Source organism: Felis catus, chromosome D1 (assembly GCF_018350175.1).
Source record: "Felis catus isolate Fca126 chromosome D1, F.catus_Fca126_mat1.0, whole genome shotgun sequence".
NCBI classification, from domain to species: domain Eukaryota; kingdom Metazoa; phylum Chordata; class Mammalia; order Carnivora; family Felidae; genus Felis; species Felis catus.
The window spans coordinates 4826600-5114957 of NC_058377.1; the positions used below are offsets into that span (position 1 = coordinate 4826600).

At 39.2% G+C, this 288358-nt stretch overlaps 1 non-coding gene and 1 pseudogene across 1 annotated transcript; one reads left to right on the forward strand and one right to left on the reverse strand.

Annotated features, from left to right (window-relative positions):
* The first annotated feature begins 88608 nt into the window (after nt 1–88608).
* On the forward strand, nt 88609–88715 carry LOC111556899. Its single transcript, XR_002736605.1, has one exon. It is a non-coding gene; the product is annotated as a U6 spliceosomal RNA (small nuclear RNA).
* A 20285-nt stretch (nt 88716–109000) lies between these two features.
* On the reverse strand, nt 109001–111096 carry LOC101099240 (annotated as a pseudogene).
* Between the last annotated feature and the right edge of the window lie 177262 nt (nt 111097–288358).

The following is a 288358-nucleotide window of genomic DNA, read 5'->3' on the forward strand; positions in this document are numbered from 1 at the left end:
TTCAAGGGTGATAGCATTTCCTAGCCATATTTTTTCCAATTCTTTTGCACCAGCCCTTCGGTTCAATATTTATTGTGGTTGTCTACAACAAACCGAGGCCTTGAGAGCAGTGGAGGGGAGGTGGACTCAAGAAACAAGGGCCATGGCTAGATCAAGCCTCACCTCCTCAAGGACTCGAGAGTTTTCAAGCAAGGATACTGAGGCCTCCAAGAGGGGCCACAGGTGCTCTGGGCAACAAAATGGGGTCTGTGGCAAATATATAAATAGTTCCCAGCTGAATTGTATAATCCTTGCCTTTCTGGGAGAGCTGAAGATAGTTTGTTACTCCCAGGTCAACAAATTTTTCTTAGACTTATTTAGGCGACAGAGCCTGGGCTTCGGGTTTCTGAGCCAGGTAGCCACGAAGATCCCTGAACATAGAGTTTATTAAGAAATTGGGGTAAGAACCAAATAAGAAATTAATTTTTGGAGGAATCAGCCTCCAAGTGTGCAAGGAAATGGGTACAGGGCAAATGCCTTCAACAGCTGTTTTTCATTTACACCGGGTGAGGATGAACAGGAAGCCTCAATCTGGCACTGATGTTTCTTCTCTTCGGGACGGAATCAAAGCACAGTAGATAGAATGTGCCCAAGCAAGAAAAATCACTCCTGAATCGAGAAGCAATGGAGCTGTTGAGAAATCTAAAGAGGAAGAAGCAGGCACAACCATCCCAGTGCACGAGAAAAGTGTGCTTTAAAAACTCAACCCATGGCCAAGCTAAACCAAGTCATTATCAGTCACTGGCCGGGTACCCCTGGGACCTGGGCCTCTTGCACTGGCTTGGAAGCTTGTGAGCTAAGATAACTTTCTCTTTGGCAACATGCCCTAAAAGCAGTGACTATGCACACAGGAATTACCCTTCCAATAACCTCTGGTCACAAAACGTGGAACAGAACGCAGGAACTAGAGCACATAGGGCCAGTTAAGACCAGAATGACCTCATTTGTATAAAAGGACATTTTTTTCCCCTGCACCAGGAATTTCCCAGTCATTAAAAAGCACATGTTTGTGAGAGGGAGTTAAGCCTTTTAAAGAGCTGATTTTTTTCTTTCATGAAACCATTACTTTTTTTTTTCTGCCAGCAGGAGTTAAATTTATAGTTTCCAACTACATTAAAAGGGAAACGTTCTCTGGGAATATCCAACAGAGCTCCAACGCCAGAAAGCATTTATATACTTCCTGTGGCTTGCCAGAGCTGGTGGGCACATTCTCATGGTCTAAACTGCAAGCACAGAGGGTGATTGGAGACTATCTTCTCATCGTCAGCAAGTAAAGGATGACTTCAGCACAGAACATCTCATCACCATGGATTCACAGAGTCCTCTTCAGAGTTTGCCTGATTGCTCACCCAATGGCTCTTATCAGTGAGAGATATCTTCATGTAATCTTGGGGTCTCTCTTGACCTGAATAAAAAAGCCACGTGTGGGCCAAAGCCATCCACGGGGGTGACTTCTGCCTTGAGAGTCATAGGGTCCATTCTTAGTCCACATATGTCAGTAATGCCAGTCAGTATATTTATGGGAAAAAGAGGGGCTTTGAAGATATGCAGACCTTCTCTCCTCCTCTAAGAATATACCTCCATACCTGTCCCTGACTCAAGAGGTCATCCAACTTTCTACAGGCCAAGATCCCATTCTTCTTACCTGTATCTGCTCCTTCCTTTCAGAAGGAATTTAGAAACATGATTTTAGAACACAGGGTTTAATATCAAAGTGAGTTCAAAAATCCACTCACAAGCCACATGACCTTGGGCAGTTTACTTAAGCTAAGATTCCTTATGTGTACATTATTTTTATGGAGATTAATTGAAATAAAGCAAAGTCTTCAGTGCACAGTAGATACATAATAAATGATAGTTACAATGATACTCAGCTGTAAAACATGGCTTCTACCCTCAATAGTCTCATAATCTAGTGGAGGGGCACAAGATTTAAGTCACACCACCCAGCCCACAAGTGTGATGTTTTGAGATCCTTACCACCTAAAAATTCAATACAGCTCCTACTACTGTTAATCATAAGAGGCTGCTGATTCCAGTAGACAAAGGCAACAGAAAAATGGCAGTTTCATTTCCAATGAAAACTTCATATCAGTCCAGAGATGGTTATAGAAGCAGAATTCTGAAAATTAAGATTGAGGATAGTCCTAGAAAGCAGGCTTACAAATGGGAAGGACACTGAAGCCCCATAGTTGAGATCAAGACCTGAGGCCTTAAGCTTTACAAAGAGTAAGAAACCATGAACCTCCTTCCTAGGACACAAAGAATGGGCAAGAGGAGAACTAGGTGGCCTAATCATTTTATAGCCAAATGCTGAAGGATCTGAGAGACAAGGGTGGGGAAAAAGATGAAATCCAGTATTCCTATAATAAAAACAACAACAACAACAATAAAAGAGGTCTATGATTCTTGTCTGCTTACCCCAAGCTAAGATAGAGATAGTAGCCTCTCATTGTTCCTGTTCAACCCCTAGAAGCAATGGCTGAGAACATAGAGCTGGAGACACAAGGCAGCCATCTGGGTCCTGCACACAGATCATCTGGGGCAGAAAGAAGGTACTCAAAGGCTGCCATCACATGGCCACAAGATCTCCTTCATTTCCTGTCTCATGAAAAGTTTCACTCTGCTTCGCCAGCAGTACTGACCCTTGCACACTAAATGTTATGCTCACTTAAGGTCATGGGATCCAAACATCCAGCCATGAAACAGTCCCAACAGAGCCAGAGAAGTGGTCCCCGAGGAGTGGGAGGAAGCAGTTCCCAGCAGCTGGGAGGTTGTGACGCAGTCCTTGCCATGGACATCTGCACCAGATGGATCTAGGGATCAGGTAGGAGGCAGGGAAGCAAGACATGAGTGTGTGTGCCCATGAAACACACTCGTCATCATATAAAGCACATGCTCACCTCAATTTTATGATCAAGAAGTTGAGGTTCAGATTGGTTAAGTAAAAAACCCAAGATCACAAAGGTAGGAAGTGAATAAGCCACTAAAAGCCAGGACTGGCTTCAAAGTGTACCCCTCTTTCTATGAGATGCCTTGAGGGTCCCTCTCATCTTTAACATTCTGGTATTTCTATATTGTTTGCTAATATTGACAGCACTTCATCCTTCCAAAAACAAAACTTCATAGCTAATTTTTGTTTTTTAATGTTTATTTATTTTTGAGAGAGAGAGACAGAGAGAGAGACAGAGCATGAGTGGGGGAGGGGCAGAGAGAGAGGCATAGACAGAATAGGAAGCTGGTTGTAGGCTCTGAGCTGTCAGCACAGAGTCTGACAGGGGCCTCAAACTCACAAATCATGAGACCATGACCTGAGCCGAAGTAGGACACTTAACCACCTGAGCCACCCAGGTGACCTTGATAATTTTAAAACAAGCTTCTCATTTCTGCTTTATGGCACACACCCATAGGCTACAGAATTAATGGAAACCCTAGGCCCTCCTTTAAAGAAATGTCTGTAAATAGCCATGTCATTTTATTTACTTAAATATGAGGAAATTACATATCAATGTCAGCAATTAAATGATAGAGATATACACTTAATTACTAACTCTCTAGGCCAGTGGTTTTCTATTTTGTCTGTACATTAAAATCACCTTGGGGAACTCTAAAAATACCAATGCCTGAGTTCCACCTCCAAATTTTCCAACTCAAATGGTCTGGGAGATCCAGTTGCTTCTAATGTGCAGTCATGGGTTGCATACCTGTCGTTTAAGGTATAAACATGATGATCAAGACCAATAATACTCGATAAACCTTATCTTAACTGAGTAAGTCCACATTAATGAGAACACATTCTTTATTCAAATATCAAGAGAAGTAAGCTTCTGAGAGGTGTTCATACGTAACTGCCAAGTTTAACACAGTTCCATTTATTAACTGTCACTAATGACTTATAATTAATGTGAATTTCTTAGATAAATAAAGAGCTATGTTGCTTGAGGCATAAATAAAGGATGTTTAAAATTTCCATATAACTCAGTCCCAGGCACTTATGTCAGCAATGCTGGGACACATACATACAACATAACAGCTAGTATGACCCTCCCTCTATGAGAGGCACTGCTGTAAGCTCCCTGCACACAAACTCCTTTGTTTGTCACATCAACAGGATGACATAGACATGGGTGTTATTATTTTACAGGTAAGAGAAATGAGACACACAAAACTGAAGCTGCCCTATGTCACACAGGTAAAAAGAGGCAAAACCAGTACTGAAGAGTAGATAATCTGCTCCAGAGTCCAGGCACAAAGCCTCCAACCTACACTGCACATTACACTTAAGACTTTGGATCTGGTTGCACACTTTACAGTTCATGTTTTTTAACGCGTGCCATGCCAGTGGATCTTCCACCAGTCCCAGGGACCTCCAGGGAAATAGTCAGGCTGGTGTTATTATCACCATTTGACTGAAAAAGAACCAAAGTTAGAGATGTTACAAGTCCTCTTTTGCAAACAGAGCATCTCTCCCCTTAGAAAGTGTTTCCAGTAAGAAAGAATTTTTTTAATGTCAACGCACAATTAAAGAATCACATGGATTCAAATTGTCTGCTTCTTGAGGACACATTTAACATTCTTGACACCAAACCTGTATAGACAAAGAAAGAGGCAAAATCAGGAATAAAGTCTTGCCTTGGACACACATGTCCACTCCTCCTCTCCCAACTCTGTGTCCTCCTCTGGCTCACCCCTTCCTCACACCCTGGGCATCTAATATCTTCATGCTGCATTCTGATAGGCTCAATCGCTACCATCATCATGTAAACTCCCTAAACACGTCTCCAGTAATCATCATTGCATAATCTACTTCCTTTTCTCATCAAAATTTTAAATACCTTTAGTGCTCTTATCTGAGGTGGTGCTCAGAAGGAGTCATACTTCCATTTCCTCAAAAACTCGATCCCTGGTCCTAAGGTAGAGGATGATAAAAAAAGGAGTTTCCCTACAATATAAAATATGGTCTGACCAGTAATAGTGGAATTGTGGTAAATAGGCTTATCAGTGAGAGACAAACTGGGGGCAGAAACCACTTCTCATCTAAATCACACCACAGGGACCTCCATGTTCCCTACAAGATTATTTCACATAGTAGTACATGATATGCCAAATTCCATCATGTAACATGACCAAAATCATAACGTGAGATACCCTATCTTTATGGCTAAGCCTGTAGACACCAATGGATCAAGCGAGATGATTGGTGTTATTAATAAAACTAGTCAAAACAATAAGTCACTTCTGACAAACATTTTAACTGCTTCTGAAAGATATGTGATTGCAGTAATCATCAATCTTGCTAAATATGCAGACAAAATATTCACTTTTCCAGCCTCTGACTAAAGTTATTACATATACCCCCCAAAGAGAGAGAGAGCGAGAGCGAGAGCGAGAGCGAGAGCGAGAGCGAGAGAGAGAGAGAGAGAGAGAGAGAATAGTGGCAAATTATGTCCAAAACATTGAGTCAAGACCTCTGTGTTTCAAGCCCAGCTGTGCTACTGATTTTTTATAAAATTAGCCAACATCTCTTCACCTGGGAGAAGGAAACTTTGAGGAAAAAATGCTTCCATTTTCCCATGTGAAAAACACTTTCAAGAAGTTCCTAGTTCTTAGGGTCATTTGACGTAAAGCATTGCAAAGTTAACCACTTGAAAACAGAGGGTCAAATCACACTGAAAACTCAACCATCTCTCAGGAAGCTTGGCAGTACCTTCATTGGCTATGTGGTGGGAACCGCCTGTCCCCCTTCATCGGCGACTTGGGGTGAGTCGCCTATACCCCTCATCGTTGTCCTGCACCCCTTCATCGGCGACATGGGAATATACCACATGCCCCCTTCATCGGCTATGTGGGGGGGAGCCGCCTAATGCAACTGATTTCTGTGCATTGATTTTATATCCTGCAACTTTGCTGAATTCATGAATCAATTCTAGCAGTTTTTTGATGGAATCTTTAGGGTTTTCCATATAGAATATCATGTTATCTGCGAGAAGTAAAAGTTTGACCTTCTCCTGGCTGATTTGGATGCCTTCTATTTCTTTGTATTATCTGATTGCAGAGGCTAAGACTTCCAGTATTATGTTGAATAACAGTGGTGGGTGTGGATGGACATCCCTGTCTTGTTCCTGACCTTAGGGGGAAAGCTCTCAGTTTTTCCACATTGGGGATGATATTAACGTTGGGTCATTCATTTATGGCTTTTATGATCTCCAGGTGTGCTCCTTCTATCCCTACTTTCTTGAGGGTTTTTATCAAGAAAGGATGCTGTATTTTGTCAAATGCTTTCTCTGCATCTATTGAGAGGATCATATGGTTCTTGTCCCTTCTTTTATTGATGTGATGAATCACGTTAATTATTTTGCAGATATTGAACCAGCCCTGCATCCCAGGTATAAATCCCACTTGGTCGTGGTGAATAATTTTTTAATGTATTGTTGGAGCCGGTTGGCTAATATCTTGTTGAGGATTTTTGCATCCAAGTTCATCAGGGAAATTGGCCTATAGTTCTCCTTTTTCTCTGGGTCTCTGTGTGGTTTTGGAATCAAGGTAATGCTGGCTTCATAGAAAGAGTTTGGAAGTTTTCCTTCCATTTCTATTTTTTGGAACAGCTTCAAGAGAATAGGTGTTAACTCTTCCATAAATGTTTGGTAGAATTCCCCTGGAAAGCCATCTGGCCCTGGACTCTTGTTTTTTGGCAGATTTTTGATTACTAATTCAATTTCCTTACTGATTATGGGTCTGTTCAAATTTTCTATTTCTTCCTGTTTCAGTTTTGGTAGTGTATATATATCTAGGAATTTGTCCATTTCTTCCAGATTGCCCATTTTATTGGCATATAATTGCTCACAATATTCTCTTATTATTGTTTTTATTTCTGCTGTGTTGGTTGTGATCTCTCCTCTTTCATTCTTGATTTTATTTATTTGGGTCCTTTCCTTTTTCTTTTTGATCAGACTGGCTAGTGGTCTATCAATTTTGTTAGTTCCTTCAAAGAACCAGCTTCTGGTTTCATTGATCTGTTCTACTGTTTTTTGTTTGTTTGTTTTTTGTTTTGGTTTCAATGGCATTAATTTCTGCTCTAATCTTTATTATTTCCTTCCTTCTTCTGGTTTTGGGTTTTATTTGCTGTTCTTTTTCCAGCTCCTTAAGGCGTAAAGTTAGGCTGTGTGAGATCTTTATTCTTTGTTTAGGAAGGCCTGGATTGCTATATACTTTCCTCTTATGACTGCCTTTGCTGCATCCCAGATGTTTTGAATTGTGGTGTTATCATTTTCATTGACTTCCATTCATTCTTTAGTAGGACGTTTTTCAGTCTCCAAGTATTTGTTACCTTTCCAAATTTTTTCTTGTGGTTGATTTCGAGTTTCATAGCGTTGTAGTCTGAAAATATGCATGGTATGATCTTGATCTTTTTGTACTTACTTAGGGCTGATTTGTGTCCCAGTATATGGTCTATTCTGGAGAACGTTCCATGTACACTGGAGAAGAATGTATATTCTGCTGCTTTAGGATGAATTGTTCTGAATATATCTGTTAAGTCCATCTGGTCCAGTGTGTCATTCAAAGCCATTGTTTTCTTGTTGATTTTTGATTAGATGATCTGTCCATTGCTGTGAGTGGGGTGTTGAAGTCTCCTACTATGATGGTATTACTATCGATGAGTTTCTTTATGTTTGTGATTAATTTATATATTTGGGTGCTATGACATTTGGAGCATGAATGTTTACAATTGTTAGGTCTTCTTGGTGGATAGACCCCTTGATTATGATATAATGTCCTTCTGCATCTCTTGATACAGTCTTTATTTTAAAGTCTAGATTGTCTGATATAAGTATGGCTACTCCAGCTTTCTTTTGTTGACCATTAGCATGATAGATGATTCTCCATCCCCTTATTTTCAATCAGAAGGTGTCTTTAGGTCTAAAGTGGGTCTCCTGTAAACAGCATATAGACGGATCTTGTTTTCTTACCCATTTTGTGACCCTATGTCTTTTGATTGGAGCATTGAGTCCATTGATGTTTAGAGTGAGTAGTGAAAGATATGAATTTATTGCCATTATGATGCTTGTAGAGTTGGAATTTCTGGTGGTGTTCTCTGGTCTTTTCTAATCCTTGTTGCTTTTAGAATGTATGTATGTATGTATGTATGTATGTATGTATGTATTTCTCTATCTATCTATATTTTTTAATCTTCTCTCCCCTCAGAGAGTCCCCCTTAAAATTTCTTGTAGGACTGGTTTACTGGTCACAAACTCCTTTAATTTTTGTTTGGGAAACTTTTTATCCTCCTTCTATTTTGAATGACATCCTTGCTGGATAAAGAATTCTTGGCTGCATATTTATTTTTATTTATTTTTATTTTTTATTTTTTTCAATATATGAAATTTATTGTCAAATTGTTTTCCATACAACACCCAGTGCTCATCCCAAAAGGTGCCCTCCTCAATACCCATCTCCCACCCTCCTCTCCCTCCCACCCCCCATCAACCCTCAGTTTGTTCTCAGTTTTTAAGAGTCTCTTATGCTTTGGCTCTCTTCCACTCTAACCTCTTTTTTTTTTTCCTTCCCCTCCCCCATGGGTTCCTGTTAAGTTTCTCAGGATCCACATAAGAGTGAAACCATATGGTATCTGTCTTTCTCTGTATGGCTTATTTCACTTAGCATCACACTCTCCAGTTCCATCCATGTTGCTACAAAGGGCCATATTTCCTTCTTTCTCATTGCCATGTAGTACTCCATTGTGTATATAAACCACAATTTCTTTATCCATTCATCAGTGGATGGACATTTAGGCTCTTTCCACAATTTGGCTATTGTTGAGAGTGCTGCTATAAACATTGGGGTACAAGTGCCCCTATGCATCAGTACTCCTGTATCCCTTGGGTAAATTCCTAGCAGTGCTACTGCTGGGTCATAGGGTAGGTCTATTTTTAATTTTCTGAGGAACCTCCACACTGTTTTCCAGAGTAGCTGCACCAGTTTGCATTACCACCAACAGTGCAAGAGGGTTCCCGTTTCTCCACATCCTCGTGAGCATCTATAGTCTCCTGATTTGTTCATTTTGGCCACTCTGACTGGTGTGAGGTGATATCTGAGTGTGGTTTTGATTTGTATTTCTCTGATGAGGAGCGACGTTGAGCATCTTTTCATGTGCCTGTTGGCCATCCGGATGTCTTCTTTAGAGAAGTGTCTATTCATGTTTTCTGCCCATTTCTTCACTGGGTTATTTGTTTTTCGGGTGTGGAGTTTGGTGAGCTCTTTATAGATTTTGGATACTAGCCCTTTGTCTGATATGTCATTTGCGAATATCTTTTCCCATTCCTTTGGTTGCCTTTTAGTTTTGTTGGTTGTTTCCTTTGTTGTGCAGAAGCTTTTTATCTTCATAAGGTCCCAGTAATTCATTTTTGCTTTTAATTCCCTTTTGGCTACATATTTTTATGATTCGGCACACTGAATATATCCCACCACTCCTTTCTGGCCTGCCAAGTTTCTGTGGATAGTCCTGCTGCAAACCTGATCTGTCTTCTCTTTTAGGTTAGGGACTTTTTTCCCTTGCTGCTTTCATGATTCTCTCCTTGCCTGAATATTTTGTGAATTTCACTATGATATGCCTTGTTAATGGTCAATTTTTGTTGAATTTAATGGGGTCCTCTGTGCTTCCTCGATTTTGATGTCTGTGTCTTTCCCCAGGTTAGGAAAGTTTTCTGCTATGATTTGCTCACAGAACCCTTTTATCCCTATCTCTCTCTTCCTCTTCTGGGACCCTGATGATTCTGATGTTGTTCCTTTTTAATGAGTCACTGATTTCTCTAATTCTTAAATGATGCATTTTTGCCTTAATCTCCCTCTTTTTTTCTGCTTCATTATTCTCTATAAGTTTGTCCTCTATATCACTGATTCTCTGTTCTGCCTCATCCATCCTTGCTGCCGCTGCATCCATCTGTGATTGCAGCTCAGTATAGCATTTTTAATTTCACTCTTGCTATTTTTTACTTCTTTTATCTCTGCAGAAAGGGATTTTGATCTATTTTTGACTCTAGCTAGTATTCGTATTATCGTGATTCTAAATTCTGGTTCAGACATCTTGCTTGTATGCGTGTTGGTTAAATCCCTGGCTGTCGTTTCTTTGTGTTCTTTTTTTTGGGGGGGGGTGAATTCTTTCATTCATCATCATGAAGGGAGAAAAGGAAGTAACGAGGTAGAAAAGTTGAAATTAAAAAAAATTAAAATTAAAAAAAATATTAGGATTAAAAAATTAAACACATACACACACAAATTTAATAAATGATGCTAGATCCTAGGTGTGTTCTGGTGTGTGTGTTGAAAGTGGTTTGACAGATAAGAGAAAAAAAGGGGTGGAAAAAGAAAAAAAAAGTAAATTATTTCAGAATTTGAAAAATGAATACACTGAAGTAGACTAAAATGAGATGATGGAGGTAAACTAGAATTTGAAAAAATATACACAGAAGTAAAGAATATAGTAGAAAAAGCTAAAGAAAAATATTTTTATTAAAAATTAAAAGTAAAAATGAATTTTTTCTTTTTCTATATTCAAGAAAAAGAAAAGAAATGAAAAAGAGAAAAAAGAAAAAAGAAAAAAGGAGAAAAGGAAATCGTTTGAAAATTTGAAAAATTGAATACACTGTATTAGACTAAAATAATATGATGGAAGTAAAATAGAATTTGAAAAAATTTACATAAAAGCGAAAAATATAGTAAAAAGTTTAAAGAAAAATATTTTTAATGGAAATTGAAGGTAAAAATCAATTTTCTCTTTCTGCATTAAAGCAAAAGAAAAGAAACAAAAAAGAGGAAAAAAGAAAAAGAGAAAAGGAGAAAAAAAAGGAAATCGTATGAAAATTTGAAAAGGTGAATACACTCAAGTAGACCAAAATAAAATGATGGAAGTAAAATAGAATTTGAAAAAATTTACACAAAAGTGAATAATATAGTAATAAAAAATAAAGAAAAATATTTTTAATACAAATTGAAAATAAAAATGAATTTTTTCTCTATCTGTATTCCAGAAAAAGAAGTGTAAAAGAGAAAAAAAAAAGAAAGAAAACTGAATAGATGAACCTGCTAACAGATTGAAGTAGGACTGAAATTACTTTGTTTTCCCATAGAAGTCAGCCTACGTGGCGCTTTACAGTCCATAAACTAAGCCGGCAGTGAGACTTGTGTTCTTGAAGAGCTAAGTTGGCCCAGTTGGGCAGGGCTCAGTGTAACAGCTCTGCTCTCCACTAGATGGCGCTGCTAGCCTACTGGGGTGGATGGTTGCGGTGGTTGTAGGTGCGAATGCGCATGCGCGGGAGCGGTGAAAATGAGCCACCCAGCCACCCTGTCCTCCCGGACCAGCAATCGTGCACCTGTCCTCTGTCTTCAGCTTTCGTCCACTCCCCACTTTTTCACTCTCCATGACCAGGCCCCAGGCAGTACCTCTCTCCCGAGTTTTCTCTCAGATGCGGCTATTTTCCCTGGCCCCTTACTTACGAAGGACTGCGGCTTGGACCTGTTCTGCCCTTCTGTGGAACAGCCTCACTGAACAATGGCCGAATAAACTATGGCCAAATATGGCTGCACCCAGGCACGCTTGCTGGACCGTGCTGCCGCCGGTGCCCCGAGACTACGGCCAGGTGCCAGCCCGCCCCAGATAAAGTTCGGGAAATAATGTAGCAGCAGCGTTTCAGGGATTATGGAAGATCACATCACATCACACATCTGAAACCAGGCTTCACCTGTAACGGCCTTGTTCCAGCACCAGCGAATGTGGCTGTTTTCTGGGGTCTGCTGGGACCAGGTGGCTTCAACAGTCTCTACCAACTGTCCTTCCAGCAGTGGAACCGCTTTCACCATGTGGCCCAAGATCCTCCCGGACCCCACTCTGTTCCTGGGGATTCACCCTTCCCACCAGACCACCAGCAGGTATCGAACTGCAGAGTTGCAGACTGCGCTCTCCTTGTTTACAGTCTTAATGGAATTTAAACTCTCTCCTTTCTCCCTTTTTAGGTTCGTCCCTGCAGCTGTTTCCAACTTTCCACTTTCTCTCCAGCTGCTTTTGGGGAGGGGTGCTTTTCCTGTATTCTCCCCCCACCCCAGTCTCTGTCCTGTCTCCGCTTGCAAAAGCACCTCCCTTCCTGCACCTTCTCGCTCCCCAAGTTCACTACTCCGCGCCACGTACCTGCTGAATTCTGTGGTTCAGGTTGTGCAGATTGTTGTGTTAATCCTCCAGTCGGTTTTCTAGGTGTTTAGGATGGTTTAGTGTTGGCCTGGCTGTATTTCACGGACGGGAGACACACAAAACACTTCCATGCGGTTCCGCCATCTTGGCTCCACCCCTGTAATTTTTTTATTGGCTTAACTCTGCATCTCCTGTTCGTTCGTTAGTCTGCATCTGTGGCTTAACTGGTGCTGAATTCCTGACCAGACGTAACAATGTCCAAATAACCCTGGGGAATTTGTCATCCGACTTGGCACCTCAGCCTCAGGTTATCGGTTCTTCCTGTGGCTCCTCTCCCTCATCTAAAGAGCTGCTACCATAACGTGAGCCTCACATCTTCATAGGATTGGGTCTAAAAGGCAGGAAATGTCTCCTTGTCATCCGTGAAGAGAACTTCCCAACAGACCCCACAATGTTTCCCGCAGCTTCTGTTGACTCAGATCAGACGCCTGACATTAGCAGCCTCTGCGAGGAGTAGACCCATGGTAGGCAGCCTGACGAGGGTGGGGACGTGGCCTCGAGGGCGCCCAGCCACCTGCCATCACAGGTCCGCATCATGTGCACCCCTTCCGATGCTGGACATTGTGACCGTGTGCACTGTTTACTATGAACACTGATGCAGTGAGTGTCCTCATGACCACATGTTGAGGAACATGCTTATTCTCATCCTTAAGAGCATTTCTAGAAGTGGTTCACAAAGCTTAAACAGTTCTAGAGCTTTGAGAAGAAAAGGCCATGAGGTTTCCACTTCCAGCTAGTGTTACATCTGCGACCACCCGTACGCCCCCTACCTATGTTCTTCCTGGTCAACTGTACATATTCTTCCCTTTTTTTTTAAAATTTAATCTTTGCAAATATAAGTGAAAAATGATGTGTTGTTTTTAAATTTGAATCTCTTTTATTGCAGATGAGATTGATACATCGGTGTTGTTATTGGCTGTTTTTATTCCTTTCTTCTGAACCACTTGTTAATCATCTTTGCCTGTTTTCCTTCACTAAATTAGCACTTAAAGTGGTAGCATAATATATAAGATGCCAAGACCATCACATCGATGACATAATCTGTTACACAGCTGTAGTGCATATCTTGGAGAGTTAAAGTCTTATTGTGGGATATCAAGAAGTGAAAGGATTTTATTATTTTTGTTACTAAAAATAATTGTAAATTGTGTAAAATTAGATACTTTTCTTAGTAAACAACACAGTTGGAGTGTTATGTAATTTTTTATTTTATTAAGTATGCCAAAATACTCCAAGCAGAGTAAATAATGTGTTTTTAAATGATCAAGTAACATATAAAATAGGAAACCTTGTTGTCCCTTAGCATGAATGTAATAGTGATATGAAAACCTGTCATCTGTCTTGTCATGATAATAAAGCAAATAACGTTAGTGAATTTTTATGAGCCAGGCACTGCGCTAGATTTCATGTTTTGTTTTTCTGTTTCTCAAAGTTACACATGGTTTACAGAGTCTAAAGGATCTATAGTCTCATTTTTCTGACCTCATTCTTCCATTTCCTATCCCCCAGAGCAAGCTCTTTTTGTTATCCATTACCATATCTTCGAATAACATGCTTCTGTCTTACTTGATTTTGCAATCATGGGCATTCTTTTAATTTCTACTTTCAAAATCTTGTTCTGTTTCCAGTTCATTATATGTACCCTTCCTGCCTCCTCTTCCTAGCATAATCACATTGTGATTCAGTTCTTACATTGTTGACTGATTCAGAACTTTTACATTATTAAGATGTAAAGCTGTGCCCGCGGAGCGATGGCTGTTCTTGACCTAGACAGCAGTTTTCTTTCCTTGACAATTGACTTCGTTTGCATAGGTTTGTAGGAACTTCTTGCTAATGCTGCCCAAAACTCTACGAGATGCATGTTCACACATATCCGTGCTGTCCACTTCATCCATTTTCTGGAAGACACCGTGTCTGGAGCAGTCTGTTTGTCCGGTCAGGACTTTGTGCCTTCTGTGGCTGGTGCCCAGCTGGTGTTCCTGGAATCTCCTCTTACTGTCCCCCCAAGGCATCCCTTGCCTCTCCCTCTGTTAGACTCCTTGGTTTCCCATTTCATCCACCTCTTGTTTTATAGCATATGCTGGTGTAGGGGACATCAGAGATGTATTTTCTGAGACTTTACGTGAGAAAGGGGCAATCCCCTTATGCAGGTGGTGTAAGGGATTCAGCTGCTGCTTACACAGATTACTCCATTCCCTGCCACTGAAGCCCAGTGTTTGGTCCCGACGATTGTTAAATCCTGGGCTGGGCTGGACCACAGTGCTGTTGCTTCACAGCCGTGTTTTGCTGAGTCCAAAATCATTATTTGCATTACACCATATACTGCTCAAGACAGCTTCATTCGTTTCTATGAATAGAAACTTATTCTCTGCATAGGAACTGACAGGTTGATTTGAAAAATGGATCGACATATGTATGTGTGCATATTCATATACCCATTGCAGTTTAGAGCTCAGGAATCAGATATATATTTTTTTCAATTAAATTTTAAACTACCCTTACTACTCAGTATCAAACTCAGAAACCCATAATATTTGGGTAACTCAGTAGGCCCTCACTGGCTGAACTATTGTCATCTGAACTTGATAGCAAAATAGGTTTATACATGAATACGTGGGTATATACATCCTTGGTCAAAAATATGCCTGAAGCAATTCCATCTGCTAGTATTCAATCAAAGGGAATATAAAGGGAGCTAGTTTTATTTTATGGGGCAAATAAATATGCTATCATAGTGTTTGTGAATTAGCAAAGTCTTTGGACATACGTACAATTAAGATCAAGTGGCTTCTTTGTCTTAGAGTATCTCTATTAGAATATCTGTCTTCCTTTGCAAGCACCTCACAAGTATCAAGCTATTCAATCCTCATAATGTTATAGAGTAGGTTATAGTATCATCCCAATTTACTGTGGTATTGAATAACTTATTAAAAATAATGCATCCATTGAATAGTGGACTCTATTTCAAACCATATAGGCTAGATTCAGAGTCTGAACTACACTCTGCAAAACTCATTGGTAGGCTGATGAAAGTTTTAACAGCAAGCCATCCTGGGGCAGGGATGATGTGGTCCAGGAGCCTTTATATTGGTAGCTTTTGCTGATTTTGTGAAATAATGCCACGTGTGTAACTCAGCTTCTAGGTTTAACTGCTATTTTGCCATATTAATTTCAAATTGCCCCTCCTGAATGCATATACAGGTGTAGCTGAAGACCTTCCACCCTGTCACCCCTTTGCCTTCCCTCTCCAGTGATAACCTCTGTCACTTGTAATTTTATTCACGTAACTACTTAAGTATGCATCCATCCTGGATGTGTGGTGTCATGTACTTCTATCCTAGATTTTCCTATTGGGACTGAAACATCAGTTTGGGGTCTCTGTGTGTTATTTAAAGTGGCAAGGGTGTCAAATGAGGAGCTCACTGATCTCATACTTCTCAAAGGAGATAATAGATACCCTGAGGGGTAGGTGGTGCTAACAGTTACACCTGCGCACCTTCCGGAGGTATTCATTTCATCTAAAGTTTGGGAAAGACTCTTAGATAAAAGCAATACAGATCTAGTAAGAAGTGAAAAAACTTTCCTACATTTTAAGACAGAAGGCAGAGGAGGGCTTCAGATGATTTTCCCTGCCTACAAGTACACAGTCACTGTTCTTCTAGGGTCATTTTTTTTTTTTTTTTTTTTTTTTTGTGGAAAAGTTGGAAAGGAACCAACATGACAAAGAAGGAAGGGAACATTTCTGGGACATGGAAGCAGAAGTCGAGCTTAATACTCAGTGTGCTGTCCCTCACGAGAGTGCCCAACGTGCTGAGAGTGAGGCCAGTCTTGCAGTCTTGACCTGGAGCCCCTGGGCTTGGAACCTGGGTGATCATGGCCGACCCCCACCTTTTTCTGCTGATACTTTGCACCCTTCCTGTGTTCTTGTTAGTGTTGGAGGGGCAGGGAACCTGTCCATCTGGCTACTCTTTCCCCCTTCTAACTCCATTCTCCACCCGCTCAGGACACCAGAAGCATGTTCACTATAGGCGCTATGTTAATCAGAATCCCTTTTCCTTGTTGGTGTTGGCAAGTGCGAGGAAGACTGGGTAGGAAGGGAACTCTGTCAGGGTGTTGATTCCCTGCTGGACAGTGGTTTGGAGAGCAGGCAGCAGGCCTTCTGTGCACTTCCCTGTGGCTCCTCTTCCTTGGGAAACCAGTGACCCTCCTGACGAATCCTCAGGAGGTCAGTAGGAGCCTCATTATGTCACAATGCTCACCTCCCATCAGATCCTGCTGTGGGCATTTTATCATCTCACATCCTGACAAGCGGAAAGTGAGTCTGATACAAGAAGTTCTGAGAAGGAGATCACATTCCCAGAACTTGTATCACCGTATCTTGTTTGAATTGTCCTATTTGATCGTTAGCTACTCTTATTGTTAGATTATTAGTTATTATTAGAAACGATTATTGTTCATTTCTCACCATGCTTAATTTATAAATCCAACTTTAGCATAGGTATGCTTGTATAGGAAAAAACATAGTATTAAATTATCAAATTAAATTGTTATTAAATTCATTAGTTATTAATAGAGATTATTATCTCTAATTTATCAACCAAACTTTACATATGCATGTATAGGAACAAACATGGTGTCTATAGTCTTTGTACTATCTGTGGTTTCAGGCACCCACCTGGGGACTCTGCACATATCCCCACGGATAACAGGAGGCTACTGTAGTCGTATTCTGCTGCATCACAGCTCCACACATGACCCTCGTCTCCAGATAAATCTTATGGGATCAGGAACCACTTTTCCTTGCACTTTATTCTTAGTGGAAACATCTTGCCTTTGCTTAGCGCGGCCATTTTGCCCTCTCTACCATCTCCTGGAGGTTCCCTTAGCCTTCCAGCGATCTTCACTCACTGCTTGAGCTCCTTGAAGTAGTGAGTTAATGCGGTTCTGGCTAAATGTTCAAATGACAGCCAGTTGTGCTGAAAATGAAATCTGATGTAGCTGGAGGACCTGTGGATTCTGCACCTCTTCCTACCTGTTCAGTGCCTGCTTCTTCCCACTCCCTTGGTCCAGACACGCTGTTCTTCCTGTAGCACTGCAAACATGTGCACGCTTGTGCCTCTGGGCATTTGCACCCACTGTACCCCCTGCCTGGCCTGTCTTTACCCCAGATCTCCTGGCTGATGGGTATTCAGATGGTAGCTCCTCAGAGAAACTCCCCAAGTACGCTTGGTAAAGTCTATCAAATCGTGGTAAGAGGGATTAATGCTACTGGAAATTACTGTGTATTGGCTTAGCTGCCAGCTTCCTTCCCACCCAATGGTAAGTGTCAATGAGGGAAGGAGTTTTTTAATGCCTGTTTCTCTGGCACCTACTAGGTGCTCAACTAACATGTTTTCCATATAAATGCCTCTTTCATGGCTCTGATGACAAGCCTTGATGTTGTCTTTGACTTCTCCCTCTCTCATTCCACTTCAGGAATTCTCCTAAAGAAATCCTGTTGGCCATTCCTTCTAAGAGCATCAGAAATTCATTTCTTGCCACCCTGTCCAAGCCACCACTTTGTCTGAATTACTCAGCAGCCTAACTGGGTTCCTTCTGCTTTCTTTCTGCACTCCAGTCTCTAGCAAGCCCTGACCATGCTTGGGGCTGGGTTGTCCTCTGCTATGGGGCTGTCCTGTGCATCACAGGACCTGGGGCAGCAGCCCCAGACTCATAGAAGCTGGTAGCATCTCTGGCCATTGTCAGATGTCCCATGGTGGGGGGTCCCATTGCCCCTGGCTAAGCAGCCCTCCCACCAGAGAGCCTATCAGAGCATTTGATCGGGACTCTCCAGAGACTTACAGTAGCATCCTGAGCCTGCATCTGACTTTGTTTTCACCCCCAATCACTCCTGTTTGCCCCTTGTTGGGTCACAAACTCACAAAGTATCCCCTGGAATGTCCTCCTCTGGGTGACCCTCCACTCTCTGCTGTTACCTCTCTGGAGAGGCCTTCCTTAAGGTCCCATCTCCACTAGCTCCCCTTGCTCCATTGTGTGAAATCCATGAAAGTGGACTGTGACTGGTGCCTGATGAACCACATGCCCAGGGCCAACCTCCAGTCTCCCACTCCCCAAACTTCAGGCTTTGTGAGACTGGCTTTTGCTCAGATGATCGTAAAGCATGCCTGGCACATTAACAAACAGGACCTGCCATCATCCTCGTCTGTCTGATCTCCACTCCATCTTTCCATTACCGACCCTTGCCTTCTCGGGCAAGACCAAATCAGTCTATTAAAATCTCAATGCTCTTGTTTCTCATGTAAATTATGATGCAACTTTGTGTAGTTCTTGATCCTATCTCACCATGTTCATCAGCATGTGTTTGGCTTTGTTGCAGCAACTCCCTCTCATCTCTGTGGTTGGCATACAAAAGCCTAGCCCTCACACCACGTGGGGAGGCTTGGTTGTCCTCCATCTGGTGGCTTGGGATCCAGGATGGTTCCACCAGTCAGTACCTGACTTCCAAGGAGAGTTTGTGTTGTGTTGTGCCCAACTCCTGAGTGCTTCTGCCTAGAGAGGACCCTCTCACTGCCACTGAGGGCTTATAGGCTGAAACAACTGTGTATGCCCCAGCCACCTGAATCTGGAGGGGCTGGGTAAATCATGGGGGGGAGGTGATCATGGAAATCTGGCATCCATAAAAGACATTGAAACAGTTCCCACCTGGTGACCTGAACCCCCTGGGACCATGCATCATGTTTGCCCTATTCTTTTCTGGGTCCTGTGTGCGTCGTCAGGGCTAGACCCATAGGTGGCTGGAAAATGATGTTTGCCTGGAGAAAGCCCCTCCCACTTGGGCGGTGGTTCTGTACCCTGACTCTGCCATTTACTTTGTCATCTCAGATGGGTCTCTTCACCTTTTGTACCTTAGTTTTCTGTGGGCTGTGGGCGGTGTTACCCAGCCTGCAGACTTGTTAAGAGACTCAGATGTGAAATCCATGTGAATGCTTTGCAGACAGCTGGTGCACAGTGGGTGCCCAATAACCCACCCCCGACATGCTGGCCTTCGAAATGGCTCATTGTTTGTAGAATACACCGAAAACTAATGTGAATGCTTTCATCTGACAAAGTATAGGTCTTACTCGCCTGTGACCGCGCACCACTGAGATCAGTATCTGATCATGTCAGAGGTGTGGACTGAGGTATAGGGAACTCTGTGCCCCCCCCCCCCCCCGGTAGTCTTGCATGCACACAGCACTAGTCACCTGGGGAGAACATGGGACACATTTACCACGCTGAAATCCTGGCCCTCCTGCTTGCTTCTTGCCCTTGGACAAGTCTCTTCTCTGTAAAATGGTAGAAATGACCACCCCTAGTTCAGAGGTTGCTGTGAGCATTGTCTGTGCAGAGGGCTTCACTGTGCCTAACACCTAGTAGGTTCTCACATGATGGTTTTCTTCTTTATTTGGGCCTAATGCTATTCTGGAAAAAAGTCGTGCCCCAGAAGGCATCCTGGTGTCCCTGATCCTGCATGGAGAGCTGGGAGCCCCTGTTGGTGACTGGGGAAGAGAGCTTGAATGCTGAACAGGGAACAGCCTAGGAAGGGTTTGGGAGCCATTAGCTCTGGTTGCAACAGCAGGTGGCTCCACTAGTACTGAGGTTTTTCCAGCATGACCTGTACATGTTGCTTTCCTGGGTCAGTTTCCTGTCTAAACTGGAGGGGTGTGGATAGATGAATAGAAAGGATTTCGTACCACAGACCGCTCAGTAGATGGAACCTATCAGTTTGTATTCTTATCCTTCCTATTGCCGTCATTATTTCCTGTTTATAGCATGAGAACTGAAGATGTGCCCACCAACTAAGGACTGGACTGGGGGACCCCTGGAAAACTGTCTCTGCAGGAACAGAAAAGGACAATGGGATGGATCTGTCCATGGAGTGGAAGGTACCTCTGTGGGAGGGCAGGAGGGGGAAGTCTTGCATTATTTATGGTGATCAGATTCCCTGTGTAGAGTTTTAGGAGGCTGAATGAAGAGCTGCCTTTTCCTACTGCCGGGACAGGAAGCTAGTTGGGCAGATTTTCTACAGAGTGATGTCCTCTAGTAAGGTACCCACCAGCATGCCTCGTTTTCAGGCCCTTGAAATGTGGCTAGTGGGACCGAGGAATAGTTTGAATTTTGATTAATCTAGAATTAATTTTAAAACCTGACACTCAATCTAGTTACTGGAAGACTTAAATATATTTGGGACAAAATGGGTATGTGAATCTTTTTCTACAGAAAATCATAGGAAACACAAAACCTTTCCATCAAAAGTTTAGCATCTGGATTGAGAGATGCTGTAAGTCTAAAGTACTAAATTTCAAAGAAGGAGTACTTTTCCAAAAAGAAAAAAAAAAGGAGGTGGGGACATAAAAATCTTAATTTCATAGTGAGTTAAAATAACACTTTTGGTATATTGGGTTAAAGATATTAAAATTTTACTTGGTTATTTTTGCTTTTAACATGGTTCCTGGAAAGTGTTAAATCCCATATCTGGCTGGCAGGTGTCTCCTGGGATGGCATTACTGTAGGCATCCGTCTTGCTTGATTTTGGGGCAGTATTAAGTATTACTGGTATTTTGACTTTGGTAGGTAAAAAAAAAAGTATCTAATTTGTTCTTTTCTTGATTTTTCACTTTCCATACTTTTGGACGTTATTGGCTTAGAATTCTGGCAACTCTTTTTCTGTTAGAGAATTTGTTTCTCACATTGGTTTGTGGAAGTCCTTTCTGTACTAAATATGCTGTCTGTTGCTTTTGAGGTTTGTTGTTGGCCTTATTTTGCCTCTATTACTTGATGTAAAGAAGATACTGTTTGGATTTGTATCTTTTTATTGTTTCATGTTTAGTGCTTGATTATTTCATCTGTGCTTTCTTTTAGAATATGGTGTGAGGTATTGAACTCCTGGGAAATTTTAGGGAGAAAAACTATTTTAACTGTGTCTGTAATTACTCAGTGGGTATACACATTATCCTGGTGTGTGTTTGGGAGGGAGTCAACTGTTCTCTGTGTTGAGTTTTTTATAGCTTTCAGGGAATTTCTGCTCATGTTGTGTCTGACTCAAAGTGACCATAAAGGAGACAGGGTGGCCTGGAATGACCTTCCTAATGTATATAGTAATGATAGACTCAGCGATACAAATGGCTCACCCAGAGATCACTTGTTTAGAAGTGGGATTGGGACTTGAATATGGGATTCTGATTTTTGTAACCAGATACCTGCTGTGTCACTGGGGACAAGAAGAAATGACACTTTCTTAGATCATGACCTTGAAAAAGAAGCATGTTTTACTCCTGACCTTGCTTTACTGGACTTAAACAGACCCAACCTCCCACATCTCCAAGTCCACTTCCCTGCTCCCATCCCTTGCCCATTCTTCTAGGACACAAGCAGATACTTTTTTTAAAAATATAATTTATTGTCAAGTTAGCTAACAGTGTATACAGTGTGCTCTTGGCTTCAGGAGTAGATTCCCATTATTCAGTGCTTACATACAACACCCAGTGTTCATCCCAACAAGTGCCATCCTCAATGCTCATGGCCCACTTTCTCCTCTCCCCCACTCCTCCCATAAAGCCCAGTTTGTTCTCTGTACTTAAGAGTGTCTTTTGGTTTGCCTCCCCCTCTGTTGGAAACTATTTTTTCCCTTTCCTTCCCGCATGGTCTTCTGTTAGGTTTCTAAAATTCCACATAGGAGTAAAAACATGTGATCTCTGTCTTTCTCTGACTACTTATTTCACTTAGCATAATACCTTCCAGGTCCATCCACATTGTTGCAAATGGTAAGATTTCATTTTTGTTGAGTAGTATTCCATTGTATATATAAAACATATTTTCTTTATCCACTTCATCAGTTGATGGACATTTGGGCTTTTTCCATAATTGTGGCTATTGTTGACAGCACTGCTATAAACATTGGGGTACCTGTGTCCCTGTGAATCAGCACTCCTGTATCCTTTGGATAAGTTCCTAGTAGAACAGCATATATTTCTGAAGATCCCTGTCAAGATCTTAAACCTCCTGAGCAAGTGTGAGTTTTGAATCCTTTTTGACAACTACATTCTTTACAACCTGGATGTTCTAAAGTTCTCTTGGAACCAAAGTCCTCCCTGACCACTACCCACCATCCAGACCTCCCATGTTTCCTTTCTCTTTCCCTGATTAAGTGTGTGGCTTTCCAGACATCTTTGTGTGGGCAAAAATCCACAGGATCCTGTTGTCAACAGTACCATCCTGAATGTATTGTTAAATTTATTTCACCACTTGTATCTGAGGTATACCAGTATACCAGTATGCTTAATTTCCTTCTTTGAAACTGCTGTGCTGTGGATAATGGTACAGATACACCAAGGTTTATCCAGCCATTCACCCAGCACTGGATATTTGGGTTGTCCTCTAACTCACTTTTATACATGATGCGATGAACAGTGTGTTTCAGGCTTTCTGGCTGATGCAGACAAATGTTCTTCCAGGGGAGACCGTGAAAAATAGAATGACTCCATCCTAGGTGGGCACACAACATTACTGCTGACATAATCTCCAGTGTGGTTCTAGCAATTGATAACCAGCCATGCACGAAACTACTGTATTTCAGGGTTTAGCAATTTAATAGGTAGAAATGTTATTTCATTTAAATTTGTGTTTCTCTGATGGCTAAGTAGGTTGAATGCCTTTTCATGTGATGGTTGGATACTTGCATTTGCTCTTTGAACTGCTTGCTCATCACAACTGCCCACTTCTCTATTGGCTCATTTTTTGTACTTTTAATTTTTTAAATATTTAATTCCAAGATAACATCTAGTGTAGTAATGGCCTCAGGAGTAGAACTTAGTGACTCATTCCTCACCAGTGCTCATCCCAACAAGTGCCCTCCTTAATGCCCATCACCCATTTTGCCCATGCCCACACCCATTACCCCTCCAGCAACCCTCAGTTTGCTCTATTGAAAGAGTCACTTATGTGCGTGCCTGGGTGGCTCAGTTGGTTGAGCGTCTGACTTCGGCTCAGGTCATGATCTCATGGTTTGCGAGTTTGAGCCCCACATCGGGCTCACTCCTGTCAGTGCACAAGCTGCTTCAAATCCTCTGTCCCCATCTCTCTGGCCCCCCTCTCTCTGCCCCTCATCTGCTAGTGCACTCTCAAAACCAAATAATTTTTATTTATTTTTTAAATTTACATCCAAGTTAGCATATAGTGCAACAGTGATATCAGTATTAGATTCCTTAATGTCCCTTACACATTTAGCCTATCCCCCTCCCACAACCCCTCCAGGAACCCTCTGTTTGTTCTCCATATTTAAGAGTCTCTTATGTTTTGTCCCCATCCCCCCTGTTTTTATATTATTTTTTGCTTCCCTTCGCTTATGTTCATCTGTTTTGTATGTTAAAGTCCTCATATGAGTGAAGTCCTATGATATTTGTCTTTCTCTGACTGACTAATTTCGCTTAGCGTAATACCTTCTAGCTCCATCCATGTAGTTGCAAATGGCAAGATTTCATTCTTTTTTATTACTAATACACACACACACACACACACACACACACACACACATATATATGTATATGTATACACACACACACACACACACACACACACACACACACACCATATCTTCTTTATCCATTCATTCTTCGATGGACATTTGGGCTCTTTCCATACTTTGGCTATTGTAGATAGTGTTGCTATAAACATTAGGGTGCATGTGTCTCTTTGAAACAGCACACCTGTACCCCTTGGATAAATACCTAGTAGTACAATTGATGGGTCATACAGTAGTTCTATTTTTAATTTTCTGAAGAATCTCCATAACGTTTTCCAGAGTGGCTGCACCAGTTTACATTCCCACCGTCAGTGCAAAAGAGATACTCTCTTTCCACATCCTCGCCAACATCTGTTATTGCCTATTTTTAATATTAGCCATTCTGACAGGTGTGAGGTGGTATTATTGTGGTTTTGATTTGTATTTCCCTGATGATGAGTGATGTTGAGCATGTTTTCATGTGTCGGTTGCCTATCTGGATGTTTTCTTTGGGGAAGTGTCTATTCATGTCTTTTCCCCATTTCTTCACTGGAAATTTGTTTGTTTTGGGTCATTGCCAAATATCTTCTCCCATTCCACCAGTTGCCTTTTAGTTTTGCTGATTATTTCCTTCACTGCAGAAGCTTTTAATTTTGATGAGGTCCCAATATTCATTTTTGCTTTCATTTCCCTTGCCTCTGGAGATGTGTTGAGTGAGACGTTACTGCGGCCGTGGTCAAAGAGGTATTTGCCTGTTTTCTCCTTGAGGATTTTGTTGGCTTCCTGTCTTACATTTAAGTCTTTCATCCATTTTGAGTTTATTTTTGTGTATGGTGTAAGAAAGTGGTCCAGGTTCATTTTTCTGCATGTCACTTCCTGCTTTTCTCAGCACCCCATTCTGAAGAGACAGTCTTTATTCCATTGGATATTCTTTCCTGCTTTGTCAAAGATTACTTGGCCACACGTGTGTGGGTCCATTTCTGGGTTCTCTATTCTGTTCCATTGATCTCAGTGTCTGTTTTTGTCCCAGTACCATACTGTCTTGATAATTACACCTTTGTAATACAGCTTGAAGTCTGGGATTGCGATACCTCCTGCTTTGGTTTCTTTTTCAAGATTGCTTTGGCTATTTGGGGTCTTTTCTGGTTCCATACAAATTTTAGGATTGTTTGTTCTAGCTCTGAAAAGAATGCTGGTGGTATTTTGATAGGTGTTGCATTGGATATGTAGACTTATTTGGGTAGTACTTACATTTTAACAATATTTCTTCTTCCTATCTAGGAGTGTGGAATATTTTTCCAATTTTTGTGTCTTCTTCAATTTCTTTCATAAGCTTTCTATACTTTTCAGTGTATAGCTTTTTCACCTTTTTGGTTAGATTTATTCCTAGGTATTTTATGGGTTTTGAAGCAATTGTAAATGGGATCGATTTCTTGATTTCTCTTTCTGTTGCTTCATTGTTAATGAATAGTAATGAAACTGACTTCTGTGCATTGATTTTATATCCTGCCACTTTGCTGAATTCATGGATCAGTTCTAGCAGTTTTTGGTGGAATCTTTCAGGTTTTCCATATAGAGTATCATGTCATCTGTGAAGAGTGAAAGTTTGACCTGGACAATTTGGATGTCTTTTATTTCTTTGTATTGTCTGATTGCAGAGGCTAAGACTTCCAATACTATGTTGAATAACAGTGGTGAGAGTGGACATCCCTGTCTTGTTCCTGACCTTAGGGGTAAAGCTCTCAGTTTTTCCCCATTGAGGATAATATTGGCATCAGGTCTTTCATATATGGCTTTCGTGATCTCAAGGTATGCTACTTCTATCCCTACTTTCTTGAGGGTTTTTATCAAGAAAGGATGCTGTATTTTGTCAAATGCTTTGTATGCATCTATTGAGAGGATCATGTGGTTCTTGTCCTTTGTTTTATTCACTTGATGAATCACATTGATTGTTTTGCAGATATTGAAACAGCCCTGCCTCCCTGGTATATATCTCACTCGGTCATGGTGAATAATTTTTTAATATATTGTTGGATCTGGTTGGCTAATATCTTGTTGAGGATTTTTGCCTCCATGTTCATCAGGAAAAATGGCCTATAGTTCTCCTTTTTTGTGGGGTCTCTGTGTAGTTTTGGAATCAAGGTAATGCTGGCTTCATAGAAAGAGTTTGGAAGTTTTCTTTCCATTTCTATTTTTTGAAACAGCTTCAAGAGAATAGGTGTTAACTCTTCCATAAATGTTTGGTAGAATTACTTTGGAAAGCGATCCAGTCCTGGACTCCTGTTGTTTGGGAGATTTTTGATTACTAATTCGATTTATTTGCTAGTTATGGGTCTGTTCAGTTTTTTATTTCATCCTGTTTCAGTTTTTATAGTTTATATGTTTCTAGGAATTTGTCCATTTCTTCCAGATTGCTCATTTTATTGGCATATAATTGCTCATAATATCCTCTTATTATTTGTATTTCTGCTGTGTTTGTTGTGATCTCTCCTCTTTCATTCTTGATTTTATTTATTTGGGTCCTTTCCTTTTTTTTAATCAAAATGGCTAATGGTTTATCAATTTTGTTAATTCCTTCAAAGAACTAGCTTCTGGTTTCATTGATCTCTTCTACTGCTTTTTGTTTTATTTCATTTTGATCTCGACAGCATTGATTTCTGCTCTAATCTTTATGATTTGCTGTCTTCTGCTAGTTTTGGGTTTCATTTGCTGTTATTTTTCCAGCTCTTTAAGGTGTAAGGTTAGGTTTTGTATCTGAGACTTTTGTTTCTTCTTCAGGAAGGCCTGGAGTGTGTGGTGCCTGGTGGCTCAGTTGGTTGGTCAACTGACTTCAGCTCAGGTCATGATCTCACAGTTTGTGAGTTTGAGACCCGCATTGGGCTCTGTGCTGACAGCTCAGAGCCTGGAGCCTGTTTCAGATTCTGTATCTCCCCCTCTCTCTACCCCTCCCCTGCTTATGCTCTGTGTCTCTCTTTCTCTTAGTAAAAATAAATGTTAAAAAGAGTAATAAAAAAAGGAAGGCCTGGATTGCTATATCCTTTCCTCTTATGACCGCCTTTGCTGCATCCTAGAGGTTTTGGGCTGTGGTGTCATCATTTCATTTCCATGTCCTTTTTAATTACCTCTTTAACTTCTTGGTTAGCCCATTCATTCTGTAGTAGGATGTTCTTTTTTTTATGAAATTTATTGACAAATTGGTTTCCATATAACACACAGTGCTCATCCCAAAAGGTGCCCTCCTCAATACCCATCACCCACCCTCTCCTCCCTCCCACCCCCCATCAACCCTCAGTTTGTTCTCAGTTTTTAACAGTCTCTTATGCTTTGGCTCTCTCCCACTCTAACCTCTTTTTTTTTTTTTTTCCTTCCCCTCCCCCATGGGTTCCTGTTAAGTTTCTCAGGATCCACATAAGAGTGAAACCATATGGTATCTGTCTTTCTCTGTATGGCTTATTTCACTTAGCATCACACTCTCCAGTTCCATCCACGTTGCTACAAAAGGCCATATTTCATTTTTTCTCATTGCCACGTAATATTCCATTGTGTATATAAACCACAATTTCTTTATCCATTCATCAGTTGATGGACATTTAGGCTCTTTCCATAATTTGGCTATTGTTGAGAGTGCTGCTACGAACATTGGGGTACAAGTGGCCCTATGCATCAGTACTCCTGTATCCCTTGGATAAATTCCTAGCAGTGCTATTGCTGGGTCATAGGGTAGGTCTATTTTTAATTTTCTGAGGAAACTCCACACTGCTTTCCAGAGCGGCTGCACCAATTTGCATTCCCACCAACAGTGCAAGAGGGTTCCCGTTTCTCCACATCCTCTCCAGCATCTATAGTCTCCTGATTTGTTCATTTTGGCCACTCTGACTGGTGTGAGGTGATACCTGAGTGTGGTTTTGATTTGTATTTCCCTGATAAGGAGCGACGCTGAACATCTTTTCATGTGCCTGTTGGCGATCCGATGTCTTCTTTAGAGAAGTGTCTATTCATATTTTCTGCCCATTTCTTCACTGGGTTATTTGTTTTTCGGTTGTGGAGTTTGGTGAGCTCTTTATAGATTTTGGATACTAGCCCTTTGTCCGATATGTCATTTGCGAATATCTTTTCCCATTCCGTTGGTTGCCTTTTAGTTTTGTTGGTTGTTTCCTTTGCTGTGCAGAAGCTTTTTATCTTCATAAGGTCCCAGTAATTCACTTTTGCTTTTAATTCCCTTGCCTTTGGGGATGTGTCGAGTAAGAGATTGCTACAGCTGAGGTCAGAGAGGTCTTTTCCTGCTTTCTCCTCTAAGGTTTTGTTGGTTTCCTGTCTCACATTTAGGTCCTTTATCCATTTTGAGTTTATTTTTGTGAATGGTGTGAGAAAGTGGTCTAGTTTTATCCTTCTGCATGTTGCTGTCCATTTCTCCCAGCACCATTTGTTAAAGAGGCTGTCTTTTTTCCATTGCATGTTCTTTCCTGCTTTGTCAAAGATGAGTTGGCCATACGTTTGTGGGTCTAGTTCTGGGGTTTCTATTCTATTCCATTGGTCTATGTGTCTGTTTTTGTGCCAATCCCATGCTGTCTTGATGATGACAGCTTTGTAGTAGAGGCTAAAGTCTGGGATTGTGATGCCTCCTGCTTTGGTCTTCTTCTTCAAAATTCCTTTGGCTATTCGGGGCCTTTTGTGGTTCCATATGAATTTTAGGATTGCTTGTTCTAGTTTCGAGAAGAATGCTGGTGCAATTTTGATTGGGATTGCATTAAATGTGTAGATAGCTTTGGGTAGTATTGACATTTTGACAATATTTATTTTTTCAATCCATGAGCAGGGACTGTCTTTCCATTTCTTTGGATCTTCTTCAATTTCCTTCATAAGCTTTCTATAGTTTTCAGCATACAGATCCTTTACATCTTTGGTTAGATTTATTCCTAGGTATTTTATGCTTCTTGGTGCAATTGTGAATGGGATCAGTTTCTTTATTTGTCTTTCTGTTGCTTCATTGTTAGTGTATAAGAATGCAACTGATTTCTGTACATTGATTTTGTATCCTGCAACTTTGCTGAATTCATGTATCAGTTCTAGTAGACTTTTGGTGGAGTCTGTCGTATTTTCCATGTATAATATCATGTCATCTGCAAAAAGTGAAAGCTTGACTTCATCTTTGCCAATTTTGATGCCTTTGATTTCCTTTTGTGGTCTGATTGCTGATGCTAGAACTTCCAGTACTACGTTAAACAGCAGCGGTGAGAGTGGGCATCCTTGTCGTGTTCCTGATCTCAGGGAAAAAGCTCTCAGTTTTTCCCCATTGAGGATGATGTTAGCTGTGGGCTTTTCATAAATGGCTTTTATGATCTTTAAGTATGTTCCTTCTATCCCGACTTTCTCAAGGGTTTTTATTAAGAAACGGTGCTGGATTTTGTCAAAGGCCTTTTCTGCATCGATTGACAGGATCATATGGTTCTTCTCTTTTTTTTTGTTAATGTGATGTATCACGTTGATTGATTTGCGAATGTTGAACCAGCCCTGCATCCCAGGAATGAATCCCACTTGATCATGGTGAATAATTCTTTTTATATGCTCTTGAATTCGATTTGCTAGTATCTTATTGAGAATTTTTGCATCCATATTCATCAGGGATATTGGCTTGTAGTTCTCTTTTTTTACTGGGTCTCTGTCTGGTTTAGGAATCAAAGTAATACTGGCTTCATAGAATGAGTCTGGAAGTTTTCCTTCCCTTTCTATTTCTTGGAATAGCTTGAGAAGGATAGGTATTATTTCTGCTTTAAACGTCTGGTAGAACTCCCCTGGGAAGCCATCTGGTCCTGGACTCTTATTTGTTGGGAGATTTTTGATAACCGATTCAATTTCTTCGCTGGTTATGGGTCTGTTCAAGCTTTCTATTTCCTCCTGATTGAGTTTTGGAAGAGTGTGGGTGTTCAGGAATTTGTCCATTTCTTCCAGGTTGTCCAATTTGTTGGCATACAATTTTTCATAGTATTCCCTGATAATTGTTTGTATCTCTGAGGGATTGGTTGTAATAATTCCATTTTCATTCATGATTTTATCTATTTGGGTCATCTCCCTTTTCTTTTTGAGAAGCCTGGCTAGAGGTTTGTCAATTTTGTTTATTTTTTCAAGAAACCAACTCTTGGTTTCATTGATCTGCTCTACAGTTTTTTTAGATTCTATATTGTTTATTTCTGCTCTGATCTTTATTATTTCTCTTCTTCTGCTGGGTTTAGGCTGCCTTTGCTGTTCTGCTTCTAGTTCCTTTAGGTGTGCTGTTAGATTTTGTATTTGGGATTTTTCTTGTTTCTTGAGATAGGCCTGGATTGCAATGTATTTTCCTCTCAGGACTGCCTTCGCTGCGTCCCAAAGCGTTTGGATTGCTGTATTTTCATTTTCGTTTGTTTCCATATATTTTTTAATTTCTTCTCTAATTGCCTGGTTGACCCACTCATTCGTTAGTAGGGTGTTCTTTAACCTCCATGCTTTTGGAGGTTTCCCAGACTTTTTTCTGTGGTTGATTTCAAGCTTCATAGCATTGTGGTCTGAAAGTATGCATGGTATAATTTCAATTCTTGTAAACTTATGAAGGGCTGTTTTGTGACCCAGTATATGATCTATCTTGGAGAATGTTCCATGTGCACTCGAGAAGAAAATATATTCTGTTGCTTTGGGATGCAGAGTTCTAAATATATCTGTCAAGTCCATCTGATCCAATGTCTCATTCAGGGCCCTTGTTTCTTTACTGACCGTGTGTCTAGATGATCTATCCATTTCTGTAAGTGGGGCGTTAAAGTCCCCTGCAATTACCACATTCTTATCAATAAGGTTGCTTATGTTTATGAGTAATTGTTTTATATATTTAGGGGCTCCGGTATTCGGCGCATAGACATTTATAATTGTTAGCTCTTCCTGATGGACAGACCCTGTAACTATTACATAATGTCCCTCTTCATCTCTTGTTACAGCCTTTAATTTAAAGTCTAGTTTGTCTGATATAAGTATGGCTACTCCAGCTTTCTTTTGGCTTCCAGTAGCATGATAAATAGTTCTCCATCCCCTCACTCTCAATCTAAAGGTGTCCTCAGGTCTAAAATGAGTCTCTTGTAGACAGCAAATAGATGGGTCTTGTTTTTTTATCCATTCTGATACCCTATGTCTTTTGGTTGGCGCATTTAATCCATTTACATTCAGTGTTATTATAGAAAGATACGGGTTTAGAGTCATTGTGATGTCTGTATGTTTTATGCTTGTAGTGATGTCCCTGGGACTTTATCTCACAGGGTCCCCCTTAGGATCTCTTGTAGGGCTGGTTTAGTGGTGACAAATTCCTTCAATTTTTGTTTGTTTGGGAAGACTTTTATCTCTCCTTCTATTCTAAATGACAGACTTGCTGGATAAAGGATTCTCGGCTGCATATTTTTTCTGTCTAGCACCCTGAAAATCTCGTGCCAATTCTTTCTGGCCTGCCAAGTTTCAAAAGAGAGATCAGTCACGAGTCTTATAGGTCTCCCTTTATATGTGAGGGCACGTTTACCCCTTGCTGCTTTCAGAATTTTCTCTTTATCCTTGTATTTTGCCAGTGTCACTATGATATGTCGTGCAGAAGATCGATTCAAGTTACGTCTGAAGGGAGTTCTCTGTGCCTCTTGGATTTCAATGCCTTTTTCCTTCCCCAGTTCAGGGAAGTTCTCAGCTATTATTTCTTCAAGTACCCCTTCAGCACCTTTCCCTCTCTCTTCCTCCTCTGGGATACCAATTATGCGTATATTATTTCTTTTTAGTGTATCACTTAGTACTCTAATTTTCCCCTCATACTCCTGGGTTTTTTTATCTCTCTTTTTCTCAGCTTCCTCTTTTTCCATAACTTTATCTTCTAGTTCACCTATTCTCTCCTCTGCCTCTTCAAGCCGAGCTGTGGTGGTTTCCATTTTGTTATGCATTTCGTTTAAAGCGTTTTTCAGCTCCTCGTGACTGTTCCTTAGTCCCTTGATCTCTGTAGCAAGAGATTCTCTGCTGTCCTGTATACTGTTTTCAAGCCCAGCGATTAATTTTATGACTATTATTCTAAATTCACTTTCTGTTATATTATTTAAATCCTTTTTGATCAGCTCATTAGCTGTTGTTATTTCCTGGAGATTCTTCTGAGGGGAATTCTTCCGCTTGGTCATTTTGGATAGTCCCTGGCGAGGTAAGGACCTGCAGGGCACTTCCCCTGTGCTGTGGTGTATAACTGGAGTTGGTGGGCGGGGCCGCAGTCAGACCTGATGTCTGCCCCCAGCCCACCTCTGGGGCCACAGTCAGACTGGTGTGTGCCTTCTCTTCCCCTCTCCTAGGGGCGGGATTCACTGTGGGGTGGTGTGGCCCGTCTGGGCTACTTGCATACTGCCAGGCTTGTGATGCTGGGGATCTGGCGTATTAGCTGGGGTGGGTAGGCAAGGTGCACAGGGGCAGGAGGAGCAGGCTTAGATCGCTTCTCCTTAGGTGATCCTCTTCAGGAGGGGCCCTGTGGCAGCGGGAGGGAGTCAGATCCGCTGCCGGAGGTTTGGCTCCGCAGAAGCACAGAGTTGGGTGTTTGCGCGGACCGAGCAAGTTCCCTGGCAGGAACTGGTTCTCTTTGGGATTTTGGCAGGGGGATGGGCGGGGGAGATGGCGCTGGCGAGCGCCTTTGTTCCCCACCAAACTGAGCTCTGTCGTCCAGGGGCTCAGCAGCTCTCCCTCCCTTTGTCCTCCAGCCTTCCCGCTTTCCGAGCAGAGCTGTTAACTTATGACCTCCCAGACGCTAAGTCGGGCTTGCTGTGGGAACACAGTCCATCAGGCCCCTCCGCTTTTGCCAGCCAGACTTGGGGGCTGTGCTTGGCCGGCGAGCCGCCCCTCCGCCCCGGCTCCCTCCCGCCAGTCCGTGGAGCACGCACCGCCTCGCCGCCCTTCCTACCCTCTTCTGTGAGCCTCTCGTCTGCGTTGGCTCCGGTGACTCCGTTCTGCTAATCCTCTGGCGGTTTTCTGGGTTATTTAGGCAGGTGTAGGTGGAATCTAAGTGATCGGCAGGACGTGCGGTGAGCCCAGCGTCCTCCTAAGCCGCCATCTTGCTGCTCCGGATGTTCTTTAGTCTACAAGTATTTGTTACCTTTCCAAACTTTTACTTTAAAAAAATTTTTTTTAATGTTTATTATTGAGAGACAGAGAGACACAGAAAATGAGCATGGGAGGGCTTGAGGGAGGGGAAGACACAGAATCTGAAGCAGGCTCCAGGCTCTGAGCTGTCAGCACAGAGCCCAACACGGGGGGGCTCAAACTTACAAACTGTGAGATCATGACCTGAGCCGTAGTCAGTCGCCTAACCAACTGAGCCATCCAGGCGCCCCTCCAAACTTTTTCTTGTGGTTGATTTTGAGTTCCATAGCGTTGTGGTCTGAAAATATGCACGGTATGATCTCGATCTTTTTGTACTTGGTGAGGAATGATTTCTTTCCCAGAATGTGATCTATTCTGGAGAACGTTCCATGTGCATTGGAGAAGAATGTATATTCTACTGCTTTTGGATGACATGTTCTGAATATATATGTTAAGTACATCCGGTCTGGTGCATTATTCAAAGCCATTGTTTCCTTGTTGATTTTATGTTTAGATGATCTGTCCATTGTTGTAACTGGGGTGTTGAAGTACCCTACTATTATGGTATTATTATCAATGGGTTTCCTTATGTTTTGTGATTAATTGACTTATATAATTGGGTACTTCCACATTTGGCACATAAATGTTTACAGTTGTTAGGTCTTCTTGGTGGATAGACCCCTTGATTATGATATAATGCCCTTATTCATCTCTTGTTACAGTCTTTATGTCGAAGTCTAGATTTTTTGATATAAGTATGGCAACTTCCACTTTCTTTTGTCGACCAATTGCATGATAGATTGTTCTCCATCTCCTTATTTTCAATCGGAAGGTGTCTTTAGGTCTAAAGTGGGTCTCTTGCAAATAGCATATAGATGGATCTTGTTTTCTTGTCTATTCTGTTACCCTATGCCATTTGAATGGAACATTAAGTCCATTGACATTTAGAGTGAGCACTGAAAGATATGAATTTACTGACATTATGTTTCTTGTAGAGTTGGAGTTTCTGATGGTGTTCTCTGGTCCTTTCTAGTCTTTTTTGCTTTTGGTCTTTTCCTTTTTTTTCCTTTTCAACTTTTCTCTTCTCAGCATTTTTGCAGGGCTCGTTTAGTGGTCATGAACTTCTTTAATTTTTGTTTATCTGGGAAACTTTTAATCTCTCCTTCTATTTTGAATGACAGCCTTGCTAGATACAGAATTCTTGGCTGAATATTTTTCTGATTCAGCACATTGAATATATCTTGCCACTCGTTTCTGGCCTGCCAAGTTTCTGTGGATAGTTCTGCTGCAAACCTGACCTTTCATCTCTTATAGGTTAGGGACTTTTTTTTCCCTTGGTCCTTTCATGATTCTCCCCTTGCCTGAGTATTTTGTGAATTTGACTCTGATATGCTTTTGTTTATGGTCGGTTTTTGTTGCATCTAATGGGAGTCCTCTCTGCTTCTTGGATTTTGAGGTCTGTCTTTCCCAAGCTTGGGCGAGTTTATTGCTATGATTTGCTCACATGACTCTTCTACCGCTTTTTCTCTCTCTTCCTCTTCTGGGACCCCTATGATTCTGATGTTGTTCCTTTTTAGTAATTCACTGATTTCTCTAATTCTTAAATCATCCTCTTTTGCCTTAGTCTCCCTCTTTTTTTTTCCTGCTTCATTATTCTCCATGAGTTTGTCCTCTATAACGCTAATTCTCTGCTCTGCCTCATCCATCCTTCTGCTGTGGCAGCAATTCGAGATTGCAGCTCAGTTATAGCAATTTTCATTTCATCCTGACTAGCTTTAACTTCTTTTACCTCTACAGAAAGGGATTCTAAACTATTTTTGACCCCAGCTAGTATTCTTATTTTGTGATTCTAAATCTGTTTCAGACATCTTGCTTGTATATGTTGATTAAGTCCCTGGCTGTTGTTTCTTCCTGCTCTTTCTTTGTTTTGTCATTTTGAAGGAAGAAAAAGAATTAATAAAGTAAAAAAAAATTAAAAAATTCACACACACACACATACACAAAATCAAATAAATGATGCTATATCCTAGGTGTGTTTTGGTCTGGGTGTTGAAAGGAGTTTGACAGATTAGAGAAAAAAGGGGGGAAAAGGAAAACGTTTGAAAATTTGTAAGAAACGTATACAATGAAATAGAATAAAATGAAATGATGGAAGTGAAATAGAATTTGAAAAATCTACAAAAAAGTAAAATATAGTAGAAAAAATTAAAAATATTTTTAATAAAAATTGAAAATAAAAATACATTTTTTCTCTTTCTGTATTCAAGAACAAGAAAAGAAGTGAAAACTAAAAAAGAAAAGAAAATTGAGTAGATGGACAGTGAACAGACTGAAATACGATTGGAATTATGTTGTTTTCCCCTAGAAGTCAAACTCTGAAGCACTTTATAGTCCGTATACTAAGCAGGTGGAGAGACTCGTGTTCCTGAAGAGCGAGGTTGGCCCAGTTGGGTGGGCTTAGTGTAATGGCTCTGTTCTCCACTAGATGACACTGCTTAGCTTACTGGGGTGAATTGTTGTGGCACTTGTAGGTGTGTATGTGCATGCGTGGGGGGTGAAAATGGTGTCACCCAGCTACCCAGTCTCTGGCATTTGAACTCTGTGCTCTCCGGTACCAGTAATCGAGCACCCGTCCTTTGTTTCTGGCTTCTGTCCTCTCACCACTTTCACACTGTCCATGACCAAGCCATCAGGTTGCCAAGTGACACTTCCCTCCTGAGATTTGTCTCAAATGCAGTTGTGTTTCTCAACCCCTCACTTTTGAGGGACCGGGGCTTCGACCCATTCAGACCTTCTGTGGGAGTGTGTCACTGGGCAATGGCCAGGTGACGACCACACCCAGGAATGTTTCTGGGACCATGCTGCTGCTGATGCCCAGAGACTGTGGCTGGGTACCAGCCTACCTCAGAAAAAGTTCACGCAATTGTGTAGCAGCAGCATTTCAGGGATTATGGGAAATCACAACACTCATCTGGCAACAGGCTTCACCCTTAATGACCTTGTTCCAGCACCAGTAAATGTGGTTGTTCTCTGGGGTCCACTGGCATCTTTGCTTGGCATCTTCCCCCTAGCAGGGGAATAGCCTCTTCCCGTGTGGCCCAAAGACCCCCCAGACTTCACTCTGCTCCTGAGGATTCACCCTTCTCACCAGAGCACCACCAGCTATCGAGCTGCAGAGTTTCAGACTCTGCGCTCCCCCTCTTTATAGAGTCTTAATGGAATTTAAACTCTCTCCTTTCTCCTTTATCCCATTTTTAGTTCAGTCTCTGTGGCTGTTTCTACTTTTCCACTTTCTCTCCAGATGCTTTTGTGGGGGGTGCTTTCCCCATACTCTCTCCCTATCTCTGTCCTCTCTCTGCAAGCAAAAACAGCTCCCTGCCCTCCGTGGCTTCTCTCTCCCCCAGTTCACCTCTCTGTGCCACGTACCTGCTGAGTTCTGTGGTTCAGGTATGCAGATTGTTGTGTTAATTCTCAAATCAGTTTTCTAGGTTTGCAGGATGGTTTAGTGTTGATCTGGCTGTAATTCATGATATGAGACTCAAAAAAAAAAGCCCCATGCTGTTGAGCCATCTTGGCTCCTCTCCCCAAAACAAATGTTTTTTAAAAAATAAAGTGTCTTATCGTTTGCCTCCCTCTCTTTTTATCTTCTTTTTCCCTCTCTTCCCCTATGTTCATCTGTTTTTTGTCTTAAATTCCATATATGTGTGAAATCATTTAAGAATATTTTTTAATGTTTGTTTTTGATAGTAAACAAGAGAGAACACAAACAAGGAGGGACAGAGAGAGGGGGACAGAAGATTCAAAGAGGGCTCTCTACTGACATCAGAGAGCCTGATGTGGGGCTCAAGCTCACAAACCATGAGATAATGACCTGAGCCAAAATCAAAAGTTGGGATGCTCAATCAGTGGAACCACTGAAGTGCACCTAGGTGAAATAATTTTTCAACATAAGAGGCTTTCTCCCCTCCCCACCCTCAAATGAATGTGTGTGTGTGTGTGTGTGTGTGTGTGTGTGTGTGTGTATATATATATATATATATATATATATATATATATATATATGATTTTGGATAACTTGTCACATGTGTTAATAACTTCTGGGAAATGTTCCTTGCCTTTGAACTTTTTTTAAAACTTTTTTAAGATTTTACTTTTAAGTGATCTCTCCACCCAACATGGTGCTTGAACCCAAAACCCTGAGATCAAGATTCATACATTGCACTGACTGAGCCAGCCAGGGACCCTTGAACTGTGCTTTTCTTCCATGGAACCCTAATGTCTTCATATGCTCACATATACCAGTCTTCTCTTCTGTGGCTTTTAAAACCTTTTATTTGTAAAGTCCTTTAAAACCCTAAAGTCTTAAACAGTTGTTCATTTATTGTAATTGTTTTAGTTTTTACTAAAACTTAGTTCTGTGGGTCATGAGGTAGGGCTCCAACCTTTTTTTTTTTAAATAAGTACACCCAAATGTTTCTACACAAGTTATGGAAAAGTCTTTCTCTACTTCTGTGAAGTCCCCCTTCAAAACAATACTCACCACCTCCCCGGTCCACCTGGGTCTGTGTTGTCTTTCATAGTTATATATATTTCTCCTTTGTCATCTCTTTTTGGTATCTGGTGAGACCAGTCTCATTTGTTTCTGTTCTCCCAAAATTGGTCCTGGCTCTTGTTTTGAATTTCAGAATAATCTTGTCAAACTCCATGAAAAATCTTACTGGGACTTTGACAGGGACTGTATTACATTTATGAAATAACTTGGGAAGAAAGGACTTCCATGTTTGTAATTATCTCCTTCACGAACACATAACATCCCATTAATGAGGCTTCTTTTAAGCAGGAAAGATTGATCCTGATCTCTTTAACCTCTTTTTTTTTTTTTTAACACGTTTCGTTGCTATCTAATTCTTAGATTTCCTATTGCGTCTTTTTTGGGTGTGTCTACCATCTTCCTACTTTGCTCTCATTTATAGATGGTACATAAATCTCTTCTTAAAATTGTCTAGGTTGCATCGTATTCAATGTTGTATACTTTGTGTCTGTTTCTGATCCTTGTAGTTCTTTTTATGTGTGTTTCAACCTCCAGTACAAGCCTGAAAAATAGTGATCCCATGAATCTTTGTATGTAACTTGTACAAATTTCTACCTGGGGCCCATTTTAAAGCTATTCAGTTCCATTGATTGGAGAGTTAATTCTTAGTTTGACTTCCCACTGCTCTATCTATTGCAGCTTTATATTGTGTTTTAATATGATGGTTTAGACCCCACTTGTTATTGTTTTTCTTTACTATTGCCTTAATCTTCCAATAATGTCTTTTCCTCTGTTTTACACACAAATTACAGCTTGGCTGGGTGAAAATTGTTAACTAAGGGCGTCTGCTCTCAAAATCCTTGAGATTTTGTGTTATTCTTAATTTTTCTTTGAGAAAAATCTGTGGCCTATTGTGGTTAACCTTTATTTTATCTTCATGGATGTTTCCAGAATTTAGCCTTCTAACCTGGAAACTTGAAGAACAATTTCAATGCCAAATAATTGCTTCAACTACGAGGTTTTTTAGTTTCTTGGGAAAACCATTCATTCTAGGACCCATTCTAATTTTTTCTCTTCCTTGTTTGTTACCTACTTTGCTTTATTGCCTTTGACTCTTTTCTCTTTGTTGGATAAATGAACTAATACCAACTCTGATGGTGACCACCATGCTATGGGTTCACTGAACCCCTTCAGTTCCCCTCTGCTGTGATGAGGGACTCTCCAGACATGGCTCTATTTAGGCAAGAAAGATTTAAGGTTTTCTTCAGTGCCACAAACCTCTAAAAACTAAGATTGAGGACTCTGGAATCTATTTGCATATCTTTAACGGTTTGAGGGCTCTGTGCTACATCTGCTGAGTCACCATGGTCCTGCATTGAAGGAGTCCCCTCCCTGTTTACACAAGGCGAACTAAGGATCATATATAGCATCTGAAGATGTGACAACTCCAAGGTGAAGGCAGAGGATAGGCTTCTTAACTCTTGGTTCTCAACTTGGCTGATAATTTAGGAAGGTTCCCAGACAATTCAAAGTATCATTGCCAGAGAACATTCCTCCAGTGTGCTTACTGGTACACAGGAAAGGCCGGATTACTTGGTGGTCAGGAGCACAGGTGCTGGACCCTGAGTGCTCACTGTGTACCTCGAGCCTCCATTTCCATGTCTGTGAGATGTAAAATAATAGTACCTCCTCGCGAGATGGTAAGAAGTAGATGAATCCGTGTGCTGTGGACTGAACAGTTCTCCCACAGCACAAATTCCTAACCCCAGTGTGACCACATTTGGACACAGGCCTTTAAGGAGGTACTTAAAGTTACATGACGTCCTGAAGGTGTGGCTCCAATCAATACAACTAGTGTTCCTTTAAGAAGAGACTAGGACCACACTGCATAAGGGAAGGGCCATGTGAGCACAGTGCTTCTCTAGGAAGCAGCTATCCAACACCTTTATCTTGGACTTGCAGCCTCCAGAAAAATGAGAACCTGCATACTTGATGTGCCCAATACATTTGGGCCACTTTTAGTTATTCTAGCTATTGTCATTATTTATTCCATCTTTTGGGCCAGAAATAAGTAAATCACGTTTGGACCACTTACTCCCTTTTGAAAGTCTTTCCCCATTGAGTATCTAGGTATCTCCTATTGGATAACCTCCCACATGGATTGTGAAGTTACTTGTGTGTGTTGGATAACTTGGGTTGTTGAAGATGAAGACCATGGTCATGGACTGTTTTCTGCTGGAAGGAGACAAAGTTGGCCAGGAAATGTGAACTGTGTCCCTGAGATACCGGGGCTCACACACCCACAGATCCCAGTCCACACTATCATGCATGAGATTTCAGAATCTGGGTTATCCCACATCTGTGGCTACGAACTGGTATTTCACAATCTTACCACAACCCACAGGTGTGTCCCAGAAGAAAACTGCTGAGTGTGGCTGCACCTTTGCTTCTGAGGCACCACAATGCTTTGAAGTCTCTCTGTGGATTGCATACACCAGACACAGAGGCAATGGGAAGGTTTCTGAAGAGCCAGCAGTGGTGTGGGGTGTAGAAAGAACATAAGCAAGGATCCTGTCTGTCTGTCCTTGAGGTCAAGGGCACAGAGACCCAAGTGTGTGCTAGGTTACAGAACTAACCCCTCCTGGTCTACACTGTTCCTCTTGGGAGAATGACATTCCTGGTTTCCTGCCTCTCTGGCTTCCCTTGATCTTTACCAAAAGGCCCCAAAGCGATCTTGCCTCTCTGGCTCGAGGGTAATGTTCATCTAAGGTACAACTTGTATTCCAATTACCAAATCTCAAGGTTAAGAGACTTGAACCTCAAGCACCATCTAGCCAGTGACTTTTGGGGGATCTCGTTGGGTCTGTCTGTTCCCACCTCCACTATAGCAGCCCCCTTGTCAACTTCAAATATTGCAGTGTGGACCCTGAAGTCAGCTGGAGGGCTTCTTGCCCTTTATGATCTAGAGAAGATGCATTTTTTTAAAAACCCCTGTTCTACATTTGGAAGTTGAAAGTACCCTACAAAGTCAAAAAAAAAAAAAAGGCTGGAGTAGCCATACTTAGACTAGATTTTAATCTAAAGTCTGTAACAAGAGGTGAAGAAAGGCATTATATAATAATTGCATAATCTATCCATCAAGAAGAGCTAACAATCACAAATGTTATGCACCAAATTTGAAAGCACCCAAATACATAAAACAATCACAGACATAAGCAGTCTTATTGGTAAGAATACAGTAATTGCAGGGGACTTTAATACTCCACTTACAGCAATGGACAGATCATCTAGACAGAAAATCAATAAAGAAACAATGGCCCTGAATGATACACTGGACCAGATGGACTTGACAGATATATTTAGAACTTTTCATCCTAAAACTGGAGAATACACATTCTTCTTGAGTGCACAGGGAACATTCTTCAAGATAGATCACATACTGGGTCACAAAACAGCCCTCAATAAATATAAAATAATTGAGATCATACCATACACACTTTCAGATCACAATGCTATGAAACTTGAAATCAACCACAGGAAAAAGTTTGGAAAACCCACAAATACAGGGAGGTTATAGAACATCCTACTAAAGAATGAATGGGTCAACCAGGCAATTAAAGAAGAAATTAAAAAATATATGGAAACAAATGAAAATGAAAACACAACAATCCAAACCCTTTGGGATGCAGCAAAGGCAGTTCTGAGAGGAAAATACATTGCAATCCAGGCCTACCTCAAGAAATAAGAAAAATCCCAAATACAAAATCTAACTGCACGCCTAAAGGAACTAGAAGTAGAACAGCAAACCCCAAATCCAGCAAAAGAAGAGAAATAATAAAGATCAGAGCAGAAGTAAACAATGTAGAATCAAACAACAACAACAAACAAGTAAACAAACAAAAAAAAAAACCCAAAACCACACAAAAACCAAAAAAGACCAGAACACATCAATGAAACTAAGAGCTGGTTTTTTAAAAAAATTAAAAAAAGAAAAAGAATAAACAAAATTGATAACCCCTTAGCCAGACTTCTCAAAAAGAAAAGAGAGAGGGCCCAAATAGATACTATCATGAATTAAAAAGTATTTATCACAACCAGTTCCTCAGAAATACAAGCAATTATCAGAGAATACTATGAAAAATTATATGCCAACAAACTGGACAACCTGGAACGAATGGACAAATTCCTAGACATCCACACACTACCAAAACTCAAATGGGAAGAACTAGAAAATTTGAACAGACCCATAACAAGTGTAGAAATTGAATCCATTATCAAAAATCTCCCAACAAATAAGAGTTCTGTACCAGATGGCTTCCCTGGGGAATTCTACCAGACATTTAAAGCAGAGTTAATACCAACCTGTCTCAAGCTGTTCCAAAAAATAGAAATGGAAGGAAAACTTCCAGACTCATTCTATGAAGCCAGCATTCCCTTGATTCCCAAACCACACAGAGACCCCACAAAAAAGGAGAATTACAGACCAATATCCCTGATGAACATGGATGCAAAAATTCTCAACAAGATACTAGCAAATTGAATTCAACACCATATAGAAAGAAGTATTCACCATGATCAAGTGGGATTCATTCCTGGGATGCAGGGCTGGGTCAATATTCACAAATCAGTCAATGTGATACATCACATTAATAAAAGAAAGAAGAACCATATGATCCTGTCAATAGATGCAGAAAAAGTATTTTACAAAATACAGCATCCTTTCCTAATAAAAACCATCAAGAAAGTTGGGATAGAAGGAACATACTTGAATATCATAAAAGCCATATATGGAAAGCCCACCATAATACCATCCTCAATGGGGGACAACTGAACGCTTTCCTCTGAGATCAAGAACATGACAGGGATGTCCACTCTCACCTCTGTTGTTTAATATAGTGTTGGAAGTTCTAGCATCAGCAATAAGACAGCAAAATGAAATAAAATTCACCAAAATTGGCAATGATGAAGTCAAACTTTCACTTTTTGCAGATGACATGATACTCCACATGGAAAACCCCTAAGACTCCACCAAGATAGTGCTAGAACTGATACATGAATTCAGCAAAGTCACAGGGTACAAAATCAGTGTACAGAAATCGGTTGCACTTTTATAAACCAATAATGAAGCAACTGAAAGAGAAATAAAGAAACTGATCCCACTTACAATTGCACTAAGAATCATAAAATACCTAGTGATAAACCTAACCAAAGAGGTGAAAAGATCTGTAGGCTGAAAACTATAGAATGCTTATGAAGGAAATTGAAGAAAGACACAAAGAAATGGAAAAACATTCCATGCTCATGGATTGCAAGAATAAATATTGCTAAAATGTCAACACTCCCCAAAGCAATCTACACATTCAATGCAATCCCAATATAAATTGCACCAGCATTCTTCTCAAAGCTAAAACAAACAATCCTAAAATTTGTAAGGAACCACAAAAGACTTAAAATAGCCAAAGTAATATTGAAGAAGAAACCAAAGTGGGAAGCATCACTATCCTAGACTTTAGCCTCTACTACAAAGCTGTCATCATCAAGACAGCATGGTATTGACACAAAAATAGACACGTAGACCAATGGAATAGAATAAAGAACCCAAAATTGGACCCACAAATGTATGGCTAACTAATCATTAACAAAGCAGCAAAGAGTATCCAATGGAAAAAAGACAGTCTCTTTAGCAAATGATGCTGGGAGAACTGGACAGCAACATGCATAAGAACGAAGCTAGACCACTTTCTTATACCATTCACAAAAATAAACTCAAAATGGATGAAGGACCTGAATGGGAGACAGGAAACCATCAAAACCCTAGAGGATAAAGCAGGCAACAACCTCTTTGACCTCAGCTGAAGCAATTTCTTACTCGACACATCTCCAAAGCAAGGGAATTAAAAGTGAAAATGAACTATTGGGACGTCATGAAGGTAAAAAGCTTCTGCACTGCAAAGGAAACAATCAACAAAACTAAAAGGCAACCGACCGAATGGGAGAAGATATTTGCAAATGACATATCAGACAAAGGGCTAGTATCCATAATCTATAAAGAACTTACTAAACTCAACACCCAAAAAGCCGCTCAGTGAGCAGGCCAAAGGTGGCTCTTCCAGGCCCATGCCCTTACAAGCTGACAGTGTAAGGGCATTGCCAAGGACACCGGGATCCCTTAAGCTCCATCCTCGAGACTGCTCATCTTCCAACTAAATCAGGGTCACCAAGTCCATGTCCTCGTCCTTGACCTTCCCCTTCCCCCACAGCAACAGAGCAGATGGTGGTCATTTTCTCCCTCACCTGCGCTCCTCATAATTAACATATCTTTTCCCTCACTGGTGCCTCACTCTGCAGATGGTAAATGACAACCCCTGTGCCCTGTCACATGTGCCTCTAGGGACAGGGATATGCAGCAGCTTTAACGAGTATAGAACAGCTTTTAAGAGACTCTGGGTATGACCAGGTGAAGCAACTGTGGTAAAAGGGATGTGCCAAGAACCTTAAATAAGACCCCACCTGCCCCTTTCATTCCTCTGCCAACCCAAAGCCCTTGTGAGCAGCTACCACAACTGTCCCCTTGGTCTGTCCATGAGTCTTGTCCTCTGCCAACATCTGTACTGGCCTGTGCCCTTCCGCTTGGTTGCTGTGGTGGCCTCCTCCGTGGTCTGCCTGCTGCCAGCTCCCATCTTCTCCCTGCAGCGCAGCCAGGGTGGGCTCCCCAAGGCAGATTTGAGGACCCTGAGGATGACCTGGCTAACCCCCTACCCACTCCCTACTGCCTGGGAACAAGGTCCAAGGCCCTCAGCGTGGCTGCCACAGTGCCCCAGACCTGTTTCTGTCTCCAGCTGCAGCGAACCCACAGCCCACCTTTCTCCTGGTGCCGTGTGGTGGCTTGGCTGGCAGTGGACCTCTGACAGCCAGTCCCTCCTGTTGCTGGCATCCAACACCGCTGGCTCCAGGAAGTCCCCCTGCTGCTCCCCTGCCATGTCCGTCATGCTGTCTGGGATCTCGTGTTCCCATAACATCCAGCACCAGGGAGCCTAGGAAAGTTCTGGGTGCAGTCATGTCCTGTTGCTGCTGGAATAGAGTACCACCTTCATAGCAGCTTAAAAACTCCACAAACTTCTCTTCCAGCTCTGTTGGTCACAAGTTTGAAATGAGGTCCCTTTGAGCTAAAAATGAAGGTGTTCACAGGGCCACGTTCTTTTCTCAAGGCTCTAGGGGGTGATTAATTTCCTGGCCTTTCCCTGCTTCTGGAAGCCACCTGTATTTTTTGGCATGTGGCCTTTCCTCCTCCTAAGCCTGCAGGTACCTGCAGGTAGAATCTTCACTGAGCCTCTCTGTCCCCTTCAGTCTCCCCCTTCTGTTCTACAGGACCCTGGGATTATGGTGGGCACAGTAATTCCATCTGTGCACTTCCTTCTCCCTCACCACATGCAGGACCTACTCCCACCCCTCCGTTTGGGGGTGAAGACATGGGTATCTTGAGGAACCGGTTTTACACCTATCGTAATTTGTTATTTGACTTAATTTTTGCCAGCTTGGCATGCATGAAGTGGATCCTCTTGACTTGGATTTGCTGGAGGCATGTTTTGGGTTTAGAGGCAGAAATACCACACTTAAGTGTTGTTGACATTTGGGGTGTCTTCCTGGCTTGGATCCCATGCAGAGGGAATATGTGGGAAGAACACAGATGTGCAGTTGAAAGCCCTGCATTTGAGTTTGGATTGATGAGCTGCGTGGCCACAGACCTATGCATACTGAGTCTCTCTTGTCCCCTCAGAGTTATTTTAAGAAGTGTGTCTTTAACTGACTTAGCTGAACCAGGGAACATGAGCAGGATCAAATTGGAGTCTTGTGCGTGAGAATGAGGGCAGAAGGTGACTGAGCTAAGCCATTGCACTTCTGAGAACCCCACAAAACCAAGGCCCAGCCCTCTGCCTGGGCTTGGTGTTACCTTGATCTTCCACATGAAGGGATGAAGTGTTGTGACTCTTGGAGCTGAGACAGTTACACATCAGTAATGTCCTCCACACAGCAACAACCCCTTAACCATTAGCTGGGGGTGGATTTTTGTTGTCTGAATAGGGTTTTCATCCAAAGTACAGTTTCAAAGAGGCTTGCTTGCCATAGCCAAGCTCTACATGGAAGACGGAATTCTGATGTCTTTTATTAGCTCCCCTCAGGTGGAAATCTGTGGCCTTTGTAAAGGCTGTCAAGTGTGGTTGGGAAACTGACCTGCAGCTCTAGGATGCCTTGTCAGATGGAATCCAAGCCCTTTTCCACTCGCCAGGCCAGTGCACAGGTGCATGGGGCTGCCTCTGCCCAGGGGAAGGAATCCTTCCTTCTCCTTTGCACAAAGGCATATTATGGGCAACTGAAGCTCTCCATGCATGTATGATAGCACAGCAAGTTTCCCCCAATCTCCAGCAGAAACCTAGAAAGCAATCCTGTCCTACATCTACACAGGCAGGGACCCTAAACCACTGTGGTTCTTAATTTCGGTCACATGTAGCAATGGACACAGACATTGATATGCTTAAAAATAATGGACTCTCATGGGGCGCTTGGGTGTCTCAGTCGGTTGAGTGTCCAACTTTGGCTCAGGTCATGATCTCACAGCTCCTGGGTTCAAGCTCTGCATTGGGATCTGTGCTGACAGCTCAGAGCCTGGAGCCTGCTTCGGATTTTGTGTCTCCCTCTCTCTCTCTCTGCCCCTCCCCTGCTGGCGCTCTCTCTCTCTCTCTCTCTCTCTCTCTCTCTCTCTCTCTCTCTCAAAAATAAATAAACATTAAAAAAATAATGAGTTCTGTCCATAATTGATTTCCAAAGAGAAATGGGAAATTTACATACCAATGTTCCCAGACATGAGGGTTCTCCTGAATTCCTTCCATGACAGCCTGCTGTGTAGGGTTTGTGCCTCACGGGGCTGGGTGGGGTTGTGGGAGAACTCGTTATGGCCTGAACATGTCCTGTGGGGTCCCCAGGCAAGGAGGAACCTTCCTCACCAAGCACGGGATCCACACAGCATGGGCTCCACAAAACCTGTGTTTCACTCTGGGCTTGATCGGCTGTAAGTCCATAGCCTTCATTCAGGAACCTGATGTATAATACAAAGCATGGCATCACCCTGCCAGTGGCAAAGCCATGTCCTGCGAGTAACTACGATCACTGTCACTAACTGAATGCCTTCATTAAGGGACTCCTAGGTGAGGCCCTCAGTGTGAATGTGTGGGTCAGTTTTCTCCATCTCTGAAGTCACCCCAATCTATATTGTTGGCCCATGGGGAGATTTGTTGTCCCTATTGGTTGTATTGGTGTAGTCTCTTTGGGCCTCTTCAAGGGAAGGTCCATTTCACCCATTGGAAGAGACAGTAAAACCCTCATAATACCACATAATACCAATTCATCATAATTCATAAAATTATTTTTAATGTCTATGGACTGTAGTGATGTGTTTTAGCTTGTAATATTCCCTTTAGACTGCTAACTTTCTAAGCTAGTGGCATATTAGTGTAAACTTTTTCAAAGAATCAACTTAAAAATCTTTCCCTATTGTGTTTGCTGTTTAATTGACTTCCATTATTGTTTCCTTCTTTCTGCTGGCTTTGGCTTTACTTTACTCTTTTTTTTTTTAACTTAAAATGAAGACTTAAATCATTTCACAAATTTCACCTCAAGGTATAGGTCTCCATCTGAGCCCTGTTTTTGAATGGAAGCTGCCTGCATCTTTGTTCTCCTGATGCTCCCATTGCACATGTTAGATCGCTTGATACTCTCTCATGGGTCACTGAGGTGGTTTTTTTCTCTCTGCTTCAGTTTGTATCATTTCTGTTTTTTTATTCAAGTGTAATTTACTTAGTGTTAGATTAGTGTCAGGTGTACAATGATTCAGCATTGCTATATATTACTCGGTGCTCACCATGGTAAGTGTTCTCTTAATTCCCTTCACCTGTTTTACCCCTCCCCCCCATCCACCTCCCCTCTGGTGACCACACTCTCTGTTTTGTTTCTCTTCTCATCTATGTTCATTTATTTTGTTTCTTAAATTCCATGTATGAGTGAAATCCTATGGTATTTCTTTCTCTGACTTCTTTCACTTAACTTTATGCCCTATGGGTCCGTCTGTGTTGCAAATGGCAAGATTTCATTTTTTTATGGCTGAGTGATATTCCATCCTATACTTTATCCGTTTGTCTACCGATGGATACTTGGGTTGCTTCCATATCTTGGCTATTTTAAATAATGCTGCAATAAACATAAGGGTGCATATATCTTTTTGAATTAGTGTTTTTTGTATTCTTTGGGCACTCAATAGTGGGATTATTGGATCATAGGGTACTTTTATTTGTACCTTTTTGAGGAAACTCCATACTGTCTTACACAGTGGCTGTGCCAGTTTGCATTCCTAACAGTGAGTGTGTAATGAGAGATCCTTTTTCTCCACATCCTCTCCAACAATTACTTGTCTTTTAAAAAATGTTTTTATTAAAAAAATAAAAATGTTTTTATTACTTATTTATTTTGAGAGAGAGTGAGAACAAGAAGGGGAAGGGGTAGTGAGAGAGGGAGAGAGAATCCTAAGCAGGCTCCATGGAGCCCAGTGCAGGGCTTCATTCTGTAACCATGAGACCATGACATGAACTGATATCAAGAATTGGATGCTTAACCAACTGAACCACCCAGGCGACACTTTGATTTTGTTTTTGTTTTGTTTTTTGTTTTGTTTTTCATAATAGCCATTTTGACAGGTGTCAGGTAAATCTGTTGAAATGACCGTACAGTTTTATTTTTATCCTTTCTCTTACTGACGTGATGTATCACAATGATTTGTGAATACTGAATCACCCTTGCATCCTTGGAAGAAATCCCACCCAATCATGGTGAATGATGTTTTTAAATGTTGTTTTGGTTTGGTTTGCTAATATTTTGTTAAGGGTTTTCCCATCTGTGTTCATCAAAGATATTGGCCTCTAGTTCTCCTTTTGTGTAGTGTCCTTATTGGTCTTGTTATCAGGGTAATGGTGGCCTCCTACAATGAATTTGAAAGCTTAGTTTCCTCTGTTCTGGAATAGTTTGAGACTAATGGCATTAGGTGTCATGCTTGCACCTCTTCATCGGCAATGCAGAGGTGTCACTCTGGCACCCCTTCATTGGTGATGCAGGGGTGTAAAGCTTGCACCCTTTCATCTGCGATGCACAGTGTCACAATTGCACCCATTCATTGGTGATGCAGGGGTGTCACACTTGCACCCCCCATGGGTGATGGAGGGGTGTCGCTGTTGTGCCCTATCGGTGATGCAGGGGTGTCACATTGGCACCACCATCAGCGATGGAGTAGTGATGGCACTGTTAAATCTGACATTATCTGAATGGCTCTTTTCACTTTCACAGCTGAGGAAGCAGACATCTGTTAAGGGTAAGGGTTAGGATTAGGATAAGGGGTAGGGGTAGGTCATCTTGCACTCCCCAGTGGCGATGGAGGGGTGTCACGCTTACACCCCCCCCCCATCGGCAATGGAGTAGTGATGTCGCTAATTAAATCAGACGTTTCCTGAATGCCTTTTTAAACTTTCACAGCAGAAGAACCAGGCATCTGTTAGGGTTAGGGTTAGGGTTAGGGTAGGGATAGGTCATGCTTGCACCCCCCCCATTCAAGGATGGAGGGGTGTCACCCTACATACCCACATCGGCGATGGAGGGGTGTCATGCTTGCACCCCCCAACTGTGATGGAGGAGTGTTGCCACTCTTATTATTTTTTTTATTATTTTATTTTATTTGTGTGTGTGTGTGTGTGTGTGTGTGTGTGTGTGTGTGTGCGTGTGTGTGTGTTGCCACTCTTAAATCAGATGTTTCCTGAATGGCTCTTTTCACTTTGACTGCTGAAGGAGTAGGCCTCTGTCTAGTCCATTTTTCTTTTGTTATCTTTGGGATAGTTGAGCACATACACCAGATTTCCCCAGCCATTATTACAGACATGCAGAATTTCTTCTACCAGCTGACACCTCATCCACTGAGACACTGGATTCCTATAGCACATCCCACAAGCTCCCAGAAACTGGGCTGTAACTGTGGACAGCAGCACTGTCCCATTGTCTTCTGATGGTATTTCAATGGGCTCGTCATTCTCATCTTGGGTTACCCGAGTATCTTCTGACACCTTCTCTTATTTTTCCAGTAGGCCACTGCTAGGAAGCATGACAGGGAACCCAAAGCAGGGAGGGATCCCAGGAGAAGCCCAGCTACTGCTTGGCTCCCACAAAATGGTCGCCTTGAGACTCTTTATAGAAGAGGAGAAAATACCACCACCACCACCACCACCATCATTTAATAACCCTGCCCTAAATGTGGAGAAAGCAACCACCCACCCCCAAAGGAAACTCCGACAGGGTACATGTATACTACATACAGCATTGATTGAGTAATTTGCATCAATAAGTGATGTTGTACTTTTGACTGGTAAGTCTATATCTAAATCACTCGGAGGTGATTTTATTATCTGAAGTCACCCCAATCTATATTGTTGGCCCATGGGGAGATTTGTTGTCCCTATTGGTTGTATTGGTGTAGTCTCTTTGGGCCTCTTCACGGGAAGGTCCATTTCACCGATTGGAAGAGACAGTAAAACCTTCATGTGGCCATTCATAGGAGTCACTATTTAGGGAACAAGTGATTATGCTACCTTTGCAAGGTCAGGATATCACAGCTGTTTAATGAATGTCACTGGGCAGGCAGTGCCTCTAATACTAGAAATGCTAGAGGTGATGATTTTGGTAAACAGTCAGGATTGTGTTTGTTGAGTCCCTTTTGCTTCTTTTAATATTTCCTTGATTGTATACCTGTGTTGGGTCAGAAATTGGTTTGATATTTAGTTCATAGGTTATTTTTATCTTAGTGTTAACTATCGGGTTGTCTGCTCTGATATAACCTTATGCAAGGAGAACAATTTCTTGTTACTCATACTAGAATTATTGCTTCTATTGTTAAATTAACCCAGTATTAAGTTAGGAGTTGGTTGCATAGTTTTGGTATTAAGATCTTAAGATTGTATACCAATTGCTGAGCCCTACTAATAACTGTCATCACCACATCCCTAACAGCTCTTACAGTCCATGAATCATATTCTTGTCCTTTCTAACAGCCTCATTTCAATTCCTTACACCCTTCCATTGGCGATGGACGCTCTTGCACTCCCCCATCAGCGATGGAGGGGTGTCACACTTGCAATCCCTCCATCTGTGATGAAGCAGTGTCATGCTTGCATTCCCACCATTGGCCATGTAAGGGTGTCCCACTTGTGCCCTGTCAAGGGCCATGGAGGGGTAAGCCACTTGAGCCCCTTCATGGGCTATGTAGTGATGTCACACCTACATGGGCCATGGAGGAGTGAGCTGTCTCTGCCCTTTCATGGGCTATGTGGGGGAGAGCCACCAGTAGCCCTTCATCAGCAATGAAGGGATTTGCTGCCTGCACCCCCACATCGGTGTCTTGTATTCTTCTATCGGTGTAGTGGGGTGTGCTGACTGCAACTGTATATGGGCGTCCTGCACCCCTTCATTGGCGATGTGGGAGTATGCTGCCTGCCCCCCTTAATCGGCAACTTGTACCCCTTCATCAGTGTTGTGGGAGCATGCTGCCAGCACCCCTTCACGAGCCATGTGGGGGTGAGATGCCTGCACCTCTCATGGCCACTATAGTATTTGTACTATCTGTGGTTTCAGGTACCCACCTGGGGTCTCTGGACATATCCCCATGGATAACAGGGTTGGGTGGGGTGCTATTGTAGTCTTTTTCCTTTGTATCACATCTCCCCACATGACCCTTGTCTCCAGATAAATCTCACAGGATCAGGAACCACTTTTCCTTGCACTTTCTTCTTAGTGGAAACATCTTGCCTTTGCTTAGCATGGCCACTTTGCCCTCTCCGCCATCTCCTGGAGGTTCCCTTACCCTTGCAGCACTCTCCACTCACTGCTTTAGGGTGTGCGGTCTGTCTTCTGTCGCAGTTATGCACAAAAGGTAATTTGTACCTGGAGTGGCCTCAGGAAACTGCCTCAAGATGGGACTCTCGGACTGGACTGCTCTGCTCTCTGGTGGGCATACAAATAAGTAGCTTCCTTGTTGGCAGAAGAGAATATTGATCATTGGTGGCAAGAGGCGATTTCACATTTGCTCATGTTACCACTGGTGCTGGTGTGGAGTGATGGAGGACAGCACGCTGGAGGATTGCAGGTGGAGTCATCACTGTGGCCATGGGGGGCAGTTACAGAGATTGTTCAGGGTCAGTTTTGGGTATCTGGGGTATACGCAGGAAATAGGATAGATTGAAAGCAAGGGCGAAACATAGGGCCTCATGAGTGGAGTATCTTGTGTTTTGTTGCCAGGAGAATCAGCTCCCCCACCGTCTGAGGGAAACAGTCTTACCCTATCCCCAGGACCCCTCAAGAAAAGGTTTCAATGGCTTCACCTAAGACAATACCATCGTGATAGAGAGCAGTGATCTTCAGCGTCCACATCTGCTATCTGTGTTTACTTCCTGGAAAATAACGGAATGCCAGCGTACTCCAAATGGAAGTATGGGATCAGGTCCGTACAGGATTAGGTGCCCATGCAGGGGAGTAGCAGGGTATTACCACTTCACACTGGTAGGAGACTGGGGAACAAGTATGGGTGTGGATTTACAGAGTATTAAACAAAAGAGAGTGGCATACGATAGGCCAGACATGGATACAGGGTTCCTCCTGCAGGAAATGTGATTTAACATGTTGCCTTGAGAACTGAGAATAGTCATAATAATGACTCAATGGCTGCCTTCAGTCAACTAGGTTGAAATGCCAGAGCTTCCCTGACTTTCTCAGGGAAGGAAGACTCCAAGGTCCGAGGGAGATGGGAATGAGGACCTGTTGTGCACACACCTGCTCGTTTACCACAAAGTTGGTGGCTTATGAGAACAAAATCGTGTTCTCTCACGGTTCTGGAGGCCAGGAACCCAAAATTCATTTCACTGAGACTAAGGTGTCAGCAGGGCTGTACTCCCTCTGGAGATCCCAGGGCTCCAGGGGACAGTGTATCCCTTCCCTCTGGTAGCTCCCGGTGGCCACCAACCTCCCTTGGCTTGTGTCCACATCACCCCAGTCTGTCTCCATGGATACAGTGCCTCCTCTTTTGTCAAGTCTCCCTTTGCTTCTCTAAGGATGCTCGTGATTCCATGTAGGGCTCACTCGGAAAACCCAGGACTCAAGATCCTTAACTAGATCCCATTGATGGGAGTTAGATCCCAGGTATCAGGACTTGATTTCTTTGAGGGCCATTGTCCAGCCTAGTACAACGTGTCCTTCCATAGGGAGACAGCCAAACCATGCTAGCCCCGTGCAGTGGGGTGCTCACCGGTGAGCAGTGCCAGGGCATGCACTGCTGATAGACACAGCAGCAGTACCGAATCTCCAGGGAATTATGCCCAGAGGGGAGAAAGCGACTCCTGAAAGGGTCACACGCTTTTCGATTCCACTTGTGTAATACTCTTGAGGGGACAAAATCACAGAAATGGAGAGCAGATGAGGGATTGCCAGGCATCACGAAGATGACGGGGGCAAGAAGGAGGTGGGAATGTCTGCTCTAAGAGGACAACACGGGGGTCCCTGTGGAGGGCCCGATGCTCTGTTTCTCACGTGCATCACTTTTGAAATCCCGGCCGTGAGCCCGTCCTATGGGCAGAGAGAACGTAGGGCATCTTTACGGTGTTTGCCAATCACACACAGTCCCAGCGACCTCACAGCCGCCCACCTTGCTACATCTGTCCCCCCGGCCCTGGCTGGTGTCCCGTTGCCACAGTTGAGCCGTGTTCCTAAGGGAGGAAGCCATCTCGCTCACGCAGCTCCTGCACGGTTTCACTCTCTCCTGCACACCTGGGGGTTTCCTCGGGACCGGCCATCCTGTGCACCTGCGGCTGTTTCTCCCGGCCCACGGGGGCAATCACTTCCCATCCACCACCACCTGTTTGTCTTCCTACGTCCTATGTTGCACGTGCCAGCACCTGCAGATCTTCCCTCTGTCAGCTGAGTCTGAGCCGGCTTCCTCTCCCACTGGGCTCTAGTTCTCATCTCATTAAGGAACCACACTCACCTCGCTGAAGCTCACGGTGAAGTCTCAACCCCCAGTTTGCGGACTACGTGGCACCATTTTACAGACACACGTAATTACTCCCTTTCTTTAAAAATTCCTTCCTAGGGGCGCCTGGGTGGCGCAGTCGGTTAAGCGTCCGACTTCAGTCAGGTCACGATCTCGCGGTCCGTGGGTTCGAGCCCCGTGTCAGGCTCTGGGCTGATGGCTCAGAGCCTGGAGCCTGTTTCCGATTCTGTGTCTCCCTCTCTCTCTGCCCCTCCCCCGTTCATGCTCTGTCTCTCTCTGTCCCAAAAATAAATAAACGTTGAAAAAAAAATTTAAAAATTCCTTCCTTCCTCCTCCCACCGCCCGGGCCGCTGCTCACCAGTGTCTGTGTTGGTCTGTCCTCATCTTCTTCCCACCTCCCATCAGCTTTCCGCCCGTCCTTACTCTGGGGCGATCGCAGCCAGCCTCAGGCTTCTATCTACAAGCAGCTGGGGCCTCCAAGTCTTTAAGCTCTGCCCCCAGCTCTTCCTGTCTCCAGACGCCTGACTCCGTCTGCGCACCACACAGGTGCTACCGTCCCCAGCCTCTGCTACCTCCCTGAAGGCTTCTCCTCTTCCCCTCCCCTTGTTTACTGGGCTGCGGCCACACCGGCCCCCTCCCTGCTCCCTGAGCATGTCAGGCACACGCTCCTGCTTCAGGCCTTTGCGCTGGCTTTGCCTCTCTCTGTCCGGAATGTTCTCCCATGTGCCCAGATGACATACTCCTCATTTCTGTCATATCTTTGCTCTGACGTCACCTGCTCAGTGGGGCCTCTGCTAGGTCTCTAAAACAATAGTGCTCCTTCTCCAACCCAAACACCTGATCTCCCTTCCCCGCATTCTTTTTCTTCCTGGCCGTGGGCATCATCTGTTTTTCTTACTTCCTTGCTGTCTGTTGCCTACTGCAGTCCCTGCCAGAATGTCAGCTCTATGGGGTCCAAATACCAATCTAGCTTTGTTTAGGGCTGTTTCCTTATGCCTCTACAACAGTGCCTAACTCCTACAGAGGCTCAGACACCATTCGCTGAGTAAGTGTTGGGATTTCGTATTAGTTTGCTAGGTCTGCCATCACAGAGTACCACAGACTGGGTGGCTTAAGCAACAGAAATTGATTTATTTATTTTCTCACACTTTAGATCAAGGTGTGGGCAGGGTGGGTCTCCTCTCTCCGTGGCTGGTGGATGACCTCCTTCCCACTGTCTTGACGTAGTCATCCTTCTGTGTATGTAGGTGTCCACTCTCTTCTTATGGGACACCAGTTATCAGATTAGGGTCCCTCCCCCCAAATGAGCTCACTCAACCTCCAGTTTACCTTTCAAGAGCTGGTATCCAAGTACAGTCACATAGGTAGTTAGGACTTCAAAGTATGGATTTTGGGGGAAAATCCACTCAATAACAGGTTTCTGTCTGTAGTACCTAGTCACTGCTCACATGGGTTTTTTTTTTCTTTCCTGTATGTCCTTGTCCCATTATTTGCTCACCCAGTGCTAATCCCAATTTGCCCTTAGCCCAAGTTATAACTTTATTTATTTATTGGTATAGGCTTGCATCTGCCCTCTACCTCTATACTCCATGTTCCTGGCTGGGACTGGAATTACATCCTTAGCATGCACATCATAACCTCCAGGTGAGGTAAGTATGCTTACTCTCATTTCAAAAATCTACAATCTGAGGCTCAAAAGGGAGTGGGTCATGTTTCTGAGATCACAGTACTAGTAAGTGCTGTCATTTTGATAACTTGGTTTCCATGGGCTCCAAAGCCCACTTACTTTCATCTAACACACTGTCCCCAAGATGAATGGGGAAAAGCCATACTCAGCCTGACATATTATAAGTAATGTTACCTGTAAGGCTGGTGTCACATTTCAGGAACAGTTTGAATTTGAATGTCATGTCCTTTTTTTTTTTTTTTTTTTCTGCTGCCATTTCTTAGATAATCCTTAGATTTCTTAGATTTATCTAAATGTATTTTTCCCTTTGCAAAATTTAGCCACTAAGAATACTAAGAAAGTTTGTTTCCTTTTTAAGAGGTCAGAATTATACAATGAATTCATCATGTCAAGGCAATAGCCATTATTTTATCCTAAAATATAGAGGAAAAGGTCTTTGCCTTTGTTGTAAGATTTTGCCATGTGTTCTTGATAACACGCCTGAGCTCTATTGGTGAAAACCGTAGTAGACTTTGAAAGTCAGTTACTTATAGTTAGGATAATATCATTCTCTCTTTGAGTGCAGCTGATTGTTTAAAATGGAAATTAGAATTTTTCTCCATAGATTTTATATTTTAGAATGAGCTGTGCTTTAAAGAGTATGTTGTATTTGCATTCATGCAAGTTGTGCAGTCATTAAATTGACAGGAAAGTAGCTGTTAATAGTTGTCATTTGGACATATAGATGGAAATACTGATAGGTCACGGTGTGACCACTTAAACGTGTTGAGCTCTGGTTTCATTTGGCATTTCCAAATCACTGCCCTGAGCTTATGGATGTTGATCAAGTGGCCATGTAATTGTTGTTTTAAATTGGCATCAGGCTCTTAAGTTGTGTATGAGGAAGCTGTTGGTTCTCTACTTCTATGTAGCTCCTGAAAACAGAAGACTAGAGCATTTTATCAAAATAAATTTTGTTTAAAATAAATGTACCTTGTGAATGAGATAAAGGCTTACATAATAATTAGTACTTTTGGACTCTGATATTAATTTGCAAATTTAAAATAAGTCTAGGGGTGTCTTGGGGGGCTCAATTTGTTAAAGTGTCTGACTTTGGCTTGGGTCATGATCTCACTACTTGTGAGTTCAAGCCCCATATCAGCCTCTGTGCTGACAGCTGGGAGCCTGAGACTGGCTTCAGATTTTTTGTCTCCCTCTCTCTGCCCTTCCCCTACTCATGCTCTGTCTCTCTCTCTCTCAAATATAGTATAAAACATAAAAAAATAATATAAAACATAAAAAAACAAAAAAAATATTCTAGAATAAATCAGTAGACAGTAACATGCTTATAATGACTGGTGATTAAAACAAAGAAATATCCTGAATATCCAAGCATAAATTACTGTTCTTTCTCTAGGAACCCATCATATATCATGTTGACCACTAAGCTGAATGAAAGCATTAATCTTTTAGTAACTTGGAAGAGATAAGCTTACTATCTTAGCTAGTAAATTTGGTATATATCTTTCTTGTAGACCTATTTTCTTTAATGATCAAAGAATTAATGTGTGGTGTCTTTTATTTGGGTATTCAGGACTAAGATAAGTAACCTGAAACAAATGAATTAAGACCATTTTATAACTGAGCTGGACTACAAAAGTCAGATCCTGGAGTCATGATAAAAATAGTTTGAACATGCCTTTTCATCAATAAAAAAAGAAGTACAGTTCCCAGATGACAATCACCATGTTGAAGTAGAGTTTCTGGGGTTCCCTCCAACAATGGTACATGGTTTTGAGTCAAGGATACAGCCTCAGTGACTCTACTTTCACTGAAATGATGGTTCAGATATCAACAATGTTGTCTCATGGAATTTGCAAAACTGATATCCTTTCAGTTTTTGGCATGATTAATTTGCCAAAGAGAAATAAAATGTTTCCCTCTTTCTGAACCATAATCACATTTGTATTTAGAGTTATCATTAAAAATAGTATTTCTAAAAACAGTTAATAAATAGATATCAACATAAATTTGCTTGCACAGTTATCAAATAGAAAACTGTTCTCAAAGCAGTTATTTTATATTTTACAGGAAAATTAAACTTTTATGTCCTTAGTGCACTTATGTTATATCCTATTCACTTTCATGCTGTGTGTGTGTGTGTGTGTGTGTGTGTGTGTGTTTGTATGCGTGTGTGTATGTGAATAAGTAAAATGTGCAGTATTTGGTCATTTAAAAGGCTTCACTAATTTAGGCAAAGTCAGCCAGAAACAAATGCAATACATTATGTCCAAAATAATCATGCAGATTTTCCATCATGAGAAATAGTTGGTTTATCTCAAATGAATTTTCTTTGCTCTTTTCTTTTTAACAAGCCAAAGTCATAGGAGAATATTTTCTTTCTGCTAACCTTGAGGCAGGGCAAGAGCAGATTTGGGTCAGAGCACACGGTCTATATTTATGAGAAACTAGGAAAATTAAGAAAGCCACTTAGTTACAAAGCTTAGTGGGGACTCATGACTGATTTGGAGTTTTCAACAATATTCTGTTGGGAAATCTTTCATTTACTGGGTTAGTTTTACAGAGCAAACTATATATTTTGTTGGTTGTAAGAAGGAGTTTTAGATACCACAAAGCCCATGTCTCCACTAAAAACTTTTAGCCCATCATGTTCTTTCCGACCAGAATTTTCTCTCTAATAAGCCACGTTAAATTATGCCACTGCCCTGCTTGACAAACAGGATTAGCTTCCCTTTATCTTGTAGGTTGGAGTATAAAATCCTTACCAGGGTTTTTATACTGTTCACCAAACCCTCTGACTCTTCACTCTCTGCCTCTTCCTTCCCCACCTTTTCCAGCTGCTTGGTCTCATTGAAATCCCTAAGTGCTAATATTAAATGGGTAGTAGTGCCATCCTGCCATCCTACTGTATTTCTCTGCTCCACTCCCCTACGTGACTGCTCCATAGCTTTCCTTCACTCCTCAAGTCTCTAATACGTCAGTCTTGATCCTTCAACTCAGCAGATTCCTTTGTTTCCTATTCCATTGAAAAAGCAGAATTAGTCAGCGGATATATCTTGCTGCTCCCAGAGAGGAATTGTCCATGCTCCTGCCTGAAGCCAGCTCCCCCAGCCTTATATTAGGTCCCATTAGATTCACTAGGTTCAGTTCCTTCCCCCTTCCTTAGGATGTTGGCGACTCTCACCTCCTTGGCATGTCAGTTTCCCCCTCTTGACTGCATCATCCCCCAATGCATATAAACATGTTATTGCTTTTCCCCTAAGAAAAATATACCTCTCTTGATCCCATTCCTCATTCTTAGATACCATTCCATGTTTCTGTTCCCTTTTCTGCCAAAACCGGTGATACATTCATTATTTCCAGTTTCTCTCATCCATGACCTCAACAAGCTACTCAAATCAGGCTTCTTTTTTTTCAAGCTCACCTAACACCTCCATATTGCTAAGTCTTTTGGGCAATACTAGACTTCTTTCTTTATTCTTTGTCTTCATCTTACTTGACCTATGAATAATATTTAGATCAGTGCAAGTGTTCACTGTTGGGGAGTAAATGTTTGTGTCATGCCCTAAATTTATACGTTAAAACTCTACTCCCCATTATGATGGTTTTAGGAGGTGGGACATTCGGGAAGTAGTTAGGATTAGATGAGATCATGAGGATGATATCCTGATGGATGGGATTAGTGCCCTTGTAATGAGTCATGAGAGAGCCTGCTTCCTTTTTCTGCTTCTGCCACAAGAGAATACAAAGAAAAATCTGCACCCCAGAAGAGAGTTCTCACCAGAACCTGACCATAATGCTCCCTGATCTTGGACTTGCAGACTCCAGAACTTTGAGAAATAAATTTGTATTGTTTATAAGCCACTCATGTGTGGTATTCTGTTATATTAACCAGAACTAAGACACTTTCCTTGATACATCTTCTTCACTTAGTTTGCAATATACCACATGGATCAAGTCTCTTCTTCCTCAGTGTTTTCTTGCTGGTTTCTGTTGTCTCCCCAAACCCTAAATATTGGAGGCTCCATGTCTCAATCCTTATATCTCTTCTTTTTGCCCTTATCACTCTCCTAAATACCTTTTCCCCTGATGATACTCAAATTTAAATCACCAGCCCAGACCTCCCTCTGAATTCCTGTCTCCTATTTCTCCCCTTGATGCCTTTGCTGGTATGTCTAAGAAACGTCTCAAACACATTATATTCAAAACCAAAATTGTGATCCTCTTACAACCTTCTCATTCCACAGTCCTCTTCCCATAATAAATATAAATTCTATTTTTTCAGGTCTTGGGTTTTCAAATTTTGGAGTTTTTTTGAGTCCCCACTTTGTTTTATACCCTACCCTCATATCCAGTATGTCAGCAGGTACTGTTGGCCTTGCCTTTAAAATATATCTAAATCAGACTCCTTTTCATCCTCTCTGAAATTACCACCCAGGTCCAAGATACCATCATTCTTCATCTGGAACATTGTAGCCACCTTCTCATTGGTATCCTGCTTTCTCCCTCTTTAACTCATAATTTTATTATTATTATTATTATTATTATTATTATTATTATTTTAATACAGAAGCCAAATGGTCCTTTAAAAACTGAAGTATGAATTTTTGACTCTTCCAGTCACAATAACGCTTGTCTTCCAGCTCTCTCAGAGTAAAACCCAAAGTCATTACCCCATGGCTAATGAGATCTTATATTATCTGCCCCCATCCTTGCTAGTCTTTGACCTTATCTTCTACCAGTTTCTCCTTCTCTTACTCTGCTCCACCTGTATTGACTTCTTTGCTGTTTTTCAAACACACCAAGTTTTTATCTCACAAACTTTGCAAGAAACTTGGAAGTATTTCCTGAGCTATACGCATGGATTGTAGCCTTCCCTCCTTCTGGTCCTGGAGCAAATACTATCTTGTCAATAAGGCTTTCCCAACCACCCTAACCAAATTACACCTTCTTTCCTAAGTTTGAATTATCATGCCCATTTATTTTTTTCCAAAGTACTCATCCTAAGCTCATATATTATATCCTTTTGCTTATGTTTTTGGTAAATTATCTGTTCTCCAATTCCCCCATTGAGTATTAGCTCCATGAGGGCAGAGATTGTGGTCTCTTTGTGAATGACTGTATCCCTGTGTTTTTTTTTAACGGGGCTTCAATAAATACATGTTGGAAGATCAAATACCTTCATATCTATATGTTAACTCTTTCTTCTGAGATGTCCTGAATGTTGTTTGTTTTTCATTTTGTTAATCTTTTTGTAATACAGCATCCTATCAGACAGTTTTCCCTCTCTTATGAAAACAGCTTCTAGTTGCTCTTCCTAAAATAATAATAATCACTAGCAGTTATATTATGCTGACTCTGATCTAAATGCTTTATCTATTTTGTAGGTACCATAACAACCCCATGAAGCAGGAACTGTTGTAACATCTATTTTCCAAATCAGTTGGCACAGGACATTTAAATTTACACAGGTAGTAAGTGGTGGAGCCAGAATATTGTAAACTCAAGGAATATGGCTCTAAAGGAAGCACTTTCAACCATTGTGTTATGCTGCTTAGAGACAGAAGTTGTGTTAAGGAGGTCTGCAGAAAAGGTGAATAGAGACTTTCATTTGACTTATGGAAGCCACTTTCTCTTAGTGATGGCATCCAAGTGTTCTTGAAAGTGATTGGATAAATTTGCATAAAAGAATCTGTGGTTATTTCAGGAAGAAAGGTTGAATTATGATTTCATTTCTGGTGCATAATGGTACTGGAGAAGGTGACAACTCTTATTGCCATAGTGAGACATGGGATCAGAAATAGTTCTGAGTTGTGGCAAGAAGCAATGAGAGTGCTCTGTTCCTGTGATGTGGCAAACCCTGGAACTAGTCCTAACGCAGCTAGCTAGCTCTCCTGTAAGCAACTGGGCAGGTGAACTGAAAAGCTGGCTCAGGGAAGCTTGAAAACTGGGCCCATTAGGGCAAGACATAATCTCAACTGAACCCTAAGCTGTCCTCATAGGGCCTTTGGGAAAAGTTTCCTCTGCAGGAGCACAGCCCCCTACAGTCTTCTGGTCAGTTTTTGCTATTATTCCTAAAAAGGTTCCCTTCACAGCCAGAACTCCATAATCACTAACCCCTGAGGTGACAGGAACTCTGTAAAAACCTGACTTGACCTCACCACTCTGGGACTGCCTTATGCCTTATGAATATGCATAGGTGAGGGAATGACAGAGCATTGATCCTCAGAGTCCTGGCCCCTTCTCTGAGCATAATGCTGGGGAATATGTTCTTCCATCCTCAGAATCTTTACGGCTGTGAATAGATGCTGCCTTACTCCTTGAGATAACTTCTGAACCCCCAGTACCATGCTTCCAACACAGCCTGCTGATGCCAGGTTTTAAATCTTCACTTGGAAACAGGGTTACGGCAAAGCTGAAACCCACTGCTGTTTTGATGTATGAAAGAGAAGAGAATCTGAGAGATTCAGAATGAGTGAACTTTCTGTTACAGTACCTGATGGTTGGTAACTCCAAGCATAGCCGAGATAGCGTCCCATTAATTGCACTCATACCTTAAAGAAAGATGACCAGGTGTACTTCCAAATCCATCACAAATGTTATCTTATTGACTTCCTTCAGGCTAAATGTTAAACCGCTGTTTCAACATTTCCTTGCCTTGATCCTAATTTGTATGCTGTTAGCCATTAGTTGATATCTCTGTCTCTCCCCACTAGCCAGTAAATTCCTCAAGGGTAGCAACCATCTCTGGTTGATCTACTTACGCTTAGACTTAGTTGTGCCTGACATGGTAAGACTCTTGCTATATGCTTGATAATTGACTGGACAAATGAATGAGTCATGGGCAGACAAAGAATTTCTCTTTTCAGATTATGTTATTGCTACTGGGTATACATTTTGTTTTAACAAAAACTTTATCAAGAGATGGTGTCATATTGAAGTAGAGATTTGTGGCAGATATTCTGGGACAATTGTTCTTTACAAACATTATGCTTCCACTTGTTTCCAAGTGGAAACATATGCTTCAAAAGATGTTTCCTTTATACAAAGTTGGTATCTAATATTCTTGTGTTAAATAAACTGAATTGGATTTATGGAACAGTAGGAAGAGCAGATCTGCTTATAGTCCCATTTTTGCCACTGACCTTGAACAAGGATGTTGACTTCTTAAGTCCCTTCTGGCTCTTTGGTTCTACGGCTTTGTGAATTTATATGTGGAAGTAAACTATACATTTATTTCCTAGTAAAATTAGTGAAAAGGCAGATAAAAACACCCAGCCCCCCTCAAAGCAGAGCCTACTTCTCTGATAAGAAAATAATGTAAGGAATTTTCTGTTAGGCTGCATTGGTTATGGATTATTTTGCAGTTGTGGCACTAATCTCAGAAAAGGCTATTGTTTGAACATTTGACTCATGATAGATATAAATCGAAACCCATATACTTTCTGTTGTTCAAATGGATGTAATTTTAACACCTTCAGAAAACTTCATAGATTGTTGGAAAAGTTCCACGAGATCAACAATAAAATTGTAGCATAATCTATTGTCTGATTTGGAGGGCTTTATAGCTCCATTGCTAAGAGAATAAAATAATATCTTGGTAAACTGGCATCTATGAGGATCACTAATTGTTAATTAACCTCTACATTATTATAAACTTTCCAAAAATACAATAATAGTATTGCTTTGATTTATAAGAAAAATTCTCCCACATCCAGTAGGCACTACATGTAATTTACTACCACAAAATCTTATATTGATCCACTTACTGTTATTAATGACCAGATAATGACATACATGTATATTTTCTGCAGCTCTGCTGTTAGGTTTGAGCAGATTCAAGCCCACAGATCTGTGCCCTGAAGCAAATTGGATGCTGCTAGTGCAGAGGGAAAATGACACGTGTGATGTAATCAGAAGGGCTTAGATCTTAATCAGATAAACTGGTCAATGTTTGGGTTATCTGCCACTTTGAAGTAATTTTCGAAGCAAAAATGTACTTTGCAATAATAAGATTTGGGGTTCAGAAAGTCATGTATAATTGGGCCATTAGGTTTGCATCAGAGGAGAAAATCTCCAGTTCTAAGAACTGTCAGGAAAGAGGGGAAAAGAACCCCAGCCGCCAGGAGTAGACCCTTGACCTCCAACAGTAAACCAGGAGTAGAGAAGCCATGGTCAAATGTCAGGACACATCTGGGAACATTGTAAAAGTTGCACCTGCTCAGAGACTTAGATCCAGTAGGGCTTGCTTGGCATGGGCTTTAGGAATCTGAGTTTTTAACGAGCACCCTACTAAATGGAAAATTCCTTAAAAGTGAGGAGTTATTCCCATGTAAAATATATCAGTCATCTGTGTAAAGAGTTATTTTTCACAAGAGAATAAACAGATTTTTTTTTATTGTGTTCATTGCCTCAGACTTTAAGGGCATTACATATGTAGGCATAGTGACCTCAGGATATGTTACAAACAGTGTTTCCCTCTTGGTTTTTAAAAAAGTTATACCTTGTTGTCAGCTCAAATAGAATTTTTAAAGCATGCTTGAGAAGTTTGAGCCAAATTTCCTAGATCAATTTTTTTTTCAGTTTGAATATTTATTGGAGAAGCAAAGTTTATTTATTCACTTCCCATTTATAATCTAATTTTTCCCACTTATAATTATGTCAAGCTGTATTTTAGTCACAAAAGGTGTAGACATGAATAAAATAGTCCCTGTCCTGAAAGAGCTTATAATCTCTTGGTGGGTGATAGGCACACAGGTAAATAAGGGTAATAAAATGTTATCAGGGTTATTATTAGAACATATGCATAGTACAGTTGGAACAGAAGAACTGAGTCAACTCTCACTGGGTGTGAAAAGTGTCCCAGAAAGGCTGTATAAGGAAGTAGATGCTTGACCTGAGTTTTCTTTCTTGCTTTATTGAGATATAATTGACAAATAACATTATGTAAGTTCAAGATGTACAATGTGATGATTTGGTACACATATATATTATGAAATAATTACCACAGTAAGGTTGGTCAACACATCCAACACCTCTCATTGTTACCTGTTTGTGTATGTGGGGTGGGGGTGGTGGAAAAAATACTATCTTAGCAACTCTCAGGTACCCAGTACGGTATTGTTAACCATGGTCACTATGCTGCACAAACCCCAGAATTAGTCATCTTATAATTGAAGGTTTGTCTGCTTTGGGCAACATCTTCCCATCCTTAGCCTTTGACAATCACCAATTTACTCTTGGTTTCTATGAGTGAATTTGACTTTTTTTAGATTCATAAATAAGTGATATTATACAAGAATTGTCTTTCTCTCTCTGACTTATTTCTTTTTTTTAATTTTTTTTCAACGTTTATTTATTTTTGGGACAGAGAGAGACAGAGCATGAACGGGGGAGGGGCAGAGAGAGAGGGAGTCACAGAATCGGAAACAGGCTCCAGGCTCCGAGCCATCAGCCCAGAGCCCGATGCGGGGCTCGAACTCCCGGACCGCGAGATCGTGACCTGGCTGAAGTCGGACGCTTAACCGACTGCGCCACCCAGGCACCCCGACTCTGACTTATTTCACTAAGCATAATGCTCTCAAGGTCTATCCATGTTGTCACATATGGTAAGATTTTGTTATGGCTGAATAATAACTCATTGTATTATATATATATATATAAAATATTCATACGGTATATATCCATATATATCCATACATATATCATATGATATATATCCATATATATATCTGTATCCATATATATATTGCATCTTCTTTATTGTTTCATCTGTTGGTGGATACTTTGTTTTTTTCCATGTCTTGGCTATTTTGCATAATGCTGAAAAGAACATGTAGAGGCAGATAATCTCTTTGAGGTAGGGATTTTGTTTCCTTTGATTGTACAACCAGAGTGGGTTTGCAGCATCATATTGTAGTTGCATTTCTTTATAAGTTTGTTTGTCTGTTTGTTTATGCCATCTCTACACCCAACGTGGGACTTGACTCATGACTCTGAGATTAAGAGTCAGATGCTCCACTGACTGAGTCAGCCAAGTGCCCTGGTAGTTCTATTTTCAATATTTGGAATATCCTCCATACTATTTGCCATAGTGGGCATATAATTTTTATTCTTACCAGCAGTGCACAAAGCTTCCCTTTTCTGTACATTGTCACCAACACTTGTTATTACTTGTCTTTTTTATAATAAAAATCCTAACAGGTATGAGGCAGAATCTCATTATGATTTTGATTTTTTTTAAATATGAAATTTATTGTCAAATTGGTTTCCATTAAACACCCAGTGCTCACCCAACAGGTGCCCTCCTCAATACCATCACCCACCCTCCCCTCCCTCCCACCCCCCATCAACCCTCAGTTTGTTCTCAGTTTTTAAGAGTCTCTTATGCTTTGGCTCTCTCCCTCTCTAACCTCTTTTTTTTCTTCCCCTCCCCCATGGTCTTCTGTTAAGTTTCTCAGGATCCACATAAGAGTGAAAGCATATGGTATCTGTCTTTCTCTGTATGACTTATTTCACTTAGCATCACACTCTCCAGTTCCATTCACGTTGCTACAAAGGGCCATATTTCATTCTTTCTCATTGCCACATAGTATTCCATTGTGTATATAAATCACAATTTCTTTATCTATTCATCAGTTGATGGACATTTAGGCTCTTTCCACATTTTGGCTATTGTTGAGAGTGCTGCTATAAACATTGGGGCACAAGTGCCCCAATGCAGCAGCACTCCTATATCCCTTGGGTAAATTCCTAGCAGTACTATTGCTGGGTCATAGGGGAGATCTATTTTTAATATTTTGAGGAAACTCCACACTGTTTTTCAGAGCGGCTGCACCAGTTTTCTTTCCCACCAACAGGACAAGAGGGTTCCCATTTCTCCACATCCTCGCCAGAATCTATAGTCTCCTGATTTGTTCATTTTAGCCCCTCTGACTGGCATGAGGTGGTATCTCAGTGTGGTTTTCATTTGTATTTCCCTGATGAGGAGCGACGTTGAGCATCTTCTCATGTGTCTGTTGCTCATCTGGATGTCTTCTTTAGAGAAGTGTCTATTCATGTTTTCTGCCCATTTCTTCACTGGATTATTTGTTTTCCAGGTGTGGAGTTTGGTGAGTTCTTTATACATTTTGGACACTAGCCCTTTGTCCAATATGTCATTTGCAAATATCTTTTCCTATTCCGTTGGTTGCCTTTTAGTTTTGTTGATTGTTTCCTTTGCTGTGCAGAAGCTTTTTATCTTCATGAGGTCCCAATAGTTCATTTTTGCTTTTAATTCCTTTGCCTTTGGGGATTTGTCAACTAAGAAATTGCTGTGGCCGAGGTCAGAGAGGTCTTTTCCTCCTTTCTCCTCTAGGATTTTGATGGTTTTCTGTCTCAAATTTAGGTCCTTTATCCATTTTGAGTTTATTTTTGTGAATGGTGTAAGAAAGTGGTCTAGTTTCATCCTTCTGCATGTTGCTGTCCAGTTCTCCCAGCACCATTTGTTAAAGAGACTGTCTTTTTTCCATTGGATATTCTTTCCTGCTTTGTCAAAGATTGGTTGGCCATTATTTTTGTGGGTCTAATTCTGGGGTTTCTATTCTATTCCATTGGTCTATGTGTCTGTTTTTGTGCCAATACCATGCTGTCTTGATGATGACAGCTTTGTAGTAGAGGCTAAAGTCTGGGATTGTGATGCCTCCTGCTTTGGTCTTCTTCTTCAAAATTACTTTGGTTATTTGGGGCCTTTTGTGGTTCCACATGAATTTTAGGATTGCTTGTTCTAGCTTCGAGAAGAATGCTGGTGCAATTTTGATTTGGATTACATTGAATGTGTAGATAGCTTTGGGTAGTATTGACTTTTTAACAATATTTATTCTTCCAATCCATGAGCATGGAATGTTTTTCATCTCCTTCTATCTTCTTCAATTTCCTTCATAAGCTTTCTATAGTTTTCAGCATACAGATCTTTTACATCTTTGGTTAGATTTATTCCTAGGTATTTTATGCTTCCTGGTGCAATTGTGAATGGGATCAGTTTCTTTATTTGTCTTTCTGTTGCTTCATTATTAATGTATAAGAATGCAACTGATTTCTGTACATTGAGTTTGTATCCTGCAACTTTGTTGAATTCATGTATTAGTTATAGCAGACTTTTGGTGGAGTTTATCAGGTTTTCCATATATAATATCATGTCATCTGCAAAATGTGAAAGCTTGACTTCATCTTTGCCAGTTTTGATGCCTTTGATTTCCTTTTGTTGTCTGATTACTGATGCTAGCACTTCAACACTATGTTAAACAACAGTGGTGAGAGTGGACATCCCTGTCATGTTCCTGATCTCAGGGAGAAACCTCTCTGTTTTTCCCCATTGAGGGTGATATTAGCTGTGGGCCTTTCATAAATGGCTTTTATGATGTTTAAGTATGTTCCTTCTATCCCGACTTTCTCGAGGGTTTTTATTGAGAAAGGATGTAGAATTTTGTCAAATCATTTTTCTGCATCGATTGACAGGATCATACGGTTCTTATCTTTTCTTTTATTAATGTGATGTATCACATTGATTGATTTGCGAATGTTGAACCAACCCTGTAGCCCAGGAATGAATCCCACTGGATCATGGTGTATAGTTCTTTTTATATGCTGTTGAATTCGATTTGCTAGTATCTTATTGAGAATTTTTGCATCCATATTCATCAGGGATATTGTCCTGTAGTTCTCTCTTTTTGCTGGGTCTCTGTCTGGTTTAGGAACCAAAGTAATGCTGGCTTCATGAAAGGAGTCTGGAAGTTTTCCTTCCCTTTCTATTTTTTGGAATAGGTTGAGAAGGATAGGTATTATCTCTGCTTAAAATGTCTGGTAGAATTCCCCTGGGAAGCCATCTGATCCTGGACTCTTATTTGTTGGGAGGTTTTTGATAACTGATTCAATTTCTTCGCTGGTTATGTGTCTGTTCAAGTTTTCTGTTTCTTCCTGTTTGAGTTTTGGAAGTGTGTGGGTGTTTTGGAATTTTTCCATTACTTCCAGGTTGTCCAGTTTGTTGGCATATCATTTTTCATAGTATTCCCTGATAATTGCTTGTATTTCTGCGGGGTTGGTTGTAATAATTCCATTTTCATTCATGATTTTATCTATTTGGGTCATCTCCCTTTTCTTTTTGAGAAGTCTGGCTAGAGGTTTATGAATTCTGTTTATTTTTTCAAAAAACCAACTCTTGGTTTCATTGATCTGCTCTACAGTTTTTTTAGATTCTATATTATTTATTTCTGCTCTGATCTTTATTATTTCTCTTCTTCTGCTGGGCTTGGGGTGTCTTTGTTGTTCAGATTCTATTTCCTTAGGTGTGCTATTAGATTTTGTATTTGGGGTTTTTCTTATTTCTTGAGATTGGCCTGGATTGCAATGTATTTTCCTGTCAGGACTGCCTTTGCTGAATCCCAAAGCATTTGGATTATCGTATTTTCATTTTCATTTGTTTCCATATATTTTTTAATTTCTTCTCTAATTGCCTGGTTGACCCATTCATTCTTTAGTAGGGTGTTCTTTAACCTCCATACTTTTGGAGGTTTTCCAGACTTTTTCCTGTGGTTGATTTCAAGCATTCATAGCATTGTGGTGTGAAAGTGTGCATGGTATGATCTCAATTCTTTTATACTTATGAAGGACTGTTTTGTGACCCAGTATGTAATATACCTTGGAGAATGTTCCATGTGTACTCGAGAAGAAAGTATATTCTGTTGCTTTGGGGTACAGAGTTCTAAATATATCTGTCAAGTCCTTCTGATCTAATGTATCATTCAGGGCTCTTGTTTTCTTTATTGATCCTGTGTCTAGATGATTTATCCATTGTTTTAAGTGGAGAATTTAAGTCCCCTGCAATTACCACATTCTTATCAATAATGTTGCTTATGTTTGTGATCAATTGTTTTATATATTTGGGGTCTCCCGTATTTGGCACATAGACATATATAATTGTTAGCTCTTCCTAATGGATAGACCCTGTAATTATTTATAATTGCCTTCTTTATCTCTTGTTACAGCCTTTAATTTAAAGTCTAGTTTGTCTGATATAAGTATGGCTACTCCAGCTTTCTTTTGAGTTCCAGTAGCATGATAAATAGTTCTCCATCCCCTGAATTTCAATCTGAAGGTGTCCTCAGGTGTAAAATGAGTGTCTTGTAGACAGTAAATAGATGGGTATTTTTTTTATCCATTCTGATACCCTATGTTTTTGGTTGGAGAATTTAGTCCATTTACATTTAGTGTTATTATGGAAAGATATGGGTTGGAGCATTTATCCATTTACACTCAGTGTTATTATGGAAAGATATGGGTTTTCAAGTCATTGTGATGTCTGTAGATTTCATGCTTGTAGTGATGTCTCTGGTACCTTGTGGTCCTTGCAACATTTCACTCATAGAATCACCCTTAGGATCTCTTGTAGGGCTGGTTTAGTGGTGATGAATTCCTTCAGTTTTTGTTTGTTTGGGAAGACCTTTATTTCTCCTTCTATTCTAAATGACAGACTTGCTGGATAAAGGATTCTCGTCTGCCTATTTTTTCTTTTCATCACATTGAAGATATCCTGCCATTCATTTCTGGCCTGCCAAGTTTCAGTAGATGGATCCATCACTAGTCTTATTGGTCTCCCTTTATATGTTAGAGCACGTTTATCCCAAGCTGTTTTCAGAATTTTCTCTTTATCCTTCTGTTTTGCCAGTTTTACTATGATATGTCATGCAGAAGATCAATTCAGGTTACGTCTGAAGGGAGTTCTCTGTGCCTCTTGGATTTCAGTGCCTCTTTCCTTCCCCAGATCAGGGAAGTTCTCAGCTATGATTTGTTCAAGTACACCTTCAGCACCTTTCCGTCTCTCTTCCTCCTCTGGAATCCCAATTATGCGTATATTATTGTTTAATTGTGTCACTTAGTTCTCTAATTCTCCCCTCATACTCCTGGATTTTTTTTATCTCTCTTTTTCTCAGCTTCCTCTTTTTCCATCATTTTATCTTCTAATTCACCTATTCTCTCCTCTGCCTCTTCAGTCCGAGTTGTGGTCGCCTCCATTTTATTTTGCAGCTCATTTATAGCAGTTTTTAGTTCCTCCTGACTGTTTCTTAGTCCCTTGATCTCTGTAGTAATATATTCTCTGCTGTCCTCTCTACTTTTTTCAAGCCCAGTGATTAATTTTACGACTATTATTCTAAATTCTTTTTCCGTTACATTGCTTAAATCATTTTTGATGAGTTTGTTAGCTGTCGGTACTTCCTGGAGTTTGTTTTGAGGAGAATTCTTCCATTTCATCACTTTGGATAGTCCCTAGAGTGGGGCGGAACTGCCAGGATCTTCCCCTGTGATGTCTGGAGTAACTTGTGTTGGTGGGTGGGGCCGTAGTCAGACCTGATGTCTGCCCCCAGCCCACTGCTGGGGCCACAGTCAGAGTGGTGTGTACCTTACCTTCCCCTCTCCCAGGGGCAGGATTCACTGTGGACTGGTGTGGCCCCTGTCTGGACTACTTGCACACTTCCAGGCTTGTGGTGCTGCTTGGATAGGATCTGGCATATTAGCCATGGTGGATCCGCAAGGTGTTCCGGGGTAGGAGGGGCAGACTCAGGTCACTTTGCCTTTGGTAGTCTGCTTTGGGTAGGGCCCTGTGGCTCCAGAATGGAGGCAGGCCCATCGGGGGGATGGACCCACAGAAGCACAGTGTTGGGTGTTTGCGTGATGAAAGCAAGTTCGGTGACAGAAACTGGTTCTCTGGGATTTTGGCAGAGGGATGGTGAGAGAGATGGTGCTGGCCAGTGCCTTTGTTCCCTGCTAAGCTGAACTCTGCCTTCCGGGGTTTAACACCTCTCCCTCCCATTGTCCTCTCGCCTTCCCGCTCTGGGAGCAGAGATGTTGACTTATAACATTCCAGATGTTAAGTCCCACTGGCTGTCAGAACTCATGCAGTCCAGCCCCTCCAGGTTTTGCAAGCCAGACTTCAGGGGCTCTGCCTTGCCCAGTGGGCTGCCCCTCCACTGCCCTGGCTCCCTCCCACCAGTCTGTGTACTGCACACCACCCCTTAGCCCATCCTGCCCTCTTCTGTGGGCCTTTTGTCTACTCTGGACTCCGGAGAGTCCATTCTGCTAGTCTTCTGGTGGTTTGCTCATTATGATTTTGATTTACACTTTCCTGATGTTAGTAATATTGAGCACCTTTCGTGTACCTGTAGGCCATTGTGGGTCTTTGGAAAAATCTTTGGAAAAATGTCTCTTTAAATTCTTTGCCCATTTTTAAATTGGATTATTTGTGGGTCCTGCTATTGAGTGATATGAGTTCTTTACATATCTTGGATATTAACCCCTTAGCAGGTATATGATTTACAAATGTTTTCTCTCATTCTGTAGGTTCACCTTTGATTTTGTTAACAATTTCCTTTGCTGTGAGATGCTTCTTAATTTCATGTAGTTCCACTTGTTTATTTAATTTTTAATTCCTGTGCTTTTGGTGTAATATCCAAATATGTTGTCAAGTCCAATGTTAAGGGGTTTTTCCTGTTGGTTTTCTTCTAGGAGTTTTACAGTTTCATGTACATTTAAGTCTTTATTCTGAGTTAATTTTTGTGACTAGTAAAAACTATGAATTCATTATCATTTTTCTGCATGTAGCTACTCAGTTTTTCCAGACCATTTATGGAAAAGACTGTCCTTTACCCATTGTATAATCTCACATTGTTTGTTATAAATTAATTGACCACACATGCATGGGTTTATTTTTGGGTTCTTTATTCTGTTGGCCTATGTATCTTTTTTTTTATGCCAGTACCATAATATTTTGATTGCTATAACTTTGTGATATAATATGAATCAGGACATATGATTCCTCTAGCTTTATATACTTCCTCAGATTGCTTTGGCTATTTGGAATCCTTTGTGGTTCCATACAAATTTTAGGGTTATTTTTTTCTACTTCTGTGAAAATGCCATTGGAATCTTGATAGAGATTGCATTGGTCTATAGATAGCTTTAGATAATATGGGAGTTTCAATGATATTAATTCTTCTGATCCATGAACATAGGATATCTTTTCATTTGTTTCTGTTTTCTTATTTTTTCATCAAAGTTTATAATTTGCCATGTACAGCTCACTGTCTCCAGAAATGTAGGTGCAAATGGGTCCTATAGAATATGTAGATCCTTCAAATGCCCCCACTTTTATCCGTGTTATGGCCTTTGCGGCCTATAGAGGAAATGGGGAAAATTCCCTCTGATGCCTAATATACACATGGGTCTAGTTGGGGAAACCCAACACAGAGGAACTCAAGTTGCTGTTTAGCCCAATACTGGTGCCATCTGGATGGAAACAGGAATAAGCTAAGCAGCCACTGGGCTGAACTCAGAGCAATTTCACTGGTGATCACTCATGAGCTCTAGCCATTAACCCTTTGCACTGACAGGTGGGCTGTTCTAAAGAGATTAACCTAGGATTTAGACACTGCAACACCAAAGGGCAGATTAACATAATTTAGCCCTGTGGTATCAGGATATTGTATCAGGACATTTGGGCTCACCTGCAAGAGCCTGAGGTGATCATCACTGTTTTCCATGTCCTGGATCATAAAGCACTGATTTGTAGAAAGGAAAAATGGAATATTAAAGCAGCAGATTAAATTATTAACAGGGAAAACCAACTTGGCCAGGTGTACTAATGTGCTGTCACAGGCTTTAATGCATTTGAATGATCAAGCAGTAGGGTCTCTGGCCCCAGATGCCAGACTGGAGACCCCTGCTGAGGCACCCAATGCTATAAAGGTATAGAATTATAGGGAGATCCATATGGCCCCAACTCTCACTGTGGATGAATATGCTATGCTGCTGGGAGCACCAAAGGTGTTGTCTACTGGAATTTGCCATGGGATGTCCCATAGGATAGGTGAGTTACTTTGTACCCTTGGGTGAGGGGGATCTACAATTTCTACTGGGATCCTGTTCTGCTTAAAGTCAGACCTGTTGAAATCCATTATACCTGGAATGGAGCACACCCCATTGAAAGAGGGGAGAACATGGGGGTCCTGGTCTGGCATATTCTGCTCCAGTCTATCTCCTCATGCCTGACAGTGCTGCTTCTCCTGCCAACATATATGACATGCACAATCAGGTGAAGTTCCTAAAGTTGCTGGTCTACCTCTCCTTCAAGGCTATAAGGCATTGATACCCCCCTGGCAATCAGGAGGCTGATCCCTAGCCCAGGTATAAGCCTTAGCAACTGACTCTGCAGTAGATACAGCAGATTAAGTGCAGCTACTGTAGAGCCTTGGAATGGATGGAATGGTATATTGCCAGGGTTTTTCCTGAAAATACTTGGTATTTTACTTGGTAAATATAGTAACAGCATGTCCTATGATTGGTTCCCTTTCTTTCTTTCTTTCTTTCTTTCTTTCTTTCTTTCTTTCTTTCTTTCTTTCTTTCTTTCTCTTTCTTTCTTTCTTTCTTTCTTTCTTTCTTTCTTTCTTTCTTTCTTTCTTTCTTTCTTTCTTTCTCTTTCTTTTATTTTCTTTTCTTTCTTTTCTCTCTTTTCTTTCTTTTCTTTCTTCTTTTTTTTTTTTTTGGTGGAGTCTTTTGGGTTTTCTCTATACAATAAGATCATGTTATTTGCAAATGGGTGATTTTAGTTCTTCCTTCTTGATTTGGAAGCTTTTTATTCCTGTTTTTTGCCTGATTCCTCTGGTATGACTTCCAATACTATGTTGAATAGATGTGGTGAGAGTGGACACCCTTGTCTTGCTCCTTATCTTACAGCAAAAGCTTTCAGCTTTGACTACTGAATGTGATATTCACTGTGGTTTTGTCATATATGGTCTTTATTATGTTGAAATCAATTCCTTTTATACCAAATTTATTGAGAGTTTTGAATGTTATTTTGCATCTATTGAGATAATTCTATGATTTTTATCTTTCATTTTTTATGATGTATCACATTTATTGATTTGTGAATGTTGAACCATCTTTGCATTCCTGGAACAGATCTCTACTTAATCGTAGTGTACGGTCCTTTTAATGTGTTGTTAAATTCAATTTATATATACATATATATATATATATATATATATATATATATATATATACATATATATGAATTTTTATTTCCTTTAATTTAGCGAGAGAGAGAGAGAGAGAGAGAGAGAGAGAGAGAGAGAGAGAGAGAGGAAGCATTAGTAGGAGAGGGGCAGAGGGAGAGAGAATCTCCAACAGGCTCCACACTCACACAGAGCCCAATGTGGGCTTAATCCCATGACCCTAGAATCATGACCAGAGCCAGAATCGAGAGTTGGACCCTCATCTGACTGAGCCACCCTGGTGTCCCAGTTCATATCTCAGTTAGAATTTTTGCATCTTTGTTCATTAAGGATGTTAGCCTATAATTTTTTTTCTTGCAGAGGCCTTGTTTTTGGTGTAAGGGTAATGCTGGCTTTATAAAATGAATTTGAGTGTGTCCTCTCCTTTTCTCTCTTTCCTTTTTTTTTTTTTTTGGAAGAGGTCAAGAAGGGTTGATACTAATTCTTCTTTAAATGTTTGGTAGAATTAACCAGTGAAGCCATCTGGTCCTGGGCTTTTCTTTGTTGGGAGGTTTTTGATTAGTGATTCGATCTCCTTACTCATTATTGACCTGCTCAGATTTTCTATTTCTCCATGGAACATTCACTGTCTGTGTTGGTTGTAGGTGGATTAGGTGGAAGAATAATAGTTTCTAAGGTTCACAGGTTGGCCGCAAGGAGGGCCACAATGGGATGTGAGTGTGGGTAGGGGTGTTCAGCAATAATTTATTGGGTAAGTGATTTGAATTTTATTCTATACATTATTAGAAGCCATTGGGAAGGATTTTAAGCAGTGAATGACTTTGATGTTTAATAAACAGTGTATTATTACTTAAAAGCCCCCCCCCTTTCAAAATTTGCATGAGTCTCCTATGAGTCAAAAGGGAGATTTAATGGAACTGTTCAATCAGATACTTCCTCCTTCTGATGTGTTTGTTTATTATCAGCAGCTAGGCAAATTTAAAAATAGCAGATATCTTAAAAAAGAGGATGCACTTATTTATTGACACTTTCACTCTCTCATTGTCAGTTTTTATGGAAGGACAGAGTTACCTGTTTATTGTTTTCCCTAAATTTGGGATTGAATGTTCCTTGGACACCTCTGTGGCTCAATAAAAACTTTTGGAAGTATTGACAGAGCTCATAAATCTTATCAAGGCTGCCTTGAGAGATGAAAAAAGTTCAAATAAAATATATGAAAATGAAAAGCTGCCTGCCCAAAGATTAATTCTAATCCAAACAATGCATCCAGTTCAGCTTTATGGAGGCACAAAGAACATATAAAGACATTGGATATACATTAGTGCACAAACTTCAGGACTTTTTATGTTTGTTTAATCTATCTAATTAATTGAGTGATTGATTTTGTCTTGAGCATTAAAAACGCAGTATGAAGTATAAAGACCTTATGAAATTAGATACAGCCAAGTGTATTGTTGTTTTATCTGATTTGTATTATTTCATTTACTTGGTTTATTTTTGTACAGCGTTTAAATTTTTTTTTTTATTTTGAGAGGGAGAGTGTGTGCACTAATGGGGGTGGGACAGAGGGAGAGGGAGATAGAATCTTAAGTAGGTCTGCACTCAGTATGGACCCAGTGTGGGGCTTGATCCCATGGCTCTGGGATCATGACCTGAGCCAAAATCAAGAGCTAGACCCTCAACCGACTGAGCCACCCAAGTGTCCCTATGTACATTTTTGTAAAGCTAGCCCAGCATTCATTAGCTCCATTTACAATTATTCTGAGAAATTATTCAGTAGTCATTTCTCCTGTGATGGATTCAGTGCTTAAAATACCAAGCATAGCTGAAACTGTTTAACAAAATATATGCTTCAAAGAGAAATTCTGTATATGCAAAGCCTGAGGATGTAAAGTTAAAGGTAAACCTGAGCTAAGCCTAAGTGCTGTCTCCTAGACTAAGTCCTGTGCCAGGAAGACATACTGAGAGCATTCCTAGGGCTGAGGCTTGGGTCCCTTCTGCAGCTGCAGAGGGGAGGATTTGAGAACTAAAAGTACAGTCTGATGTTAGGATGGTAGGAAGAGAAATAGACAACACTCAATAAATGGAGTATATATTTGGTGATGCAAAGATGCCCCAGGCATGGTCAGCAACTCTTGGGCTGGTGGCTGTGCTCTTCAGCCTATTATCTAATAGAATATAAAGCCCTGCTCAAATAGTTGACTAATGATTAAATGAGTAAGCCACCTGAAATGGAGGAACAAGTACAAATGAACGACCTGTAAATTCTAGTTTATTTGCTTAATGACCGTTGACACTTTAGGTGAGATACTAGCAAAATCAGGATAAAGAGAGTCTCAAAATCTGAACTCTACACTCCAAGAAAACTACAAATATGAGGATTAGAAGTTTTATGTGTTTTTGAGTAAACATCTGAATGTTTGCTTTAAAAACATAGGAGAAATATACTTTGGGTAAGATTTCTATGCTTGTTCCATTAAACAGAATGCTTTGTATATATGTGAAAGAGATGATTCAAAAGTTACATGTTTTGCATATAATGTTGGATTTGTTGGTATGTAGAAACTATCCTGTGCCTCCCTAATATTCACCAAAGATAAATTGGTGAAAACTCCATGAGTTTGGCAGTCATATTAATTAAGATTCTTTCATTTCTAAATGTTAGAAACCTAACTCTGTCTAGATAATGCAGAGAGGAAAAAATTAGCTCATGTATCTGGGAAGGTGATGAGAGTTAACTTTTGTTTTGTACCTACTTACCTACTATGTGTCTGGGAAAAGCCTGTACTCTAGAATCCAATGGTCTGGGTCCCAATCCTGGCTTTAATCCAGTGGTCTAGGTCCCAACAATCCTGGCTTTACTTCCTCCTAGAACTATGAATTTAGGCGAGTTTTTTTTCTTTGTGCCTCAATTTCTTTACTTATGAAAGGAAGATAATAATAGTATATACTCCATAGTGTTGTGGCAAGGATTTAGTGAAGTATTATGTGTAATGTGCTTAAACAATGTTACCATTTCCTTAATCCTGACAACACCCCAATAAGGAAGGAGTCATTTTACAGAGGAATGAACAGAGTCAGAAAAGTAAGTGATTTGCCCAGGCTCACACAGCTCGTTGAGATGGCCCTGTCTTTTTACCTCTCTCTGTTGGCTTCTGATCAGTGATAAATGTGCTTTGAGATTAATCTGGTGCAGGATTGTCAAATGAATTAGAAAGGAGTGTCGAAAACATCCCATTAAGAGGCGACAGCAAAGATCCATCTTGGAAGTCATTAAGATTGGGGTTTGCATAGCAGAAGCTAGAACACACAGGGCAGAATGGATTTGGAAGATACTATGAGTTGGTTGGACCTAGCGATGGGTTGCATGATCAAGGAAAAAGGCATTAAAGGTGACTGTGCCAAGACTGGATGCCCAGCAGCTGTCCCAGTCCCCAGTGCCTGGTGCACGACAGATGCTTGAGTGGGTTTTTGTTTTTCACTGAATGAGAAAATAACAATTAGACCTTGAGTAGGAGTGTCTGGGAGAATTGTGTTGTAGGGGAACTCAGGAGAAAAAAACAGGTTTGGGAGGGAGGTAGATGAGTTTCATTTTTGGGGCACTCACTTGGAGAAGCCAGCCAAAATTAGGAGACCCCTAAACAACCGGAAAGGGAAGATTAGGTGACATTTCAGTAACAAAAGATAGAGATTTCAGAGTCTACTGGGTGAATATGGAGTTTGAAGCCATATGATAAAATGAGATTTCTAATGGAGAAAATACCCAGAAGAGAAGAGACACAAAGGCAAGTCAGTTGGGTAAGACTGGTGAGGTGGGCTTCTCAGGAGCGGCCAGAGAGAGTGGAGGTGAGCCAGACACCATCCAGAGGGCAGAGACACAAGAGCACCTGGCAGCCATGGCTGAGAGCCAAGCAGCATGAGATAGAGAGTCCATATGAGTTGAAGATGGAGCCCATTAACCAGAGCTGTTTCCATAAAATAATGGGAAAGGAAGCTAGATTCCATTGGGCAGATGCGAGGGGAGATGAGGCTTCCCAGCTGGTGGGGTTCTCTCCTTCCAGCTGTGCCTGGTGTTGATAATGGCCCTGTCTCGTCAGACTGCACATACTCAGAGGTAAGCCTACCTACTGGTGCAGCCAGACACACACTTTGTTTCTGAGGAGAGCTTGGCTCAAATTCGTATTTTCCCTTTCAGTCTTCCACTGGCCCAAGTCAGTCCCCTGGGCCCATCCTGGCTCTCTCAAACCCCAGACCTAAAAATCCCTCCCAAATAAATTACGTATGTGTTATCTTTCTATCTGAAAGGGCCCAGACAGAAACCAAGAGAAGCCCACAAGACAGGCAGCAGGGAGATGTTTATAATTTTTGTCTCTCCCATCAAACATTCATGTTTCTGTTTTATCTTTGACCAAACTCAGAAAGACTGACCAAAGAATGAGACCCCGGGTTTGCCAGAGAAGTGGTGTCAGAGAATGTTTATTAGGAGTGTGGAGATTTGCACAAAGCCACACACTGTGTGGAAGACCCAAGTAGAAAAGATTGTAAGTCCTGGTGGACCATGAGGACTTTGAGTTCTGAAAGGTGCCTGTGTGATAGGTCCATCCATGCACTGGAGTGAGGGTCTGTGGTTCAGGCGAGGGCAGAGGCAATGATAGCCATTGGATTTCCAGTCCTCTTGTTCCCCCTTCCATGACCAGTCCTTGCTGAACAACCCAGTCTCCCTTACCACATCCCATTCCATGCCCCTGTTACTCTTTCTGAGCCTCTTAAGGGACAGATGCTTTCCCTCCCAGCCTCTCCTTTCTTCCTTCTTTTTTACACACTGCTCTCAGATTAACCTTCTGGAAACTCAGGTTTATAGGACTCCCCACGTTAGTGGCTCTGGAGCACAATTATAAGTATTAAAAAAAAACACCTTTATATAATGATAAAGAACTACTTTCCATCTTGTCCCATCCAAATCCTGCAATCCACAATCGTTGAAACAGCAGGGGAGGCAAGAAAGAATGGCTTTTCCCTTTATTTCTAGTGCAATCCATTTTTTCCCTTTATACATAAAAACCTATATTGCTATACATTATGACATTTTATTCTATAGAATGTTATTGAGGTCATATATAATATATATTCATTTTGTTGGAGATGCGTACATATGTTTCTATGCATCACAGTTTAGTGTAACTGCTCCACAAAGAAAGAAAACATACCCCACCATCCTTAATGCTAGTTTAACAAAATGTTTTAAATTGTATTTCTTCCAGTTAATGGTGTAGAAAGCAAAATGGGGAAAGTACATGCGTTTTCCTAGAATGAGCCATCAGAGACCTAAATAAATGGACCGAATGAGTTTGTTTGAATGTTCCCATTCACATAGGATTACACATTCAAATAAAGCTGTGTACATTTATTTGAATATGTAATCAAGGAGCTGAGTAGAAGTGGCACCTGCTTCCAAGTGTAACATCCCTGGTTTACACGTGTGGGTACCTCAGTGTGTTGTTAAAAAGCAGAAAATAGTTCTTTCTATATGCATTTTATGCAAATTTCACAGCTCTTGCTATTGTTTATCAGCTTTGTTGTTTCTCATGCACAAGGCACCTGTCTGTATTAGCAGTAATGGTGCTACCCAGAGGAACGCTATATTTAAGTTTCTCAAGTTTCCCGGCCCTTTGAGAAAGTTTGGGCTCACCCACTCATTCATTTTTCATTCAACAAGTATTTGATGGTTGCTGGGTTACAAAGGTATTTGAGTGAACCATCTAGGCATTTTACAGTGCCTGTTCCTACCAGTCTCAGTACTGTTCGTTGGGATGAACCTGTCGTGGTCCATGACCCAAAGCCTTTTGGGCCATTGATGTTTGTAGGCTCCCACGTGGTTCTTAAGGAGTGGAAGTGGAGGTGGACAAATGATCGTGCTGTCATGGGCATGATGTGGCACAAGAGTACGAATGAGGACCCATGTGTGTAAATATTTAAAAATTGATTAACCAAACTAAATGTTTTAAATGCTATCTACCCTATTTCTATCTTCATGATGGCTGGAAGGCCAAGTTTGAGCTGAGAATTCTTGGCTTCCTCAGAGTTCTGTGCTGGAATGTGGGAGTTAGCCCATAGCCCGTGGCCAAGGTCTGTAGCTTGCTCCATCCTCTGCATGCCCTCGGTTGTGCCATTTACCACATGGAGGTTTGCATTCCCAGAGGCGGACACTGTGGCCCACACATCCACGCTCTGTCCATGCTGCATAAATAGCTGTGTCAGACCTCATGAAGGGACCTGAGCAGGCCCTGGAAGCAGTTTGGAGACACTTGGGAGTGAAATTGTGAGTCACACACACCTGGCAAGGGGCCTAGAAGAGGGGATGTGTGAGTTTGGGCCTTGCTAATGGAACCACTAAGTAGTTCTCCTGATTGGAGGCACACTGCTGGACAGCTTGTGAGCGTGATACCTTTCCCTTGCTTCTTAATTACATGAGTATTCTTGCCTTTCCTGTGGGTGACTCTCTGGTCCTTCTTGGCTTTTTTTTTTGCACCACCATATTATATGGAAGCATGAGAAAGAGGAGGCCACACAGACAAAGATGACTCTAACCTTCCTTCCTCCTTGTACCCAACTTCATCTCCATTATGGTGGCACAGACCTCACGGGAGTGCACCATGCTAGGAGGGCATCGATAGTGTTGGCCTGAATGCTGTCTGTGGGTTTTGTATTAGTACAGAGCTCTTTTGGGATCCAGGAATTTTTATGACTTCTGCCTAATCTGTTGTATTAATTCTGAACAAAGTGTGGGAAGGGGAGAGAGACAGAAGTAGATGGAAAAATGCTGCTGAAGAAGTACAACTACTGAGGGGTTTTGGGGATTAAAAAAGAGGTATTTTCATGTGTATATTGTTATATTGTTTAAAAATAATATGAGTTATTATTAAGAAAGAAAAATAGTTGACCAAGACATTGTATTGGATAACTGAATGCTAGTAAGAAATGCATATACCATGTGATTCAAAGCTATGTAAATGCATCTGCTTAAAAACTTGTATGTGTAGATATCTTTCATTAGCAAGATGATGATGATGATATTGATGATGGTTCTGATGATAGTGTTGATGGTGATGATGGTGATGATGATGATAGTGGTGATGATGGTAATGGTGATGATGATGATAATGATGATAGGGGTGGTGGTAATGATGATGATCATTAGCATTTATTGGATTCTTACTTTGTTCCAGGCACTTTGTAAGGGTGTACATTAACTCCTTTAATGTTTACAAGACCCTGAAGGCAGATACAATTAGTGACCCCATTTTGCAAATGAAAAATAAGGCATACAGCTGTCCAGAAATTTGGACAAATAATACAGGTTGTATTTTGGATGTGACTCCAGAGACTGTATGTCTAACCACTACACATAGACACTGAAGTGTCATCATCACTGAATTAGAGTGTTTTTTTATTTTGTTTTGATCTATTTTTATTTTTATCCACTACATTAATAAAAGAATGGTGACCTACTTAATAAACATACTTACCAATTTTCTAGCATACCCATGATAGTACATTTTTTTTTCTCCCACAAGTTTGGGGGCACCATGGTTACTCATCCATTCCTCTATCACCTTTGTGACACCTTGTGTTGCTAGTTTTGTCTCTTCTGGGTCTCCATTTTGTTCTTGACCCTTACTAGATCTTGGGCTGTATCAGTGATTGAGACCCCTGTGCTCTTCCTAGTGGTTACAGTATATGATCAGATTAATTACTAAAAAATACAATTTGATTATAAACAGTGTCTATTTGAGGGGTGATTGGAATCTGCGACTGAAATACTGATGCAATGGGAAGAAGAGGGATTGTCTCATGAAAAACTATGGCCTTGCTTATTTGGTGCACCATTTAAAGAAACTGCCTGGGAAAGACAGTTTTGATGTTTCTTCTTCATTGAAGCAGATGACAACAATTCTGAAGGTCTAGTCCTTCCTGTAATTCTCTTTAATCTTCCTGAAATAGAGCTTTTGGTGTGTCATTCTGGAGCTCAGAGTACTTCAGTAGGTCACTCTTGCTTCTGGAATTAATTGCAAGCATTTGCAACTCTCAGCGAAATATTCCTCAAACTCCTTTGTCCTGTGAGTTTTCCTACTTCCTTTTGGTGCTTTTATACGCCAACCAAATGAAACTTGTTTCTTCTTATTCATTATGATCGCATTATTTCCCCCCGTTGGAGTACCTCTCTTAGTCCCATACTTACCTTTATATGTCCAGATCTTACTCACTTTGAAGGTCCAGCTCATGTCTTCTTTAGAGAAGTGTCTATTCATGTTTTCTGCCCATTTATTCACTGGATTATTTGTTTTTTGGGTGTGGAGTTTGGTGAGCTCTTAATAGATTTTGGATACTAGCCCTTTGTCCAATATGTCATTTGCAAATATCTTTTCTCATTCTGTCGGTTGCCTTTTAATTTTGTTGATTGTTTCCTTTGCTGTGTAGAAGCTTTTTGTCTTCATGAGGTCCAAAGGTTCATTTTTTCTTTTAATTCCCTTGCCTTTGGAGATGTGTCAAGTAAGAAATTGCTGCAGCTGAGGTTAGAGAGGTTTTTTTTTTTTTTAACTGCTTTCTCCTCCAGGGTTTTGATGGTTTCTTGTCTTACATTCAGGTCCTTCATCCATTTTGAGTTTACTTTTGTGAATGTGTAAGAAAGTGGTCTAGTTTCATCCTTCTGCATGTTGCTGTCCCGTTCTCCCAGCACCATTTGTTAAAGAGACTGTCTTTTTTCCATTGGATGTTCTTTCCTGCTTTGTTAAAGATGAGTTGGCCATACTTTTGTGGGTCTAGTTCTGGGGTTTCTATTCTATTCCATTGGTCTATGTGTCTGTTTTTGTGCCAATACCATGCTTTCTTGATGATGACAGCTTTGTAGTAGAGGCTGATGTCTGGGATTGTGATGCCTTCTGCTTTGGTCTTTTTCAAAATTACTTTGGCTATTCGGGGTCTTTTGTGGTTCCATACAAATTTTAGAATTGCTTGTTCTAGCTTTGAGAATAATGCTGGTGCAATTTTGATTGGGATTGCATTGAATGTGTAGATAGCTTTGGGTAGTACTGACATTTTGACAAGGTTTATTCTTCCAATACATGAGCATGGAAATTTTTTCCATTTCCTTATATCTTCTTCAATTTCCTTCATAAGCTTTCTATAGTTTTCAGCATACAGATCTTTTAAGTTTTTGGTTAGGTTTATTCCTAGATATTTTATGTTTCTTGGTGCAGTTGTGAATAGGATCAGTTTCTTTATTTGTCTTTCTGTTGGTTCATTATTAGTGTATAAGAATGCAACTGATTTCTGTACATTGATTTTGTATCCTGCAACATTGCTGAATTCATGTATCACTTCTAGCAGACTTTTAGTAGAGTCTGTAGGGTTTTCCATGAATGATATCATGTCATCTGCAAAAAGTGAAAGTTTGACTTCATCTTTGCCAATTTTGATACCTTTGATTTCCTTTTGTTGTCTGATTGCTGTTGGTAGCACTAACAACACTATGCTAAACAACAGGGGTGAGAGTGAACATCCCTGTTTTGTGCCTGATCTCAGGGAGAAAGCTCTTATTTTTTCCCTATTGAGGATGATACTAGCTGTGGGCTTTTCATAAATGGTTTCTATGATGTTTAAGCATGTTCCTTCTATCCCGACTTTCTTGATGGTTTTTATTTAGAAAGGATGCTGAATTTTGTGAAATGATTTTTCTGCATTGATTGACAGGATCATATGGTCCTTATCTTTTCTTTCATTAATGTGATGTATCACATCGATTTGGGAATGTTGAATGAGCCGTGCATCCTAGGAATGAATCCCACTTGATCATGGTGTATAATTCTTTTTATATGCTGTTTAATACGATTTCCTAGTATATTGTTGAGAATTTTTGCACCCATATTCATCAGGGATATTGTCCTCTAGTTCTCTTTTTTTTGCTGGGTCTCTGTCTGGTTTAGGAACCAACGTAATGCTGGCTTCATGAAAGGAGTCTGGAAGTTTTCCTTCCCTTTCTATGTTTTGGAACAGCTTGAGAAGGATAGGTATTATCTCTGCTTTAGAACTCCCCTGGGAAGGCATCTGCTCCTGGACTCTGAGAGAGTCCTGTCTGAGAGAATTCCCCAGGGACGCCATCTGGACCTGAACTCTTATGTGTTGGGAAATTTTTGATAACTGATTCAATTTCTTCGCTGGTTAGGGGTGTTCAAGTTTTCTCTTTCTTCCTGTTTGAGTTTTGGAAGTGTGTGGTGCTTAGGAATTTTCCCATTTCTTCCAGGTTGTCCAGTTTGTTGGCATGTATTTTTTCATAGTATTCCCTGATAATTGATTGTATTTCTGAGAGATTGGTTGTAATAATTCCATTTTCATTCATGATTTTATCTATTTGGGTCATCTCCATTTTTTTTTTTGAGAAGCCTGGCTAGAGGTTTATCAATTTTGTTTGTTTCAAAAAACCAACTCTTGGTTTCACTGATCTGCTCTACAGTTTTTTTAGATTCTATATTGTTTATTTCTGTTGTGATCTTTATTATTTCTCTTCTTCTGCAGTGTTTAGGGTGTCTTTGCTGTTCTGCTTCTATTTCCTTTAGGTGTGCTGTTAGATTTTGTATTTGGGATTTTTTCTTGTTTCTTGATATTGGCCTGGATTGCAATGTATTTTCCTGTCAGGACTGCCTTTGCTGAATCCCAAAGCGTTTGGATTGTTGTATTTTCATTTTCATTTGTTTCCATATGTTTCTTAATTTCTTTTCTAATTGCCTGGTTAACCCATTTATTGTTTAGTAGGTTGTTCTTTAACCTTCATTCTTTTGGAGGTTTTCCAGTCTTTTTCCTGTGGTTGATTTCAAGCTTTATTGCATTGTGATCTGAAAGTGTGCATGGTATGATCTTAATTCTTTTATACTTATGAAGGGCTGTTTTGTGACCCAGTATGTGATCTGTCTTGGAGAATGTTCCATGTGCACTCGAGAAGAAAGAATATTCTGTTGCTTTGGGATGCAGAGTTCTAAATATATCTGTCAAGTCCATCTGATCCAATATATCATTCAGGGCCCTTGTTTCTTTACTGACCATGTGTCTAGATGATCTATCCATTGTTGTCAGTAGGGTATTAAAGTCCCCTGCTATTACCACATTCTTATCAATAAGGTTGCTTATGTTTGGAATCAATTGTTTTATATATTTGGGGGCTTCTGTATTTGGCACATAGACATATATAATTGTTAGTTCTTCCTGATGGATAGCCCCTGTAATTATTATATAATGCCCTTCTTCATCTCTTGTTACAGCTTTTAATTTAACATCTAGTTTGTCAGATATAAGCTTGGCTACTTCAGCTTTCTTTTGAGTTCTGGTAGCATGATAGATAGTTCTCCATCCCCTCAATTTCAATCTGAAGGTGTCCTCAAGTCTAAAATGTGTCTCTTGTAGACAGAAAATAGATGGGTCTTGTTTTTTTATCCATTTTGATACCCTATGTCTTTTGGTTGGAGCATTTAGTCCATTTACATTCAGTGTTATTATGGAAAGATATGGGTTTTCAAGTCATTGTGATGTCTGTAGGTTTCATGCTTGTAGTGATGTCTCTGGTACTTTGTGGTCCTTGCAACATTTCACTCATAGAATCATCCTTAGGATCTCTTGTAGGGCTGGTTTAGTGGTGATGAATTCCTTCAGTTTTTGTCTGTTTGGGAAGACCTTTATCTCTCCTTCTATTCTAAATGACAGACTTGCTTGATAAAGGATTCTCATCTGCGTATTTTTTCTTTTCATTACCTTGAAGATTTCCTGCCATTCCTCTCTGGCCTGCCAAGTTTCGGTAGATAGATCCATCACTAGTCTTATTGGTCTCCCTTTATATGTTAGAGCACGTTTATCCCAAGCTGCTTTCAGAATTTTCTCTTTATCCTTGTATTTTGCCAGTTTCACTCTGATATGTTGTCCAGAAGATCAATTCAAGTTATATCTGAAGGGAGTTCTCTGTGCCTCTTGGATTTCAATGCCTTTTTCCTTCCCCTTATCAGGAAAGTTCTCATCTATGATTTGTTCAAGCACACCTTCAGCACCTTTCCCTCCCTTTTCCTCCTCTGGAATCCCAATTATGCATATATTATTGCTTTAATTGTGTCACTTAGTTCTCTAATTCTCCCCTCATACTCCTGGATTTTTTTTTATCTCTCTTTTTCTCAGCTTCTTCTTTTTCCATAATGTTATCTTCTAATTCACCTATTCTCTCCTCTGCCTCTTCAATCGGAGCTGTGGTCACTTCCATTTTATTTTGCAGCTCATTTATAGCAGTTTTTAGCTACTCCTGACCGTTTCTTAGTCCTGTGATCTCTGTAGTAATAGATTCTCTGCTGTCCTCTCTACTTTTTTCAAGCCCAGTGATTAATTTTATGACTATTATTCTAAATTCTTTTTCTGTTATATCGTTTTTGATCAATTTGTTAGCTGTTGCTATTTCCTGAAGTTTCTTTTGAGAATTTTTCCATTTCATCGTTACCAAAGTCCCTGTGGTAGCTCCAAACTGCAGGGCACTTCCCCTGCACTGTCTGGAGAAACTTGTGTTGGTGGGCGGGACCTCAGTCAGACCTGATGTCTGTCCCCAGCCCACCGCTGGGGCCACAGACTGGTGTGTACCTTATCTTCCCCTCTCCTAGGGGCAGGACTCACTATGGAGTGGTGTGGCCCCTGTCTGGGCTACTTGCACACTGTGAAGCTTGTGGTGCTGCTGATGGGATCTGGCCAAGGGCGTATTATCCAGGGTGGATCCACAAGGAGCACATGGGTGGGACGGGCAGGTTCCGCTCACTTTGCCCTCAGTGGTCCCCTTCAGGAGGTGCCCTGCAGCACAAGCACGGAGGCCAACCTGTTAGAGGGATGGATCCACTGAAGCACAACATTGGGTGTGTGCGCAGTGCAAGCAAGTTCGGTGATGGGAACTGGTTCCCTTTGGGGTTTTGTCTGGGGAATGGGAGAGGGAGATGGAGCTGGCCAGCACCTTTGTTCCCGCAGAGATGATCTCTGTCTTCCTGGGCTCTACACCTCTCCCTCCCATTGTTCTCTCACCCTCCCCACTCTCTGAAAGCAGAGCTATTGACTCTTAACATTCCAGATGTTAAGTCCCGCTGGCTGTCACAACTCATGCAGTCCAGCCCCTCTGCTTTTACAAGCCAGACTTGGGGGCTATGCCTTGCTGGGTGGGCTGCCCCTCTACTGCCATGGCTCCCTCCTGCCCGTCTGTGTAGCGTGCACCACCTGTCTGCCCTTCCTACCCTTTTCCATGGGCCTCTTTTCTACACTTGGCTCTGGAGGGTCCATTTTGCTAGTCTTCTGGCAGTGTTCTGGGTTATTTAGGCAGATGTGGGGGGAATCTAAGTGTGATCACTTAGGATCACGTGGTGAGCCCAGTCCTCCTACGTTGCCATCTTTCTTGAAGCTTCTCTCTGTTTTTATTTATTTTTGAGACAGAGAGACAGAGCATAAGCAGGGGAGGGGCAGAGAGAGAGGGGGAGTCACAGTATCTGAGGCAGGCTCCAGGCTCGGAGCTGTCAGCACAGAGCCCAATGCAGGGCTCAAACTCATAGACTGTGAGATCATGACCTGAGCTGAAATCGGACACTCAACCAACTGAGCCACCCAGGTGTCCCTAGAATTTAAATTAAATTTTGAGAAAAAAACCCAAAACATTACACTAACCTCATAAAAAGAATTGGGCATCTTTTTTATTCAATTTTTTCTGAAATAATTTATATAAAATAATAAAGAATTATTCCTTGAAAAATTCGTAGAATTGTCCTGCAAAGCCAAGATAGCTTGGTTTTGGGGGTAGAAATAGTCTTTAATACCATTTTAATTTATTTGATACTTACTGCCCTATAAAACTTCTCTTTGTTTTTCTTAAGTTCATTTATTTTTTATTTTGAGAAAGAGAAAGAGTGGGAGAGCATGTGGAAAGGGCAGAGAGAGAAAAGAGACAGAGAGAATCCCAAGCAGGCTCAGTAATGTCAGCACAGAGCCTGATGTGGGGCTCGAATTCACAAACTGTTTGATCATGACCTTGAACTGAAATCAAGAGTCAGATGCTCAATTGACAGGCCACCCAGGGGCCCTTCCCATTCTCTTTCTTGCATCAATGTTTGTGTTTTGTACATTTCTAGAACTTTTTTCATTTTGTCTGTTTTCAAATTTATTAGTGTAAGCTGTTTAGAGTAACTTTTTGAATAATTTTTAAATAACTGATATCTTTTTTATTTTCCTTTTTAAATTAAATTTGATTTGTGCTCACCTCGGCAGCACATATACTAAAATTGGAACGATACAGAGAAGATTAGCATGGCCCCTGCGCAAGGATGACACGCAAATTCATGAAGCGTTCCATTAAAAAAAAATAACAAAAAAAAATAAATTTGATTTAACCATATCCTTCTCCCTTTTTCTCTTGCTTAATCTTACTGTAGGTATTTCTTGCTTATTATATTCATCTTTTCAAAGAACTAGAATTTAGTTTTGCTAATCTTCTGCTCTTAACTTTATTATTGCCTTCCTTCTTTTTTCTTCTTTTTGGAGGAAAGGGGTTTATGATTGGTTGTTCTAAGTCCCAATTTTTGAGATGAATACTAGTCATTAAAAAAACTTTTATCTTGCAACTTTCATACATGTTTTTATATATATTATTATTTTATATTTATATGTTTAATATTTTATATAGCAATATATATTGTACGTAATTTTATATTATTTTATATAATAAAATACATGAAATACATCATATACTATAAAATATGGAATATAAAATAGTATATAAAATATATGTGTGTGTGTGTGTATGTATTCATTTATTTAAGTAGAGAGGATGCAACAGTGATGTTCCATATGCCTGCACGCAGCTTTAGCAGGTACAGTTTAGACCATCTCATCTCCCCTTTACCTTGTCTACCTCTCTCTTCCTCCAGATCATTTTGCAGCAAACCCATACATCATAGAATTTAACCTATAAATATCCACACTGTAAAATCCAAATATATGGATTCTTTTTTGAAATATAACCACAATGCCATTATCCTACCTAAAATGTTAAAAACTGAGTGATATCTTTTGTATTGTATTGTATTGTATTGTATTGTATTGTATTGTATTGTATTGTATTATATTATTTCACTTCAGAAAAGATACTTCGCATGAAATCTACCCAATTAATATGCTTATAAATAACATTGCCTTGTTGTTTTGATTTGTATATCCCTGATGGTTAGTGATATTGAGCATTTTATCTTCTATCTGTTGGTATAGCAGAAGATCCATCCTAAGCCTTTTGTATGTCTTTTTTAGAAATGTTTATTCAAAAGTGCTTTGCCTATTTTAATTGTTATTTTTTTCCTAGTGAGTTGTAGGAGTTCCCTATATATTTTAGAAATTAACCTTTATCAAATATATAGTTTGCAAATATTTTCTTGCATCCCATGGGTTGCCTTTTCTTTATGTTGATTGTTGCCTTGGCTGTGCAGAAGCTTTTTAGTTTGATGTAGTGTTACTTGTTCATTTTTCTTTTGTTGCCTATGCTTCTGTTGTTATATCCATGAAATCATTGCCAAGACCAAAGTCATGTGATTTTTCCTTTTTTTTTTTTTTAGGAGTTTTACAGTTTCAGGTGTTACATCAAAGTCTTTAATCAATTTTGATTTGATTTTGTGTATGATATAGGATAAGAATCCCATTTCATTTTTTTGCATGTGGATATCCAGTTTTCATAACACCCTTTCTTTTTTTAAATTTTTAAATGTTTTTATTTATTTTTGAAGGAGAGAGAGAGAGAGAGAGAGAGAGAGAGAGCATGAGCAGGAGAAGAGCAGAGAGGGAGGGAGACACAGAGTCTGAAGCAGGCTTCAGGCTCTGAACTGTCAGTGCAGAGCCCAATGCAGGGCTCGAACTCACAAACTGTGAGATCATGACCTGGGCCAAAGTCGGACACTTAACCAACTGAGCCACCCAGGCACCCCACAACACCATTTCTTGAAGACATCACCCTTTCTTCATTGTGTATTGTTGGCACCCCTGTTTGAAGATTAGTTGTCTAAATATGATGGGTTTATTTCTAGGTTCTCTAGTGTGTTCACTTTGTCTATGTGTTTGTCTTTATAACAGTACCATATTTTTTTTAGTACCATAGCTTTGTAATATATTGTGAAATCGGGAAATGTGATGTCTCCAGCTTTGTTCTTTCTCAAGGTTGTTTTGGCTGTTTGAGGTCCTTTGGGGTTCCATATGAATTTTAGGATGCTTTTTGTATTTCAGATAAAAATATTGAAATTTTAATAGGTATTGCATCAGATCTAGAATCTGGGTAGTTTGGACATTTTAACAATATAAAGTCTTCTAGTCTATGAATATTGGAGTCTTTGACCTCTTAAGTTAGTATTTCTAAGTATTTTGTTGTTTTGATGAATAACCCATCAGATTGTTTTCTTAATTTCTTTTTTTTTTTTTTTTGGATAATATATTATTAGAGTCTAAAAAACTGGTTATGGGAAGCCTGGGTGGCTCAGTCGGTTGAGCATCTGACTTCAGCTCAGGTCATGATCTCACAGTTCATGGGTTCAGGCCAGTGTTGGGTCCTGTGCTGACGGCTCAGAGCCTGGAGCCTGCTTTGGATTCTGTGTCTCCTCTCTCTCTGCCCCCTCCCCTGCCCACTCTCTGTCTCTCAAAAATAAAGACATGTTAAAAAAATAACAAAAAACATAACTGGTTGTTTTCATGTAGATTTGTATCTTGCAATTTTATGGAATTTATTTATTAGTTCTTACAGTCCTTTGGTGTAATCTTTAGGGTTTTCTACATATAAGATCATGTCATTTGTAAACAAAGGTAGTTTTACTTTTTCCTTTCCTATTGTTTGATTTTATTTCATTTTCTTGCTCAATTTCTGTGGCTACGACTTCCAATACTATGATGAATAGTAATGGTGAGAGTGGACGTCCTTGTTTTGTTCCTGATCCAAGGGGGAAAAGCTTTCCATTTTTTACCATTGAGTATTATCATGTTTACTGTAAGTTTTCATATATACTCTTCCTTATGTTGATGCAATTTCCTTTCATTCCAAGTTTATTGAGAGTTTTTATCTTCAAAGATGTTTAATTTTGTCAAATAATTTTTCTATTGAGATGATCATGTGATTTTCATCTGCCACTCTAAGTGGCAAATCAGATAGAATGGTTTCCATATTCCTTGCATTCCCAAGAATAAAACCCTACTTGGTCCTGCTATATTGTTTTTTTTTAATGTGCTCTTGAATTTGGTTTGCTACTATTTTCTTGAGGATTTTTGCATCTCTGCTCATCAAGGATATTGATGAGGAGTTTTCTTTTCTTCTAGCCTTTTTATGCCTTTGCTAATATGGTAATGCTGATATCATAAAATGAGTTTGGGAATATATTTTGCTCTTTAATTTTTGGAAGCTTTTGGGAAAGATTGTTGTTAATTCTTCTTTACATGTTTGGATTTTTTGTTTCTTCATGGTTCAGTCTTTGTAGCTTGTATGTGTCTAGGAATTTGTCTATTTCTTCTAAGTTATCAAATTTGTTGACATATAATTATTTACAGTAATCTCTTATGATTCCTTTTATTTCTGTGGCATCAAAACTAAATATCTTAATATTAGATTTCTGCACTTGGATGAGGAAGTTTTTGGTACAGTTGATTTTTCTGAATCAGTATTGAAAAAATGTTCCCTACACCACAATTTGTGAGCTATCTTTTAAGTTACTATTGTCTAAACATTTGTCTTTGATTTTTTTCTTGCGAATGCTTGTTTAAGAAATTGAGTAGTCCCTATGGTTTAAGTTGCCTTGTAGGTTAATTTGTTCATTCTTGCTTTCAAATTGTGGGCATTCATCTTTAAATTTAACTTTGCTTTTAATTATGAAAATTAATAGTTGCAAAGAGTCAATTCTACAAATTGACTGGGTGGCTCAGTCAGTTAAATGTCTGACTTTGGCTTGGTTCATGATCCTCCAGTTCATGGGTTCAAGCCCCATGTTGGGCTCTGTGCTGACCACCCAGAGCCTGGAGCCTGCTTCAGATTCTGTGTCTCCCTCTCTCTGTGCTCCTTCCCTGCTCTCACTCTGTCTCTCTGTCTCTCAAAAATAAATAAAAATTTAAAAAATGTTCTTGTTTTATCCTTCCATTTACGTATATATTTATAAGCACTCTCTAGCTTTTGCTGATTATATCCCTGTGGTGTTATTTAATATGACCCTCTGTGTGCTTCAATTCCTGTAAATTGGTAGATTATTTAGGATGTGCATTCTCAACACGGGTGATATCACCCCAAAAGGGTGAAAATTGGCTCTTTGTGAGGTAAGACATCTTACTTTTTAGTTCTGTCCCCCCAATTTTAATACATTGCTTTTAATATCATTAACATGAGCATCAGAATGTGTATCATTTTACTTGTTACTCCCTGCCTTTTTAGATATTACAAATAAACAAATTTAAGTAAACATCAAAAAAAAACCCAAACAAACCCATAATCATTAACATCAACATATTGAATTTCCTATACAGTTTCCTTTTTATTTTTTATTTTTTTAGAAATATTCTATTTAGTTTTTTCAAATATATAAATTTTAAGCTCTACTTTGTTTTTATTTTTCAATTTTATCGCATTATGGTTGGTGTATATAGTCTACATAATATTAATACTTTGGCTTTTATTGGTGATTTCTTTTTTTTCTTAATATACGGTCTATTTTTTAAATGTTCCATGAGCATCTTACTTTGTTAGGTATAGATTTCTCTTTTTTTTAAATTAAGTTTTACATTTTAATTCCATTATAGTTAACACACAGTGTTTTATGAGCTTCAGGTATACATTATAGAGATTGAATAATTCTATACATTACTCAGTGCTCATATGGTAGGTGTACTCTTTATGTTAGGTATAGATTTCTTTCTCTTTGTGTGTGTGTGTGTGTGTGTGTGTGTGTGTATGTGTGTGTGCCTGTGTGTGTGTTTTTTTCTCTGTGCGTGTGCCTGTGTGTGTGTGTTAGCACCCGCATACTTATAATACTGTTCAAATCCTGATGTTTATTTTTTGTCTCTTCCATCTATCACTTGCAGAAATGGGTGTGCTAAATCTCCAATCACTATTATTCATTTATATGTGTATGTATATGTGTGTGTGTATGTATGTGTGTGTATATATATATATATATATATATATAATATATATATATCTTAATTTACTTATGTCAGTTGCTGCTTGACATATTTTCAAGCACCATTCTTAGGTGCAGTGATGTTAATAAGGGCTATATCATCTTGCTCTATTGTTCCTTTTGCCAGCATGTAATATTCTTTTGTGCCACTTTTTGTCTTCCTTGTATCTTGTCAGATAACAATATTGCTTTCAAAATTGTTTCATATTTGCCTAATAATTAAATTTTTTTTTTATATTCAACGTTTAAAATTTTTCCAAGTTGTTTTGTACATAATGTTTTATTGACTTTCTTTCTTTTTTCTATTTATTTATTTATTTATTTATTTATTTATTTATTTATTTATTTTAATATATGAGATTTATTGTCAAATTGGTTTCCATACAACACCCACTGCTCATCCCAAAAGATGCCCTCTTCAATGCCCATCACCTACCCTCTCCTCCCTCCCACCCCCATCACCCCTCAGTTTGTTCTCAGTTTTTAAGGATCTCTTATGATTTGGCTCTCCCACTCTAACCTCTTTTTTTTTCCTTCCCCTCCCCCATGGGTTTCTGTTAAGATTTTCAGGGTCCACATAAGAGTGAAAACATACGGTACCTGTCTTTCCCTGTATGACTTATTTCACTTAACATCACACTCTCCAGTTCCATCCACGTTGCTACAAAGGGCCATATTCCATTCTTTCTCATTGCCACGTAGTATTCCATTGTGTATATAAACCACAATTTCTTTATCCATTCATCAGTTGATGGACATTTAGGCTGTTTCCACAATTTGGCTATTGTTGAGAGTGCTGCTATAAACATTGGGATACAAGTGCCCCTATGCATCAATACTCCTGTATCCCTTGGGTAAATTCCTAGCAGTGCTACTGCTGGGTCATAGGGTAGGTCTATTTTTAATTTTTGGAGGAAACTCCACACTGTTTTGCAGAGTTGCTGCACCAGTTTGCCTTCCCACTAACAGTGCAAGAGGGTTCCCATTTCTCTGCATCCTCTCCAGCATCTATAGTCTCCTGATTTGTTCATTTTGGCCACTCCGACTGGTGTGAGGTGATATCTGAGTGTGGTTTTGACTTGTATTTCCCTGATGAGGAGTGACGTTGAGCATCTTTTCATGTGGTGTTGGCCATCCGGATGTCTTCTTTAGAGAAGTGTCTATTCATGTTTTCTGCCCATTTCTTCACTGGGTTATTTGTTTTTCGGGTGTGGAGTTTGGTGAGCTCTTTATAGATTGTGGATACTAGCCCTTTGTCTGATATGTCATTTGCAAATATCTTTTCCTATTCCATTGGTTGACGTTTAGTTTTGTTGGTTGTTTCCTTTGCTGTGCAGAAGCTTTTTGTCTTCATGAAGTCCCAATAGTTCATTTTTGCTTTTAATTCCCTTGCCTTTAGGGATGTGTCAAGTAAGAAATTGCTACGGCTGGGGTCAGAGAGGTCTTTTCCTGCTTTCTCCTCTAGGGTTTTGACAGTTTCCTGTCTCACATTGAGGTCCTTTATCCATTTTGAGTTTATTTTTGTGAATGGTGTAAGAAAGTGGTCTAGTTTTATCCTTCTGCATGTTGCTGTCCAGTTCTCCCAGCACCATTTGTTAAAGAGACTGTCTTTTTTCCATTGGATATTCTTTCCTGCTTTGTCAACGATGAGTTGGCCATACATTTGTGGGTCTAGTTCTGGGGTTTCTATTCTATTCCATTGGTCTATGTGTCTGTTTTTGTGCCAATACCATGCTGTCTTGGTGATGACAGCTTTGTAGTAGAGGCTAAAGTCTGGGATCGTGATGCCTCCTGCTTTGGTCTTCTTCTTCAAAATTCCTTTGGCTATTCGGGGCCTTTTATGGTTCCATATGAATTTTAGAATTGCTTGTTCTAGCTTTGAGATGACTGCTGGTGCAATTTTGATTGGGATTGCATTGAATGTGTAGATAGCTTTGGGTAGTATTGACATTTTGATAATATTTATTCTTCCAATCCATGAGCAGGGAATGTCTTTCCATTTCTTTATATCTTTTTCAATTACCTTCATAAACTTTCTATAGTTTTCAGCATACAGATCTTTTACATCTTTGGTTAGATTGATTCCTAGGTATTTTATGCTTCTTGGTGCAATTGTGAATGGGATCAGTTTCTTTATTTGCTTCTGTTGCTTCATTATTAGTGTACAAGAATGCAACTGATTTCTGTACATTGATTTTGTATCCTGCAACTTTGCTGAATTCATGTATCAGTTCTAGCAGACTTTTGGTGGAGTCTATTGGATTTTCCATGTATAAGATCATGTCATCTGCAAAAAGTGAAAGTTTGACTTCATCTTTGCCAATTTTGATGCCTTTGATTTCCTTTTGTTGTCTGATTGCTGATGCTAGCACTTCCAACACTATGTTAAACAACAGCGGTGAGAGTGGGCATCTGTCATGTTCCTGATCTCAGGGAGAAAGCTCTCAGTGTTTCCCCATCGATAATGATATTAGCTGTGGGCTTTTCATAAATGGCTTTTATGATGTTTTAAGTATGTTCCTTCTATCCTGACTTTCTCGAGGGTTTTTATTAAGAAAGGATGCTGAATTTTGTCAAATGCTTTTTCTGCATCAATTGACAGGATCATATGGTTCTTATCTTTTTTTTTTTTTTTTTGATGTCATATATCACGTTGATTGATTTGTTACTGTTGAACCAGCCCTGCATCCCAGGAATGAATCCCACTTGATCATGGTGAATAATTCTTTTTATATGCTGTTGAATTCAATTTATTAGTATCTTATTGAGAATTTTTGCATCCATATTCATCAGGGATATTGTCCTGTACTTCTCTTTTTTTGCTGGGTCTCTGTCTGGTTCAGGAACCAAATTAATGCTGGCTTCATGAAAGGAGTCTGGAAGTTTTCCTTCCCTTTCTATTTTTTGGAAGCTTGAGAAGGATAGGTATTATCTCTGCTTTAGAACTCCCCTGGGAAGCCATCTGCTCCTGGACTCTATTTGTTGGGAGATTTTTGATAACTGATTCAATTTCTTCACTGGTTATGGGTCTACTCAAGTTTTCTCTTTCTTCCTGTTTGAGTTTTGGAAGTGTGTGGGTGCTTAGGAATTTGTTTATTTCTTCCAGGTTGTCCAGTTTGTTGGCATATAATTTTTCATAGTATTCCCTGTAATTGCTTGTGTTTCTGAGGGATTGGTTGTAATATTTCCATTTTCATTCTTGATTTTATCTATTTGGGTCATCTCCCTTTTCTTTTTGAGAAGCCTGGCTAGAAGTTTATCAATTTTGTTTATTTTTTCAAAAAACCAACTCTCGGTTTCATTGATATGCTCTACAGTTTTTTTAGCTTCTAAATTGTTTATTTCTGCTCTGATCTTTTTTATTTCTCCTCTGCTGAGTTTGGGGTGTCTTTGCTGCTCTGCTTCTATTCCCTTTAGGTGTGCTGTTACATTTTGTATTTGGGGTTTTTCTTCTTACTTGAGATACGCCTGGATTGCAATGTATTTTCCTCTCAGAACTGCCTTAGCTGACTCCCAAAGTGTTTGTATTGTTGTATTTTGATTTTTGTTTGTTTCTATACATTTTTTAATTTCTTCTCTAATTGCCTCATTGACCCATTCATTCTTTAGTAGGGTTTTCTTTAACCCCCATGCTTTTGGAGGTTTTCCAGACTTTTTCCTTTGGTTGATTTCAAGCTTCATAGCATTGTGGTCTGAAAGAATGCATGTATGATCTCAATTCTTGTATACTTATGAAGGGCTGTGTTGTGACCCAGTATGTGATCTATCTTGAAGAATGTTCCATGTGCACTCGAGAAGAAAGTATATTCTGTTGCTTTTGGATGCAGAGTTCTAAATATATCTGTCAAGTCCATCTGATCCAGTGTATCATTCAGGGCCCTTGTTTTCTTTATTGATCATGTGTCTAGATGATCAATCCATTGTTGTAAGTGGGGTATTAATGTCTCCTGCAATTACCACATTCTTATCAATAAGGTTGGTTATGTTGTGATGGTTTGGTTTATATATTTGTGGTCTCCTGTATTCGGTGCATAGACATTTATAATTGTTAGTTCTTCCTGATGGATAGACCCTGTAATTATTATATAATTCCCATCTTCATCTCTTGTTAAAGCCTTTAATTTAAAGTCTAATTTGTCTGATACAAGTATGGCTACTCCAGCTTTCTTTTGGCTTCCAGTAGCATGATAAATAGTTCTCCATCCCGTCACTGTCAATATGAAAGTGTCCTCAGGTCTAAAATTAGTCTCTTCTAGACAGCAAATAGATGGGTCTTGTTTTTTGTTTGTTTTTTTTTTTTTTTATCAATTCAGATACCCTATGTCTTTTGGTTGGAGCATTTAGTCCATTTACATTCAGTGTTATTATGGAAAGATATGGGCTTTCTAGTCATTGTGTTGTCTGTAGGTTTCATGCTTGTACCGATGTCTCTGGTACTTTGTCTCACAGGATCCCCCTTAGGATCTCTTGTAGGGCTGGTTTAGTGGTGATGAATTCCTTCAGTTTTTGTTTGTTTGGGAAGACCTTTATCTCTCCTCTTCTAAATGACAGATTTGCTGGATAGAGGATTCTTGGCTGCATATATTTACTGTTCATCACATTGAAGATTTCCTGCCATTTCTTTCTGGCCTGCCAAGTTTCAAAAGAGATATCAGTCACGAGTCTTATTGGTCTCTCTTTGTATGTTAGAGCACGTTTATCCCTAGCTGCTTTCAGAATTTCCTCTTTATCCTTGTCTTTTGCCAGTTTCACTATGATATGTTGTGCAGAAGATTGATTCAAGTTATGTGTGAAGGGAGTTCTTTGTGCCTCTTGGATTTCAATGCCTTTTTCCTTCCCCAGATCAGGGAAGTTCTGTGCTATTATTTGTTCAAGTACATCTTCAGTGCCTTTCCCTCTCTCTTCCTTCTCTGGAATACCAGTTATGTGTATATTATTTCTCTTTAGTGCATCACTTAGTTCTCTAATTTTCCCCTCATACTCCTGGGTTTTTTTTAATCTCTCTTTTTCTCAGCTTCTTCTTTTTCCATAATTTTACCTTCTAGTTCACCCATTCTCTCCTCTGCATCTTCAATCCAAGCTGTGGTCATCTACATTTTATTTTGCAGCTCATTAATAGCATTTTTTAGCTCCTCCTGGATGTTCCCTAGTCCCTTGATCTCTATAGCAATAGATTCCCTGCTGTCCTTTATACTGTTTTCAAGCCCAGTAATTAATTTTATGACTATTATTCTAAATTCACTTTCTGTAATATTGTTTAAATCATTTTTGATCCGTTCGTTAGCTGTCGTTATTTTCTGAACTTTTTTTGAGGAGAATTCTTCCATTTCGTCATTTTGGATAGTCCCTGGAGTGGTGCAGAACTGCAGGGCCATTCACCTGTGCTGTCTTGAATAACTTGCATTGGTGGGCGGGGCTGCAGTCAGACCTTATGTTTGCCCCCAGCCCACTGCTGGGGCCACAGTCAGACTGGTGTGTACCTTCTCTTCCCCTCTCCTAGGGGGCAGGATTCACTGTGGGATGGTGTGGCCCATCTGGGCTACTTGCACACTGCCAGGCTTTTGGTGCTGGAGATCTTGTGTATTAGCTGGGGTGGATCGGCAAGGTGCACAGGGGGGGGGGGGGAGGGCAGGCTCAGCTCACTTTTCCTTTGGAAATCCGCTTCTGGAGGGGCCCCTGCAGCACTGGGAGGGAGTCAGACCTGCGGGAGGGATGGATCTGCAGAAGCACAGCGTTGGGTGTTTGCGAGGTGCAAGCAAGTTCCCTGACAGGAACTGGTTCCCTTTGGGATTTTGGCTGGGGGATGGGCAAGGGAGATGGCAGTGGTGAGCGCCTTTGTTCCCTGCCACGCTGCTCTCTGTTGTCCAGGGCTCAACAACTCTCCCTCCCGTTGTCCTCCAGCCCTCCCGTTCTCCGAGCAGAGCTGTTAACTTATAACCTTCCAGATGTTAAGTGCTGCTTGCTGTCAGAACACACTCCATCCAGCCTCTCCATTTTTGCCAGCCAGAGTCAGGGGCTCTGCTTGGCTGGCGGGCTGCCCCTCCGCCCAGGCTCCCTCCGCCAGTCCGTGTAGCACGCACTGCCTCTCCACCCTTCCTACTCTCTACCTTGGACCTCTTGTCTATGCTTGGCTCTGGAGAAGCCGTTCTGCTAGTCTTCTGGCGATTTTCTGGGTTATTTAGGCAGGTGTGGGTGGAATCTAAGTGATCCGCAGGAGGCGGTGAGCCCAGCGTCCTCCTACGCCGGTATCTTCCCAGAAGCTCTCCTGACTTTCTTTATTTTCCTAATCTGAGTCCTTCTGTCAATTGAAAAATTACACCCATTTATGGGGCGCCTGGGTGGCGCAGTCAGTTAAGCGTCCGACTTCAGCCAGGTCACGATCTGGCGGTCTGTGAGTTCGAGCCCTATGTCAGGCTCTGGGCTGATGGCTCGGAGCCTGGAGCCTGTTTCCGATTCTGTGTCTCCCTCTCTTCTCTGCCCCTCCCCCGTTCATGCTCTGTCTCTCTCTGTCCCAAAAATAAATAAAAATGTTGGAAAAAAAATTAAAAAAAAAGAAAAATTACACCCATTTATATTTATTGTTATTATTGATATAGTAGGCCTTATTCTTGCTACCTAACGTCATATCTTACATCTGCTGCAGTTTCTTATTTCTCTTCTCTATTTTCTATTAAACACATTCAATTTCTTCTACAGATATAAAAATATTTATTTTATCTTTGTTGTTGCCATTAATACCATACAATCCATTTTTAATATAGCAACAAAAGGAATCCTTTCAAAACTTAAGTAAAATCTTGCTAGTTCTCTGCTCCAAAAACTTCAATGTCTTTATTGTTCACTGGAGTAACTGTGGAGTACTACAGTAGTACTCTGTCAGGCGCTACATGATCTGGTCCCTCATTACTTTTCTGTTTAAATTTTTTTTTCAACGTTTATTTATTTTTGGGACAGAGAGAGACAGAGAATGAATGGGGGAGGGGCAGAGAGAGAGGGAGACACAGAATCTGAAACAGGCTCCAGGCTCCGAGCCATCAGCCCAGAGCCCGACGCAGGGCTCGAACCCGCGGACCGCGAGATCGTGACCTGGCTGAAGTCGGACGCTTAACCGACTGCGCCACCCAGGCGCCCCAACTTTTCTGATCTTACCTCTTGACACTGTGGTTTGCTTGCATTGGTCAAATGCATTAGGCATCTTCTAGCATCAAGTTCTTCATACTTGCTGTTATCTCTGCTTGGGATGTTTCTTCCTCATATGTCATATGACATGCTCGCTCACCTCTTCCAGGTGTTTGCTCAAATATCATCTTTTCAGTGAGGTTTCATTAATCAATTTGTTTAATTTTGCAACTTTACCAATATACATACACTATCTTTTTCCCCCCCTTTTTTTTTCATTGCATTTTTTGCCCTTGAATAGTATATCTATTTAATGCATCTCTTCTCCCACTAGGAAATAAATCTCCATGCAGGCAGGGACTTTTTTCTGCTTACAGTAGCCTCTCCAGAGGCTGGAACAGAGTGTTCCAGCCTCCAGGTCCTGGAACACTGAAAGTAATAAATCAATATATATTGAGCAAATGAATGAGTGGATTCAGAGTCTTCACATTGTTTTAGTCTGCAGCTGGGAGACTGAGGGATGGAAGAACTGACAAGTAGTATAAAATCTGGGTCAAGAGCCAGGTATAGGAGTGAATGTAAATTTGGATGTCAGTCATACCCTGTGAACATAGGGTGGTCTGTCATATCCATGATCTTATATGGGAGAATGAGTTCTTTTTTTCTCCTTGACACAGCATATTTTGAAAACTCAGTTTTTTGAAAATATTTGTATGGTCAATTATAATTATTGTAATAAGGTATTCTTTTTAAAAATTTCTAATGTTTATTTATTTTTGAGAGAGAAAGAGCATGAGCAGGCGAGGGGCAGAAAGAGAGGGAGACACAGAATCTGAAGCAGGCTGCAGGCTTTGAGCTGTCAGCACAGAATCCAACACCGGGCTTGAACCCACAAACTGTGAGATCAGGACCTGAGCCACATATGGACACTTAACGCACTGAGCCACCCAGGTGCCCCATAAGAAGGTATTCTTGATCACAAGAAAGGAACATGATCTATGTGGAGAAAAGAAGATCAAATTAATTTGCAGGCCAGTTACAGGATAGTTAATTAGGACATGAGTTAATTAGATCCATCTTAAATGGAAGGGGAAATCTTGTTAAGCCAAGTTGTAAAAGCACCAGGTTAGGTTGTTGTTTTTGTTTTAAGTGTGGAATCATCGATTGGATTCCTCTGACCCTTTTAAAAAGTATTAAAGCTGTCATCTTGTAAAATGCCTTAAAATAAGTCAGATAGGCACATGTGTGGAAAGAATACAAGCTTTATAATTGATCTGAGTCTCAGTCTTCGCAACACCACTTACTGGTTATCATTGGACAATGAATTTGAATTCTCTGCGTGCCAATTTCCTCATCTGTGTAATTGAGTAACTATTACAATGGGTGATGGAAAGGTCAAAAGTGAATGTATTCAAAATCACTTAGTATGGTAGTTGATGTGGAATACCTAATGGCAACAGTTCATATTTAGTGAGGGCTAATAAATGTATTTACTTGTTTATTTCTCTTATTGATCCTAAGGATCTGTTATCACTCCATTACACAGGTAAGGAAACTGAGACACAGTTAAGTATTTTACTTAAGGTCATAGAGCCAGTAAGTGGTAGTATTGGGATTTGAACCCAGTGTGGACTGGACTGGAAGCCGATATCCTTAACTACTCTACAAGACTTCCTCTTGCTAGGGATAAATGTTAGCTTTTTCTCCTTCTCTCTTTTGTCTACAAACTATAAAATTCAGAAAGTAGATTAGGGACCATGTATTGTCTTCTTTTATATTAACTTTAGTTTCTGACAGTGTTTGTCTATTAACTGACACATACCAGTAAACTAGGGAGAGAAGATGAGAAAGCAGGGCAAGAGAGACATCATGTGAGAGGCTCTTCTTCAGGTCTTCATTGTCTTTCTTGTTGTGGACCCAGGGTCTGAGATCTAAGTTTCCTTTCTAATAGTCCCTGTCTTTAAACATGTACAGTTTGGCTTATATGAAGTCTTGGCACATTTTTAAATAGTGAAGGAATAACTTCCTTTTATTAATATGGAGCTGGATGAAGAGAGTTTAACTTTCTGCCTTCCAATAATACCATGTATTCATTTAGTAGAAATATGGATTTGCTATTTTTTTAATTAGTCTTCACTGATTGGGGAGCTGTTAAAATGGTAGCTAATGTTGCATATTGTCCCTTGGGACTTTCATTTTGCATTGATTCTCAGACTTGTTGCAAATATGAGATCCATTGTTTTTATTTTACCATTTTCATTTCCAGAGCACATTTTCTAATTTCAGAAGCTTTCATTTTAAAGTGTTTTGAGTCAGTTTAATAAGAACCTAAACTAAATTGCACTTGCACATGAGCTGTGGAGTTTCAACTAGATGGGGCAATGTGTCAATTTGAAATAAAATGGTAGGCTTTTCATAGAGCCTACAACATTTGGTGACCTTGGTCCTCTGAAGACATTAGATTTCCTCAACTGATAAATTTGTGTTTGGCACAGGGGAAATGAACACATTTGGAAATTAATCTTTTCTGATATATTTTTTCCAGTTATTTCTACATAGCTTTGCAGGCTCAGATCTGATTTTATTGACAGTATATACGTTCCCCCAAAAGACAGAAGAAACGATGAAAATTTTATTTACTCGGTTATTACTCTGATGACCATGGTTTGGAAGACTTAAATTAGGATAGAGATAAGTTCTAAAATATTGATTCTGGTAAATCATCACTAGCAGTAATTAAGTGTTCTGAGTTTCCTGGTAGTTTGGTTTTATAATACAAGTCTTCCAGGTGAGAAGGCAAGAAGAAATGAGGGTCCAGAGCAACCGGGTGGCTCAGTTGGTTAAGCATCTGAGTTTGGCTAAGGTCATGATTTCAGGGTTCATGGGTTTGAGCCCTGCATCTGGCTCCATTGTGCGGGTACAGAGCCTGCTTGGTATTTTCGATGTCTCTTCTCTCTCTGCCCTCACGACTTTATGCTCTCTCTCTCAAAATAAATAAATAAGCTTAAAAAAAAGAAATGAGGGGCCTCTCAATTTTATTAAGTTCACTTAGCTCATATTACTGTGATCAAAATAGACAAGAGATAGCGAAAAACAAAACAAAACAAAAACAAAGACATTGGCTCTTCTGAGCTAAGGACTGCTACTAATTACCCTCTTAAGTCCCCCAAATAAAATGGCATTAATGTTGTTCATTATGTACATGGACGTTTGCATTGTGTTTAGGCAAACAAAGCTTTTTTGCCCATAGGACAAATTAACGAAATGGCTTCCTGATGAGCAGAAGAAAAAACAAGTGAGTGTAGGGATTTCAGAGGATCACAAGACACTAGTGAATATATTGAGACTCTGGAAAGCCATATTTCTCCCATTTGTTCAGGCATTTAGCAGAAGTGATAGGTGCAATGAAGACAGAAGCAGGTGTAAACAGGAGTATAATGGATAGCTATTTACAAATGTCTTCCATTTATAAATTAGCTTGACATGAGACATGCATGATATGACTTACTGAATAAAGTCATATTATCTTCCATGGGAATCAGATAAAATCAGCTCAAATAAAATTTTTAAAAAATGAGAAGCATATTAATATATCAATGTTTAAGCAAAATGCATAAACAGGAATAGGAGTCAAATTACTAGTGTTGGACATTGAATTAATGACAATATGTAGCTATAGTGGTATAAAAGAGAGGAAGTGTAATACAGTGGAAAGGGTATTAGGTTTAAAGTCTGTTATTCTGGGTCCAAATCATATTCTTTCTCTCTTTATCTTTCTAATCTTTGGAGACATTCCTGAATATATCTGAGTCTATGTTTCCTTATATTAACAATGTGAACATAATAATATACTTAATAAAAATAATAAATATCATATAGTGTTATTTAGGTGTATATTAGATGAGTTAATATATGAGAGTCTTTGTAGTAATGATCTTTAATAAATAGCAGTTCTCTTTTTCTCCTTCCCACTGGTTAGAATGCATAGTATTAGGTATGGGGAGATTCATTTTGTAATGAAAATGGTGTGTTGATAAGGGTAGAACCTCAATCATGATCTTGCCTATGCTATTATTAGAAATCACATCTGAGAAAAAACAATAAATTATGATGAATCTTCTTAGTGCTATCATCAGTTTTAGCGTAATTGCTCATTAAGCCTTTAAAATTATTAGACCTTGTTCATTAAAAAGCCTTTCCTGAAGTGCAATGAGGCTGCTTATTCATGTCAAATGATTTACAGTGATATTCTTTGTAATTACAGATGTTACAGCTTCATTTGCATAGTTGAGATCATTAGCTGCAATATGCAGCCAGGGTTCACTGTGTCATGAAGTGGCTCCAGCGTATCCCTGGGAATTAAATGTGCTTTTGGAACCAGTGTTAGAACTGGCAAAGAGAACAATGTTGGGCTAGCCTTATATTAAATCTTAGCTATATATAAGAAATATTAGTGTTTAAACAGAGCAAAGGTCTCAGAATCAAGCATTTTTGATTTTGTGATTGGGGCACTATGGTATCTTCCTGCTCAGAAAGAGAGAAGAGGGTGCATAAGAGAACCAGTGTTTAGTTAAGGCAAATGCTATAGTAAGTACTATGTTAAATAATTTTCTCTTTTTCAGTGTAAAAACCATAGCAGCTGATCTCTTAGCTATTTATCTGATCCTGTTATTCAGTGATTCTTTTAAGAGACTTTATATCCTCATTTATAATTTTTAATGAAAACTGCCATGGTAAATGGGGCAGTACATACACTGACTATTGAGAACCTCTCTGAATCACAGAGTGGGGAAATAAATCAAACTTGGGTCAAATAAAAATATAAACCATACTTATTTGTATATAGGGAAAGTATAAAAAGAAAAAATCAGTTTCTAGTATAATAAATGTTAATAACATACTACTTACCATACTGCATAAAATGATATTTTCAGGATAATGTATATCGAAATATATAAATATCTGTTTCTTCTATTCAATATGTAACCATCTAGAAAAAAATATATATATATACTTCTTCTACTGTATAGAGATGAATCAATACCAGAAAAAGCCTCACTATTTGGGAAAAACAAAGGATTTTATCAGGAAAAAGATGTGATCTGAACCTGAGAATATGAATAATTACACGGTATTTAAATCTAAATATATGTTATAAACAATGAGTTACTTTATTATATGCCTTCTGATATATACACTGAAGGATCACAGAATCATTTTGTAGTTTTCCTGACAAGAGTGTGTGATCTTAATGTAGTAATGAAGAAATGATTAGACAAACCATTTGAACATCAATTTTAAAGCAACTGTTCTATTCTTTTGAAAAACAAGGAAATCCATTTCTAGATTAAAAAAAATTATATGACAGCTTCTATTTCTGCCATGAAGGAGTAAAAGGACTGGATTTAATTTCCTGTCTTAAACAATTAGCAAACTTGACAAAATCTATGAACCAACTCTTTCGGACATTAAACAGCAGAACTCATTGGATCATGATCCCTGAAGGGAAGCAAATGAGTTGAGCCTGATGACCATGCTGGCTTTTTGCCCAGGGGCACATCCCCAAACAGACAGCAAAGAGAGAGATGTTCCAAGTGTTTCATTATGTTCTACTGGGTTGATGAGATGGAGATCAGGGGTCAGGGACTTTGAAGCTGCTGGACGTTGCAGAGTAGAATTCTGGAAGGGAGGAATTTATACAGGAAAAGAGCTCCACAAATCTGAAGATGGATTTCTATAAATTTTGCTGAATATGGGGAAATGAGTCCATCAAATGAAAGCTCTAAGAATTTGGAAAATAGAGTAACTGGGAAACTCTGAGCTGAATGGAACCCAGAACTCCTGCAGGAATGGAAATCATTTGCTTTTTCCACCAGCCAGAAGAAAGAGCCCTTGTTAATGGTTTGCAGACATTCAGTAAAAACCCCAGATGAGCCCTGCTTCAATAGTGGGGATAATCTACTCCTAAAGAATACTGTATAAGTACCTTCAAAAAGCTTAAAACAATCCTTGAGCCCTTCAGACTAAACTGCAAATAACTTGATTGCCTATCAGAAAAGCCCAAACTCTTTAAATAAAAACAACACAATCCATGAACTAATAACATAAAATTTATTGTCTAGCATCTAATGAAAATATCACTGGACATACTAAAAAGTAGGGAAAAATTAATCAGGAGAAAAGTCAGTTAATAGGAACAGACTCAGAAATAATGCAGACAGTAGAATTAGAATGCATATTAAAAGAGAAATTATAAACATTTTCAAGAATTTAAAAGAAAACATGAGTAGAGGAAGGATAGTAAAGGTACACACACACACAGAGACATCAAATAAAATGAAAAGTCAACAGTAGATTAGACTCTGCAGAAAAAAAAATCTGCACTTCACAGAATAGACACTACAGAACAAATCATTAATAAACCTAAAGACAGAAATATAAACTTCCCAAAATTAAGCCCATAGAAAGAGACCACAAGAGAACAATATCAGTGAGTTCTTAGATAAATAATCTAAATATATGTAATTTGACTCCACAAATGATACAAGAGAAAAAAACATGAAAAATATTTGGAGAAATAATAAAAAAAAATCTTTGCAAATTTGATGACCACAGTAAACTCACAGGTGTAAGATATTCAATAAGCTTCAAGCAGGATAAACATGATGAAAACCACATCTTGACACATTTAAAAAAATTATAATCAGAAAATCTTAAAAATAGCAAGAGAAAAGGACACATTACATACAAAGGGACAAAGAATTACAACAGACATTGTATAAGATACTATGCAAACCAGAAGACAATAAACCCCATGAAAATTTCTTTCTTTCTTTCTTTCTTTCTTTCTTTCTTTCTTTCTTTCTTTCTTTCTTTCTTTCTTTCTTTCTTTCTTTCTTCTTCCTTCCTTCCTCCCTCCCTCCCTCCCTCCCTCCCTCTCCCTCCCTCCCTCCCTCCCTCCCTCCCTCCCTCCCTCCCTCTCTTTCTTTCTTTCTTTCTTTCTTTCTTTCTTTCTTTCTTTCTTTCTTTTTGGTTCTATTTTATTTTCCAAGTAATACTGGTTAAACGCACCTACTTTGAAGCCCACAGTTTAGCACTCTTATTTGTATGGTTTTAAAAGTTATATCACAATATCTTTACATTAAGGATTGGAGAAAAAGATTCATTCAAAACAAAACCTGACGTATACATATTTTTCTTTGTACTTTATTTTAAGTATATTAATTTTTAAATGATGCTCCTCTTTTCTACATATGGTGGTAAAATACTAATGCAACTTTTTACCAAAAAAAGTTGAAGACAGATATAAAGGAATTTTCCCAATTGGAAATGGCCCTTCAGTTGCCATTAAATAAAATTTCTCAATCTAACTTACCAAGAAAAAGAATCAGTAGTTGCCACTATAAGCAAAAACATAAAGTACTAGAGTATCACCTACATTGCTCCTTACAACACATACTTTGAAAGAATCAGAGACACTTTATAGAAGTTTAGTTGGTTTTGAAAAGGTACATGGGTGTGCTTTTTTTAATGTTCTTGAAATGTCACCACCTCTGTTTCTGTTGCCGAGATGACATCTGTGACTATCAGTATAGACAAGAAGTTTGTTCGAACTAAAGAAGGACAGGGTGGCTCAGTCACTTAAGCATCTGACTTCCACACAGGTCACAATCTTTGGGTTCATGAGTTCATACCCCATGTCAGGCTCTGTGCTGACAGCTCAGAGCCTGGAGCCTGCTTCAGAGTCTGTCTCCCTCTCTCTCTGCTTTGTCCCCACTTGTTCGTTCTCTCTCTCTCTCTCTCTCTCTCTCTCTCTCTCTCTCTCTCAAAAATAAAGAAAACATTTAAAAAAAGTAAAGAGGGCCAGAAACCAACATCTAACTGCACAGTAACAATGTATTTTTCTTCATGCAGCCTTGTGTTTACTATATATTCAATGTTATAACACGATTTAGAATACATAAACTTGTCTTCTAATGATTTCAGGTTTGATTTTATAACATGGAAAACATCTGAGAAAGAACATGACCTGGGAAAGAGAGAAGGGAGAAACCATTATCACGATGAAAATACATTCATACCCAGCTGTACCATAAGAATATAATCCATTGAAGTTTCCAGAAATAATATTTCTCAAAGCTTCCCATGCACTTATGGGAAAGATCCCTCCTGTGTGGCATTAAATGGAGGAGGGATCAGTTTGTTTCAATAGAAACAGTTCACAACAGAAAAGATTTTAACTTTGGTCCATTTGTCTGTTAGCTTAAGGACAGTCACATTGCCCATCATCAATTCAAAAACCCAACACATAAATTAAAAAAAATATTCATTTGTTATTTCATTCTAAAACAGGCACAGGTACTCTATTTTCATTCTCTGCCCTTTCAACTTGGGAATCAACTGTTGGTCTCTAAACCATCAGCATCTTTGAAGGCTTCTCTGGCAGCCTCTACAGCATCTGCTTGGATGGGCTCTCTCTCCTCCTGGTTCATGATTTCAGGGGTCACTTGTTCCAAATTACCTTCTAGAAGTTCAGTTTGTACTTCCCCTGGCATCTGATTTACCCATTCAACATTCAGCTGCTCCACTGATACTTCAGTACGTTCTTCAGTCTGAATTTGACCCAGTTCTAGATAACCCACCTGGATCTGCCCTGGAAGTTCACTCATCTGTGAATCATGCACTTGGCTGTCCTGGAGCAGATCGGGATGGAACTGTTCCACAGTCACTTGTGCTGAATCCACACATTGAAAGCAGTGGTAACATATTCCCCTTCCCAACTTGTTCTATAATAGTCATTAATCATGGGGTTCAGTTTGCATGCGTGTTTCTACTGAAATAACTTTGGTTACCAGAAACTCTGAAATACTGTGAGTATTACCCAGATGCCTCCTTAATTCATTTCCTTGCATAAACCACAAGTCACATAGACTGCAATGGTGGGGTTTATCTCCAGTGTGTATTACAAAATGATCTTTGAACTGGTCCCTGTTGTTAAACACATTGTTACGGACCTGACATTGTTAAAGCATTTTCTTCCCTTTTTGTGTCCCCACTCCAGTTGGCACACAGTCAGGTGACATTTGAGGATGCCATTTCTGGCAGATCGTTCATGACAGTTTGGACATTCAGAAGGTGTTTCACCTGCATGTTTTCAGAGACGTTCTTTAAAATGTCCAAAGTGGTCACATTGTTTCTCATAGTATTGACACATGTGAAAATTTCCCCCAGTTCTTTGCTGCATACTGACTCCACCTTCTCTGAGGTGTTAACAGTTGAGTTGCTGTCTCCACATGCTCTCCCAGCGATACCTTTTATTGCATATTTCACACTCGACGCTCTCAGTGGAGTGTGGTTTCAGTGTTCATTAAAATGGTAAAATGATTGTTGGGTCTGGATGGCTCAGTCGGTTAAGCATCCGACTTCAGTTCAGGTTATGATCTCACAGTTTGTGCGTTTGAGCCCCGCATCTGGCTCTGTGCTGACAGCTCAGAGCCTGGAGCCTGCTTCATATTCTGTGTCTCCCTCTCTCTCTGTTTCTCCCCCTGCTCATGCCTTGTCTCTCTCTCTTTCCTTCAAAAATAAAAACATTAAAAATTTTTTAAAACGGTAAAATGTTTTAAATGAACAGTTACATTTCTCCCAAGGGATCGAGTCTTTCACATGTGAGAGCTGAAATTCCAATTTCCATACCTTCTACTGGTTTCCTTGTGGGGTCAGATGTACAACCCTCTTCTTTAATCTGCTCTTTTCTATCACCCCGATGGTACTTTCATCATAATATCTGCCAACAGAGCTAGGGTGGAATCATCAGAAGAAGCTGTGCTCTGATGTACTTTATAGACTGCTTGGCAGAAGCCACTTCCTCCAACATTTCAATGCCTTCATGTTCCACCTTGATTGTGCCTTCAGCAACCTCCAATTTTAATAGGTTCTGACTCTGCAGATGGCAATGACTCAGTGATAATATTTGAAGTTTCTGCAATCTCTCTCTCTCTCTCTCTCTTTTGCCTCACTTTTTCCTGTGGTATTTTCCTTTAGGGGAGCTTAGTTTTCTTTGTTCCTGACTTCAAAGGCTTTGGTAGCTTCTAGTGTTTGTAGAAACTCTGCTGCTTTCTATACATCATTGGTCTCCTCTTTGTATCATCAATTTTTCTGTATATGTGAACTCAAGTAAATGATGGAGGCCATTTTACTAACAACTTTAACCTCCACTAAAGGTTCCTGAGTAAACTCATGAAAGAATTTATAGATGAACTTACTGTAAGTAGCCAAAACGGCCTTGTGGGCCTTAAAATCACGTCTGTCGGCAATCAGGGTGATGTTAGTAAACTGATCTTTGTCTCATTGTTCATTAAATTGGCCCAGGATCATTTTTTGATATTCTGGAAACTCCTGAAGGTGTTGCATCATTTCTTGGGCCTCTATGGCCATCAGGTTGCTCTAGATCTTAATCTGCCCTCTCACCTCTAGGGCCCTCAGAGCTTCTTCCCTGCTCTCCCCTCTCTGGGTGAATCTAAATCTTACTGTTCCCTACCCCCAAACAGCTCCTTGCCCTCCATCACCTCCCAAGTGCCTGGGCCCTGCCTCTGCTGATCTGGCTGGGGCTGAAAATGTCTTTTAAAAATAACAGCCAAGTATTTTTTTTCAGAGGTGAGATCATTAAATGCCAGCAAATTACACTAAAAGTTGTTAAAGAAAGTTTTTTAAATGAAAAAATACATATATAACAAATGAACTTGGAATTATGGAATGAAAAGAATCAGAAATAGTAATCTATTGGTAAATATGTTTTCACCTATTTGTTATATTTACATGTATAATTCACTGAATTGTTAGCTTCACAAAACATGTAGAAATAAACTTTATGATAGCAATCATACAGAGAATGAGATCCAACATTAAATGAAAAAATATTTACAAACACAAATATATATATATATATATATATATATATATATATATATATATATATTCCAATTAGAGCCAAAATTCCAAAGGGAACCAGTTCCCATAATGGAACTTGCTTGCACCATGCATATGCCCAATGCTGTGCTTCTGTGGATCCATCCCTTGAATGGGCCTGCCTCCATCCCAATGCTGCAGGACCCCTCCTGAAGGGGACCACCAAGGGCAAAGATAGCTAAGCCTAACCTTCCTGCCCCTGTGCACCTTGTGGATCCACCCTGGATAATATGCCCTTTGCCAGATCCCATTGAAGCAGCACTACAAGCCTGTCAGTGTGCAAGCAGCCCAGACAGGGCCACATGACTCCACAGTGATGCTGCCCCTGGGAGAGGGGAGGATAAGGTACACACCAGTCTGACTGTGGCTCCACTGATGGGCTGGGGGCAGACATTGGGTCTGACTGTGGCCCTGCCCACCAACACAAGTTTCTCCAGACAGCACAGGGGAAGTGCCCTGCAGTTTGGAGCTACCACAGGGACTATCCAAAATGATGAAATGGAAGAATTCTCCTCAAAAGAAACTCCAGGAAGTGGCAACAGCTAACGAATTGATCAAAAATGACTTAAGCAATAAAACGGAACAATAATTTAGAATTATAGTCATAAAATTAATCGCTGGACTTGAAAAATGCACACAGGACAGCAGAGAATCTATTGCTACAGAGATCAAGGGACTAAAAAATAGTCACAAGGAGCTAAAAAATGCTATAAATGAGGTGCAAAATAAACTGGAGGTGGCCATAGTACGGATTGAAGAGGAGAGGAGACAATAGATGAGTTAGAAGATAAAGTTATGGAAAAAGAGGAAGAAGAGAAAAAGAGATAAAAAAAAATCCAGGTGTATGAGGGGAGAATTAGAGAACTCAGTGATGCAACCAAACTGAACAATATCCATATTATAGGAATTCCAGAAGAAGAAGAAGAGAGAGAAAGGGGCTGAAGGTATACTTTAACAAATCATAGCTGAGAACTTCCTTGATCTGGGGAAGGAAACAGGCATTGAAATCCAAGAGGCACAGAGAAATCCCTTCAGATGTAACTTGAATCAATCTTTTGCATGACATATCATAGTGAAACTGGCAAAATAGAAGGATAAAGAGAAAATTATGAAAGCAGCTAGGGATAAACATACTCTAACATATAAAGGGAGACCGATAAGACTAGTGACAGATCTATCTACTGAAACTTGGCAGGCCATAAAGGAATGGCAGGAAATCTTCAATGGGATGAACAGAAAAAATATGCAACTGAGAATTCTTTATCCAGCAAGTCTGTCATTTAGAATAGAAGGAGAGATAAAGGTCTTCCCACACAAACAAAAACTGAAGGAATTCATCACCACTAAACCAGACCTATAAGAGATCCTAACGGGGAATCTGTGAGTGAAATATTGCAAGGACCACAAAGTACTAGAGATATCAGTACAAGCATGTAACCTACAGACATCACAATGACTCTAACCCCATATCTTCCTATAATAACACTGAATGTAATTGCACTTAATGCTCCAACCAAAAGACATAGGGTATCTGAATGGATAAAAAAACAAGACCCATCCATTTGCTGTCTACAAGAGACTCATTTTAGACCTGAGGACACCTTCAGATTGAGAGTGAGGGGATGGAGAACTATCTATCATGCTACTGTAAGTAAAAAGAAAGCTGGAGTAGCCATACTTGTATCAGACAAACTAGACTTTAACTTAAAGGCTTTAACAAGACATGAAGAACGGCATTATATAATAATTACAGGGTCTATCCATCAGGAAGAGCTAACAATTACAAATGTCTATGTGCCGAATACAGGAGCCCCCAAATATATAAAACAATCACAAACATAAGCAACCTTATTGATAAGAATGTGGTAATTGCAGGGGACTTCAATACCTCACTAACAACAATGGAAAGATCACCTAGACACAGGATCAATAAAGAAACAAGGGCCCTGAATGATACATTGGATCAGATGGACTTGACAGATATATTTAGAACTCTGCATCCCAAAGCAACAGAATATACTTTCTTCTCAAGTGCACATGGAACATTCTCCAAGATAGATCATATACTGGGTCACAAAACAGCTCTTCATAAGTACAAAAGAATTAAGATCATACCATGCACACTTTCAGATCACAATGCTATGAAGCTTGAAATCAACCACATAAAAGACTGGAAAACCTCCAAAATCATGGAGGTTAAAGAACACCCTACTAAAGAATGAATGGGTCAACCAGGCAATTAGAGAAGAAATTAAGAAACATATGGAAACAAATGAAAATGAAAATACAACAATCCATACGCTTTGGGATGCAGTGAAGGCAGTCCTGAGAGGAAAATACATTGCAATCCAGGCCTATCTCCAGAAACAAGAAAAATCCCAAATACAAAATCTAACAGCACACCTAAAGGAACTAGAAGAAGAACAGCAAAGACACCCAAACCCAGCAGAAGAAGAGAAATAATAAAGATCAGAAATAAACAATATAGAATCTAAAAAACCTGTAGAGCAGATCAATGAACCCAAGAGTTGGTTTTTTGAAAAAATAAACAAAATTGATAAACCAGGATTCTCAAAAAGAAAAGGAAGATGACCCAAATAGATCACATCATGAATGAAAATGGAATTATTACAACCAGTCTCTGAGCAATACAAGCAGTTATCAGTGAATACTGTGAAAAATTATATGCCAACAAACTGGACAACCTGGAAGAAATGGACAAATTCCTAAGCACCCACACACTTCCAAACTCAAACAGGAAGAAAGAGAAAATTAGAACAGACCCAAAACCAGCAAAGAAATGGAATCAATTATCAAAAATCTCCCAACAAATAAGAGTCCAGGACCAGATGGCTTCCCAGGGGAATTCTACCAGACATTTAAAGCAGAGATTATACCTATCCTTCTCAAGCTATTCCAAAAAATAGATAGGGAAGGAAATCTTCCAGACTCATTCTATGAAGCCAGCATTACTTTGGTTCCTAACCAGACAGAGGCCCAGTAAAAAAAGAGAACTACAGGACAATATCCCTCATGAATATGGATGCAAAAATTCTCAATAAGATACTAGCAAATCGAATTCAACAGCTTATAAAAAGAATTCTTCACCATGATCAAGTGGGATTCATTCCTGGGATGCAGGGCTGGTTCAATATTTGTAAATCAATCAATGTGATACATCACATTAATAAAAGAAAAGATAAGGACCATTGATCGTGTCAATCGATGCAGAAAAGCATTTGACCAAACTCAGCATCCTTTCTAAAAAAAACCCTCGAGAAAGTCGGGATAGAAGGAACATACTTAAACATCATAAAAGCCATTCATGAAAAGCCCACAGCCAATATCATCCTCAATGGGGAAAAACTGAGAGCTTTCTCCCTGAGATCAGGAACATGACAGGGATGTCCACCCTCACCGCTGTTGTTTAACATAGTGTTGGAAGTGCTACCATTAGCAATCAGACAACAAAAGGAAATCAAAGGCATCAAAATTGGCAAAGATGAAGTCAAGCTTTCACTTTTTGCAGACACATGATATTATACATGGAAAATCCGATAGATTCCACCAAAAGTCTGCTAGAACTGATACATGAATTCAGAAATTTTGCAGGATACAAAATCAATGTACAGAAATCAGTTGCATTCTTATACACTAATAATGAAGCAACAGAAAGACAAATAAAGAAACTGATCCCATTCACAATTGCACCAAGAAGCATAAAATACCTAGGAATAAATCTAACCAAAGATGTACAAGATCTGTATGCTTAAAAATATAGAAAGCTTATGAAGGAAATTGAAGAAGATGGAAAGAAATGGAAAAACATTCCGTGCTCATGGATTGGAAGAATAAACCTTGTTAAAATGTCAATACTACCCAAAGCTGTGTACACATTCAATGCAATCCCAATCAAAATTGCACCAGCATTCTTCTCAAAGCTATAAAAAGCAATCCTAAAAATTGTATGGAATCACAAAAGGCCCGAATAGCCAAAGTAATTTTGAAGAAGACCAAGGCAGGAGGCATCACAATCCCAGACGTCAGCCTCTACTACAAAGCTGTCATCATCAAGAAAGCATGGTATTGGCACAAAAACAGACACATAGACCAATGGAATGGAATAGAGACTCCAGAATTGGACCCATAAAAGTATGGCCAACTAATCTTTGACAAAGCAGGAAAGAACATCCAATGGAAAAAAGACAGTCTCTTTAACAAATGGTGCTGGCAGAACGGGACAGCAACATGCAGAAGGATGAAACTAGACCACTTTCTTACATCATTCACAAAAATAAACTCAAAACGGATAAAGGACCCGAATGTGAGACAGAAAAGCATGAAAACCCTAGAGGATAAAGCAGGAAAAAACCTCTTTGACCTCAGCCATAGCAATTTCTTACTTGACACATCTCCAAAGGCAAGGGAATTAAAAGCAAAAATGAACCATTGGGACCTCATGAAGATAAAAAGCTTCTGCACAGCAAAGGAAACAATCAACAAAACTAAAAGGCAACCAATGGAATGGGAAAAGATATTTGCAAATGACACATTGAACAAAGGGCTAGTATCCAAAATCTATAAAGTGCTCATCAAACTCCACACCCAAAAAATAAATAATCCAGTGAAGAAATGGGCAGAAAACATGAATAGACACTTCTCTAAAGAAGACATCCAGATGGCCAATAGGCACATGAAAAGATGCTCAGCGTTGATCCTCATCAGGGAAATACAAATCAAAACCACACTCAGATACCACCTCACGCCAGTCAGAGTGGCCAAAATGAACAAATCAGGAGACTATAGATGCTGGAGAGGATGTGGAGAAATGGGAACCCTCTTGCCCTGTTGGTGGGAAGGCAAACTGGTGCAGCTGCTCTGCAAAACAGTGTCAAGTTTCCTCACAATATTAGAAATAGATCTCCCCTTTGACCCAGCAATAGAACTGCTAGGAATTTCCCCAAGGGATACAGGAATACTGATTCATTGGGGCACTTGTACCCCAATGCTTATAGCAGCACTCTCAACCATAGCCAAACTATGAAAAGAGCCTAAATGTCCATCAACTGATGAATGGATAAAGAAATTGTGGTTTATATACACAATGGAATACTACGTGGCAATGATAAAGAATGAAATATGGCCTTTTGTAGCAATGTGGATGGAACTAGACAGTGTGATGCTAAGTGAAATAAGTCATACAAAGAAAGACAGGTACCATATGTTTTCACTCTTATGTGGATCCTGAGAAACTTAACAGAAGACCAAGGAGGAGGGGAAGGGGGGGGGGAAGTTACAGATAGGGAAGGAGGAAAACCATAAGAGATTCTTAAAAACGGAGAATAAACTGAGGGTTGATGGAGGTGGGAGTGGGATAAAGAGGAAAGTGGGTGATGGGCATTGAGGAGAGCACCTGTTGTCATGAGCACTGGGTGTTGTGTGGAAACCAATTCGACAATAAATTTCATATTAAAAAAAATAAAAGATAGAGATTGTTAGTTTGCAGAAACAAAGAAAACCCAGCTTAAATAATATACAGATAAATAGGTGGCACCTGGGTGGCTCAGTGTGTCAAGTGTTCGATTATTGATTTCTGCTCATGTCATGATCTCACAGTGGTGAGATGCAGCCTCAGGTCAGGCTCTGCTCTGAGAATGCAGCCTGGTTAGGATTCTTCACCCTCACTCCCACCCCCCTCCCCCCCAAAAAAAAAGACAGAGATTGAGGCGCCTGATTGGCTCAGTTGGTTAAGTCTCTGACTTGGTCTCAGGTCATGATCTCACAGTTCATGGGTTCAGTCCCTATGTCAGGTTCTGTGCTGACAGTTCTGAACCTGGAGTTTGCTTCAGAGTCTGAGTCTCGCTTTCTCTTGGCCCCTCCCCTGCCCACTTTCTGTCTGTGTCTCTCTCTCCCAAAAATAAAAAAAAAGAAACATTTTTAAAAAGATACAGATAAAAAAAAGGTTGTAAAAGATACATTATGCAAATACTGATTATAAAACAGGCACAGTGGATATATTAATTTCAGACCATGTAAACTTTAGAATAAGGCACATTACAAGAGATCGAGATGTTTTATAATGACAACAGTTTCAATTTATAAAAAATATAACCACATGAAACAGTATGAACTGAATTACAGGTTTAACAACATATGAAGAAAAACTATCAGAGAAAGTGGAAAGAAATATGGATAAGTTCATGATTATATTTGAAGACGGCAGTGATCCTTTTTAATAAATGATAGAACAAGTAGAAAGACAGCCAGTAGGAATATGGAGGACCTGCACAGGACAATCAGTATATTCAGCCTAAGTGACAGTTACATAGAATGCTATAGCAACAACTGCACTGCATAGTCCTTTCAGATCCACACAGAACATTGATCAAGATGGATCATCTCTTGGTGTATCAAACAAGTCTCATTAAATTTAAAAAGACTGAGATCACACAGATTATATTCCCTGGCCACAATAAAACAATAAAACACACCATTTGGTGTGTAAAACCAAATATTTATAAATCAAAGAATATGCAGCCAAGTAACCCATAGGTCACAAAAGAAATCAAAAGAAAAATTAGAAATATTTCATATTGAATGAAAATGAAAACACTACATATCAGAATTCCTAGGATGCAGCTAAATTGTGCTGTATGGAAATTCATGTCTTTAAATGTATTTATTAGGAAATAGTTCCAAAATCCATTCTCTACATTTTCCTCATAGGGACTTTGGGAAATAATACAGTTAGCATAATCCACCATGTTAACCATCTAAAGAAAAACCACATGCTCATATCAAGTGCTGAAGGAATGTAACTTGAAAAAATTCAACATCACTTAATAATTTTCAGCATACTAGGAATAGAAGGGAACTTCCTCAGTCTGATAAAGATCATCTAAGAAAAGACCACAACTAACATCATGCCTAATGGCAATAACCTCATGCTTTCCCACAGGTAAATGTGTACCCTTACCATGAGTCTTCAACATCCTACTAGAAGTCCTACCCAGCAAAATAAGGAAAAACAAAGAAACAGACAGACATACAAAACCCCAATCCAGATTGGAAAATAAATAAAACTGCTCCTATTCACAGACAAGATGATTATTTATGTAGAATATCCCAAACAAGCTACAAAAATATTCCTAGAACTAACAAGTGAGTTAAGTAATATTGTAGGATACAAGGTGAATACATTAAAAAGTTGTACATTTGTTAAAAAAAAAAAGCAATGAAAACCTTGAAACCAAAATTTGCCAAGGATGCCATTCACAATAGTTATAAAAAAAAGGAAGGGACCCTTTTGCTAAAACCTACAAAACAGAGATGAAAGAAATAAAAGATCTAAAGAACTGCAGAGATATACCATGTAAATGGATTGGAAGTTTCAACATATATGTCACATTTTTCCAAATTGATCTGTCATTATCAGTATCATCTCATAGATACAGACCTATGATCTATCCAGATGATTCCAACATTTTATGAAAAAGAGATGGAATCTGAATAGCCAGATTTATTTTAAAAAGGATAAAGTTGGAGAAATCACAGTACTCAGTATTTTTTTCCTTTTTATTTATTAAAAATAATTTTTTTAGAGTTTATTTTTGAGAGAGTATGTTGGGGGAGGGACAGAGAGACTAGAGCTGGTGGGGGGGATAGAGAATCCAAAGTGGTCTCTGCCCTTACAGCATTGAGCCTGATGTGCTGCTTGAACTCACAAACTGTGGAATCATGACCTGAGACAGAGTCAGATGCTTAACCGCCTGAGCCACCCAAGAGCCCCCATAGTACTCAATATTAAGTCTTTCTAAAAAAAAAATTAATGTTTATTTTTGAGAGAGAGAGAGAGAGAGTGAGCACGAGCAGGGCAGGGGCAGAGAGAGACACACACACAGTATCTGAAGCAGGTTCCAGGCTCTGAGTTGTGAGTACAAAGCCCCACCAGGGCTAGAATTCATGAACCGTGAGATTGTGACCTAAGGCAAAGTCAGTCAGTCAACTGACTGAGCCATCCAGGTGTCCCCCATAGTACTCATTATTAAGTCTTAATATAAAGCTATAGCAATCAATACAGAGTGATATTGGTAGCGGGCAGACACAAAGGTCAGTTGATACAGAAGATTTCAGAAATAGACCCACGAAAATATGACTCATTTTTTTTTGACAACGGTACAAAGGCAATTCAATGGAGAAAAAATAGTGGTTTTCAACAAATGGTTTTAGAACAACTGGATATTCATAACAACAACAACAAAAAAGAAAACAAAAGGAGAGAGATCTTTGACCTATACCTCAGATATACAAAAATTAAGTTAAAATGGACCATAGATCTAAACATAAAATGTAAAACTATAATGGTTTTATTTTTATTTTAATTCCAAAAGAAATTATAGGAGAAAATCTTTGTGATCTGAGGTTGGGCAAAGATTTCTTAGATATGGGACCAAAAGCACAATCCATAAAAGAAAAAAAAAGTGCTGAATTAAATTTCACTAAAATTAAAATATTTTGCTCTGGGAAATACGTTGGTAAGAAGATGAAAAATCAAGCTACAAACTGGGAGAAAATATTTGTGAATCACATGTCTGGTAAGGGACTTGGATCTAGAATATATAGAGTCTCAAAACCCCAAAATAAGAAAGTAATATACAAGTGAAGAAAACGGGCTAAAGACTTGAAAAGACCCTTTGCCCCACAGAGGATATATGGATGACAATAAGCTTTAAAAAAATATGGCTTAACTTCACTAGGCGGGAAAATGCAAACACCAAATTTGGTCGCTAGAAGTGGGATTCAGCTAAACAAATAATTGACTCTGAGATCCGGAAATGGGTAGCACGGAAACCCATTGGAGGCCCCAAAGATGTTTCCACTGTGTTCTTCAGTGGAAAATTATTTGATAAAAATATTGTGATAACATACAAGCAGATAATGTGCCTGATGTGCATGTGGTTTTAAGTGAACAGGTTAGGAACAGAATGCCACTTATGCACCTTGGTTCTTTTTAGCTTCCTTTGGCCAAGGTTCTACTGGAAAGAAACAATCTTAGAAAAGAACCAGGAAGTTTGCAAGAAGGGATGGAAGAGAACAGAAGGAATCGAGAAATTCTAGGACTTGAATGGTTGAAAAGTGAAGTTGTGTTTTTTCTCCAACTAGTTAAAAAAGAGGAGAAACAGAAATGCTTTAAGCAATAAGGGCTCATTGGGGTTCAGCCTTGGGACAAAGACCAGATCAAGAGTGTGCCATGTTATCTATTGTTAAAACCTCCACATGGACAAAGTGTACTGCAGGGGGAAGTTTATTCTTTTAGTTTTATAAAATCGGCTGGTGGACAAAGATTAAGGGACTGGTCTAGTAGAATCCTGATAAACTAAAACTACCAGTTGTTAATGTAGAAAGATGTATATCACAAAAATGATGGTGGTGTGATTACTGACACATGAAGCTGGTTATAACATAGTAATAAAAAGTTTTTAAATGACTGTTGATGCCAAAAGAGTTGCCAACTTGGATTAAAAGCAGCTGTGACTCCCAAAGCTATTTCTGGCAGTGGGTAGACTGAGAAAGCTGCCCAGCCCCAAAGAGCTGCATATTCTCCTACACCTTCTTCATGTGTGGCCAAGGAGGATATTGGAAAAGGGAGCACCTCTGAGGAGTAACCAAGGACTATGAGAAAACATAGGTTGGGGAGCTAATCCCAAATAACAAAACCTGGCCTTAAGAATATGTCTTTTCCCCAAGATACAGGTTTGTCGCAACATTAGTCCCATAAGGCTTCAGCATTGCTATCAACCAATAATTGCTATGCCTTCCAGTTATTCTCTTTGTTAAATAGCAACACCTATCATCATTATCCTGTCCCCATCCCACCATTGTATGTTGGATGTGTGTAGGGAAGATATCTTCTGTTTTATTTTGTTGTCGTTTATGGGTGTCTGAGTCAGGAGGGCTTAAATCTGGTATAGAGGCTAGAACAAGATCCTGGATTTCCAACCTGGTTGGAAAAACATTTATAGTCTCATTCATTTTGTGTGAATAAAAGAGGTATGCAAATATTTGTGACCGGAAAGGTGATTGTGCTAGACTGAATCATTTGGATAAAGGAAATATGTGTTGTCTTCTTTGAAGACCTTGGGAATGGCCATGTGACTTGCTTTGGCCAATGGTGTATGAGTTGATGTTTATGTTAATACTTGCTTCCTGAACCTATCTTGTCTTTTCTTTCTGTTTACAGAGCAGCATGTTTCAGACAGGGTCTCTTTCAGGTTGGGTCCTCGAATGAGAAAATTTTTGGTAGTTGACCTATAACCAATGATATGTAATGCAAACATAGAATAAATTGCTCCCATAGCACATTGATACTTTGAGGTTGTTTGTTGCCATGGTCTAAACTAGTGAAAACTGACTAGTGTCCTCTCTTAATTAACAATGCCATCATCCACCAGATCTTGCAAGCAAGAAATCTCTTATTTCACTTGACTCCTTTCTCTGTCTTACAATTTCCCCCCTTGCTTCAAATCCATTCCATCTAATTTTAATTTCTTTAAAATTTTAGAGTCTAACTCATTCTCTACTCTCCATACTAGTAATAGTAATATTTATCCTGGCTAAAAGGTGAAAAGGTCAACTTTTGCCCTCAACATTAAGTGTAACTCTCTTGAATTGGTTTATACTATTTCTTTCTCCATCTCCTTCTCCTTTTCCTTAGCTATCCAATCTAAACTTTTACCTCTCCCTCATGGTCTTCCAAGTTCTATCATATTTTATCAAATGCATACTTCTTTTATTTATTTTATGCTTTCTGCTCTGGACACCCCCACTGGTTCCAAATGTTATCCCATCCCACTCATATGTGATTAACTCATTTACTTATTCTCTCTCCTCTTAGATATCACTTACACTGGGCCCCCTTCCTTGACCTAGTACTAAAGCTTGGTTTCTTGCTCTCCTCTGATGTGGAATTATCTCTGTATGCTTACTTCATCTTCATGGGAATACCCATAATAATGTACTGGAAAAAATGTCCTATAATATATTGAGTTTTGTTTAGTTTTCTTTTTCTTTCTTTCTTTCTTTTTCCTTCCTTCTTTTCTTTTCTTTTCTTTCTTTCTTTCTTTCTTTCTTTCTTTCTTTCTTTCTTTCTTTCTTTCTTTCTTTCCTTCTTTCTTTCTTTCTTTCTTTCTTTCATCTTCTCTTGAGAGGGAGAGGGGCAGAGAGAAAGGGAGAGAGATTCCCAAGCAGGCTCTGTGCTGTCAGTGCAGAGCCCCACATGGGGTCTGAACTCACAAACCATGAGCCCAAACCAAGAGTCAGAAGCTTTACTGACTGAGCCACCCAGGCACCCCAAGGAACTCAGTTTTCTAATTGTCTCTACTCTTGACTATATAAACCCCTTGATCTCAAAGACCTTTGTTTGCCAACACTCAGTATGACTTGACCTCCTAAATATTTGCAAGATGAACACATTATCAGGCTGAATTCTGTTAAGAAAGATATCTGAGACAGAAGGAATAAAACCTTGATATTTTAGAATTTTGATTTCATGTTCCACATGTGAATTATTTACATACTTTGTGAATATTTGCAACAAAAATTTAAAGCTAGGCTCGCTTTACACCAGCACCTACCAATGCTTAGGTGCCATTTTGTCCTACTGTCATTGTAGATTTAGATATCATAGAGATGAACAGACCTTGGAAAAACCATGGAGTATAAGACTCTCATTGTTAATATGAGGCAATTACTAACACAGTGGGTAAAATGAGACAAAAATGCTTTGTACTATATACTATGCTTTTGAAATATCATATTGTTAAATGCAAAATTAGTTTGTATCAGGTGAATTCCAAAATCATATTAATCAAATTTGTGTTACATGAACCATATTTCCTTCTATTCTTGCAATAATTAATAACAATGAGGTCTCCTTCCACTTGTATAGTACTTATAATTTATGGTACACTTTTATGGACACAAGTTTGCCTAGTGACCCTTTGTAATAGGCAAGGATCATTGCAGATAAGAAAATTTAGGCTCAAAGAGAAATCATAGAATGTTAGTAAGTAATGATGTAGGAAAACTCTCTTAGGTTGTTTTATACTTAATTCCAGGCTCCTTTTGCTGTATTCCTAAGCACATCTATAATCAAGAATTGACTCTTTGATAAGTTACATAAAAATGTATATTAGACTCCACTGCTTAAACAGGTCATGATATAAATTTTGAGATTTGTGTTAACATTGTAGCTTATTAAGACAGTGAACTAGAAGTTCTAATGGGTTTAGCAGTTCTCAAACCAATTTTGTTGTACCAGTTCAGGGACCTATGTTTGCCTTATTTATGTAGGGTGAAATGCGGGACTTTAAAAAAAAAGTTTATTTATTTGTTTTGGAGAGAGAGAGAGAGAGAGAGAGAGAGAGAGAGAGAGAGAGAGAGAGAGAGCGATCATGAGCAGGGGAGGGGCAGAGAGAGAGGGAGACACAGAATCCAAAGCAGGTTCCAGGCTCTGAGCTGTCAGCACAGAGCCCATTGCAGGGCTCAAACCCATGAACTGTGAGATAGTGATCTGAGCTGAACTCAGATGCTTAACTGACTGAGCCACCCAGGCACCCCTGAAAATTCAAGACTTTTTAATAAATAAGATCACTGGATCAGATGAATTATATTCAACACTGCTGTTTTTTTCTTTATATCTTTAAGGTATTATGGAAATACCCATTCTTTAATTCTAATCTACCTCTACCTTCTAGACAATTATGCATATGGAATAAAAGATGATTTGCATGTTCCTAATACTCTTGCCAGTGCTGGTCATTTATATGGTATGGTGCTAGACAGTCAGCATTTCATTTTAGATTTTTTTGAGTGTCTTTAAAGCTCCTAGACACACCCACCCACACATACATGCATACACAGTGTGATCATACTGGCTTTCTTTTCATGAGGGTTTGAGAGAGGAAGACTACATAATAAACTCCATACTGGAGGAAATAGTGTCTTTTTATTCCTTGTATTCCTGGCACAAATATGCCATAATATGCTATATTAATCAATGCAAATATGCAAAAGTAGACTTATCCCCTATTGTCAATACAAATCCTTTATGGCTTTCTCAGGAGAGAGAAGAACGAAATGCAACAGATCTCCTAAATGAACTGGATGTTAGAAGGATTAAATGGGTTAGGTATATAAAATACTTCAGGTAGTGCCTTGTGTATGTAGGATTGCTAGATTTAAAAATACAGGATGCCCAGTTAAATGTGAATTTCAGATTCTTTTATGTGCAATTGGATATACCTATACTAAACAGTTATTTATATGAAATGGAAGATACACTAAGAGTTACTCATTATTTGCCTACCATTCTAATTTAAATGAGCATCCTGTATTTCATCTGGCAACTGGGCATAGCTTAAGTGCTCAGTAAATGTTAGATAAAGTTGCTGATGCTACTACCAACTTGAAACTTGAATTTTATTCCCAACACACTGCAGAACTGAAGTGGTAAGAGATTCCTGCCCTTTTGCAGACCTTGTGAAGCAATTATCTTTGAACTACATGGAGCCTCTGATCCTACTTCCCACTCTCCCTTGAAGTTATCTGTTGCTGTGGCTTTTGTGACAGCACATTGTTTTGATTCTCTTTTGAGGCTCTTCTAGTCTCTAAGATACTCACGGTTCTTCTGTGTCATTGTTTTTTCTTTTCCCCAGCAACTGCTAACTGTAGGCATTGCCTGAGGCTTGAGCTTTGTTGTTTCCTTGCACCCCTTTCTTTTTGAGGAGCACAGCTTCCTGTCTTGTTTTAGTCATCTTTCTTATGTCATCTTGGGAGCTGTGTGTCACCTAAGCTCCAGCGCTGACCTCTTCCCTCTACTCTGTGCCCACATGTCCTGCGCACAACTGGACACGTCCGTGTGCTCAACGCCAGGGACTTCTGACCCTGAGCTTCCCAAACCAAAGAGTCCATCCTGCATCTCGACACCTTCTCCTTCCAATTTCCTGAGTTTAGGGATATGTCATTTTTGACTTCACTTCGCTCTTTAATATTCAAAAGTAATCAGCCTCAGTCTGTATTGTTTCTTTGAGTAGTAGGATGAACAAAAAATGCAATGTAAAGATATAATGTAACTGTAGCTGCCTCTGCTTTCTCAGGTTTACTTGCAAGTTTAGGGAGAGACTGTGGGGGAGGGTTGGTCCTTCTGTAAATATCTACACTGTGCCCTTTTATTTACAGAGATTTTTGGGTATGGACAGACAGAAACGAAGCTGTTGTCTCTGACAGTTGGTGTGTCTGAAGGGTGTGACCCAGAAAGATGGGCCTTGATGTGAATGGGTCTTATTAATGGATGTGCTGGTGCAAATACTGGTCCAGGGCTTAGGAGCAAGTGGCAATTGACATTTTCTGGAAAATCGTAAAGGAATTGGAGGTAAAAGAGACTTAAGGGAGAAAGGAGTCTGAGTTCTGTGGTGGAAAGCTGGCGTCTCCAGAAAGAGGCTCTTAGGGAGAAGGTGCTGGTGTCAATTTGCTGAAGAACTTTCCAGACTGTGATGTCCACTCATCAGTGTTAATGCTTATGTATAAGCAGTGTATAGCATCCTTACTCCAAGCCTTTCGCAAAGTTTGTAAAACACAAAAATGTATGTATCTGTCTGTATGGAACAGATATAGAAAGGAGCCAAGCGTTCTGAGGAGGGGAAGAGATTTCCCCGAGAACAGCAGTGGAGCCAGACTTGGAAGCCTGTCTTCCCTTCCTTCTACCCACAGACCTCTTCGGTTTGGCTTCTGTGGACTCTGAGTCTGCAGTTCTCTTCCCAGCGAGCTGCGTGACTCTGCCTTGCATCCTTTGGTTTCTTTTACTACTACACAGAGACATTGATACAGTCGATTCCTGCTTTTCAATGTTACGAGTTTCTGTAACTCATGTGAGTCCAAGAACAGCTACCTGGTGAAAACGGTTTTCCTTCATTGTAGCCATGACTTTACTCTTTATCGCCAGCAGATGGGGCCAGGGAAAGGATTTTGCCAAGGTCCAAATGCTTAGCGAGGTTCCTTAAAGCCAGCTGCTTCATCCCATGTTCTCATCTAATCCTTACAACAGCCCTCTTAAGTAGGAATTATGATCCCTGTTTTATGGATGGGAAAATTGAGGGTTAGTGGGTTAAGTAATGTGACCAAGACTGCATGAGCTACTAAGTAGCAGAGCCAGGATTAGATCAGAAGTCTTTCTGACTCTAGCTGTCAGGCTCTTCTCTACTGTGTTTCTTCCCAGAAGAAAAATGCTTATTTCAGCTATGTTCCCTAGATACAAAGGTCTGGAGCTTTTTTGGAGATAGAAGGTGAGGTGATGATTAAGCAAATGAATCAGCAAAACACAAAGTGAAAGGATTTTTGGTGGAGTTGGGTAAGCACATGGGCGAATTGCAAAGCAGCAAAAAGCGGAGACTCTCTGTAAGCTCTTGCCTCTCTTAGCTCACAGAATTATTGTGAGAATCAAAAAAGAAATGGGCAAGTATAACGTGCTAAGTATGAGGTTTTATGCCTTTATTATTGTTTTTGAGATTATTCTCTGGGTTCCCATTTGTGTGGTGATTTCTTTTATAATTGAGCTTTTGAAAACAGTGATTAGCTTTCCCAGGGGAAGCATTGACTAACTTCCCAAACCTGACAGTTGCAGGCAGGTGCAATGCTCTGCTCTTAGGGTAGTGGCTGGAATGCTTGGAGGAGGTTCTGTGGAGACAGGTGCCATGGAGTGCTGACAGGACACGTGGGGCAAGTTCCCAGGGCAAGGTGCATGCGTGTAGGTCTGCATTGTAGGTAGCACATCTGTTTTTGAGATAATGACATTTGTGGTAATAGCAGGGGAAACAGTCACCACTGAGTTCCATCCTTGTCAAAATCCTGCAGTGTAGGCAGAACAAAATTGGGCAGCTTTGGGCATCACTGGATATTGTGCAAGAGGTGCAGTTTGAAAGCATTAACATTTTTTCTTTGTAAGTGACATTTATTTTTTAAAAGCAAGGAAATTCATACCTATCAACTGAATGTCCCATTTTCCAATTGTCATTCCCCCACACCACTCTATTAAAAATTTGATAGGTATCTTTCTAGCATTTTAATCTTTCTTTCCCATCATAAGTCTATTGATACATATTAATAGAGTAAATAGATTTAAATGCCAGAAAAAACATATGTATTTCCTATAACTTATTATGTATATATAAACACAAAAATTGGACTCCTACTATAACTGTTTTGATTTTTGTTTCCCTTACTCTATTGTGAACATTTTTGTGTGTTAGTATGTTCAGCCCTGCCTCAGGATAAAAGCAGTTTAAAAAGCTAATTTAGAACTAGCAACAGAGATGGTACAAAGTAATATTTTTCAAGGGATGGGAAATAAAGAAGGGAAAGAAAATGAGGAGGAGAAATGGCCATTAAGAAACAGGATGGGTTGAAGGAAGATGGCGGTGTAGGAGGACGCTGGGCTCACCTCATCCTGCTGACCACTTAGATTCCAACCACTCTGCCTAAATAACCCAGAAAACTGCCAGAAGACTAGCAGAACAGACTCTCTGGAGCCAAGTATAGATGAGAGGCCCACAGAAGAGGGTAGGAAGGGCTGAGAGGCAGTGCACACTACACAGACTGGCGGGAGGGAGCCAGGGCAGTGGAGGGGCAGCCTGTCCGACAAGGCAGAGCCCCCGAGTCTGGCTTGCAAAAGTGGAGGGGCTGGACTGCATGAGTTCTGACAGCCAGTGGGACTTAACGTCTGGAATGTTACAAGTCAACAGCTTTGCTCTGAGAGTGGGAGGGCTGGAGGACAATGGGAGGGAGAGTTGTTGAGCCCCAGACAACAGAGCTCAGCTTGGTGGGGAGCAAAGGCACTTGCCAGTGCCATCTCCCTCGCCCATCTCCCAGCCAAAAATCCCAAAGGGAACCAGTTCCCATCACAGAACTTGCTTGCACTGCACAAACACCCAATGCTGTGCTGCTGTGGATCCATCCCTCTGATGGGTCTGCCTCCCTCCCAGTACCACAGGGTCCCTCCTGAAGCAGACAACCTAAGGCAAAGCAAGCTGAGTCTGCTCCTTACGCCCCTTGCACCTTCTGGATCCACCCTGGCTAATACGCCAGATCCCATCTAAGCAGCACCACAAGCCTGGCCGTGTGCAAGTAGTCTAGACAGGAGCCACACCACTCCACAGTGAATCCTGCCCCTGGGAGAAGGGAAGATAAGGTACACACCAGTCTGACTGTGGCCCCAGCAGTGGGCTGGGGGAAGACATCTGGTCTGACTGTGGCCCGCCCACCAACACAAGCTTCTCCAGACAGCACAGGGGAAGAGCCCTGCAGTTTCTCACTATTCCAGTGACTATGCAAAATGGTGAAATGGAAGAATTCCCCTCAAAAGAAACTCCAGGAAGTAGCGACAGCTAACGAACTGATCAAAAACGATTTAAGCAATGTAACAGAAAATGAATTTAAAATAATAGTCATAAAATTAATCACTAGGCTTGAAAAAAGTATAGAGGACAGCAGAGAATCTATTACTACAAAGATCAAGAGACTAAGAAACAGGAGGAATTAAAAAATGCTATAAATGAGCTGCAAAATAAAATGGAGGTGATCACAGCTCAGATTAAAGAGGCAGAGGAGATAATAGGTGAATTAGAAGATAACATTATGGAAAAAGAAGAAGCTGAGAAAAAGAGAGATAAAAAAATCCAGGAGTATGAGGGGAGAATTAGAGAATTAAGTGACACAATTAAATGTAATAATATATGGATAATTGGATTCCAGAGGAGGAAGAGAAGGAAAGGTGCTGAAAGTGTACATGAAGAAATCATAGCTGAGAACTTCCCTGATCTGGGGAAGGAAAAAGGCATTGAAATCCAAGAGGCACAGAGAACTCCCTTCAGACGTAACTTGAATCGATCTTCTGCATGACATATCATAGTGAAACTGGCAAAATAGAAGGATAAAGAGAAAATTCTGATAGCAGCTAGGGATAAACATGCTCTAAAATATAAAGGGAGGCCGATAAGACTAGTGACAGATCTATCTACTGAAACTTGGCAGGCCAGAGAGAAATGGCAGGAAATCTTCAATGTGATGAACAGAAAAAACATGCAGCCGAGAATCCTTTATCCAGCAAGTCTGTCATTTAGAATTGAAGGAGAGATAAAGGTCTTCCCAAACAAATAAAAAACTGAAGGAATGCATCACCACTAAACCAGACCTATAAGAGATCATAAGGGGGATTCTGTGAGACAAAGTACCAGAGACATCACTACAAGTATGAAACCTACAGACTTCACAATGACTCTAAACCCATATCTTTCTATGATAACACAGAATGTAAATGGACTAAATGCTCCAACCAAAAGACATAGGGTATGAGAATGGATAAAAAAAAAAGACCCATCTATTTGCTGTCTACAAGAGACTCATTTTAGACCTGAGGACACCTTCGGATTGAAAGTGAGGGGATGGAGAACTATCTATCAAGCTACTGGAAGTAAAATGAAAGCTGAAGCAGCCATACTTATATCAGACAAACTAGACTTTAAATTAAATGATGTAACAAGAGATTAAGAAGGGCATTACATAATACTTACAGGGTCTATCCATCAGGAAGAACTAACAATTATAAATGTCTATGCGCCAAATACGAGGGCCTCCAAATATATAAAACAATCACAAACATAAGCAACCTTATTGATAAGAATGTGGTAGTTGCAGGGGACTTTAACACTCCACTTACAGAAATGGATAGATCATCTAGACACACGGCCAATAAAGAAACAAGGACCCTGAATGATGCATTGGATCAGATGGGCTTCACAGATATATTTAGAACTCTGCATCCAAAAGCAACAGAATATACTTTTTTCTCAAGTGCACATGGAACATTCTTCAAGATATATCACATACTGGGTCACAAAATAGCCCTTCATAAGTATAAAAGAATTGAGATCATCCCATGCACACTTTCAGACCACAATGCTATGAAGCTTGAAATCAACCACAGGAAAAAGTCTGGAAAACCTCCAAAAGCATGGAGGTTAAAGAACACCCTACTAAAGAATGAATGGGTCAAACAGGCAATTAGAGAAGAAATTTAAAAATATATGGAAACAAGTGAAAATGAAAATACAACAATCCAAACGCTTTGGGATGCAGCGAAAGGAGTCCTGAGAGGAAAATACTTTGCAATCCAGGCCTATCTCAAGAAACAAGAAAAATCTGAAATACAAAATGTAACAGCACATGTAAAGGATATAGAAGCAGAACATCAAAGATACCAAAACCCAGCAGAAGAAGAGAAATAATAAAGATCAGAGCAGAAATAAACAATATAGAATCTAAATACCTGTAGAGCAGATCAATGAACCCAAGAGTTGGTTTTTTGAAAAAATAAACAAAATTGATAAATCTCTAGCCAGGTTCTCAAAAAGAAAAGGAGATGACCCAAATAGATAAAATCATGAAAAAAAAAATGGAATTATTACCACCAATCCCTCAGAAATACAAGCAATTATCAGGGAGTATTATGAAAAATTATATGCCAACAAATTGGACACCCTGGAAGAAATGGACAAATTCCTAAGCACCCACACACTTCCAAAACTCAAACAGGAGGAAATAGAAAACTTGAACAGACACATAACCAGTGAAGAAATGGAATCAGTTATCAAGAATCTCCCAACAAATAAGAGTCCAGGAGCAGATTGCTTCCCTTGGGAATTCCACCAGACATTTAAGGCAGAAATAATACCTATCCTTCTCAAACTATTCCATAAAATAGAAAGGGAAGGAAAACTTCCAGACTCACTCTATGAAGCCAGCATTACTTTGGTTCCTAAACCAGACAGAGAACCAGTAAAAAAAGAGAACTACAGGCCAATATCCCTCATGAATATGGATGCAAAAATTCTCAGTAAGATACTAGCAAATCGAATTCAACAGCATATAAAAAGAATTCTTCACCATGATCAAGTGGGATTCATTCCTGGGCTACAGGGCTGGTGCAATACTTGCAAATCAATCAATGTGATACATCACAGTAATAAAAGAAAAGAACCATATGATCCTGTCAATCAATGCAGAAAAAGCATTTGACAAAACTCAGCACCCTTTCTAAATAAAAACCCTTGAGAAAGTCGGGATAGAATGAACATACTTAAACATCATAAAAGCCATTTATGAAAATCCCACAGCTAATATCACCCTCAATGGGGAAAAACTGAGAGGTTTCTCCTTGAGATCAGGAACACGACAGGGATGGCCACTCTCACCGCTGTTGTTTACAATAGTGTTGGAAGTGCTAGCATCAGCAATCAAACAACAAAAGGAAATCAAGCCATCAAAATTGGCAATGAGGAAGTCATGCTTTCACACTTTGCAGCTGACATGATATAATACATGGAAAATCTGATAGACTCCACCAAAATCTGCTAGAACTGATACATGAATTCAGCAAAGTCGCAGGAGACAAAATCGATGTACAGAAATCAGTTGCATTCTTATACACTAATGATGAAGCAACAGAAAGACAAATAAAGGAACTGATCCCATTCACAATTGCACCAAGAAGGTTAAAACACCTCTGAATAAACCTAACCAAAGATGAAAAAGATCGGTATGCTGAAAACTATAGAAAGCTTATGAAGGTAATTGAAAAAGATATAAAGAAATGGGAAAACATTCTGTGCTCATGGATTGGAAGAATAAATATTGTCAAAATGTCAATACTACCCAAAGCTATCTACACATTCAATGCAATCCCAATCAAAATTGCACCAGCATTCATCTCTAAGCTAGAACAAGCAATCCTAAAATTCATATGGAACCACAAAAGACCCTGAATAGCCAAAGTAATTTTGAAGAAGACCAAAGCATGAGGCATCACAATCCCAGACTTTAGCCTCTACTACAAAGCTGTCATCATCAAGTCAGCATGGTATTAGCCCAAAAACAGACACATCGACCAATGGAATAGAATAGAAACCCCAGAACTAGAGCCATAAAAGTATGGCCAACTAATCTTTGACAAAGCAGGAAAGAATATCTAATGGAAAAAAGACAGTCTCTTTAACAAATGGTGCTGGGAGAATGGGACAGCAACATGCAGAAGGATGAAACTAGATCACTTTCTTAGAACACTCACAAAGACAAACGCAAAATGCATAAAGAACATGAATGTGATTCAGGAAACCATCAAAACTCTAGGGGAGAAAGCAGGAAAAAACCTCTGTGACCTCAGCCATAGCAATTTCTTACTTGACACATCTCCAAAGGGAAGGGAATTAAAAGCAAAAATGAACTATTGGGAACTCATGAAGATAAAAAGCTTCTGCACTGCAAAGGAAACAATCAAGAGAACTAAAAGGCAACCAATGGAATGGGAAAAGATATTTGCAAATGACATATTGGACAAAGGGCTAGTATCCAAAATCTATAAAGCGCTCACCAAACTCCACACCCGGAAAACAAATAATTCAGTGAAGAAATGGGCAGAAAACATGAATAGACAGTTCTCTAAGGAAGACATCCGGATGGCCTACAGGCACATGAAAAGATGTTCAGCATCCCTCCTCATCAGAGAAATACAAATCAAAACCACACTCAGATACCACCTCACGCCAGTCAGAGGGGCTAAAATGAACAAATCCGGAGACTATAGATGCTGGCGAGGATGTTGGAGACACGGGAACCCTCTTTCCCTGTTGGTGGGAATGCAACGGGCACAGCTGCTCTGCAGAACAGTGTGGAGTTTCCTCAAAAAATTAAAAATAGATCTCCCCTATGACCCAGCACTAGCACTGCTAGGAATTTACCCAAGGGATACAGGAGTACTGATGCATTGGAGCACTTTTACCCCAATGTTTATAGCAGCACTCTCAACCATAGCCGAATTGTGGAAAAAGCCTAAATGTCCATCAACTGATGAATGGATAAAGAAATTGTGGTTTGTATACACAATGGAATACTACGTGGCAATGAGGAAGAATGAAATATGGCCTTTTGTAGCAATGTGGATGGAACTGGAGAGTGTGATGCTAAGTGAAATAAGCCATACAGAGAAAGACAGATACCATATGGTTTCACTCTTACGTGGATCCTGAGAAACTTAACGGAAGACCAAGGAGGAGGGGAAGGAGGGGGGTAAAGTTACAGAGAGGGAAGGAGGCAAACCATAAGAGATTCTTAAAAACTGAGAACAAACTGAGGGTAGATTTTGGGTGGGAGGGAGGGGAGGTTGGTGATGGGTATCGAGGAAGGCACCTTTTGGGATGAGCACTGGGTATTGTATGGAAACCAATTTGACAATAAATTTCATATTAAAAAAATTAAATAAAATAGAACAACAACAAGAAAAAGAAACAGGATGGGTTGAACAATTGTTTCTATCTCTTTGTCTCTCTCTGCTTGTGTCCTAGATTCTTAGTGTTTTATTTACAGTGCAATATGCCTCAAGAATACATGTTTGAGTTCATTAATTTTTTTAGATGTAAGATGTATGGTTAAAGAAATCTTCATATAAAGGGCTTCAAGAACATGAAGTAAAAAGCCCATGTAGGAAACTAAAAGCCAGTAATTTCTTTTGCTGTATAGGGCGTCTTACAAGAGCCAAGCAATATGTAAGGATACTGCTTTAGAAATGGGATTTATTCACGTTACTGCTATTGTTTTGCTCACAGTTGAGTGGAAAACCACGCTGTGAGTTTTGCTCTATAAAAACAAACAACACTGCTGGAAACGTTTGGCATGTCATGTTTCCGTAAAAGAAAACTCAAAATAATTTTCTTAGAGGGAGGAGTTGCATTCTCAGATATTTTCTTGATGGAGTTAAATTTAGAATTCCTGAAAGTTCTTAAGAACAAATGCAACATTAAAAACAGTTTAAAGGAGGTTTCTCAGTTGGCCAATGGAAACAGTTCAAAAGCTTTTTCACTTTCTACTCCTGGAAATAACTCTGGAGATGAGATTAATAAGATGTTGGAATTAGCAGTGTGATATAAGACCTGCCACTGACCCCTTTAAATACAGCCTCCTTGATTTGAAGTACAGGGCTGACTTTCACCTACTCTCTGCCTTGCAGCAACTTTTTCCCAAGGCACTTCTTTAATATAATATCCAGATCTCTCTTTCTTTTTAAATTAAAAAAAATGTTTATTTTATTTTTGAAAGAGAGAGGGAGAGACAGAGCAAGAGCGGGAGAGGGGCAGAGAGAGAGGGAGACACAGGATCTGAAGCAGGCTCCAGGCTCTGAGCTGTCAGCACAGAGCCACCTCTCAAATAGAGACACTGATAATAAAGAAATGCATTCCACTAAGAGTTTTCAGATACTTAACTGAACTAGTAGGGGGTGGAATAGAAATGGGGTATGAATTACCAACAAAAAACTCAGCCACCAACCAATAGGCCATCAAATCATCCCTGCCCAGAGAGTACTCATAAATTAGGTGTAGAGACCAAGCAGTGGGAGATGAATATTTACACAGAGAAGTCAAACAACTACTTAAAGATCAGGGATAAGATTTTGGATCAGAAAATATTATTATTTTTTATCTCTTGTGGTGCTGGATGTGGTGGATAGATTCTAAAGAGGCCGCCAGTTTCTCTGCTTTCTGGTATTTTCTGCTTTGTGTGGTCCCTTCCTCTTGAGGGAGGAAGGGACCTGTGACTTGCTTCCAGCTGATAGAATATGGCAAAGGGGTCAGGATGTATGGAATTGTATATGGGATTACATTAGACAATATAACTTCCAATCTCTGAGGAGATGTTTTCTTCCTTGTTGGCCTTGAAGAGCAAGCTTCCATCTTATAGACTTCCCTGTGGAGACAGCCATGTGGCAAAGAGCTGAGGGTGATTTCTGGCCAGCAAGACACTGAGACTTTCAGTTTGGCAGTCTGCAAGGAACAGAATATTGCTAATTACCATCCAAGCTTGGAAGTGGACCTTTCCCCAGGAGAACCTCAGATGAGAACCTGTCCTGGCCAACATTTTTATTGCAGAGAATTCAAAAAAGCAATGCCTAGACTTCCAACTCACAAACTCTGAGATGACAAATGTGTGGTAGTTGAAGATGCTAAGTGTGTGGTAATGTTATAGCAATAGATAACTGATACACGGAGACATAAAACTTATGGTTTAGTTATCTGGTATCTTCTAATTGTATCTTATGATCTTTGCCCACAGTGGAGACAGGGGAAAATAACGTTAGGGTCAGTACTAAATTCCCCTACTGCCAGCTTAACTTATTTCTGTCTTTTTTGTTTACAGACACCCATTATTTGTTCTTTTTTGGGGGATAATCAGCCCTACCCATTGCACTGGTGTTTCTGTCATGCCAACCATCCGTGTCCAGGGGTGATGTTTGCCAGAGCAGTTAGAGTTTGTCTCCTGGACATACATGTACTTGAGGTGTAGACAGAGTATGTGAGACAGGCTAAGAATCTGGAGCTGAGACAAGAGTGAGTACTGATGTAAAGTGGTGAGAGAGCCTATATTAGGGCAGGTCAGAACTAGGGGCTGTTTCAAGGTGGCTGGCCTCCAGACAGGAGAATGGCATCAGACACAGGAGAGAAGGAAGGTGACAACCTCTCAGGGAGAGACACAGGATTGAGGATTTTCCAGTTTCCATGAGGTTTGGATTTATTTTCCACAAAAGGGAAAGGGAAGGGACTGGAAAGGTTCCCTCTTTCTTTGAAACAATGCTTTCCTTTCTTACTCTTCCAACCAAATTCAACATGACCAAGATAGTATGTTTATTTTTTAAACTTGTATTGTATTTATATAGGGTTTGAATAGGGAATAAATAATTTTTGCTTAAAAAATCATAAAGTATGAAAGGACATAAAATAAAAAGCCTCCTTTCTCATCCAATCTTCCATTCTATGCTCTTTACTCTCCATCCCTTGTGAGGGCTTTCAATGTTATCAGTCTGGTGAATCCTTCCAGATATTTATGCGTATTCAATTAAAAATATTTTTCTTTCTTTTTCTTAAAGTTGTTCTGGAATCCACACTGTTTTGCATTTTTAATTTTTTCTGCTTGACAACCTATCTTGTAAAGCTTCCTCCTTTTTTTTAGAGAAATAGAACAAGGAAAGAAACGTGTGGGGGAGGAGCAGAGAGAGAGAGAGAGAGAGAGAGAGAGAGAGAGAGAGAGAGAGAGAATTCCAAGCAGGCTGCACTCTAAGTGCAGAGACTGACATGGGGCTCAATCCCATGAACCATGAGATCATGATCTGAACTGAAATCAAGAGTTGGAGGCTCAATGCACTGAGCCACCCAGACACCCTGCTTCCTTGTTTTTATGGCTATAGTTTCCTTTTACAGGAATGTACTATGATTAATGTATCTGTTCCCTCAGTGACAGGCTTTTGAGTTGACTCTATTCATTTTACTTTTACAAACAATATTTCATTGATTAAATCTGTACTTGCTTGATTGTTTCTATAGGTCAAATTTTGTAGAAATGGAATTGCTGGATTGGAGAATACATTCATTTGTAACTTTTATGAACACTGACTAATGTGCCATCTAGAAGGGCTGTGTCCTCTGTAAGGAAGGGTGAAAGTCATTGTTGACACAGTCTTACCACAAAGGGCATGGGTCTTTGAGATGAATATACAGTGACCACTTTTGGTGTAAAATGATCTTACAGTGTACTTTTAATTTGCATTCTTCTTAGCATATCTAAAGTAGAGCCCCTTGTTATGTGTTTCTCTGTGAATGGCCTTTCATAGCCTTTCATGGACTCTGCCTATTTCTCTACTAGAGTTTTAGTCTTATTGATTTCTAGCATACCTTTTATTTATTTATTTTTTACCATGGTTGCCTCTTGGTCTGTAATATGATTTACAAAAGCAGTTTCCCTCTATTTCTTGGATGACTTTTGACTTTATGCTTTTACCAAGCATAAAAATTTGAATTTTGGGAGTGAATGAATTAAACTTTAAAACTTTATGCTCCTGGCATTAAAGTCCTATTACAAAGTTCTTCCCCATATTCAGATTAACAAATGTTTTCTCCAGAGATTATTCCAGTTCTCTACGGTTTCATTATAATGTTTCATCCATTTGAAACTTATGTTAATCTAAGGTATGAAAAACAAAGGCAACTTAATTTTTTTCCAGGTTACTAACCATCTGTTCCCAAACTGCTTATCAAACAATCCATCTTTCTTTTCTTTACTTAAATGCCATTTTTGCTTCAAATGATCAACATTATTTTTGTAAATATGTAAGTAAGTCTTTTATATTTATTCATATATTTATTCCTTGTAATGTCCTTAGTTTCTTCCCATAGGTCTGGACTTCTATCTGGAATCACTTCTCTTCAACACGAAGAACTTCCTTTAGTGTTTTTTGTAGTATGAATCTGATGAGGACAAATTCACTTAACATCTGTTCATCTAAAAATGTCTTTATCTTTGCCTATTTTTGAAGGATACATTCACTACAACTTAAAATTGGTAGTTTTCTCATTTCAGCATTTTAAAGGTACCTTCCTTCTGCCATTGCTTCCATTATTTTGATGAGAAGTCAGCTGTAATTCATTTTTGTTTTTTAACCCTGATTTAATTTTTTAAAAAATGTTTATCCACTTTTGGGACAGAGAGAGACAGAGTGTGAGTAGGTAAGGGGTAGAGAGAGAGGGAGACACAGAATCCAAAGCAGGTCCAGGCTCTGGGCTCTCAGCATAGAGCCTGATGTGGGGCTCGAACTCATGAACCGTGAGATCATGACCTGAGCTGAAGTCAGACGCTTAACCGACTGATCCACCCAGGTGCCCCTAACCCTGATTTTTATGTGGCTTTTTTTTCCCTGGTTGTGTATAAGATTTCCCTTTTTTCTTTTAATGCTCACTCTGAGGTATCTACGACTGGATCCCTTCATTTATTTTGCTTAGGATTTGCTAAGCTTGACTGCATGGTTAACATCTTTATCTTTTTGGGGAAATTCTCCCCCATTATTCGTTCATATTTCTTTTCAATCTGAGCAGTGCAAGTCTGTCAGATCCTTCTGTGTCTTCCAGACAAGTCCCTGTACCGCTATTTACTCACCAAGGTCTGGTGGAAAGAAACTGGTGAACAGGAAAGCCCAGCCCTGGATTTGGGCTCGTTGGGATTCTGGTCCCACTGCACCAGACAACATATAGCTATTGAAAGATAGGGTGGTTTCTGCTTATGTCTGCACAGGTCTGCTGCCTCCTGGACTTCTCCGTGCTCCCAGCCCCAGCAAATACCTCCACAGAGGTGACGGTGACACTTATCTCTGCTCGCCTGCAGAAGGCTGGCTCCTTTTCGTGATTGAATTTACATAGACTTCTTTGTTTCCACAGATCTTCAGTAACTTGAAAGAAAAGTATATTTTCTCCCGTTTATCTGCTATTTTCTCATTTTTCCCCCAGAGGAATGATGGTCTTTTGCAACCATTACATTCTAGGTGGAAGTGAACCTATTTTTTTTTCAAAACTTTGTTACATTTATGTTCTATTTTGCATGATTTTTTTTCTATACTATTTGTCTTCTCCTTTGCTGTAATTATTGATATACTTCATTCTGTCTCTCCCAGTTCTGTGTTCATTTCTGTGATGGCTTACTTTTTCTTCTATTTTTATTTTCCTGAGGTTTGTCAGTTCATGCTTTATCACCTGTTGCTTCTTTTCTCTCTGCTTTCCTTCTGTTTTCCCTCCTTTCCATCTCAGCTCTTGAATCTTGACCTTACCTTTTCTTTATAAATGGTAATATTTTGTTAATTTTAAAAAGGCTTGTGTCAGTATGGTTAAATTTTCAACTGCTCCATGATGACTTTTTTCCCCCCTGCATTTTGTTCTTTCTTTATCTGGCCTTCTCTCTCTCTCTCTCACTCTTTCTCTCTCTCTCTCTTTCTCTAACTTATTTTCTTGTGGTGGGTTTGAATAGATATATCCTGGATCGGTTCTTTTTGATTATCAATTTTTGAAATACCTGAATGTTTTCATATATTTGCCTAAAACTCATCCTCAGGAGGCCCAGAACTCAGTTTCAGGGTAGTTGAGATAACTGTTGATGATTTTGTGCATGTGAGTTTGTACTTCTTTCCAGTCAATTGATATAGGATCTATCTGTGAGATAGATATATATTTATATATCTATAGATATAGATTTAGGTATAGATATAGCTGTATAATCAGTGAAAAGCCTTTTCCCCCACTCTGTCCCTGAAACAGATGGGTGTCTACCACTGACTTGTGTATGATTCTCCTGTGACAGGAGCGTTTCATCACAAGTAAGAAGTTTGTCATCCCAGGAGCATTTCATACCTTAGGGCATTCTCCCTTCCCTTCCCTCCCCTCCGCTCCCCTCCCCTCCCATTTCCTCTCCTCCTTCCCCTCCCCAACCCTCCCCTTCCCTCTCCTTCCTCCCCTCCCCTCCTCTTCCCTTCCCTCTCCTCCCTCCCCTCCCCTCTCTTTCTTTTTGCAAGCTTGTTTTCCATGTTCTTTCTGTCCCACTTGGCTTTCTGTCTCTTGACTTCTTCCCACTCACACTTCTGCTTGATCTTCACTGTTTTTGACAGATTGTGTACCTATTTTGAGTTTTGGGGTTTTTGCTTTTCCCCGTTTCCACAAAAAATGGATGAGTGATTTTGTTTCTTGTTTTCATCATTGTTTTTGAAGGATTTCCAAGGAAGAAAAAGAAGAAGTGCAGACTTTAAGTTACCATCTTCAAACTTGTAGTCATTTTATTATTTATGAATGTCTTCTAGTGTCAGGTTCTATAAGGTTTGCTGTTGCAATACAAGTTGTAAGGTATTTGTGTTCTGGAAACATCTGACCTGGGAAGACTTCTTTTTTTATTTATTTAAAAATTATTTGTTTATTTATTTTCAGAGAGACAGAGAAAGTGTGAGCAAGGGAGGGGCAGGTAGAGGAGGAGGAGAGAGAGAATTCCAAGTAGGCTCTGCACTGCCAGCACAGAGCCCAATGTGGGGCTTGAACTCACGAACCATGAGATCATGACCTGAGCTGAAATCTCAGAGTCATACACTTGACTGACTGACTCAACCAGGTTCCCCTGGGAAGACTTCTTAAACAGGGTAGCATTTAGAGTAATAAGATCAAAATTTCTTTAAACAATGACATTGTCTATCTCATGCATTGATATTTATAGGTTTTAAAAATCTCTAGATTTAGTTCAGTAACTGACGTCACTCACTCCTTTTTGACACCATATACCTTAGGGTAATAATCCATTTTGATTAACTTAAGTATTCCCTATAAAGCCTTTCTCATAAGCCCTGGTGAACAATTTGTGTTCAGTGACTGTTAGCTGTCTATGCTATGTTCTTGTGCTTGTCATGCATTGACTACTCACGGTGTCCTGCTGTCATCCCTATTATCAGACAAGGACATTGAGGATCAGAGAAGTTGAATAACTAACCCAAGATGAGTGGCAACACCAGCCATCATACCCAGCTCTACTTCCTTCTCAACTGTGCTCTTAATCTCTCTTTTTCAAAATGTCTGCATCCTGCTGCTTGTTCAAGAATCAATGAGGAATTACCTATCATTCTCTTTAAAAAATGAAACCATCTGTGCTCCTTTGTGCTTTTACTGGTTTCTTTTTCTGTGTCTTTTAGAACCACTTTATGGTAGAAAGCATCACTTTGTAATGGCCTGATGAATGTTTATGTCAATGGAAACATTGCTTCCTATTCCCTAAGACTGTGTTTCTACCTACGTGTCCTGCACTCAGGACTTGCCTTTTTCACAGCAACATGGCTTTGTGAGTTCCTGCCTAATCTCCTTTCCATGGACCCCCTTTCTCCAGGTCCCCCTTTCTCCTCTTTCATAGACCCCTGCTCCCCTTTACTTTCCCTCTGACTCCTTCTCAGCTTTCCAGTGCCTTGAAGAGGCCCCATCACATCCATAAGCACTGTGTGAGGTATGAGGCTCTTGTCCTCTGCTGTCCTTCAAGGAAAACACAACTGACCATCATTAGAACACAATACTGATGAGGGTTGATGTTAGCAAAGTCACTTCTTATTCACATCCTTCAGAGAAGCAGACAACTAGATGGGGCTAGGTGTGCAGGAGATTTACCAGGGAAGGTCCTGTCAAGGATCAAGGAGGAAGAGTAAGCAGAGACAGCTTTTGGGCCATGGACCAAATCTGAAACCCATGAAAAGAGAGAGAGAAGAAAAACGTGGGGAGGAAAAGTCTCAGTTTGTGGTGCCAGCCTGAGGGAGTTTTGGTCCAGTCAGTAGGGAGTGTCCCGGTCAGATTTGCAGTTGAGAGGATCTGACGCTGGGCAGGAATGGGCTGGAACTCATTCCCCTGACATGCTTGTCTCTGGTGGCAAGAAGCCTGGAGAGCCCTTGCTGCAGGGATCCCCAGGATCCCCAGGCCAGTCTCGGCTTCCTTCCACAGGCTCTGGAAGATGATCTGACCAGATGTCTCGTGGCTCCCATACCTCTTCTCTCCCTCTTCCCAAGATGCTCTCATAGAGATAGAACAAGACAAGAGTAGAAGAAGGGGAGGAAAGAAAACTCCATCGTGTCCTCTTTGTTTAACTGAAATCAACTCATTTTCAAAGTGGACGATCACACTTAAGCCCAGAAACTTGGGCGTCTCTGGAAGCATTTGTGTGTGTGTCCAGGAGACACGAAATGAAGCTCTCAGTTTGGTCTTCAGGAAGGCATTGGCCCAGATCTCCAGTGTCAAGAAGAAATGCAGAGAGAAGGCACACGTCCCTCTGTCTGCTATTTGAGAGATGTGGCATCTTTAACAGGTAGGGTCTTTGTCTCTTGCTTCTTGTTTTGTTTTTTTTTTTTTTTTTTTTTTTTTTTTTTGCCATTTTAAAAAGTTTTCTTTTAAATTCCAGTTAGTTAACACGCAGTCCAATATCAGTTTCAGGTGTACAGTATCGTGATTCAACACTTCTATATACCATCGGGTGCCCATTATGACAAGTGCCCCCCTCCTTAATCCCCTTCACCTGTTTACCCCATCCCCCACCCACCTTCCTTCCAGTAACCATCAGTTTGTTTTCTATAGTTAAGAGCCTGTTTCTTAGTTTACGTCTCTCTCCATTTCCCCCCTCCTTTGCTGTTTTTCTACACCCAGTTAGTTGCCCTCAGTGCATCAGGAAGTTGGGACAATAAGGGGGTTTGTATATATGATTGTTTCTCATTGCGGAACTCTCAACACGAGAAGCTTCAGTCTGAGAAAGATGAGCATTTGTTTATTTATTTATATGTTCTTTTTAATGATTATTTATTTATTTTGAGACAGAGAGCAAGAGTCATTGGTGTATGTGAACTTTCTACAGACACCCCAACCTTCAGAACCCACCACCCTGACCAATTATCAGCCATCAGTACTGAGGCAGGACCTCTACCGCAAAAAGATCATGACTTACTGACAGCTCAGATGATGGTTAATATTTTTTAGCAATAAACTATTTTATATTAAAGGTATATATATTGTTTTTATACACTTAATACACTATTGCACATCTCTTAGATGACAGTATAGTATAAACATAACTTTTATATACACTGGGAAACCAAGAATGTATTATATTGCTTTATTGTGATAGCAGCTTTATTGCAGTGGTCTGGAACAGAACCAAAAATATCCCCTGCAGTATGCCTTTCCTTTCCATGAATTATCTCCATTAACCCTCACACTAACCCCATGAAATAGATATTTAACTTATTTTGGAGATGAGGAAACTGAAAAGTCAGAGAGTTTGAGCAATTTCTACAAGGTGAAGCCTCTAGCAGGTATGCATTGGACCTAAGTGTGTGCACCTAGAGCCCATGCATATAATCACGTTGCCATGCTTTCTCTCTCAGTGATTCTAGGCTGTTGGGTTGGAATCACTTAGTTTCTTGATTTCTGTGCTGAGATTTGCCCCAGTCACCAATTTCTGTTGTTGCATCCCGCCTGCAATCTCTCCTCTGAGTAAGCTCTGTTCTTTCTCTCAGCACACTTCTTCTATCTTTAGCATGACAGAGCTTGAGTTATAGAGATGGTAGACACATGGTTTGTTAGTTATCCATGGCTGCTGTAACAAATGACTGCAAACCGCATGGATTAAACCTGTTTTTTCTCACACTTAGGTACACCAGAAGTCTGAAATCAAGGTAACTGTAGAGCTGTGGTCCTCCAGAGGCTCCATGGGATCCTCTCCCATCTTGGCCTCTCCCAGTTCTGCTAGCTGTTGGCATTCCTTGACCTGTGACTCCAATCTCTGCCTCTGTGGTTACATTGTGTCATTCTCTTCTGTCAAATTTCCTTTCCTCACTATTAGAAGGACACCTGTCATTGGGTTTAGGGCCCACCTAGATAATATAGGATAAAGGACCCTTCTCAAAATCCTTAAGTTGGTCATGTCTTTTGACATGTAAGATAATTTCATCCTTTTACCATATAAGGTAATATTTGCAGGTTCTTAGGAATAGGATGTGGGCAGATCTTTTATGGAGATACCACTCAACCCACTAGATACTGCAAGGCAGCAGTCACTCTTATACATAATTGTTAATTGTGTCCTGAACTGCAGTAAATCCTGCACTTCCCTTGAGAACAGTATTCTGGGCAGCTACTATCAATCAACTGGTACTTGCTTTGGAGGTAAAATCAGTTGTTATTCATAAGATGGTTTATAAAACCCCTCTCCCTTATAATTGGTTCCCTGTTACTTTTGCAAAATGGCAGGCAACACCAGGTTTTTGCATAGTAGGTATAAAGGGACATAGTGTTTTGTCTTTCTTGAATATTGGTGGGAGATTAAAATTATGTGAAGATTTTAATCATCATTAAGGACAAAAATATTTTTTTTTGCACCTTGCTACAAAGCTTCTTTTCTATGTTTGATTGAAGAATAATACTATCTTTAGTGTATTCCATACTGTTACTCTAATGTTTTTATTTATTTTTGAAGGGGAGAGAGAGACAGAGCATGAGTGGGGGAGGAGCAGAGAGAGAGAGAGAGAGAGGGAGACACAGAATCTGAAGCAGGCTCCAGGCTCTAAGCTGTCAGCACAGAGCCTGATGTGAGGCTCAAACTCACGAACTATGAGATCATGACCTGAGCTAAAGTCGGAGGCTTAACGGACTGAGCCACCTAGGTGCTCCATCCATACTGTTAGTCTAGATTATCAGTTACACTAGATTACTATCAGGCTATAGGGATCCTAAAACCCGCCTAAGGTTCTATCCACTCTAATTATAATCTGGATATTTCCAAAAACAAACAAACAAACAAACAAACAAACACACACAAAAAAAAAAAAAACAGAAGAAGAGCTGTTAGAAAAGAGAGATCATAAATTTAAAATGTCTTTACAATTTCTTTTGGGTCCTCATTTCCATAATCTTTCCTTTTTTAGTGTTTTCACTTATGTGATAGTGATTTTAGTTTCTTGTTTTTAGTTGAAAAAAATTCATACGCAGTCTTTTGATAATAGGTAGATTGTTGCAGGCAGGGTAGGTAGTGTGATAGTTTGATATTCAGACAGATGTGAGTGAAGTCTTGACCCTGCCACTCAGTGACTTTGGGCAAATGGAATTTGTTGTACTTACTCTGGTGGGTTGTGGCAAGAGCCAGAGTGACATAAATAAACCCCCTGAATACAATTTGTTGCATGAACGAGTGAACATTCTCTAGGTGCTCTAGAGGTAAAAGAAAGATAAAAATTTCTTTTGACTTCATAGAGCTGAGTGTTTTGAAAATAGAGACACCTACATTCCCATATTCACTGACAGAAAGTTAACATAGGGTAAAGCCTGACTATCTGCCAAATGATTTTTGAACACCAACAAAGCCCACTTCAGCTTGAGTAGCTGTGCCCTATGATTAAACAGTGCCATCACTGGGGAAGAATAATTCTGAGGATAATTACATTATGTTGAGATATTTTTGGAAATAAATTGTACAAAACCCATTCAGTTCAAATGGCTTTATTTCTATAGGAATTTCACTGGTAGCAAAACCATTTGTTCTGTCAGTAGCTGGCTGGCATGGTGATTTTTGCTAAAGCATTACTACTCATTCACATTTGATTGGCTTGGTAAGTGTTCTTACCTATTTAAGGTGATCAGAAAAAGTCCTTAATACATGTGTATAAATCTGTGGACCTTAAAAGGATACACAGTGATCTTTGAAAATATATGTTTTCCTTGTAAACTCCTATCATTCTATTGTATTTCTTCTTCTCTAAGTTTTGCATTGTATTATATTATTTCTGTTGCTGTTTTCATATCCCGTCCCCCATGTGTTATTAGGAAGGACACTCCCAGGAAGAGCAAAACCGCTTACCTATTTTAATCAGCCTCTGCAAACTATCTAAAGTCTATCAGAGTGTTTATGATATACTCACTGCTCATGCTGAGCACATTGATAAGCTCCTCAAATGGGGAATAAAGCATGGTTGTGCTTGATGGGATCTTGAGCTATGTTTAGAAAGACCCTGAGCTTTGAGGGGTGCCTGGGTGGCTCAGTTGGTTGAGTGTGGGCCTTCAGCTCAGGTCATGATCTTGTGGTGTGTGAATTCCAGCCCTGAGTTGGGCTCTGTGCTGACAGCTCAGAGCCTGGAGCTGCTTCAGGTTCTATGTCTCTCTCTTTCTCTGCCCCTCCCCCACTTGCATTCTGTCTCTCTCAAAAATTAAAAAGAAAAAAAAAAGGAAAAGAAAGACCTTGGGCTTTGAAGCCCACAGACCTGGATTCAGGCTTTAGCTTTGCCACTTAAGTTGCTTTTCAACCTTGAGAAAACCACTTCACCTCTGAGTTTCTATTTCCTTACTTTGCATTATCATAATATATATTGACAGAGTTGGTTTGGAAGGAACTGGTTGCTATTGTGGCCAATTCATGGCAGATGCATGCTCTCTAAATTCCCTTCTTCTCTTTGCTTTTGAATGGAAAATGAAACCTCTTCAAAACACATATTCTTAAAACAAATAAAATGAAACCAAAGCAAACCAACCAAATGGCCCTGTATAGATATTCAGATCTTGTTACTCAAGTCTCAGTGACTTTTAGAAAAAAAAAAAGCCAATGTTGCATTTCCTTTCATAATAGAAAAAAAAAAAAAACAACAACAGCACGGGGACCCATAATTTGATCAGGTGCCAGAACTGTTTGGTACCATTCTTCAGTGGGACACCATGCTTTCTGTAATGCATGCTCTGCTTGTAGCTTCCTGTTTCAGTTTGCTTTATGGGAATTGTTTGAATACTTGTATATCCATGGAATATAGTAGCCACAGTGAGTCATTTAGCCATACTTTAGCCATGCACTCATTCACCACATATTGTTCAGAATATTTATGGAAGGAACAGAATTGTTGCAACACATAGACCTCAGGTGAGTAATTCTGAAGGCAAATTTAGTAACATGGTTTTATTCTTCTATCCCCACACTCATTTGCTCTTGCATACATTTGGGTCTGTTTGTATAAGTGGATTCATTAATTTAATACATATTTATTGCACATCTACAATGTGCTAATCATGGGCTCCAGTGGCAAAGAAGATTATAAAAATTTATATATGTATATAGATGTATATGTATATATACACACGTACACATAGACACATATATAGATTCAAGTATATATCTACAGTATATATTGAATAAACAAATAAATGAATTTTATGTGTATATATATAAATTTTAGTTGTCCCACCCATTGTGTGGAGGGATTTGAGGTAGCTTGCAGAAGCCGAGATTAACAAGCAAATGGTGGTGCAGTCCATTGTAGCAGTAGAGCTTGTCTCTGGAGCCAGACAGGTCTACGTCCGATATCTGACTGTGCCAATTTTAACAAAGAAAGGAAATCCTTCTGCTGCCTCAGTTAAACTATGTGGAAGATGTATACATTTGAGCATGTGTGTGTATGTTTGTGTGCCTGTGGCTGGGTTTACATCGGGGGAGTCGAGAAGGAACATTTGGACTCACAGAGCTAGGATCTGGTGGTATCCTCATTTCCAGCCTCCTGGTTGTCTTCACTGGGGAACAGCCTCTTTACTGGGTTACTTTACTTACTTGGTTTCTTTCACTGAAACTAGAGCTATTGTAAACATGGTCCTTGATTTGCTTGTGTTCTCACTGGCTCCTCCATGCTGAGTCCCAGCCTGACATACAGACAAGTTGGCTCCAGTCTCTACGATGTGCAGTTGGCAAATATTACATTATAAAGTGAAAATCTGAATGTTGAGTTATGTCTAGCCCAGGTGAAGGGCTGATCAACTTATGTAGATGGGTTGCAGGGCTTGTTTTACAGGGATTTCTTGAGATCTGTTGTCCACATTCTGATTGAGACCTCAGAGAGCTTCATCATGTACCCTCATGTACTGACATATTTGCTCTAAAAGGTGCAGAAGTAGATCTTATTCAAAGACTAACCATAATAATATCTGAATCTGAGGACTGTCAGGAAAATTGGGAGGGAAAGTGTTGCTCTCAAGAAAATTGGGACTTAAAAGAATTTAGTATTGTCCATATAAGCAATATGAAAGTAGCTCAGCCCAATTCAATAAACATTTACTAAGCCCCTGCTGTATGTCAGACATCTTAAAAGCATTGGAAAACAAAGACAACTAACACACAAACTCATTTTTTGAAAACCAGTAATATAGGGAAAGAATCCTCATCTTTCCTGTTATAAACTACTCCTGAGGGTGTCCAAATAGTCAATGAGAGGAGTTTTCTCCTTAGAGGGGGATTCAGGCTAATCAATGCAGCATAAACGATAGGATCAGAAGGTCACATTTTACATGTTTCTATGAACTCAATTGTGTCTCCCCCAGTGAAGAAGCCCTAACTCCCAGAGTGGCTCTATTTGGTGATAGGACCTATAAAGAGGTAATTAAGGTTAAATGAGGTCATAGGGTAGAGCCATAATGTGATAGGTCTGGTGCCCTTTCAAAAAGAGAAAGACCCGAGAGCTCTCTCTGCTATGTGAGAACACAGCGAGAAGGTAGCCTTCTGTAAGCCACTGAGAGAGCTCTAACCAGGAATCAAACTGGCTGAAACTTTGCTCTTCGACTTCCTGCCTCCCAGAACTTTGAGAAAATAAATTTCTGTGGTTGAAACCCCTCAATCCATGCTATTTTTTTATGGCTGTCCTAGCAGAAAAACACAATTGTCTAATGAAATAAGGATTCTAAGCAGTGATCATCAATTACTACTAATATCAGAGAGGACCAGAAAATACACGCCTCATGATAGAGGTAGTAGGTATTACTGCCTTTCAAGTCTTGCCAGAAATTCTAACCTGTATCAACTAAGCTTCTAGACCTAATTTATAGTAAATACAAGGGGTCAAGGGATGTTTTATATGACAGTATGGTCTTATAGTCAGCCAAGGCCTGGCTGTGGGAAACTCCACAACACAGATAAGCCAGTTTCTTCAACATCTAAAGAGAAGAACAAAAATAGGAAGGAAAAGAAACTGTGGATTAAAAAAGAAGCATATCTACCAACTGCAGTTTATGGGCCTTTTGACAATCCCAATTAAAGTGAACATGCAGGAAAAAATGTTTTGGAGACAAAGAAATGTGAGTACTAACTGAACGTCTCATAAAATTAATGAATTATATAATTACCAGCAGGGATAATGGCATTGTGATTATATTTTATAAAGATGATTATCTTTTAAAGATACGTGTTCAAACATTTGTGGAGGGAAATGATACTGGCTGCCAGGAATTGTTCCAAAATAATCCAGAGGAGGGGAAAGTAGGAAACAGATGAAGCAAAACTGGCCTTGAGTTGATGATGGTTTGAGAAGGGTAATGGGTGAGTAGGGCTTCATTGTATTTTTTTCTCTACTTGTTTGAATGTATGTATGTTTGAAACTTCCCATAACAAATACCTTAATAGAAAGTTGGAAAACAAGTAAAAGCTCAATCTTGCCCTGAAGGATCTCAAAATGTAATAAAGATGGGCATGCCTGCATGCAGATAATTCTGCTAGCATGAAGGGCAGTGAAGGGGGAGACAATAGAACAGCTATGTTGTTCATTATTAGAATTTCAGTTGTTTTCCAGCTCGAGGCACTGTGCTCTGCTTGTTGATTTGTGAATTTGCCACCCAGAGGCAAATTCATCAAGGCATGAATTTTCTCTGAAAAATGTACTTAGCTATTTTCTATAGGTTTCAGACACACTGAAAGATGTTTTTTATCCCCCATCATTCCTCTCAATTCTTTGCTAGTAAGTGATGCTTACAAAGAGTCCACACAGCAATGGTGGTTTCTCCATGAAATTTTTGATTAAGTATAACATTTGGCATTTGATGGTGCCATTATCATGCCTCCTCATGCCAGACAAAAGGTGGTATGCCACACTTCCTGTCATTGCACCTTACCAAGCCCCAGTTCTTCACCTGTAAAATGAAAATCCTAATGATGTGAGAATATCTTGAACGTGGTGTGATGGATGTTAGCTCCACTGTCTCCACAAGGATTGCTGGTTGAAAATAAACAATACACTCTGGCTCTTTTAGGAAGGAAGAAGCACATTCTAAAAAAGTGCTAGGTGGGCATGGAATACACTGAAGGGTCAGAGAAATGGGCTAGAAGCTAAGCTGAGCTTTCAAAATCAATACTCAGAGCCACGCTTCAGCACTGGCATGGTGACCAAACGTGCCCGCCATCCCTCCTCCTCCCTTCTCCCTGGATGCCAGGAACCCGTCACTGTGGCAAGTGGTAGATAGACCAGGACATCTTCACCATTGCCTGTCACTTGTGTCAGAAGGTTGATGTCCCCCTTAAAGCCTCTTTCTTTCCTTAGGCTACTCACTTACAAACTGAAGTCCTATATAGGTGTTTATGTCAGGTGAAACACATCTCATGCCTTCATCCTGAAAGGGTGCCAGGGAGCAAAATGTTCTGGACTCTGCCTTATGGGGCAGAATGGGGTATGGGTCTCTCAGAGAGGGTTAGGGTCTTCAAAGTATGAGGGATTCATTTTACTGCTCTTCCTCCGATGACAGCATCACCTTCTTTTGTCTACATTTACAAGTACTTACCAATGGGCTGAATGAGACTACACATAGCCCCACTTTGCAGTTGAGTAAATGGAGGTGCAAAGAGATTAAATTAGCCTTCGGTTGGTTAGTGGCAGAGCCAAGATTTGGGCCTCTGTCTGACTCCACACTCCAAATGGGAAATCTCTCTATGATGCTTTCTCTCTGAAGGCTCTTCCCCTATACTTAATCATGTTTCCTTTCCTTCAGTCTTGCCCTAAGAGCTGCTCAGCTTCTTGTCCTATTAACTCCCTACTAGTGCTATTTATTCAAAGCTACACCCATGCAACGGCCCTCCCACCCTGCAAAAGAGCTTTGGGAAAGTGGGTCAGATAAGCACTTAGACCCATCGGAGGCCCTGGTGAGCAGGGTATGGACAAAACCATTTTGGTGTCGTAGACTTCCCTTCAAGATGATTTAATGTAGAGCCCTTCCTGTATTTCCCACCCCTTTTTCACCAGCCTGTGTGGTGTTGAGCATAGGCAGGGAACCCAGTGCTGTGAAAAGAACATGAGCCACACTCCTTTTGACTTGATTTTAAGTCCTGACTTTGTCACTGACTGGCAGTGTCACCTTTGAGAGATGATTTAACCCCTCGTTTTTCTCATCTGTAAAATGGACCTTGCTTTAAGAGCTATGGGGCATAGGGTGCAGTGATATTGTGACCCCCAACCCCTAATCATGTACCTTAGCTCATTCTGTAGAAAGCAGAGTCTGAGACACAGATCACCTCTAGCACTTTATTGAAACCCAAGGATGCAAGAGCAGCAGAGAGGTGAGGCAGGAGAGGGGGAAAAGCCAAAAAATACAGGAGATGTGTTATTAAGCTAGCCATGGCTTCTCCAGAGCACACTGTTGGGGGCTCTGCCCCACAGGACATTTCCAGAAACACCTGGAGTCACAGATCCTTAGCAGTTTTCCAGGAAAAGAACAGCAAGCAGTTTACCAGCTGGATTTTTCCCACCTCCTGGTGTTTATTGATCAAAATCTGCCTCCTGAGACATTAACGTGTGCCCTGAGATGTGTGATGTGGCCCCTCTGGGAATCCCCTGGAGAGGGCAGTGTAGAGACTGGATTTCAGAGCTCCTGAGTTGTCTTCCTTGTTGGGCATTCTTGAGACAGTGCCGGGCCCCAGTCGTGCTCAGAAGGGGGATGTGCAGAGACAATGATGGCCTGAGGTCTGCACACAGTGTCTCTCACTGCTTGCTTTGTGTTCACAGGAAGAATGTGAACTGTTATCCACCTGGTCTGCTAGAGACGTGAGGCACATGGCCAGAGTCCAGGGGACAGGTTGTGCTGAGCACATTGGGGTGGTATAAACTGGGTCAGAGACACCATCAGGGGTTTAGCTGTCTTTGGGGTCATGGTGGAAAGCAGCACTGGTCCCACCAGTGAAGCTGAAAACCCTTTCCTGGACATTCCTGTTATCAGGTCCTCCGGTAAGGCCGGCTTCTGGATCATGCTCTAGAGGGGGCACCCAGCCTGGATTCTGACTCAGGAGCTAGGATTTGAAGAAGCCATTCGGGTGCAGAAGGAGGCTGAGGAGTCACATCACCCTCTAGGAGCCGTAATGGCAGGTGTCTGCCCAGTGGGGACGGTACCTTCATGGGAGAAACCAATTCTGTTGTTAAAGTTTGGGTGCCAATCCTAACATTTCTGCAGTCTAGGTCTGCTTCTCCCAGCCTCCCTGGAGACCCTGTGAGCTACTTATCTCATGTGATACACTGCTTTAGGTTAAATTAGCCAGGGTTCTCTTGTGTAAAAGCCTGAGTGACACAGTGATGACAGGAGAATAGAGATGAGTGGCAGAGTCAGAACCATTTCCCCCATTTGCTCTAGCCCTTGTTGAAGCATCTGTGTCCTGTTGTATGCCTAACATTTCTGGGCATGGATTTGATAGGATGAAATCACAGGGGAAATAAAAAGACAATTTCTGGCCTCAAAAGCCTGATGACCTTGGGGAGGGTCCACCAAACTCCAGCAGACAAAATATTTGAAAGAGAGACCACAAGAATTGGAGAACTGAGTTTCTCTTCTCCTTCAGGCTTCCAGACAGGAAAATTCTGTCCCCAGGATGGGGAGAGGAAGGAAATAAGAGAAACCCTTCAAACCACCAGAGACCATGTTCCTGCCATTTCCAGAGAAAGGACTCTCAAGGCAGATATGGACTTGAGTTCTAAGGGGGAAATAAAGACTTCTTGTACCTGAGTCTGTGGCCTGAAATTGGTTCCTGTTACATGTGTAACAAGGAAACAAGTCCCACAGTAACTCCCACCTCCCCCGGCAGAGGCCAAACACTAGCACTTAGTGAGCAGCACTGTTTTCCGTTCCCTTCAATCTGGTTAGACGTGGGGAGGCATGCTCTCTGCTCCGTCTGGTTAACAGAAGGAAATCTAGGTGCCTCGGGCAGTGCTGTGATCTGCAGGGACAGAAGCCTCAGTGCTGCTGGGGAATCTCAGTCACCAAATCTTGCTTAAGTGTATTAAGTCAAAACTGTGCTCGGGTGAGGGAGAAAACCAAAACCACTCTGATCAACGTCCCCTCCTTCTTGCCCCGTGGGCTTCTGCAAGATGATCACAACAGGTGTCTGCTGATGCGCCCGGTTTCATATTTGCACTAATGTGGAGGTAAGGGTTAACGGAGCCTTTAGGGCACAGCCTGTAAACTTGGCCTGGCTTTTCTGAGGAGAAGCCCTATGTGACCCTAAAGTGCATGTAATCCAGGAAGTTAATGTGCTTCTGAGATGGAGGAGGAAAGACTCGGTTTTGTGCCTCACTCCTGACTTGACTTAAATTCCAATATTCGCTCAGAGCAGTTTGTCACAATATTGTTTATAATTATGAAAGCAGAATGCTTCATTTTGGCAGACAGCAAGCTGTGAGTGTTGGCTTTTGTGCCCTGATGTGAGCTGTTGCATTACTTAAGGAGCACTTATAATTTATAGGCACACAATGAAGTTGGTTATTCTTCTTTGTTTTTAATTTTTAAAATATTTACTTATTTTTGAGAAAGACAAAGCATGAGCAGAGGAGGGACAGAGAGAGAGAGGGAGACACAGATCTGAAGCAGGCTCCAGGCTCTGAGCTGTCAGCACAGAGCCTGATAGGGGGCTCGAACACACGAACGATGATATTATGACCTAAGCCGAAGTCAGATGCTTAACCAACTCAGCTTCCCAGGTGCCCCTCTTCTTTGTTTTTTAAAGACAAATTAACTTTATCCACCTAACATAAATCGTTTGGGTATTGAAGAAAAGAAAAATTCCTCAGTTTACCTAATACAGTGTAACAGAGAGGCTCTATAGCAAAAATAGCAAAAAAAGTTATTTTCTCTGTCATTTTAGTTTAAATCTTTTAATCCCTGTGAAATTTTTGGCCATTTTTATTATTCATTTTTATTTCATTTTCCCACTATAACTCGACTTTTTTGTTGTTATTAAAAAAAGGAATGTTAGAAGAGAGAATGGTTAATTTTCCTTGGTGTGGCAATGTTACTGCAGTTATGTATGAAGATGTCTTGAGGAAATCCAGGCTGAGTGTTTACGAGGGATCATGCTGTTTGCAAGTTATTTTCAGATGTTTCAACAAGGAAAATGCATAGCAAGAGAGAACAAGATTAAGTACATGTGGCAAATGATAATTCTTTTTTATGTGTATTTATTTATTTTGAGAGAGAGAGCTTGAGTGAACAAGGGAGGGGCAGAGGGAGAGGGAGAGAGAAAGAGAATCCCAAGGAGGCTCCACACTGTCACACAGAGCTTGACATGGGGGTCAGTCTCATCAACTGTGAGATCATGACCTGAGCAGAAATCAAGAGTCGGAGGCTCAACTGACTGAGCCACCCAGGCGTCTCAATGATAATTTTTAAATATAGGCCGAAGATATATTACACTGTTTATTACACTGTTCTTTCAAATTTGAAAATATTACTATGTTGAAGACTTTTAAAGACTATTTAATTGCAGTAAGCAAGGTTATGGGATACTGCTCATGATTATCTTGGAATTCAGTATTATAAATTTTCTAGAACTTCTGGCTTTCTGATAGTATTAGGAGATCCCACTTCTCACAAGGGCATGGAGAAATAGTATTAGTTCCTTCACACTGTTCCTGTACTAAGCACTTCTGTAATTATCTCATTTAATCCTCACAAGTCCTTTCTGTATATTAGCCATAACCCCTGTCTACTCCAAATGTAGAGGGTATCAGCCCCATTTTAAAGGTGCACAAAAATCTGTTCTAGGCCAGGAAAATTTGTAGAGCCAATAACTTGGTTTTGCCTCTGTTATATAGCTTGACATTCACTCATCAGAAAAATAATAGTGGTAATCACAAAATATGTTGAGTAAGGATATTTTAGTGCATGTGTTAAGATAGAGGACTACAAAGACCAATATCGCTGCACAATGGAGGCCACAGGCAGTGTGTGAGAGAGCCCAGCATGCATCAGTGAAGGGGTGATTAGATAGGAGAGGAGGGGTGGGAATATGAGGTGCATATACATATGTGTATGCATGTATACATATCTATTAAACATATATATGTGTATATACACTTAGAACATCATCAGCTTCCTGTTTCTATACTTTAGACTTGGCTAGCTAAAATGTGGTACCATTCCTATCAATTCTTGAACAAATATGAGAAAGAACAGAATAAATATAATAGACTCATAAACATGGTTCCAAGACAAATGAACTCAGTATGTTGGAGTGGCCTTATAGGATGCTTCCTTGGAAATGGGACTTTCAGAAAAACTTAGCTGAGAAATCATTTATTTGCCTGTCTTTATCAGTAAATCACCAGTGGTTCTGAGAAATATAAATTAGCTGGCTCTGCTTTGGTATTGAAGGAAGTTTTTCTAATATAGTATAACAGAGAGGCTCAATAGTCAGCAAAAATGTTATTTTCTTTGTAATTTCAAATTAAATTAATTTTTGGTGTTGTTGTTACTCTAATTTAATTTTGCTGCTGTAATTGGACTTCAATTTTTGCAAGACATTGCCAGTCGTAAAAACTTAAATTTTGCAGTGAGTCATTGGAAGCAACAAGACCTCAGGCAGCTCTTGGTTCTATCCCTTTGTTTCTGAACCCATGAATTCTTTCTGTTGAAGACACAGCATGATGGAAAGGTCTTTGACTTGGTAGCTACATTGCATGTTGGAGATGGTTCTCATCTTGCAGAATATTGCCCCCAAATGGCACTGCTGCTTTGCATAGGAGTTTGCAATGATGGCTGACAGTTTCTGGGTGGTTTTGTAGGTGATACAACCAGTGAATCTTAGGACTGGACATCCCTTTGCTGTGAAGTGGGTCCTCTGGTCTGCTGTAATGTTATTTGGGATGCATGTCAGTGGGTAAACATTCCATAAGCCTTAGGACTGTGATACTGGCTAATACCCACAGGGCATAAAAAGACAAACATATACCCAAAATAAATTCATTTTTCTCTTTTGAGAAAGAAGCAGTAGCTTTTTCAAGCATGGAATGGGCCACCAAGTGGCCACAAACTGGTTCATTGTTCTCCTTGAGGAATGGTACCATACTGAGGACTCCATGTTAGTATGTGTGGTTTTCAGGTTGGATGTTGGGCAGCAGTAATAACTAAACAAGATTGGATAAGCTCTTGGGCCCATGTGTAATATCCATCTCTGCTGCCATGACCACTTTATTCCTTGTGTTCATTGGACCATCACTGGTGCTGCCAATGATAGAGGCTGGATTACGTCAACTGGCTGAAACTTTTGTCTACTTAGCCACTTAGCACCTTTTCCATGGTCAATGCTTTGTGGTAGGCATTAACATGTCATACAGAAGCCATTACATTTCCTGCTCAATCATATTTGTCCCTCCAGAGGCATCTACCCCAGACCCCCTTGTTCCACATCTTTTTGTCTTTTTCCATTTAGGTCCCTGACCAGCAGGCCAAGCTATTTGCCACTGCCCCTGAGTTAGTATATTCCAACCTGAGGCCATTTCTCTTTCCACATAAAGTAGATGACTAGATATACCCCTAAAAGCTATACCCAGCGAGAGGGTGTTTTTTCTTATCATTGTCTTTCAAATCCATCCCTGAGTCTAGCACTTACCTATCAAGCCTACGTGCTTGTAAACTGGTCTTGGATTTTTTGTTCCTCCTTCAGCTGGTTGTTTGGGATGCCCCATATAGCCATAGGAATAAGTTGGAGAAACAGTGATGGGTGCCATTGGGGTATAGACCAGTGGTGTTGTTCCTGCTTGATCTAAGATGTACCCTTTCCAAAGTAAGATGGATTTGCATGGGCCTGTCCCACTTTTTGACCTTGTTGGTTCAATAGGATCCAATTCGTGATGGCCAATTCCAGCTACACAGTCAGTTGGTTTCCCATAGTCAGGTGCTCCATCTGTCAGGTTCCAGGAAGCATGATGCCTGGTGAATGCTTTGAGTTCTAGAAGCAGCATGGCATTGAGAGTGTCAGTGGTGGGAGGCCCCCAGCGGAAGTGGGTCATTGACCTTGGAGAACAGAATTATATACATTTTGAGAAACAACTCCTAGTGTGTTCCTGGACTAGGCACTCCTGTACAATGTTGAATAGCTGAGACAGTGATAAACCTTCTTGATCTTGTTTCTGTTTTGAAAGGGAAAATGTTCAATATTTCACCATTTAAGTATGTTTTCCTGCAGGTTTCTGTAGATAACCTTAATTAAAGGTAGTTCCTTCAATTTTTCACTTGCTAAGAGTTTTTTAAAAACATTATTAATTAATCTTGGATTTTATTAAATGTTTTTATTGAAATGATATGTTTTTTTCTTTAATCCGTTAACATGAAGAATTTAAACTATTTTTGATATTAAATCACAATCATGCATTTCTGGGACAATTCTTATGTGATCACATAGTAATATCTGTTTTATATCTTAAGGGTTTTGATTTAGCACTTTGTTTAGGGTTTTTGTATCATTATGCGTAGGAGGTATAAGCCTTATACTGTCCTTGTCAGATTTCTGCCTTTTAGTTCCAAAAGCTCCTCTTCCTTGCTCTATTTTGTGATACTAGAGCTCAGATTCTGCAAACTGCATACATGACACTGTTGTTCTGCAGTCTCTGTATTCTGGGGTATTATCTTTCTTGTCTGTTGGCTATGGTTTCTGTGTTGCTTCACAAGTATCCTCTCAAACCACTAGACTCAAACTGCTAGCCTCAAAAATGAATTGGAAGAGATCTTACTTCTGTACTCTGGAACTATTTCAGTAAGATTAAAATATTTGTTTTAAGTATTCAGTGTGAATCCATTTGAATTTGGAACTTTCTTATACAAATATGTTCTTCTACTGACTCAATTTTTTAACAGTTACAAGATATTTTAAGTATTTTTGTTTCTTGAGTTGGTTTTCATGAGTTATATATCTTTTCTAGTAATTTGTTTATTTAACCTAACTTTTCAATTTTTTGGTATAAAGTCATCTGTAACATCCTCTTACTTTCTTTCCAATGTTTTTCGAGCTTAATGTAATGTTCTGGTTTTCATGGGCTCGAGCTGGTTGTTTTGTCTTATTTACTTAGGAGGTTACTTACCTATAAAGGATTGTTTAATGACACATAAAAAGTTTCACAGATGAACTAATTTGCATGATACCTAATGCCTTTGAACTCTGTCCACCATTAGGAATTCAGAGACATACAGACTTGTTTTATGCCCTGTGGATCTTTAAAGAAAGTTGTATTGAAGAGAGAGATAAACAGGACACAGAATGGAGAAGACATATGTCAGAGTTTGGGTCAGTTGGCTGAGCTCAGGGTGTCGAAGGGTCTAGTGTGTCCATGAGTTACTCAGGCTCATAGAAACCATACCAGGAACTTGAACAGGGAAAGCTTACTGTCAAGAATTATTAACTACATAAAAGATGGTTAACTTTAAAAAGGTGGAAAATAACTGTAAGGTGTAATAAAGGTTGCAGGTGCAGAAAGCAGCTACTACCCATGGGACTGCAAGAAAAGTAAACTTAGAGAGAGGACAGCCCTGCCTCTCTGAGACTGCTCCATAGAGGGTATGGTGCCTGGTGCTGAAATATGCCACATGTCCCTCTAGGGAAGAAGAAACTGGTTTGGGTCCTCTTGGTGCAAAGTGTGAAAGCCACCCCTGCTTTCTTGATTTCTGCTGGGGCCAACTCATGATGATCATTCATTGCCACGCACAAAATACCCATTTTCCCTCCTCCAAGCAGGTAGTCTCCCTCTGGTGGCCCCTATTGGCAAAGCCTAACATTGACCCAACTGGCAAAGGAAATGTAATTGGCTGTCTGAGCTCTAGAATCACAAAGTAGAGCAAAAAAGGGTGGGTTTCGGAGCTGAAAGGCAATAACTTGATAACTGATACGGTTCACATGCAGTTTGAATCAGCCTCCTGACTAGCCTGACTACTCAATTTGGCAGTTTCTAATCCTGGACTGTTTGTGTGATCTGGAAATGACAAGACTATTATGTAAGCAAACAGAACAGAAACAAGAAAAATGGTGTCACAAGAGATCTGAAGGTTCTCCTGAAGTAAACCTTTTTAGAACAGGTGGTCACCAGGCACAGTAAAGACACCTCTGCCAGAAAGGGAGAAGACGACTGCACAGTAGGGATTTGTATGAGGTCAGCAGCAGTGCAGACAGCACACTAGCATGGAAAATGATGGAAAATGAGTGGTTTAGAAGAAGTTGTCAGGGATTTAGGAAGGTAACTGTGGAGCAACCCAGAGGCAGCAGTCAACAGAGCAGAGAGTGCAGAACACCAGGCAGCCTCGCATCTGCTGCGAGACCACGTCCCCCAGTACCTGTCCACACATCCACTACCGCTTTCGTCCCACAGTGCTGCTCTGTCCCTGTAAATTCCGTCTAACCTGTCCTGAGTCTTCTTGCCATACTGGGCGGTAACAAATTCAATTCCAGTTACTTCTTTGTAGTGTATCTTTCCACAAGGTCTTAAATAAACTCAGCCTTATGTTCTATCACAAAAATGGTGTCCATTGAGATCAACTATCTTTTGGTTTCTCCTTTTGCTACCTGATGTTGCTCTCAGACCCTGTTTCTTAAGCTCTGGTGAAAGAGTCTGCTCTGCAGATGCTCAGATATCCTGGTCCGAGGAGCATTCCTTTGACTACAGACTCTCCTCTAAGTTACATATCTGTGCTCCTAATCTATTCGGATGGGGTCCAACCTCTGTACTGTCTTATCATCACACATCACTTAGGATGTAGGAGCTAAATGCAGGACGGCTTCCATGTGCCACCATTTCCTGAAATCTGGTAGTAAGAGAATAGATCCTAGTAAATTTCACACTCCTTCTCAGGTTAGCTCATACTTCAGCTTAGACTTCGCTCCACCTTCAAAATGTTGGGGGATGACTGTCCATTGCATGGCCAGTAGACTCTGCTTGGGGTCCTATGTGTCAGCCATGGGAATACACCACTCAGATCTCCCTTCAAGAAAGAGCCTGATTCAAGGTTAGGGTATAGTCTTCAGCTGTCACACCATCACAATCCAATCAGTCCTATGTTCACACCAGAGTGCCATGTTCCTTAGGCTGCTCCTAGCCAATGACTCAGCATGGCAGAGGTACTAGATCTGGGCACTTCCTGCCCAATGCCGGACTTCCCTAATGGGCATTACTTGTTTTAAGATGCCCCATTGGCCTAGGTAAGACATTCTATGATCTCCAGTGTGGTCAGAGGCTGTTCTTATCCAATCCTCCATCATCCCTTTCTTCACCTATGTCAGACTAGCAACACATTCTGAAGCTCTCCAATTTATGTCTAAGCCCTCTCTCCTTTATCCTTTATAAGATAAACTTGGACTTGTAAATTTATCTTGGTGTCTGCATTTTGGAGGATCCGAACCACCATAATCTGTAGTATAAAATTTATAATCCTCTTACCTCACCTCAAAGATGCAAGCTGTTCACACCCCACATCGTAAAGCTTGGCTACAATCTTTTATTGGGGGGAGAAATGACACCACAGCAGTGAAAACAGAGACCAAATTGATATCTCACTAAATCATACTGCCAAATGGGCAAATTTAGTAGGTACTAAAAACCACCAATATATGTAAAGACATATAAACCAAGGTAATTTACATTTTTATGTGGAAATGGGAGAAAGAAATAAGAAGGCAATGGGAGTAAGAAAATATTACAGTGAGTCAGTGAATGTGTGGTCTTGGAGTATCTCTTTCTCTAACAAAACCTAATTTTAAACTGACGAGTTGGAACAAATAATGATCAAAATGAATGTCAATAGTCTGAGCCCTGCTTTAACTTCAAAATGATGTCATTCTGGCAATAACAAAAGATGTTCCAACATTTGAAAATTATGAAAATTATCCTTGGAGCAGGAAACAATGAAACAAAGTAAAAAGTCATATAGAGACAAAAGGAAAAATGAATGGAACTGAAGATAAAAAGTGGAGAATGACCCAGTAAGAGTGACTGGTATTTACTTCAAAAGGTGCAAAGCAGTTCAGAAATGGGGAAAACTTTAAAAGGGTATATATAGGACCATATTTATCATAGGCAATAGACAAGAGTTATCAATCAGATTCTTTTGCCAACTTATCTATGTAACAGTGATGTATGGCTCCCACCAATAGATGCACCATTTCACTGATGGTGACACTATTCATGGTGCTACAGGATAACAGAGCAAATGTGGAGGAAGCCCACATTTCAGTACCAAGAGTGGAGCTGAGTGTAATTTTCTGTTTAGTTGTCATTTGTATTCAACTTTTAACACAATCAGCAGATAAAAAATAAACAAAAGCCAGGTGGACAGTAAACTTTAAATTCAGACAACTACATTTGAAATACTATGGGAAAGAGAAGGAAAGATTTTTGAAGGCCAAAAAGGAGACCTTACAAAAGGATGCAGAGAAGGTGCAGAGTACAGGGGTCAGTCTAAGTGCTGATAATATGAAAACTGGAATGGTATTCACAAGGCAAAAATAGAGAATGTGGTCAATGAGAACAGTTAGGACTGCAGGAACTGATCCAAGATAAAGTGAGTGTGTGGTGGCCTGTGTCTTACCTACATGTTCTTACTAAAGGTCAAGATCAAAATCTAGAGCAGGAGAGAAAGTCAGCAACACACACTGTTTAAATCAGTCAAAAAAAATTAGTTGACTAGGATTATGTTCAAAGAACAGGTAGCATTAAATCAAGAGCCTTATGATCCTTAGAATTAAGAGAATAAGGATGAGCAAAATCCCATTATGACTTTATGGAAGAAGGGAAACATGAAAGTCTGCTAATGGATAAAGAAAAGAAAATATACAGCTTGAAAAAAATTACATAGAATATATGATGGTAAACTGAGTTAAGTGAGAACAGAAGCAATTTGAATGTTTATAAGAAATTGATGTTCAATATTTGTGGAAGTTTAGCTGACATCAAATCCTTAAGAAATACTAAAAATGTTATGGGAAAAAAAAAAAACCTCCCTAACAAATTCATTTAATCCAATACACTTTTATTAAGGTTCTACTCTGTACAGCTGACTCAGTTTTGAGTCCCGACAACAATGAATGAGTCCGCCTTCCTGTCCAAGATGGGCTTATCATATGTGAAAACTTGAGGACAGGAAAATGGTTAATGCTCTGTAATGAGGTACATCACCTTTGTATTGTTGCTGCAACCAATTACCACAAATTTAATAGCTTAAGACAACACACATTGATTATCTTCTAGTTTCAAAGTCCAAAATGGTCCCAATAGGCTACAATCAAGATATTGGCAGGGCTGAGTTTCCCTGGAAGTCTTAAGGGAGAATATATTTCCTTCCCTTTTCCAGCATTTATAGCTCACATTCCCTGGCCTCTTTCCATCTTCTTCTTTTTTTTTTTTTTTTTCGTTCTGAAACTTGTTTATTTTATTTTTTTTCAATATATGAAATTTATTGTCAAAATGGTTTCCATACAACACCTAGTGCTCATCCCAAAAGGTGCCCTCCTCCATCACCCACCCTCCCCTCCCTCCCACCCCCCATCAACCCTCAGTTTGTTCTCAGTTTTTAAGAGTCTCTTATGCTTTGGCTCTCTCCCACTCTAACCTCTTTTTTTTTTTTCCTTCCCCTCCCCCTGGGATTCTGTTAAGTTTCTCAGGATCCACATAAGAGTGAAACCATATGGTATCTGTCTTTCTCTGTATGGCTTATTTCACTTAGCATCACACTCTCCAGTTCTATCCACGTTGCTACAAAGGGCCATATTTCCTTCTTTCTCATTGCCACGTAGTACTCCATTGTGTATATAAACCACAATTTCTTTATCCATTCATCAGTTGATGGACATTTAGGCTCTTTCCACAATTTGGCTATTGTTGAGAGTGCTGCTATAAACATTGGGGTACAAGTACCCTATACATCAGTACTCCTGTATCCCTTGGGTAAATTCCTAGCAGTGCTATTGCTGGGTCATAGGGTAGGTCTATTTTTAATTTTCTGAGGAACCTCCACACTGTTTTCCAGAGCGGCTGCACCAGTTTGCATTCCCACCAACAGTGCAAGAGGGTTCCCCTTTCTCCACATCCTCTCCAGCATCTATAGTCTCCTGATTTGTTCATTTTGGCCACTCTGACTGGCGTGAGGTGATATCTGAGTGTGGTTTTGATTTGTATTTCCCTGATGAGGAGCGACGTTGAGCATCTTTTCATGTGCCTGTTGGCCATCTGGATGTCTTCTTTAGAGAAGTGTCTATTCATGTTTTCTGCCCATTTCTTCACTGGGTTATTTGTTTTTTGGGTGTGGAGTTTGGTGAGCTCTTTATAGATTTTGGATACTAGCCCTTTGTCTGATATGTAATTTGCAAATATCTTTTCCCATTCCATTGGTTGCCTTTTAGTTTTGTTGGTTGTTTCCTTTGCTGTGCAGAAGCTTTTTATCTTCATAAGGCCCCAGTAATTCATTTTTGCTTTTAATTCCCTTGCCTTTGGGGATGTGTCGAGTAAGAGATTGCTACGGCTAAGGTCAGAGAGGTCTTTTCCTGCTTTCTCCTCTAGGGTTTTGATGGTTTCCTGTCTCACATTCAGGTCCTTTATCCATTTTGAGTTTATTTTTGTGAATGGTGTGAGAAAGTGGTCTAGTTTCAACCTTCTGCATGTTGCTGTCCCGTTCTCCCAGCACTATTTGTTAAAGAGACTGTCTTTTTTCCATTGGATGTTCTTTCCTGCTTTGTCAAAGATGAGTTGGCCATACGTTTGTGGGTCTAGTTCTGGGGTTTCTATTCTATTCCATTGGTCTCTGTGTCTGTTTTTGTGCCAATACTCTGCTGTCTTGATGATGACAGCTTTGTAGTAGAGGCTAAAGTCTGGGATTGTGATGCCTCCTGCTTTGGTCTTCTTCTTCAATATTGCATTGGCTATTTGGGGCCTATTGTGGTTCCATATGAATTTTAGGATTGCTTGTTCTAGCTTCGAAATGAATGCTGGTGCAATTGGGATTGGGATTGCATTGAATGTGTAGATAGCTTTGGGTAGTATTGACATTTTGACAATATTTCTTCTTCCAATCCATGAGCAGGGAATGTCTTTGTCTTTCCATTTCTTTATATCTTCTTCAATTACCTTCATAAGCTTTCTATAGTTTTCAGCATACAGATCTTTTACATTTTTGGTTAGATTGATTCCTAGGTATTTTATGCTTCCGGGTGCAATTGTGAATGGAATCAGTTTCTTTATTTGTCTTTCTGTTGCTTCATTGTTAGTGTATAAGAATGCAACTGATGTCTGTACATTGATTTTGTATCCTGCAACTTTGCTAAATTCAGGTATCAGTTCTAGCAGACTTTTGGTGGTCTGTCGGATTTTTCCATGCATAGTATCATGTCATCTGCAAAGAGTGAAAGCTTGACTTCATCTTTGCCAATTTTGATGCCTTTGATTTCCTTTTGTTGTGTGATTGCTGATGCTAGAACTTCGAACACTATGTTAAACAACAGCGGTGAGAGTGGGCATCCCTGTCGTGTTCCTGATCTCAGGGAAAAGCTCTCAGTTTTTCCCCATTGAGGATGATATTAGCTGTGGGCTTTTCATAAATGGCTTTTATGATGTTTAAGTATGTTCCTTCTATCCCGACTTTCTCAAGGGTTTTTATTAAGAAAGGGTGCTGAATTTTGTCAAAGGCCTTTTCTGCATCGATTGACAGGATCATATGGTTCTTATCTTTTCTTTTATTAATGTGATGTATCACATTGATTGATTTGTGAATGTTGAACCAGCCCTGCATCCCAGGAATGAATCCCACTTGATCATGGTGAAGAATTCTTTTTATATGCTGTTGAATTCGATTTGCTAGTATCTTATTGAGAATTTTTGCATCCATATTCATCAGGGATATTGGCCTGTAGTTCCCTTTTTTTACTGGGTCTCTGTCTGGTTTGGGAATCAAAGTAATGCTGGCTTCAATGAATGAGTCTGGGAGTTTTCCTTCCCTTTCTATTTCTTGGAATAGCTTGAGAAGGATAGGTATTACATCTGCTTTAAATGTCTGGTAGAACTCGCCTGGGAAGCCATCTGGTCCCGAACTCTTATTTGTTGGGAGATTTTTGATAACCGATTCCATTTCTTCGTTGGTTATGGGTCTGTTCAAGCTTTCTATTTCCTCCTGTTTGAGTTTTGGAAGAGTGTGGGTGTGTAGGAATTCGTCCATTTCTTCCAGGGTGTCCAATTTGTTGGCATATAATTTTTCATAGTATTCCCTGATAATTGTTTGTATCACTGAGGGATTGGTTGTAATCATTCCATTTTCATTCATGATTTTATCTATTTGGGTCATCTCCCTTTTCTTTTTGAGAAGCCTGGCTAGAGGTTTGTCAATTTTGTTTATTTTTTCAAGAAACCAACTCTTGGTTTCATTGATCTGCTCTATAGTTTTTTTAGATTCTATATTGTTTATTTCTGCTCTGATCTTTATTATTTCTCTTCTTCTGGTGGGTTTAGGCTGCCTTTGCTGTTCTGCTTCTAGTTCCTTTAGGTGTGCTGTTAGATTTTGTATTTGGGATTTTTCTTATTTCTTGAGATAGGCCTGGATTGCAATGTATTTTTCTCTCAGGACTGCTTTCGTTGCATCCCAAAGCATTTGGATTGTTGTATTTTCATTTTTGTTTGTTTCCATACATTTTTTAATTTCTTCTCTAATTGCCTGGTTGACCCACTCATTCTTTAGTAGGGTGTTCTTTAACCTCCATGCTTTTGGAGGTTTTCCAGACTTTTTCCTGTGGTTGATTTCAAGCTTCATAGCATTGTGGTCTGAAAGTATGCATGGTATGATTTCAATTCTTGTATACTTATGAAGGGCTGTTTTGTGACCTAGTATATGATCCATCTTGGAGAATGTTCCATGTGCACTCGAGAAGAAAATATATTCTGTTGCTTTTGGATGCAGAGTTCTAAGTATATCTGTCAAGTCCATCTGATCCAATGTATCATTCAGGGTCCTTGTTTCTTTATTGGCCGTGTGTCTAGATGATCTATCCAATTCTGTAAGTGGAATGTTAAAGTCCCCTGCAATTACCACATTCTTATCAATAAGGTTGCTTATGTCTATGAGTAATTGTTTTATATATTTGGGGGCTCCCATATTCGGCACATAGACATTTATAACTGTTAGCTCTTCCTGATGGATAGACCCTGTAATTATTATATAATGCCCTTCTTCATCTCTTGTTACAGCCTTTAGTTTAAAGTCTAGTTTGTCTGATACAAGTATGGCTACTCCAGCTTTCTTTTGGCTTCCAGTCGCATGATAAATAGTTCTCCATCCCCTCACTCTCAATCTAAAGGTGTCCTCAGGTCTAAAATGAGTCTCTTGTAGACAGCCAATAGATGGGTCTTGTTTTTTTATCCATTCTGATACCCTATGTCTTTTGGTTGGCGCATTTAGTCCATTTACATTCATTGTTATTATAGAAAGATATGGGTTTAGAGTCATTGTGATGTCTGTATGTTTTCTGCTTGTAGTGATGTCTCTGGTACTTTGTCTCACAGGATTCCCCTTAGGATCTCTTGTAGGGCTGGTTTAGTGGTGACGAATTCCTTCAGTTTTTGTTTGTTTGGGAAGACTTTTATCTCTCCTTCTATTCTAAATGACAGACTTGCTGGATAAAGGATTCTCGGCTGTATATTTTTTCTGTTCATCACATTGAAGATCTCCTGCCATGCCTTTCTGGCCTGCCAAGTTTCAAAAGAGAGATCAGTCACGAGTCTTATAGGTCTCCCTTTATATGTGAGGGCACGTTTATCCCTTGCTGCTTTCAGAATGTTCTCTTTATCCTTGTATTTTGCCAGTTTCACTATGATATGTCATGCAGAAGATTGATTCAAGTTACGTCTGAAGGGAGTTCTCTGTGCCTCTTGGATTTCAATGCCTTTTTCCTTCCCCTGTTCAGGGAATTCTCAGCTATTATTTTTTCAAGCACCCCTTCAGCACCTTTCCCTCTCTTTTCCTCCTCTGGGATACCAATTATGCGTATATTATTTCTCTTTAGTGCATCACTTAGTTCTCTAATTTTCCTCTCATGCTCCTGGATTTTTTTATCTCTCTTTTTCTCAGCTTCCTCTTTTTCCATAATTTTATCTTCTAGTTCACCTATTCTCTCCTCTGCCTGTTTTATCTGAGCCGTGGACATTTCCATTTTATTTTGCATCTCGTTTAAAGCGGTTTTCAGCTCCTCCTGACTGTTCCTTAGTCCCTTGATCTCTGTAGCAAGAGATTCTCTGCTGTCCTCTATACTGTTTTCAAGCCCAGCGATTAATTTTATGACTATTATTCTAAATTCACTTTCTGTTATATCATTCAAATCCTTTTTGATCAGTTCATTAGCTGTTGTTATTTCCTGGAGATTCTTTTGAGGGGAATTCTTCCATTTGGTCTTTTGGATAGTCCCTGGAGTGGTGCAGACCTGCAGGGCATTTCCCCTGTGCTGTGGTGTATAACTGGAGTTGGTGGGCGGGGCCGCAGTCAGACCTGATGTCTGCCCCCAGCCCACCACTGGGGCCACAGTCAGACTGGTGTGTGCCTTCTCTTCCCCTCTCCTAGGGACGGCATTCACTGTGGGTGGCATGGCCCGTCTGGGCTACTTGCACACTGCCAGGCTTGTGGTGCTGGGGATCTGGCGTATTAGCTGGGGTGGGTAGGCAAGGTGCCCGGGGGCAGGAGGGGCAGGCTTAGCTTGCTTCTCCTTAGGTGATCCACTTCAGGAGGGGCCTTGTGGCCGTGGGAGGGAGTCAGACCTGCTGCCGGAGGGGTGGCTCCACAGAAGCACAGTGTTGGGTGTTTGTGCGGAGTGAGCAAGCTCCCTGGCAGGAACTGGTTCCCTTTGGGATTTTGGCTGGGGGATGGGCAAGGGAGATGGCGCTGGCTAAGGCCATTGTTCCCTGCCAAACTGAGTTCTGTTGTCCCGGGGCTCAGCAACTCTCCCTCCCTTTGTCCTCCAGCCTTCCCACTTTCTGAGCAGAGCTGTTAACTTATGACCTCCCAGATGCTAAGTCACCCTTGCTGTCGGAACACACCCCATCCGGCCCCTCCGCTTTTGCAAGCCAGACTTGGGGGCTCTGCTTGGCCGGCGAGCCGCCCCTCCGCCCCGGCTCCCTCCCTCCAGTCTGTGGAGCGCGCACCACCTCGCCGCCCTTCCTACCCTCTTCCATGGGCCTCTCGTCTGTGCTTGGCTCTGGAGACTCCATTCTGCTAATCCTCTGGCGGTTTTCTGGGTTATTTAGGCAGGTGTAGGTGGAATGTAAGTGATCAGCAGGACGCGCGGTGAGCCCAGTGTCTTCGTATGCCGCCATCTTCCTCCCAAAAGCCCTCTTTCCATCTTCAAAGCAACAATAGCTATAGTGTTTCTCAGGCCATGTCCCTGTGACACTGACTTTCTTACCTTTCTTTCACTTACAAGGACCAATGGGCCCATGCAGACAATCTAGTTTTAATGTCAGCTAATTAGCAACATAAATTCTCCCTTGCAATCCAAAAAACGTATGTATAGGATCTGGAAATTAGTACATAGATGTCTTTGGAAACCATTACTATACTTAACACATAAGAATTCTCAGGATACAATGAAGTGGGGAGGTATTGATTTATTCAATAAATACTTGTTGAGCACAGAGTATGCGTGGCATGTTTTTGGCACATCAACAACGTGTGTTTTTTCATTCTTCATGTAAAAAATGAGAGCTTATTGGAATGTTTTAGATGAGGAAGGGATGTGATCAGCTTTGTGTTTCAGAAATAAATTTTGATTTCAATGCAGAAGACATGGGCAAGGATAGACTGGAGATAACACAAGTCAGGAAACTATTGCAATGACATAAATGAGGGAGGTAATGGAGCAATATAAAGAATAAAAAGAAAGTAAAATTGAGAAATTCAGTTTTGTAAATGCAAGCATGTGTCAAATTTGATATACTTGTGTGATATCTAATCAACGGTGTCCACTAGTTGCCTTGATCTTCAAGTTTGGACTAGAGATATAATTTTACTTTAGATTAGTTGCTAACAGATAAGAAAAATGGATAATATCACTATAACTCCTCTGTGTGGTCCATCTAGCTTTCCTAAAGGCAGAGTAGGGAGACCCCCATACTGTAGTTGCAAATGCAAATGCAAATTTTTATGTTTCCCTGTATGTGTCTCCCCCTGGACTTCAAGTTTTTGTAAGTCAGTGCTTGCATCTTCTTTATGTTGGCATTTTCAGCACATAGTATACTATAGATTCAGAGTAGTTCTCTGGACATTTGATGGAGAAATAATGAATCCAATACAAGATGGGGCTCTTCCCCTTTGGTCTGTTGCAGAATATGAGTCTGGAGTTCCCTCTGGTTCAGTAAGACAGCGGAATTGAATATGACAGAAGTTAATGTCTGGGAGGAGACAAGAGCCCTGAACAGATGTTTCATCTCCTTATTTATTGATCTCACTAGATATTACCCACGTAGTAAATGTGAAGAAAACAAGGTCTTACACATGTGAACGTGGAGAAAGCAATCAGACAGTAATCATTAGCTAGTGTGTGTAAGAAGCAAAGGGTCTGGGGGGCAAGTGGAGTTTGAGATCAAAGTACAATAGTATATTGGCATCAGATGGAAAGTAACTTCCTGCAGGTGATATAATGAGTTACTCGTGATCCCATTACAACATTTTGCTAGCTAACCTCAGGTGCTTTTGCCCCGTGGTGGCAGCTTTCCACCCTAAGCTTTTTTTCTAACCCATTTATGTAAGTAGAACCCATTTCCTACATTTGCCTAAAATTTAAAGGAGGGATTGAACAGGGAAAAAGCCAATTAAGGATAGGGTCACAAGAAAATGAATTTGAAAATATCCTGAGTGAGGAGATACTACACAGAAGTAGAGATTGAGTGGTTTCATTATTAGGTTCCTTTGGAGCTTGTAAAAAGAAAACACTTCTAATTTGTTTCATGAAAATGTCCTGAATATCTAGATGTGGTAGGCATTATGTCAAAACTCAATGCATCCTAATGCTTATCAGGAAATTAGACAATATTGGAGGATTATAAATTCATATAGAATTTGGACTTCTATGAGAAATCCACCTTTGGAACACAGGAAGATTCTGTAAGCAGTTTAAGTGGATTAAACAGGTGTTTGTAGAATAAAATGAATATAATCATTGATCTTTATTCATCTGGCATGTAGTTAGTTCCTCAAATATATTAAAATCATGTCATGACTGGCTGATAGCACATTAGATTTTTTGAATCTATATTTTCTAAAACAACACTAAAGACATTGTTCTTAAAAGACAAAATTACACAATCTCTGTGTACCCTGTGGACTGGCCCATTAATTTTGCAGTGGCAGAATTTCTCTGTGAAAAATAAAACTACACCTGGTGGCATGTTTTGCTTGACCTGTGTGCAAAGGCATGAGAGTTTTTGGTCTTTATGAATATCAGCAAGCTATGGATGAGGCCTGTTTCAGAGGTTTTCCAAAGTAGAAGGCTATCTTTTTAAAAAATTTTTTAAATCTTTATTCATTTTTGAGAGACAGAGCATGAGTGGGGGAGGAGGAGAGAGAGAGGGAGACAGAGAATCCGAAGCAGCCTAGAGACTCTTAAATACTGACAATAAACTGAGGGTTGATGGGGATAGGGGGGAGGGGAAAGTGGGTGATGTGCATTGAGGAGGGCACCTGTTGGGATGAGCACTGGGTGTTGTATGGAGACCAATTTGACAATAAATTTCATATAAAAATACACCCTCAAAAACTCAAATTCCTTTTACAATAAATAATTAAATAAGTAAGTAAATAAATAATTCTTTGTCCATTGGAAGTTGTGATGAATCCTTATCCTTTGGTGTTCTCATGTTATATATAACTTTGTTTGTCTTCTGAGTCTTCTTGAGAATAGTCTCCATGGTGTTTCAATTTATGTGGAAGATGCTGGAAACCATATTCTAAGGGGAGGATAATGTGGAAAAGGGGTTAAAATGACTGTTTTTGGCTCTTAGAATGCAAATTGTTACGTGGAGCAAATTCAATTTGAGTTAATTTAAGAAACATATATTGAGTGGCAATTATGTGTCAGCTACTCTGCTGTGCTTGGAGATGCAAAGATGAATAAGATTGTAATTTCCCTCATTGATTTTAAAGTTTTATAGGAAAGTCAAGCAAATAGAACAGTAGAAGCACAATGAGATAAAAGCTGTTCAGAAATGTCCACATGACACTATGGAACCCCATAGATCAACAAAAAGTAATATCTATTTTAGAAGTTCAAAGATGATTTTTCCTCTATAATTTATGTTTACCCCCAAATCAGACATACTTCCATGGAAGAAACTTGGTCTCCTGTCACTGGAGATTTGCAACCTGAGATTAAACTAGAAGGATAGAAAAATGGGAAAGGGGATGGTATCAGGTTAGCTGGGACACTGATAGTCTTTCTAGGTCTGAAATTCCACAGGGCTGAAATTCAAGTAGCAAATCCCTGTATAAACTCAACAGACTCCTTGATGAGGCTAAACTCACTACCTGATAACACTACTCTCACCCCATTCACCTGCCATAATACACCTAGTGATCCTTTTCACCAACGAGGACTTTGAGGTCTAGAGCATTCTACTCCTGTCACGTTGCCTCTTCTACTTCTAAGAAGTCTCTGAGTCAAATTCCATCACAGTCAATGTTGTCTAGAAACACCTGCCATCACTGTGATGGATTGTGGGATCCATCACTGTGATGGAATGTAGGATCATTCACAATGATGCTACAATCCACTTCCGGGTATTTATGCTAAGAAAATTAAAACCCTAATTCCAAAATACATATGCATCCTTATGTTCACTGTAGCATTATTTACAATAGAAATTCCCCAAATGCCCATTGATGGGTGAATGTATAAAGAAAGTGTGGTACATATACATATAATGGAATCCTATTCAGCCTTCAAAAGGGAAATCCTGCCTTTTTTGAGATTTGAGATTTCACCTGTATTCTGCCCAGCTGGTGCCTGTTGCGCTACTAATCTGCTTGAGGAAGTTACTCTCTTTTTGTTTAGCTTACAAACCTTCCACGTACAGATCTGGAGTGGCTTGCTTCTTTCTTGGGTCTCTCCTTCCCTTCTGTATATAGGACAAGTGTGCAAACCAACACATAGGAGAGAGAAAAAATGGGCAGACAAAAAAGTAAGAGTTACTACAGTTATTATTTTGTTCTTTCTAAGCCTTATTCTACTTTTCCTTGTTATAGCACATAGCCAGGCTCTCCAAAGCTGTGTTGAGGGGTAGCAGTAATAACGGGTACCTTTATCTTCTTTCTGACTTTTGTGGATATATTTCTAATATTTGCTGTAATATTTGGATAGATACCAGGTTAAGAAAGTTTGTTGTGTTTTTAGTATGCCCCAAATTTTATTTTTCAATCATGAAAGGGTGTCACTGGTGGTGGTACTTTGAATATTTATTCCTAGAAACTTACCTACTTTTTTTTTCATTTAATCTGTTAATGTGATCATTCAATTGATGTATTAAAATGTTGAATCAGTTTGGATTGTTGGGATACATACTCTTGTTTACAACGTTTGATTATCTTGCTAAATGCTGATTTTCATTTTTAAAAAAAACATAATTTTTTATTCTGTGAGTGAGAATGGCCCTTGGTTTTCTTGGGTTATCTAGTTTTGGGATCAGTGTTTTTCCAGAATTATGAAATGAGTTGGGTTACTTTTCTTTTGCTAAACGCTGGAACAGTTTGTGTAAAATAGGGATTATTTGTTGCTTGTAGCTTTGATAGAAATTTTAAGTTTATTATTTTGAGAGAGAGAGAGAGAGAGTATGTGAGAACGTGTGTAAGCAGGGGAGGGGCAGAGAGAGAGGGAGAGTGTCAAGCAGACTCCATGCTCTCCATGCAGAGCCCATGGGTATTGATCTCACAAACTGTAAGATCATGACCTGAGCTGAAATCAAGAATCAGATGCTTAACCGACTGAGCCACCTGGCACCCATGTTTGATAAAAATTTTTGGAAACCATTTGGGCCTGGTACCTTTTCTTTAGATAGAGAATCTCTGAATATCATTCACTTTTTCTTTTAACTTTCTGGCTGTGATTATATTAGCCACAGGTGTATTGCTGCAGGCAGGAAGGTCAGGTATTGTGACATTAACAGACCCAACTAATTGCTTCAGTGGCTTTGTCCAGTATCCTACGCTAATTCAGAAAAAAAATTCTTCTCTTCCAGAAATCCCCTTTCCCCTCTGCCTTATGTATTATCACTGCTGTTCTTGAAATGTGAGTGTGCTCCTGTTTTGTGATGTTATCTATGTGGACAGACCAGGACTCTGGTTGTTGAATTTGAGCTCAGGATATTTTTGGGAGAAATAAGATTCCTCCAGCTTCATCATAGCCATATACGGATGCATTTATGTCAATGTAATGAATAGCTTGTCTCTCCTCCCTCACCTTATTTGAAATTCTGATAAGTCCCTATAAGGGGTAGAAAGGTGAGCAGGAATTTGGTTTTGATCTGCAAGTAAAGGGGGTTGAGGCAGGCAAGAGAAGTCTGGGAGCCTCTGTGCTAAATAATAAAGGTGTGTTTAAATAATACATTCATTTTTTAGATTTCAGTGTAATTAGCATACAGTGTTAGTTTCAGATGAACAACATTGTTTAAAAAAATCTGTACATTATTCAATACTTACCATGATGTGTAGTCAACATATGTTACAACACAATGTTATTATAGTATTATTGGTTGTATTCCTTATGTTGTACTTTTCATCTCTGTGACTTACTTATTTTCTAACTGGAAGTTGGTACCTCTTAATCCCCTTTCTTTTCTTTTAACCCTTCTCCCATCCATTTCCCCTCTGACAACCAACAGTTTGTTCTCTGTATTTGAGAGTCTTTTTGTTTTGTTTTATTTTTTAGATTCCACATATAGGTGAAATCATATGGTATTTGTCTTTTATCTGTCTGACTTTTTTTTTTTTAGCATTATACCCCCTAGGCCCATCAATATTGTTGCACATGGCAAGATGTCATTCTTCTTTATGGCTGAGTAATATTCCAGTGTGTGTGCATGTGCACGCGCATGTGCGTGTGCGTGTGTGTGTGTGTGTGTATGTGTGTGTGTGTGTGTGTTGGTTTTATTTGGGTAAAGACTCCATAGTGGAATTACTGAATCATAAGGTAGTTCTTATTTTAATTTTTAAAATTTTAATATTGTTCTCCAGAGTGGCTGCACCAATGTGCATTCACACCAACAGTGCACCAGGGTACCTTTTTCTCCATATCCTTTCTATACTTGTTACTTGTCCTTTTGATACCAGTGAGTCTGACTGGCATGAGGTGATACCTTATTGTGGTTTTGGTGTGCATCCTTGCTTAGTGATGTTGAGAATCTATTCATGTATCTGTTGGCCATCTGTATATCTTTTGTGGAAAAATATCTATTCAGGTCCTCTGCTTATTTTTAATCAAATTATATCATTTACATACTTTTATGGTTATTGGTCTGCTCAGATTTTTAACTTTATTAACTGATTTTAGTAAATATTTTTTTCTAGAAAATTCTTTTGATAAATTTTTCATATTAACATAAACTTATAGCATTTTTTTTGAATTGTAAAATTTCTTCATGGTTACTTTCCATTTTACCCATCTTAATATTGTTTGTGTTGTTTTTCCCTTGATAAAACTTCTGAGATTTGTCCATTTTATTTGATATTTTAAAGAATCTATTGTTTTGTTTTTCTGATCTGCATTGCTTTTGCTTTTTACGTTATTTCTGTGGTTTTTGTCCTTGTTAGATTTTTTTTTTTAATTTTTTTTTTCAACGTTTATTTATTTTTGGGACAGAGAGAGAGACAGAGCATGAACGGGGGGGAGGGGCAGAGAGAGAGGGAGACACAGAATCGGAAACAGGCTCCAGGCTCTGAGCCATCAGCCCAGAGCCTGACGCGGGGCTCGAACTCACGGACCGCGAGATCGTGACCCGGCTGAAGTCGGACACTTAACCGACTGCGCCACCCAGGCGCCCCTGTCCTTGTTAGATTTTAAAGGTTTTCTTTGCATTCATGTTAATTTTTCCTCCTTATTGAATAGAAAACATGACTTATTTATTTTCAATTTTTCCTGCTTTCTAGTATGTTTGAGGCTGTAAGTACCACATTAGCTACACCCCAAGGCATTTGATAGGTACTAATTCAGTTGACATTCTGTTCCAAATCTTTTGTAATTTTCTCTTTTGATGTCTTTAATTCATGACCGAGATAGAATTTTGTTTGTTTGTAAATCTCTAGGATTTGGAGAAGATTTATTTTTGTTTTTGAAGTTTATTTATAACTCTACTGTGAATACTATTTGATAACAATTTTGATTTGCCAGAGCGCCTGGGTGGCTCAGTTAAGCCTTCAACTTGTAGTTTCAGCTCAGATCATGATCTCATGGTTTTGTAAGTTTTGATCCCCATGCCTGGATTCTCTCTCTGCCCCTCCCCAACTCACATTGTCTCTCTCTCAAAAGAAATAAACTTTAAAAAATATGATTTGTTGAGGTTTCGTTTGTTGGTGAGTTATTATTGATTTTGCTTGCTTCAAAGCATGTATATTCAGTGTTGGGTGTAATTTATGTGTGTGTTCTTTCATCTTATTAATGATATATATCATGCTTTTACTTGATTTTTCTACTTCACAGAAGTAGTTTAAAAATCTTCAATTATGATTGGTACTGTGTTATTTTGGTTGGTGTTTCCCTAATTTAACATCTTCCATGTATTTAATTTAAACTGTTATGGTGTCAGTTTGTTTTGAATGTTTCTCTTGTATTTTTTAAAAAATCCATCCTAAGGATACTTTCTTTTAAAGGATGCTTTTAACATTTTAAAAAACGTTGTGTCTAGTAATAAATTTGGTCTCTACCATCGCATTTTATGTTTGTGATAGTCCTTTCTCTTCTCGTCCTGTTTTCTATCAAAGTGCATGAACTTTTAAAAAACTATTTGCTTCATTATTTCCATTTTAATAGTTTGGAAGATAGATTTTTTTTTTTAACTAGGAACTATTTTAAAAATGTTTTCTAACAATGTCTTGAGTTTATTTTATTCTGAATAAGACAAAATCTACAGTTTGGAGAGCTAGATCAAAGAGCAGTAAAAGCAGTTTACATGTTAATGCATTTTAAAAATTCTATACCAACCTGCTATTATACCTGTGAAAATGTCCTTTATTTTATATCTTATGCCTATTTTGACACAGATTATACAGGTTTTGTTACATGTTTTTATTTTGCCATCTGCTTTTTAACTTACTGTTCTTGTTGAATATTTTCTTTAGTTGTATCATTGGGGTTTGTGGAAGATAAACTATGAATTTTTCAGTCTTCAAATATCTTTATTCCTCGTTCTTGAATGGTCATTTACATGGATAAAGAGTTCATGGGTCTGAGTTATTTTTGCTCACCATCTTGAAGATAAATTTATCCACTGTCTTTTGTCATCTGGTATTGTTGGTGAAAAAGCTAATATTAATGTGATTCCTCTTCTTTGTAGGTAATCTTTTTACTCTCTAGTTGTTCTTATGATTCTCTATTTCAAAGGTTTCACCATAATGGGTCTATATATAAAATTAGAAAATTAGTTCTTGGTAGTCTCAACCTATTTCAATATTTGGACTTGGGTTTCTTTAATAGTGGGAATTCTCAGTATTTTTATTTACGCATTGTCTAACTATCATCATTTCTACTGCCTCCTGAAAGTCTTATTATTTACATTAGAACACTTGGTCCTATTCACTTGTATTTCTTAATTCTCCTCCCATCCTCATTAAGAAAAATCTCTTTATTTTATGTAAGGCCTCAGTTTGACTCAACAATTCATGAACTTGCTGTTAACTTTTTGTTGAATGTATATGTATCCTTTTACTGATGGTTTAACTTGTGTTTATAATTACTCATTTCTAAAAATTGTAATGGGTTCTCTTAAAATAACCAACCACTCATATTTATTATCTCTTTTTCATTAGTCTTCTGTCCTTTTTTTTGGCTTCCCATTGACTACTTTAATTCAGAAGATGTTAAAAGTAATTATTCTAAAGTTTTTAGAGTTCTCTATTCTGATTTCCTTGAGTTGTAAGTTCTTCGATGTTCAGAGAATATTACTTGATTTTCATAATGCTTTCCCCCTGCTGTTGGTGATTGTTTAAGTATATCTTCATGGAAAGTTATTTTCAGCATGTCACAAGAACTTGCAATGGTGTTGGGAGCCTTAACTTCAACTAGCCTTGGATGTGTTTCTTAGCTTGAGGTTTCTGATCCTTGAAGATGACATTTTGTTTCCAGATGAAGTGACTGCTGTGCTCACATTCATTCATTTCTGGGTGATAGATCCACTTTTCATGGCTGTACCCAATCGTTGCTGTCTGTGTCAGCTGAGGACTGGCTGGGAAATCTAGGCTCTACTCCAGGCCCATGGTCTGATTCTCTTCCTGGTCTGCTGTGAAACAAGAAGTTTTCATCCCTTTTAATCACGTGGCTTTTAGAATAACCACCCCTTCCTGGGAACAATGACTTTTCCCTTTTGTGTTTTTAAGAGCACTTAGGTGTTAAAAATTGACTCTGTGATCTGAAACCAGTAAAATTACTTTTAATATTTACATTTAAATTTATTACTAATTAGGGTGTAGTTTTATATGCCAATAAAGGGATCCAGTTTTGTTTTCTAGAATGGTATACTATTGGAACGGAAACCATTCATTGATTAATCCAATCGTCCCTAACTGCTAATTTTATTAAATACTCATATCTCCTAATTCTCTTGGTCTCATGGACCTTTTCTTGCATCACTTTTCCATCTCTATGCTTTTGCTGCCACACTTTTAATTACTGTAGATTTATCACCTGTTTGAATATAGAGTAACTTTTCCTTCATGACACTTGTAGAATTGTTTCAGCCATTCTCCTATGCTGATTCTTTCAGCTAAACTTTAGAATAATCTTGTCATTTAAAAAATACCCTTTGGTGTTTTGAGGAGTGTATACCATTTATATGGAGTTGAACTCTTAAAGAGCAAGTATGAATCCTTCTAATCAAATCTCTTGTGACCTTAGAATAATTTGGTAGTTTTCTTCAGACATAGAGTTGATTTCTAGGAATTTTGGTTGTTTTAGTTGATTTGGAAATAAGATTTTTGTCTTAAATTATCCAAATAATTTGTCATTTGTTTACATTGGTATGTAGCTAAATATAGTATAACATTCTTTTTTCTAATTGTTTCACAGCTCAGTATTTAAAAATTTCCCTGTTGTCTACATATATACATATATATATATATATGTATATATATATTTATATATATTTATGATTTATTCAACACCCAGTACTCATCCCAACAGGTGCCCTCCTCAAGATCCATCACTCTCTTTACCTCTCCCCCTACCCCATCAACCCTCAGTTTGCTCTCAGTATTTAAGAGTCTCTTATGGTTTGCCTCCTTCCCTCTCTGTAATTTTTTTCCCCCTTCCCCTCCCTCCTGGTCTTCTGTTATGTTTTCACTCATAGGTGGATCCTGAGAAACTTATGGTATCTGTCTTTCTCTGCCTGACTTATTTCACTTAGCATAATACTCTCCAGTTCCATCCATGTTTCTACAAATGGGCAGATTTCATTCTTTCTCATAGCCAAGTAGTATTCCATTGTATATATAAACCACATATTTTTTATCCATTCATCAGTTGATGGATATTTAGGCTCTATCCATAATTTTGCTATTGTTGAAAGTGCTGCTATAAACTTTGGGGTACAAGTGCCCCTATGCATCAACATTCCTGTATCCTTTGGGTAAATTCATAGCAGTGCTATTGCTGAGTCATAGGGTAGATCTGATTTCTATTGCTTAATTCTTTTTTGTTTGTTTGTTTGTTTTTTAATTCTTTTGTTTAATTCTTAAAAAAAACCATTGTGAGATGAAATTAAATAGCAGGTAGGCTTATGTTGCTTCCAAATTTAATAGGAATGCTTTTCAACATGTTGCCTTTTGTTTTTATCCTGAACTGTATTAAGAGACTGTATTAGTTATGACAGCATAACTAACAATACAAAAGTCTCACTAAAATTGTCATGAAAAATGAGGAAAAGCTATCCTTTCACATAATACATTGAAAGGTAGAGTTCTAGAGTGAATTTGGTGATTCAACTCTGTCATCAAATGTACATGTATAGTCTGTTCTGTCATCTTCAGTTGGTTGGGATTTCATGCCTGATGTGGCAAGATGGCTGTTTTAATGTCATTTAGCATATAAAGGCTCAAGTACCTCTGGTAATAAGAGTGGGTTTTTTCTCCCACATAAATTTTTAGTTAATGAGGAAAATCTTTCCCTAAATCTACACTGGATTATGTATAATTATCCAGGAGGCTGTTAGGTGTTCACATACAAACTTAGGCACGGTAAAGGAAAAGCAACCACTCTGATAGATATTAAGCTAATCATGATTTACTTTCTGAAACTAGGGATGGTGTGGTCATGTTCTCTGAGCAAATACAAGGGTGAAGAACTGAACCAAATTAGTGTTGAACCCATTACAGACCAAAGGGCATAGGGGAAGAACGACTGTTGACAGGCAGTGGTGTCAGCCATAGGGCATTCCCACCTCTGTTGCTCTATAGAGTTCATCAGTGGTCATTGTTTTTTCTAAATGCCTTTAGACCACAAACAAGCTGATGATACCATTCTTCTCCATTCCCTTTTGACAGGAAAAAGATTTTCTATTAAAAAAAATATTTTTAATGTTTGTTTATTTTTGAGAGAGAGCGTCAGAGTGTGAGAGGTGGAGGGGCAGAGGGGCAGAGAGAGAGGGAGACATAGAATCCGAAGCAGGTTCCAGGCTCTGAGCCATCAACACAGAGCCCGACATGGGGCTTGAACTCATGAACCATGAGATCATGACCCGAGCCGAAGTCGGACTCTCAACCAACTGAGCCACCCAGGCGCCCCGGAAAAAGATTTTCTAAAACTGATCTTTTAAATTTCACGAATGACACTAATTAGGTGGTTAAAGGTAACTTTAAAAACTTAGGTCAGGATTAGATTTGTAAGTTGGTGTATAAAAGATTTATGAAAGAGTGTTGGTATCATGGCAGCATAAGACAGACATCATTTTTTAAAACTGAACAAAAATTTGGCATCTGTCCCTGAACAGCTGTGATTTTGAAGGAGTTGTGGGATTCAGCACCAAACACCCAAGGACCAGGAGGATTCTTGACTGCTGGAACATTTGGACATTTGGATAATAGGCAGACAGATCTTGGTCCTAGATATTGACACTGCAGTGGCCTATGAGTCAGTTCCAGGCACTGTTGTCTGCAATGCAGGTGCCCCTGGAAAACCTCATCTTAAAACAATCACACATGGATAAGAGAGCCTTGTAGAGTTTGTTTCCAGAGAAGTTCCAGCACCCCATGAGAGCAAAAGATAGGAGTTGGGGTGCATTGCAGTGAGAGGAACAGTCTGATTTGGTCCACACCCCTCCCCCAATGCGGCACAGCTTAGGGCCATGAGAGTTCTTTCTCTGCCCATGATTTCTCACACAGGGGAAAGAAGTATGTAAGTTGAGTACCCAGATTCCCCATCTGTACAGAATGCTGCTAAAGGAACTCATGTCTCTTCCCTTAGATCCAGAGTACTCCAGCATGAGCTATGTGACTGGGGGGGGGGGGGGCGGTGGTTAAGGAAGGGACTGGGAGAGTGGCAGATGGGATCCTCAGAGGGCATTAAGATCCTAGCAACTGCATGCCAGCCTTGACCAAGAAGTTGCCAATGAGCCTCAGCATGTTCTTTACCCCCATTCTGTGATGGCTTTCCTGTGCATGGTCCCAAGGGCAGTGGTGAGAGTAAGCTTTTGCATGTGGCTGTTGAGCATACACAGAAAGCCCACCTGAGTCTGGGCCAGGGCAAGAATGCAAACAACTTCAGACCATCTTTTGGAAAAGAAAAGAGAGGCTCTATTGGCATATGGATTGATGCATTATAGCCTCCATGGAAGGCATAGAGTCTTAACAACTCTGCCCCACAAAGAAGCAGGGAAGTGTGGAGCATATGTCTTCATAGACGATCTGAGATAGCCTCAGAATCCTGGCAAGGCTGATGGAAATTATCTCTCTTCCAAAAGCAGTTAGTAAAAACTAAAGGAAGTGACTGTTTGAAATGCACAGATGCCAATACAACTTAGAGGAACATGAAAATTGAAAGGAATATGACATCACCAAAAGATTATGATTATCCTCCAGCAACTGAACCCAAGGACATCAAGATGGGTGATTTATCCAATGAATTGAAAATAGCTGTTCTAAATAAACTCAATAGACTGCAGGAAAATACAGAAAGATAATTCAGCAAAATTAGGAAAACAACCTATAAACAAAATTAAATTTTATTAAGACCTAGAAATGATGAAAATAGTGCCAGACGAATTCTTGAGACAGAGCTGCTGATAAACCCAAGACCTCAGCAACCCTTGTTCAGCTCCCCACCATGTTGCTTAGATAGGTTTTCAAGGACAGCATGAGCTCAGCCTGCCCAGTCAGTGGTGTTATCCTGGAAATGCAGAACTACGTAGAAACTGAAGATGACTCCCCACAGGGCCATAAACAGTAGAGAATGGGAAAGAGTTACTCCTTAGTCAGTCTTTGTCAGCAATTTGCCAAAAAAAGAGCAGAGGAGGAAAAATGATCAACTGCCATGATTCAGGTGCTTAATTCCATTGAGCAACTTGTATGAAACAGAAATGTAGAAAAGTATACAATTGACACCCAGTATTTCCATATCAGGGAGGCTGACCATGGAGCCACAGAAAACTACAGGGGTGTGGAACAAATTTTATTAGGATAATTTTTTGTTGTTCCTTTTTTGTTTGTTCTGTTTTTTAGGGGTATATTATTTTCCTAAGTCTGATGTTTTAAATTACTGCAAGCTTGATTATAGGAAACATCAAGAATTGATTCTTACTGTTCCAGAGGTCCAAAGTCTGAAATTCAGGTTTTGGCAGGACATGCTTCCTCTGAAGGATGTAGGGCAGAGTGTTTCCTTGCATCTTCCCACTTGTGGTGTCACTTGGCAACCCAGGGCTTGTGTCAACTTGACTCCAATCTCTGCTTGTGTTGTCACGTGGCATCTCTGTGTGTCCTTTACTGCCTTTTATAAGGATGCTCTTGTTGGATTCAGGGACTACCCTAATTTAGTATGATTTCATCTGTATCCTTACCATTACATCTACAAAGATTCTATTTGCAAATAACATCCCATTCTGAGGTTACAGGTGGATGTAAATTTTGGGCAGACAGTATTAAACCCACTACAAAGGAAATGCTAAGAGAAATTGAGTTCAATATTCCTTAAATTGATTTTATTTTTTTAAAAACATGCCTAGTTTGTCTGCTTCAAGTCTCCTAAAACAGAAGTTAAAGGATTTGCTGAATTCAGCAGTTATCAGATGTTGCAGGGAGATTCCATTTCCATGATTATTGGGGTGGTTGGCAGGAATCACTCACTGTGGTTGGTCGAATGAAGCCCCATTTTCTTGATCGTTGTTGGCTGGGAGTCTTTTTTAGTTTCTAAAGGCTACTTGTGTTCCTTTGCTCCTGGTTCTCTCCCGACATCTTCAAAGCTAGCATTTGTTGACTTTGCCCTTCTCATGCTCCAAATTTCTCTTCTGGGTTCCTCTTGTGTCTGAACTATCCAAATTTTCTATCTGCCACATGTTTCTGCCATCATTCAATGCACCTCTGACTCCAGTCAAAGATTGTTCTCTGATTTTAAAAGTCATATAATTAGATTGTACCCACCTAGACAATTTAGAAGAGTCTCTCTATTTTAGGGTCTCTAACCTTTATTACAATGTTTCTTGCATTGTGAGTACCTATTCAAAGTGTCTGGAGTATTAGAGTATGAACATCTTTTGGGGGAGTAGAGCATATTATCAGCCCTCCATAACCAGTTAAAATAGTGTTGTAGTTCTTATAACTATACATATTTTTAAACTTCATTCTAGTAACTAGACTTTTGCCCATGGAGTCCCCTGATTTACTCTCAATGAAATCACTTCCAGAATATTGATAATACTTTTCTTTTTCATTTTATGACCATTTTCCTTCCCCTACACCATGGACATTTGTGACTGAGAGCCCAAAGGAGAGTATTAGTAACCCTCACTCAGCTCTCAGGGGTGCTTTGAAGATTCATTTGCCATAAACATTCCAAAAGAAATTTTAATGAAATTTCTATAAATTTATGTTAATTTATGTGAATTTATGAGAGTGGCGATCAGGTACCTTCTTTAGCTAACTCACTATATCCCCCCCCCCCCCCCACCAAGACTACAGGACTAGTTAATTTCTTGCCTGACAAAATCCTATAACATAAAATTTTGATTAAGTCTACTTTTCTGTGTATTGAACAATTTGAATGAAAATCCTGAATAAATACTATTTTTACTTGAAAGAATTACTTTTAAGTAAAAACAGAAGAAATTCAAACATGAACAGTGTAGATTTGGTCTTGTCTTAGCTCATTTTCATTGGCTCTGTCCACCATTTGCATGGGACATCACTGAGAGTGGATCATTAGATTTGACCTGGTTCTCCTGCAATTGGTAAAATGTACAAGTATACTTGGTCAGTAGTTCAAGGCTTTAATTTTGAATTTTATTATGCCTACTTCAAAACTTACTAAAAATAATTTTGTCCAGTGGAACCCATCATAACAACCAACTCTTAAAAATAGAAGTTGGATACGCATATAGTAGGAATCATTGCTGTAGTTTTAAAACCAAACTTGGCATCTAATTTTTATTTGTTGTACAGATATTTAAAAATTGGTAATAAGAGCCGGAACATTGCTGTGATGTAACCCCATTTTTATTTATCACTCTTCCCCCACTGCCAACAGTTTAATAAAACCTACCAAATGCATGGAAATGGACAATGTGTCAAGTTTCATGTCTGGCTTTTAGAGAGAACCTTCATTTCCCTTGTGTCCCATGTCTAGGAGGAAAGACTCGTATTGGAATAACATTTTGGCTCTCTCTAGGGGCATGAGAGGGACCCACCTGATTGGTGAGAAGAAATGAATTTAGAGTCTTGTTGTGCTCTTCTTACTTTTCTTGAGAACTGATCTTCTTGATCCTTCATGTAGGAAACTCACAGAGAAAAGCTGGGAAGGATGGTGGTTTTTGATTTGTGAAAGTGACAGGGTGGGTGGACTCATGGGATTTTAGAGGAGATCATTAGTACATGCATTCACCTGTAGGTGTAAAGACCCTTTCTCCCATCAGATTTATTAATAATGTAACTGACTTTTGGACCTCTATCTTCTCTAGCTATCAAGTTTCATTTCTTGTTCCAACCAAGGAAGAAAAGAGGAGGTCTGTTACTGGTTTGATAAGGACTCAACGGGAGGCACTGTCAAATATATCAAAGAAGAAAGCAAGAACTCAGTGACTTGACAAGGACTTGACAGGGACTTGGGATTATGAAGCACTCAGGAATTCTGAGAGACTGTCAGGGAGAATTTCGGAAATTGAAACATATGGAAGTGAGGGTTTGAGGCAAATTTTAATCAGATCTTGGTCAAATTGCTTAAACTTTATCCAATCCAGTTTAATTATATATATAAAAAAAAGAATAACAGCACCACAAAAACAACAACAACAACAACAACAACAACACACACACACACACACACACACACAGCCACACAGCTTAGGAAAGTGATAGTGATCTACTATGGTTATATGGATTATTAGAATGACTATTAGCGGATCAGAGGGACTGACATTGACAGCTAAATTGCACAAAAATCTAAAAAGTAGAGAAATATTACTGGACATTTAATGGTTGTATGGGCAAGCACTGAGTGTAGCTGTGAGCTGTTCTGGCAAAATGGCAACTGACCAGCACTGGGTTATAAAGTTATTGCCGAAGAAAGAACGAGCACATGTTTTCTAGAGATAGTGTTTGATTTCTTCAGCGTAGGGGACCCATTTTCTACTCTGGCCACAAAGCTTGGTCAGACTATTTCTGGTGAGTAGCTAAAGGAGATGGGGTGATCCCAAAGACCTGGCAGAAGTAGTCCATGCATTATTTTAAAGGATACCTTTGAATACTCCAGTTAAGGAGGTGAATGAAAAGCAGAGTTACTGAAAAAAAGTGCATTGTGTATCAAGCTGGAACAGGAGATTATAGACAGTAAAAAGGCAAGAAGCTAGGTAGCTAGAGGATTTGGGGAAAGACTAAGATTTAGATCAGGTGAGTTAAGACTATTAAGGAACATAATCTAAACACTTGGCATGAGGGGGATGTTTCCCCTATGTAAAATTTAAAGTATATGCCAGAATAGCAACAAATCCTTGAGGACAGAACAGGCTTTCTGAAGAAGAAGAAAATCTTTTTCTAGGTTCTATGTCTCTTAGTAAATAAAGAATTCATTCATTTCCCACTAAATATTCACTGCTAGATAGTGTGGGGATATTGGTGAAGCAGAATACAAATATATTGGGGGCTCCTGGCTGTCTCCGTTTGTGGAGCATGCAACTCTTGGCCTCATGGTCATGAGTTCAGGCCGCCATGTTGGATGTGGGCTTACTTTAAGAAAAATGTGGTCAGGGGCACCTGAGTGGCTCAGTAGTTTACCTTCTGACTTTGGCTCAGGTCATGATTTCATGGTTCGTGGGTTCGAGCCCTGCATCGGCCTCTGTGCTGACAGCTCAGAGCCTGTTTCAGATTCTGTGTCTCCTTCTCTCTGCCCCTCCCCTGCTGACACTCTGTCTCTTTCTGTCTCAATAAAAAAAAAGGTCAGAATACAGGTGTATTAACTTTAAAGTAGTTTACTTCAGTTCCACATTTTGTGAATGGTACAACACCAACTAGGTTTTGTGTTTTGTGGGAAGGATAAATAAAAAACCTGTTTCCAATATCCTTGGAGAGAAAAGCAATGGGGACAATCAAGGCAGGAATTGATTTAGCCACATCTAAGGTGAAATTACTTTGTTTTTGTAATATTTGAGAGGAAGAGCACTTAATCCTCAAATTAAAAGTAACTATCACTTTATATTTGTATAATACATATTACATAATATATATTGTATATATAATTATAGCATGTGTAATTTATAAATACACATACACACACAATAATGAGTGTAAATACCACAATGAAAACTGTTCCTGGAAATTGCTTTCCTTATGCTATGGTGCTTCTATGCCGCTTCTATCATCTTTGGATCATAATCATAAGACATGAAAGAGTCTCCTAATGTACACTTGAAATAGTCCACAGAACTTGTAGAGACTTAAAATAATCTGCAGAAGCTGAATATGAGCTGAATACCATGAAAAGTGTTAGGGGTTATCTCTACCTTTGTTGTTCATTTTCATGAAGAGCTTTTCCTCCTCTGTGAGGTGTGAACAGTGACTTTTGGCTCCCACTTGTTTCTCCCCTTGGGAGGAATGGCTGGTACTGGATAGATCATGCAAGCCAGGAAGTAGGGCCATTCTACTGTCATGTGGGCAAGATGAGCCATATCTCTTGCTTTGTCAGTCCTGCCTTTACCTGGGATGGTGTGTGTTCTTGTTGGTTGAGATGGCCTCGTTTCTGGTTGGTCAGCTCTGTTCTCCTTGTTTTTTCCCCCACTTTGCATTGGGTGGAGACTTCTACATCCTATGCATTACAAGGCTAAGTTTATGGAGGGGAGGAGGCCCCACTGTGTTGTTCAGTTTAGCTTGTTAGTAGCCAATACCTTTAAATGTGTTTTGACCCACTCACTTGGTTCCTTGGGTTTATCTGCTCCTGGTTAGCATCTAGATGGAAGGAAGGAGTGATGGATTAATGTGTGTTCCCTGAACCTCCAAAAAAAAAAAAAAACAAACTTGTAACCTTTATTCTGCCCATGCTCTCTGTGAAATTTTGGACAAGTTACTTCCATAGGTAATGTTCCTTTACGGAAAAAACGGCACAATGTAGGTGAAAATGGTCATCCCAGGTAGCAGCTCCTAGGTGTTCATAAATCTTGGCCTCCCTCTAGCTTATGTTCCCTTCAGCTCTTTCATGGTGGATCCACCCATCTAGCCTTTTGCTGAGGGGGCTCAGTTTTTCAGATTTCTCCTTGTGTTTATAAATAAGCAGCTGGAAAAACAGAAATATTTCAGGCCTGTCTGTGCTGCCAGGTACATAAGAGGCAAAATAATCTGAGACAGCAGGAACTGCCCAAAATTACTTCTGAAATATAAAATTGAACTCAATTTCAAGTTTCTGACATCTTAAAACATTTTATTATTTGTATCCCCAAGTTTCTTAGGGTAATTCAGTGCTTAAATTATCACAATAGATGAATATGATGATATGTTGGTAAAAATCTTCCCTCAGTTCGAACTGGAAAGTCACTGAAAGCTGATGTAATAACTGATTTGTTGTAAGCATTGAATCTTTTTGCTCTTTATCTATAAATGAATAGTTCAGAAGTAATTTCTTTGCAATAAAAATACTATCATTTTCTCTGCAACCTCAATTAGATTGTCTTTCTAACTTGAGAATTGAAAACATTCTATATAGAACCAGAGATTAATTTCACATAGGGAGGGCTAAGATTAAGTTCTGTTTCTCAAAAAAGTAAGAAAACATCATAGTGATCTCACAGGGCTTTACTTCAGAATGGTCTTCTCAGGGTAAGCCTTCCTTGTCTGAAAGACTCCATCTTCAACTATCAGTGTATGTAAACCTTTCCAATTTTCCAATCCTAATTAAGAATTTGTTTTGGGGCACCTGAGTGGCTCAGTTTAAGTGTCTGACTCTTGATTTCAGCTCAGGTCATGATCCTAGGGTTATGAGATGGAGCCCCAACTCAGGCTGTGCACTGACAGCACGGAGCCTGCTTGGGATTCTCCCTCCCTCTCTCTCTCTTTCCCTCCCTCTCCCTCTCTTTCCCCTGTTTGCATTTGTTCTCTCTCTCAAATTAAAAAAAGAAAACAAACAAACAAACAAAAAACCCAAACGTGTTTCTTACATGAAACTTTGATTCCAGGCCAATTGATGATCAGATTAACTCCTTTTGAACCTATAGTCAGTTGCACAAAGAATGGTCCAGCAGATGATGTACTTCTAGAGTCTGATCTGTATTCAAATCTTGGCTTTGAATTTATTAGATGTGGATCTTGGGGGGGAATTAACTCTTATGATTATTTCTTCAAGTACAAAATAGGGATAATAAAAATTATTTGGGGGGAAAAACTTGATTTTCAGTAGGAATTAAATAATAACATATTTGAGGTACCCAGAAGGGTTACTGACCAAAAAGGATTGATCCATTTCATTCATGCATTCATTTATTCATTCCATAAATACTTGTCAGGTAACTAAGTGCTACGTATTACATGAAGAGCTGGTGATACAAACTTAAAATAGAAACATCCTTTCCTTCAGAGCTTAACACTTAACAAGCTAAATTAGATGGATCTAGGTTAGATCAATGATGTATTAGAAATTTACAATCTAGGATCCGTATAATAGATAGATACATAGGATACTAGGAGGCATCTTGGAAGAGTGCCTCAGCCAATATGAGAAGGAGTGAGAAAGGAAGAAATTAGAAGGTCTGTGTCCAGTGCACTGCTGTACACAAAATAAGAAAGAGCCTGTCCTATTCAGAAAGAACTGAATAAATTTTAGCCCAACAGGAGCACAGGGAAATTGGCAGTAAGTTAGATTGGAGAGGTAGGCAGGAGACAGTTCCTGAAAGAGCTTGAAAATCACATATGGTCTTTGAATTTTATATTAATGAGAAATATTGATGCATGTGAAACACGTTTAAAATCCATTTTAAAATGGTGAGTATTAGACTGGTAGAACATTGATTAAAATGGAATAAAAGGGCAGGTAAGGAGATTAAGTTGTTGGGATCAAGGTTTAAATGATGAGAGTCTGATTTAAGATACTAATATTGGGAACAGAGAGAAGATCAAGGAGTCCAGAAAGAATAAAGTACTGGTAAGGAATGAGTGATGGGTAATACATATTAATGTTACTAGACGGTATAAATCAAACTACCAGAGGTAAACATTATTAATTCTCCTCAATCCCATAACTTCCTCTGGCTTTAATTCTGGATGCATCTTGGGTTAATTCTGAACTACTTGTAGTATTCCTAAATGGAGACAACATGCTAGTAAGAGTGATACAAATAGCCATTGTACTTGGCAGTTCTTAGTGCAAATTAATTCTTATTCTGGCATAATGAATCTGCCTTATAACATGGTCTAATGCGACATTGCTCATGAGAAACTTAGTCTTTCCTGGTATGCTGAAAGTAACAGGACTTGTGCTACTAAGATGGACCGAGGACTGAGATGAACCCACCAAACTTGTGCTATTCTGAGAAGTGAGATGTCCCTGGAAGAGACTCCTACTGTCATTATTCACCTAATGAAGTGTTGCAAACATTTCAAAAGGTACAAGTCCAGTTTTAGGGATGCTGAGTTCAAGTTGCAGGAGGAGCTGCTTAATAAAAAGGTCTACCAGGCCACTAGATAAAGGGTGTGTTAGTTGGGTTAAGTAACACAAGGTACTGTAATAAACAACCACCCCCCACCCCAACCTTGACATCTTAACTCAGGAGAAATGTATTTCTTGCTCCTGTGAAGACCACTGAAGATGTTTCTCATCACCAGGCAGCCTTCCTCGTGGTCATTCAGGGACACTGGCTTCTTTCGTTTAGATACCACACTACCTCTTAGATTATCTGCATAAGCCAGCAGATGGGAGGAGAGAAGGAATGGAAGAACACCTGGAAGGTGTTGGATGGGCCAGTCCTGAAGTTGGCTTATGTTACTTGCTCTACATTTCATTGAGAGAATTCACCCCCGATGCTCTATGAAACTGTAAGGGAATATGGGAAAGGAAGTTGAGCTGTGTATCAATGGGTCTGGGGGTAGTCTTACAGCTGAATCTGCCAATAGAGGTTTATGGTTCAGAAACGAGATCTGGACAAGGGGTATAGAATTAGGAATCAGAACAGGTGATTGAGGCTATAAAGTATATGAGAATTTATAAAGAGTAGATACAATGAAAAACAGGACATGGGACTCAGTAATATTGAGTTTTCTCAGTAAATATTTAGGTGGCATGTGAACAAGGAGAAACATACGTAGAAACCAAATGGTTTAAAGGTATTAAAATGTAATTAAGTATTGATTGTATATTAAGTATATGGCACTTTGCAGTATTAACAATGATCACTTTACACAGCACTCATAATCTGATGAAGAAACTTCTTCAGATCCATGTATTTTTCACAAAGAAATAAGACTGGAGAGGTAAGTAATTATCAGAATCACACAGTTAGTAAAAGATCTTGAACTTGAGCCTTGTCAGACTCCAGAGTCTAGTCTCCTCGTCAGTGAACTCTTGCTGTCCCTTCACCCCGACGTCGCCAGAAAGTTATGAGAACATGGATATGAAGGGAGAAAGATTTCCAGGAATGGAGAAGTGGTGAACACATGTTGCAGAGAGGCTAACTGGATAAGAACTGTATAATGTCCGTTGGAAGGTCATTGTTGCACAAAAACATTTTTTTTCAACAAATATTCATTGAGTACTGACTCTGCTAGTCCCAGTTCTGCATGTCTGAGACACAATGGTGAGCCAGATTCCTGCTCTTGGGGAGCTCAGTGTTGTGTGACAAGACTATGAGGGTGACAACAGGTGCAAGATTGCAGAAAACTGAATGAAATTAGAGAATACTAGTTGACAAAGCTAAGAAGAGGTAGAACTGGCATTTGGATTTCAGAGCTGAATTTCCACACTGCAGTCTAGTACTAAGTAGACAATGGAAGCTCAATTTGAACTCCTTGTTTTAGTTTGAAAAATACAACATAGGTGATTCAGATAGCATATAGAACCCAGGGAGGTGGGGGGAGATCGTGGAGGGAGTGAATGTAAACCATGCCTTTGAGTCTTCCCCTTCCCACCCCTCCTAGAGCTGGGCTCCAGAAAGGCAGAGACCATTCCGTACCTCCCACCCTCATCCCTTCTGTGTCTTAAAGTCTCATAGTCTGAGGCTTCCCTCTCTGGTCCTACTTTTTAAAACCTTCCTGTAGGTGGAGCATATGATAAACTCAGCTCAGTAGGATGTTAATCACTGGAAAAGCTTAATATAATGGTTTCCTAGGGGCATTTGAAATGTGGGAAAGGCAGGAAGCCACAGCTTAAAAGAATAAATCTGTGCATTTTTAGGGCTCATTAGGCAGATGGAGACATAATTTTATGAGGGTGGGAAAGGGCTTCTTGTTGACCCTGAAATTACATCATGAAAACAGCCGCTAAGACTCCCTGTTGTTGTTGGAGCCTGCACTTTAGGGACTAGTCAAGATAAGACTGAGCTATGGAATTATACAACCTTTGAAAAATCTTTCATGTGAGGACAACGTGGGACAAACCTCTTACCAAAATAGCTCAGAAATCTGTGTCATGCTGTTACAGTGAACACCCAAGAGCCCTCTGCATAAACCCCAGCAGTCTCCTGAGGACAGATAGAGGAGGAAGAGAAATAGGGGTTATGGCCTTTGAAAAGAAAGGATATACAAAGAGTGTGGAGTTATTTCTAGAGAACATATTGTAAGCCATGGGAAAGCGATTAGGGTAATTGCTGAAACGTAAGTGACGTTCTGGTCTCAAGGCTATCAAATGCATTAGCACCGTGAGCTCCAGAATCTCATGATCTCCCAGGGACCAGTTAGGGAACAGACCCACCGTCATTGCCTAGCAGTCCTTGAAACTGCACATCTTCCCTGCATGCTTTCACGTAAACACCAGATGTATGTTTGGTCTATGTCTGGAGGCTCCTTGTGTTTTCCTCCCATGCTCTAACATTCTTTCATATTTATACCTGGTGAACATGAAATAAAGACCATGTAAGGTTTGCTCCTGCTGCTATTTTGCTGGCAGAGGCAGCCCTGCTCATCTCCTCAGTCTAAGTGAGAACTTTTTCTTCAGTGTGTGGCTACAAAAGAGGCTATCCATGTTGGGAGCCCAAGGATGGCAGCATTTTGGTGGGTCCAGCATGTTCTGAGCCTGTTCTTGAGTTGGTCATTTCCTCAAATCTGCCTCCTTGGTGTATCAGATTTGAAGTAGTCAATGGGGTATGAAAAATCAGGTTATCTCAACTCAAAAGAGACTATTGTACAACAAGATACAATTATTTATTTTACAGAGACGATGCTTGAACAGAGGACATAAATACTAATGGCAATTGGTCAACGCATTCTCTCCAGAGAAGGAATTTCTTTGTAGGAGGCAGCATGATTTAACTTGCCATTCAGGAATTTGTTCTTGGTGTCCCAGAGCCAGAGAATCTCCACTTTGCCAACCAGTAGCTACAAGACTTGGGGTATATCAATTACCTTCATGAGCTTCAGCCTTTTGCCTATAAAATGGGTCTAGAAAGAGTAGGGTGAGAGAAGAAAATGAATAAGTGGGTGCAAAGTAATCACCACATGACCGGCAACTAACTAGGTATTTTTAAAAATCTGTAATGAATCTGTAAGCAGACCCAAAGGAATTAGGTAGAGAACCTACATGGTGACTTTCACTGTTTTTATAATCAACAGAATCAAGCTTTCCAAGGGAAGCTTGTCCTGTCTGCTGGTCAAGTCCCCATCTTCTTTACAATGTTCCTGCTCATTGACTTCCTTCTTTCCAGGCCTTTGTGCATACCACAACACATCCTTAAATATGTTAGATTGTCCACTTGGTTGCATACCAGTTTAAGCCTGCAACAGAGGCATATTGATTGGTCTTGACTGGCTTTAGATTACTGACAGACCACCACATTCACAAACCATCTGAAGCAGAATTATTTAACTAGTTAGGTCTGGACATGGTGCGCTCCTTTTTACTATTCTTACATACCATGTGTGGCTTCATCTTACATTATAGTGCTTCATATTACTGAAGGTGGAGCCTCTATATGTTTCTGACAAATTCCATTTGGTTAAGAAGATGGGGGTTTAGTTACAGATAACAGAAATGGTTCCAGCTAGTTTGGGCAGAAAGGGACTTCATACAGGGAATTAATTGGCTATAACATTGTTTAAAATGCTGCAGAAACACTGGTTAGGCTGGGCCTCTGGGAAGAACTGCAGAATAAGAATCCCACTAAAATTGCTGTTAGCCCTGTCACAGTTACAATACCAGGAGATTAGGAGGCTGCTATTCAAAATTCTGGCCCCAGTTTAATCCCATTTTGGCCATAATCCAGCAAGTCACTGCTTAATTTGTTGGCTTCAGCCCCATGTGTTTGCTGAAGTCTACACCATTAAGCGATGGTTCTAGGACTACTTTTGTCTCCATTTAACACATTTCTAAAACAACTCTTCGGTTATGCCAATTACATGCAAAACAAAATCACATTGATATCCAGATAAACAAGGGAAGCTGGGGGATGTTTTTACTTTGCAGTCTTGCAGAAAAGTACAAGGAGGTTGGAATAGATGTTGAGTGAGCCATTCAGCTGGACACGGGCCAGGCAAGTACCTGTGGAAAGTAATAGTTCTGGTTCTATGGAGAAACTAATGATGAGCAAGCTGAATTCTCTCGTTGAGAGTCATAATTTATTAAATTAGCTGTAAAGGATAGGGAATGTATGTGCCTTGCTTCCTGTTAAATAGCCTAGCCAATGTGTGATCCTATGTCATTGAATATATGTTAAATGATTGGATAAATGAAAGAGTATTTTAAGTAGGAGTCAAAATGACAGCTCTAAGGATGTAAGTGTTAGCTTATTAGAGCAAAAGTGTTTTCTTCCTGCCAGATCTCAGCCTTGTCTGTAGGTTATATCTAAAGCCTTGAAACAATAAATTGAACATTGATGTTAGGAGAATATATTTCCTTTTTATGGTTCACCAGTCCTGAATTCTCCCTAAAGACAACTGTGTATTTGCGGCTGGAGAAGCTAAATTGAATTTCCTTTTGCTATTAGCATGAGAAGTTAACACAGAAAACTGTTGTGCTCTCTAAGTGAAGCCACTTGCTAGTTGGTATAAAAATGAGCATCACATTCAAGGTTTCCTGCTCTTTAGTTACTTCTTGGGAATGGGCATTCCAAGGTGTTTCTGTATCTGGGATGATGTTCTGTTTATAAATAGTGTTGGAAATACCACTTAATGTGGCTGCTACTACTATTAACATTTGCAGTACACAATGAGTGTGAATCCTAGGGCTTGATGCTTTATACTCATGATCTTCTGTAACTTAAAATCACACCAGCTCATGAGGTGAGGTGCTATTTAACCCCGTTTTACAGCTACTGGAACTGAGATTTGGAAGTTGAAATAACTTGTCCAATATTACCTGGTTAGTGATCTAGAAGGTTATCTCTCAAAGTTAGGTCTGTCTGATCCTAGAGTCCACGTTCTTAATGCCTAAGTGAATTTCAATACTAGTTTTTTCTTATTCTGTAATAAATCTCTTCTTACCACAAATATTAAGAATTTATAGGAATGTACAGCTTCCATGACACTTTTCTGCAAAGTAAAAGTAGTGGTTATTAATTCTCAAAATATCTGAGAAAAGTATTCTTATCTCCACTTTACAGACCCTAACACAGAAACTTAGAATAGGTAGAGTTAAACTTTGAATTGAGATATTCAGACTAAATGCTGATGTTGGGAATTTTCATGACGCTCCTTCCCACAATGTGCAATAAAGACCTGCAGGCTCCCATCTCTTCCAAATGGCTCCCTGGGACCCTGGGGCTGCCAGAGCTGATGAGCTGGTTCTTGGTTCCTGTGGTACAGCCATCATGTCACAGGGAGACTGGAAGAGGGACCTGTGCATTGAATTCGAATTTTAAAAAAGTCCTGCTTCTTCCTTCATAAGCATATAAGAATTGAGATCATACCATGAACACTTTCAGACCACAATGCTATGAAGCTTGAAGTCAACCACAGGAAAAAGTCTGGAAAACATCCAAAAGCATGGAGGTTAAATAACACCCAACAAAAGAATGAATGGGTAAACCAGGCAATTAGAGAAGAAAGTAAAAAATATGTGGAAACAAATGAAAATGAAAATACAACAATCCAAATGCTTTGGGATGCAGCGAAGGCAGTCCTGAGAGGAAAATACATTGCAATCCAGGCCTATCTCAAGAAACAAGAAAAATCCCAAATAAAATATCTAACAGCATACCTAAAGGAAATAGAAGCAGAACAGCAAAGACACCACAAACACAGAAGCAGAAGAGAGATAATACAGATCAGAGCAGAAATAAACAATATAGAATCTAAAAAATCTGTAGAGCAGATCAATGAAACCAAGAGTTGGTTTTTTAAAAAATAAACAAAATTGATAAACCTCTAACCAGACTTCTCAAAAAGAAAGGGGAGATGACCCAAATAGATAAAATCATGAATGAAAATGGAATTATTACAACCAATCCCTCAGAAATACAAGCAATTATCAGGGAATACTATGTAAAATTATATGCCAACAGACTGGACAATCTGGAAGAAATGGACAAATTCCTAAGCACCCACACACTTCCAAAACTCAAACAGGAAGAAATAGAAAGCTTGTATAGATCCATAACCAGTGAAGAAATGGAATCAGTTATCAAAAATCTCCCGACAAACAAGAGTCCAGGACCAGATGGCTTCCCAGGAGAATTCTACCAGACATTTAAGGCAGAAATAATACCTATCCTTCTCAAGCTATTCCAAAAAATATAAAGGGAAGGAAAACTTCCAGACTCATTCTATGAAGCCAGCATTACTTTGGTTCCTAAACCAGACAGAGACCCAGTAAAAATAACTAGAGGCCAATATCCCTGATGAATATGGATGCAAAAATTCTCAATAAGATACTAGCAAATCGAATTCAACAGCATATAAAAAGAATTCTTCACCATGATCAAGTGGGATTCATTCCTGGGATGCAGGGCTGGTTCAACATTCACAAATCAATCAAAGTGATATATCACATTAATAAAAGAAAAGATAAGAACCACATGATCCTGTCAATTGATGCAGAAAAGGCCTTTGACAAAATTCAGCTTCCTTTCTTAATAAAAACCCTCGAGAAAGGTCGGGATAGAAGGAACATACTTAAACATCATAAAAGCCATTTATGAAAAGCCCACAGCTAATATCATCCTCAATGGGGAAAAACTGAGAGCTTTCTCCCTGAGATCAGGAACACGACAGGGATGCCCACTCTCACCACTATTGTTTAACATAGTGTTGGAAGTTCTAGCATCAGCAATCAGACAACAAAAGAAAATCAAAGGCATCAAAATTGGCAAAGATGAAGTCAAGCTTTCACTCTTTGCAGCTGACATGATATAATACATGGAAAATCCGATAGACTCTACCAAAAGTCTTCTAGAACTGATACATGAATTCAGCAAACTCGCAGGTTACACTATCAATGTACAGAAATCAGTTGCATGCTTATACACTAATAATGAAGCAACAGAAAGACAAATAAAGAAACTGATCCTATTCACAGTTGCACCAGGAAGCATAAAATACCTAGAAATAAACCTAACCAAAGATGTAAAAGATCTGTATGCTGAAAACTATAGAAAGCTTATGAAGGTAATTGAAGAAGATAGAAAGAAATGGAAAAACATTCCCTGCTCATGGATTGGAAAAATAAACCTTGTTAAAATGGCAATACTACCCAAAGCAATCTACACATTCAATGCAATCCCAATCCCAATTGCACCAACATTCTTCTTGAAGCTAGAACAAGCAATTCTAAAATTTGTATGGAACCACAAAAGACCCCAAATAGCCAAAGTAATTCTGAAGAAGAAGACCAAAGCAGGAGGCATCACAATCCCAGACTTTAGCCTCTACTACAAAGCTGTCATCATCAAGACAGCATGGTATTGGCACAAAAACAGACACAGAGACCAATGGAATAGAATAGAAACCCCAGAACTAGACCCACAAACGTATGGCCAACTAATCTTTGACAAGGCAGGAAAGAATAGCCAATGGAAAAATGACAGTCTCTTTAACAAATGGTGCTGGGAGAATAGGACAGCAACATGCAGAAAGATGAAACTAGACCACTTTGTTACACCATTCACAAAAACAAACTCAAAATGGATAAAGGACCTGAATGTGAGACAGGAAACCATCACAACCCTAGAGGAGAAAGCAGGAAAAGACCTCTCTGACCTCAGCCACAGCAATTTCTTACTTGACACATCTCCAAAGGCAAGGGAATTAAAAGGAAAAATGAACTATTGGGACCTCCTGAAGATAAAAACCTTCTTCACTGCAAAGGAAACAATCAACAAAACTAAAAGGCAACCAATGGAATGGGAAAAGATATTTGCAAATGACATATCAGACAAAGGGCTAGTATCCAAAATCTATAAAAAACTCACCAAACTCCACACCTGAAAAACAAATCATCCAGTGAAGAAATGGGCAAAAAACATGAATAGACACTTCTCTAAAGAAGACATCCGGATGGCCAACACGCACATGAAAAGATGCTCAACGTCGCTCCTCATCAGGGAAATACAAATCAAAACCACACTCAGATACCACCTCACGCCAGTCAGAGTGGCTAAAATGAACAAATCAGGAGACTATAGACGCTGGAGAGGATGTGGAGAAACGGGAACCCTCTTGCCCTGTTGGTGGGAAGGCAAACTGGTGCAGCCGCTCTGTAAAACAGTGTGGAGATTCCTCAAAAAATTGAAAATAGATCTCCCCTATGACCCAGCAATAGCACTGCTAGGAATTTACCCAAGGGATACAGGAGTACTGATGCATTGGGGCACTTGTACCTCAATGTTTATAGCAGCACTCTCAACAATAGCCAAATTATGGAAAGAGCCTAAATGTCCATCACCTGATGAATGGATAAAGAAATTGTGGTTTGTATACACAATGGAATACTACGTGGCAATGAGGAAGAATGAAATATGGCCTTTTGTAGCAATGTGGATGGAACTGGAGAGTGTTATGCTAAGTGAAATAAGCCATACAGAGAAAGACAGATACCATATGTTTTTACTGTTATGTGGATCCTGAGAAACTTAACAGAAGTCCATGGGGGAGGGGAAGGAAAAAAAAAAGAGGTTAGAGTGGGAGAGAGCCAAAGCATAAGAGACTCTTAAAAACTGAGAACAAACTGAGGGTAGATGGGGTGGGAGGGAGGGGAGGGGAGGGGGGGTGATGGGTATTGAGGAGGGCACCTTTTGGGATGAGCACTGGGTGTTGTATGGAAAGCAATTTGACAATAAATTTCATATTAGAAAAAAAAAGTCCTGCTTCTCTAAAATAACTTGTTGTCTTTTTCATCCACAGAGGACTCCTTCTGTTGTCTTTCCAGCATAAAAAAAGCCATTACCTTAAAGGAAATTTTATTGAAATTCCTCCTATTACAATGGGAGCCCTCCCCTACCTTTTTTTTTTTATCATCATTCATTTCTCACCTAAAATACAGAATAACCAGTCACTGTCATTAGATCTAATGCTCTTGAAGATAACTACCAGTTAAACAGAACTTACTCTCTGGGAATGACTTGTGGAAAAAGAACACCACTATTGTCCCAGTACTTTTGAGGATGTTTGATGTATGATCCATCTTAAAAGATTTATAGTAGGTGGTACTGGTTAGACAAATTGAGTTTTAAGGAATTGAGACTAACTCAAATTTTCTGTCAGAGAACTTGTTATATGAGTATATGGACATGGGACTTCAGAAAGACCCAAACGAACTGAAAAGAGCAGGAGCCTGAGGGTGGTTCTGGGTCTGAGTGGCTTAAGTACCCCAGCAATTGGGATCAATGGCTTTTCATTCTAGGACTCCAGCTTAATGTTATGCCCCCATGTGTCTTGGCTTTCTCATTATGTTACATTTTACTTTCCATTTTACTTTTCTCTTTGTATTTAACTTGTATTCCCATAAGTGGCAACATAAATTTCTTAAAGATAGACTTCATCCCAGCTTTGGGCCAGATACTCAGTCCTCAGCTAAGAAGATGTCTCTTCTCCAGTAGCCTGGGCCTATTGGGTGGTGGGATTACATAGGGCAAAATATGGTGGTGTCTTCAGCAGAGGTCATGAATGAAATTATTTCCATCAGAAGGGGCTGAGGATGGCAGAAAATGTGCTTTAAAAAAAAAAGGAAGTCAATGTAAGACACTACCTTGAAAGTAGGACATGTATTTGTCACCTCTCTATCCCCACTGTCACTGCTGTAGTTGAAATCACCATCACCTCTTGTCTTGATGACAGCTATAGCTTCCTGTGTACACAGCCACCTCCTGTGCTGTTCCATTTAATCCATTTTCAATTTTCCAGCCAGAGAGAACTTTCCAATACATAATACAGTCTGATTTTTTTCTGTACTAAAAGGTCCTGGTGACTTAGGATAAATCTAACATGGTCTAACATGACTTGTGAGACCTATACTTGGTATCCTGAAATCCACAACTTCATCTCTAACTTACTTTTCTTCCACTATATACTTTATTCATCCTCCTTTTTTTATCTTGCACTTTCTCATAATGTGTTACGTTGATTATAAAGCACCCCCCCCCCCCGCCCTTCACATGGCTAACACTTCTCTACTTAAAGTCCTGGCTGGTGCTTTCCTGATTGCTCAGTTTGGGTTAGGTGTCTCTTGTAGGTCTACCTCTAGCATCCTACATTTGTCTATCATAGAATTGAATCTTAATTACCTGTCTGTTGTGTTGTGGTGAAGACTTGAAGTCCTCTCAAGCAGGGACCATTATCTGTTCACAGGCTCCCCTAGCTCTTGCTATATTACGACTGGTATATGATGAGTGCTCTGTCAATATGTGTCGAATCAGCAGAAGAAAAAAGTAAGTTTATTTTCCTAGGAAGGTGATGGAAATCCATTTTGTGGGCTGTCTCCTCTCACATCTGTTTTCCTGTTCATTTTCTCAATGAAAATTGAGACATTGTCCTTCCTTCATTATCCTTTGCTTGTGGCCTTCCTCTGACACGAATATCTTCTCCTTTTGCTGATGTAGCTGTCACTTACCTTTCAGATTTCTTCAGGAAGACTTTTCTGGCCTCCTATCCCCAGACTAGATAAAATGCTCTCATGATCTGTTTTCATGACATCACAGAGTTCTTCAAAACACATATCCCTGTTCTAATCTTCAATGTATGTTTGCAATTCTGTCTGTTTGTGGATATTATTAACATCCAGTCCTAGCACCACACCTAATAAGAGAAGAAAAATAAATAATTTTTAAAGTAATATTGCTAGATAAAAGCTACCATGGACATGGTGGATGAGGTGATGAGTATATCAGAAATCTTCTTAAGTTGGTTACCAGGTGTGGTAAAAAAGACCAGCAAGAGTTAGACGTCAAGGGCTTGAATCTGTGCTCAGCAATAATCTAGTTCTGTGACTCTGAACATGTGGGACCATTTCTCTGAATTTCTACTTACATTGTAGTAAAATAGAAATCACAATATTTTCCCCTTTCTTAAAACTAAAGGAGAAGAAATGAGTAAATATCCTGAAAGCTGCCATATAAAGCACTGATAATATCATGACAAAATTCAGTGTCCTTCAAGATGAAATAAAATAAGCGTAGTTTCAGTAAGTATATTTTACAGTATTCAAACTTTGCCCTGTGGTGAAACTGTCAAAGCTGAGAAAGTGTTGGAAATAGTGATTTTTTTTCTTTTTTTGCATTTTGTTTCTAACAGGAATTATTTGTATGCCAAATCTGAGTCAGACCATTTAAATGACTTCAAATGAATAATATAAATGTATCAAGCTGTCTCTTAACCTATTTGAGAATGTGAAGAAAAACGTAACCAAATGCTTAATGAACATTTCCTTGTTTGGGGAGCTTATGAGCAGGATCTGGGAATTCCCAAGAGGTTAGGTGTGACTAAGAAATCTGACTCCATTGGCCCCATTAGAACATGGTAGACTCTAAGAAACTGGAAAGGGAGGACTTAAGAATAATATGCATTTAATACATGCTTAATTTGAAGAGCTCAAAGAACTTTATATTAATAACTCATTAAAGATGCTGAGCCTTAAACCAGGTGATATATATTATTCATGTGGTAGAATCCTCAGCAATCTTTTGAAGTAGGGACTATTATCATTCAAATAGGACATGGAAATGATAGATAAGAGTGGAAATAACTCAACTGAGGTCACTCACCCTTCTGTGTCCAACCATCCACAGCAACTAGTAAGTAAGGAGGAGCTTTTGTGTGCTTACTCTGTGCTAACTAATGTGACAGTTATAAAAGGAATCTCAAACAGCCTGGCTTGCAATTACTTAACACCCTTCCAGTCAAATCCTGTAGTCCTCGTATTGCAGAAGGAGAAACAAATCTGGTAGATTCTACTAGCTAAATTTATACAAAAGGCAGATTGTGCATGTCAGAACAGTACGTGGCATATAGTAGGGCATCAAATAAGTGTTGATGGATGCAGCTGTATGTTTCTCTTGAGGGAGCTCTAGGATCTGGTGAGAGATGTGGTACTGCTATCAGAAAGAATCAGTGCTCCTGGCTTCTACATTGTCTAAGAGTATGTGATTTTCCCCACCAGACTCCCACATACCCAGGCTGATATCAAACTTACTGATGTCAGTTCCAAACCTAGGCTTTGCGAGTCTTCCTTTCAAAATGTTGTATAGATGCAAGGTGCCCTGATGGTTTTAACATTAATTAAAATTTGACTTTCAAGTTTCTGTGACACCAGTAAGGCACACAAATGTCTTTTTGAAGGTACCATGAAATTTGCATTCATCAGTGTTTGCCAACTAATTACACAATAAAATTGGGTCCCAGTCTTACATAAACACATCAATTGACTTCAACAATCATTCTTTTCATTCAAGGAAATCTGTGTGCATATCATTTACCTTTAGGGAAGGGGTGCGTGTGAATGAGTCTTGTAGAGGAAACACTTGGGCTCAGTGGATGACTAGATCTCAGTTCAAATCTCCTGAGCAATTTATTTACCCACAAAGGACCTCAGTTCCCTTTTCTCTAAAATAGAATAAATTGTAATAGTCCTGTCATTAGTACTTCGTGGATTCTGTGAATTCAATTAGCTAATCCTGATGAAGTCCCTGGCACTTGGCTGGGACTGTTACTGAGTTTCTGCTATGGAAAATCCAGTATTCCTACAGAAGTGAGATTGGGGCTGGGACAATTTGAAGTGAGATGTCCAGAGGCCCAATACCTCAGTTCTCAGCTGGGTTATTATTTTTTTTTCTAAACCAGAGAGTAATGGACTAGATGAATGCTATTGTAGGATATTTTCCCTATTACCTAGGAAGCAAAAGTAATGAACAATTCTTCCTGAAGTGGCCGGAAAATCCACATTCAAATGTACGCATCCAGGGGGCCTGGTATCTTCCAGCCTTGAGTATCGTAAATCACACTGTGGTTTTTCCTGGACCCACTTTCTGTTCTCCCCCATTGCAGGGATGAGATGGAAATACTTCATCTCTGTCTCTTCTTCTCCATCATTAATTTTTCCCTTTCAATTGGATCATTCCTGTCAGCACACAAACACGCTGTTATTTCTCCCACATTAATGTTTGTTGCTTTTGCTTTTTTTTCATTTGCCACCATATCTATTTATTGCATTTAACACCAAAACTTTTGGAAAGACTTGGCTTTATTCATTGTACCCCATTCTTTTTTTCCTTCACCATGGATCCCTATCAAGCTCTCATCCCTACCACTCTACCAAAAAGCTCTTGATTGATGACCTCCACATGGCCATATCCAACAACAAATTCTCAGTCTTTTTCTTAACAAACCAGAAGTATTTGAGTTGATTCCTCCCTCATCTTTGAAATGATCGATTTGGCTTCTTGGATATTCTTACGTCTCCTTCTCCTTTGTGTTGGGGTGTTCTAGGGCTATGTCTTCAGAACTCATCCCTTTATTGGTGATCTCCTGCACTAGTAGGCTTTTAAGCATCCCCTATACATTGGTGACATTTAAATTTAATCTCTTGATCTATACTTTTGTGGATGTGTATATATATGTATATATATAACTCCTCAACATCTCTCCTTGAATCACTGATCTTTCAACTCAGACTTCACGTGTCCCAAATCTAAGTCTTCAACCTCCTTCCCCCAATCTGGTCCCCAGTTTTTTCTCAACATAATGTCAATAGCAGTAGCAAACATTTACATAGGACTTACTATGTGTCAGGCAATGTTGGAAGAACTTTGTATTGACACTAATCATCATCAAAAACTTCATATGAAGTAATTAATATTATTACACCATTTTATAGTAAAAAATGGAGACAACTATTACCTTGCCCTGTGTCACAGAGTGGAAGAGGTGGCAGAGCCTGATACTAGTCTGTGCTCTAGTGTCCTTCCAATGCCTGAAGTGAAACACTTTTAAATCATCTGTAATTTCTCTTGTATGTCTACTTCTGATCCAAGAGCAAATTCTGTAAGTAATACTTTGATAATACATCCAGAATCTGACCGTTCAGCACTGCCACTGCCACAGTCTTGGTCCCAGTCGTTGTTCCTTCTTGCCTGGATTATTAAAAATACTTCTCTAACTTGTGTCTATCTCAATATAGGAGACAGAGACAGATCCTATTATATATCTTCTGCAATGGTTTTCTATGGCACTCAGAACAGACGGCTGCATCTGTATAATGACCTGCCATGCTTTAAAACCTCGGCTCCCCTTTTACCTCTCTAATCTCATCTTCTACTGATCTCTTTGTTTATTCCATTCTACTCGTACTGGGCTGTTAGTCTTTCTGGAACATACACATACTTGGCTGTTGTCTGAAGTCATTTTCACTTCCAGTTGCCTTACCCTAGAGTGTTCTGCCCCCAGGTTTCCATCTGCCTCTCTTGCTTATCTCCTTCAGATCTTGGGTTAAATGTCACCTTTCAGTGAGGTTTCTATTTAAATTGTCACACGTTACTCCATTCAAGTCAATATCTTTGCTTCCTTGTTTTAAATTTCTTTGCTTAACACCCTTTGACTTTATTTTTTCCCCAAGGAAGAATGTCAACTTCAGGGCACCATAGGTTTATTGCTATTTGGGTCATACATGGCTAAACACCAGGTAACTATGTACATAATGCATAAAAAGTGTTCAATAAATGTTTGTAAAATATATAATAACTCTGAATATGTTTGTAAAAGAATGGATAAACATCCTTCAGAGATGGAAAGATGAAGTCATTAGGATTCCCAATACCTTAAGTAATAGTTTAATTTGGAGCCAGATGAAATTTTATATTTTTTAGGGACACCTTATTTAAAAGTGTAAAAATCTAAGCAAGAGAAGAAAAGGGACCTACTCAAAGCCAACTTGCTGGTTAAACCTCCTACTTCCTGGACTGAAATTTAATCATCCAAGGATGATGTCTTTCCTGTTTTTTGACAAGACTCCACTTCTGAAGTTAACATCAGATGCTGTTATATAAAAAAAACAAAAAACAAAAAAAAAACTTAAAAAATTTTAAGATAAGTTTGTTTAAAGATTATCTGTCAATTTTGTCAAAGGATTTTCTATGTGTTTGTAATAAAAAATAGCCCGTTCCCTACTGGTAGCTACACCATCGGTTGCATAGCAAAATCTAATTGACAGCCCAATTAGTCCTAATCCATAAAAGATTACTCTTCTAGGTTATATAATACCTTATGTCAAATGATTTGTTGAAATAAATTCTGGAAGGAGACCAGGAGATAGCACATGAGGTTTATAGCCTTAAAATTTTTACTTCAAATAAACTAAATATAGAATTCTCCCAGATCTGAGGCCTGACTTTTACCCTAGGCTATGAATTCCACTGGCTTCATTAGCTTTAGATATTGGGATTTTAAAATCTACAGTAAGAGTGAAGATCTGCACCCTTATCACTGCCAGTGAAAGCCTTTGGATGCTCATTAAGGTTTAGATTTATTTTAGGAAACCAGCTTTTTATGGGTCAAGTTTTCCCCGAGTTTGTTGGGCTATAGCCAGATAATACAGCCTGACACTATGAAGTGTCACTGTAAGGACCACCTTCCTTATATTTTTACTTTGATGTGAGCCTCAAGAGACTTTTAAGTGTATTTGTATATTTTTTTATATAGCATCACACTCTAAACAGAATTGGTTCTAGTTCATCTTTTTCCATATAACATTTCACTGAATAACATTTTAGATACATTCTCCACAATTTGACCTTTATTCACAATTGTTCAGTCCCCAAGCTTGATGATCAAACCAACACTTGTTAGATATTTTTTCCTTGTTACTTGTCTTTCTTTTTAGATCATTTGGGCAGAGATCTACCTATGAAGCCAGTTTAAGTCCCTCTAAATGTTGCCATTTAAAGTTTAGAAAAGTGTGTGATGCAGTATCTGTTTGGGATCTGCTCCTTGTTTCTGATACGATCTGTCTGTCTTTGTGGGGAGAAGCCTAGACTAGGAGATTGAGCACAGAAAAACAAGAGAGGGTTTATGTGGGAGTCATCAAAAATAGGAGGGAAAAGTGGGATTTGTGTTCTAATTCTCATTAATGTGTCCCCAAAATTATATTTTATACTTGGTCTACTTAACAGGCTCATTCGACCACATAGCAACCAAGTCAAATAGATATTTCTCTTTGTTTTAGGTAGACAGGAAACAAAGCCTTAGAGTAATTACCCACCTTAAGCTACATCAAGTATGTGACAGAGGGAGGATTCAAATCCACTCAATGTTTGCTACAAATGATAAGGTCATTCCATTGTATTGTACAAACTCTTGACATTGACTTCTCAACTTTCTTCTCATGTCACACAGGTTTTAAGCTTACTCACTTAAAATATTAAGCTTTGCCATATTACCCATTTTCTTCCTTTGGTTCTAGGTGTCCATGTCTGACACTTAAATGAATGGATGGCCCCTTGAGGAAGAGACTTCTTTCTCTGTGCCACTGAGAACGTTTTTAAAAAAAACGTTCATTTATTTTGAGAGAGAGAGAGAGAGAGAGAGAGAGAGAGAGAGAGAGAGAGAGAGAGAATATGAGAATGAGCAAGGGAGGGACAGAGAGAAGGAGAGAGTGAATCCCAAGCAGACTCTGCACTGTCAGCACGGAGCCCAATGTGGGGTTCAATATGATGAACCCTGAGATCATGACCAGAGCTGAAACCAAGAGTTAGATACTTACCAGACTGAGTCACCCAGGTGTTCCTACTTGAGCACTTTATATAAAATCAAATGGTTTTATTAAGAAATCTCGTATTTTACATTATTGTTATTTGGATGTCCAAATGTCTCACTTGAATTTGATCTCTTCTGGAGGCAAAGGATGATGATTGAGTCTTATTTGGGACACAAATAGAAACTACTAGGATCCACTATTTGGAAACTGAATTAATGGCTGAGGTCGCAGTGTTGAACTGATGTTGTGAATACTTTTCTTATAGACACTCAGAGAAGCAATAGTGAGATCATGTTCAAGCTACAGTGTAACTCTCCCCCAAGAGTTTAAATTATCTCATACCTGAATTCCACATCCAGAAGAGATCAGGGTTATCAATGTGGTATATTCTCAAAATACACCCAAGCTGATCTCCATGTCTCCAAAGCATAGAAGTCCAAGAAATATTCTGCTGTCAGTGTTTAAAAATACCTACTCACACCCAAATTACTTGGAGTCGTAGAGTTTTTAGGTTTAATCATGACCTTCTTAACCCAAAGTCAAAACTTAATTCCTAAAAGGTTAACTTCTTTGTGATCACACAGTCTCTTCATACACTATTCTTATTTTTTGTTCTTGTTTCTTTGGAAAATTTACTGGGTTACTATGCTTTTCAAAGTCCTATGGTGTTTTGTTTAGTTTTGTTTTTTTTTTAATTGCCTTGGGGGTTCTAATATTTCCTATTGTGAGTTTTTATTTTAGTAACAGCTATGGTGGAGCCATCAGAAAACCCTTTCTGAACTTAGTTGATCAAATTAAAGTCAAATAAAAAATTGCTACTTTTGACTGACAGAATGGGACATATTTGCAAATGACATATCAGATAAAGGGTTAGTATCCAAAATCTATAAAGAACTTAATAACCTCAACAAACAAAAAAACAAATAATCCAGTGAAGAAATGGGCCAAAGACATGCATAGACACTTCTCCAAAGAAGACATCCAGATGGCCAACCGACACATGAAAAAATGCTCAACATCACTCATCATCATGGAAATACAAATCAAAACCACAATGAGATACCATTGTGACACCTGTCAGAATGGCTAACATTAACAACTCAGGCAACAAGAGATGTTGGCAAGGATGCAGAGAATCTCTTTTGCATTGTTGGTGGGAATGCAAGCTGGTACAGCCACTCTGGAAAACAGTATGGAATTTCCTCAAAAAACTAAAAGTAGAACTACCCTACGACCCAGCAATTGCACTACAAGGCATTTATCCAAGGGATACAGGTGTTCTGTTTCGAAGGGACACATGCACCCCCATGTTTATAGCAGCACTATCCACAATAGCCAAAGTATGGAAAGAGTCCAAATGTCCATCGATGGATGAATGGATAAAGAAGATGTGGTATATATATATATACAATGGATTGTTACTCAGCAATCAAAAAGAATGAGATCTTGCCATTTGCAACTACATGGATGGAACTGGAGGGTATTATGCTAAGTGAAATTAGTCAGAGACAGACAAAAATCATATGACTTCACACATATGAGGACTTTAAGAGACAAAACAAATGAACAGAAGGGAAGGGAAACAAAAAAATAATATAAAAACAGGGAGGGGGACAAAACAGAAGAGACTCATAAATATGGAGAACAAACTGAGGGTTACGGGAAGGATTGTGAGAGGGCCATGGCCTAAATGGGTATGGGACACTAAGGAATCTACTCCTGAAATCATTGTTGCACTATATGATAATTTGGATGTAAATTAAAAAAAATAATAAAACAAGTTAAAAAAAATGCTAACTTTTGTATCTACTAAGCATTGTGCCAGGCACAGGGATGAATATAGAGTTGAATTCGTTTCAGCATTTCCTGGAGATTATCTTCTTACTCCCCACTTTATTCTTGTTCTCTTGGTTGTCTTCACATGTTTACATTTAACCTATTAGTATCTATGTTCTGTTTGAGGTAAAATTATGCTTCTTTATAAATTCTTCCCTACTGTCTATTTGAGACCTGTCATTAATTCTCATTATGACCTTGAATATGTCATTACACATCTCTTACTGTGTTCCCTCCACATGGTTGCAGGATGAAAAGGATCAAATGTATGATGCTGCCATGTAGAAGGACCCATTGGATTGTTTGAGGATAACATTGAAATTGTTGCTGTAAAAAGTTTTGTTGTCAACAACGAAAACATCATAGGAGCTAAGAACTGTCTAGTGCCCTAAGTATTCTACAGTGTTCTAAATAGAATTGGGCATACATTCTTTTCCACATTTGCTCTTAAGTTTATGTATATTGGAGACCCTGTATCTAACATTGTCTCACTCCAAGCCTGCTTCTCTCTACTTTTGACTTATATGAAGTCATGCAATCTGTTGGTCTACTCCTCTGCTGCTGCTTCTGCTGCTTCTTCTTCTTCTTCTTCTTCTTCTTCTTCTTCTTCTTCTTCTTCCAAAGTTTATTCATTTATTTTGAGAGAGGATCCTAAGAAGGCTCCACAGTCAGCAAGAAGCCTGACAAGGGGCTTGATCCCACAAACTGTGAGATCATGATCTGAGCTGAAATCAAAAGTTAGATGCTCAACTGACTGAGCCACCCAGGCACCCCAACATGTTGGTCTCTTAATTTTTGATGTAGTGGCAGGGTATAGAGGAAAATTGGTGCCTTCTAGTATCAGTTGACTGCTTTACCACTCTGGGATTCTGTAGTTACAATTATGAAAAGGAATAATAAAATAAGGTTTGGGGTCAGGTGATAAGGAATCCTATTCTATCCAAATATTCTTAAAATTGACAGATAATGAACATTTTTGATGCAACATCCCTTATCCTGATCTTTTTCCTATTTTACTCCATGAAACATTTTTAAAAAATGAGAGCACTGGGTGTTGTATGGAAACTAATTTGACAATAAATTGTATTTTAAAAAATCAGTGTAATTAACATAGTGCCATAATAGTTTCAGGTGTGCTATATAGTGATTCAATAGTTGAATACATACTCAGTGGTCATCATAACAAGTATACTTAATCCCTTTCACTTATTTCCCACATTTCCCCCACCCTGCTGTGGTAGTCATCAGTTATTTCTCTATAGTTAAGAGTCTGCCTCTTTTTTCCTTTGTTTGTTTCTTAAATATGAATGAGATCGTAAGTTATTTGTCTTTATCTGACTGATTCATTTCACTTAACATTATACTTACTAGCTCCATTCATGTTGTTGCAAATGGCAATATTTCATTTTTAATGGCTGAGTAATACTCCATTGTATATATACCACATCTTTTGTATCCATTCAGTAGTCGGTGGACACTTGGGCTGTTTCCATAATTCAGTTACAGTAAATAATGCTGCAATAAACATAGGGGTGCAAATATCATTTTGATTTAGTGTTTTTATGTTCTTTGAGTAAATACCCAGCAGTGGAATTATTGGATCACATGGTAATTTTATTTTCAATTTTTTGAGGAACCGCCATACTATTATCCACAGTGGCTGCACTAGTTTGCATTCTCACCAACAGTGTGTGAGGGTTCCTTTTACATCACATCCTCAACAACACTTTTTATTTCTTGTGCTTTTGATTTTTTGCCATTTTGACAGGTGTGAGGTAACATCTCATTGTTTTGATTTGCATTTCTCTAATGATGAGTGATGTTGAACATCTTTTCATGTGTCTGTTGTCCATTTGGATGTTGTCTTTAGAGAAATGACTAGTCATCTTTTCTTCCCATTTTCCAATTGGATTTTCTTGTTGTTTGGGTGTTGAGTTGTATTAGTTCTTATATATTGGCTATTAACCCCTTGTTCGATATGTCATTCGCGAGTATCTTCTTGCATTCATAAAACATTCTTGAGGATTTTTCACTTAAGTCTCTGTTATGTTTCGACTGTGCTCTGTGGGCTTGGATTTACCTCCTTTTTTTTGTCTCTGACTTTCCTCCCCACCTTTTCAAGTTATCTTTTGTTTTGACTAAAAGTTTTGCAGAGCACTGCTCTCACATCAGACATACATAGGATACAGTAAGTGAGTTAGTGATAATTCTAGGTCATGATATCTTTCCTGACCTCAAGACAGCTCTAGGGATTAACTTTTGGATATGATTGGAACATGATTTCCCAGGTTCTATTGATGTGTTTCGTACTGAGCCAATGTCCCAGGTACATGGAGAAAAAGACTGAGGAGCTACTTCACTGCCAACATTTTGCTGAATAGCAAAAGGAACAGAACTTTTAAGACCTGCACAATATTCAGAGTTTGTTAATGCCCAAAATTTCAAACATTGTTCATTTACACTGTGCCACTGAACTTTTCACATTGTAGCAGGTAGGCTGAAGTTTGTGTGTTTTCCATCAATTTCAAGAACACCTTGAAGTAGAGGGGACTAGGAAACATGTGTAGCAGAATGAATGAAAAACACCGGATCTCAGTACCTCAGAGTCTAGACATTTCTTTGATGAAGAATGTCAGAGGCACTTGTTGAAGAAGTAATCCACTGAGGATGACAGGAGAAAGTCACCTTGATAAAATGTAGGTTTGGTACCCTTCTAAGTTGTCACAGCCCTTTTCTTTCTTTGGCACCAGAATATCTGCCCTGTGGCTCATTTTTAAATGTTAATTGGTGATGGGCACTGAGGAGGGCACTTGTTGGGATGAGCACTGGGTGTTGCGTGGAAACCAATTTGACAATAAATTATATTAAAAAATAAATCCTAATTGGTTGTCAAATCCCCAATGGTGGTAGCTGATGGAGGGCTTATCAATACACAAAAATGTGATGGTAGGGTAATTTTTCAAAGCACTTGCACTTTATAGGATTCTTGCAAAAAGTAAATAAGATAATGTATTTTCATCTGCAATTTAAAGATCTGGCAGCTAATGCTTCGAGGTGATTTACCCAAGATCACGTTGTCAAATGTAACCCAAGTGTGTGAATTCTATGCACACTATGCTGTCTCCCTCTTTGGACTACTTTCAGAGTGGTTTTCATTCCAGAGGAGACATTGAGCCTTAGAATGAGGCAGTAGCTTTCAAAAATCAAGGGGCAATGGGAGAAGAACTCTTCTCAGCTCTTCTCCTGTGGCTGGCTCTAGCCATATCATCTCCATAGGATCTCTTCAGTTCCTCAGGCAGAAGGTAATTAGCATTTTGGAGCCATTCATATCATTTGCGCAAATCTTGTATGCCACTTTGAATTGAAATATATTTATCCACCATGGCAAATAGATTTCAACCTCTGGCTGTATCGGATAGACGATTAGTGGTTACCTCCTTGAAAAGGATCCCAAGGTTGTGTCTGAGCTCACCAGAAGTTTATCCTAATGGATACTTGATGTCTGAGCTGTATGTGAGGAAGACCTAAGATACCAGCAGTGTATGGGTATTGCTGACAAATAGCAACCTAGCATGTGAGAATTGGGATGGGTCCCAGTGATCATTTAATCTCCTTATTATGTGAATGAGGGAACCAAGACTGACAGAAGGGAAGAACTTCATCTCAATCTCAGTACTCTAGTACTGTGTCGCTGAAGGTGTAGGATAATTTTGATCTGGTGTTCTAGTTTGATTCTTTGACTTCATGGTGGAAATGCTAGCCACTGTAACCTTTGAAGTCATCTTTCTCTGCTTAGCTATTTCCCTACTTCTTAGACTCCTGCTTTTTAGAACTTCTCTGCCTTTTCTCTCTGTCACCTACTTAGGTCACCTGAGCTTACCTTTAGATACAATGCCTCCTACTCCTGACCCACCTTCCTCCACCATATCCATCAGGACCCATCTAACTTATGTCCCTCATTATTAGCTTATTACATCATTCACACATATACTAAGAGACAAGTTTTGCTTAATACCTTACTCTTCATGTAAGCTAATTCCATTAAAAACATGGGACTTCTGGAGACATAATGCCAAAATCCCAAATTATTAGAATTGGGAGTACCAGAGAAGCCCTGTCGTTGGGGAGCATGAAATGCTTGGGCAGAGAGCCCTTGGATGGCAGTCACCAAGTCAGGGCCAGTCCTGATTATATAAATACATCAATGTATTTTATTCCATCAACTCATATTCATTGGACATTATAAATCTTTGGTTCCCTCACTTATTTTTTTGTGGCTCACAATAACTCTGAAGAGTTGTCCACGTTTGACAGCTATAAAAAAAAATCAAAGACCTGCAGAAGGGACAATTTGCACTCAGGCTTTTGGAAAGTTACAAGCAGGGCTAGGATAAAGGATTCCTGCTTGCAGCACCACAGCTGCCCCTCCCTGATCCTTAGCCCACAGAGCTACCCTGTTGTTCTCCCTACTTCTGTCAAAAACCGATTTTTTTCTCATCTGTCTGCTTTTCAGAGGTTAGCACATCACACTATGATTGGAAGGTATTGTGTCCTCACACATTATAATTGCTTTTAAAACATACAGAGATTCTTCAGTGTATCTAGTATCTATTTTAACCTCCCACATTCTATTCGTTTTTAGACAAAGCCTCCTCCCGGTATGAAGACATGGTCTTAAAACATGAACCTTCATGTAGTAGTACTGGAGCAGAGTACAAGCGGCTATAGTAGGGTGTGTGTTTTGTGCAGGGATCACAGACCTTGAGTTAATGTCAAAGATGATAGCCCTAGTTGTACGTACCACAAAACTGTTTTCACAGCAGAGGTTTTGGAAATGGGGATTTGATAATACTAAGTGTTTACAGGTCATCAGAGGAGTACATCTAGAGTCAAAAGACATCACTTTAATTTGACAGGGACACCAAATGTGTGGTGTCCCAAGCTAGCATTAGAGACACAAAAATAATATTTAATGACATATTCCATGTGCTAGACTTAGTAGTAGAACAGTTCACATGTATTTCTAATTCAAACCACAGCACATCACAAAGTACATATATCTGTTTAAAATATGAAGAATACAAGGTTTAGGAATGTTACTTTGGCCAAGGGTTTCTATTACCCATCAAAAATAGATTCAGGATTTGAACTCTGTTCTCTTGGTTCCAAGGTCCCTGCTTTCTTATACTAAAGTACTCTGACTCTTATAAACTGCATGCTTTATGTATAATCCCAATGTTAAAAGAACAAGAGAAATTCTACAGTTTCTTGTATTGTATTTTAAGGAATTAATTAATATTCCCCATCGTTTTATGGGACAGAATGAGCTGTGAAGCATGATGATGAGCAAGGTTGAACCAAGAAGAAAATAATGAAAGTGGAATTCTGTGGTATGTAATTGAGTCACTCTTGCTTCATAACAGTCCCCCTCCCCCACACCATTACCACACCTGGGAATTTCATAAAATCGACTGTCAGAACTAGGACAGACCTCACATATCATCTGTTTCATAAGTGAGGAAGCTAGGCTCATGTCTGCAAAGTGACATCTCAAGATGGCATACGAACTTAGTGTAGAAACAAGAAGTCATAGCTGAATGCATAATAAAGCTTTTAGGGATGTCAGGGTCCTGATGAAAAATACAAGTACTTAAGAGAAGCATTGAAAACAGATTTCCTCATATGCCCACTCAGATTCATTTGAATTATTAGAATTTTTGAATTATTAGATTGGCAATGATATGGAGGTTGGATCTTGAATCAGTGGGAAAGAGTGCCATGATTCATAATTGATGTTTCTTCTACCTATAAGAAGTGGAATTTAATGGTACATGCACTAAGTATTATAGATTTCTGATTTGTGGGATGAAAAACTCCCTAGTTCATTATCAGGAGTGTGGAAACTCTAGCCATAGCATCAGAAGACCTGCTCTTATGTCTTGATGGGTCTGTGTCCTTGAATGAACCACTCAATGCCTCTAAACCTTAGTCCCCTGATGCCTTGTTTTATTATTATTATTTTTTAAAGTTTATTTATTTTGAGAGAGAGAGCAAGTGCTCATGGGAGGGACAGAGAGAGAGAGAGAGAGGAAGAGAGACAAAATACCAAGCAGGCTTCACACTGTCAGCACAGACCTTGAGTTGGGGCTCGAACTCATGAACCAAGAGATCATGACCTGAACTGAGATCAAGAGTTGGCTCAACCAACCGAGCCACCCAGGCACCCCAATTTCTTGACAATTTAAAATGGACTAGTGATTGCTGCTCTTCCTACTTGAGATGATACCTGTGATGATTAAAAATAGGTAGTACCTGAGGTTGTATGTTGTAAGTGTAGGAGTCATTTTTTTGTAATTGAAATCTGGGAAATCACCAATCCCAGAAGGAGAGGAAAGGAGCTCAGATTGAAGGCAGGAAGATAATACTTGGAATTTCTATTGGAGGTATCCATGTTTTCCAAAATTGATCTGAAGTGCAGGCTTCTCCAAGAAGGGACTGACTCATGATTGAGTGTCAGTAAGAAGAATTTAGCCCTACTAAAATACTCTAAGTTTTCTCTAATCAAACAGTGGGAGGAAAAAAATAACTTTTTGAGAGGCTTGATTAGTTCCTGAGGTTCTTTTCCATATAGACCCTAATTTCTGTAGGAAACTGATATGTTCATTCATTTTCTATATAGAGGGTAGGGTGGTTGGAATTATTTGTTCTTATTTAAATGAATGTATGCTCTGCTCTCACCTGGAATTCCAAACCTTCTAGCATGTGTTTCTGGCCTTTCTTGCATATCAGTTCTTGAAGCCTTACCCCCTTGCTACATTCTCTTGAAAGAGGCCTCCATCTTTTCCAACCTCCACTATTTTCTGATGACCCTCTGTCTCCCTGGAAACCAATAGAAGTTGTTTTTTTCAGAGCACTCAAAGTCAACCTATTCAAAACAAAACTCACCATGGATTCTCCCTTTCCAGTCTTAGGTCTCTCCCAATCTTCTTCATCTTTGTCAGGAACTGGAGAAAATGGAGTTATTTTAAGCACTTTTCCATCTCTCATACCCCTTGGTTCTGTTAATTACCATATTCTGTTGATTTTACTATCACTGGTAGCTCCTGAATCTGTCCACTTCTCTGCACTACCACTGGTATCTCCATAGTTCTGGGCCCCATGACGTGCCATATAGACACTTGGATGATGTCCTAAACCTCATGTCTCTTGGCTTCCTAAAGCTGAAATGCTCCTTCCCAATGCACCTTTAATGGTGTTACATCCCTGTTTAGCTTGGCTCCATTGCTTTCTGGAAATTAAGCTGACCATTCCATCCAAGGTGAGTCTCCAATCACATCTCTTGGTACTTGTTCATGCTCTTAGACTAGCATTCTGAATTCAGTTCTGTTCCTGGAAGTCACATGTCTTTCACTTCCTGATCTTAGAATATACTGTTTCACCTGTCTGGAATACTTGGCCTGCTTTTCTTCACTTGGGTAACTACTGAATTTTTATGTTTTAGCTTAATCATTGGGAACCCAAGTTGCCCTTGCCTTATGCTCTGAAACTAATTTGGTCCTCTTTCCATATTTTCTCAAAATACCATTATTTCCCTATTGGCATATTTTTATCATAATTCCACATTCATTATTGGTCTTTGTCACTTAGATCATTAACTTTATTAGGGCAGGGAGGTATGGATGTTGTGTTTATCACTGTATCTACAATTTCTGGCTGCTGATTGGTGTTCTTTAAGTACTTGGTGAGTGAGTGAATGAAAGAATGCTTTCCAATTTCAGTGAGTCACAACCATCCTAACAGTTTGTTGTAAAAGTCTAATGTGTAAACATTTACTACAATTCCCCTTCCCACAACCTTATGTGATAATTATGTAGAATTCTTAAGTGTTTACATCATTTGTATGCTATTCCTTTTATTCTTACTGTTTTAAATGACTGTTACTTTGTCTTATTTATCTTGATATACCTTCCCAGTGTCTATCTCAGAGTACATAAGACATTTAGGGAATATATGATAGCTTAAATCAATCTCAAGAACTGCACAGGTAGGACACATTAATGAACTGCATGCATCTTACAAGAGTCAAACATTTTTAGGCAAATATTTTTAGTACATAAACATGACTGGAATTTAGATGATCTACTGAAAACATTTCTTCTGATTTTGGAATTTTCATAACTTATGTTACACAACATAAAAAAAGACCTTCTAGTATGGAACAGCTCCCCCAACTCAAAAAATACCATTCTGAGAATAAGCAAGTACTAGGGTTTTTTTTTTTTATTCTGTTATAAACAAGTTTATTCCAAAGATAGCATTTCTGGTAACATTTTTTCACTAGAAAATAGCTATGAAACTTTGTGTATACACAAGATAGTCCTGTACAGAATATTTTATTGTCTATACTAAGGTGGATGTAGAGACTAAATGAGCTCTAAGATTTCTGGATTCTACACACTAATTTATTCAAGCGGGAAGCTACTCTATGAATTTGGAATGCATATCAGAATCAGAAGACAAGAGCTCACCCCCCAAGTCTGCTAATTGTCATTCTAATCTTGGCTAAATTCATGCCCTTGGTATTTTTTTATTTTTTTTAATGTTTACTTATTTTTGAGGGAGATAGACAGAATGCGAGTGGGTTAGGGGCATAGAGAAAGGGAGACGCAGAAGCAGAAGCAGAAGCAGGCTCCAGGCTCTGAGCTGTCAGCACAGACCCCAACACGGGGCTCGAACTCACAAGCCATGAGATCATGACCTGAGCTGAAGTCAGACACTCAACCGACTGAGCCACCCAGGCGCCCCGATGCGCTTGGTATTTTTTGTTTTGACACACACTCTGTTCTGGGAGTCAGGGATACTGTGGTACACAGATATTTTATTGACACAATAACACAGTCTCTCTGAATGTTAGTGTTCTGATCTGTAAACAGGGTTGAAATGAGATGTGGGCTGCCCTACCAGACAGTTGACTAACACGAGGCTTTCAGGATAAACTTACAGATATTTGGGAATCAAAACATGCAGCTGTGCAGGAATTAAATAAGGGCTTGCTAAGTTAAAAAGCACTGTATCTGGCTCTGTTAGTGCTTGGGGGTCATGCAACTAAGTAAGTTATTGAGTCTTTTCCCCTCCTTTTAAGAAGCATGGTTTTCTCAATCACATACACAGATTTCTTGAGGTAGGGACTTGATTTGTTTTACTGACTCTTGTTTATGTTGATTGTTCAGTGGAGTATCCCATTAATAATAGACATCTAGTACTTGCTGGGGAAGGAAAGAGTGGAGTTTTAGAATTCATGCAGAGCCAGTGCAGAGGATCAATCTTCTCTTGCTCTGCTGTGAGCCTGACCTCAAACATTATCAGGAAGCCTGCATCTTCTCAGACTTAACTGTTTCTATATTCCTGTACATCTTTTGCCCAAGGAACAGCAATCTGAGTTACATGTACTCTGTCTTATGACTGGGAGGCAGAACAAAATAAAATAACTTAACCTGAACATCCCTGGACAGGGAAAACTGTACCATGAATAGAACACTGGAGTTGGCCACTTCTGCCTTGAAAAGTTGTACTGTGAGGAATGCAGTCACCCTCATATCTGCCATCACTACTCAAAGGGGATTTTGCCCATGTTCCTGCGTTGGACATGATGCGCCTTCATGGGCTTCTAGAAATCTGTGCCCCTCAGTGGTGGCCAGTGGGCTGACATGTTGAGATTGCACGTGACTGTCCTTGGGGACACCTAACCAATAATAGAAGAGTGGGAGCTGATAGTTTGGACTTTGGGTTTCCAGCCTGAGTTCTAGAGGATCAGAATTGGCAATGCCAGGGATCAACTGGGCACATAGCCTGGACACAACCATATGAAATTACTCCTATGAGCAGAAACTATAATAAAGTGCTGCACAGGCAACAAGGTGGCTTACAAATCTATAAGATTAAGTTGCGGTCCATTTAATGGTGACACTGAGTTATTACTAGTTCCTTCTTGCTATCACAGCCTTATCCTGCCCCTATTCATCTCTTTCCCTCCTTAGGTCATAACTGCAATGATGGACAGACAGAAAAGATGTGAAGCCTGTGTGGCAAAATAAATAAAACCATTTTTCTGGCACAAGTTTTTAGTTAAGGTCATTTATGTTTGTGGACTTCACAAAAGTTCAGTGTCTTTGAATTTTTAGGCTACCCTGAGTGGTTTAACTTCTGAATGGCTGTAGTTAGTTCCAGATGATTCTAGCTGTGAGGAAATGTGTTGACCTATTTCTATTTCAATGGTAAACTAAAAGAAAATGGCAAAGCCCTCACATTTAGAAGTCCAGTTTATATTTTTCCTGCTTCCATTTCTACTTTTTGTTTGCATTTATGACTTTGTGTAATTATTGCAGCAATCTTGCTACATAGATATGATCATGCTTATTTCCCAGGAGATGAAACTGAGGCCCTGAGGGCTGTGTGGATATGCCCACTGGCTGCATAAATGCTAAGGAGCAGGAGGGAGGTACACACACAGCTTCCGTTACTGTTAGAGTCTGAGGCTCTTTGTGAATCACAGCCTTTGTTACAATTGTTCATCATAAATCCACATCCACCAACAAAAGACCTCCATCTGCTTCTTGCTTTGGTTGTCAGTCTTACAGGATATGACCTTGGCTGTGAGGAAGGAGAATGGAGAGATCTTGCCAGCTACTGAACCCCAGTTGACCTGGATGTCTGGAAAGAAAAGTGAGAGGGAAGGCACTTGAAATTGGCTGTCAGCAGCCTGGAAAAGGGAAATTTAGGTGTTAGGGTCTGACACAGACCAGAGAATCAGCAGCTTCTTACATTCAGGGATGTTAAGGCTATGGACATGTGAAACTGTGTCACAGAGAGTGTCACTAAAGTTCTCAAATGAGCTTCTAAGAGATTAGAGACCTGTCAGAAAATGGGCATGTTTTAAGTCAGGCAAAAGGTTCTCAAATGAGCTTCTAAGAGATTAGAGACCTGTCAGAAAATGGGCATGTTTTAAGTCAGGCAAAAGGATTTGGAGAATAGATGGACATGTATAATTTAAAAAAAAAAAGAAAAGAAAAAACAAAGCTACTTTGAAATCAGTTTAATGAGAAGCAGGCCCATTTTGGAGGATGACTGCATTTTGAGTTCAATAATAATAGTAAAATACATCTTTTGCTACAAAGGCATTTGAAATGTCATTCTTTGGAGCATGGCATTAAATTAATTTAGGTACAGAAACTAAATAATACCTTTTAGCTTCCTTTCAATCCTAGCAATGTCACGGATCATGAAAAAGAAAAAGATGATCAAGTTTCAAAGCTCTCCTTCATTTCAAATATACCTTCCCAGTAGCTTTTCTGCATCTTTAATGACTGTTTTGAAAATGATGAATTAAAATATTTAAAAAAACAACTTTGTCTCTCTAAATATAAAGAAGTATAGGCAAAGAGAGAAAACACCCTTTTTTTTTTAAGTTTATTTTGAGAGGGAGAGGAAATCCTAAACACGCTCCATGCTGTCAGTGCAGATCCGGCAGCAGGGCTTGAACCCACAAACCGTGAGGTCATGATCTGAGCCCAAATCAAGAGTCAGATGCTTAACCGACTGAGCATCCCGGGTGCCACAAGAAAGTACCCTTTAAACATTAGGTGAACTATAGAATATCTTCATCAAGATCCATTAAATAGAGGGGAGTTCTAATCTAGAACTTTGTAGAAGCTTTCAGGAGTCTGGCACTGCTAAACCCCATGGACAATACAAAGGATATGTGATAGAATTCCTGCCATTATCTGGCTTAGGGTATGTTGACATACACAAGGAAATAATTAAAAAGTAATGCTGGATGGAATTGGGTTGGATTTTAGAGAAATTACATGCAGTAGTCAGTAGAGACTAGAGAAGTGACCATCTTCTGAAGCAAAGGAGAAACGCTTCATGAATCAGGGTGGTTTCAAAGGAATCTTTTTCAAAAGAAAAAAGAAATTCTCAGGCATAAGGATATACAGAACTGGAAATAAGAATGTTCCAAAGCAAGTGGTAGACTGGTTGACTGGTTTGAGGATTGGAGTAGCCAATGCAGAGCAGCAAGATGTACACTTATGTAGGAGGCACATGGTGAGCCCTCATTATGTGTTTATTGAGTAACTATGTGCCTCATACACATATTCTTTCCTAAGTCTGCAGGATCTTGGGAAATTTAAGCTCTGTTTCTCTGATTCCTCATTTGTAACTAAGGGTAATAATAAATGAGCGTCATGGTGCTACTGCGATTAGTAAATCTGTGCAGAGTACTTATGCAGTACTCCGGTCCAAAATAAACACTCAGCCATTATCTTGTTCTCCGCTGTATCTGTAGTCCCACAGAACTTTCTGACCCTTGCTCAAATGTTGTTAAAAGAATTAAAAAAAACAAGCAAAGCAGGGAAATGTATGTTCTAGGTAGAGTGAATATGTTAGTCTGGTAGCTGGAAATGGAAAATTAGATTTGAGGGATTTGCTTTGGAAGAACTTTGTCTTGGTCATCAGTAACAATGTTTATCAGGGACACTACATTAACAAAAGAAAGTGTAAGAAAAAATAATCTGACACAGCCCATAAGCAGCCTCCAGTGGCCCAGGCACATGTAAAGACCAGAAAGGTGATGTTTTTATTTCATTTTTTAAATATGAAATTTATTGTCAAACTGGTTTCCATACAACACCCAGTGCTCATCCTAGCAGGTGCCCTCCTCAATACCCATCACCCACTTTCCCCTCCCTCCACCCCTCATCAACCCTCAGTTTATTCTCAGTTTTTAAGCATCTCTTTCAGAACAGTTTTAATTTTATTTTTCATAAACTGCTTTTGGGTCCCAGACCTTCCAGAGGTCAGCTCCCCTGTGTCCAGCACTGGAAATATCATACAGGCATAGGAACATTCCTTCCAGAATAAAGCTATGTTACTACTTTGGCCCCTCTTCCCCACAATTGGACATTTTTAAATTCATTCTTGTGACCTGCCATGCTATTATAGTCATTAATTATGTACTTTTCCATGGTTCTTGATTCTGTCCTCCACTCCTGAGTACAGAAATCCCTTTGATGTGGATGTGATTGCTTTCCTGTCCCCTCATCTTGCTACTACTCCACACAGGAAGTTTATCCAGTGGTCAGCCCCAAGCTTACCTTCCATCACCCTCTCCAATGTGATCACCCCTTAACTGGGAGCACGGCTCTGCACCTCGCAGGCCTTGGCATTGGTTACTTCTGTCATTTTGCCCAACATTGAGCCTTTCAGGCAAGCATTGTGCAAAATGAGATACATTATTGTCATGATTCTACAAGTTCTACAAATGTTCATAGAGGATACACAGACTTAGATACACTAGTGTTGGAAAAAGAATAGGAAATAAAAATAGACATCTTCTCTATCCTCATGAAGCTTTCAGTGTTCCTGGAGTCATGAGCAGTTGAATACATTGCAATAAATGTAAATTTACAACTATAACATTAAAAAATTACCATGTTCTCATAAATTGGCAAGCCCCAGCCAAATGAATGTAAGATTAAGTTTTATGCATCTATTTTGGATTTGAAAGCAGAAGTCCATAGACCTTGATTAATTGGATTTATTTTGTTTTAATTTTTTCAAATTTTATTTTAGAGATTGCAAGTGGGGAAGAAGGGTAGAAGAGTAGAGGGAGAGAAAGAGAGAATCCTGAGCAGGTTCCATGCTCAGCATGGAGCCCAATGTGGGGCTCCATCCCCCCACCCTGGGATCATGACCTGAGCTGAAATCAAGAGTTGGATGCTCAACTGACTGAGCCACTCAGGTACCCTGATTGATTAGGTTTCTTAATTCAAGATGATTCTTAATTCAAGATGATTCACTCAACTATATTCCAGGTTCTTTGCAAGCATTAATGTGCAGAGGGAAAAGAGATGAGGTCCTGGAATAGGATCTTTGAGATTTTAAGAACTTAAGGCAAAAAATGTCAGGAAAGGGTAAAGAATTAATGTTTCATCATGGGAGATGAGAAAGAAGAGCTTGTCCAGAAATAAATAGATTGGTTTATCAAACACTGTATTTTAAAAAAGGAAGGCATGGCCTGAAAAGTAACACCTAGTTGAAAGCTTGGAATTCATTGGTAAAATAAGTAAAAGTATTAACCAAATGGATTTTTTTTGTCTTATCAAAGGAAAGGTACATTGGTTGATGTTCAGATAATTTAATTACATAAAGAATTGTAACTCAATGACAGAACAATTACAAACCTTAAAAAAAAACTTGAACAGGATTGTATTTTGTAGCACCCATGATTTCTTAGAGTGATTTCATAGTGCATATCATGATTCACATTTTGAAAGGATCTCTGTTTTAGTTGGGTGGAACATAACTTAGAAAAGAAAAACTGTGTCCCTAAACTTACTCTTGGTCTTCGCCATCATTTGTCCATATTTCCATGGACCATTCCTGTCTTCCAGTCAAGGCTTCCTTTATGATGATGTTCCATGACTGTTAATGAAAACCATTCTATAAGTGACCAGATTAGTTACCATGTACAGGAAACCTAAACCTAACTTGGCCTCTTCCTGATATGTTTTAAACAGATTTCCACTGGAAACATACAATCTCTTTGTTTATTTTATTTTTGATTTCCATACTTGCTCTCTCACGTAAGTGTGCTGTATGAATTTAATGAGCTGTTTACTCCAGTTTGTTAGATGGGATAATAGGTCTTCTGCCTCCTGCACAACGGAGGTTTCCATAAATACATTTGCTCAGAGGAGATACCTTGGCACACATTGTCTCTTCTTTGTTTCCTATTTTGAAAGTACCACTCTTGGAGGATGCCAAATACAAATTATTTGTACACCATATGCCCATTAGCACCTACAGCAGCAAGTAGCACACATGCTCCTTAGTAGGATGGTCTTGACAGCATTTCCCAGTTAAAGTGATCTAGAGATATCCTCTCTCTTGGATGTAGAGGAACAGTTAGTTCTTCTTGCTGGGTTTTACTCATGTGCAAGCACTTAGATTAAGGGATGACCTCCTCTGTCTCAAAGAATATAATAATTATGTTTTCCAGCTTTTGTTTGCATGAATCTATCCATATTCTCCCTGTTACTCCTCTCTACTGCATTGTCAGTGATGTCATCAGGAATGCAGTTGGCCTAAGTTTGGAGGAAACAGTGGGCAAGTGGTGAAGACTAATTGGAAAATTCGCCTCTGACTGAGTAGATAAAGAGGAGTTGGGGAGTACTGAGCATCAGTGAATCAGTAAAGGGCTGATTGCTTGATGGTGCAAATTGCTCTTTTCTCTACAGGACCATATTCTTTTCTGAATATGGTTAAGGTCTTGTGTAATTGGCCTCCATGCTTTTCAGTTGTGTCTTCATATTTACCCTCTATTCTTACATATTCACTTTTCTTTTTATGAATATAATCACATCCCTCTTTGGCTTATCATTGCTAATGGTCACTGTAAATCCAAGATATCCATCCACAACTCATTCCAATCCCAGAGAAAGGAGAAGCCCTAAGATGGAAGCTTCCTTTAGTGTCTGCCTCCAAATGTACCAAGTTACTTGCGTTTGTACTCCCCGCCTTTTTTCCTTAGGTTTCCCGCGCTTGTCTACATTCAACCTCTTTCTCTTGAGGCAACTATGTACCAGAATTTACCCTATGCAACTTTCTTTTCTGTTCAAAAAAGAGGTCCAACTTCTCGAAAGACTAGATTACACTGCAGTTTCCGTTTTTTCGCCACCTTCTTTACTTGATTCCACAGTCTTCGAGCTTCAGTCCCTCACAAAGCACCAGAATTAATTGTTGCTAATTTGAATGCTCAAGTTTCATGCTAAACTTTTTGGTGCTTATCTAACTTAATTGCCTCAGTTTTGGAATCTTTCTCTCCAAAAAACACCCCTTTGCTTCCTTGTCACCCTTCCTCTCTGATCCTTTTACCCAGCCTTTGTAGGGTTTCTCTTCCTCATATGTCCTGTTCCTCAGACTCTATTTTCTCATTCCACACATTCTCCTTGGACAGAAAATGACTTGAAAAATGATCTATTAATTGGAGGTCTCTAAATCTGTATCTTCTCCCTCACTTTGTCTCTCCTTCTCTTGTCACTACTTGAAGAAGGACCCCACAATCCAATTAGTTGTTCTAGTCCATAATGTGGGCATCTTGCAGTCTCTTCTTTATTCACCCCTTCCATGCAGTCAGCCACAAAGGCTCCTGAGTTTGTCTATTGCTTTGTCTGAAATAAAAAAGGACAAAGATAATTACCTATTTTCCATGTGTTTTCTTTTTTTAATTATTTATTAGTGTTATTTATTTTTGGGAGACAGAAAATGAAACAGAGAGCAAGCAGGGGACAGCATAAAGAGAGGGAGACACAGACTCCAAAGCAGGCTCCAGGCTCTGAGCTGTCAGTACAGAGCCTGACACAGGGCTCGAACCCATGGACCATGAGATCATGACCTGAGCTGAAGTTGGATGCTTAACCTACTGAGTCACCCAGGTACCTCTCCATGTGTTTTCTTTTGTTATGAGATATCAGAGTAAAATAACTTATAAATATTTATCAGGCTACCTTCTATGTGCCTTTTAAATTGCAGGGGGATAATAGTAGAGGATAATAGTACAGAAATAGGAAAGATGTATACTTATGAATAAAGACTGTAGTATAGTTTGAATGAATAATAAAGTAAAGCAAAATTTTTAAAATCTTTGTATCAATGGAGAACCAAAGAAAATTTAAAACATGGAATGACTTACTTGAATTTTGAGCAATAAGGATGTAATTGTGTGAAGAATAGTTTGGAATAAGGGTTTAGGGGAAAAAAGTTACTTAGTAAAGAGGTCAAGGTAGTAAGAGGGCCTGAATTAGGACACGAGCAAGATCTTTGCATGTATATAATGGAAACCTTTCTGTTATTTACATTAATATACTTTTAAATTTTTTTTCAACTTTTATTTATTTTTGGGACAGAGAGAGAGAGAGAGCATGAACGGGGGAGGGGCAGAGAGAGAGGGAGACACAGAATCGGAAGCAGGCTCCAGGCTCTGAGCCATCAGCCCAGAGCCTGACGCAGGGCTCGAACTCACGGACCGCGAGATCGTGACCTGGCTGAAGTCGGACGCTTAACCGACTGCGCCACCCAGGCGCCCCTACATTAATATACTTTTTAAATGACATAGAACCTATACAGTCTACTTTTGATTTCTGAAGGACGTTTCTGATAATGTTTTTTTTTTCACTCTCTTCTTAAGAGATGGGCAGATTTTATGTTACTTGTTAGATTCCCTCCCCTCCCCTTTCATATACACACTAGGAATAACTGTAAAGTCAATGAATATATTTTAATATTCTCAAGAAAATCTGAGAACGTAATTGGAAACACATAGCTACCATGCAGACTTCTAACACTGCTTCAAAGATATCTCAAATAAATGATCAGAAAGAATAGATATATTCTTCTCTTAAGTCAAACTATACTCTAGAATTTCCTGAGTATTGTGCTCTTTCTAGATGTCTAAATAAAAAGCTCTTTGCAGCACCCATAATAACTGCTTAGTTTCAAAAAGTGCACAGCTTTTAAAGTTGACATCTTATGAACTCTGATGGATACAATAGTGCCTAGTTGCTTAAAAAAATTCAAAATAAATCTTGAGAAAAGAGACACAATAGGGTGTAAATTCCTTCTACATGAAGTGTTGGAAGACCCAGGGGCTCTAAGCATTGAAGGAAACTGTGGGAAGCTGGATAGACAAATAAGAATAAAAGAGAGAGAGAGAGAGAGAGAGAGAGAGAGAGAGAGAGAGAGAGAGAGAGAGGGGAATATCAAACCATGTGAATGAGACTTTGCTGAGTTGAGAGAGTAGGTTTTATGCAGAAAATACTTATATCCTATCATGCAATGTTAAACTTGGACTGTGAGCAAAGTTGCATTATTACCGTAAACTCAAAGTTAGGGATGTATGTCACACTGAGCACTCCATGGAACATGAGAAAGTCATCCAGCCATTTCTTACCTGAGACCTATTAAAATTGCCAGAGTACAAACATAAAAATTTACACAGGAGTACTCTGAGTCATCTGAGGGGTTTGGTAGTTGGCCCACCCCGGCTCTTGGTACCCAGGAACTGAGGATCCCTGTCACTTGACCACTTTGCTTAAGTACATGGATGCAAGGAGGCTGTGGGCTTGCGTCAGAAATAGGTAGAAAATGGGACTCAGGACAGTGTGATCTTGAGAGGCTAATACTACAAAAACATGAGTAGACTTTGGATGATTCAGAAGCAGAGTTAATAGTTGAAAATCTCAGCAGTTACCTTAAATAGGTCTGAGGAAGTAAATAATAAGTATAACTTTTACCTTATTTTATACTCTCAATAAATTTTACTATTGAATTTTACTTGTGTGTTTGAATTAAATCATTAATTTTATTTTTTTAATTGAATAAAGATTTTTAAAAATCTTTTTATGTTATCTAAATGTCATAGGGTATCAATTGAATCTTCTGATTCTGAAGGTCAAATTACTAAATAAAAATATGCCAGTTCCAGGAATCTGAGCTGTCATATATTTTAGGTTGACATACATTTCTTTTTTTTTTCTTTTTTTTCTTAACTTGTTTTATTTTTTATTTTTTTAAATTTATATCCACATTAGTTAGCATATAGTGCCACAGTGACATCAGGAGTAGATTCCTTAGTGCCCCTTACCCATTTAGCCCATCCCCCATCCGAAAACCCATCCAGTAACCCTCAGTTTGTTCTCCATATTTATGAGTCTCTTCTGTTTTGTCCCCTCCCTGTTTTTATATTAATTTTGTTTCCCTTTCCTTATGTTCCTCTGTTTTGTCTTTTAAAGTCCTCATATGAGTGAAGTCATATGAATTTTGTGTTTCTCTGACTGACTACTTTCACTTAGCATAATACCCTCCAGTTCCATCCACGTAGTTGCAAATGGCAAGATCTCATTCTTTTTGATTGCTGAGTAATACTCCATTGTGTACGTGTGTGTGTGTGTGTGTGTGTGTGTGGTATATATATATATATATATATATATATATATATATATATATATATATATATATACACATCCCACTTCTTTTTTCACTCATCCATCGATGGACATTTGGGCCCTTTCCATACTTTGGCTATTGTTGATAGTGCTGCTATAAACATGAGGGTGCATGTGACCCTTTGAAACAGCACACCTGTATCCCGTGGGTAAATGCCTAGTAGTGCAATTGCTGGGTCGTAGGGTAGTTCTATTTTTAGTTTTTTGAGGAACCTCCATACTGTTTTCCAGAGTGGCTGCACCAGCTTGCATTCCCACCAACAGTGCAAAAGAGATTCTCTTTCTCCGCATCCTCGCCAACATCTCTTGTTGCCTGAGTTGTTAATGTTAGCCATTCTGACAGGTGTCAGGTGGTATCTCATTGTGGTTTTGATTTGTACTTTCCTGATGATGAGTGATGTTGAGCATGTTTTCATGTGTTGGTTGGCCATCTGGATGTCTTCTTTGGAGAAGTGTCTGCATGCCTTTTCCCATTTCTTCACTGGATTATTTGTTTCTTGGTGTTGAGTTTAATAAGTTCTTTATAGATTTTGGATACTAACCCTTTATCTGATATGCCATTTACAAATACCTTTTGTCATTCTGTCAGTTGCTTTTTAGTTTTGCTGATTGTTTCCTTTGCTGTGCAAAAGCTTTTTATTTTGATGAGGTCCCAATAGTTCATTTTTGCTTTTGTTTCCCTTGCCTCTGGAGACGTGTTGAGTAAGAGGTTGCTGAGGCCAAGATTTAACAGGTTTGTGCCTGCTTTCTCCTCAAGGGTTTTGATGGCTTCCTGTATTACATTGAGGTCTTTCATCCATTTTGAGTTTATTTTTATGTATGGTGTAAGAAAGTGGTCCAGGTTCATTCTTCATGTCGCTGTCCGGTTTTCCCAGCACCACTTGCTGAAAAGCTCTCTCTATTCCATTGGATATTCTTTCCTGCTTTGTCAAAGATTAGTTGGCCATACATTTGTGGGTCCATTTCTGGGTTCTCTATTCTGTTCCATTTGATCTGAGTGTCTGTTCTTATTCAGTACCATACTATCTTGGTGATTACAGCTTTGTAGTATAGCTTGAAGTCAGGGATTGTGATGCCTCCTGCTTTGGTTTTCTTTTTCAAGATTGCTTGGGCTATTCGGGGTCTTTTCTGGTTCCATACAAATTTTAGGATTATTTGTTCTAGCTCTGTGAAGAATTCTGGTGTTAATTTGATAGGGATTGCATTGAATGTGTAGATTGCTTTGGGTAGTATCGACATTTTAACAATATTTCTTCTTCCTATCCAGGAGCATGGAATCTTTTTCCATTTTTTTTTGTGTCTTCTTCAATTTCTTTCATAAGCTTTATACAGTTTTCAGTGTATAGATTTTTCATCTCTTTGGTTAGATTTATTTCTAGGTATTTTATGGTTTTTTGTGCAACTGTAAAAGGGATCGATTCCTGATTTCTCTTTCTGTCACTTCATTGTGGGCATATAGGAATACAACCGATTTCTGTGTGTTGATTTTATATCCTGCAACTTTGCTGAATTTATGAATCAATTCTTGCAGTTTTTTGGTTGAATTTTTTGGGTTTTCCATATAGAGTATCATGTCATCTGAGAATAGTGAAAGTTTGACCTCCTCCTGGCCAATCTGGATGCCTTTTATTTCTTTGTGTTGTCTGATTGCAGAGGCTAAGACTTCCAATACATTGTTGAATAAGTGGCTAGAGTAGACATCCCTGTCTTGTTCCTGACCTTAGGGGGAAAGCTCCCAGTTTTTCTCCATTGAGGATGATATTAGCATTGGGTTGTTCATATATGGCTTTTATGATCTCGAAGTATGCTCCTTCTAGCCCTACTTTCTTGAGGGTTTTTATCAAGAAAGGATGCTGTATTTTGTCAAATGCTTTCTCTGCATCTATTTAGAAGACCATATAGTTCTTGTCCTTTCTTTTATTGTTGTGATGAATCACATTAATTGTTTTGCAGATATTGAACAAGCCCTGCATCTTAGGTATGAATTTCACTTGGTCGTGGTGAATAATTTTTTTAATGTATTGTTGGATCTGGTTGGCTAATATCTTGTTGAGGATTTTTGCATCCATGTTCATCAGGGAAATTGGCCTATAGTTCACCTTTTTTAGTGGGGTCTCTGTCTGGTTTTGGAATCAAGGTAATGCTGGCTTCATAGAAAGAGTGTGGAAGTTTTCCTTCCATTTCTATTTTTTGGAACAGCTTCAAGAGAATAGGTGTTAACTCCTCCTTAAATGTTTGGTAGAATTCCCCGGGAAAGCCATCTGGCCCTGGACTCTTGTTTTTTGGCAGATTTTTTATTACTTATTCGATTTCCTTAGTGGTTATGGGTGTGCTCAAATTTTCTATTTCTTCCTGTTTCAGATTTGGTAGTGTATATGATTCTAGGAACTTGTCCATTTCTTCCAGATTGCCCATTTATTGGCATATAATTGCTCATAATATTATCTTAGTATTGTTTTTATTTCTGCTGTGTTGGTTGTGATCTCTCCTCTTTCATTCTTGATTTTATTTATTTGGGTCCTTTCCTTTTTCTTTTTGATCAGACTGGCTAGTGGTTTATCAATTTTGTTAAGTCTTTCAAAGAACCAGCTTCTGGTTTCATTGATCTGTTCTACTGGTTTTGTGTTTAGTTTTTTTTTTTTTTTTTTTTTTTTTTTTTTTTTTTTTTTGGTTTTCCATAGCATTGATTTCTGCTCTAATCTTTATTATTTCCTATCTTCTTTTGGTTTTGGGTTTTATTTCCTGTTATTTTTCCAGCCACTTAAGGCCTAAGGTTAGGTTGTGTATCTGAGATCTTTATTCCTTGTTTAGGAAGGCCTGGAGTGCTATATACTTTCCTCTTATGACCACCTTTACTGCGTCCCAGAGGTTTTGGTTTGTGGTGTTATCATTTCCATTGACTTCCCTATAATTTTTAATTTCCTCCTTAACTGCTTGGTTATCCCCTTATTCTTTAGTACGATGTTCTTCAGTCTCCAGAAGTTTCTTATCTTTCCAATTTTTTCTTGTGGTTGATTTCGAGTTTCATAACATTGTGGTCTGAAAATATGCACGATATGATCTCCAAATTTTTGTACTTACTTAGGGCTAATTTGTGTCCCAGTATATGGTCTATTCTGGAGAACGTTCCATGTGCACTGGAGAAGAATGTATATTCTGCTGCTTTAGGATGAAATGTTCTGAATATATCTGTTAAGTCCATCTGGTCTACGTGTCATTCAAAGCCATTGTTTGCTTGTTGATTTTTTGATTAGATGATCTGTCCATTGCTGTGAGTGGGGTGTTGAAGTCTCCTACTATGATGGTATTACTATCAATGAGTTTCTTTATGTTTGTGATTAATTGATTTATATATTTGGGTGCTCTCATATTTGGCACATAAATGTTTATAATTGTTAGGTCTTAGTGGATACACCCCTTGATTATGACATAATGCCCTTCTGCATCTCTTGATACAGTCTTTATTTTAAAGTCTAGATTGTCTGGTATAAGTATGGCTACTCCAGCTTTCTCTTGTTGACCATTAGCATGATAGATGGTGTTCCATCCCCTTGTTTTCAATCTGAAGATGTCTTTAGGTCTAAAGTGGGTCTCTTATAAACAGCATATAGATAGATCATGTTTACTTATCCATATTGTTACCCTATGTCTTTTTATTAGAGCATTGAGTCCATTGACGTTTGGAGTGAGTACTGAAAGATAGGAATTTATTGCCATTATGATGCTTGTGGAGTTGGAGTTTCTGGTGGTGTTCTCTGGTCCTTTCTAATCTTTGTCTCTTTTGGTATTTATCTATCTATATCTATATATCTATATATCTATATCTATATCTATATAGATCTGTATATATCTATATATCTATATAGATATCTATCTCTATCTCTATCTCTATCTCTATCTCTATCTCTATCTCTATCTATCTATATCTATCTATCTATCTATCTATCTATATCTATCTATCTATCTATAGATCTATCTATATCTATCTATAGATGGCTTTGAATCTATCTATAGATAGATAGATATAGATGGATATAGATAGATCTATCTATAGATATAGATATAGATATAGATCTATATCTATCTATAGATAGATATAGATAGATCTATATCTATATCTATATCTATATCTATATCTATATCTATATCTATACCTATATATAGATATAGATATATATCTGTATCTATATCTATCTATATCTATCTATATCTATATATCTATATCTATATAGATATCTATATCTATATCTATCTATCTATGTGTATATATATATATATATATATATATATATATATATATATATATATATATATTTTCATCTTTTCTCCCTCAGGGAGTCCCCCTTAAAATTTCTTGCAAGACTGGTTTTGTGGTAACAAACTCCTTTAATTTTTGTTTGTCTTGAAAACTTTTTGTTTCTCCTTCATTTTGAATGACAGCCTTGCTGGATAAAGAATTCTTGGCTGCATATTTTTATGATTCCACGCATTGAATATAACCTGCCACTCCTTTCTGGTCTGCCAAGTTTCTGTGGGTAGGTCTGCTGCAAAACTGATCTGTCTTCTCTTGTACGTTAGGGACTTTTTTTCCCTTGCTGCTTTCATGATTCTTTCCTTGCCTGAGTATTTTGTGAATTTGACTATGATATGCCTTATTGATAGTCAGTTTTTGTTGAATCTAATGGGGGTCCTCTGTGCTTCCTGGATTTTGATGTCTGTGTCTTTCCCCAGGTAAGGAAAGTTTTCCGCTATGATTTGCTCACCTAACCCTTCTACCCCTATTTCTCTCTCTTCGTCTTCTGGGACCCCTGTGAATCTGATGTTCCTTTTTAATGAGTCACCTATTTCTCTAATTCTTAAATTGTGCTCTTTTGCCTTAATCTCCCGCTTTTTTCTGCTTCCTTATTCTTGTAAGTTTGTCCTCTGTATCACTGATTCTCTGTTCTGCCTCATCCATTCTTGCTGCTGCTGCATCCATCTGTGATCACAGCTCAGTTATAGCATTTTTAATTTCATTCTATTTTTTACTTCTTTTATCTCTGCATAAAGGGATTCTAATCTATTTTTACTCCAGTTAGCATTCTTATTATTGGGATTCTAAATTCTGATTCAGACATCTTGTTTGTATCTGTGTTGGTTAAATCCCTGGCTGTTGATTTTTCAATGTCTTTCTTTTGGGGTGAATTCCTTCGTTTCATCATTTTGAAGGGAGAAAAGGAATTAATGAGTTGTAAAAATTAAAATTAAAAAATTAAAATTAAAAATTTAAACACACACACACAAAATCTAATAAATGATGTTAGATTCTAGGTGTGTTTTCATCTTGGTGTTGAAAGTGGTTGACAGATTAGAGAAAAAAAGGGAGGAAAAAAAAGGATATCATTTGAGAATTTTAAAAAACGAATACATTGTAATAGAGTAAAATGAGATGATGGGAGTAAAATAGAATTTGAAACAATTTACACAAAATTAAAGAATATAGTAGGAAAAACATAAAGAAAAATATTTTTAATAAAAATTAAGAATAAAAATGAATTTTTTCTCTTTCTGTATTCAAGAAAAAAGAAACGAAAAAGAGAAAAAATAGGAAAAAAATGAAATCGTTTGAAAATTTGAAAAAGTGAATACACTATAGTAGACTAAAATAAAATGCTAGAAGTAAAATAGAATTTGAAAATATTACATAAGAGGAAAAAATATAGTAAAAAATTAAAGAAAAATATTTCTAATAGAAATTGAAAGTAAAAATGAAGTTTTTCTCTTTCTGCATTCAAGAAAAAGAAAAGAAACGGAGATAAAAGAATAAAAATAAAACAAGGGATTCATTTGAAAATTGGAAAAGATAAATACACTGAAGTAGACTAAAATAGAATGATTTAAGATAGAATTTGAAGAAATTTACACAAATGTAAAAAATATGGTAAAAAAATAAAGAAAAATATTTTTAATAAAAATTGAAAATAAAAATGAATTTTTTCTCTTTTTGTATTCAGGAAAAAGAATAGTGTAAAAGGGGGAAAAAAGAGAAAAAAAGAAAGAATTGAATATATGGACCTGCTAACAGATTGAAACAGGACTAAAATTACTTCATTTCCCCTAGAGGTCAGACTATGAAGCACTTCATAGTCCATAAACTAAGTAGGCTCTTAGACTTGTGTTCTTGAAGAGCGAGGTTGGGCCAGTTGTGGGACTCGGTGTAACAGCTCCATTCTTCACTAGATGGTGCTGCTAGCCTATTGGGGTGGATTGTTGCTGGGCTCATACGTGCATATGCACATGAGCAGGAGTGGTGAAAATGGCATCACCCAGCTACTCAGTCTCTAGAATGGGAATTGTTCAGCAATCACACACCCCTCCCCGTCTTCAGCTTTTATCCACTCTCTACTTCTTCACTGTCAGTGACCAAGCCCCAGGCAGTACCTCTCTCCTGAATTTTGTCTCAGATGCGACTGTTTTCCCCAGCCCTTTACTTCTGAAGGACTGCGGCTTTGACCCATTCTACCCCTCTGTGGGAGGGTCTCACTGAGCGATGGCCAAATGAACAATGGCCAAATTTTGTCTCTACCCAGGAATGCCCACTGGACCCTGCTGTTGCTGGTTCCCCGAGACTGTGGCCAGGTGCCAGCCCATCCCAGAAGAAGTTCTCAAGATAGTGTAGCAGCATTATTTCAGGGATTATGGAAAATCACAACACACATCTGGCACCAGGCTTCACACTTAACATCCTTGTTCCAATACCAGCAAATGTGGCCATTTTCTGGGGTCTGCTGGGACCAGGTGGCTTCAACAGTCTCTACCAAATGTCCTTCCAGCAGTGGAGCTGCTTTTCCTCATGTGGCCTGAGAATGTCCCAGACCCCACTCTTTTCCCAGGGATTCGCCCTTCCCACCAGAGCAATGCCAGGTTTCCAGCTGCGGAGTGGTGGTCTTTGTGCTCCCCTTGTTTACAGTCTTAATGGAATTTAAACCCTCTCCTTTCTCCTTTTTCCATTTTTAGTTTAGTCCCTGCAGCTGTTTCCAATTTTACACTTTCTCTCCAGCTTCTTTTGGGGAGGGGTGCTTTTCCCATATTCTCCCCTGCCCCAGTCTCTGTCCTCTCTCTGCCTGCAAAGGTGGCTCCCTGCCCGCTGCTGGCCTCTCACTCCCAAAGTTCACCTCTCTGTGTCATGTACATGCTGAATTCTGTGGTTCAGGTTGTGCAGATTGTTGTGTTAACCTTCCAATAAGTTTTCTAGGTGTAGGATGGTTTAGTGTTGGTCTGACTATATTTCATGGATGCAAGACACCCAAAAATTTCCATGCTGTTCCGCCATCTTGTTTCAGGACTCTTATGTCATTAGTTTTAAACCTGAGACCCTCATCTCTTTACAGAGATGCCTAATAAATGCTTGTTGCTTGAACAAATCAGGTTTAAACAAAAGTGGAATTAATGTTTTTCTTCTTCCATTTTGAATATACTAGGCAAACCACCGATTGCCCTCTGTAAGGGGTAGGGTCTTGCCTGCGAGACAAAAAGAATACATACACTAAGTATTTCATACAGAGGAGATTTGATACAAGGAGTTAGTTACACAGGCTGTGGAAGGCTGAAAGAGAAAAGTGGAACAGCAAACAAGGGCAGAGAAAATAACATCAGACAACAAGTAGGACTTAGGAATCCATAAGGAATGGGGTGGGGTTACTAGAACCTAGACACTAAGATGTCTGAGGAAGGGACACTCCTGGTTGTTGCTGACAGCTCTAAGAGTGAGCTGAGGTTGGTCTGGAAGTGCCAAAGGAAGCCAAAGGCTGGAACTGAACTGATAGGAACAGAAAGAACCAGAGAGGAAGTTCGTTCTCTCTACTTCCTCTTTGAGCCCCCTCTAGGGTTTATGCTGGCAGAAACTGGTAGTAAATAAGCTAACTTGCTTCCTTGAAGTTGGTGAGCTTAGTTTGCAAGGTCACTGCTGAGTAGAGGAAGAAACGTGGGTTTGGAGCTGGAAAACAATATGTAAAATCCTTCACACCTGTTGTGAAAAGGGAACATGACCAACTTGAAAGTCACAATAGCAGTAAATGATATGTGAGGTAGATGTTGCCTCAGGGGCTATTTCATGGTTGGATTATCCCAACTTGTATTGAGTTCAGTTACCTGTGCTATTTGAACCCTCAACATTAATTATTTAGTAACACTGACATGCTCTCCAGGTAAAATGGCTCTTTCTGCAGACACCATGATCTTTCTCTTAAATCCTAACATACTCACATAGCCACAGCACTGAAATTTCAACCACTTTTTGGGCAAAGACAGGTCATTTCTGATTACAGTGTCCTTAGAGATTCTCCCTCTCCTGGTAATCAATGAACAGATAGCCCGCCTCTCCAAATTGTTGAACTTTCCATGCCACTCTTTCTTCTCTATTTTCCAGGCTATTCGTGTCTGCAGCTGTCCATTTACACTGGGCATAGCTGTTTTCCAGAGCTTAGTTTACCCTGATGGGAAGTAGAACACAGCTGAACAGATGAGTTTACTAAAACTTGAGATTATTTCATTTTCCAAAATCTCCAAATCATTTTGTATTATTTCTGGGCCCTCCAAATATTAGTATGCCTTGCACAATTAAACCAAGTTGCCCCTTATAAGGGAATGGTTGCCTTATCAAACTGAGTGTACATGCTGTCAATTGTTTAGCTTCTTCTGGTAGAGATGGGCAGGCAGGATGGATGAAATCTACAGATGATCTCCAGTCCCCATTTTACCTAACACACAATTTCATCTCATACAGAGCAAGCCTGGGGCTTGTACCAAGATTGTTAATACTTGGCAATGTGGTCCATTAGTCTTAATTGATGCACTAATTGATGAACTCCCTGAAGATAAAGATTAGGTACTTCTAGAGTTTAGCATTTTTTTTTCTTTCTGTTAAGCTTTCTGGAAAGGAATATTTTCCAAAGCTCATCTGGTGTCCAGAATTAAAACCAATGGTTTTAAAAGTTGGCTCAGCATCAGAATAATACATGGAACTTTAAAAATTTGTTTTTCGTGTTTATTTGTTTATTTTTTTTTAAAGAGAGAGAGTGCTCACATATGAACACAAGCGGGGGAAAGGCAGAGGGAAAGGAGAGAGAATCCCAAGCAGTCTCTGTACTGTCAGTGCAGAGCTTCATGTTGGGCTCGAACTCATGAACCTCGAGATCATGACCTGAGCCGAAATCAAGAGTTGGATGCTCAATGGACTGAGCCACCCAGGCACCCATATATAGAGCTTTTTAAAGAATAGATGTACAATCTTCATCCCAAATGCACTAAAAATAGTATCTGAGTTTTGGGGCCTATATGTTACATGTAAAGCTCTATACAATATTTTGATGTATCATCAGAATTGAGAATTGCAGATTTCTTTCCCCAGGGAAAGTGAAAGCATTATTGAATTAGTATTGACAGTTTGGTATGGTTGGTGTCAAACAACTGATGGAAGAAATGTTAGTCGAAGGATCTTAGTCACTTAGCTAGGTTTAAGTATCAAAGACTGCTTTATTTATTGGTTTGTTTGTTTATTCCTTGTGGTTCTGTTGTTAACTTGAACTCTCTTAGATGGCTTAGGATCGATTCATATTCTAACATGTATTCCACTTGGTTCTTTTGTTTATTTAAAAGCTCTCACATGGGCAGGATGGGTAATAAAACCTACTTAGATGCCAGCTCTGGACTTCCTGATATAAACTGGAATCTAGGCTGCCTTACTTAGTGTGTGGTTGATCACTTAATGATCTGTGGAAAATCTCAAAGTTTAAGTACAGAGCCCTGAAATCTGCAAAGGGAAAGCCATTTTTGCTCTGGGAAATAATTGGACATAAGTGTGGTAAGGACCTACTCAGTGTCAAAAAAATAAAGAACAGGCAACCATTTTCAAGGAGTTGAAGAAAATGGCCTATTACAAAAATGGAGAAAGAAAAGCAGGGGCACCTGGGTGGCTCAGTCGGTTAAGCATCCGACTTCAGCTCAGGTCATGATCTCACAGTCCGTGAGTTCAAGCCCCACGTTGGGCTCTGTGCTGTCAGTTCAGAGTCTGGAGCTTGCTTGGATTCTGTTTCTCACTCTCTCTCTCTCTTTCCCTCCCCCACTCACACTCTGTCTCTATCATAAGGGACTCTTAAAAACTGAAAATAAACTGAGGGTTGATGGGGGGTGGGAGGGAGGGGAAGTGGGTGATGGGCATTGAGGAGGGCACCTGTTGGGATGAACACTGGGTGTTGTATGGAAACCAATTTGACAATAAATTTCATATTAAAAAATGAATAAATGTTAAAAAAAATTTTAAGAAAAGCAGCTTCCTGAGAAAAGAAGGGAAAGTGTGTCACATTCAGAAGAAGAAAACAAATCCACTTGAAGGACTAGGTTCTGGGAAGAGAGGTGCCTGGGAATCTGCTTTGGGCTGTGATGAACCATTACCATCTACAAACCACTGGGCCAACTTCAGCAGATAACTCCAATTGTTGTTCGTCTTATTCAGGGATGTAAAAATGCTTTAATAAAAGGAAATCAATGCATATAATAAAGGTGAAACCAATGTTTGTAAGACTGTAATAGCTGCTGAGAGACATTTGCTAAAAGTTAATTTGCTGATTTAAAAAATTCAATCAAACATTGCTCACAAGAATAGAGAGAAATATACTTTAATTCATTGTGGTGATATAAAGTGGTTTGAAAACTTGGGAAGTGATTTGAATATCTAAATCTCATGAGATACAACTTTTTTTTGGACTCATTAATCTGAATTTTTTTCTTCTTGTTTTCTAAGGAAAAAAATCTCACAAAATAATGATAAAAGCTCTAAGCACAGAGATGGAAGTTTGAGAATTAATTTTTGTGATAGTGAAAAATTGGAAGCAAACTAAGATAAGTGATAAATGATTTGAGCATTTATGCTTTAAGGTAAAACAGTATTTGAGCTTACATCTCCTTTACATATCTAATTATTTAGATACAAATTATGCACACAAATGTTAACATATATAGCATATGGGCATACACAAATAGAAACTGAAGGATGGGGCACCTGGTTGGCTCAGTTGGTTATGCGTCCAACTTTGGCTTGGGTCATGATGTCACTGTTCATGAGTTGGAGCCCCATCTCAGGCTCTGTGCTGACAGCTCAGAGCCTGGAGTCTGCTTTGGATTCTGTGTCTTTTTCTCTTCCCCTCCCTCACTCATTCTCTATCTCTTTCTCTCTCAAAAATAAACATTAAAAAATTTTGTAAAGAAATTGAAGGATGAATTGATGTTATTGACAGTACTACTTATTTTTTGTAAGAGCATTGTGATTGACTATACCTTAAGTTTTTAAAAATACTTGTTTAATACTTGATGTTTTGGCCATTCCATGGGCTGCTCTTAAGATGACTTTAAAGGTAAACCTATAGAAACAAAATTTGCGTACAGTAAAATTCACTGGTTTAAAGAGGACAGTTTGTTTCCGCCGATGTATGCAGTTCTGTAACCATTACCACAATCAAGATGCATAACATTTTCCTAACCACATAAGTACCTTGCCCCAACACCCCATACCAGGCCTCTTTATAGTCAATCCCCTGTTCTCAATCAGCCCCTGGAATTGCTATTTGAATTTTTGTCCCTGTAGTTTTGCCTTTTCCAGAGTCAAATAAACTGTACTATTTTCTGTATGCCTTCTTTCACTTACGCTTTTGTGTCCAGCTACTCTCAAAAAAAGCAAATTAATTTTGTTATTATCCAGGTTGCTGAACGCACATCCATACTTCCTTTTAATTTAGGATTGTGTTCCTTGTAGGGTAAATGACTACTCATTGACTCATTGATGGATGTCTTTGTTCAGTTGGATACTTTGTGACATACATACTCTTGAAACCATCACTGCAGTCAAGACAATAAATATTTCCCTCACTGTCTTTAAAGAAAAAGTTCGTTTTTGACCCTTTGCTTACCATCCCTTCCTCCATCCCATCTCCAGGCAACCACTTACCTGCTTTCTATCACTATAAATTAGTTTGACTAGATTTTGTGTAAATTAAATCACACAGTATGTACTGCTCATTTTTTTGCATGTTTCTTTTCCTTCAGATAAGTGATTTTGAGATTTATCCATGTTGATGAATGTTTCAATAATTTGTTTGTTATACTCCATCTATTACCATAAATTGTTAATCCAAACACTAGTTGAATCACATTTAGTTTTAATGCTTGCCATACTTGATAGAGTTATCTCACAAAAAGACATGATGACTGAAATGGAATGTAATGTTGACTCAATTTGTTGAATTGTTCTACTCATTTTCCAAACTATTCACCAAATAGATAATTGGTTTTGCTGAAATTTCAGTCTGCCCTCATGTCAGTCTGTTGGTATTACAAATTAATTGTAAGTCATTAAATAATTACATTTGTGATGAGTATGTTAAATCCACTCAAGCTTTTCATTGAAAGATAGTTTCTACTAAACGATTTGTAAGTAGATTAGAAAATTGTGCTTCTAAGTGTTTTCAGCATATAGTTGAGAGACATTTTATAGATGAATAGATACACATTGTTTTACGCATTACAATCACTTAATGCTTAAAACATTTGTAAACATCCTTTCAAAAATTTATAAATTTCTTTTGAATAGCAGCTACTCTCTCTTTAATTGTTAAAATGTCATCTTGAAGTTTAATATTTAATGTTTGTTTTCTGAAATTATTTGGTATCAAGTTATATACTTTAATTTTCATTATGGGAATTAAAAATGAAATTATGTCTTTTTATAGAAGGAAAATGAATTGTGCCTCTTTGCTTGACAAACCTCCTAGGTAGTTGGACATAAAATAACCAAAAACCTCTTTGTTATAAAAGTTTTTTAAAGATTGTTTCCTTTTTATTACTATAAGAACTCTACAATAATTTTAAGACATTTAAAAATATAAAATTAAGTTCAATGATAACATCCTGTAGCACTTTTGATATTTCTGGTTGCAGCTTGTGTGCTGAAAGGACTAATAATAGAGTAAATTAATTTCAAATATGCTATTGCACCTGTAATTTGGTCAAGGACAATTTTTGAAAGAAAAATTACTGAAATATGTTATATCAACAGTGATTACACTTTCTCAGTTTTTAAACAATTTTTTACTTTGATAATACATCCTCTCTAGTATAGGTTTCCTTTAATAGCTTTAAAAGCTATTACATGCTTAAAACAGAAGCTAGCAAATACCATAAACTGAGACGTTATTTTTAACTTTGAGCCAAGTCTATAGTAAACCTCCTACGCTGTGTAAATGTTCTAATACACATTTGTTCAAATTGTTAGCAGTGTTGTCTGCGAATCTTCAAACATTAATTAATAGGCAAAGAAATGTTGACTATGTTGTTTTCTGCTCATGTCAATAATTTTTATAAACCGTGACATAAAAGGAAAAGATCTATTTCTCCAGTGGTCTGTAAATTTTGTCTGTAATTGACAAAGATACCCCAAAGAAGGTTTGAAAATTTAAAGTTTCATGAAATTTTGTTAATATAGAATTGGATTTTGTGTGACTATGATCACTGGTGGGGGAAAATATTTTATAACAAAATTTTTGTCCACTCTCACTAGATTATTGTTGGTTTTTACATATGAAATGTGGCTGATGAAGGGCTTATATTAGGAGTAAAACTGTCAGCCTTGCCATTAGCCACTGACCACAGATCTAGAAATTCAACAGGGAGGAAGTGTATATCCATTCACTGGCATCTTATTTACCCAATAAAATAATAGCTCTGCTGGTACAAAGGAAAATGTGAAATATTAAGTGTTAGGTTACCAAAAAAGTAATCAGCAAAATTTTATGTGCATTATGAGAACTATGTAAAAAAGACTAGAGAAGAATATATATTTAAAAAAACTCTACCAGGATGTTAGGATTAAAGATATTTTGTTTTTTTCCTTAGTTGTCAAGTTCTTTATATTTTATTTAGAATTTTAAGGCAACGTATTTTTGTCATATTTGCCTCTTTTTCTTTGGGAAATCTCTGAATCTGTGTCAAAGTTAACTTACTTTCATATAGAAGTGTTCACTTGACTCTGACCAATCATAGATTTCCTAATTGCTTTCAGTTATTAATTTGAAGGGAAAGTAATTATATTGTAATATTTTTATGCATTTCCCTGAATACTAGTGGTCATTCTTCCTTAAATTCTTTTTTTAATTGAAGTATAGTTGATATATAAAATATTATAGGCTTTACCTGTACCACATGGCGATTTGATGGTTATATACATTATGAAATGACCATCACAGTAAGTCTAGTTACCATCTGTCACCATGTATAGTTAGTACAATATTATCGAATATATTCTCTATGCTTTACATAACATCTCATGACTTATTTGATAACTAAGTTTATATCTCTTAATCCCCATCACCTATTTCACCCATCCCTCCATCCACCTCCCCTCTGGTAACCATCAGTTTGTTCACTGTATTTACGAGTCTGTTTCTATGTTGTTTTGGTTTCTTTAGGATTATATTCCACATGTATAAGTGAAATCATATGTTCTTTGTTTTTCTCTGTTTGACTTATTTGACTTAGAGTAATACCTGCTAGGTCCATCCATGTGTAACAAATGGCAAGATTTCACTCTTTTTTATGACTGAGCAATATTTCATTTGTCTTTCTTTGACCTCATTTAGCATAAAACCCTCTAGGTTTTCTTGCAAATGGCAACACTGTACTTTGTTGCAAATGGCAATATCTCATCTTTTTGTAATTGTGTGTGTGTGTGTATATATATATATATATATATATATATGTATGTATATATATGTGTGTGTGTGTCTTTATACGTATATATACATATATATATATATATATATATATATATATATATGTATATACCTGCTACATATTCTTTATCCATTTATCTCTTGATGGACAATTATGTCGCTTCCATATCTTGGCCTTGGTAAATAATACTGCAGTGGAACATGGGTGCATATGTATTTCCAGATTGGTGTGTTCATTTTGTTTGGATAAATGCCTAGAAGTGGAGTTGCTGGATCACATGGTATTCCTATTAACTTTTTGAGGAACCTCCATACTGTTTTCCATAGTGGCTGCACCAATTTACCTTCCTACCATCAGTGCAGAGGGTTTCCTTTCTTCAACATCCTCATCAAAATGTGCTACTTTTTGTCTTTTGATACTAGCCATTCTCACAGGTGTACAGTGGTGTCTTATTGTGGTTTTGATTTGCATTTCCCTGATTTGGGGTGATGAGCATCTTGTCCTGTGTGTTGGCTATCTGCAGGTCTTCTTGGCAAAATGCCTATTGAGATCCTCTGCCCATTTTTAATCAGATTGTTTGTGTGTGTGTGTGTGTGTGTGTGTGTGTGTGTGTGTGTGTGTGTTCACTTGTAGAAGTTTTCTTCTTATAATTTGGGCATTCACCATTCATCAGGTATATCATTTGAAAATATATTCTTGCATTCAGTAGCCTGCCTTTTCATTTTGAAGATTTCCTTTGCTGTGCAAAAGTTTTAGTTTGATGTAGTCCTAATCAGTTATTTTAGGTTTTGTTGCCCTTGCCTGAGGAGACAGGTCCAAAAAATATTGCTGAAACCAATATCTATGAGATTACTGCCTGTGTTTTCTTTCATGAGTCTTATGGTTTTAGGTATTACACTTAGATATTTAATCCATTTTGATTTTATTATTGTGCATGGTGCAAGAAAGTGGTCCACTTTCATTCTTTTGCACGTGGTTGTCCAGTTTTCCCAGCAATATTTACTGAAGAGACTTTGTTTTCTCTGTTTCATATTCTTGTCATCTTTGTTGCAGATTAATTGACCGGATGAGCTTGAGTTTATTTCTGGGCTGTCTATTCTGTTCCATTAATATACGTGTCTGTTCCTGTCCCAGTTACATACTGTTTTGATTGCTACAGCTCTGTAGTACAGTTTGAAATTAGAGAGCATAATAGCTTCATCTTTGTTCTTCACAAGATTGCTTTGGCTATTCAGGGACTTTTGTGGTTCCACATAAATTTTAGAATTATTTGTTTTAGGTTTATGAAATAAATATCATTGGTACTTTGATAGAGGTTGCCAAGCCAAGTGTTTATAAATGGAACATTTGATTTCATTGTTAGTTAATGACTGTAGTAGAAGAGGCCTTCTCTAACTACCTTTGACAACTGTTTCTCAACTTAATGCCAGTGCCTGGCTTATATTTTTATTTTGCATAATACTTAATTGACTGGTGTATATGTGTGTATGTACACACACACACACACACACACACACACACACACACACATTTTAATGTGTGTTTCTTTTTCCTGTGCTGTCAAATTTGGATACCAGGTGGAGTATTGTAGATGCTTTAAAAATGTTGAATGAATGAAGGAATAAATAAACCTCTACACATTTTTCTAGTGGAGTATTCAGATTTGATTTATGAATCAGTAAGACCTCTTGCAATATTAGAGATGACTTCTAATCATATGTTGCAAAAAGTTTTTAAATGGTCACTTTTTATTTTTACTGTTTGAGAAGTTTAATAGAGTTTTCTAGATGCATTACTATATGGTTTTGGCACTTAGTGTTTTGTCTAGAAATACTTCTCCTCCTCTTCCTGCTGTTCTGCGTGTGTGTGTGTGTGTGAGAGAGAGAGAGAGAGGAATGAAGAATGAATATAGAACTCATGGTGGGACCACTGTAAGGTATAAAGAGCTAACTTCTTTCCAACGTGGAGACTCCACTATATCTGCACTACTTAGTGGGTGATGGTCCTTCCCTTGAAGGCTGCCTTTGTGATAGACTGAGTATATACATGCCCTTGGATCTGCTGCTGGGCTTTCTCTCCTCTACCATCGAGCTACCCCACTGTGGCAGCTGTTTCACTGTTAGTGTAGCTCTGCTGTATTTTTGAATACTTGAGTAAATCCCTCTGTGATTTCTTTTTTAAAACTATTTTAGTTCTTTCTTCATTCTTTGTGATAAATGCGGTGAGCATTTTTCCATGAAAAAATAAGCGAATAAATGGAAATAAATTGTGCATGTCTGAAATACAAGTTTGAGCCTTTGGCAGAGACTGTACCTGCTGCCCATGAGCTTTTAGACTCCAGACCATCTCCTAGGACCACTGTCTAAGAAGCATGTTAGGAAATGCTGCAGAATCATTCCCTAATGTGTAACCTATCTTGCAGGTTTTCATTTTTTTTGTTTGTTTGTTTTGTTTTCAGGGACTTAGGAACTTTCAGGGTTGTTTGAAGAATTTTCAAGTTGAAATTTTCATGACTTTTCAGTAGCTGCCTGTTTTTATATTTTATGGAGAATTTGATAACTCCTTTCCTTTTTTCTTTATTTTAAAGAAAATGGCTGAACAAATAGTGGAGCTGTGAAAATAGTGTATGCTTGTGGGAAAGCTATAGAATGCCTGCTTTTCCCAGATACCTGTGACTGGGTGCTTCTTAGACCCAAAGCAGATCTCCAAGACTGGTCCTAGATGGAGCTTTGATGCTAAAAGTAGTCAGCCAAGAATAGTTGAAAGGACATGACTTATTTTTGTAGGCATACAAGAAAACTAGTCCCGATGTGCCTTGGGAAATTTCCTCCATGGTGTGTTGTCTTGCTTCCATTTGGAGGATAAGTCCCAAAAGTTGAGGTGCATACATTATAAAAGTGTTCTTCTATGTCTGGAATCATCTGACCAGGGAGAAGGGGCACCCTCATATGTCCTTCAGTACTCCATGTCAATTTAGGGCATATTTATTCAAAGTGTTAAAATATTTTGACCTTTCAAAAAGGGAAAGACACAGTCAGTGTATCTTTGGCAATAGGTCCCATCAGATAGGACACAGACGTTTTTTTAGTTATGATCTCTCTCTGGGATAGAGATTTATAAATGTGACATAAATCTCACAAATGTGCCCACTGTTTTGTTTTATATTCCACTACATTCCCCAGGAGGTTCTAAGTGACATTCTGCGGATTACAAATCAAATGGGTCCATTGTTTGTTGCTTGGTTTTTTTCACACTGAGAAATGTAAAGCACTTAGTCGTAACATTTTTGTTTTAATGTCTTAAAAAATTATCCTTTCCTGCCTTCCTTCTGCACAAAGCCTTGGGAGACACAATGGTGGCAGTGCAAATAAATGAATTTAAATGCATTGCTTCAATAGTTAAAAACAACAGTTGCCTTGAAAACTAATGACATTCAACTGAATGGACTGTTATAGTAGGCTTCCATTTTATTACTTGCAGCTTTTGGAGCTTATTTGTCATCAGTCTGTCACTGTTTACCATTCCATTCTTGGACACAGAGCTTGATCTGCCTCAGATGCCCATCAGGGTGCCCTGCAGCAGCTTCCTGGGCTGCAGGGACTGTTGACTCAAAGGCAGCCAGGGCCCTGGCCTTGCAGGTAAGCTTTTATAGATGAATTTGGAGAAATGCTTGTCTTGCTTTGTCTGTCTTTCCCATCACCCCTGATTTATTTCCTCTGCAGTGTATACCATGGTTTGAACTACCTCTATTACTCCAACTTAATTTGTGGTTTATTAGAAAGTCTTGGTTCTGTTGTCAACAGTCCTACTCAAGGAATGAAATGGCACGGTCTTCTGAATTCTGTTGAGGAAAAAACGCTTGAGAGATTTTCATGTATAATAGCAAAGAAAAGAACAGTCACTAAATTAAGAAGTCCACATTTTGGCAGCTTAGTAAGAATATGAATATTTACTGGCTGTCTATTATGTTCCAGGCACAATTGTTAAAAATCAAAGGGCAGTAGGAGCTCATGAATGAAGTTCTTCCTCTTTCTCCAATTCCAGTTTACTTCAATTATCTCAGATACTTGGTAAAAGTAGGTAGAGTATAAAATATCCTATAGAACTAACATTTGGCATTTTCTGAATTTCTTTAAAAGCCACATCTGGACGAGTCACCCTTAGGCTCATCAGGCAGGACTGTGCATCACACTCATGTTGGAGGCTCACCTGCTGACAGGTGAGCTCTGGGCTCACTTCATTTCTTCTCTGATCTCTGCATTCCTCCTCCTCCCACACCTGGGTTCATCACATTTGCCACCTCCCTTTTCCCAGAACCCACCCAGGTGTGCTCTTCCTCAAGGTCTTTGCACTCAGTGTCTTCTTTGTCCAGGAACTTCTTCCTGCAGGTATCCCTCCTTTTCTGTGTACCTTTGCTCAACTATTCCTTTTCACAGAGACGTCTATGACCACTCTATTTCAAATTGTGACGCTGATAATACCCCCTTACTCTGGACACACTGCCCAGTGATCTGCTTCATTTTTCATGATGTCTTATCACCTCGGGGCATGATTTAGCATTTACTTATTTATGCACTTACTGATGTACTCTTGCCCTGGAAAGCAAGCTTCGTGAGGGAATGATTTCATGTTTCCTTCACTGTGGTATCTCCAGTGATTTTCACATTGTTTGGCCATTAAATTTGTTAAAAACCAGCAAATAAAACTTTTATGTAACAGTTCAGACGCCACTCTTTAAAAAATTATTTTGCTATCTATGTTTGGAATGGGTTATGATTCTAAGAATCAAACAAGTAACCCAATGTCTCTAAGGTCTGGGCCTTGTTACAGGGAACACCAGGATGAGTTCATGCTACTTCTGCTTACAACAAAATGGCTTGGAAAAAGTTTAAGACAATTAGTAGCAGCAACAGTAATAACATTCCAAGTAATAGCTCCTGATGACTTAATGTGGCAAAAGCAGAGGTAATGGAAAACAACCCTGGGTGTTTTTCACATCAACCTGATATTTCTAAGTAGACACAGGAAGTGGGTAGAACAAAAACGCAGATGACGTTTATACCTTTTGTTAATTGTATTAATACTTGCCCTGCCTAAATCCTAAAACAGTAAAAAATTGAAATAACTAATATTAAGTGATACTGGAAATTGAGGGCAAAAAATACTTTGAATATTCTATTCTTCTGTGGGTCATTGACACCTTGGAAGGCTATGGGCCCTCTCTCCAGAATAATGCATAAAACACATACTACAAACAGTTAAAACTTCACATGGGTTCCATGGATCCCTACAAGTCCATTTGTGTGTCCCAGTTTAAACATGTCTGGGTTAGAGGAATACAGAAGAATAACCCAAGGCAAAGGTAACATAATTACAGTATTCAACCTTGAGTTCTCCTTGAAGCATACTAACAAATTAGAAAATAGACAAGGAATTACAGAAGAGAAATAAAAATCATGGAAAAGTGACAACTTTTACACAGCTAGTCTGTAACTCATTTTATGCCAGGCTTTTAAAATATACTCAGTCGCTCTAAATTTCCAGAACACTAGTCTGAGGAAGTTCTTTTCCACATATTATACATGAAGGAAAAAAGAGCAGTAATGGAATTTAAATCCATGTCTCAATAATTTCAAAAGCCTACAATCTTTTTTCTAGTGATAGTAAGCTTGTTAGTTTGCAAGGGAAGAAAGACACATCAGTGTGTGTGTGTGTGTGTGTGTGTGTGTGTGTGTGAGAGAGAGAGAGAGAGAGAGAGAGAGAGAGAGAGAGAGAGAATCGTAACAGAGACTAGAACTTTCTACAAGCTGGGAAAACCATGACATTTCAGGTTTCTTCAGTCTTTCCTTCACTGGGAAGGTTACAGACCTAAGATTTGGAGGTTTATAAAGTTTTATCTGTCAGTTAACTTGTTTGTGTTTTGAGGATAGATGGTTTTGTTTCTGATATATTTTCTGCTCTATCAAACTATCCTGCTTTGTATATAGAGACCCATCAGGACACAGTGGCCAAATGATTGATAATATTGAGGTCATTTTAAATGATTCTGAACCTGGTCTATTTTAAATAAACCTAGAAGCCTGTTAGGTTTGTAATGGGTCTTTAGAAATCCATGTACGTTAAACAGTTACCATTAATTGAACACTTACTAAACTCTAGGCTGTGTCTTAAGTACTATTCATGAATTTTTCATTCAATTTCCAAACTATTTGTCAACTTAGCCAAAACAGACTAGTCAGTTCTTCCGAATTGTAGTCAAATACTCTCAATCAAAATCATCTGATAAAAATGGAAATTAGAAAAGATGGAAATATTAAATCTATTTTCTAATGCCATTTCTAAATATCGTGTGCTAGAGCTACTTTGCTAAGACCCAGTTTCAAATGATTCAGGTGATGGCAAGGCTATCTAGAAGTGACCCTGCCTCACCAAGCTGGCCTGTCAAACTTGTTTCTTCCTAGGAGTTTGGCATCTCAGCAGATTGTGAAAAATCAGTCAAAATTAGAGCAACTGAGGGCAGAGGCTCCAGGGGGCATCTGAAATACCAGCTTTTCATGAACATAACCTGGCAGGTGATGGGCCTCCTCTGGAGACTTGGCAAGCCTGCCTTGAAAAGGGCAGTTGCCATGTTGCAGGGTTGATTTCAAAGGATCTTGGCATTTTGTTATTATATTAAGAGGAAATCATTAGTGAGAGTAACCTTTTGATATTAACATATGCTATAAAACTAATTAATGCTGAAATTCAAAACTCTACATTGTAAAGACATTTGTCTTAGTTTTTGCTTAAAAAGAGAACGGACTTCACTCATAACTGTATTTGGCTTCATGTGAGACATGAGCTCTAGCTGTCTAACCACTCTCTATGCTCATTTCCATGCAAAAAAAGCAATTTTGGATGGGTGATAACTTTCCATTTTCAGTGACCCCTGAGAGAGTTTTTGAGCAGATTCAGTACTGAAGCTGTGTAGTTAATTTAGGGATTTCTCGAATCACCTGGGGTTGTTTCTGGCTATTCCTGATTGATCTTGAAAGTGTATGCCCTTGAGGTTCACCTCAGCATGTAGACCAGCAGACCCTCTGCTGCCTCAGTAGAACAGTCACAGGTGGAACCATAGAGGACACCCTGGTACTGGGTAGGGTGGGAAGATGAGGTGAGGGAAAGGGGAGCTAGAGTTGGATCTACTGGTGATAGAAGGAGCGAGGGCTACCTGACAGAATGTTCACTGTGTGGAGAGACAGTAGCACAACCGCAGAGCAGATTAATGATAAAGTATACTAGCTGTTGAGGGAGACACCGCTCAAATGGGTTTTGCCAAGCTCCAAATTGTCAGCTTGGAGCACTGCTGGGAAGTTTTATCAGAGTCTATGATCCCTTCTCTGGAGTCAATCCAGTATTAGAAAAAAAGGATTTTAATTTTTTTAGACATAAGTATCAGATTATGATTGTATGCCTGAGCAGAAAGCTAATTTTTAAGCATAAAAAGAGTAGACGATTGATTTTTTAGAAGGTGGAATACTTGAGATTTTGTTAATCAGGTATGATGAGGTGAACAAATAAAGAGATGAAGGCCATTGAGGAGATAGTCGATTACTTGTGCCATTTATTTCAACGCCATTGAGAAGGTCCCAAGAGGAAGACGACAAGTCATGCCATGCAGGGCCATGAGGTTGGCCACAGGAAGAGAGAGAAAAAGAGCAAGAGGACTGTGGAAATGCCTTCACTGTGGCTTTTCTGGGAAAGAATGGGTGAAGTACAATAGGCAGACTAAGCAGGTATAAGATTAGGTAGTTTGAATAATTTCAGTTATGGGTGGAAGGGTATGGGGATTTTCTCTAGTTGCCAAATGTGTGGTCTGGAGTGGTCAGGGCAGAGGAATAGTGTCTTTCAGTCAAGGGCAGGCAGCAGAGAAGTGTGCGTTGTGGACAGTTAGTCCATATATGGAAGATATGTCCCAGGGAAAACTCATTGTGGTATATCTAGCACCCAAAAACCCTGTTCAGTGAGGCCCCAGATGCCAGACATCTCGGCCAGGAACTAGATAACTAGTTAATCCAGTCGTGTGCAGGATTCCTTGTTCTTTTTTCACACAAGAAAAGTAAATGTGTGGCTAGCAAAATAAATGTCCTGTCCCATCTCCTAAGGGTCTCTTGTGTGTCTCTGGAAGGTGAAAACCAGTGTTGAGTGGTTTCATGGCAGAAGAGCAACAGATTCCCTTTGACTCATCCAGGGATTTGGTGTCCTCTGGTCTGGAGGGAGCCTTGAGCCTTTATCTTTGTGGTGGTTCTGGGTCATTTGTAGGGCAGATGTCTCTGCTAGTGGTTGGGTGCTGATGGCTCATGTGCTGCTGGAACAGTGTGCCTTACCAATGCATCTGGAAACATTTTCCTGAGAACTACAAAGCTAACCCTCATGTTTTCATTGTTACCAAATTGTCAAGAAGTATTGGAAAGACACTCTGAACCCCAGGCTTGCCTTTTCCTTGCTATATTCCTCCCCATGTTCACTCCCTTCCCCCATCCAACCTTGAGTCATTGGTGTGGTGTTGCCATTTCTCAAATCGCTTTTACACACATTTACATGGAGGACTAAGTAGTACATTCCATTACTATGTAAATTCTGTCCATCTTTCCAGACACACCTGGGAAGTTTGGCTTCTTTAAAGTCGATCATTTATCCAGTTAATGCTAATTGAGCACCTAGTCTGAGCCACCATTGTTTTACAGAAAAGCCAGGAATAAAACAAACACAATACCTTCCTATTCTTTGCTGAAATTCTAAGGGAGCAGACAATTAAAAAAATGTTTATTTATTTTGAGAGAGGAGGGAGGAAAAGAATCCCAAGGAAGTGCTGCGCTGTTTGTTAGCAAAGAGCCCGATGCTGGGCTCATTCCCACAAACTGTGATATCATCACCTGAGCTTAAATTTTTTTAATGTTTATTTTTGAGAGACAGAAAGAGAGCAAATGGGGGAGGGGTAGAGAGAGAGGGAGACACATAATCTGAAGCAGGCTCTGAGCTCTGAACTGTCAGCACAGAGCCTGACGTGGGGCTCCAACTCACAGACCGTGAAATCATGACCTGAGCCAAAGTTGGACACTTAACCAAATGAGCCACCCAGGTGCCCCATCATCACCTGAGCTTAAATCAAGAGTCTGAGGCTTAATCGACTGAACCACCCAGCCCCCCCCACCCCCAAACCACCAAACAATTAAATAGGTAAATGTATAGGGTGCCAGATGGTTAATGCCATAGAGACAAATAAAGCAGGGTAGCAGGAATAGGGAATGTAAGTTGACAATGAAATGCTATTTTATTCAGGGTGACAAGGGAGAGTCTTGCTCATCATGTGAGCATTTCTGTCTTGTGAGTTTTCCATTCAGAAGGAACAGCACATGTAAATGCCCTGAGATGAAAATGCACTTGGGGTATTCTAGGAAAAGCAAGGAGACCCTTGTGACTGAAACAAGGTAACATAAAGGGAGAGAAGCAAAAGATACAACCAGAAAGTGATGGGCAGTGGGTTAGAAAGGAAAGGCACTGGGCCTTCCAGACCTTTCTAAGGACATGAATGAGAAGGGATGCTACAGGCAGGTTTGAGCAGTGGAAAAAGAGGGAGAAATGCACATTTTAACGGGATCATGCTGGCCTCAAAAAACAGCCCACAGGGATTAAGGACAAAAATTAGGGGGCTTTTGTAATATTCTGGGTGAAAGATGGTAGAGTCTTGGACCGTGAAAGAAATGGAGGTAAGGAGAAGAGAATACTTGGGGAAATACTTGAAGGTACAGTCAACAGAATTTGCTGTTGGATCAGATATGGAATGTGACAAGAAGGAAAGTTGAAGATGAGCCTATGGTTATTTACTAAGTAAATGTAGTAAATTGGTATTCATTGTTTTGAATAAACCTGTAGGAGTACCTAGTTATGGCAGAACAGGGAGGGGGTAGGAGAGTGGGGGTGAAAAGGCTGAGGCATTCAATTTGGATCTAGACACATGAATGGAAGTGTTGAATAGGCAGCTAGACATCCAGGAGTGGAGTTTAGGGGAAAATATAAATTTGGAAATCATATAGGTAATGTCTATGTCTATGTCATATAGGTAATGGACATAGACTTGAGGAGGTGCAAGGACCATATGCTGTGAACAACAGCATTTAAATACTGAGTAGCTGAGAAGAGAGAAAGAAAAGGGTTTATAAAGGAATAGCCAGCAACTTCCTCAGAAGCCAAGTTAAGAAAGTGTTTTCACCACACTCCGAAATCACCTCATGCCAGTCAGAATGGCCAAAATGAACAAATCAGGAGACTATAGATGCTGGAGAGGATGTGGAGAAATGGGAACCCTCTTGCTCTGTTGGTGGTAATGCAAATTGGTGCAGCCACTCTGGAAAACAGTGTGGAGGTTCCTCAAAAAATTAAAAATAGATCTACCCTATGACCCAGCAGTAGCGCTGCTAGGAATTTGCCCAAGGGATACAGGAGTACTGATGCATAGGGGCACTTGTACCCCAATGTTTATAGCAGCACTCTCAACAATAGACAAATTGTGGAAAAAGCCTAAATGTCCATCAACTGATGAATGGATAAAGAAATTGTGGTTTATATACATAATGGAGTACTACGTGGCAATGAGAAAGAATGAAATATGGCCCTTTGTAGCAACGTGGATGGAACTGGAGAGTGTTATGCTAAGTGAAATAAGTCATACAGAGAAAGACAGATACCATATGGTTTCACTCTTATGTGGATCCTGAGAAACTTAACAGGAACCCATGGGGAAGGGGAAGGAAAAAAAAGAAAAAAAAGAGGTTAGAGTGGGAGAGAGAGCCAAAGCATAAGAGACTCTTAAAAACTGAGAACAAACTGAGGGTTGATGGGGGGTGGGAGGGAGGGGAGGGTAGGTGATGGGCATTAAAGAGGGCATCTTTTGGGATGAGCACTGGGTGTTGTATGGAAACTAATTTGACAATAAATTTCATATAATAATAAAAAAAGAAAGTGTTTTCAGGAGAGAACAATGTAAAATGCTGCTTTAAGACCATAGGTTTTAGCAACATAGAGATGATTGAGAACCTTGAGGAGAACTGTTTGCAGGGCACAGTGAGTGGCTTAATTCCTTTTGGGAGAGAGTTCAAGAGAGAATTGGAGAATAAATGTAGAGTACAGACCCAGAGTTTGGTTTTTGCATTGGGTGGGGGTGATGGATTTTTACAGAAAAGGGAACAGAGAAAGGGGATGGTTGAACTAAACATGTGGGGCAAGAAAGGAAAATCTTTCTTGAAAATTCTGGACCATGTTTCTCCTTAAAATCAACCGAGCCTAGATGCTCTACAAATGTCTATTGTGAGAATAAGTGGTTATATTCTGACCTATATTTCATAGTATGCTGTATTGAACTACTTTGAGGTTGTTTCATGGCTATTTTTTTGTATAATCAGTGCTTGGTTGAGAGGCGTTAATCTGACAGTGTATGGAAAATAGGAACAAAGCAGGTGCTAAAATTTTAGGAACAAAGGAAAATTTTAGGAAAATAGGAACAAAGCAGGTGCTAAAAGTTTATTGTGCACATGATCCCCTTAGCTAGTCCAGAGAGCAAAAGTAAGATTGATTGGCTTGCTTGTCCAGCTTAGTCTGTGATTCCACATTGCCAAGAGCCATGCCTTGTTGGGTCTCTGTATCCTCAGTATATAAACAGTACCTGGAGATTGGACGCCTTTGAAAAATATTTATTGGCAAACATGATTGAGTAGCAAGTAGTACAAAGGCCTGTGCAGAATCTATCATCATCTGAGAGAATACAAATTTCATAAAGAACAGATGCTTCAACTCTCAGAAACTTACTGATAATGGTAATATAACAGGGGCAGAATCTTTGAAGAAAAGCCATTCATTCAACCTGGGTCTTGTAGACTTAAACTGTTTATGAATATCAAAAATAAAAGAGAAGTGATTTTAAGATTGATTCTAAGAGATCTTTTTAATTTTCAGACTTTGAAAATTCTAGTATATGAAGGCCTTTGTTATAATTGTTTTTCACAATTCACTGATCATAATGATTTAATTATTAATAGGACCATCAGTCACTGGGGTCAGAATTCCATTCTGACAGTCCAACAGTAATAAATCATTTGCCACAAAAGTATCCCCAAACTTCTAATTAAACAAAGCCAACACTTGTATCCAGTCTTGGTCCCCTAATGGTGAAGCACTTTTGTGCAAGCCCAATTTCATGACTTTGTGATCAGTTGACATCCAGTTCAAGAGGAAAATCTGGTTGCTTGTTCACTTTTCAGCCTATGGCTGGGCACTGACTCCTTCCAAACCACATACTGGTCGGGAGTTTTTTGTTGTTGTTTTTTCCTCAAGAGGAGAGAAATGTTTTCATCCATGAGGGCATAGCTTAGCCACAGAATTCTTAGGAAACCATACTTCGATTATTCTAGTGAGACTAGCTCCCTATAGCATTCAGATCTTCCACAGACACTAGAAGCGCTATTGGGTCTAGTCCCTAGTGGTGGGGTTCTCCCCACACTCTGAAACAGCAAGAGCACTCGTCTTGCTCATGGTACCCTGTGATGGTATCCTCAATTTGATGAAACTTGGCCCTGGTGTCTTAATGACTATACATCTTTGACCTCTATTTTCTTAGAGGATTTACTTGATAAACTTATAATTATAAATTTTAAAATTATTAAATTTTCTCTGTCCCTTTGGTAGATTATTTTCCAGTTCCTTAGAGCTCTCCTATGATTTTTTTTTAGTTTTTATTTTTTCAGACAATTGACATATAACATTGTGTAAGTTTAAGATACACAATGTGTTGATCTGATACATATATTTTATTTTATTATTTTTAAATTATTTATTTTTTAAATTTATATCCAAGGTGGTTAGCATATAGTGCAACAATGATTTTCAGTGGTAGATTCCTTAATGCCCCTTACCCATTTAGCCCATCCCCCCTCCCACAACCCCTCCAGTAATCCTCTATTTCTTTTCCTTATTTAAGAGTCTCTTATATTTGTCCCTCTCCTTGTTTTTGTATTATTTTTGCTTCCCTCCCCTTATGTTCATCTGTTTTGTATCTTAAAGTCCTAATATGAGTGAAGTCCTGTGATATTTATCTTTTTCTGACTAATTTCACTTAACACAATACCCTCCAGTTCCATCCACATAGTTGAAATAGCAAATTTCATTCTTTTTGATTGCTGAGTAATACTCCATTGTATATTTATATCACATCTTATCCATTCATCCATCAATTGGGCTCTTTCCATACTTTGGCTATTGTTGATAATGCTGCTATAAATATTGGGGTGCATGTGACCCTTTGAAACAGTATACCTGTATACCTTGGATAAATACCTAGTAGTGCAATTGCACAGTGGCCACCCCCCCCCCCCCCCACTAATGTTGTTTAGTACTTTCCCACAGACTTAACCGACCTCTTTTTGTTTCAGTACATTGGGTCTTTCCCCCATATTGTAATAGTCTTTTTTAAAAATTTTTTAATGAAAAAAAAATTTTTAACATTTATTCATTTTTGAAAAGCAGAGATAAACAGAGTGCAAATGGGCGAGGGGCAGAGAGAGAGGGAGACACAGAAACAGAAGCAGGCTCCAGGCTCTGAGCTATCAGCACAGAGCCCAATGCGGGGCTCGAACTCATGGACTGCAAGATTATGACCTGAGCCGAAGTCAGCCACTTAAACAACTGAGCCACCCAGGTGCCCCTGTAATAGTCTTGAAAAAATATATTCTTGCCTATATAACTCCATCCTGTAAAATTTATCTTTGACACCTTTGAAAGCTCATTTGTAATTTGGTAAATAGGTCAAAGCACTACCAGTAAATGCGGTGTATGTGGCTTAGAGATAAAAACAAAATTTTAAAAACCCATCAAGGACTGTAACATGATTTTGAGTTGCTTGAGGAAACATAGTGAACCCAGAATCTGTGTCCAGTTCTGTACTGATCAGTTCTGCTAAATGTAAAATTACCTTCCTTCCTCCTTTGTGTAACATGCTCAAGATCTATCCTCACACATTTTCTTACTTTCTGCTGATATAAATTAGCAAAATTTTACAATGCTTTGTTGTGTTTGTGCTCTCCTTAGAAGAGTGGCTCTGTACTTGGTCCTCTGGGGCATATCTTGATCTGACTTGGTATATAGGACTTGAGAAAATGAAGGTAGTGGTTTTTAGATCTAAGAGTAGTTGACATTTTTGGACAAAATAATTATTAAGGCAAGGTCGTTACAGAGTTGGAAACAAAATAAGGCTATACTATTCACATAGGAGAGAAGGAGTAGTTTTTGCTGATAAGGGGATTCACTGGTTTTGGAAGGTTCAGGATATTCAGATTGACTCATATCATAGGTTCACACTCTTTCACAAAAACTATCCACCTTTTCATATAACAGACCAAAGTTCAGCACTTTCAGAACCCACTCTTGAATTAATTTTAAAGTTATATCAGCCCTGTAACTCCAATAAATAAAAGGGTTTTTTTAGGGAAAGTAATACAACCTCCCTGTAGCCCCATAGCATTTATGAATCATATGGTGATTTTGTCTAAAGTATTTTTAAAGCACACGTTTCATGGACAGGACCATGGATCCTAATTAAAAAACTGTTTTTCCACTTGAGGTCTTAGACTTCTTGTGTCCTGTTGTCTATCAATAGCTGGACTGTCATGGTATTCAAGGTCAATCAAGCAAGATAAGAGAGTAAAAATTGAGAACATTTATTACCAGAAAGTGTAACTAAGAAAATTCTAAGAAGAGGTATATTTGATAAATAAGGAAATGATCTAAGAAGGAGGTCTGAAATACAAAATGGAATAGTGAACAATAAAATGGGTAATTCTATGTATATTTAAACATTGGTTGAAAATTAATTATAATTTGAAAGATAAGAAATCTGGGACAAAATTCTGTGCAATGTTACCATGTAAATCATAAGGTGGTGATGATAATTTTATGTTCCAGTGTCCTTGTAATGTTGGGGAGGCTAAGATATTATTATTTTTAAAAATTTTATTATTATTACTATTTTAATTTACATTATTAATTAGCATATAGTGCAACAATGATTTCAGGAGTAGATTCCTTAATGCCCCTTACCCATTTAGCCCGTCCCCCTCTACAACCACTCCAATAACCCTCAGTTTTTTCTCCATATTTAAGAGTCTTTTCTGTTTTTCCCCCTCCTTGTTTTTATATTATTTTTGTTTCCCTTCCCTTATGTTCATCTGTTTTGTCTCTTAAAGTCTTCATATGAGTGAAGTCATATGATGTTTGTCTTTCTCTAATTTCACTCAGCATAATACCCTCCAGATCCATGCATGTAGTTGCATATGGCAAGATTTCATTCTTTTTGATTTCTGAGTAATACTCTATTGTATATATACCATATCTTCTTTATCCATTCATCCATCGATGGACATTTGGGCTCTTTCCATACTTTGGCTATTGTTGATAGTGCCACTATAAACATTGGGGTGTGTGTGTCCCTTCCAAAGAGCATACCTGTATCCCTTAGATAAATACCTAGTATTGCAATTTCTGGGTCGTAGGGTATTTCCATTTCTAGTTTTTTGAGGAACCTCCATACTGTTTTCCAGAGTGGCTGCACCAGCTTGCATTCCCCCCAACAGTGCAAAAGAGATTCTCTTTCTCTGGTTCCTAGCCAATATCTCTTCTTGCCTGAGTTGTTAATGTTAGCCATTCTGATAGGTGTCAGGTGGTATCTCATTGTGGTTTTGATTTGTATTTCCCTGATAATGAGTGATTTTGAGCATTTTTTCATATGTCGGTTGGCCATCTGGATGTCTTCTCTGGAGAAGTGTCTATTCATGCCTTTTTCCCATTTCTTCACTGGATTCTTTGTTTTTGGGTGTCGAGTTTGATTACTTCTTTATAGATTTTGGATATCAATCCTTTATCTGATATGTCTTTGCGAATATCTTCTCCCATTCTGTCAGTTGCCTTTTAGTTTTGTTGGTTGTTTCCTTTGCTGTGCAGAAGCTTTTATTTTGATGAGGTTCCAGTAGTTCATTTTTACTTTTGTTTCCCTTGTCTCTGGAGACGTGTTGAGTAACAGGTTGCTGAGGCCAAGATCAAAGAGGTTTTTGCCCGCTTTCTCCTTGAGGATTTTTTTTTAATTTTTTTTCAACGTTTATTTACTTTTTTTGGGACAGAGAGAGACAGTGCATGAATGGGGGAGGGGCAGAGAGAGAGGGAGACACAGAATCGGAAACAGGCTCCAGGCTCTGAGCCATCAGCCCAGAGCCTGACACGGGGCTCGAACTCACGGACCGCGAGATCATGACCTGGCTGAAGTCGGACGCTCAACCGACTGCGCCACCCAGGCGCCCCATCTCCTCGAGGATTTTGATGACATCCTGTCTTACACTGAGGTCTTTTTATCCATTTTGAGTTTATTTTTGTGTGTGGTGTAAGAAAGTGGTCCAGGTTCATTCTTCTGCTTGTTGCTGTCCAGTTTTCCCAGAACCACTTGCTGAAGAGACTGTCTTTGTTCCCTTGGATATTCTTGCCTGCTGTGTCAAAGATTAGTTGGCCATATGTTTGTGGTACCATTTCTGGGTTCTCTATTCTGTTCCATTTATCTGAGTGTTTGTTCTTGTGCCAGTACCATACTGTCTTGATGATTACCGCTTTGTAGTATAGCCTGAAGTCAGGGATTGTGATGCCTCCTGCTTTGGCTTTCTTTTTCAAGATTGCTTTGGCTATTGGGGTCTTTTCTGGTTCCATACAAATTTTAGGATTGTTTGTTTTAGCTCTCTGAAGAATGCAGGTGTTATTTTGATAGGGATTGCATTGAATATGTAGATTGCTTTGACATTTTAACAACATTTTTTTCTTCCTATACAGGAGCATGGAATCATTTTCCATTTTTTTTGTGTCTTCTTCAATTTCTTTCATAAGCTTTCTATAGTTTTCAGTGTATAGATTTTTTCACCTCTTTGGTTAATTTATTCATAGGTATTTTATGGTTTTTGATGCAATTGTAAATGGAATCAATTTCTTGATTTCTCTTTCTGCTACTTCATTGTTGGTGTATAGTATTGCAACCGGTTACTGTGCATTGATTTTATATTCGGCAACTTTGCTGAATTCATGATCAGTTCTAGCAGTTTTTTGGTGGAATCTTTAGGGTTTTCCATATAGAGTATCATGTCATCTGCGAAGAGTGAAAGTTTGTCCTCCTCCTGGCCGATTTGGATGCCTTTTATTTCTTTGTGTTGTCTGATTGCAGAGGCTAAGATTTCCAATACTATGTTGAGTAACAGTGGCGAGAGTGGACATCCCTGTTTTGTTCCTGACCTGAGGGGGAAAGCTCTCAGTTTTTCCACATTGAGGATGATATTAGCGTTGGGTCATTCATATATGGCTTTTATGATCTCGAGGTATGATTTTTCTATCCCTACTTTCTTGTGAGTTTTTATCAAGAAAGGATGCTGTATTTTGTCAAATGCTTTCTCTGCATCTATTGAGAGGATCATATGGTTATTGTCCTTTCTTTTATTAATGTGATGAATCACGTTAAATGTTTTGTGGACATTGAACCAGCCCTGCATCCTAGGAATAAATCCCACTTGGTTGTGATGAAAAAAATATTTAATGTATTGTTGCATCCGGTTGGCTAATATCTTGTTGAGGATTTTTGCGTCCATGTTCATCAGGGAAATTGGCCTATAGTTCACCTTTTTTGTGGGATCTGTCTGGTTTTGGAATCAAGGTAATGCTGGCTTCATAGAAAGAGTGTGGAAGTTTTCCTTCCATTTCTATTTTTTGGAAGAGCTTCAAGAGAATAGATGTTAACTCTTCCTTAAATATTTGGTAGGATTCCCCTAGAAAGCCATCTGACTCTGAACTCTTGTTTTTTGGCAGATTTTTGATTACTAACTCGATTTCCTTACTGGTTATGGGTCTGTTCAAGTTTTCTATTTCTTCCTGTTTCATATTTGGTAGTGAATATGTTTCTAGGAATTTGTTCATTTCTTCCAGGTTGCCCATTTTATTGGCATATAATTGCTTATAGTATCATATTATTTTTTTATTTCTGATATGTTGGTTGTAATCTCTCCTCTTTCATTCTTGATTTTATTTATGTGGGTCATATCCTTTTTCTTTTTGATGAAACTGGCTAGTGGTATTCCAATTTTGTTAATTCTTTCAAAGAACCAGCTTCTGGTTTTATTGATCTGTTCTTTGGATTTTTGGTTTCAATAGCATTAATTTCTGCTCTAATCTTTATTATTTCCTGTATTCTGCCTGTTTTCGGTTTTATTTGCTGTTCTTTTTCCAGCTCCTTAAGGCGTAAAGTTAGGTTGTGTTGGTGAGATCTTCCTTTTTTAGGAAGGCCTCAAGTGCTGTATACTTTCGTCTTGTGACTGCCTTTGCTGTGTCCTCAAGGTTTTGGGTTGTGGTATCATCATTTTCATTGGTTTCCATATACTTTTTTATTTCCTCTTTAACATCTTCTTTAGCCCATTTATTCTTTAGTAGGATGTTCTTCAATCTTCAAGTATTTGTTACCTTTCTAAATTTTTTCTTGTGGTTGTATTCGAGTTTCATAGCATTGTAGTCTGAAAATATGCAAGGTATGATCTCGATCATTTTGTACTTGCTGAGGGCTGATTTGTGTCCCAGTATTTGGTCTATTCTGGGGAACGTTCCATGTGCACTGGAGAAGAATGTATATCCTGCTGCTTTAGGATGAAATGTTCTGAATATATCTGTTAAGTCCATCTGGTCTACGTGTCATTCAAAGCCATTGTTTGCTTGTTGATTTTTTGATTAGATGATCTGTCCATTGTTGTGAGTGGGGTGTTGAAGTCTCCTACTATTATGATATTACTCTCAATGAGTTTCGTTATATTTGTGATTAATTGGTTTATATATTTGGGTGCTTCCACATTTGGCACAAAAGTGTTTACAATTTTTAGGTCTTCTTGGTGGATAGACCTCTTGATTATGATATAATGCCCTTCTGCTTCTCTTGTTACAGTGTTTATTTTAAAGTCTAGATTGTCTGACATAGGTATGACTACTCTGGCTTTCTTTTTTGCACCATTAGCATGATAGATGGTTCTCTATCCCCTTACTTTCAATCTGAAGGTGTCTTTAGCTCTAAAGTGGGTCTCTTGTAAACAACGTATAGATGGATCTTGTTTTCTTATCCATTCTGTTACCCTATGTCAGTTGATTGGAACATTTGGTCCATTGATGTTTAGAGTGAGTACTGAAAGATATGAATTTATTGCCATTATGATGCTTGTAGAGTTGGAATTTGTGGTGGTGTTCTCTTGTCCTTTCTAATCTTTGTTGCTTTTGGTATGTATGTATGTATGTATGCATGTATTTATGTTTTCATATTTTCTCCCCTCAGAGAGTCCCCCTTAAAATTTCTTGCAGGGCTGGTTTAGTGGTCACAAGCTCCTTTAATTTTTGTTTGTCTGGGAAACTTTGTATCTCTCCTTCTATTTTGAATGACAGCTTTGCTGGATAAAGAATTCTTGGCTGCATATTTTTCTGATTTTTCACATTGAATATATCCTGCCACTCCTTTCTGGCCTGCCAAGTTTCTGTGAATAGGTCTGCTACAACTTGATATGTCTTCCCTTGTAGTTTAGTGACTTTTTTCCCTTGCTACTTTCATGATTCTCTCCCTGCCTGACTATTTTGTGAATTTGACTATGATATGCTTTGTTGATGGTAGGTTTTTGTTGAATCTAATGGGGCTCCTCTGTCCTTCATGGATTTTGATGTCTGTGTCTTTCTCCTGGTTAGGTAAGATTTCCACTATGATTTGCTCACATAACCCTTCTACCCCTATTTCTCTCTCTCTTCCTCTTCTGGGTTCCCTATGATTCTGATGCTGTTCCTTTTTAATCTCTGTCACTGATTTCTCTAATTCTTAAATCATGCTCTTTTGCCTTAGTTTCCCTCTTTTATTCTGCTTCCTCATTCTAAGTTTGTCCTCTATATAGTTGATTCTCTGTTCTGCCTCATCCATCCTTGCTGCCATGGCATCCATCCATGATTGCAGCTCACTGATAAAATTTTTAATTTCATTCTGGCTATTTTTGACTTCTTGTATCTCCACAGAAAGGGTTTCTAGTCTATTTTCAACTCCAGCTAATATTCTTATTATTGTGATTCTAAATTCTGGTTCAGACATCTTGCTTGTATTTGTGTTGGTTAAATCCCTGGCTGTTGTTTCTTTGTGCTCTTTCTTTTGGGGTGAATTCCTTTGTTTTGTCATTTTGAAGGGAGAAAAGGAATTAATGAGGTAGGAAAATTAAAATTAAAAAAAATTTAAAATGAAAAAAGTATTAAAATTAAAAAATTGAAAACACACAAAAAATCAAATAAATGATTCTAGCTCCTAGGTGTGTTTTGGTCTGGGTGTTGAAGGTGATTTGATAGATTAGAGAAAAAGCGGGGGGGAAAGGAAATCGTTTAAGAATTTGAAAAAATGAATACACTGAAGTAGATTGAAATGAAATGGTGGAAGTAAAATAGAATTTGAAAAAATTACAAAAGTAAAGAATATATTAGAGAAATTTAAAGAAAAATATTTTTAATAAAAGTTAGAAATAAAAATGAATTTTTCTCTTTCTGTATTAAAGAGAAAGAAAAGAAAAAGAAAAAAAGGAAATCATTTAAAAATTTGAAAAAGTGAATACACTGTAGTAGACTAAATTAAAATGATGGAAGTAAAATAGAATTTGAAAAAAAAATTACATAAAAGGAAAGAATACAGTAAAAAATTGAAGAAAAATATTTTTAATAAAAATTGAAAATAAAAATGAGTTTTTTCTCTTTCTGTATTCAGGAAAAAGAATGGTGTAAAAAAGGGGGAAAAAAAAAAGAAAGAAAACTGAATAGATGGACCTACTAACAGATTGAAATAAGACTAAAATTACTTCGTTTTCCCCTAGAAGTCAGAGTATGAAGTGCTTTATTGTTCATAAACTAAGCAGGCGGTGAGACTTGTGTTCTTCAAGAGCGAGTTTGGCCCAGTTGGGCAGGGCTTAGGCTAACAGCTTTGTTCTCCACTAGATGGCACTGCTAGCCTACTGGGGTGGATTGTTGCCGCGCTCGTAGGGGCGTATGTGCATGCACAGGATCGGTGAAAATGGCATCACCCAGCTACCAAGTCTCTAGTATCGGAACTCTGTTCTCCCTGTTCAGCAATCACACACCCATCCTCTGTCTTCAGCTTTCATCCACTCCCTGCTGTTTCACTGTCCATGACCAAGCCCCAGGCAGTACCTCTCTCCTGAGTTTTGTCTCAGATCCATCAGTTTTCCCTGATCCTTACTTCTAGAGGACTACAGCCTTGACCTATTCTGCCCTCTGCCGGAAGGACTCACGGAGCAATGGCCGAAGGTCAGCTGCACCCAGGAAGTCTTGCTGGACCCTGCTGCTGCTGGTGCCCTGAGACTATGGCCAGGTGCCAGCCCACCCCAGAAAAAGTTTGTGAGATAGTGTAGCAGCAGCTTTTCAGGGATTATGGAAAATCACAACACACATCTGGCACCAGGCTTCACCCTTAATGATCTTGTTCCAGCACCAGCGAATGTGGCTGCCTTCTGGGGTCTGCTGGGACCAGGTGACCTCAACAGTCCCTACCACATGTCCTTCCAGCAATGGAACTGCCTTTCCCCGTGTGGCCCAAGAACCTCCTGGACCCCACTCTGTTTCTGGGGATTTGCCCTTCCCACCAGAGCACTGCCAGGTTTCGAACTGTGGAGTTGCAGACTCTGCACTCCCCTTATTTACAGTCTTAATGGAATTAAACATGTTCCTTTCTCCTTTCTCCCTTTTTAGTTTAGTCCCTGCAGCTGTTTCTAATTTTCCACTTTCTCTCCAGCTGCTTTTGCGGAGGGGTACTTTTCCTGTATTCTCCCCAACCCAGTCTCTGTCCTCTCTCTGCCCGCAAAAGCAGCTTCCTGCACGCCTTGGCTTCTTGCTTCCCAAGTTCACCTCTCTGCACCTGCTGAATTCTGTGGCTCAGGTTGTGTACCTGCTGAATTCTGTGGCTCAGGTTGTGCAGATTGTTATGTTAATCCTCAGATCAGTTTTCTAGGTGTGCAGGATGGTTTAGTGTTGTTCTGGCTGTATTTCATGGATGCGAGACACACAAAAAACTTCCATGCTGTTCCACCATCTTGGCTCCCCTCTGGGAGGCTAAGATATTCTCAACTTCAGACTTGGTTATCTATGCTTGGCAACGTTTGAATGGGAACCACTAAAATAACAGAAAAACCATATAACTTACAAATCAGTAAAGGAAAAATAAATAGGAAATCAAAACCATGCTTTAGTTAATTCAATAAAGCCAAGAAAGGAGGGGAGAGAAACATAAATAAGGAAAATAGAAAGTGCCCTCTAAGATGGTTAAGACATCACAAAATCTATCACTAATTATAGTAAATGTAAAGGCAGAAAGCTCACAACTTTAGATTTGTCTATTGATTTGAAAAATAAGTGACCATGCTCTAAGAACCAGATGGGGGAAACTGAAAGAAGGCGGTCAGAAGATAGAAACTTCCACTTAGAATTTATGTTTTTATCTTATCTTCTAGGAATGCAATTTACATGAAGATGACTATAGTTAACACTGATGTCACTGGTGTAATTGAAAGTTTTTAAGAGTAGATCTGAAGAGTTCTCATCATAGGGAAAAACTTTTTTTGGACCTATAGGAGATGATGGATGTTAACTAAAATTATTGTGGTTATCATTTCACAACATATGTAAGTCAAGTTATGCTGTGTACCTTATGTTTACACAGTGCTATACATGAATTACTGATAAAAGTGGGAAAATATGCATACTTAGAAAAGTTGAAGCAAAGGGAATGATGTATGACAAATATTACCAAAAAAATGATTTAGTTGCTATGTTAATATCAGACAAAATAGACTTTAAGGAGAAAGCAAACAAGAAAGAATTGCTACATAATTATGAAGGATTCCACTCAACAGGAAGATAAAATAATACTAAATGTGTATAAAAGATCTAGCCTCGACATCTATAGGGAAATATGGATAGATTATCAGGATAATCAGGCATATCGTTTACTCTGTATTTCAGTGTACTCCTCCCCGCTTAATGCAAGTCTTAACTTCAGCTCTCGGGCAGGACTGAACCTGATTTTAGCCTCTGGACTCCAGGGAAGGTATCAGCCTTTGCTTCCAGAAGGCTCCCTGTCACGGTGACTTCATGTACTTGGTTATTTTCTCTTTTCTTTTTGGTCATTTCCCTTGTGCTCCAGTAGTGTATTAAAAAGAGAAATGTTATTATGTGTCAGTTTCCAGTTGTATTGAAGCAAAAGGGGCTTTCAGAGACTCTAGTCTGCTTTGATGCTAGAAACAAATGTTTGTACTCCATTTCATTGTTTTCAGTCATATCCCCTTGCTGATGTAATCCTCATTTGAAGACCAGAGTGATCTTTCTAAAATGAAAATCTGACCATGTCACTACCCTGCATGACAGTCTTCTATGTCTAACCATCACATTGAAGAAGTTGAATCCTCCTAGTCTCAAGAAAAGACTGCTTCAGGAACTTACCTGTCTGCCTGTTAAACCAGCATCCTCTCCTTTGGGCTCAGTCTGTCAGGTTTAAATGGGACAGCTTAGAGCTCTCTGTGGTCACTTAGTATTCTATACGTTCAGATGCCTTTAAGGTTCTCCCTTACTCAGGATGGATATTTGGTGCATAGGCAGTAGCAAGGACGTGCTGGTTAAGATATCACATACTCTCATAGGGACATATAAATTATCACTATTGTCCTTCCCAAGACTCTCTGTCCTTTCTCCCTCCTCTTTCCCAGTGAGTCTAACATCTGACAGCACACCTGTCAGAAACTGCTCCTGAGTTAAGTCCTGATTCCTTACTGTCTGGGCTATCCCAGCTGCTAATCATATCACCATTATTCCTGCTTCTACCTCTTTTCTAGGTGGATCCTACTTGGCATTCAAGGTTCCAGGAAAGCATCCCATGACCTTCTTTCTTTAGTCCTCCTCCTGTGCTGCACTAACTCTCTGCATACCTCTGTCCTTTCCTGTCCCACATTGTTAAGAATGTTTCTCCTATAGGCAGAGACATGATTTAATTTTCATAGCATGTGCTGTTCATAGCACAGTGTTTGGCATATCATCAAACCTCAGTAGAACCTAAGATTTTGCACTGTGCCTTTATTTGGGTTCCACTCTTGCTATTTCTACAAAAGAGACTGAAAACACGATCTAACTTGATGTTGCTTTGAGCATGAGTTTAGCAGCTGAAAGTCATACCAAGCCCCCCTTTTTCTGGAACAGAGTATCAGTAATAAGGAGAAGTGCCTTCTTCTGGATGGGAGACTCCATGCAAATTTAAGCAGGAAAAGCACACCCACAGAGCATACTTTGTTTATGTTTCACATATAAAAATAATTTTGAATGATTTCTGATTCTTAACTGGAATTCTGGAGTGTCAAAAGTAGGGATGAAAAAGGTAGACTATATGCTAAAATATTGTACTAGAAATGTGTTTCTACTTTGGGAAGCTTTTTAATTTTGAAGATAATTCTCCTTAGATCTCATTCCTTACTCTAATCGAAAGGGTGTACCACATTTTCACATTGCTTTTATTTCTGGTTATTGCCATGGTAACACAGACTTATTCCAACATATATGCATTTGAGCTAATTTTTTTTTGCTTCAGAAAGAAGCTGGGAGTAAAAAGCAAGGAAAAGAAGTGAATGACTTCTGTGAAATAGATTTTATGATGCTCAGCAATTAATTTGATATCAAATAAAAGCAAGTGATTTCTCCTTTGGGTAATTAAGTGAAGGGCCAAAATAGATTAATTTTAAAAGGACTTGTAAAATTCTTAGGAGTGAAAAAAATGTTACCTAGGATTATAGATGGGAAAATAGAGGACAGATAAATACATTATGAATCAGAGAGGTATGTGACTTGGTTTTTGGTCTCACTGGTGAGTGGTAGAGTTCAACTGAGCATTTTTTCTTCAAAATATGACCTTATTAAATGGAAAAGAAATCATTTACAGAGACATGGCTGAGTTTTTGTTAACAGAGGGTCATGTTGTTTTATTTGCACATTGACACATTCATATTAAATGAATATGCTCCAATGCCCATACTAAATTCTGGGATTTAATGTGAAACCAAACAAACATGGTCCCTGGCTTCATAGAGTTTATAGTCAAATAAGGGAGACAAACATTAACTTAGAAGTACTCAAATAAATAAATAACTAGATACTATGAAAAAGACATGAAGGTAAAGAATCTGGTGCTAAAGAAGCAGGTAACAAGCAGACTTAAAATAGCCCAAGGTGTCAGAGAAAGTCTCCTTTATAAAGTTAAATCTGATAATCTCCCCAAAATTATCAAAGTGCAGAGGAGGCTGAAGAGCATCCAGAAAGAGGAAACTAATGCATTGTCCTTAGAAGAGACAGAGTGGTGTTATTGGGGCACAGAGTTCTGGAGTGTGTGATGAGTGCTGGAGAGAGTGTTAGAGATAATTTTGGTTGATAGGAAGCTGAAGCATTGGAGGGAACAGATGGTATAGCATCCTCTGAGTCATATTAAGGATTTTTATTTTTTGAAAATTATTTCTTAATGTTTATTATGTTCCTGGGAGACAGTGAGAGAGAGAGAGAGAGAGAGAGAGAGAGAGAGAGAGAGAGAGAGAGAGAGAGAGAGAGAGAGAGCTGTCAATATGGAACCCCACGTGGGGCTGGAACTCACAAACTGTGAGATCATGACCTGAGCCAAAGTTGGCGCTTAACTGACTGAACCACCCAGGTGCCCCATGGGATTTTGATTTTGATCTTGATCTTGAGCTCCTTGGGAAGCCGTTGGAGACTTTTAAGAGAAAAACTGGATCAGATTCATGGTTCCACAGTGCTCATGCTGGCGGCTGGTAGGGGCAGGAATAGATGTAAGAGCCAGTGGGGCATTTTTTCAATAGTCTGTGAAGTAGCTGAGAGTAATTTTCTTTAAGGAAGTGACAGTGGTGTTTTGTTTGGGAAAAATGATGTTCGAAGACTGAGGTTGTCTTTGCCAATAATTCAACACAGGTCCACTGCAGGAGTTATATTTCATATACCAGCAGCATACCAGATAATGTCTCTTGAGACAGTAAAGAAATCACACACCCCAAACCAATGATAGACTAATTGCACTGTTGCTCCAGGCAACGAGGTGATAAAATAAATGAAATAAAAATTTAGTTGAGGTGCTTTTTATGAGTAGGTTCTCAGTAGAGTACATCCTGTCAGCTGAAAGCTGGGTATGAGCTGCTGGCTTAGGTCCTTAACTGCCGAGGCACAGAGCTGGTGGGTGACCACACTGGTGTTCGCAGGCAAGACAAGCTGCTTTGAAGGTTATTCTTCCAGGGACCATTACATAGCTTACACTACTGCCTATGAGAAGTAGCCCTGCCAAAGTATAAACAGATGCCCCTTCTCTTCCTGAGACTGTTGTTTACCCAAAGTAGCCTGGCCATTGCAGTAGCAAGTGTTTAAAGATCTTTGGAGAGCTCCTTAGAGTAGCAAAGAATAACCTTAGACTGAACTCTCTCAAGTTGATGGTCAGACATCTTGGTTTTTAGAGTTTACAGGTACCCCACATGACAGACAGCAGTGCCGTTACTGTGATATCCATGATGCAACGGTCCTCTCCACTTCAGGTCCAAGAGTTAGATGAGGAAGTCTTAATATCCAAATTCAGAACAATTTCATAAAACAAGTTATTCAAAATGCAACTTTGTCCAAAGCATGGATTTGAAATAATAATTCAGTATACAATAATCTACCCTGGGATTTCAGATAACTTACATTCTCTCTCTCTCTCTCTCTCTCTCTCTCTCTCTCTCTCTCTCTATATATATATATATATATATATATATATATATATATATATCCTAAAGACATACTGTTCTCAACAAATCTAAGTTCACATATGTATCAATTCACCCCATGATGTTGAATCATTTATGATGTTAATCACAAACCTTCAGTCATATTTTGTGGGTGTTTTCCTTTGATTCACATCCTTTTACACTTTCATGACTTGGAGTGACTGTATTCCTGGGATTATGGATATATGCAGAGTAGAGGACACTTTAACATGATGCCATATCCAATCACCAAATGACCAAAAGTTAAGTAGCTTAAACCAGTTAACTTCCTTGAAATATTTTCAGGCAAATAGTTTTAATAAAATTCCATGGTTACAAGCTTCCATAGCATCTCTAAGCACAGGCTCATTTGCCATTATATCAGAATTAAAAGCTGTCCTAACTTTGAGAGAAGCATGTTTTTGCTCTTTTTTTTTCATTTCCTACAAATAAATTTTTATTTTATTCATCTCATAGTCTAGATGTTCTTTTACTCGTCTGAAGTTTTTTAATGTATGATTTATATTTATTAGATTAGTTTTAGGAGGTTCAACGTGGAATAGGTTTCTAGTTATTTTAGATGTGTTCCTCTATTGTCTATTGGCTTTGAATAATATCTTTTCCCTTCTATTGTCACATTCATTACGTGTTCTATTTTTTCACATTCCATCATGTTTGCCCCTTCTAATAGGTTAGGGTAAGGTTTGACTTAGAGCATGGTCCAGTTTCCCATATTACATATAACTAGTTGTGGAGGTATCAAGGTCATAGTCATGGCTACTCATACCATAGGTCTATATACATATCTTCCAGTGATAAAGATATATTCGTTCCATTCCACCAGTATATCCTTAGGAACACATTGTCCTTCTACCATAAGGGAACTTTCTGTGGCCTAGGTTCCCCAGTCTCCCTTTTGACATTGGGGAATTGCAGAAATGGGGTAACACAATGTCCTGTTTGCTTCTTTAAGTATGAATATTTTAATTTTACATTTGTCCAAGGAATCACAGCCATTAGGATGCAAAGTATCTACTACAGTTCTGGTTGAGTTGTCTGTTATCTCAGATGACCAGTATTACCCCAAAATTATAGCTGATCTAAGAGTATTCCACATACCAACCAATCTTAACTGCACTAAGTGACAGTCTACACTTAGACAAAGTTCTTTTATGTTATTTCTTTATACTGTGTTTAGTTTTTCTCCTACTGCTTCATGTAGAATTGCCACTGCTCTATTTATTTTCATGTGAAATTTATGTCTTGTAATATGCTACTAATTTTATCCTCCTTTGTACCCAAAGAAGACAAAGCTGCCATTGCATATGTGTTAAACTGAGATGGTTTGGTTTAAAAGTTTTTAAAATAGAATATTATTTGATCAATTTGGAATTGAGAAAATATAGCTGCCATTGCATCTCCAATTAGATCTACCAGTTCAACAAGAAAGGGTTGTAAGGGTTTCCTTTCTTTTTTTAATGTTTACGTATTTTGAGAGAGAGAGAGAGAGAGAGAGAGAGAGAGAGAGAGAGAAAGGGAGAAGGAGAACGAGAGGGAGAGGGAGAAAGAGAGGGAGAGGGAGAGAGAACACATGAATAGGGGAAGGGTAGAGTGAGGAGATCCCAGGCAGGTTCCATGCTATCAATACAGAGCATGATGCCGGACTCCATATCATGAACTGGGATATCATGACCTGAGCCAAGATCAAGAGTTGGAGCCTTAAATGACTGAGTCACCAGGAATGCCAGGGTTTCTTTTCTTTCATTGAAAGTACTTTGGGCATAAGTTGTAAATTGGACATAAACGAAGATGGGGAAAACAGCACAATTTGAGGATCTACATCTGATTGAAAAGTCAAATTAAATTTCAAGTTATGGGCTACATTTGTAGGTTCCAATATGATCATAGTAAGTTTTATCAGCATAGGTTTCCATATTGTTGGGGTAGAAATCTGTGGTGTGATATGTAAGCCTGATGTATGCCACCAAAGATAATGATCTATGCTATGTGCTTAGTTCTCTGTATGCCCGCTGTACACCTTTAAGGTGTCTATGTTCTTTTAGTTATTTTTTTTATTCTTTTTTATTTTAGAGTGAGCGCCAGAGGGGGGAGGGAGAGAGAGAGAGAGAGAGAGAGAGAGAGAGAGGATCTTAAGCAGTCTCCATGCTCAGCATGGAGCCCAATGCAGGACTCAATCCCACAACCCTGGGATTATGACCTAACCAAAATCAAGAATCGGATGCTCAACTGACTAGCCATCCAGGTGCCCCTGTCTCTGTTCTTTTAAAGTCTGGACATAATATATATGGATCTATTGATAATTTTATAAAAGATTAGTATGGATTAAACAGTGTAAGTTGAGGGTGTACTAAATGACCAATATTAGGCCCATTTATATGTAAAGGTATGATTGCCTGGTTGTCATCATGTGGATGTGATTTGACAATGTCTTTTCCTAAAGTATTACTACCCATGGTGGGAAGTAAATACTTAGTATTCCGTGTGGTAAATGCATCTCTATATTTTTAAAATAGTTTTCCCAGGTTGTCCTAAATTTTTTGACTTAGTATTTTCCTTCTCACTCTTGGTTTCCACCAATCATCTATTGATTTTTGATGTATTCTATTCAATAAATAGAGCACAATTATGCTCCAGTAGGTAACTTTTTAGTGTATTACTAGTATAATAAAAGTTTTACATTGATAAGACCATGTTACTGCCCTTCATCTAGTGATATTTACACCTTCGTTATTCTTTTACATCCCAGTACATGTATATGCATGTTCTGAGATTTCTCTCTCATCATTGGAGGAGGCATCTGACTGTGATTGATGCTTGGAATTTCTGTTTGTCATGTCACATGTTCTACTCAAGAACATGTTCTTCATAAAATTTAAAGTTTAATAATGGGCTTACTCATGGACCATCATAATGTTTGGTTCATAGTTGAATTGTTTGGTGCATCCCTACATGATGATTTAGAATCATTTTGTAAGGTAAAGATCAAGTTATAGTCTACGAATGTCACTGGAGTATTGATAGGTGTTTTGTTACAGCACCAAATAATTTATATCACTTCAGTGTGAGCATGAAAGATCTGATACTGTCTGGTCTCGCAGAAACATTTAGTATACCATCAGAGCACACAGATACATTGCACGTAACAATTCAGTCTACTTTCCTTGGTGTAGTTTAATTCTTCATTGCTGTGCTAATTTTTGTCTGTGTATATACTACTGGTCTTCTCCCTGGGTTACCAGTCTGTTTTCCCTTGATCAAATCTCCAGGTCTACAGTCATCTTGGTAAAATTTGGTAAATAGTAAGAATATTTCCATTCTACATTTTGATGTGACTTTGGTCTCTGTATACCCTGATAGGTAATTGAAGAATTTTCATTGTATTAGGTCATGTTTGTAGGTCTCATAATTTAAGGTCATCAAGATTAATGGGAAATCCTATGTTGGCAATGTAGCTCAGAATAGGCCAGAGAATCATTATGTTTTAAAGAATGTGTAAAGGTTTGGGACACCTGGGTGGCTTAGTCAGTAAAGTGTCTGACTTCAGCTCAGGTCATGATCTCATGGTCTGTGGGTTTGAGCCCTACACCAGGCTCTCTGCTGACAGCTCAGAGCCTAGAGCCTACCTCAGATTCTGTGTCTCCCTCCCTCTGCCCCTTCCCTGCTCGTACGTTGTGTGTCTTTCTCTCTCTCTCTCTCAAAAAAAAAAAAATTAAAAAGTTAAAAAAAATCATGTGTAAGGTTAAAAAAACAGGGATTCGTGGTGATGGGGATGCAGCAGTAGGTGTCTCATGTATGGATAGATTGCCATGATGAAGCATGTTAGGCGTTGCTGTGACATAAGTCTAACCTCTTTGCCATCAGCAGTGTTGTATTCCTGTGGGATTCCTAGGTATAGATGTTGTTTGTATAGGAATGGGGGTAGTCTGTAGTTTATTTCAGGTAAATTTTGGTGCACTCAAAGTGTCCTGTTAAATATTATAACTGATATGGTGGCTATTGCATGGTAGATGTGCTTTGGATGATGTGAGTGGTAGTGCCCCATTATTTTCATAATAAAAATCATCATCCATAGACAGATATTTGGAAAACACTAGTAAGATGAACAAGTAGTTGCAAAAATGGTGTTTAATTTTTTAAAAAGTCATAGACAAAATATCTTCCTATTTATATTCTAAGAAGTCAGAAAAGATAAAACCAGAATGTTCATGAGGCTAATCTTGTTTGTAAGATTATATATAATTTTATTATTTTCTATTTCTGTAATTACCAAATATTCAATAGTGGATGCACATTCTTTTACAGCCCAGGCTTTCCTATTTAAAATTGTCACCTCAACATACACACAGTTCCTTTCATCTTTTCCACTGTATTTTTTCTCTAATCAGTTATCAACATCTCTCATACTATAATTTTATGATCCAAGTCTCTCAACTAGATTGAAAACTTCCCATGCAGAAATGTCAATAACCTCGTCTGGACATATGGTGATGCTCAAACAAATATTTTTGAATGAATATTCTATACTTACACAATTCTTCTTGAACTAAATAGTTAACTTAATTTTCTTTTTGCATTTTAATTCCAATATAGCTGATAGACTATATCATTTTAATTCCAATTAATCATTTTAATTCCAATATAGCTGATAGATTTGTGTCCATTTCAGGTGTACAACATAATGATCCAGTATTTCAATACTTCAGCCAGTGCTCATCACAGCAAATGTACTCGTTAATTCCCATCATCTATGTGAACTTACTTTTTAATTTTCCCAATGTGAATAGTATACATTTCACATTGTTGTCACATTAGTTTTAATGAATCTATTAGTCTAAGAAAATAAAAATAAAAATCATCATCAATGGTTCCCCTCCTTCTCATGCAGACGTACATTGCCACATAGCTAAGTGATATAGTCCTTTGAATCATGATGTTTCTAAGAACCAGGCAATGTCCTATGAACCTTTGGTTGTGGTTCTGTGTGTGTTATCAGTATGCTTATTTTTTTGCCCTCCGAAATGATAAAATCTACTTGGCGAGCATCCTGTGAGTGTAAAACATAGACGCATATCTATAAATATGGTCTTGGGATCTGCATTAAGAGAGTACATATAATCTCTCTCGTATATAATTAGTATATCTCATCATATTTCACCAATGTGGTAGATGAGAATTTCTCCTTCATGTTTAATTCTTTCATAGCATGGGGTATTAAGTTGTTCATTCTATATCTCTCTGCATATGGTTTAAGCATCTTTTCTAATACATCCTCATTAGTATGTGTGTATGCGGGCAATTTTGTAATTTCTTGTAGCCATGCTTGGTCTATTGCTAAAGCCAAATGTTTGCCTTGATATTGCATAAGATTTTGATCTCCTGGGTAAGGATCAGTAGAGTGCTGATAGAGCTAACTTGAGTTCTTATAGATGTGTGGGAGATGTAGCTACCCTAGAACTTGGTGCTGAGGGTGCAGATGGTAAAATAAAGGTGTCAATGCTACTGTCGTGTCCTAGGCTTTGGCTCCAGGTATCCAAGCACCCATTGTGTAATTCTGTAGCTACTCTGTTGTGATAGTGTGCTAATATGCTTACTCTATCAGTAACCAGATCTGGGTTCTTTTTAGTGAGTCTTTGCATTGTGTTTAGTGGAACTCCTAACTCAAACGTACAAGGGAAGGGAAGGACATGAAAGTCAGTACTTGGAATGTCTTGGAATACATGCTGGGTTATAATGCCAAGAGCCCATAAGAAAAGCTGGCCAGCCTTTGTCCTCTGCTTCAGATTCTAATAATGGCTGATGTTAGGTGTCTCTCTCTAATTCTTTCCCTGATGGGAATGTAGGCCCTGGCTGCTGCTTTAGCTTCCCTCAGGAGTCAGTCTCTCCTCCAGAAAGGAGGAGAGAAAAAGTACAAAAGTTGTCCAGAGTACACATGACACTGAGGGTGAAGATAAGGGAGGTGGAGATGTGGGTGAATCTTGAGTTGCAATTTGGTTGTCCAGGTTGTTGCTCTGTGAATGAAGTGGAGGGTATCACAGACAGTGGAGCTGTTTCTGGACCAGAAGGTAGTGTTCCAACTTGAAGTTGTAGAAAAACTGTTGCTAAAAGTGTCAGACGAGTGTCCATAGCTACAAAGAGTATGGCACTGAGTAGTGAGCAATAAGCAAAATGGTGTGATCAATAGGTTGTACTGACCCACTTAACAATATTTGTAGGGTTGAAGATGCATAGTGTGTTCATTTCTGCAAATGCTAAAGATGGTGTTTTTATCAGTCTCTGTGCCTCCCTTGTTCTTCTTGCTGCTCAAGGTCTATGGCAAGAGTGGCTGCCACTGCTGATACTCCTCCCAGCAAAGGAACCACCCACAATGTATGTGAAATTCACTCCCTGTTACAATGCCTTAGATGAGTGTCTCTGTTAAGTGTCCTGTAATCAACAAGGGAGCTCAGGTTGTAATGAGGTGCACATGCAGATATCAAGCACTTAGATCCAGTGTTATCAGTAAGCAACAGAAGTTTACATTCTTCATGCCTGGAAGTTTTACAGAAGCATGAAATTCTTCTGTCTGGTGCAGTATAACTTAACCTTCTGTTACCCAGCAAGTGTTATTTATAGCTGGTGCTAAAATTTCACTTATAGCTGCCATTTTGTGTTTTGTTTTGTTTTGTTTTGTTTTGTTTTGTTTTGTTTTGTTTTGTTTTGTTTAATTAGCACTTTCCTCTTTCACTTAGTGTTTGGGGTGCTATTGGTGGTAGTTTTTATATCTGTGAGCAGTTGCAGTATTGATCCTATACATGTTTTGCTACTATTTCTGTACCTATGGTTTAATAAAATTGCTTCTTCTCATATTGCTTTAGTCCAAGCTTTCATGACTAGATTGTGAGTAAGCAAGCTACGCTTTTGTTCAAGCAAGCCATTGTATATTTCAATTGATTTAGACATGGTAGGATTATATAGGAGGTGTAAGTTCCACATTACATTTTGTTTTTGCCTCATTCTTGGGATGGGTTTCCTGTGAACTGAGTGCTCTGATCTGGTTCTATGATGACTAGTGTGCCATAACATGCAGTGCATATTTTTAACACTTGGATTGTTGACCTTTGGTCATTCTTGCATGGATAGGGTAATTCTATTCCTCATCATATATCTACTCTGGGGCATGAATATTATTTTGTGATGCTGGCAATCGTCCTATGTAGTCATTCTGAATTCTTTGGAAGGGTTGATCAGGTCAACTTTGTCTGGAGTTATGATAAAAGCTTTCTAAGCTTTAAAATTTCTGCAGTTCTCAATGTTTTGTTTAGCATGATACTGTAGATATTGAGTTGTTATTATATGTTTCTGTTTTCTAACCACATTTTAGCATTCTGTATACCTCCGTGTTCTGTTTTATCATGTGCCCATTTAATAATTCTGTCAGTTGGCATATCTGTGCTTTCCTGTTTTATTGCCCATTATTCCTTTGATTTATGTGTAAGTATATTTTGAATAGGCTATTTTATAAATTATGAATCATTATGGTTTTTAAGACTGATTTTAGGAATTTTAGTGAATCCCTAGAGATTGCTGGTAAGTTTGTCTGCCTGATTATTATACTTAGCACAGAGTGATCACTCTGGTGAGCTAAGATGTATGTGATAAATATAGAAATATCAGCCTGTGCTATTTTATATGTCCTTACCCCACCTGTCCTTATTTCTAATTTTCAGTAGTTCTTTCCATGTCCTTGAACAAATAGGTATGAGATTAGCTACTGTCCATGAGTCTGAGAAAAGATACACCTCATTCTTATTTTCCTAAGTCAATTGTTCAATGGCCTACTTTATGTCTGTTAGTTCACCATATTGTATGGGTTGTCCTAAACTTGATTCTCTCAGGGCTAGACTATAATTAATCCTCAAGGCCACAGCCTGCTATCATACTCTGGGTGGCATCATGGGGAATGATCCATCTCTACGCTGATACATTGTTGAGTGCTGTGGATCCAGGTGGTCCCCATTGCCTGACTGCTCCAGCTTGGATAGGCTCACCCCTCAGAAACTCTAGCTAGTCCACTATTGGCATTGCTGAGATTTCTTCAGTTAATGCAGAGCATCGACCATCCATCTTTATATCTCACTAGGAATAAATAATTTCCTTGTTATGACTTTATGGTCAATAGTAGTTCCCCTCTGTTAGAGGTCTGTTGTATGCAGTTTAGAATAGGATGTTGGAGTCTAAGTATAATTGGCTTATTTTCTATTGGTGGCTCTGCATTTTGCAGGGCTTCAAAGAGTGGCCAGTTTAGCTTTCCAGTTGGTTATATATACTTGGACTACAGGAACTTTTTGGTCCAAAATGCAGTCAGATAAAATTTGGGATTCTTCAGTGTTTTTGTCTACCATGGCCATGTTGCAAACTCTTATGAGTTATAGGCATTCTAGTATATATTCACAGTCTTTATTAGCTGGTGCAAATGAGTTTAAAGTTCTGAAAGCATTTTTCAAATAAATAGTCTGCCTCTTGAGTTTGTCCATCTAAATTTCCTATTCTTCCTATTTACTTTGTGGATGGGTTTTAAAATGATCCCCATATGTGGTATATGTTGTTACCAACATTCAAGCAGTCTTACCAGTTTCTGAGATTGTTCTGTTGTGATAGGAGTTGAGATGCAACCTATCTTGTTGATGACTGGGTCTGTTATTTTCTTACCCTCAGAAGACCAAATTATTCCTAGAAATTTTACTGTAGTTTGGGGTCTTTGGACCTTACCTGGGTAAATCATCCTTTGAGTGTAACAAACTCAGTTGAGTCTATCTTGACCCTAGTCTGTTCTTCAAAGTTATCACTATAAAGAAGGATGTCCTCAAGATAGGAAATAAGAGTTTATGTTTGTTGTGTGTTTTCTTGAAGGGCCTGGATGCCTTGTTTGTGAAGGGGTGTGGGCTATCACAGGTTTGTTAAGGTATCTTTGTGGTGAGCTAGTAAACTGATATTTTCTACCTTCCTGTGTAAATGCAGTCATGGGTTGGCTCTTTCATCAACGTGTGTAACAAAGAACATGCCAGATAAATCTATCAGTGTATAGTAATTTCTGATTCAGTAGTGATACTGCTTGTGGTACTACCTATATCTGGAAGTTATCTCTCAATTTTGGGAGAGTGTTTGTGTAAATTCCTATAATCTGCAAATTCCCAGTAGGCACAAAAATTTGTCCCTTCAGGAGTCCCTGCATTTCTTTCACTAGTGTGTCATTCCTTAAGGGGTATATTTGTTAATTTAGAGGGGCAGGCAGCTCAATTGCAGTCATTTTGGTGTAGCTAAGTTATTCTTTGGGATGGCCCTATCTTTGTTGTTCACATGTTGTCTTATCCACCTTGGGGATGTTTTCTAAATTGGGTCCTATGAGGCATTTTGCCTTTCCTGGTGATGGTCATCAATTCCTCAACTGTTAGGATATATCTACCCATGTTCCTGGGGTTTATTTTCCTCCTAATCCTTCAATTAGCTTCATCTTATTTTTTTTTTAATTTTTTTCTTATTGCATTTTCCCTGTATCATTGTTACTGGAGACCCTGTGTCCGAAAGCATAGTGGTATATAAAGTATTTTTATTTACAAAAGGGTTCCTATTGAAGTGACCCTTGTACATAAGGGCAATTTTCTCTGGCTAGGAGGCAGACTGCTAAGCCTCTATAGGGGGTTTGTCTAACTTTGTCTAGTTTGTCAGTGGTTCATCTATAAATGGGATTAGGTTTTGTGAACGGGTTATTCGTACTAAATGGGTTAGTGGATCTATTCCCTGTAAGTCTACTTTCTCTAAAAAGTTGTTTGTTTCTGATTCTCTGCCACTGTAAGTATTTTCTGAGATTTTTAATTGTGTTTCTGTTTTTACAGTTAGGATTAAAAGGTAGTGGTCTACATGGTATAGTTGACCAAAAGGTTAGAGGTTTTGTTCTGCTATGTCTGTTGACATTAGGGGTAGGCCTGTTTTGTGTATATCATTTAATGCTAAAGCTATATTTTGTATCTTGACTCATTTTCTTAGCTGTTCTGATCAAGGCAGTGAGTTCTGGCACCTGCAAATACAGAAACAGTTCTGTTCTGTCCTGTGGGGCACAGCTTTTAGGATGACCTTTTAAATTTGTTCTCTTGTTTTAGCATGTCTGTCCCCTGTCATAAATCATAGCCAGTAGTCTTAATCTCATTATTATTAGCTTTCCCTGCTGCTTTCCATGGAGGTGTTTCAAAGGGTAATATATTAGCTATAGGCCATTTTAATCCCTAGGCTGCTGCTACCAGTCAAACTGAGATCTTTGTGTATCAGTGTAATTTTCTCCAGATAATCTAAGTTGTTGAGTAAATTCAGCACCACTGGTAATGGGTCTGAGTTGCACAGTCTCTACTCCTATGAGGAACATGTTTTGTTCTCCTTTGGTCCATAATTCCAATAGCCACAGGTTTTCACTGTCTAAATAAGTTTGTTGTAAGTCCATTGTAGTTTTTGTCATTTCTTGCCTAGTAGAGGCTTTCTGTTCAGTAAGCCTGTTTGGTTCCATATTATCATTTGTTGTATTTTTGTCTATTCTCATGGGCTTAATTTCTAGTAGATTAAAGTTCCTCAAGTCAAAAGAGAAAAAATAACCATCATCTTTAGAGTGTTGATTAGTTCCTCTTAAGGAGAAAGAGGGTCTGGGTTTTCCCCTACTCTGGAGATAACATTTTGGGCTATAGTTTTTCTTTTCTGTTTGCATCAATGTTGTCTGAATCCTAAGAGCCCTGCAATTTCATATTTGCTCTTTTTAATATAGGATAGAAGTCACTGGGCTGGATGACTAGACAAACATCTGGAGTCTCCTTAATTTTAAGTCTATCTGGGCTAAATCTTGACTAGATCTGCATGGATCCTCAGAAGTTAATAAATAATTCAAAATACCGCTAAACAACCTCTTGAGTAATTTTGATGAGATCACTGAATAAAGCATATTCACTGATGTCCTCCTGCCTTTGATGACACTGTTCAAAAAGTCTGTTTTATTATAGACATCCTTACTAGAATGTTCCAAATTGTTTATAATATAGTGTGAGACAGTATTAAGATAAGTATTGTGAGTAGGTTTAAAATCCAAACTATAACGGCTCTATTAATTTTGCTCATTTATAGGCTATAATTTCAGTATGATGCTATAGATGACAAATGGTATATTAAGTTTAAAGGTTTTTTTTAACGTTTATTTATTGTTAAGAGACAGAGAGAGACAGAACATAAGCATGGGAGGGGCAGAGAGAGGGGGAGACACAGAATCCAAAGCAGGCTCCAGGCTCTGAGCTGTCAGCACAAAGCCTGACACAGCACTTGAACTCAAACCGCGAAATCATGACCTGAGCTGAAGTCAGATGCTCAGTCGACTGAGCCACCCAGGCGCCTCAAGTTTAAAGTTTGTCAGTCCAGTTTGAGCTTTACCAGATTTTGCTTAATTGTAAATTTAGCATAATTTATCGACCTGTTTTTTTTTTTCAAGTATGAACTGTGGAATGGTATATTCCCCAGCACTGACCAATTTTTTTTTAATTTTTTTTCAACGTTTATTTATTTTTGGGACAGAGAGAGACAGTGCATGAACGGGGGAGGGGCAGAGAGAGAGGAGACACAGAATCGGAAACAGGCTCCAGGCTCCGAGCCATCAGCCCAGAGCCTGACGCGGGGCTCGAACTCCCGGACCGCGAGATCGTGACCTGGCTGAAGTCGGACGCTTAACCGACTGAGCCACCCAGGCGCCCCAGCACTGACCAATTTTAATTGTTACTTTGGGTCAGGTTGAATTGTTTTGTTCTGTGCAAATGGTCAGAGACTGAGATTGTCTTTGTTAATGATTTATTTAACACAAGTTAACTGTGGGAATTATAATATTTCATAAGTCAATAGCAGGATAACTCCTCTTAATAAGCCAGTAAAGAAATAACACACTCCAAAACAATGACAGACTAATTGCACTTTTGTTTTAGTCTAAAGGGAGATGAAAGATATAAAGTCCAAATTACAAGCTGGTTCTTGGTAGAGTCCATCCTACTAACTAAAAGCTGGCTATTAACTGCTGGCTTAGGTTCCTTATTGCTGGGGCACATAGCTAGAGAGTCACGGCCACCAGTGTTGACATTCAAGGTGAGCTGCTCTGAAGATTGTCACTCCAAGGACTGTTACCTGGTTTGCAGAGCTGCCTATGAGGAGTAGCTTTGCCGAGGCAGGATCAGATGTCCCTTCTCTTCCTGAGCCTGCTACATAGTTTACCAACACTGTTTACCAAGAGTAGCCTGGCCATCATAGAAACAGGTGTTTTAAGATCTCTGGAGAGCTCCTGAGGTGAGCAAAGAGTAGCCTTGCCCAGACAAACAGTCTCAAGTTGCTGATCAGACTTTTTTGTACCTAATATATTACCCTTTATAACATCTCCATGGAAAGCAGCAAGGGAAGCTAATAATGATGAAATTAAGACTATTGGCTGTGATTTATGACAGGGGACAGACATGCTAAAACAAGGGAACAAATTTAAAAGGTCATCCTAAAAGCTGTGCCCCACAGGACAGAACAGAACTGTTTCTGTATTTGCAGGTGCCAGAACTCACTGACTTGATCAGAGCATCTGAGAAAATGAGTGAAGATAAAAACTACAGCTTTAGCACTATTTTTTTAAATTATAAATGTTTATTTATTTTTGAGAGGTGAGAGGGTTTGATGAGAAAGTCCTAATATCCAATTTCAAAACAATTTTATAAAAAGCAGGTTATTCAAAACAAGTTCAAACTACAATTTTGTCTAAAACAAACTTTCAAAACATGAACTCAAAATCAAAACAAGTCAGTACACAGCAAGTGGAAAACAAGTTAATTGGATGAATTAAAAAGGCATTTTGGAAGTTAAACAAGACTTCTGGGGAGTAAGGGAAAGAAATCACACCAACAGGATCTTTTTGATAATCATACTACCTGGACAATAGGGTCAAAGTTGTTCTAAATCCCTTAGCATTTTCTTGACTCCAAAATGTATGCACAACTTACCTAGAGAATTTCTCCTAAGACCTTCCTGGAAATCGCTACTTAGCTTATGAATTGGTGGTGTTGACATGGCAGGGGAAAGCCTAGGGTATAAATGTTTGTAAATACCATTGAAGCAAGCTAGCAAAAATTTGTTACTGATTCATGGACAAACCTGTTAGGTATCTACTTTGTTTTCCAGGAGCTCCTTATAGCAATAGTACACCAATCTACAAAATTCATTTTTTTAAATGAATCTTTTAAAAAAAAATTTAATTGATGTATAATTGACAAACAACATTATATTACTTTAACATATACAACACAGTGTTTAGATATTTATATGTTGCACAATGATGACCACAATATATCTAATTAATGTCCATTACCATACATCGTTACAAATTGTCTTTCTTGCAATGAGTTTAAAAAACTACTTTCTTAGTAACTTTCAAATATGCAATACAGTATTTAGTATAGTCTTGATGTTGTATATTACATCTCAGGACTTATTTTATAATTAGAAGTTTGTACCTTTTCTTTTCCTTCACTTATTTGACCCTTCTCCCTGACCGCTGCCTCTGGCAACCACCAATCTGTTCTCTGTGGAGTTGACTTTTTACATAAAGTAGTGGCTTCTCAGTGAAGATACTTAAATGAATGAATAAACTTAAGGTTCAGTTTAAGACACTATTTCTTCCTGGAAAACCTCTCTGGACTTTGCTCCCTCTTCAAATTGGTTGAATGCCTTTCCTAGGTTCTCTCACAGTTCCTGCCCACCCGCCCCCCCCAACCTGCCCCATCATATGACACAGATCTTGATTTCCTGGAACTGTGATTTATGATGGCAAGCCCCATGTATATTTTGTCCACAGCTTTATCACTTTAATAAGCATTTGTTTAAGTAATGAATGAAACATATTTGAAATTTAATATGATTAAAATAGTGTGTATTTCTGGAATCTTTGTGAAGGGATGGCTTCAAAGTTCTACAGATGTTGATTTTATGTTTTCATTGTGCCAGCCCTTAAATCCTGCAAAGTAATTTCTTATATGGCCTCTTGACTTACTGTCTTTAATTTTGACCTGACCCAAATTTTACTTTTGGAGTCTGTTGAGAAGTTGAGCATCAGTCTTGAATGTCTTGTAAAATGATGTAATAACAGAGCTAGCCTATAAGCAGATAGGGGTTCGCACACTTTATGCAATCTCCATGTAAAGGACTTACTATAAAACACATTATTTCACAGATTTTGGTAACTTCAAGATATCTCATGGTAAATATATAAAAACCATCGTTGTGAAAAGCATATATTGTCCCCTATCTTAACTGTTATGCAAATCTGGATTTTTGTAATAACAGAAAATCACAATAGGTCACTCTAATTCATCTCCCCAATCCTACCAATGACAATACATCCAACATTTTCTATTGTGTTTTTCTTTTGTGTAAGTATTCTGATTTACATGTATATCTAGACTGTTACTTTCACAAAGTGCTAATTGATTCTTATTTCCTCAGTTCAAAAAAGCTTATTAAGTTCTTACTGAATATTTGTAATTTGAAGTGATCCATCTATTCCTCAAACACTTGTTAACTGCCTGATAAGTATCAGGCACTCCATGAGGCACTGGAAATTCAAAGACAAAGCACAGTGCTTCTTTCTGAGGTATCTTAGCTTTATAATGGAAGCAGATACCTGGATACATATTTTTTAAATTCATTGAGATTGGTGGTCTGATAGGCACGGATTTAGGATGGGGCACCAAAGAGGGAATGTTCAACCTTCCGGTGGTGATGGTGGGCAGAGTGGAAGTAGTCAGGGAGAATGTCTAAGATGAGAAAAGAGAGAGTTGGATTTCTTATCATGAGAAGGAGAGTAAAGATGGATGATGGTCAAAGAGAACACTGGTGAAGACGTGAAGCCATGCAGTAAGATATTTTGTTCACAGATGTTACAAGCTCCTGGACATCAATGAAGAAAAGGCAGGAAATGGCATTGGACAGGTAACCAGAATCCAGATCATAAAGGTCCAAAACAACTTTGCTACAGTTTTTAATCTTAAAGAAATTGTAAAGTTTTAAGTATGAAGGTATTGGTATGGAGGATAGGTGGGAGGAGAGAAAAGAATGAAACCAGCCAGAAGTATCTCTTAAGAAGTGGTTCTGCACTCTAACTGGGCAGTCATGAGGGCCTGATATAGCACATTTGGGGGATAAGTAGAATTAGAAGAACTTAATCATCAATATGGTATAAGGGAGAGAGAGCAATCCAGGATGACATCCAGTTTCCTTACTTAGGTGAATGGTGTTAAATGGTGGTATCAGTTCCCAGCATAGGGATCATAAAAAGAAAACAGATTTAAGGTTAGTTTCTTCTACTGAATTGAAGTGTCTCAAGGATAATAAGTACTGGATAGTTGGATATGAGTTCTGCATAACAGGAGAGAGATCTGTGGTGGGTAAGTGTATAGATTGGAAGGTTATCTGGGTGAAACTGATAGTTGAGCCTCTGCACCTGGGCGAGATTACTTGGGGACATTATTAAAGTGAAAAGTTAGTGGAAGACAGAACCTTGGTTGCCACCACCATTGATAAGGAAAGGGAAAGGAACAGAAGCCAATAGTGAAGATGGATAAAAGATTCAACAAATAAGGGAGAAGAACCCAGATGTCATGGAACAATGCTCTCAAAGAGAAAATAGAGCTTCATAGAGGACATTTTCATTTATGTGAAGATGTTAAACAGAATGAGAACCAGATTGAGTCCATATTAATTAGCAACAAAGTATAAATGAGGAAAATGAATTCATATCCTTCACAAGAGTAGCTTCAGTGGTGTATTGGGTTTTCAGGTAGGAAATGAGAAGGTGGAGGTCATAAGTGAACTGGTTTTCCAAGTGGCCCTGCTGCAGTGGGAGGAAGTGATACAGATAGATATGGAAGTGTATGCCACAGAGCAGGCAAAATGTAGTTATGTGTGAGTATATTTATAATTTAGGAGAAGGTTTTACCTATTTTATGTGAAGAGGCTCACACACAGTACTGAAGGCAGGGTGGGATAGGAAGAAAAAGAAAAACATATTGATAGAATGAGTCTAATGGTGAGATATGTGGTGGGGGGAGAATTAACTTTGCAAAGGGAAAGGGACATTTCTTCATATAAAACCAATGAGAGGGTACTGTTAAAGAATAATACAGATAAACTGATAGCTGTTTAACATCATTTGATTTCTAGTAACTTGAAATAGCCTATATTTCTCTGCTGTCTTTTGGAGAAAGTTTAAAGGAAGTGAGATACAGGCTCACCTTTTTACTTTTCTTTTCCAATGATTAATTTCTTGCATAGCAGCAAGTCACGGGCTCTTCCTTTGACAACTTGCACTTGTGTTCTCCTTATTATACAATCTGAAGAGGTGGGTTGTGTCTTTGTTGATGTCAGTCAGCAAAGATTAAAGTGTATTGCAAGCCTCTGTGAACGCTGCTAGGGTGATGCCCTCAAAACTTAGGCTTGTGACTTGAATTTACTTTTCAAATTTCCAGTAGAATGACTCACAGCCTGCAAAGGCATACCCTTTCCTCCTCCAGTTTTCCAAGGACAGAGTTTGGACATGTGTCCAGGGGATGCTTAATAGCCCCTATTTTTTTCTTTAGCTTTAATTATCCATCTGGTTTTTCAGACAATTTATTATACCCTAAAAAATCTGAACAGATGGGATATAGCAATTGAAATGGGGTAAGCAATGGGGAGTTCAGGCAAAGCAAAGACTGAACCCAAAGAGCCCATAACACGTATGATCTCACCTAATGCATACAGCATCTCAGACACAGACTTCATTATTATAGCTGAAGTCAAGCAGCAACTGCTGGGATCACGTTGTTATAGGTATCAGTTGAGGAATGGTGGGAGAGGCATGTGTTGGTTCACATGGAGGGACTGATACTTGTCAGAAGGGTATACTGATACTAGATGGGGCATAATAATGTATATTATAGGAGTGTGGGAGACAGAGTCAGATTCAGTAAGTTATATGAGATATAGTACTTTGGACTCAGCAGCCAAAGAACGGGAATGTGATTTACCACTTCCTGATCCAGACCATGGGACATAACTGTCTAGGTCCCATGGTCTGGATTTCTGAGTGCTCTTGTCCTGGAGACACATTGAGTCTTTTTGTTTAAGAGCTGAATTGCCAGCTATAGCCAGACTACAAAAGATAACTTTGCCATGCTGTCTTTGTTGGTAAGGTGTAGGCCTGGGTCTAAGGACTACATTGGCCAACAAGGCAACATAAAGGAATGAAGAGAGCTGAATGTAAAACAGTATGGAGCATTGAGGACTGAGAAAAGTGGTGGGTGTGTGCCCCAGTCTGAAATGCTTCTCAATTGTTGTTCACTCTTAACATTCAGGAATGTGGATCCAGTTGGTCAGGTCTTTTGATTTACTAACTGAAGTCACAAATAATGAATTCTAAAGTGAATTCACTTCTAATTATTCTCTCACATGGTATAACCTACGTTGTGGATGAAACGGATGGTTTTGTATTTAACTGACTGCTTCTGGGACTTCTGGTCTGTGCCCTTCAATTTAGTGAACTTGGATCATCTGAGGCAGGAAGGAGTTGTTTCCAAGGAGGGTGTAGTAATCAAAAAGCTCCTTAAGACTCAGAGGACCAAAAAGTGGCAGCCTCTGTGAGTGGTTGATCCAAGTCCTACTCACCTCTAAGGGCACCTTCAGAGATTTAGGTACAAAACCCTATTGGTTTGGAAAACACAGCAAATGTTCCAAAGCAGAAATTGGCTTAGCAAGAAAAGAGCTATTACAGGGAAGCAGCGAGATAGGTTATTCATTGGACCTGAACAAGACACAATGAATCAGGATGTTCTGGACTGAAAACCAGGGCTTTTCCTTGTTTCTCCTGAAGTATGGAAGCCTGCTAATTCAGAAACAACCTAGGGGAAGCATAGGTAGCATGAAAAGGACTGAGCCAAATTTCTTGATAGCTCTGGGAAGTGAGGAGGCTTGAGGAAGACATTCTGTGATTAAGGGAAATAAAGAAATGTGGCATTGCTTATGCTCCAAACTTATAGGACATCCAAGGGTTTGTGGCAACTCTTGGGTGGGACCATCCCAAGACACATTGTGAACTCTGTGGAGAAAGGGATTGTGGCAGAAGCTGGAGCAGTGATTTCTTGTTGGAATCTATGAGACTGAAAACTACACTGTGTTGTCCAGAGTGATAACAAGTGGGTGGAAAGACATTATTCTCAATTTCATTTTGAGATGCCCTGAGGTACTGATGCCTTGACCACTCAAATGCAGGGAATGATAGGCTTGCAGTTGATACTTTGGATTCTTTGGCAGCTTGAGAGGTCACGGTTTTTAAAATGTTAGGAGGGAGAACCTTTGGATTGGACATCAGGATTTCACCAGCAGCACTGCGTGCAGGGAGGCTTCACAGAGTACAGATGATAGAGCAGGAGACCTTTTAGTGCACCATGGCCAGAAGACATGGTCTCAGTTAGACGGTAAAACCTTGGTTTATAAGCACAATTTATTCTGGAAACATGCTTGTAATCCAAAGCACTTGTATATCAAAGTGAATTTCTCCATAATAAATGATGAAAACTCAGATGATTTGTTCCACAGCCCAAAAATAGTCATATAAAAATGATTACAATATTGTAATATAATACAAAATAATAAAAAAATACAAAATATAAAGAAAGATGAACAAATCAACCTGCATTTCCCTTTAAAAACCTCTTTGTGGCTTGTGTGAGGAAGAGAAGACAGAGGAGGCTTATTGTGTAGGACAACTTTCACTATCGCTAATGGATGTTGACTACAGTACAGTATTCATAAACTCTGGTAACTGGCAATAAGGCAGCAGAGGAAAGGGTCTATATATGCAGACAGCCTGACCTAGAATAAAGCTAAGCATTCCTAAGCTTACTTTTGTATGGAAAAGCAAAGGACTGTCCATAGATGCTTTGAAGGGACAAAACACACTAGTTCCAGTTGTGGGCACCTTCCAACATTCTGAAAAATCACTGATTTTTGGCAAACACCATGGCCTGAGACACAGCATCTGAGCATGGGAGAGGATCACCCATAATCCTGCGGAGAGAGAGAAAGAGCGAGCGAGAGAGAACAAACAATTGGCTCAGTTGTGATCATGTGATGTTTGGCATCACTTCGTATTGCAAGACATCGCTTATTTATCAAGTTAAAATTTATTAGAAATGTTTACTTGTTTTGCAGAACACTTGTGGAACAAGTTATTCATAATCCAAGTTTTACTGTACTTGAGACACAGCCAAGGACTTCCACATATAACTGGATGAGACTTTGATGAGGTCTTAAAAGAAAATGGAGACAAAA